Source organism: Scleropages formosus, chromosome 14 (genome assembly GCF_900964775.1).
Source record: "Scleropages formosus chromosome 14, fSclFor1.1, whole genome shotgun sequence".
In the NCBI taxonomy this organism is placed as follows: domain Eukaryota; kingdom Metazoa; phylum Chordata; class Actinopteri; order Osteoglossiformes; family Osteoglossidae; genus Scleropages; species Scleropages formosus.
In genome coordinates, this window is record NC_041819.1 from 26,290,150 (window position 1) to 26,567,028 (window position 276,879).

At 50.3% G+C, this 276,879-nt stretch overlaps 11 protein-coding genes across 22 annotated transcripts; 9 read left to right on the top strand and 2 right to left on the bottom strand.

Annotated features, from left to right (window-relative positions):
• Positions 1–8,800: 8,800 nt before the first annotated feature.
• chst10 (carbohydrate sulfotransferase 10) lies at positions 8,801–16,002 on the top strand. Its single transcript, XM_029257737.1, has 6 exons — positions 8,801–8,877; positions 9,840–9,982; positions 11,630–11,739; positions 12,027–12,261; positions 12,787–12,892; positions 14,588–16,002. The coding sequence occupies exons 2-6, from the start codon at positions 9,883–9,885 to the stop codon at positions 15,129–15,131; spliced, it is 1,095 nt and encodes a 364-aa protein (XP_029113570.1). The 5' UTR covers positions 8,801–8,877; positions 9,840–9,882; the 3' UTR covers positions 15,132–16,002.
• Positions 16,003–25,347: 9,345 nt separating this feature from the next.
• Positions 25,348–36,709, top strand: lonrf2 (LON peptidase N-terminal domain and ring finger 2). Its single transcript, XM_029258001.1, has 12 exons — positions 25,348–27,045; positions 29,485–29,603; positions 30,303–30,425; positions 30,838–31,005; positions 31,104–31,323; positions 31,513–31,615; positions 32,080–32,194; positions 33,223–33,344; positions 34,208–34,366; positions 34,463–34,625; positions 34,761–34,910; positions 35,026–36,709. Exons 1-12 carry the CDS (start codon positions 26,337–26,339, stop codon positions 35,182–35,184), a joined length of 2,310 nt encoding a protein of 769 aa, XP_029113834.1. The 5' UTR covers positions 25,348–26,336; the 3' UTR covers positions 35,185–36,709.
• Positions 36,710–49,452: 12,743 nt separating this feature from the next.
• LOC108926901 (mitogen-activated protein kinase kinase kinase kinase 4) lies at positions 49,453–102,231 on the top strand. Of its 7 annotated transcripts, XM_018739883.2 has the most exons (33): positions 49,454–49,767; positions 50,224–50,289; positions 70,924–70,980; positions 74,374–74,499; positions 74,975–75,085; positions 75,183–75,273; positions 76,185–76,315; positions 76,434–76,488; positions 76,873–76,951; positions 77,929–78,104; positions 78,300–78,372; positions 79,731–79,941; positions 80,550–80,711; positions 80,816–80,902; positions 82,201–82,449; positions 85,051–85,185; positions 86,327–86,524; positions 88,870–88,976; positions 89,141–89,280; positions 89,404–89,501; positions 90,144–90,152; positions 90,983–91,158; positions 91,527–91,644; positions 92,999–93,184; positions 95,671–95,788; positions 96,032–96,199; positions 96,350–96,493; positions 97,629–97,763; positions 98,179–98,279; positions 99,196–99,345; positions 99,460–99,619; positions 99,733–99,872; positions 101,231–102,231. In XM_018739883.2, exons 1-33 carry the CDS (start codon positions 49,711–49,713, stop codon positions 101,312–101,314), a joined length of 4,098 nt encoding a protein of 1,365 aa, XP_018595399.2. In that variant the 5' UTR covers positions 49,454–49,710; the 3' UTR covers positions 101,315–102,231. The 7 variants fall into 7 exon arrangements, with proteins under 7 accessions (XP_029113639.1, XP_029113640.1, XP_018595399.2 ...); XM_029257806.1 differs by lacking the exon at positions 92,999–93,184 and having other exon boundaries at positions 49,453–49,767; XM_018739884.2 differs by lacking the exon at positions 90,144–90,152.
• A 5,795-nt stretch (positions 102,232–108,026) lies between these two features.
• Positions 108,027–113,550, top strand: LOC108926886 (interleukin-1 receptor type 2). Its single transcript, XM_018739867.2, has 10 exons — positions 108,027–108,176; positions 109,023–109,089; positions 109,853–110,102; positions 110,905–111,076; positions 111,535–111,712; positions 111,828–111,884; positions 112,011–112,070; positions 112,180–112,312; positions 112,918–113,063; positions 113,324–113,550. Exons 1-10 carry the CDS (start codon positions 108,141–108,143, stop codon positions 113,455–113,457), a joined length of 1,233 nt encoding a protein of 410 aa, XP_018595383.1. The 5' UTR covers positions 108,027–108,140; the 3' UTR covers positions 113,458–113,550.
• An 11,085-nt stretch (positions 113,551–124,635) lies between these two features.
• On the top strand, positions 124,636–138,599 carry LOC108926930 (interleukin-1 receptor type 1). Of its 4 annotated transcripts, none has more exons than XM_029258026.1 (11): positions 124,636–124,731; positions 128,410–128,543; positions 129,242–129,473; positions 130,932–131,112; positions 131,875–132,040; positions 133,705–133,767; positions 134,084–134,213; positions 134,618–134,763; positions 136,283–136,426; positions 136,595–136,777; positions 137,042–138,599. In XM_029258026.1, exons 2-11 carry the CDS (start codon positions 128,474–128,476, stop codon positions 137,434–137,436), a joined length of 1,710 nt encoding a protein of 569 aa, XP_029113859.1. In that variant the 5' UTR covers positions 124,636–124,731; positions 128,410–128,473; the 3' UTR covers positions 137,437–138,599. The 4 variants fall into 4 exon arrangements, with proteins under 4 accessions (XP_029113859.1, XP_029113855.1, XP_029113858.1 ...); XM_029258023.1 differs by lacking the exon at positions 124,636–124,731 and adding exons at positions 126,445–126,840; positions 127,043–127,162 and having other exon boundaries at positions 136,283–136,777; XM_029258022.1 differs by having other exon boundaries at positions 136,283–136,777.
• Positions 138,600–139,564: 965 nt separating this feature from the next.
• Positions 139,565–146,210, top strand: LOC108926867 (interleukin-1 receptor-like 1). Its single transcript, XM_018739834.2, has 9 exons — positions 139,565–139,670; positions 141,450–141,678; positions 143,128–143,372; positions 143,471–143,539; positions 144,019–144,181; positions 144,267–144,409; positions 145,209–145,346; positions 145,563–145,727; positions 145,837–146,210. The coding sequence occupies exons 1-9, from the start codon at positions 139,565–139,567 to the stop codon at positions 146,208–146,210; spliced, it is 1,632 nt and encodes a 543-aa protein (XP_018595350.2).
• A 1,829-nt stretch (positions 146,211–148,039) lies between these two features.
• Positions 148,040–165,434, top strand: LOC108926866 (probable ribonuclease ZC3H12C). 2 transcript variants are annotated; one of them, XM_029258112.1, is made up of 7 exons: positions 148,040–148,051; positions 148,375–148,499; positions 156,162–156,904; positions 158,885–159,024; positions 159,551–159,785; positions 159,870–159,976; positions 160,226–165,434. In XM_029258112.1, exons 3-7 carry the CDS (start codon positions 156,249–156,251, stop codon positions 161,500–161,502), a joined length of 2,415 nt encoding a protein of 804 aa, XP_029113945.1. In that variant the 5' UTR covers positions 148,040–148,051; positions 148,375–148,499; positions 156,162–156,248; the 3' UTR covers positions 161,503–165,434. The 2 variants fall into 2 exon arrangements, with proteins under 2 accessions (XP_029113945.1, XP_018595349.2); XM_018739833.2 differs by lacking the exons at positions 148,040–148,051; positions 148,375–148,499 and adding an exon at positions 152,364–152,438.
• Positions 165,435–165,490: 56 nt separating this feature from the next.
• Positions 165,491–194,882, bottom strand: LOC108926909 (radixin). 2 transcript variants are annotated; one of them, XM_018739897.2, is made up of 16 exons: positions 194,465–194,882; positions 187,059–187,163; positions 179,351–179,434; positions 176,249–176,344; positions 174,840–174,962; positions 174,535–174,686; positions 174,003–174,086; positions 173,367–173,513; positions 172,441–172,537; positions 171,121–171,284; positions 170,425–170,555; positions 168,766–168,926; positions 168,486–168,578; positions 168,166–168,393; positions 167,530–167,690; positions 165,491–167,424 (listed from the first exon to the last, which is right to left on the bottom strand). In XM_018739897.2, the coding sequence occupies exons 2-16, from the start codon at positions 187,068–187,070 to the stop codon at positions 167,415–167,417; spliced, it is 1,743 nt and encodes a 580-aa protein (XP_018595413.1). In that variant the 5' UTR covers positions 187,071–187,163; positions 194,465–194,882; the 3' UTR covers positions 165,491–167,414. The 2 variants fall into 2 exon arrangements, with proteins under 2 accessions (XP_018595413.1, XP_018595414.1); XM_018739898.2 differs by lacking the exons at positions 174,535–174,686; positions 174,840–174,962; positions 176,249–176,344; positions 187,059–187,163; positions 194,465–194,882 and having other exon boundaries at positions 165,491–167,690; positions 179,351–179,409.
• Positions 194,883–197,978: 3,096 nt separating this feature from the next.
• On the top strand, positions 197,979–204,845 carry tlr22 (toll-like receptor 22). The gene is made up of 2 exons (XM_018739964.2): positions 197,979–198,029; positions 200,006–204,845. Exon 2 carries the CDS (start codon positions 200,085–200,087, stop codon positions 202,986–202,988), a length of 2,904 nt encoding a protein of 967 aa, XP_018595480.2. The 5' UTR covers positions 197,979–198,029; positions 200,006–200,084; the 3' UTR covers positions 202,989–204,845.
• Positions 204,846–205,920: 1,075 nt separating this feature from the next.
• fdx1 (ferredoxin 1) lies at positions 205,921–214,047 on the top strand. The gene is made up of 4 exons (XM_018739967.2): positions 205,921–206,230; positions 209,288–209,412; positions 212,314–212,443; positions 213,444–214,047. The coding sequence occupies exons 1-4, from the start codon at positions 206,022–206,024 to the stop codon at positions 213,562–213,564; spliced, it is 585 nt and encodes a 194-aa protein (XP_018595483.2). The 5' UTR covers positions 205,921–206,021; the 3' UTR covers positions 213,565–214,047.
• Positions 214,048–222,164: 8,117 nt separating this feature from the next.
• On the bottom strand, positions 222,165–244,838 carry arhgap20 (Rho GTPase activating protein 20). The gene is made up of 15 exons (XM_018739951.2): positions 244,420–244,838; positions 241,553–241,638; positions 235,695–235,865; positions 234,310–234,459; positions 233,266–233,307; positions 233,060–233,144; positions 232,582–232,659; positions 232,422–232,488; positions 231,803–231,991; positions 230,941–231,119; positions 230,238–230,402; positions 228,507–228,619; positions 227,646–227,835; positions 226,152–226,266; positions 222,165–225,444 (listed from the first exon to the last, which is right to left on the bottom strand). Exons 1-15 carry the CDS (start codon positions 244,522–244,524, stop codon positions 223,685–223,687), a joined length of 3,495 nt encoding a protein of 1,164 aa, XP_018595467.1. The 5' UTR covers positions 244,525–244,838; the 3' UTR covers positions 222,165–223,684.
• Positions 244,839–276,879: the final 32,041 nt, after the last annotated feature.

The window sequence follows — 276,879 nt, forward strand, 5'->3', positions numbered from 1 at the left end:
CCCAGATGCACTCGGGTGCCAATTCCCGACCACCTCCCGTCACACCTGCACACTCACCACATTGATTTGTTTCAGGGTTTTTAGTATTTCTGTTCTTTATTCTGAACCTTAAAGGATCTCGAAAGATGCGCTCACTTAAAGGGGGCACTTTGGGGGGCTGGAGGTAGGAAACAGCCTCAGTGAGCTCAGTGAGTCAGGTCAGTGTGACAGCGTCTGCATCACCACCAAGAGCTTTCAGGCTTCAGTGATCCAAGAGCTCGTGGCACAGTGTCAAACAGGAGCAGCGATTCGCTCACACTGAGTTGTGCCAGTAAAAACAGCACATTTACCACACCGGGTACACGCAGGAGGGCTCCTCGTCTCAGGGGACACAGTCTTGTTCACCCCCTTGGACCCAAATGCCGACCACTGTTGAGAACCTGAAAGAGCAGCTCTCTCTGACCAAACCCAAGAGTCCCGCTGGAGACCCTTCAGGCCTGTGCGTAAACGTTCGGCGCAGGGAGCCGAGGGACTCATCTTGTGTCACGAGCTTCTCTCAACACGACAGTCTCATCGACTGGGAACGTCTGCTCTCCCGAATCGTGGGCACACAGCAAATCGCGATCAGATGCTCTGCTCCGCCATTAAGGCCCCGCGTGCCATAAAGCAGAAGGTTACGGGAAACCAAAAATGTGTCCACAGAGGACCGACGTTTTACGCTCCAGCATGCGTACAGAGCTGATGTAATGATGCTGGTGTTAACTGGCACGGGGGGACATCCGAGTGGACGTGTCTCTGTCCCACTCTGCTCGTGAGCTCGGTGCGACGAAATATGTACGCTCCAGGTACGAGTCCTCGTAACATACACTTCAGCTGTGGTTTCATCTACAGCCTTCGGACGGGCTCAGAGCAGAATGCTTCAATTTGTTCGTCGGCGTATCGCAGCGATTCGCCATGACTCAGAGTGGGTTTTTAGACGAGTGACCGGAACGAACCTTCCGCGTCTCTGTGGACAGGTGGCGGAGCAATCACCGGTGTCTTGTACAACTCAAAACTTCACACAACACACTGGAGCAACAAGGTGCGCCCATCGGGAGGCTGAACCCGCATCCCCTGAGCTGAAGCCGCAGGGCCCGGCAACAAGCAAAAGCACCAAAGTTCACAGGAACGACCGAGCCGAGACGCCTCCCCTCGACACCTTTAACGAGTCTCCGTTCCGCGAAGGCCGAACCGGTTCTGATATCATGCTGTTTCTAAGCGCTAAGTCTTAAAAAGAAGCCCTGAGGTGTCAAACCCAATTTCGCGACAGTGATGCGGTTCACAAATGTCTCCTGACACCAATAATAATTTATTTTTTTTCCAGCATCCAAACTATGTTCATCTTAAATGTAAAAAGCATTTATCTTCCCCGTTTTGACCATTTGGACAAACAGTGTGCTGTAGAGTGTCTCCTAAGGAACTTGGAAAGGTATTCTGCAGTTGAGACAGCAGGTAGCACAGGGGTTAGAGCTACAGCCTCTAGAGTCAGAGGTAAACATAATAATAAATGTAAAGATAAATATTGATACGTTCATAAAAGTACGAAAGGAAATCCTCAGATTGTTAAATGTTCTGGAAACAACAGAAATCACCCCGAGCTCAGTGCGCGGACAATGTGATTATCATCACCAAAGCTATGAATACCGAGAAAATACTGAGAACAGAACAGAACATTCGCCACCAGTCCCGCACCTCGGAAGGATCTTTAGTCAACCAAGCTCATGAGTCAATTCACTAATCAATTCAAGGGTCTTTGCGTCCGTTAAGGTGAGTTTAACGACGCGGATTCCGATTGACGTCACCTGCTGCATCGTGGCCCTTCACGCTGACGCCACATCTCGGGAGTATATATTGGCCTGGAGTTTCCTTCTCTCTCTAGTGTGTGAGGTTCTGTTTTTGTGGTGGTTCTTGGTGGAACGGGAGCGATGGCAACCATGCATGTGGTTTTTGGCTTATGTATCTACCTGCTTGTTGTTGGAGGTAAAGGTGATTTGAGTTTGTGCCCTGTTGTACTAATTACTGCTCTTGGGCACTTAGTTTCTGGCTTTAAACTACTGACTTATAAATGACTTTCAGTGTAAGGTGTTAGTTTTAATCATTACTTCATTTGACTCCTTAACTTCTTCTTCTCTCCAAGGTTGGTCAAAACCACTTCCGCTAAAGTGCTTCTGTCCAAGAAAATGTTTGGTGGACGTGGTGCCACCACCACGACCACCCCCGGTGCCAGTGGCTAACGATACCTGGGATTTGCTTGCTCTCCGCAACAACTCAAATGGTAAACTCGACTCCAAACTGAAGGTGCTTGAGGAAGTCCTAGTGAAGGATGGCCTTCTACTTGATGATGCTACATCCACTGAGAGTCTGAGTGGCCCTGTAGCCCTTCCTGTGCTCCATGATGTTGTTGACGGTAAAGAGGTTCCATGTTCTTGAGCACTGTGGGTTTTACTGATGGATTGAAACTACTGACAGTGTACAGAATGTCCATGTCAATCTTTGGTTCATTTAATCATCTTTCTCCTCAGGGTGGTCAAAACCACTTCCGCAGAAATGTTTGTGTCCAAAAATATGTTGGGTGGATGGCCCACCGCCAAATACCTGGGATTTGCTTGCCCTCCGCAACAACTCAAACGGTGACCTTGACCCCAGACTGAAGCTGCTTGAGGATGATGTCGTCCTCAAGGACAACCTTCTACTTGATGATGATACATCCACTGAGAGTCTGAGTGGCCCTATGGCCCTTGCTGTGCTCAATGACCAGCATGACTCTTCCACCAGTCCTTAGTCTGTAATTGTTGAGACTGGTTCCATCAGTCCCTTGTAGCTGATGTCCTTAATAGCTGGCTTAGCTGAAGCATGAAAGAACTGTACTGGAAGGGTCTTCATCTTGAATAAATGGATTTAAATATGAATTGGTTGCTTTTCCCTTCTTGCAGCTTCACAAGTTCCTACTGCCAGTACCACATCGTTATCAGCAATGATATAGGTCTATACTTGGCGCTCGGAAACTCCGGTACATTTTAGCTGCTGGAAGCGTTTGACATAAACGGTATGAATCTCCACACCCTCTTTACTACTGCTGCTTGCACTCCTACAGCCCACTGATACATCCTGGTCCAATCCCAAGGTTAGGGCCCTGACCTTGGGCCAGGCTCTAAACCTTAATGTAGGTCCTATGCATAAGACAGGTAGTTGGGGACAAACTAGTGTCCCATGACTTAGTATTAAAAAAAAAAAAAATGCAGTCAAGATCATTGCATTGCCGTAATCTCTACAGTCAACGACTTCACTTGAACGGTGATCTTCAGATCCGCCTTTAAATCCACACAAGTCAAAATTGATTTAATTTTGACACTTGTGAGTGCCTTGCTTTACCCATTCACTGAACTACTCTTTGGGGAGCTATATTCTCATGCAGCAAGTAGTCACCTGATCTCTTGACTCCTAGGTGCAGCAGAAGAACAGGGGCCTGATCTGTGCTCTGTCCACATGGGTTTCCTTCCACGGTACAAAGACGTGCGGTTCAGGTGGACGGGTGAGGAATTGCCCTTTGTGTGTAGATGCCCTGCAATAGACTGGTATACTGCCCAAGGTGTACCCTCCTCAGCTTTCGGGGTAGGATCTGATTCACTGCAACCTTGCAGAGGACAAGCACTTACTGGAAGTGGATGGATGGACTGACATTGTAAACAATTTATGTGCATTTTTATTAACTGTTACCCCATGCGGTAAGTTTTCCTGTTAAGCGCATTGAGAAGTTTCTAGTCTCGTCTTTTCATTTCAACTGCAGACCACTGCACAGCAAAATCATATTCTTAATACTACACCTGTAAAAAGCAGAGGTGAAACCTTGGTGTCCCCAGCACGGACACTCCGAACCCCTACTGTATCTAGACCTTATTCGTGGGGACACTAAACTGATTGCGACAGGGTATTTCTGAGGGAGTTTTCCTGTCTTCATATGAATACCTGATGTACCAAACCAGAAGATGGTTTAAGTTCTTTGCCTGTTGTAACGACTCCTGTCTTTGAGGACGATGAGCGTTGCTGATTGTTGGCTCTTATGAATGACCTGCAGTGTATAGAATGTCTATTTCGGTTCTTGCTTCATTTGACTTTCTTTCTTCTTAGGTTGGTCAAGACCACTTCCAACGGAGTGTTTTTGTCCAGAAAGATGCTTAGAGGACATGACTCTGCCACCCCCTGCCCCAGTGGTTAATTAGCACCTGGGACTTGTTTTGTTGCTAACAATGACTCAAATGGCAAACTTGACTCCAAGTGGAAGCTGCATGAGGACGTCCTTCTGCTCGAGGACGACTCTACTGCCGTCCACGGGGCCGCTGAGCAGGGCGACTCACTCGCCCCACTGTAAGAGCTGGAACAGTTCCACCATTGTCTAGCAGTTGATATCCTTAATGAGCCGTACAGTTAACCTTCCTAAAACAGCGGTGGCCATTGCAGATGTAACCATACCCAGGATTTCAATAAACTCTACTGGGAATGGACACCTTTGTCTCATTCCTTCCACCCTATAAGCTAACATCTCCTCAACGGTGGTTCCCAACACGGCATTTCCTCAAAGCTGCTTGTGCCATGGGAAGCTTAACACTATCCTGACATTCGCAACAAATGATGAAAATCTCTCAGGCAGCCTGGTTCCTGAGAGCAGATCACTTCTCCACCTTCAGTGGTACTTACCGAGGTGGGGAAGTATACCTGAAGTTGAGAGGGTTTTCAGAGTTGCTCATGCTCTGATGGGGCATGAGCTTCCTTCTTCCTGCGAAGGAACCCCCATCTCTACTGTTCTATTCCTGTGGTCTTTCCTTTTGGTCAGTTTCATTGTTCCGTGTGCTGCGACTTGGGAAAAGGACCATGAGTAATACAAGCTTCTGTACTTTTTGCATCTCCACCAAAGTAGTGTTGCGCTCCATGCCCTGGGACCAGTTAGAAGCCCTCTGACAGCTGCAGATTCTGGTTATTTTAGCTTTAATGTTCCTGGACTCCAATTCCTTCAGCCTCGCGACCAACTTTGGAATTGCAAGTATTAAATGCGATCGGGCCCATCTTACCACCACTTCCACCATGTTTCTCTTTCACCTTTTGTTAGGGATGTGTAGTCTGATGTTCCTCGGCACTCTGTACTGGGCCCTCTGCTGTTTGATCTATACGTGTCCCTACTTACATATGAGCAATCGTTGGGGGGCATGGGGCACAGTGAGTAGCGGTGCTGTCTCACAGCACCCAGGTGGTGCAAGAGGATATGGGTTCAGTCCCTGCTTTGTATGGAGTACAGAGGTAGTTAACGCATTCCTCTTCTGTAGAATTGACTGCTTTAATGCTCCCCTCACTGTGGTGTTGAATCAATCCGCCTTAAACGAGCTCCACTAAGTCAAGAATTCAGATGCTGGAATCTGGAATTCCAATCTAAGTGATCAAATCTCACCTGTGATTGAATCCTGGTTTCCCGTAAGGATCCGAGTTGACTTGAACACCCCCATTCTTACCGATACATTTTCACGTGACTTGACACCTCTGTACTCGTCTTACACTCTATCAGTCTATTATACATCCCACTCTGGCCTGTTACTGGTCCCACAGGGCTCACCTGCGCACTATGGCAAGTAGAGCTTTCGACCGCTCTGCCCCCCAAACTGCTGAATTCCCTTTGCAAAAATATCGGGCTCTTCATCTCTAAACACCTTTAAATCCAGACTTAAGACTAGTGTACCGAGTCCGTGTGGAGTTTGCATGTTCTCCCCGTGATTTTCCACCCCACAGTCCAAAGACATGCAGATCAGGCAGACTGGTGAAGCTAAATTGCCCTTTGTGTGTGTGTGTGTGTGGATAGCTCTCATCCTGACCAGGGTTTACCCCCCCCCGCCTTGTGCTCAATTCTTCCGTGATCCTGCTCCTGACAAGTGGTTACTGAAATTGGATGGAGGAACTAATTTGTCGACGTCTCATTCTTCCGTTCCGTATGTTGTTTTACTATTAAGTACTTTGAAAAGCTGTTTTTGGTCTCCAATGTCAAATGAAATCTATTATTATGATTGTTGTTCATTTCAACTGAATCACTCAGCTGCAGACCACTGCACAATAAAATCATATTCCTAATATGGAGATAGCTGGTAGTGTAGCTGCTAGAGCTGCTGCCTTGGGACCCACAGGTTTGAATACCACCTCCAGCTGTAGTACCCTGGAACAATCTTCTCGCATTAAATAGCTCCGGTAAAATCACCCACCCGTATGAATGGTTAAATAACTTTGGACAAAAATCATTTGGCGAAAAGAACCTCACACGCACATCGTCTGAAACCGCTTGTCCCATATGGGGTCGCGGGGGGAGACGGAGCCTAACCCGGCAACGCATCGCGAAGGGCCGGAGGGGGAGGGGACACACCCAGGACGGGACGCCAGTCCGCCGCCGCAAGGCACCCCAAGCGGGACTCGAACCCCAGGCCCACCGGAAAGCAGGACCTGGTCCAACCCACTGCACCACCGCGCCCCCCTCAGAAAAGAATCAGTTAAATGAATTAATGGAAACATACTATCACTGTGTCATCTACAAACAGAAGTGATGAAACCCTGGTGTCCCCAGTCCGGACACCCTCCAAGCCCTCGCTGCACTATAGTTTTGGAGAGGCTCTAAAATTATAGTCATGGAACATTAAATAAATATTGATACGTTCATAAAAGTACGAAAGGAAATCCTCAGATTGTTAAATGTTCTGGAAACAACAGAAATCACCCCGAGCTCAGTGCGCGGACAATGTGATTATCATCACCAAAGCTATGAATACCGAGAAAATACTGAGAACAGAACAGAACATTCGCCACCAGTCCCGCACCTCGGAAGGATCTTTAGTCAACCAAGCTCATGAGTCAATTCACTAATCAATTCAAGGGTCTTTGCGTCCGTTAAGGTGAGTTTAACGACGCGGATTCCGATTGACGTCACCTGCTGCATCGTGGCCCTTCACGCTGACGCCACATCTCGGGAGTATATATTGGCCTGGAGTTTCCTTCTCTCTCTAGTGTGTGAGGTTCTGTTTTTGTGGTGGTTCTTGGTGGAACGGGAGCGATGGCAACCATGCATGTGGTTTTTGGCTTATGTATCTACCTGCTTGTTGTTGGAGGTAAAGATGCTGTGGTTTCTCTATGGCTGTTTTATGGGCTTGAAACTAGTGTGTGTTTATGAATGGTTTGTAGCTTAACATGTTGATTTCATGGCTTCCCCCCCCCCCCTTGTCTCCTCAGGCTATTCAAGATCTCTTCCAGGAGGACCTGTAGAGGACAGGCTGACTCCATCTCCTGTTACACTGGTTAACAACCCCTGGCATTTGTCTGTTTTACACACCAACTCCAATGGAAAACTCCACCCCAGACGGAAGCTACTCAAGGACAATGTTTTGTTTGAGGACAACTTTCTACTTGTTGAGGGTTTTACCACGGAGAACCTGCATGACCAAAGGAAAGGTGGTGGAACTTGTAATGCTACTGTGTTTTCAGTTCCCTGAACTGTCCAGTAGTTTTTCCTGGTGTCACTGTTCCTCTTTATTGCTTATTGATACATGAACTTTGTTAAAGCAGTGGCTGGTAGGGACTGCAGGAACACATTCAGACCTGGCTCTCTCATGGAGAATCTGATTTGTGGTTAAATAAAGGGACTGAGCACACTTGCTTTGTAGGGGTGTCCTAAATTTCTTGTACTAGGGTTCAAAGAAATGTGTCCCTTTAAAAAAAGAAATCTATAGTTGGGGGGGGGGGGGGGCTATAGTATTCTACTTAGGGTGTAGCAAAGGTCCTCTTGGTGGGAGGGAGCAGATCCATGGGGCTCTGGCTTTAACCATAGTGCTCCACTTGATACAGGGATTTAGAGGCAGCTGATGTACAGAGAAGGGGAGATGTAGTGTTGAGGGCTGTCCCTGTTTTTACCACCTGTTCCATACTCCCAATGCAAAAGCACTGCGACCTGCCTTGGCCTACAGTGTCTCTGCTACCTGACATGTAAGAGCTACAAGATGTGTGTAAAGGATAAGGGAAAGTCATTTAATACAACTTCTTCTTTGCTGCTGGCTGTAAAGGCAACTGGAAAAATAATTCAGCACTTCATTGATTATCGGTTCTGTCTCTGTGGTGGTGGTGGAACGACTCCCCCCCCCCCCCCCCCACTTAGAACTGCTGAATCCTTGTCCACATTTTAAAAGGGTCTCAACTCACCTTGCCCATCATCTCTTAAGTTCATGTAAGGTGTAAATGTTTATGCCCTATAACTGTAGGATCACCCATCTACTCCTGTAATGTAAATGCTTTGTGTGTCTCAAAAAAAAAAATAGTCGGACAGTGATCAGGACTCGTCGATATTCTGTTGAAGTTTCATGCAGTGATGAACACTGGTTCATGGAGGAAAGCAAACTGTACTTAATCACCCGTGCGAGTCTCTTTCTCTTAATGTAATGAACACAACAAGTTTTGTATTTTCTACGAGATGTTCGTCGCTTTAGAAAAAAAACCTCTCATAAATGAGGAATGTAAACGATTTGCTCAGTGCCTCGTCTCTTAACCACTGCACTTCTGAAGGACAGACGCGTGGCTTCCCCCGCCTCTTCTTTACCGCAGTATTTCATCGTGTCGCGTCGCGTTGCCGCCGGGGCCGCGAAGAGCAGCAGCGCCACCCCCCGCCTCTCCTCCGTCCCGCCCTCCGTCCCGCGGTGGCGCTGCCGTCCGTCGGCCGCTGGGGGCCGCTGTTTCCCGCCGCCGCTCTCGCGGGGACGCTCGTGGTGACGCGGGAGGAAACGTGCCGCGCGTGCGATGTGCGGCGCCGCGCAGCTCGCGCTGCCCAGTTCTCGTGTGACGGAGCAGGTAGGACGGAGGGGTGTGTTTTGTCCGGTGTGTGTTTCTCTTTCTCTTTCAGACACGTAACTAATAATATCAGCGTGTTGTGCTGCCGCTTCCAGCTTCCTTTCTGCGACAGAGACTGAGGAGATGATGACGTGCGGGAGGGGAGAGAGAGAGAGACGGGAGGGCGGGAGCGGGCCTGTGAGGCTGTGCTCTGTGAGGCTGTGCTCTGTCGTGTGTGTGTGTGTTTCGTGTGGAAACACTCTCTCTCACACACACGTGACGTACTCGCACAAAACACAACGCAAACCGTTGTTCCGACCGAGTAAAACAGCCTGGCGCTTACCTACCTAAAACACGTCACACTTAGACTTACACACGACACGGGACACACACGGACACGCAGAGTGAGTGAACAGGGATTCGATACACGTACACAGTAACACGTACTAGTTTGCAGTTACACTGTTAGTGTTACTGTGTATGTACACAGTAGTAGAAGCATGGTAAGAGGTGTAGTGTAGTCAGTGTTGGCATGGTAACACACAGTAAGGACAGCTGATGTATGATGTGTATACATGGTGGTAACACACGTGTGTGAAGTTGGGTCATTAGTGTGAAGGAGGTGAGGACGTGTGTGTGTGTGTCGGAGACGGTTGCCACTTTGACAGCTGCTCCTGTGCAGTTATGTCTCTCTTCCCTTCACTTCCCTCATCCTAAGACCTCTAAGCGACACACACACGAACGCAGAGAACCCCGCCTCTTCAGTGACCGCACTGTGTTTTACCACGTTATCTCGGGGTGCCCCGTGGTTGCCGAAGGATGCGTGTCTTCTGAAAGGACGTTCTGAGGACGCGCTCCGGACCGTTGCCTGCGTTACGTAGGTGGTGTCGACGTGCGCAGCGGACGCGTGCGTGAAGCGATCGGAGCAGGTTGCTCTCGACGTCCTGTGTCCTGACCCGTCTGTCCTGTGTGTTCGTTTCCAGGTGCGCGTGGCGCCCCGATGGCCCGCGGTTGACCTGCGGAGCGATGCGCCACCGCTGGCTGCTGATCGGAGTCTGCGGCTGGGTTCTCTTCTTCCTCATATTCGGCAGCAGGTTCTTCAGTCTGAGCCGCCGAGCTCTGGATGGTGAGTGTGGTGTGTGTGCGCGCGCGCACACGCCCCTCCTTTCTGTCGCAAACTATGCTTCTTTCCCTACTAGGGCAGCAGGTGGCACAGTGGTTAGAACCGTTGCCTTGCAGTGAAAAGACCTGGGTTTCGGTCTAACTTTGTGCCGTAGTGCTTTTGATCAAGGTGCTTACTCTGCATTGATATGGTAAAACTTGTCCAGCTGCGCATGGGGTAAATCAGGGTAAGTAGCTCTGTGTACGAACCTTGTGTCGTTAATCGCTTTGGAAAGAAGCATCTGAGAAACTAATAAATGATGAGGCAGTTTCGGACTTTTCCGACAGGGTTCACCTGCATTGGCGTTGGTGCTGCCACGCCTTTGTATTTTTCGTTGCAAAGTCAAACAGTAGACATTTAAAGCAAAATTATATTTCAGCGGAACTTTTAGACTTTTTAAAAAAAAAAAAAATCAAAAGTGGCTCCCTGACCAAAAGGTCACTGTCCTGGAGTCGAGGTCCCAAGCTGAAACCCCATCGAGAAGCTGTGGTGCAGATGATCTTTAGGGCAAACATCACGCCTCAGCAGTGCGATGAGCTGCTGCGTTTACATGTATTCATTTGTGAGACACTTTCCTCCAAAGTGACGAACATCTCGTAGAAAATACACTATGTTCATTACATTAGGAGAAAGAGACATAGTTGCAGACGTGTGATTCTAAAGTACAGTTACTTAGTTTCCTTCACCAGATGAACCAATGTTCATCACATGAGTAGCTGCATAGACCTTTATCAGAATATTGACGATTCCTGATCACCTTCCTAGTATTTTTTTTTTTTTTTTTTATATATACATATGAACATTTGTTACATTACAGGAGTAACTGCATAGAAAATTTGTCCGGGTACGATCTTAAAGTTATAGGGCGTGAAATTTACGCCTTATATGAATTTAAGAGATCTGGGTGAAGAGATTTGGAAGAAGGTAGACACCTACAGAGACGCAGCTCCATCATCTGCAAACCAGCTACGTTTGAAACCTCTTGCAAGGCACCGTAACTGTAATGTGTTTGGGAGCATGTTTGCTTTCCGTATGTAGATTACTATCCTCTTACCATGTTGTGGTATTTCAGTTTGTGTTGGAATAGTTTTGTTTTGACGCTCCCTTCATTTTTGCCACAAGATGAACCCCCTGACTCGTGCTTGTTGTGCTCAGGTGGAGAGCTTGAAGTGAAATGCCCAGAGAGGATCGTGGTGAGATGAGTAGGAGGGCTTGAGACTGGGCTCTCGGGCAGTGTTCTGTCTCAAGACATATGTTGGAGGTCCCGTAACTGGACATGGGGGTTCGGGAGGCATGGCAACTAGGTGCTGGTGTTGGTGGCACTGCGAATGGAGGCAGGTCTTGTTTCAGAAGTACGACAGCCAGGCTCTTCCAGAGATTTAGACTCGTCTTCCCTTCCAAAAACCGTTCGCGTTTGTCCTTCAGCGGTTAACAGGGCGCCGCATTGTCCTCGGTGGGGGTGTTCTGATTTATCTTATGCACCTGAGCCCCTGTAGCTGGCTGTATCCAAGATACGTGCTGTGCTGCCATTCCCTGAAAGATTGAGCCCATGCCTGCCCGTCCATCCCCCCCCACCCGCCATAATCTACAATCCTTCCCCGACTGTTTCAGTCTACGTGGGCAAGCCTGAGACACAGAGCTGGACACCGTCCACCACGAAGGATGTCAAGTCCCACACAGCTCTGGAGTGGGGGAAAAGGACGCCTGCTCCAGGTAACCAGGTAGGACAGCCTCAGTCTCTCCCCAGGGCACTCGCTGAGCTCAGCAGTAGACTGTCTGGAGGCAGGGTGGCTGGCTGATGTTTAACGAACTGGTGTCAGACCTGCCAGCTCATTTCTAAAAAACATAACACCAAAAATAAGGCCTTCGTCGAAAGAGCACAGCTGGGTGCTGCATGAAACTGCAGATGTTTTTCGGTTCTGCACTGTCCTCAAAAATACACGCTGATCCCACCCACAGCTGTCCAATGTGGGTGTCTCTGTGACCCCGTGTGTTCCCTCTCCCCCAGCCCTCCGGAGGACCGTCCCCAGCAGACCCCAGCGAATGGCAATCAGTGGTGATGCAGCGCTTGGAGCTTCTGCGGAGCTTCTGCTCCAACTCGTCGCTCAGGAACCTCACGCACACCCCGCTCAGCAAGTTCATCCTCGACCGTATCTTCGTGTGCGACAAGCACAAGATCCTCTTCTGCCAGACGCCCAAAGTGGGCAACACGCAGTGGAAGAAGGTCCTCATTGTCCTCAATGGTGAGGGGTCAGGTTGTGTGTGTGGGATTCTCAGACCTGCAGTCTCGTTCACTCAACATCTGAGCGATGACACGTATAGCCATTTGAAACGTTGCTTCGCTTGGGGTAGCAGGTGGTGTGGTGGTTACAGCTCCCCCCTTTAGACTTGGAGATCCTAGGGTTGAATTCTGTCTCCTGCCTATCAAGGCACTAACCCTGAACTGATAAGGAAAAAAAAATCCACCTGTTTAAATGTAAATGAGTAAATAGGCTAACTTACAGTAAGTCGCTTTGCAGAAAAATGTTGGCTGAATGAGTAAATGTGTAAAACGAGGAGGTCCTGTATCTCAGTCCTGGATGTAGGGTTAGGATTTCCTTCTGAGGTCGATCCTTGCCAGTGTGTCACACTGTACCCTGTTGCCCCCCGAAGTGATTAGTTGTGAATCTTGTGCTGTTGCTCTGCTGCTTCTGCCTCTGCCTCGCTGGCGTGTGACGATCTTGTTTCTCACACTAGGATTGTTGTTGCCTTTCCTTTGCGCCTTTCAGGGGCGTTTCCTACTGTGAAGGAGATCCCGGAGAATGTGGTCCATGACCACGAGAAGAACGGCTTGCCTCGGCTTTCTTCCTTCAGCGCCAGTGAAAGAACTCACAGGTTTGTGTTTGACCTCTTTCACATTGCAGGAATTTACGCCGAGAGTGAAACGGAAATTATGAGACTTGAATCGAGGGGAAGTGGCAGATCAGAAATTTGGAACAAGGTTGCTAATTACAATTTAGGTTCTGTGGTTCCATAATATTCCTCAAACTGTCAAATGGGCTTAAGTGGAGATGATGGTTAATCAGATTAAACGATTTAAACGTTTGTGTTCGATTCACCTGCACAAGGTGAAACCCGTAGAGACAGTATACCTGAATTGTCCTGTAGAGCTTTTCCTCTGGTCACCCAAACCCTTTGGCCCTCGTACCAGAAACAGCAGCTATCCAGCACTTGCTGAAGGGTGAAGGAGGACAGTTGGAGAAGTTTCACTGACCCAGAGGTGATGGACTGGTAGGGTTCAGTTGGGTCCTGCTGTTGTAGAGAGAAGGCCCAGTCCCATTCTCTTAATGGTGCCATTCTTACTACATACCCAATGAAAAACGATTTTAAAATGAGTAATTATTTAAAAATAAATATCATGTACTTTTGGAACTAAGGTGAGGTTCCTGTGTGCCTTCTGGCACATTTAGGTCCCCACCCAGGTCACATTTCATCTTGAGTTCCAGAGTTGGTTGGGAGAGGATTGTTATTCCGTTCATCACAGGGAACGCAGGAATTCCGTTTCTGTTAGGGAAGTAGGTGGCGTTAGGGTTAGAACCCTCACCATACGCCAAATGGGCTGGGTTTCAATTCCCGGTCCTGCTGGTAGCATAGCTGTTAGAGCTTCTGTCTTTGGACCCAAAGGTAATAGGTTCGATCCCCACCTCTGGCTGTAGTACCTCTGAGCAAGGTACTTGGCCTAAATTGTTCCGGTAAACATTACCCAGATGTATAAATGGGTAAATAATTGTAGGTAGAGTAACATGGTAAGTCGCTTTAGGGAAAAAGCGTCAGTCAAGTAAATGTAAGCGCTACTTTATTTGGGCTTTTATTCCATGATGAGCAATAAAGGGGAACATTCTCAAAGATCTCGTTTTGCTCCTGAACCTTCGTTCAGATTTCAGCCGACTTTGTCTCGCCACCAAGGGACCTGCAGGCATATCTTTGTCCAAAGGACAGTTTGACCTCCACTCTCGCGTCTCCTCCTCCATCTTTTGCAAAGGAACCACGAGGTTCACTTTTGCACTTCAAACTCCGCTTCTTAGACGAAAATCACAGAGAGTCGTCTCTGGTCAACAGTCTCTGATGCTGTGGAAATAAAAGACCCCTTTTATAGTTTTTGACCAAATAACTGACATTGTTCTCAAGGTTACATAGCAGGGTCAGTCAGTGTGTGTGCGTGAGCGAGCCATTGAAAGAGACCACTTTTGTGTGTGTGTGTGGGGCAGTGTGTGGGACAGAGGTCTCCGCCTTTGACACAGGCTCTTTTGTTTGGTCAATACATTTTTAAAAAAAAAAAAAAAAACTTATAGAGAAGTAGTATGTTTGCTTCTCTCTGAGCCACACTGCCACCTAGAGACCTAGTTTGGAGTATCAGTAGCGTTCTGGCTCCTGCCTCCCTTTTCCCATAATCTTCTACTGATCTCGCAAGGTGAGCTTCCTTGATGGGCCCCATGCTGCCTTCCACACACACATACGCCCGCAAACACACACGCGGTCCTGCTGGTGCGACACTGCTCCCAGGTAATGCTGCTTCCCCCCTCCCTCCAGGCTGAGCACGTACTTTAAGTTCTTCATCGTGCGAGACCCCTTCGAGCGGCTTATCTCCGCCTTCAAGGACAAGTTCCTGCAGAACCCGCGCTTCGAACCCTGGTACAAGCACGACATCGCACCCGCCATCATCCGCAAGTACCGTAAGGGCCGCAGCAGCGATGGCGCCCCTGGCCTGCGCTTCGAGGACTTTGTCCGCTACCTGGGTGACCCGGCGCATCAGCGCCTGGACCGCCAGTTTGGCGACCACATCATCCACTGGGTGACATACGTGGAGCTGTGTGCACCCTGCGACATCGACTACGACGTGGTCGGACACCACGAGACCCTGGAGCACGACGCCCCTTATGTGCTGCGGGCAGCCGGCATCGACCGCCTGGTGTCCTATCCCGCCATTCCGCCTGGCATCACCCACTACAACCGCACCAAGGTGGAGCGCTACTTCTTGGGGATCAGCAAGCGGGACGTGCGGCGCCTTTATGCACGCTTCCTGGGGGACTTCATACTCTTTGGCTATGAGCGGCCGGGCTTCCTGCTCGACTAATTGCTCGGCACCATCAACTGGAGTAAGGCCTGCTCGCTCGCAGCGTCTTGGCGGGCTGCTGAATTCGTGCGCAGCGTACCACGTCAGTGCAGCTCTCGCGTCACACCGATAGCCTTCATCGGTTTGGTCATCGCTAACGTGTGGCCTTCGGGGGACGACTGCAGCTGGCCAACCAACACAGGAAGCACAAAGCGGTTCACACGTCACCTCCACCTGCTGGGTCTGCAAAATTTCTTTTTTTTCCCCCTCCCTCCCCTTTTCACTTTAAACTACATTTTTGTCACAGATTAGCTGCTGGGATGCCATGTGAGGCACAAAGTGCTTAACCTTATTTAACTCGGTACGGTAAAAGCGACTATATTAATAAAAATGGTAAAGATGACTTTAACAATAGTGTAGAGGCTCGCTGTGCTCCTGCTCTTCCTGTGACAGGAGCTGTGTGCTGTAAACATTAACTCTGCCACATTAGGGGTCTGTGAGGCTCCTTTCTTTTCCAGCTGGGATCTTGCTTATGATCCTCTTGTTGTTGTTGTTGTTGTTGTTGTTGTTGTTGTTGTTGTTTCTTCACTGCTTAGCCAGCGAAGCCCAGGTTGTCATTTCTGTAGTTGGACTAACTTTGGCTTCCCTCCCGGTGGCGACATGTGAAACACTGGAGGAGCTGTGTGCGCTGGGGCCTGCAACTGGACTGCGGGGCCGGCTGCCCCGGTGTGACCACGGAGTTCTGCAGGCATGCTGCTCCAAGCCAAGCCACTCCACACCCAGCAGATCCTTTGCTCAGGGGGCCTGTCTGGAGAGAGAGAGTGAGGGAGGGAGGGGGGCTCGGCTATTCTCTGTCTTAATGCTAAAAATGGAACTCATGAAGGACCTTGCACGAGCAAAGATTAAATAAAGTTTAAATGAGTTTAAATTTGCAGATGGTGGAACCTGTTGTATTGGAGTCATGTGCTGCCAGTATTCGTGTTCCGGCGCTTTTCCACACAAGGGCGCGTCCTTTCAGCACCCAGTGTCTTCAGCGAGGAAACGCTCCATTGTTACCTAGTGTAGCGCCCTCATTGGTGCTCCCAGGGAGGTGTGTGTGTGTGTGTGTGTGTGTGTGTGTGTGTGTGTGTGTGTGTGTGTGACAGAGAGAAAGAGATTGGACAATGACTAAAAATGCACTCTACAACATGGTACTGAAAAATGGGTGCTGTCACCAGATCTCCCTCCCCACAGCTCTTTGACAAGCATCTTTTGGTGTCAGTGCACAGTGCAATGTTACAGCGGTGTCGCCGTCATTTGATTTATTCACAGGATTAATGAGGCCTGTCCTAAGACTTTATCGCCACGGCAACACGTAAACAGATCTGAATGCGACTCCAGCCTCTCCCTCCTCCTCTGTGTTAAAGACCAGGCAGGAACTGGTGTCGCAGGGGTTGTTGTGGAACTTGAAGTAATTCCCACTGCTGCGAGACGCAAGGCGACTGACAGGTTTAGGGCTCAAGCCTCTTTGGTCACAGTGCTGTAATTCACCCACGGCTGTTTATGAAATCTGCGTTTCCCCTTAATCCAGCAGTGTGACGTCCGCGAGACGCGCCGTTGTCCCCTTTTTCGACAAACTCCGCCGTTACTAAGACAGCAGTGTGTGAAAGTGATCTCATTTGGGCGAAGCAGGGTGTGGCCCACATGCACGTCACCAATGCCTCCTAGGACTGGGAATGACTCCTTGGTAGGGGCTACTGGAGCGTGTGTGTGTGTGTGTGTGTGTGTGTGTGTGTGTGTGTGTGTGTGTGTACGTATGCATGTATGCACGCACACACATGTGTGTGTCTGTGATTAACATGACGAACAAGCTGCTATGCTCCTCATCCATATCCTTTACTCCAGCCATTTATTCCATCCAAGGTGGACACAGTGATTTGAAAAATTCCTGTCTTCCCTTTTTTCCAGTTTCTCTTCATGTTGTACAGGTTTTAACGGTACATTCAATCAAACTGTGATTCTGTGCTGGGGTTTTGAACCTTTTGTATCCTCTTCACACAGGTCTGGTAGTTCTGAACCTCCAGGATGCTTCAGATGCTTTCTGTTTTCTCTTAGGTTCTAGACCCAATCTTTGGTCAGTGGGGTAGTAAAAGTTGGTTGTTTTTGGCTTGGATGAGGTCTTGAATGCAGAAACATGCAGTCTTATACTTTTAATAATTTTATACCTCAGTTCTGGTTTTGTATGAGAGTTATACTGTAACATGGCATCCTTTCAACATCTTTGCTGAGCAGTTTTATAAACTCCTAAATGGTGAAATATAGTAAAATTACCCATTACTCCCTTATGTCAAAAGAACGCTTAAGAAGTCACTCGGAACTCACCAGAATACAGATGCTGTTCTGTCCTCTATAAAAAGTGGCTTGGATGGTAATTATTTTTTGTACTTTTTTAGGAGATTTGGCTGAAATTGACTGTACTTGGATGTGCGAGAGCAAGGCCAGTTCATTGTGATGAAAGTTGCTGAAGAAACGTGCTGGACAAGATGTATAGTGACCTCTTGCGGTGATTGTTGGCTGTTTCCCATCACAGACAAGTTGGGCCAGCATCATCTTAACCACAAATGCAAGAGTTCTCATACTGGCACAGCCAATGCATTGATGACATTCTTCTAAAGGCACAAGGCAGGGTGCTGGAAAAGGAAGGGAAATTTAGTAATAACCTTCTGTGGGGTCTTTGAGATTGGAGCTCATTCTGTTGTTAATGCTAACCCTTATGTTAACAGGGCATTGGATCCAGTCCATATATATTATATATATCACTGAATGTCTGTTATTCTGCCAGTTATTCTATTCTGAGTTCTCATTACGCATTAAACCTGCATCACCATTACAATGGCAGATGTGTAAGAAGAGGGAGTGTCAGACAAAGGCAGCCCACCATTCCTACCTGACCTCAATGTTTACATCATATCTGTAGCAAACGCCTTAAAGCACAGCGGCAACCTGCGGGAAAATAGCAGTTGGTAATGCTTAAAATGAATGATAAAGATACAGGTGAGTCACTAACTTCTTGCATCTGAGAGATGTGCACAGGACCGAGTAGAGAGCCCTGGATCACCCCTCGGGAAAAGACGGGTGGGAACTGGCCGTGTGCACAAATATGTTTATCTCTCCGATTGGCAAGTAGGATCCAACAATTGACCATTAGTGTCAGATTTAGGGTCAGCACAGAGAAGTGAGATGTTCAGAAAGTTACCAGTTTGAGGTCTTGGAGGCCTGTTGCTGTCCTATCTTTCCTCCTGTGAAGTTTGGGTACAGATGTGTTGTGATGATTTCATGTAAAGGGAATTCATGTATTTTCTACTGACTACTCCTTTTTAGAGCTGTCTGTGGTCATCTCTGCTGGTTCACTGGAGTCACAATTAAGGATGTGGACCTCCTGGACTGGTGGCAGCAATTGTCAGGGCATGTGATACGACATCCACTCTGCAACGGAAAACCAACAGACTGATACTCTGCTATTAGAGCAACTTTATTCTTCATGTAGAAACAAAATATGAACAAATGACAGTGGGAATCTGTCCTGTCTGAACCCCCTGGTACATCTTACTTGAAAATTTTAATCGACACATAGATACAAATTTCAGTATTTAAGGAAAATTAAGTAGTCGTTTCATTCAGTCTAATTTTTATCCTGAATTAAGACTAAACAGTAACTGATACCTCTCATAAATACATGTAATAACCTTTCTGTCACTGAGCTATACCTACACCTACATAATGTGTATTTCTGTATCCTAATAATGGGGGATAATTTATATATCAGATGAGAGAGGAAAATAAAAGGTTGTCTTAGCAACAAGTCAATGCTGGAGTCACTTTCCACGTGTGCCTATGTGACTGAAAAGGGTTTCATGCGGTCTGAGCGCTAGTGTGTGTGCAGCACTGTGAAAGGTACCTTTAAGAAGGTGTAATGTTGGCCAGTTCAATCAGTGACAATCAGTCCTGCATCCTCTCCTTTAACAATGCAACGGGGGGCAGCGGGAGATGGGCGGCTGTTCTGCTTTATCTCTCCACTGACCCCGGGTCGCTTTTTTTCCACCGAGTGAGACGTTCCCCCCCACGTTTCCTCCCAACACGTTGCACCGGGTGGTGGGAGGGACATAGGAGGAGCTGACACCTTATCTCACAAATGGTGTAACAGGACCAAAAATGATGGCAAGTCCATGTGCAAGAAAGGGAACTGGAAACCAGGGGGAAACGCACACGGGGTGGATTTACTCATTTGGACTAGTAAGGTCATGGTTACTGTCAGAAATTAACCACGAATGAGCAGAACATTCTCTTGGCCTCATCGTCAGTAGAACTTCTAGGAGTATTACTTTTATAAAATTCTAGACAATACATACAAAGTATAGCTGATTTTATTAACGCACCTTATGCTTTCACTGTCTCTGTCTGAAAATTCTCCGGAACAGTCCCTCGTTCAGGGAATTTGCAACCTTCTACGCCTCTAATAAATTCCTGTTTATAAACAAATATACTTGAAAATTGACACGGCTATCTCATAACGCCAGAGTTTCACATTTTGATTCAAGAGGCACATCTTTGAGTCTCTTGGTCCCACATTTCAACAACCGCTATCGGACCTGCTGGTCTGTTTAAAGCACAATAATGGACACCGAGACAGCAAACTTGTTTGCAAGGGTTTTGGGAAGTGTCTGTGTGGGAAATCAAGGTCTAATCTTCGCCACATGCAATACTGCTGTAAGAAGTGGGATACCAGCCTACGGGTGGGATCTAAACCACTGGGAAATTTTGCAGAATGCACCTTTACTCATGGTAACTGGTGTTAATCTGATGCAAGACTAATGTGGTGGCTCTGAATGGGAGGGTGTAGAGTAGTGATCCTAGAAGACAGACTAAGAGGCCTTAGCCTGTTGGTGATGTGACCAGGATTGCTGTCTTTGACATGAAAGACCAGGTTAATTCTCACCATAGCCGGTTCCCAGCACAGTCAACATCTGGGATTTGCATCACTTATTCCAATTTATCTGAGAATGATAATAATTTGCCATGGAAATAACAGAAGTATCTACCTCGAATTCCAGCAAATCCTGCGGAATCTGGTTTGCAGCGACTATAACACACTCTTAATGAGTTCAGCTTACACTGGCAGACCCAATTAGAGTAATCCTTTAGGTCCTCCTTGGCTGGTTGGCACACAGTGGTGTGAGCGGAGAATCCACCCTCCCCCTCTATTGCGGGGGTTGTGGACCAGGCGTCCTGCCATCTGGGAATCGCCGATCCAGCCACCAGAGCTGCGACTCACGTGCGGCCCTTGTCGCGAGCTCCTCGGATGCTGCCAGGCGCCAACGTGTGCCGATCCACAGAGGTCACGTGTGCGCCATCCCATCGCCTCGCTCCAGCTCCGCTTCCGCTCGCCATCTAGACGCAGTCCCTGCATCCGTTGCTCGGAGGTGTGCGTAAATGAAGATGAGAGATGAAAAAATCCTGCAGGACTGACGCCCTGTGAAAACACAGCCTTCCTTCCAGTTCCCCTCCTTGAGGAAAACTGACCTGAGAGCATCACCTTCATGGGTTTTGATATCCTCGTACATATCGGTTGTCTCTTAAAATCCTTACTTGCGCTGAACTGTTTATATTTATTTGCCTGTCATGTTTTGGAAATACTGTCGTGAATGTCACTGAAGTCGTGGAATAGAGCTGTTGCCTTCTCACATATTATGAACAGAATTAATTTCCTCCAGGTATGCAAAATGCAGGAAATGTTTCAGTAAAATGTAGTTTTGCAGTTTTAGCACAGAAACATCACAATTTTAGCGTATGAATGAATGAATGAAGGAAGGAAGGAAGGAAGGAAAATGCCACTTTTACAGGAAACATGGACATTGTTGATCTGTAAAATGGCCTTTTCACTTCACAGATCCCTTTGAAAAATGGTGAAAAATGTGTACCGCAGTAAACTTACAATAGGCATGCTTGAATGAATGTATCAACGAATGAATGAATGAATGAATGAATGAATGATTGTATTTGTCTCCCGAGGTCTCCGTTCTCTGGGGTTCATCGGGAAATGCAAACATGCATCCTAGTCTCTCTCCCCCCTGTGAGCTGGAGCCTGGAGACCCCCCATCGAGGGGGGAGGAGTCACAAGGTACTGCAGGCGGTCCTGTTGCCCACACGACTGAGGGAGGGCGGTCGGTGCGGTCTGGGGGTGCCGTACCTCTGACACGTGCACCATTCCGGCCTTTTCCACACGCCACGTGTAGACGCCTCTTCCTGATGGGGCCTTTTCGCTGGACGCCCACCTCCACCACCTGATTCCCTGATTTAGCAAACTGCCCCCAAACAGCCCCTACGATCTGAGCAACGTACGTGAATCTTCTATTTACGCAGTCCCTGCAGAGCTAGTCTTTGGAAGTGTGTTTTCTATTCTCTATTTTCTCCCAGGTAGTTTTACCACTCGAATTGATTAATGAAAGCACCGAAAGTACAACACTCGACCACAGCTTCCAAACGTACACTTTACCTTGCTGAAAATTTCCGTGTTTCATGGTATTTAGTGACATCAGCTGGAAGTTCAGCCTGTTTAACATCTGGCCTCTTCATGATTCTAATTTCTCCCTGAGTGAGCACTGATGATTCAGGCATTTCTGTGTCTGGGGGTCTGGGGGTGTGGTGGCACTGCAGGTTTGGCTGAGTCCCGCTCTCCGGTGGGTCTGGGGTTCGAGTCCTGCTTGGGGTGCCTTGTGATGGACTGGCGTCCTGTCCTGGTTGTGTCCTCTCCCCCTCCAGCCTTGCGCCTTGTGCTACCGGGCTAGGCTCCAGTTTGCCGCGACCCTGCTCGGGACAAGCGGCCTCAGCGCGTGCGTGTGTGCGCACGTGTGCGTTGCTGCACTAGTCACAGGGACCCGTGTGTGAAACCGTATAAACCGGCACTCAGCTTCCCATGGCAGGGGAAGTGCCTGTAACGAAACTCTAATCACAACATTTCATTTTCGGAAAGCAAAAAATAAAAAGTATAATTCCATAAAATGTAAAAAATAATGTTTTTGTAAATTTTCCTTGTGTGTTTCGCTATGTCAAAGTCCCTGTATTGAGGACTGACGCGTTCAAAGATGGGCAAGAGGGAACAAGGACTTTTACTGCAACTCCAAGTACTTTATTCAGCTTTTGGAAGTCAATCATTTGGAAACTTGACACCAGGATTTTAACCTCAGTGAAGTTCATGACTTTGCGAGGTAGTTTAGTGATTTTCGGTACTTGGACAAATGAGCATTTGCTGTGGAAAAGGTATAAAATGGTTGAAAATGCGATGAATTCAGGTGCTCGCCTGCATCAACGCCGCTGCGATAGAGGAGCAGGGGTTTCAAAGGGTGAACTTGGCCTTTAAGCACCACATTCAAATCCCCTCCTTGTACAGAACCCTAACCTCACGGTCACAAGACCCATCGGGTTCTGTGCTGCAGCTTGTCGAAAGTGGGTCAGGTCTTCGGAGCAGAGCATTCCTCAAAGCCGAACATTAGCAGCAAGTCATGGTGGAGCGAAACACGGTATTTCAAATCTCCAAAAAAAAGGTACGTACCAAGCAACTAAAAACACAAATAATTTCCAAATATAATAAGGAGAAGAAATGTAAAAAATGCACACGGGACCCTTGACTTGAATGAACAGAGCGACATGCCCTGATATACACATACTGTCTAAAACTGCCAGTTCCAAGCGGGGTTGCGGCAAACCGGAGCCTAATCCAGCAACACGGGGCGTAAGGCTCAGGGGGAGGGGACACACCCAGGACGGGATGCCAGTCCATCGCAAGGCATTCCAAGCCGGACTCGAACCCCAGACCCACCAGAGAGCAGGACCCGGCCAAACCCACCGTGCCACCGCGCCCCGTTACCCTGATTTACCCACATGCAAATTTGAATAAATTAACATGAAGTGTCTGCAAAGGAAATAAATGTATTTGTTTTTTATGTTTCTGTTGCAGTCCTACCTTTCACAACTTAGAGCACCGATTAGTCCCTCTCTTGTTCTTCCTTGACTCGGAAACTCCGAATCGCAAGTCCGGTTCTCCCTGCTGCCGATTCCCTGGAGATGGTCATACCTGCATGCATGTAGCACAGAGACACGCCAACGGGGGCCCCTCTCGCACCGCGCCTTATTGTGCTTGGGGAATCCAGTGGATTATCCCAACCGTGAGTCTCAGGTTATTGCTGGATTATTCTGAGGATTATGTGTATCTCAGACATGGGTTCTGCAGCCCACGCTGCACACACCAGTTCAAGTTGCTGTCGGGGTGCCCAGCTGGGCTTACTGTACGTTGATATTTACCCTCTCAGCCGACAGTTTTCTCTAAATCGACCTACAGCGTTAAGGTTTTTTACATTTACACATCTGGGTAACTTTACTGGAGCAATTTAGGCTAGGTCCCTTGCTCAAGGGGACCTCGGCAGGAGGTGGGATTCACCCCGCGACCTTTGGGTCCGAAGGCAGCGGCTCTAACCGCTACGCTAGCGGCTGTCCTCCTTCCCTCCTCTTCGAGATGCGTGAGCCCGCAGTGCCGATGTCTCGGCCCATACGTGTGTATCGGCTCTCCCTCGTAATAACGCTTACATAAGCTGGCGCTAAAATTAGCAAAGCTTGTTATTGGTGACCCACTGAGCGGAGAATTAAATAATAAACAGGATAGTGTGGGTAGTCGGAGGCAGGGAGGCAACCGGTGGAAGTTGAAAGCGGTGCGCAGGAGCGGCGCACGGACGAAGGACGCTTCTTATCGTAAAATGTGCGTGCGTGTATATAGAGCCTTTTCCTGCATGCGCACGAACACACGCACAGAGGCACACGCAGACATGCCCAGTGCTGGAAAACAATCAAATAAAGCCCTTGTATAAATAGGTTACATACAGTATTTTCGCTCCTTGTTTCGTAATTGACCCTGAAGCGTTAGTCATACACTAAAGTAAAACTCCAAGTACATGAGCTCAGTGGTGTAAAAACTCCACCGACGTTTCGAGATTTTTGAGCGTGCGAATAACAGAAGGTTGGTTTTTTTCCCGCCTGCCTTGCACTGAGGCGAAGGGTTTTGAGGACGCTGTTGTACTGGCCACCTGACGTAAGGAAGCGGAACAGGAGGTGACTCAGCAGCTGGTCACCTGATGGCCGCAGGGGTTCAGGCTCTGGGGTCACCGGGTACCTTCACCGCTGGCACTGTCATTACCACAGCTTACCTTTATCAAAGGGTGTCACCTACACACACTCTACCACACATTTTATTGCATTTATTTATTTAGCAGACACTTTTGTCCAAAGCGACTTCCGATGAACTCTATGCAGCGTTACCAGCCCAAACACCTTATTCACCGTGGTGACTTACACTGCTAGATACACTACTTACAATGGGTCACTCATCCATACATCAGTGGAACACACACACACACACACACACACACACTCTCTCCGTCACTCACACACTATGGGGGAACCTGAACAGAATGTCTTTGGACTGTGGGAGGAAACCAGAGCACCTGGATGAAACCCATACAGACAGGAGGAGAACATGCAAACTCCACAAAGATTGAGTGGAGATCAAACCCATGTCCTCTTGCACCACCCAGGCGCTGTGAGACAGTAGAGCTACTCGCTGTGTCACCCATATTATTCTTCAGCGCAACGGAAACATCCAGAAGAAACTGTCCTCTTTCAGTGTACAGCTACAGGTTCACGGACCCTTTTTCCAGGGGTAGATTGCCGATTTTTTTTTATTATTAGGAATTTCAACACCTTCAGCTCAGCAGAATGACTGCAGTGCAAAGGTGCACTTTACTGTCCGGGGCAACAGGATGGAGGCGACTGCCGGGCCGTGTTTTGGGCCCCGGTCCAGAACATGGTGCCGGGCCACGATGGCGAGTGTGAGAAATGCAGTGTGTTTGTGTGCGGAGCCCTAGCACGCGACGCGGTGCGCATTGATTCACACCGCTCTTTATATAAGATATACAGAGTGTGTTACATAAAAGTTACGGTGCAGCCATGAGCTCCGGCCCAGGGTGACCCCACCGTCCGGGCCCGAACCCGAACCGGAACCCGTGACCCCCACCGTGGGAAAGGCGCTCGTGTCACACACAGCACTTTCATTATTATAGAACACAATTTATGGTGCTCCTCGGTGGTTATACAACATTTCGTGTAATTATATAAGCGAGCCACATCGCGGACCAATGGGGTCACGTCCTGCGCGTCACGTGGTGCCGTGACAGACACACTCGGACACACACGCAGGGAGAACCAGGCGTACAGGCAGCGATACACACACTCTAAGTACTCGGCAGAGGAATTCCCGTGATAGGATCGCGCGTGGGTTCGCGTCCCGCGTTTCATCGACTCGTCCGTGGTTTTTTTTTTTTTTCTTTCTTTCTTTTCTCCCCCCCCTTCGGCTTCGGAGTCCGGCGGCGCGCGGAGCTCAACAACACTGACTGACTTGTGTGAAAGTAAACTGGTTACATAAATGTGTGTTTTTGGTTCGCGGGGGAAACGGCGCCCTTCGCTCCTGCTCGTACTTCTCCCAGTTCTCCCTCCGCCGTGAGGTAAAGTCGCTCGAGCCGCTTTTCTTTGTTTATCACTTTCGAATTATTTCTCTTCCTCCTCGGCTCGTCCGCGAACAGACACTTTGTTTGTGCTTTTTGGCGTTCTCCCCGCGAAATCCGCCACAACAATCAATGTAACCGTTTTCAAACCGGATGTTAACGAACTCGGACTCTCGGCCGTCCGTCGGGGGCGCGAGGGGGGACGCGGACCGAGGAGCGGGGGCCTCAGTCTCTGTCTGTTTGTTTCTTCGTTTGTTTGTTTGTTTGTTTTCGGAATGACACGCGGCGCGCGGCTGCCTCGCGATTTAGGCTCCTCGCTCCCGCCCCTGGGGCACCTGGAGCCCGACATGGAGCTCGCGCCGCGTCCCCTGTAGCGCGAGCCTATCCGTGTGTCTGTCTGCTTGCGCGCGGCCGCTGCGTCACCGTGGGCGCTGCGCTGTTTCCACGTCCGCGATGACACCGTGTTTCCGGCCCGATTGCGCGTCCCGTCGCCCCCGTCACTAGACCCGGGAGGCGCTTGTTTTTTTTTTTTTTTCCTCCTCCCCCCCCCTTTTTGTTTGTTTGTTTGTTTGTTTGTTTGTTTGTTTGTTTGTTTTGTTTCTGTTCCGCGGCTCGCTCGCTCGCTCCCCACACGGAAATCATGGAGACGGACACGCAGCGCCACGCGGGGAGCTTCCCGCGGCACGCGCTCTCGAACCCGGCCGCCGCCGGCCTGTGCCCGGAGATGCTGGAGGTGGCCGAGGAGGCGAGTCGCGCCGGGAACTTCGAGCTCGCCGCCGACATCTACGGCTCGCAGCTGGCGGAGCTGCAGCAGCCCGACCGGGGACTGTGTCTGCGCAGGGCGGACGCGCTCGTGCGCGCGGGACGCCTCCCCGACGCGCTCGACTCGTACTGCGCGGCCGCGCGCCTGCACGCGCTGCGGCCGGAGGAGCTCGCGCTGCTGGTGGAGAGCATCGCTCGGACCCTGCGCCACAAGGAGCCGCCTCCGCCGCCGGCCGCGTGCGCGGAGGACGAGGCGCCGGCGCTCGACCTCTTCTCGTGCCGCATGTGCGCGGCCCTGCTGTCGGAGCCCGCGACCCTGCGCTGCGGACACACCTTCTGCAAGCGGTGCCTGGAGGGCGACGAGGGGCGCGGCGGGGCGGGGGGCTGCGGCCGGTGCGCCGAGTGCGCGCAGGAGGGCCGCGCTCCCCCCGGCGGCTTCCGCGTGAACGTGGTGCTGAGCGCGCTGCTCGAGAAGTGGTTCGAGGCGGAGAGCCGCGCGCGCAGATTCTGCATGGAGGGCGAGCGGATGTGGCGGAAGAGGGAGCTGCCGGCGGCGCTGGACAAGTTCAACCGGGCGGCCGAGCTCGGTGAGTCTGTCGGTCGGCTCGCTGGCCGTTCGTCTCGTTTCTCCTCTCTCTCTCGGTGTGTGTGTGTGTGTGTGTGTGTGTGTGTGTGTGTGTGTGTGTGTTTCTCTCTTTCTTTCTTTACATCAAAATTAGTGAGGACAGTCCGGCGGCCGCGTTTTTGCGCTCATCTTTGTGTTCCCAAAATTAGCGGAGACTGCGTGACCTACTTTCGCGCGCGGGTGGCACGCGGACGCTAGAGGGCGCCGTCACGCGCGTCCCTTCCGGGCGCCCTACTTAGAGTCCTGCAAAGTGGCTCGCCCTCGTTTACCGCAGCAAGATGGCTACGTACCCTGGTAAACCGGTCCGGACGGTTCGGCGGAATGCCGAAAGGGACGACGTGTTCTGCGGAAACGCGCCTGTCGCCACCTGAGTAGTTCGGGTTTTGCGTTTTCGGGGGTCTCTGGACAGACTCTGTGCTTTTGTGTCTTTATTGCTAACGGGTCAGTTACAGAAGCTGCGGAGACTTCCGGAAGAGGGAGCCGCCGGGGGGCCTCGCCGGGCTCCTGTCCGTTCCTGTTGGTCTGGAACGTCCCAGGATGCCGCTGGGGTGCTCGGGGGGGGGGCCCAGAACACCCTGAGCGGTGCTGCGACACAGGAACGACACGTTTCCGCCAGGACCTTTAGGACTACTGGGTTGCCATGGAGATGCCTCCCCTCCCAGTGCTGTTGCTGACATGCATTCTCACATCTCGACCCAGATCGGCGGTGACGCGTTTGAACCCGGTCACTGGAGCCGTTCACCAGTTTCTTCATTGTCGTGACCTTAACGTGACCGTGTGCCACTGAGGCATTGATTAATCTCGAGGTATCGATCAATACGCAGGTGCTTCTTTGCCGGCCTCAGCCATGAAAGGATGCGTTTGCCAGCCGGAGTGTCTGAGTGGGATGTTTGTGGTGTAAAACCAGGGTACGGTAGCTGTAAACCAGCTGTGACCTGACACAACCCCCCCCTCGACTCCCCCTTACCTGCGTGGTCCATCCTGAGGCCCTGTAACCCACTTTCCTGCCAGTGGATTGGCTGCGGGGGGGTGCCGCCTGGACGTGCGGATGCTGTGATCCCTGTTAGCTATGGATTTGGGTCAGGAGGTTCCCTCCGCTGCCCCCTGCTGGTCGTCTGCCATCCGTTCACCACTTGGACAGGTGTTTTGGGACCTCCACGCGGCACAGGGTACGAGAGGTGGTAGAGCGAAGGAGATTCGTGCTGTACTGCAGAGCTGTGGGGGGGGGGGGGGGTGACCTTTTTTTCTCCAAAGTTATACTGTGTGTAAACAGCAAGGGGGGTCCCCGTCTCTCTGGCCACGCGCCCCGCATTGGGGCGCCCGCTTGGCTGAAGAGCGAGTGGAAATGTTGGCGGCGGCGCGCAGAGCACCGTATGTGTTTGGCGCACACCTCCCACGCAGGGACGGCTGCAGTCGGCCCCACATACGGTAAACAAATCTGTCTGCGGGAGCTCGGATCTGTTCGGCCCTGACTCACCCGCCTGCGCGGAGCCTGTTGAGGTTCGAACGGGGAGGAGGTGCTGCTGGGAGGACTGGCTGAGGGTGGATCTGCCACCTGCCAAGGGGTGGTGCCGGTCTTACCGTGGTACCGCAGAGCGAAAGGCAGCCCAGCGCGTACGCCGATTGACGTAACTGGGTCTTGATGGCAGAGCGCAGCGGGGGTGGGGCAGGGTGTTGAGCGACCTGTGGATCCTTTGGCCAACACGTAGAGTTGTGCTGCCGTGTCACATCACCTAATGCCATAATGTGAATTGCATTTTTACCCCGTTATACAACTGGGTAAATTATTTTTTCATTGTAGAAGTTTTCAGGGCAAGTATTTTGTTCGAGGGCACTACAGCATTAGGTGGGATTCGAACCTGCAACCTTTGGATCTTAAGGGGGCAACTCTAACCGTTGCATAATAAAAAAGTTTTCGATGGGAGAAATGGGTTTTGGGGCAGAGCACACAAAGTGCAGCAGTCATCACCTCCAAAAACACAGTAAACCCAAAACAAAGCTTCATATTAATAGTAATAATAATAATTGTCATGCAGTTCAATAGTTTGTGATTGTTTGCAAGTGCATGACAGTTATTGCCCTTCATAATTTTCGTTTTGTACAGTGTTTCATGTTGCTTTTGAAGGCACTATATAAGGTTGTTGTTGTTGTTGTTGTTATTGGACTGTCTAAAGTGTAACAAAAGCCCAGTATTAAGTGTACCATATGACAGCGTAGGTGTAAAACAGGACTGTCTAGGGAAGCTAAGTAGATGCTCTGTGTCCCCCCCCCCCCCCCCCCATGAGTTTTATGTTCTGATGGGGTGGGCGGGGCCACAGACACGTCCCATGGCACCTGTCCTTTTTATGACTGAACCTGTGGTTTCCGTACGATTATTAATGGACTTGTGGCGTCGCCGCAGCGCCCTCGGACTGTCGACTCATCACCCAGCGGGCGGAGCTCCTCATCGACATGCAGAACTACAGCCAGGCAGCGAAGGACGCGGACGGCGCCTGCCGACTCCGCCCACACCTGCCTCAGGTGAGTCCTGCGGAGCGGCGAGACGAGAGGCCGCCGTCCTGTCCTTGGACTCGAGCGCAGGGAGGAAAACGACCGTATTCCTGGCATCGTTTGGCACAAATAGACAGATTTCCATCAGAAACCCGGGTGTCCCCTGTTCACGTGCGCCGTCCTGCATTGCTGCTTATTGGACATTTGTCCATTTTGGTCCATTGAGACCACACCTGTGTGTGTAAAACACACGTACGCACATACATGCTGTGTCATGATAGTCGTGTTCTTTGTCTTTGACACCTGGGGCTGCCATATGTCCTGTGGCATAAGAGGATTAGGTGTCCACATGTCCCCGACTTTGTCACTTTGCCGTGACGCAGGGAGCCCTTGTCCTCTCGCCCGCAAAATTGGAGTAAAATTCCTTTTACGATGAGCTCCGAGTCTCAGCAACGTGGACACTAGAGAGAGGACGCCAGGACCCTGTGAGTCCACGTCCACAGACGTAGAACAAGGGCTTGAGCTCAGAAGGTTACAGTGTATCACAGGTGTGACCTTATGTGTCTGTCTCTAGTAACGTCCACAAAGTGTCCAGACGTCCCAGAGTTCCTCCGAGTTGTCACGTACGGTTTTCGGTTATGAGTGTTGGGGTTTTAAGCCACGGCGGTTGATGTCTGTGCACTCAAGAGTGGGCTGTACCGCGGTAACGCAGTGTGCCCCCCCCCCCAGGTGCACTACCTGAAGGCGACTGCCCTGAGCAAGGCGGGTCACAACGAGGAGGCTCTGCAGGAGTACTTCCTGTGTGTGGCGCTCAAGCCCGACTGGACCGCTGTCAAGACGGAAGCCCAGAAGGTACCGTGGTGCTGGACAGGGTGTCGGGGTTCAGTGTGCGCCAGTGCAACACTTAATAACACTTTACCAATGTTTATTTACTGGCATAATCACAATTTACATCATTTTTATACTGGTCCCCCCCCCACCAAAGTGATTCAAGGTTAAGATTTCTGTTCAGGTGTATTGCGGTTTATGAGTGAGATGCCAGTGGGGTAGCGGTTAGTCGCTGCTCCCTTTGGACTTGGAGGTGTCAGGTTCAAATCCCACCTCCTGCTCTAGCATCCTGAATCGATAGAGGAAAATTAATCCTGCTGTATACATAAGTACATCAGTGTAAATAGCTTAACGTTGTAAGTAGTTTTGGAGAAGTGTCAGAAGAATGAATAATTTAAATGTAATGGGCTCTTTGTGCCCCCCACCCCTCCCCTAGATGCTCAGCGAGATGTTCTCCTCCTTGTTCGAGAGGGACGCCTTGCCCACGTCGCTGCACCCCCACCAGTCCGGCCCGTCCGCCACGCGTCTCAAACCCCCCCTCCTCCTCGGGTCGGTCCAGCACGTCCCCCACGGTGCCGAGAGACAGGAGGCGGGCACCTCAAAGGTGAGGCCGCGCCCTCAGCGTGCCCCATTGGTCGGATGATGGGTGCCTGATGGACCCCTGTGCAGCAGCTCACCTCCCAAATCCCCTGGTTTCTCCAGGACTCCGTGTTCAGTGCCACCAAGAACGCCCCCCCTTCCCCCAGGGAGGGTCCCGCCCAGCTGCTGCCTTCGCTAAGTAAAGGTGAACCCCCCCTGGGTGAGGGGAAGACCCTGGTGTCGGTGCTGTCCTCGGCGCCCGGCTCCGCCCTCGGCCTGAAGAGGAAAAGCCCCGGCGATGTCCCCGGCTTTGCCCCACCCACCAAGCTCCTCCGACACCAGGGTACGGTCCTCACGCAAATGGCCGAGGACACAGGCGGGTCCCTATTCGGGGAAGCCTTGTGTGTGAGCCAATGAGAATGGATTTGAGGGGCGGGGGGTCCTTCATCGGTCTGGGTTAGGAGGACACGCTCGCGCGCACGCATCTCCGACGTCATGAGAAAACTGACTTGCCTGTGTGTCTCTTTCCCAGAGGGTGCCTCCTCATCACAGAGCCCCCCCACTCCCGTGGGGTCCTGGGTCGTGCCCCCCGAGCTACTGGACAGCGCAGACATGGAGTGTTCCCTCTGCATGAGGTGGGTCCTTCACTGTGGGGTTTTTTTTTTTTTTTTTAAACTCTTTGTTTTTCTGTCTCACTTTTCCCTCCAAAAGCGTGTAAAACAGTTCTACGCTGAGCCACTTACACTGGTTTACCCATTTATACAGTGGGATAATTTTGACTGTGCCGGTTCATGGTAAATACCTCGATCGAGGGTGGCGCTACAGGAGATGGGAGCTGAACGCAGGCGATAGCTGTAACCGCAGCGTCAACTGCAGCCCCGCGGTGCGAATGGATTGGTGTTTCCACGTGTATTGCGCCCATGAAAACCACGTATGAAGACCCCCATCTGTGTGCTGGACCCAGTGCGGTCGAACACTTTGCTCAGGGCACTTTGACCGGCCTGTTTGCTGAACCGTTGCGCCACCTGCTGTTGAAATGCAGTACTACACAAAGTCTGAATAAATACTAAAGAAAGCTCTCCTCTTGTCCTTGTTCTAGGCTGTTCTATGAGCCCGTCGCCACACCCTGTGGTCACACATTCTGCCTGAAGTGCCTGGAGCGGTGTCTGGACCACACTCCGAGCTGCCCGCTGTGCAAGGAGAACCTGTCGGAGGTGAGCGCAACCGTACCGCCCGTGCGCCGTTCCGCTGCGATCCCGCCGCGGTCCTATCGTTCCCCTCCCGCCTTCCTGACCGCCGGGTTCTGGGAGTCTGCAGGGCCTGCGAGAGTCGGTCCGACACCCGTTAACTTCCCTCTCTGCGGTGTATAGCAAAGGTACGCAAACAGATACATAAGGGAAATATTACTGCGCAGAGCGACTGCGTTTCACCTGAAGAGTCATTTCGTACCGTGTTTACATCATACGCCAGGCTCCAGATCTTTCTCATAAAACTGTTTCTTTGTTAGCATGTTTTTTTAAATGATTATTTTTCCCCAAAGATTACAATTTGTTTTCAGTTTCAGTGGCTTGTCTCCCCCCCCCCCCCCCCCCCCCCTTATTGAATCAGCCCCCGTGAGCCTCTGGGTGAGAAATCTGGTTGAAAACTTCCCCTATTGAACGGCTACTTATTTATTATGTTTTTCCGGATACATGCAGCAGCGTCACGAACGTTTGTGGTTCTCATCTGAACACCCCCCCCCAGCTGCTGCATCCTCATAGTGAAATGGGTGTGAACCAGTCAGTGGCACCATGGAAACACGTGATTTTAAAATAATGACACATCAATCCTCTTGCTAATCCCTTTGAAATGGGGATATAAAGTATATATGTAATGTGTGTGTGTGTGTGTGTATATTTCCATGCACCGGAGGAATGGAATGTGGAGTTGGAGGTGTTAACTGGAGACGGGAAGCATGAGGAAATAATCATATGTGACAGTATTAATATACGTCAGGCATTATGTGCGGTGCTGGGAAACTGTCGTCCTGTCTGTCTGGCAGGTTTTTCTCGTTTTTTTTAAGTGTGTGTGTGTGGTGTCGTCAGGAGAGTGATGAGGAATGGCCTGTTTGAGAACGTCGTGTTGCGCTGTCCTCGTTCTTGTCACCCGTGTCACGTATTCGTGAGGAGCGCGGACCTTTACCAGCGTCGCGGCTGCACTGCTGACGTCACCACCGCCACCGCGTCCCTCTGTGTCATTGCAGTACTTGGCCACCAGGGGGTACAACAAAACACTACTGATGGAGGAGGTGCTGCTGCGCTACCTGTCGGACGAGTTGGCCGAGAGGAAGAAGATTCACGAGGAGGAGATGAAGGAGCTGTCAAAGTGAGCACGGTGACCGCGTTGCGGTCTGCTGTACGGCATGGCCGAACCGGGCAGCGATCGTAATTGCGAACGGGTTCGAGACCCGTACGTGTAAAAACCATAGTAAGCGACATGCTGAATGTTGAATGCCTACGTTGATTTTCCTGAAAATTTTATTTACATACGGTACATGGTCACGTGAGTCGATAAATTTATAGTATTTTTGGTAGTTTATTAAGTGTATTTTACGTTAATAATTTTACGAATGTTCCTACGACCTCATTACATGAAACAAAAGGCCACACGCTGGACAGCGCTGCTGCACGTTGTTCCCTCACACTTGCCCTCGTGCAAACATTCCGGCTCCTCCTGGAGTTGACAGGCTTGAGTCGACCGGTTGTGCGTTTCGCTGCACTGGCTCGTCCTGTCACGTGAATGGCTGCGTTACCTAAAGATACAAGACGGTTTCGGTTTGTTTTAAATCGCAGCGTCTTACCTGGTTTCTAAAATGGACCATCGATTGCTGTTTACCCACCAAGCCCATAGGTGGCAGTAAAGGGCCCCCAGTCCATATAGTAATGTTGGACCGTCTTCGTTCAACTCACTTGCACAGTGTTTACCGCTCCTGTCCGGTGTCCCTGATCATCGCTGATGAGTAACCAGTTGAGGAACGGTGCGCGTGTTTATGGGAAGAACCGGACAATGATAAACATTGCAATTTGTGGGGTGGTGTATTTTTTTTTATTTTCCATTATATTCCCCAGAACAAGTTGATCTTTCTAATGCCTTTATCAAAGTATCCATAAATTAGTGGACAGGTGTGTGCTATTTTTAAATTTCTCTCTCTGTCTTTCGGTCTCTTCCTCTCTCGCTCTGGCTTGCAGCTTGAACCAGGAAGTGCCCATCTTCGTTTGCACCATGGCATTTCCCACAATCCCCTGCCCGCTGCACGTCTTCGAGCCGCGCTATCGCCTCATGATCCGGCGTTCCATGGAGACGGGAACCAAACAGTTCGGCATGTGCATCGCCGACGAGCTGAAGGGGTGCGTTTTGGCCGAGCGTCGCTCCGGCGTCCGCGGTCCGGCACGCTTGGCGTCGCCGCGGAGCTTGTGACGCGCCGTTGGCCTTTGTCTTCCCAGGTTCGCAGACTTCGGCTGCATGCTGCAGGTCCGAGACGTCAAGTTCTTCCCGGACGGACGCTCGGTGGTGGACACCATCGGCGTAGCGCGCTTCAAGGTGCTGAGCCACGGCCAGAGAGACGGCTACAACACGGCCAAGATCGAGTACCTGGAGGACAGGAAGGTGAGTCTGCGAGTGTAAAGTTTGGACACGTGGGGGAGGGTGTGAGGCTGCATGTGCGAACGATGAACGGGAGTGGGTGTGGTCCCCCTCTTTCCGTGGTTTCCCGGCACTGATCTGCATGGTCCCGCCCCCCAGGTGGAAGGGGAGGAGCTTGTGGAGCTGCTGAAGCTTCACGACTCGGTGTACGAACGAGCCACCGCCTGGTTTACTTCGCTCAAGGACAACATGAGGAACCAGATCCTCAGCCACTTCGGGGACCTGCCCAACAAGGACCCCGACCCACAGGTACCCCCCCCCCCCCCCCCCCCAGCCCTGCCCACAGAGTGACGGTACCCCTTTGGGGGGGGTTGTAGCGCTGCGTTTCCCGCTAACGTCTCCCGCTTCCCGTTCCCACCCACAGAGCAGCTCCAGCGGCCCGGCGTGGTGCTGGTGGCTCCTGGCCGTCCTTCCCCTGGAGAACCGGGCCCAGCTCAGCATCCTGGCCATGACATCACTGAAGGACCGTCTGCTCTCCATCCGTCGGGTCCTTGTCTACGTGACCCGCAAGAGGGCGCGGTGACGACACCTGGGGGGAGGGGCTCTATCCGACGTGTGTCATCATCACGAAGCCCTGACTGTGTGTGTGTGTGAAGTGAGTGAGACAGAGAGAGAGGGGTTGGTCCACGTTCCTTTTCCCATCTTTAATTTCTTTGGAACATCTGGAAGAAGCTGTTAGAATTTTGGGATTGGCTTCTGGGGTTTTCTACCTGGACAGGCAGGGGGAGGGGGTGCTCACTGGCAGGACCCAGTGGTTTGGTTCACCTGTTGGTTGGGTCCGGGTCCGGGTCCCCGGGGGCCTCAGCCTCCCTCGCGTCTTTAACACCAAGGGGCGTGTCGCTGCTGTCGGACACGACCGGAGTCCATCTGAGAAGGTGAGAGAGACCCCCGGAGCGCTCTTATTGGTTCGAACCCGCAGCTGACAGCGCCACCTGCTGGACAGTACATGACAGCTCGCGTGCCTGCGGCTCTCAGAACTGTGAAGGAAACTCTGGCTCCGGAGGCGGGTCTGCGGGGGAGCTGTCAGGATCCAATCCCTAAGGGTATTGCCCTGATCGCCTCTCGTATTTGCCTGGATCGCGTCGTAAAGGTCACGCCCTCATGGAGCAGCTCTCTTCACGGCCGCAAACGCCCCACTGTGTTCCACCTTTGAAAAGACCGTGCGGTCAGTGAACAGACGTGACCCTCAAGGTTTTGCGGGTGACGTGTCCGGCGTGAGATGAGATCGGGCCCCTCCCTTCAGCACGCGAAAGCAGGAGGAGACGTGTTCGGCGCACACTTTCCCCGTTGCACCCCAGGAAGCGCCGCATTTCGCCACTCCTGTCCGAACGGATCTAATAGGAAGCAGTGGACCGACACCCTGGGGTCATTTGACTGAAGGTTCGACTTTGCTCTTAGCCCACCGGGTGTGTCGCTGGGTCGCGGCCTTGAGCTTCGCCCTTTTGCCCTCGGATGGCACCGTCGGGATGTGCGGGTGCCAGTCGCCGGGTCTTGCATCGTTGCCTTATCCTTCTCGCATGTGGACCAGGTGACCGATCCGCTGTGGTCGCAACTCGCACCCCGACCGCGCCGAAGACCGAGGAGAAACCGTTCCCAAGGGTCTCCGTGGGGTGAACGGCGCCACCAACCTCCGCTGACCTCACGCGACCCTTCCGTAAGCTCCACGGTCACCGAGGGCGCAGCACCGGTTGGCGTTGTGGTCGAGCTCCGCCTGCACGGTGCCGAACATTAGAGATCAGAGTGTTTCGCAGGCGCTGTGTTTCTCCATTAGCAGAGGTAGCGGAATGCGAGTTTGTTCACGTTTTGACCTTTTTTTGTACGTCGCCGACGTCCTCATCTTTTTGTCTTATTGACCAACTGAAGTGATTGAACCCTTCTGTTGTTTGGAACAATGTACTATTGAGGCCTTTACATGTTTTCTGTACCGTGGTACCGGTCCATTTCCTCGCTATGCTCCTCACACAAAATGCTGCATTATTGTAGTATCTCAATGGTAAGAGAAGATATTTAATTTATTTTGTATTTGAAATAAAACATGTGAGAACAGAGTTGACCCGAGTGGTGCTGCTTCCTTGGCGTAAACGGGCCGCGAAAGTCGAGCGCCGCGGTGAAACGTGTTGCGTCCCCCGCTTGGGCCTGAACCGTTCTTCTCCTCTCACTCTGTGGGTCGTAGCGCGGTAAACCTGAGTAAGGAGCTTTTTCACGGCGAGGTCTCGAGCCGTCCTTTCGGGACCGTCGGGGAGGTACGCGGTTGTGCACGTGGACATGGAGCAGCGTGGGCTGCGAGAGCAAAGGGTACCGGTGCGCTGATTTTACATTGTTTAGCAGTTGTGGCCTCGCAGTCTTTACCGGTTCCGTCTCCTTCGCAGGCGCCGACCACGTGTGACCGTAAGCCGGTGACCTCAACCTCCCGCAGTGAGTTCCGACCCAAATGGAGGGATGACCTTTTTCTTTGACTAATTGCGTGTAACTCATGAAACTGGAGTGAAACATGGTGCGCAGTGCGGTCAGTACCGTAGGAAAGGGACACTGGTCCACAGGTGGGTATCTGGAGGTGATTTACTCACAAAGTACCACGTTTAGTCAGCACCCCGCCACCGTGCTGGGCGTTGACCGTAGCTGCTGCTGCGCTGTAGTGTTTGAAAGACCGGCGTTAATGGAGTTGACACCCCTCGAGCATTTGTGGGGACATGTGGGCCCACGTGTGTGGAGGTGGACAGTGGACATATGGACATGTGGCCTGATGCTGTTGGAGGAGTTTCCTCCTGCAACTTTGCTTTACTGCATGAAATAATCCTCATTTCTGAAGATCAGACACGTTGCAGCAACGGGACAAAACGGTGTAAATGTGGTGATTTCCTACATATTTGAATCGCTCATTTTCACTTTCTTCAGACTTAATTTCTCCCCGAAGGCCGTTTACTCGTTTGTCGCCCCTTGCTGCTCGGCGGCCGCTGCGACTCGCGCTCCTTACTTTCCAAATACATTACAGTAAACCACAGTGAAGTGCTTTCTTATTCATTCATAATATCAGTACAGTGATTGACATTTATTCATTTAACGGGCGCTTTTCTCCGAAGTGACGTACATCTCGGAGAAGCACAATTTGTACGTTACGTTAGGAGAAAGAGACGGAGTTGCAGATGTGTGATTCTTAAGTAAACCTGGTTTGTTTCTTTCCACTTTATGCACCGATGCTCATCTCACAAGCAGATGGATAAAACTCAAGACTGAAGAATCCTGATCACCTTCCTACACTTTTTTTTTTTTTTTTATAAGGCACACGTTTACATACAATACAGGAGTAGCAGCTGTGTAAAGGCTTATCTGAGGGTGATAAATGAAGTTACGACGCATGAACATTTACACCATACATGAGCTGGAGAGATCTTTGGCGAGGTGTGTCTGGAAGAGGTGAGTTTTCAGATCACAGACGGGGGTTCAGCAGTTCTGAGCGAGAGGGGGAGGTCGTCCCACCGCAACAGAACGAGAACCTTCGCGCTTTACCTTTCGTGCGAGGGACCGCCAAGCGAGCGGAAGTAGACGAGCGAAGGGGTCTGGCTGGGGTGTAGCGGTTGATCGAGTCCCGTGGATAGCGGGGAGCTGTTCAATAACCAGGGTCTTAAATTTGATCCGGGCGGCTATAGGAAGCCAGCGCAGAGGAACGAGTGGAGGAGATGCATGGGAGCGCTTTGGCAAGTCAGGCACAACTTGTACCGCGGTATTCTGTATCAGCTGTACAGGTCTGATGGCAGTAGCTGGAAGGCCACCCAGGAGAGAGTTGACGTGCCCAGATGGGACGTCACCATGGCCTGGAAAAGTAGTTGGGCAGAGTCAGGTTTCTCATTCATTTAACCCTTTATTGTTTGGAACCATGAACTACTGAGGCCTTTACATGTTTTCATTTATGGATATTATGAATGGAAAATCTTTCTTACATGGCGCACGTGACCTGGTTGTTGCTCCCCGGTTCGCCCAGCACACTGCAGGAAATGTTTCCTTTTATTGCGTTTGCTTCTGTTTCACTTTGTCACATCAAACTGCTTTTTTCTTGCCACCCTTCTGCACGTGAAATTGCTCGCGGTTCGGCTTCGCTGATCCCGCCACCTTTTCGTCCTGCGGGTCGACATGTTTGCCGGACGGCTTTATCGTGATGAAAACTAAAACGGAACCTCCGTGTGCGTTTATGATAAGCCGTATCTTAATTCTTCCAATGCGGCACGAGGTAAGAAGGTGCAGAGATTTTGTCCCCGTGAGCCAAAGGGCTTTTGCAGCAGCGCCACCTAGTGGCAGTTTGGATAAGGATGCGCTGACCCACACGTGACCCCCAGGTGGGGGGACTGACTGTCCGGTGGCCCGTTGGGCTCAATCGGAGGGGTGAACTTCCGCATTTATTTTTCTAGCCAATACTTTTCCCCAAACCCACTGACACCTCTTCACCCTCTCAGCAAATTTGGGTTAGTACTTCGTTAGAGACTCGTGTCTCTGGAAGTGGGACTTGAACCTACAACCCTTAGGTCCAAAGGCAGCAATTGTAACCACTAAAGTACCAGCTGACCCAGTGAGATGTACCGCTTTGTTGTGTCATCGGCGCTCTCTGTCTCTTGCGCTCGATGTCCTCTGCAGTGGACGCTCGCGGCACGGAGGGATTTCGGAATTTCAGGCTTTTTTTCCTTTAACGTGACGCTACAGGAGAAGGCTCTTTGGGCCCCGAAAGTCTTTTCGGTTGAGGGGTGCGCAGAGCCTGCGATGAGACGCGAGTCTCCGGACGTTTCGTCTTGGCGTCTTTTGCGCTTCCTTCGTGCCGCAGAGCGGGAGGTGGACGACGACCTCGTTTCTCGTTTCTTCGGCCACGTTCCTTTCCGTAACCCTCCTTCCTGTCCGCTTTGCTCTCTGTCCCCTTGTCCTCTTTTCTGCTGACTTCCTGCTTCTTCGCTCCTTCCGGTTGCCTAGCTCCGTTAAACCAGAAGGACCCAGGTTCAAGTCCCACCTCCTTCTGTCGCGCCATCATCTCGGTACTTGTCCTGAAATGGCTGATACGGTAAAAATAAAATTGTCACAAGTGTTTAATTTCGGAGCCCAGGTATTTAATGGGGGAGGGGTGCGTACCGCTCCCCCTGCTTCTCTTCCATGCTCTAGATTTACCTTCATTTTTACTTTTTCACTTCGGGGTAAGTACCTTGACCAAGAGCACTACAGCAGGAGCTGGGATTTGGACCCGGATCCTTTGAGTTGAGGGGAAGCAGCTCTGCCTCCGCAACGATGGCATTTGTCCCAATCTTCCCGCTCCGGAGACGGGTGGGAATGGGCTCAGAAATAGCCACGCGGCACCATGTGGCTCTCTGCTCCCGCAGCCCATTGGCCTCTCGAACGCTGTGACGGCAGCGGGCTCTAAAGCGGGTTTTCTCTCGTCCGGCGCGATCGTGTTTCGGTCGCCTCCGGTCCGGTCGCTCCTCCAAACGAACGCGGTCAGCGTGGCCCTCCGCTCAGCTGGGCGCCGCTTCTCTGCGTTTCTCCCCTCTGCCTGCAGGTGGCACCACGTGGGGGCACAACGGAGGGAGTCCGGCTGGGTGGTGAAGGATACTGCTGGTTAAGGGGTCACGAGCAGCGGGGACTAGGACTGGAACTGACAACCTCCTGGTGACAAGTGAATCTGCGTAATGGCTGCATTACCTGCTAATACATGAGGACATGAACTAGTAATGTCAGTTCGGTGAGTCGAAGTTCAGTTAGTTCAGCTTAGTGGGGTTAGTTGCGCTTGTTCGCTTCGCTCAGTTCTGCTGCTTCGGTCACCGTGAACCAGGCCGCAGCAGCTGGTCCTGAACTGTCGCTAAGGGCCGAATGTAACCGGAGCCCCTCGGAGACACGGCGTCATTGTGCTCCCAGCTGCTCTCGGGGCCCCGAACCCCCCGTCGACGGGACGTCACGTGACGAGCATCTGGAGACGCGCAGCGGCAGTCTGCCTCCGAAAGGAAACGCGCTCGCCCGGCGACGGAGACAAAAAGACGCTCTGAGCGCTGGGCAGCGTCTTCCAGCGAAGGGGGGGGGGGAGGACGGCGGCACACCTTCCCACCCCCGCCGTCTCCCGGGAGATGGAACATCAGCGCTGCTGTGTCTCATTGGCTGCATGGCCTTCCGACTGCCTCCTCCTCACCAGTCAGTCCTCCAATGGTCAGAGCTTCCTTTGTGGGGGGGGGGGCTCACTCTTCAGCTCAGCTGAGACTCTGATTCACTGATGAGCAGAAGCACAACATGGCAGATGGTTTTGATTGTTCGTACGGATCCCTTTATGGACAGACAGACAGACAGACACATCATTGTTCACAGAGGAAAGGGCACTGAATATCTGCAAACACACACGGTACACAACTGACACATGCAGAATGGGCCATAATACATTACCATAACACACACCCATCCAGTGCTGAGTCCTCTCTCGTCCCACCTGAAGGTCCCTCAGTAAAGACTCCGGACTCCAGACAGCCGGAGGCTGCAGAATTAAAACCTCCAGTAGCAGGAAGTGACCCGAATTAAAACGCCACGTGGGTGTTCCTCTTCCTTTTATCTATTTTACGTCACAATTCACTGGCTCGCGCAAAATGGTATTACTGCGGCTGAAAATCCAAACCCCTTTTATCAGCCTGCCTCTCTCACTGTCGTGACCCAATAGCCACTTGGCGAATGTGTCGCCGAGTTCTCAAGCTTGTGTGGCTTTCCTTCGCGTGCTCTGGTTTCTTCCCACAGCGCAAAGACATTTTCCAGGTCAACCAATGACTCAATAGCCCAAGTACCCTGTGTGTGTGTGGAACACCAGCTGGGGGCAGTAGTGAGCAATGACTCCTGCCTGGTCTCTATGACAGGGAAACGTTATTTGGGACATTTCATCTAACCTGTATGTCGTTCCTGCCCTCGGTGAGTAACAAGCTCAAGTCCAGCAGTGTCCCAGAAGAGCTTAACGCAGCCTGGAGGTGGGATTCGAACCCTGAACCCTCTACTGTAGCGAAACACCTCTATCCGCTGTGCGCTGGTTCTGCTGCTTCTGGAATGATGTCTGTCGCCGCCGTCCTACGGTCGATTCGCGGTGCGATGCCTCGACCGCAGCCAGCCGCCCGACCGCTCTCGGTTTGCGCCGCGCCCCTCCGCGTTACCCACAATCCCTCAGGGGGTGGAGCTACACCTTATAAGCGCCTCTGAAATTTTCACAGCGGGATATTTTCACGGAAGCAATTTGGCTCGAGTGGAGGAAAATATCCGAAGGGCCCCGTTACGATCAGATGGGTCGTTATTACCATATTTACTCTATTTACTCAGCTCATGGGGAATTACATGCTTGACATTTTAGGCTCTGCCCCTATACACAACTGCTCAAGGGTGCAACAGTAATAAACATAATTAATTTCTTTGTAAGGGTTAGGACAGCAGGTGGTGCAGCACTTGGAGCCACAGACTGCACTAACGTTTATTCGTTTTTATGACACTTGTGCTCCAAGTGACTTACGCTGATTTACCTGTGTGTACGGCTGGGTCATTTTTACTGTCAGGTCAGGGTAATTACCTCAATCAAGGGCACTGCACCCGGGAACGGAATTGAACCCGCAACTTCCGGCTCCAAAAGCAACGGTTATAACTGCTACGCCACCTACTGCCCGCTTGAATCCTGGCGGTCAGCTTGGAAAGCAGGCAGGCCGACGATGGACACGGGGTGCGGACACGGGTTCGGAAATGAGGAAGCGGCGCCGTGCGCTCAGCCAGAGGCGAGTGTGACCACAGGTGCAGCTGTTGATGAATCGATTCAATCTGGGGCCCGGAGAAGCAGGGCGCCTTCCGCTGCTTGGCAGAGGGGTTATTTGGTGACCGGAACGGTCCCCTAATGGGCGAGATGCCCCAGAGTTCCTCTGCTGGTGGCGTAGCTCCACCCTGAAGCAGCCCTCCTGGTGCAGTCCGTAGCATAGGGGTTAAAACTGCTGTCTTTGGCTCCAAAGGCTGCAGGTTCAAGTCTCAACTCCAGATATAGTACTTTCGAGCAAAGTACTTAATCGGGTCGGGTAATATTACCTGGCAGTATAAATAAGTGAACAATTGCGAAATAGCTTACCATGGTAAGTAACTTTGGAGAAAAATGTCAGTTGAGTGAATCAATTCATAGAAGTATGTACCCTAGAGGAGCTACGGCTTGGTTTTCCGCCGGAAGATCGATCTATTCTCACTACAGCTGGTCCCCGAGTTACGATGGTGAGCTGGAGATAGGCATCCAGTAGGAACCGGATTTTGATTTTTCCCCAGGCAAGCGATATGCGGAGTGATACTCTCTCGCGATGCCGGGCATCTCCCAGTGTGTCACAGTGTATCAAATGCATTTTCGACTTACGATATTTTCGACTTCCGATGGGTTTCGCGGGACGGAACCCCCTCGGAAATTGGGGACCGCCTGTACCGTAAATATCTATATCGATATCAATATGAGTATCAGTCAGCGTTCAGTTTGTTGGAAAACGGAAGATGGAGCGAATTTAGTCGAACGCTTCAGCTGAAGGTTCGAGTCCTCAGGACGCCCTGGTTTTGTAAAAAACGAAACCAAAGGTACGAGACCCAAAGGTCGTAGGTTCGAGGCCCACCTCCGGCTGTAGTAGCCGTGAGCACGGTACTTACCTTCAATTTCCCCGGTGAAAATGAGCCGGGTGTATAACCGGGGTAAATAATTGCAGGCAGAGTAACACCGTCACTCTCTTTGGAGGAAAGTATCAGCTCAATGAGGGAAAGTAAAAGCAGCGTTTCGGGTTCGGTTTCGGAGGGATTCCTTCGTTACTCTACCCTGGTGTATTTAGGTCCCGCCGGGAACGCTTTCCATCGTTCCTCGTCGGAAATAACGCCGTTCGTCATTTGACCGTCGGAATTTTCGGCCTGCGGAGCGATTCCCGGGAACGAATTCGGGTTGTAGCGCGAGGAACGGAAAAGCGTTTTCGCACAAGAGCCGAGGGCCCGAACGCACCCGGGAGGGACCGCGGACAAGGAGCGGGGAAAAAAGTCCCGTTCGTCCATCGGCCCCTTCTTGCGGATGGAAGCTCCAGCCAGGCCCGAGAAGCCTGGGCGTTTCCTGAGCGGCCCCGGCCGGAGCCGGGAGAGCCGGGCTCGTAGCGGCACCGCGTCTCACGTCGTCTCCCACGCGCATCTCCTCTCCCCGATTGCTTCGGTCCTTTTTCAGAGACGAGAGGACTCCTGGAACGATCCGGTCCGAAGGAACGGCGAGGATCGAAACGTGACCCGCAGCGTTCGCGTTCGGACCGTCTTTTCCTCTTTGTGACCGTTTATACGCACCGTTGCTCGACCCCACCCGCGGTCTGCGGCCGGCGACGCACGACCGCACTCACGCAAACACGCACGTGCTGGAGCGGGCCTGAGGACGCGCGCACGCACGGAGAACGACAAGCCCCTGTGTTTCGACCGCTGCGGTTGCCCGGCCGGGCGAAACCTCAGGGTCGCCAGGAGAGGGCGAGGGCCCCGGCCACCCCGGAGCGCGCGGACCCGCACGGGGAAAGCGAGACGAGACGGGACGGACCGAGGAGGAAGTGCTCCGCAGCTAGCGTGACTCAAGACGGGAGTCCAGCGGTCGATGTTTCATCGCTCGGCACGGTCACGTGGTCCTTTTCTGGGAAAAGTGTGTCTCCTGTCACCCCCCCATCGTCACAAGGGGCATGTTGCTGAGGCGCGTCTGAGATCGATGCGATTAGGATTTTCCTTGGATGCGTGTGTGTAACTGCTCATTGCACACGTGCTGCAGAGACCACACACGCACACACACACACACACACACACACCCAGCGGAGTCGAGGACCAGTGAAGGCAACACCACCAGAAAGGAGGCATCATAAAAATGGAACAAAGAAGCTTGCAAATATGAATCAGAAGATAAGACATGAACCCGGGAGCATCTTCTTACGTTTCCTCCAACCCTGGTCTGACACACACACACACACACACACACACACACACACAGACACCCCCCCCCGAAGCACCAGAATGAGGTTGTGATCCGGTGTTTAAGTGTGTGTACGTTTGTAGGTGTGTATGTGGCTTTTACTGTGTGTGTCTGCATTTTCCTCTGTGTATTTCTGTGAATGTGTGTGTGCCCCCATCTTTTGTTACACACATACACACACACAGACACACGCGTGCATCACACAGGCTTTCGCTTCTCCGAACTGCACGACGTGGAACAAGGGCTCCGCTCGTGGTTATCTGGGCCTGTTGATTGTTCGACGGACAAAATTTGGAGGAAAACATTTCTGAGCATAGAGACTAACTGAGCCACCTGTTCAGGTCACTAACCCATCTTAGCGAAGGAACACACAACGTGTGTGTGTGTGTGTGTGTGTGTGTGTGTGTGTGTGTACAGGGGGAAGATGATGAGAACACATTCATCTCACCTTGTACCTGCATGAACGCCACATTGTGTTCTTCGGCTTACATCGTTCTTTTCATTGATCTTAATGTTTTATTTGTGTTTTTTTTGTAATTTTATCTTGGCCTCAAAGGAAGTAAACGTCTGCCCCCCCCCCCGCCCCCCCACCTTGTGCACAGAGCTTCAGATCAGGTTCCGATAAAGGGGGTGGTTGTATAGTACAGTGAGAGTGAGTGCAGGCACATCTTGTACTGTGTGTCCGAATTTGTGCGAGTGTGTGCGCGTGTGAGAGCTCTTCCTGCGAGGTGTACCTGTCTTTCAGGAGGAAGGCAGTGCAGAAATGACTCTTGCCAAAAGGTGTGGAATCGGTACGAACAGAACGTACCCTGCGCTTCCTCCAGGGTTACGTTTGGGGTTAGAGCAGGAAAACGGTGCGATTTACTCTGCCGTGATGCCTCCTGTCACTGGTTGTGGGTTCCGAAGCAGTGTTAAAGCGGCTCGGACCCCACCCGGTTCTGTACGAACTCAGACGGGTCCCCATCCAAACCATTCACACAGAAACGTCTTTGCTGCGGAGTCGGCATTGGGGGGGGGGGGGGGGGGCTTCGCCTTCTGAACAAACCTGGTCTGTTTGCTCTGGTTCCTCAGCCATGAAAACGGTCCTCGCTGTCATTGTCCCCCCCGCAGTGGGGGAAGCACCGCCTGAGCGACGGTTACTGAGTAAACATAATGACCAAATAGCACCATCATTTACCACACAGCGACTGTTTGTGTTTCTTCCCAAAAACTGAGCGGCGGCAGCAAAACCATACTGGCATTTTGGGGATAAAATGAGATTCGCGTCAACGGTGGGGGTAACGTAGCAGATGAGTGCAAATGCGTGACGGCAAAAGGGCAGCGCTGCTGTCTCACGGCACCTGGATGCAGCAAAAGGACGTGGGTTTAATCCCCGCTCGGTCTGTGTGGAGTTTGCATGTTGTCTGCCTGGGTGCTCTGGTTTCCTCCCACAGTCCAAGGACATGCTGTTCAGGTTCCCTCAGAGTGTGTGTGTTCCACTGATGTATAGATGAGTGACCCAGTGTAAGTAGTGTATCTAGCAGTGTAAGTCACCGCGGTGAGTAAGGTGTGTGGAACGATAACGCTACACAGAGTTCACTGGAAGTCGCTTTGGACAAAAGTGTCTGTTAAATAAATGAATGTAAAAGAAATTAGATGTTAATTTTCACGGGATTCTCATAAACACCGAAGAGCTGTGTCAGGTGTGCAGTCGATGTGATAAAATAAAACCCTGGAATGTGACTCACTGTTGGGGGGGTTCAAGGATTTAAAATAGTCTCAAAAGGTTGTTTGTTCAATTTCAAATGTTCTCGTGACCTCAAACAGCACTGTTTATACTATCTAATTTACCACGGTAAAACTGAATCCATCCGCTAAAAGTGCACCTGCTAGGTGTGTAAACGCTACACGGCTTTTGTGATGATGGTGGTGGGGGGGCATGTAGTGACCAGCTGTTATCGGTGCAGTAGGACTGCTGTGTTGAGGATGAAAGATCAGGATTCGATTCTGCCCCATAGCGGCGCCCAGGCTGGACAGAGGTGTCTGCTCAAGACCAACAAACGCGACGAGACGGTAAAAACATGTGTTCTTTGTCACGTCCAGCCCCGCCCCCTGGCATCCAGCGGAGCGACGAAGCGCTGTCTCTGTCGCCGTGTCTCGCCCTGCCGCCCGTGGGACCGGTTCGACCTGATCAACCGTCGTCGAGCCGGAAAGAGGGGCCGTCGCCACTTGGGAAGGTGCTCCGGTCCCTCCGGAAAAGCAGAGAGTTTGTGAGAGACCCCGGGGGGGTGTGAGTCCTCCACTGACCCACTTGTGTGGATGCAGCCCCTGCCCTCAGTGGTCACTGAGGTTGGAGTCAATACCCTCTGGGACCACATGACATAAGTGAACAAGTGCTGCCATCACCCGTTGGGAGCTCATGAAGCTCGACAGGGAGCTGTAGTGCGTTTCGGCAAGACGCGCAAAAATAAAACGAATGCACGTGAAGCGCACCTGGCAGGAACGCTAGGAACGTTGCCGTCGACGGTATCACCTGGGATCCGTTCCCAGTCGAACGGGCCTTGGTTCGAAGGTCACTTGGAGCCGATGCGAAAAAAGGTTCCCGATTTGATGAATTCGGCTGATTTATAAGGGCACTCCCTCGTTTCGGGGGCTCTGGCAGCACCCCGGGACCCGGCGTGAGAACCTGCCATAGAAGCCGAGGGCCGCCCAACACACGGATCTCAGGCCAGGTGAGTCACAGGGTTTATGAGACAGGAGTCAGGTGTGTGACATGAGCAACTCCAAGGGGAATTTGCTCCAGAGTCACACAGTTTCTGTATATTTCTAATGAAAAGAGAGCGAGAGAAATGACATCATGAAACATAAAGAATTTCCTCTGTGCGTGTGTGTGTCACGCAGCGGAAATGTCATGTCGCCACAATGACAGAGTGTAAAGAGAACAAAACTAATGATCAAAGAGCAAAGAACAGTGCTGGGTTCATAATCAGCCTCACGCTGCACTAATTTAGGGATCGAGAGCAAAAAGGTTTGGACTTTCCAGAACGGAAAGGGTTAATGGCGCGAGGAGCCTCTGGGCGCCTCGGGTGCGAGGAGGGGGCAGGGAGGGCGTCCCATGATCTCGTCTCCAACGGCGGCTCCTGGGCACGAGGCCGAGAAGCCAGGGCCCCCGGTGGCCCCGGGGACAAACAGGGAGGAAGTTTGCAAGCATCGCCGTGGCGATGGGGGCGCCGATGGGCGCGGGTCACGATGGCGGAACAGACTACAGTCGGGGAAGTATTTAAGAGGAAATTCCTGAGGATGGTTCCCTTTCGTGACACGCTCTAATTAGCCCGTAATCGGGCGAGCCGCGCGGCCGCGCCACACGCACTCTGTTGAGCTCCGGGTTCGAGCGGCTTCTGCTCTTCGTTTGCGCCGTCCGCCTCTCTGCCGTTACGGAGCAGCACGTTATTTCAACGAAACGTTTCACACGGAGACGGCCGCTCATGAGTCACCTTTACCCCGTCACTTGTGCTTCATTTCTAGACAAGAGGTACTTTTCACGGTAGTTTTTAACATCGATACTCTGTAACGGAAAAAAAAAAAAAACAAAAAGGACCATTACACAGTATTTTAGTCCATTATATTTCTGTCACTCGGTGATTTTTCTCTTTGTCACACTGAACGTTTACATTTTTTCACCATAACAAATAGTTATGTTTACTGCAAAAAATTAGCGACACTTCCTCGCTGTCAGTCGGGCCACTTTTACTCTATCGATTCAAGGTAAGTACCTCGATCAAGGGTACAGTAATAGAAGAAGGGATTCAGACCTCGGTCCTCCACCTGCGAGGCGACGGCTCTAACCACCGCGCCCCCTGCTGGCCCATTTTCAATACACAGCCGTAGGTCCCCTGCAGCTTAAGGACATAGGTTTGAGTCCCGTAGAGGTGAAGCGAAAGAGGAACGGTAAATACGTTGCGCTGAGCTCCGTAAATTGTCCAGCTTTGTCTATTAATGAAATGCAAAACATTTGAATAAAAGCATAACCTTGTAAATGAATAATGATTCAAGTAATAAATGACAAAGTCTGCCCTTTGAGCCCCATTTCTGCAGCTGCGTACCTGTTGTTCTCCTGATCTCATGATCTCCTTCCATCTCAATGTGAATTTCTCCCAGTGCAGCCTAGTCATAAACAATTCTAACTTGGGCCAGCAGGTGGCGTAGTCACTAATGCTGTCAAGGTGCTACAACTGTGACGAGACTAGAGCTCACAGTCAAAGGTCCCTGGTTCAAATCCCTCTCCCGCTTCAGTGCCGTTGATCAAGGCACTCGCCCCGAATCGATACATCGGTACAGAAATCATCCAGTCGATTAAACGGGTAAATCATGGGAATTTACCTTGGCGAAAAGTGTCAGGTAAAATAAGACTATTTGTGGTATTTGTGGGAAACAATCAGTTGTCACTGAAATAAAAGGACCCCGTCACGGTTCACACTCCTTTTTGTCTTGGACTCATTATGCAGCACTTTGCCACGTCTTGGGCTGAGAACCATTGACCTTCTGGTGCTACCGCACCCTTGTCGTAATGGATCGGTACCCAGGTGGGGCCATGTGAGCTCCGCTCTTCCTGGTCTCTGTAAGGAAACACGTGCTCGTTTGAGCGCGTAAACAACGTGTTTCCGTTCATGTTCATGGGGGGGGGGGTTCTTTTTTAAAAAGTTTATCCCTAATTATGATCTCTGGTTACTCTGAGAAGCCCCCCCCCCCCCGCCGTCACTGAGAGGCCCTGCCTCCTCTACCCCCCCGACCAGAGCAGCCCAGCCCATCCCAGCCTAGCCCGCCCCCCGCGCGCGCGCGCGCGCGCCAGGCCCTGCCTACTCCGCCCGAGCTCGAGCTCGCCGGCTTCCTGTGTCTCCAGCGTTCGGCTCGGATCGGAGGGATCGGAGGGTCCAGAGGCTCCGCCAGCCGCCACCTCGACATGGTGTGAGGCTCCGCGCGTGCTCGAGTCGGGCTGCGACACAAAGAGCGATCGGCGTCGGAGCGCAGTCAGACGCGGCGCGTGCAGAGAGACGGACCCGCGCGCGCGACCCACCGCCTTTCTTCGCGAAAAAGATGGCGAACGACTCCCCGGCCAAGAGCCTGGTGGACATAGACCTGTCCTCGCTGCGGGTGAGTGGGTGAGAGCGCGCGGCGGTCGCTACATTGTTTCTCATTGTTCCGGCGCGCGCGCGTCCCCTTCTCGCTCTGCGGCCCTTTTATTGTTACATTGTTGCCCGCTGCTGCTGCTGTCGGCAGCGCGCGGCCGCTTTGTTCCTCGGCGCCTCTGCTTCTTTGTGGCCGTTTGTGAGCCGGGGGGGGACCGCGCGTATCCGCCCTGCTGGGCTGGGGCAGCGAGCGCCGTTTGCCCCCCGGTTATCACCGGGCTGGGCGGTGGCGGCGGGGGGCAGAAGGGTGTGGGGTGTGTTGGGGGGGGGGGTCCTGCCTTCCTTTGTTTGCGCTGCACGGGCATGCGAGGAGCGCAGTGCCCCCCACCCACCATCCGCCCCGACGAGCCCCCCGACGCGACGGCGCTGCTCGAAGCCCCGAGCGCCGCTTACGAAACATGTTGTTTCCCCCGAAATGCAGGATCCTGCGGGGATTTTCGAGCTGGTCGAAGTGGTGGGGAACGGGACCTACGGACAAGTCTACAAGGTTCGTGTTTCTTCTCAATCTCTCCGAGATGTATGTCATGATCATGATGTCGGGTCCGAGGAGCGCGGTGCGGAGCATCGCTGACACCATCCTCCTCATCATCCTCCTCATCCTCCTCATCGTGCACCATACAGGGAGATTCCTCCTTGTTCGTTCCTGCTCATTATAATTTGCTCCGAACGAGCCTCTGATCGTGGGCTGTGCAGGCGATGCCCTGTCGAGACTCCCCGTGAAAACTGACATTTGCTGCGCGTTCGAATCCCAGAGCTCGCGCTGCGAGGGGGGAGCGCAGAAAGGCAGGATATTTGAGAACAAAAACAGCATCACTGACACCACACTGTAATGGAGTGAAAGGAGGCAGTGTTGCTCTAAGGAGAATGTGGGCTACAGTAGAGCTACCTCACATCCTGTGTGTGTGTGTGTGTGTGAGAGAGAGAGAGAGAGAGCACTGAGCACACAATAAGCTGCCTCCTCTCTCCCACATTGTCCCGCTGCTGGGGAACTGCAGCCTGGACCCGGTGCGTCGTGTCGCTTCCCCTCATTGTTGCCCCGCTGGATGTTCCTTATTTCTCTTGTATAATCCAACACATTAGTGGCAAAGAGCAGAAGACTGCAACTTCTGACATACGACATCTTGGTCGGTCGGGAGGGAGGGAGGGGGGGCCGACCGCTTATTAGTATGCGCTGGCATCTGAATTGACAAAAACGCTTTTGTACCAAGCGAAACAGACTTTCATTTCAGGCCTTGTTCATATGTCCACATCATATCCGTGTGCCGTTTCGTCAAACATGTTGTCTGTCTGACCTTTAACTTCCATCGGCTGTTTGTTTTTTTTTTTATAAATACATTTTGAGTGTGTATGGGAGGCGCATGGTGTGGAGCACAATTAAAAATGGAGAGAAATATAGCCCTGGCCACAAGCGCTGAGCTTCAGCCTTGCTGGGAGACTTTGGCGATGACCGACCAAGCGAGAAGAATAGATGCGAGAAGCTCTTCTGTTGGATGTGGCCCCAAAGTGCCCCACCCGTCGCTGCTGCTGTGCCCCTTCTCCTCCTCCACGGTGTACCTGGGCCGCTGGCTCGAGGTTCAGGTTTCTTTGCCAGAGGTGGTTGCCTGGAGGCCCTTGCGTCAGAATGCGAGGGAAATTGATGAGTCACGATTCAGCTGTACTCTCAGCCTGCTTTTTGGATGATGTATTTCGACCCTCTGTTCACACGGTGGGGTTTAATGCGCCGTCGGTGCCGTAACGCACCTCGCGCTGTTTGGAACGCCTGTGGACGGTGTCCTCCTCTGCAGTCCTGCTGCCCGAGAAGATGGCCACCGGTGTCCAGCGGTGCATTTGCCCAGAGCTACTGCTAAGTGACGCTTAAGGTCCACATGTTTGGCCGTTGAAAGACTGGCACCTTTAATTGCATCGCAGGTGGCCGGACTGCGTTTGAAACGTTCTGCTTGGTAGTGTGACGTTCCACACGTCTGAAAACCTCTACGAGCATCTTTGCTGAGAAAAATTTCAACTCCAAAATGAGGAGGCAGTTCATTCCAAAAAAAAAAAAAAACAGATGTGTTGGTGTCCCTTGGTGGTGACAGTGTAATCCACAAATTCCCCGAATTATCTTGTAGATAAATGATCTGAAACTGTCAAAGATACTGAATCTGGAAAAGTTCTAAGAAATCGTTATTTGTCATAAGAAGGAAGAATACAGGAGTCGTTACAAGAAACGGTAACTGAAATAGTTGTGACGTTAAAATAACTGGTGTTCTGAGTAATGCAGAGCCTGTCTGCTGAATGTTCTGGCCAGCAGCTCGGAGGCAAAATAATTACACCGATGGAACTAAGGTCTGCTATATTTTGTTAAATTATTTAAAATTTATGCTGCACGCTACATATGATGTACAGTGTAAGAAACACTTAAGTACATGAAATTAATTTGATGGTGCAGAAGCACAAGGAGAGCAGCGATGGCGGCAGAATTATTTTTTGGACGACTGACTTAATTTCCCTTCTGTTAATGCGTCCTCTCCATCAGCAGTAATTTTATGATTTATGTAATCTATATACCCAACATTACAGTATTTTACTTCCCTCCTCTGAATGTTACTAGTAACGAACAGCTGTGAGACCCTCGGCGTTTTATTCTCCAGGGCTCCTCTGTTACCGCGGTAAAACTCGGAAAAACCAACACTTTACCCAAGATGCGTTTGTTGGATCTCGTCCTCGGATTGCTCTCGTCCTTCGGCACCCTCACGCCCACGCGCTAGAGCAGATTGGTGAACGTTGTCAGAGGCTCTGTGTGTGTGTGTGTGTGTGTGTGTGTGTGTGTGTGTGTGTGGGGAGTGTTTCGCTCCCTGGTCGGCTGCATCTCTGCTGTGCGGGAGGACCGAGACTCCGCAGCTTGAGAGATGGTCTCATGTCCTGGTCATACGCGCGGACGGCCGTCTCGATCTGGACACCCGATACGTCTCTGTTGTGAAAACGGACGCTTCGGCTGCAGAAGGAACACCGGGAATTTACATGAATGCGGTGCATTGGACTGAATTCTGTGCCAGGAGGAGTGCTGATCAGCATCTCGTGACACTGGACAGACTTGATAAATGTTCAGAAAAACGTGGGTGTCGGTGCATCCTCTGCCTGCCTTTTCCCATAATGCTTTGGGGTTCCTGCCCTTCTCGCACGAGTAGCTTTTGCGGTCGACGGCACGCAAGTCGAGGATGTGGAGAAGATGGCGAACGTGGATCCCCTGTCAGTGTGCGGAGCTGTGGCGCAAAAGTTCAGGTCACGCCGAAAACCTCGCGAAGCTCAGGGGCGTGTTGATCGGGCTCCGAACAAACACACCGGCGGTGCTGCTTTTTCTTCCACTCCCAGAGTGGACGGAAGCGTCCCTGGTGATCGCACCCTGCGTCCCGCAGTCCACGTGGAGATGCCCGCCGTCCACCTCTCCATCCTGGAACACAAGTGGACGTCGGCAGTCCGGGGGACGCGAGGCGCGGTTTCGGATTCCGCCAGGGGACCCTTGGGGCTTGGCGGCGTGGCGCCTCCTCCTTCACGATCCATGGGATGAACATGAGGTTGTAGTTCCAGGTGGAGAGGGATGCAGGGGTGAGGACCGGGTCCTTAAGGGCTGCCCAGTGTCTCTTGTCTTAATAATCCATAACTTTACTCCTGTACGCATCTCACTTTGAGGCGGGCGCAAAAAACGCTCAGTCAGCAGGAAAGGCGCTGTGCCGTATTCATGAGCATCCTCCTCGGTGGCGGTCGGAGCGCCGCTCTTTGTTGAAAGCGGACCCACCGTGATTGGCGCGTGCACCTGTCCTTCCGCCGAGGTGGCGAATGAACGCGGACCCCGGCCTCGCGTCGCCGGGGCCTCGGGTCGCCGGGGCCGGTCGGGCCGCAGCTGTCTGGGCACGTCTGACTGCCTCGTGACAAAAGTGTTTTTGTTTAGCTCTGCGCGGTGTTTGCCACTTTGTCGCCGTTTTGGCATCTTTGGCCCTTTTTTTCGTGGAACGAAATATTGCACCAGACACTTGTCCGGTGGTCGCACTCTCTCTCTCTCTCTCTCTCTCACACACACGCACGCACGCACTGCAGGAAGGAAGGCCAAATTGCGCGTGCCACCGCGGTGCTGGAGTTTCTGGTCACGCGTGGAGGCCACATGGAGTCCTGCCCCCGCTGCCTTTGCACCCCTCTCCTCCTCCTTGGGCGCCTCTTGTTTTGGCTTCTTTGTGACGCCTGATGTAATAATTGGTTTCCATTGGCTGCCGCATTATTTTCTGTCCTTGACACCCCGGAATGTGTGCTCTTATCACCAATTTCGGAAGCTGTGTTGATTTTAGGGGTGTGAAGCTGGACGAGGCCCCTCCTCCTGAAGCCTACTTGGCCAACGCGGGGTTGACTGTTGTTCCTTTGGGCAGGGTGTGCTCTGGTTGCACCTCGCCCTGCTCTCCTTGCTTGCTTCACCCTTATCTGGTTGTCTTGGTTTCGCACAAAGGAACCTGTGACAGTCATTGTTCTTCCTGAGAAGCAGGATCCTGAGGGCTGAGCGGTGTTGCGTCACACTGCTGAGGTGTGTTTTTGAGGTGGGCTCTCATGAGTCACCATCGCGGTGGGTCCTTCGGAGCCCCGTGACCCCCCGTTGCCTTCCGGGTGTGGTGGCTTTTGGAACTGCAGCTCTTGATTCGGTCTTTGTTGCCGTGGTGGCCAGAAGCTTTGTCAAGGCTCTTCTACACCACGGTTGATCCCACATGTCGAGCTCCCTAGATGTTGGCCCTTGTCCGGTGGTGTCCACTAGGGCTCTGCTGTGTTTTTATGACTCAAACACCATGAGCGTGGAACGGCCGCCTGGTTGCTCTGACACTAAATGGGCAAAGTAAGAAGACTTGAAGGTTCCTTCAAGATTCTGGCCTCCAGCTATCTGACTCGTTTCCTCTGCTGGACACGAGACTAGGACAATGACCAAGGAAGGCGTTGAGGTGACGCCGTTTTGTCTCCTCCACCCTCGTGGACGTGCGCGTGAAAGGCACGGGGGTGCCTGTGCGTTCCTGGAGAGACGAGTGGAAAGGTTACATCCCTCTGGGCGCAATTTATTTCTGCTGTTTGGTGGAGTGGAGCGGTGGGGGAGGGCGGCGCTAATCCCACCGTGTGGAGAGCTGCGGAGCCTCGACAGATGCCAGCTGACCGAGAGACACAAATCTTCCCTCTTTGGACTCGCTTCCCGGCAGACTTCTTCTGATTAAGCATCGACACAATGCTCCGTCGCCTTGGCCTGTGTTGCACAGACCTGCCAGGGCGGGTCCGGGTGGCACGTATAACCGCATTCTGCGTGTGTGTGTGAGTGAGAGACGTGTTTGTTCAAATGCATCGTGTCAATCGTCACCTCATCCTGTTTTGCAATGACTAGATTATGGACTTGTCCTTTTCACGTTACGCATTTCCCGCTAATTTACGTGATCGTCCACCCCTGCCCCCCCCCAGAACCCATCTGCTGGGTGTTTGTCCATGAACCTGAACCCCTCCCTACCAGCAGGCCACTCACAGCTTGGCCTCTTTGCTATTGCCATGACAACAGAGTTCTGGATGGTTGGCCACACCCACAGGAAGTGAGGTTTTTCGAGCCACATGGATGGTTTGTTGAGAAGCAGCTCGCAGGTTCACCACGTGACGGGTTACCGCGGTTTTTTTACCTATTTATACCTCTCGTTTGTAAAATAATTCCACTCAAGTCTCTTTCTAAAAGAAAATGAGTCCAATTTGTTAGTCTACTGAGATCTGAGTTTGTCGAGATGGACATCTATGGTGGACTTGTCCCCTTGTTTTCCTTTTTTTTTTTTGAAACTTAAGTCCATTTTATCATTGGCGCCGTTATTGCAGTGACGGTCATCACTCATTCGTTCTCAGCTCTTTGTCTCATGGTCGAACCTCTGAAGGTCTCATATTTGATACCTTATAAAGACGGTTGTATGGACATCAGAGAAAGGTGGGTGCTGGTGTCTTCACCATCAGTCCCAGTGGACAAACGGGAACCTGATAGCTGGACAGAGTGAGACCCACCTGTGTTCACACACCCTGTGGGTTCTGAAGATTCATGTCGGCCAGGGCGTCTCCTCGCTCGTCGTGACCCTCCCACGTTAATCACCTGAAGGACACTGGTCTTTTGTAATGCAAGAAGGGTAGTGATTAAGGAGCTGTGACCAATGAGTGGTAGGCTTTGAAATCGTAACAGTGGATCAGTTGTCTTCACGCTGTGTAGGTAAAAATTTGTTTTCACCTACGTGGACCGATGGAAGGGTTCTCTCGCAGATCTTTGAGTCTGGACCAGGTGCGGAGAAAGAGCTTTCCTACCTCTGATGGAGACCCTTCCAAGGCCTTCAGGACAAGCAGAACATGAGCTGGCTAAGGCCATCGGGCTGTCTCAGTGGGTCTGTGTTCCACTGATACACAAGTGTGCGTCATCTGTGAAGGTAGGGTGGCAGTTGTGGCCAGTCTGAGCCGAGACTCAAGCTTTTAGGATTTCGAGAAGATACTTAGTCTCTCTGCAAGGGGCCATCTGGGCCAAGCCGAAGGGCGGTGTCCGCCCACTTGGTGGGGTCGTGGTCCGAACTGTGCCCCTTCATCTGAGACGTTCTCCGAAGAGAAAAGCCTCGAGGATGGTGGGGTTTTGCACTGTGTGAAGAAGGCCTGCCCTCTGCCCTTCATGTTGTTTGTTGTCGTGTTTGTTGAGTGTTTGAATGACCAAAAAACAACAATGGGTGAAGCCACAGTAAATCCACTTTTGTCCGAGGACCATATGGCCCCTAAGTAATTCAAGATGCCTAAAAAATAACAGTAATAGGATCTAGTCTTATCCTGCTGTGTGGGAGTTTGGGACATTACTGCTGCTTCAGCATTTGTAGGACCCATCTGACCACCGACCCATCTGTGGGCTTCTTTGACCCATGATGGTGGCAGTTGAAGACCCCAAACGACACGTTTTCCCCCATCAGTCATTGCGGCACGGGGCTCCTGATGGTCTGACACTTAATATTCCTCAATAAGCAGGCAAAGCAACAGCTGGGGAAGCAAGAAATGATCTGAAGAAGAACATGTAGGTTGTGAACTTTGCACAACCTTGTGAAGCCTTGTAGCTACAACATTTCCCTCTTGGCTTGTGCTTTGCGTGGCTCCTCTGGGAAGGGGCCAGTGAGGGGATTACAAGTTTCTGATGGGATGAGTTCAAGGCTCTTGGGGCTTTGATTGGATAAGTAAGGTTTTTTGGGAAGGATCCGATAGCCCGCTGCTTAAGGAGCTGAACTCAGCCGGAAGGTTGCAGGTTTAATTCAGGTTGCACCTTTGAAGGCCGTTGGACTCGTATTCTTCACTAATTTCAAATGCTTTTTCCTTTGTTGTCATTTCAAGCTTGACTGTGTTATATATAAATGTATATAAATAGTATATAAACCTACCTGTTGGCGACCTTTGCTAACACATGAAATGTGAAATTCTGTGAAATGACGACGTGGCTTTTTAAAAACTGTTTGAAGTTGATTGGAAAGGCGGGTCACATGACTGCCACGGTGGACTTTGATTTGATTAGGGTTGCCGGGCGCGGCTCTTGTAGCCGGGCAGACTGCTGTCTCTCGCGTGATTGGCTGCCTGCGGCTCCGAGAGGAGGGCGCACTCGTTCGTGCTCTGACACACACACACACGCGCACGCTCTTAATGCGCCTAATGCCAGTTGATGGTGCGAGTACTGTGTGTGTGTGTGTGTGTGTGTGTGTGTGTGTGTGTGTGTGTGTTCGAGCAAAAAGTCAGAGCAACTTACGTACAGGTCCTTTCATTCTTTTGGTTCTGCAAAAATTGTCCCTCTGTGGCTCCTGTAGTTCAGCCGTTTTGTGGGCAGCTGTTAGCGTAGCGGGTACGAAAACGAACACCTTTGCACCCAAAGGATGAAGGTTTGAATCCCACTTCCAGCTGTAGTACCCTTGAGCAAGGTACTTACCCTAAATTGTTTCAGGTACCTTCACGTTGTAAGTTGCTTTGGAGAAACGTTTCAGATAAATAATATAAATCATGTTTTCATGCATCTTCACCTAACCTTTAAGGAAGTTGCTTTACTGGTATTTTGTGATATTTTCCCAAACACATGAATGAAGTAAATATTTCGGTATTGCTCTTGAGTGATGGTCTCCGCTACCGGGTTCCTCCTGGTGGGAGGGGCGATGGGTGGAGCCTACGGTGAAGGGCAGCCTCTGATTGGTCGGCACTCGGTGTGTTGCCGGGGGGTTGAGTCGACACCTGTCCGGTTCGCTTACCGCATCAGTGTGAGGACCAGAACTAAGGAGGTTAATCCCCCTGCCCTCCCCCCCCCCAGGCGGCTGGGATGGGTCAGCCCAGGTGACCTCTGGAGGAGCGCAGCCTCCGCAGCCAAGGGACAGCTGCCCCCCCCTCACTCTCTCACACACACACACACACACACACACACACACACACACACACACGCCCTGCGACTTGGGGGGGTGGGGGTTCTGTGTCTTGCCAGGCCTCGGGTGCAGACTTCTTATACCCCTTCTTGCTATGCCTTCTGAAACCCAAGGAGGGACATGAAAAGTAATTTATTTCTTGTTTCTTTGTATATCTGACACTTAAGGCAGTTCAGTGTTTGTATATTAAGAATTATATGTAAGGGTTGTATATTAAGCTCCTTACTGGTTCACACATTTGCGCAGCATTTATGTGTAATATTACCCATGTGTGTACTTATTACTGTACAAAATACAATATAAATACCTTGCTCAAGGCTGCAAGGCTGTTCTAGCGGGATTTGAACCCGGGTCCTTCGGAGGCTGTGCGGCGTTTAGGAGACCAGCTGGCAGAACGAGTGATGGGGCTGTGGGTTTATTGGCATTTAAAAGTAATTTTCATAACCGGTAATTACAAAACAGATGCTACCTGATGCAAAGTGAGTGTCCGTGGTGTTACTATGGTACAGCAAACACTGATACGTGGCAACTGTGTCCGGGGGGGGGCATTGATTGCCCTGTGCCTAGAGTGGACAGCAGCTGGACATCCAGGAGCGCTGAGGAGCATCGCAGGATGGGCTTGGATGAGGAGCTGGACACCTCCGGTCCATCATTCCACCTCGCTGTCAATGACATGTAAAGCTCTGTAGACCAGGTCTCCATGGTGACACATGACAACAACTTGAGGGCTTTGGCCTCTTTCAACAGTCTCATTGTTTTATATCCTTTCTCCGGTTTGATTCTGTTTTTTGCTCATCAGATGCGTCTCACGGCTGCTTGTCATGCGTCCAAATCTGCAGATTTTTGGTTTCTCCCTGTCCGTCATGCGTCGGGTGAGGTGCGGTCAGTGCACTGGGGGATGTGGGATATGAACCTGTTGCTGCTGGTTCCTGACATGGCTGCTCAGGAGGTGTCCCGTGTCCTGCATGCTGTGAAATGGGGGACAGATGTGGACAATCGAAGGACCCAGTTGCCACAGGGTTGGTTTAACCGCTACGTACACACAGCTCATAGTCATGCTGCCCTTTATCCTCTATCATATTGATATTTCCCTTTGTTTGAGGCTCTCGTCTCAGTTGAGCGCTTGCTGTCCGTGGGCTTCGCTGGGACCGGTCGTGTCGTTGCGTCTCCGCTCAGCTGGGGTCCATGTGCGACTAGCGGAGCCGACCAATGATCTCGAGCAGATGGGAACCTTCCTCGCTTGTCCTCGGTTCGGTCTTGAGATTGTTCAGCACATCAGCCCCCCACCCCTCAAGGCTGGGTCCCCTCCCCTCCCTTCCGATGCGTTCTGTGTCCTCTATGTGGCCACCTCTCCTTCTCTCACCGTGCTTTACTTTCTATTTAGGGAAAAGGGGCTGTGCTGTTGGAGGCTGCAGAGAGAACAGCGATGACATCATTGTTGTGGGGGGGCTATAAATGGCTGCTGGCGGAGAGATGATGCAAGATGCAGGCAAACCCCCCCAGGGAAGAGAGTCCTGCAAGACACACCAGAGCCTCCTCTGGGCCCACTGTCCCTGGGCCTGTGGATGTCTCTCTGGGTCCGTGTCCCACAGACCGTCTCAGTCACTGTGTGTGTGTGTGTGTGTGTGTGTGTGTGAGAAAGAGAGAGAGCAAGAGACTCTTTCGGTTTTCCCCTTTCCACTTCCGCCTGTTCCCCCTGGGTCCCGTTTCCTCTCCTCGGTCGAGTCCCCCCTACATTTAGGCATTTAGTCACCGCTTTGCTTGGTCCCTCTTGCCCCACACGCTCTCCGTGGGGACACCAGTTCAGACTGGATGTGTGGGGGAGGTGCTCATGTGACTTGGAGTAGACAGAGGTCAAGGGTCAGATTTTCAGGCCCCCCATTTCTGTTGCCAAGACTGACTTTCCTGCCCCTATATGGAGTGCTTATTATAACATCGTCTTAAAGGGCCAGCGCTCCTCCAGGGCGGCACTTCTGCATCATCACATCTTTGCTGCAGGCATGGGCCCGGTCACTGGCAGAAGGTGTGATGTGGGGTTAAAATAGTCAGAGCTCTGGGTTAATGTCTATTTTTAGAGTCGGGGAGAGGAAACGGGTTCATCGCGTTGTTAGCTGGGGTAAACGACCGGCCTGCAACGGGAACTTGAGTGCACCCGTTCTCTGCCGGAGCAGAACGTAGCGCTGCGCTCGGATCATGTTCATTCATGTTGGGGGGGGGTACCAGGTGGATCAGTGGTGCATTCAAGGACCGCGGTTCAAATCCCACTTCCTACTTTGGAGAAAAGCGTCAGATATATGTGAGTGAAATAAAGCGTGTGACTAGATCGACAGCTGTGTGCGGAACCTCAGCCGCTTTCCTCCGTTCACCTGCTCGTCTGACCGAGGTACCCCTGCTGAGCACTTCATGGTCAACGGCCCCTTTTTGGGACCGGAGTCTCCAGCCTTCACCGCACTGTGGTTCACCTGCTCTCTAGAAGACGCTTCACCCCACCGTCAGCCATATGTGTTTCCCAGCATGCACTCTGCTCCCTGGGGTTTGCTGGACATCTGGATGTGGGATGTTTAAGGGCTCTAGAATCGCTGCTGACAACGAGGGGTTTAGTGGCAGCAAGTGGTGTGTCGATTCGAGTCATCAGCTTGCAGCCAAAGAACCTGGGTTTGAATCCCGGCTCCTGCCGTTGTACCCTTGTATAAGGTACTAACCCTGAATTGATACAGTAAAAATTACCCTGCTGTATAAATGGGTAAATCAGTGTAATTAGCTTAGTGTACAAACCTGGCCCTGAGTTGGTGAGTTGGTCTTAATGGTATCACCTTAGGAGCTGGTGCAGTGTAACCCCCCCAACCCCCCCAGCTTGCTGCTTTTATGTCCTACAGCCCCCCACCCCCCTCCGCTAATGGAGGGGGGGTCATAGGACCCCAGCTGCCCCAGGCTCTCCACACAGTGCTGCTTTGTTGTTCGACTGTACCGCTGTGCTGTCAGCTCTGGGGGACCCGGGTGCGAGGGGTCTCTGGCGACCCCTGCTCTCGGTCCCTCCCGTTAGCCCCGGTTCCCTCTGCGCCGCATTCAGCCATCGAAGGACCACATTTGTTGTGACTCAGAGGCTTCGAGGAGGATAGGAAAGATGCGTAACTGCGGTTGAGGTGCTTTCCACGGTGCTGCTGCCTGGATGCCCAAAGGCTTTTCCGTACTCGACGGCGCCGTCGGCAGGTTTCTGCGGTCGACATTCCCTCAAGACGCGCCGGAGCCGAACCCGAGGACGTCTTGTAATTAGCTGTGGCAATTCTGCATTTTTCCAGTGTTCTGATGTAGCTCGGTTTATCCGTTTATTGGTTTCTCCCCATCCTATAATTGGGGGGTGACGGTGTCCTCATGGGCTGCTCCGATTGGCCGAGGCTGTGACTGGCGGCCTGGGCGGCCTGTCCGATTGGCTCCCCTGGACTCCCTGTTAAAAGTCGATGGGGTGGGAGAGGGAGCACTGTGACTCCATGACTAAACCACTCCCATGAGGCATTGCTCCAGACTCCTTGCCATCTAATTATGAGCAGCGTGGCCCCTCAGAGGGGTGGGGGAGGGGAGGAAGGCGCTGTGGGACGAGGTCCTGTCACTTCCTCTTGGAGTCTCTCGGTGGACAGGTCTGCAGTGCAGCCTATTCGCTCGCTCGCTCGCACTGCCTCCTGTGCTCATCTCTGACAGGCTGCTCAAAATTCCCCGAAAAGAACCCTGGGGTTCCGTGGAGTCCGGTGTGACGGAGCGGTTCCCCCTGGAGCTCTGTCCGTAGGACCGAGGACATCGGTGTGCTGCTGACGATGGTCTTGAGACTCAGTTGGTCTTTTGTGAACTGGTGCTCTGAATGCGACGTGTTCAGTCACTAGTGTGCCTGCGCGCGCGCGCACACACACACACACACACACACACACGTACACAAAAGCCTGAGGACCCGTGATGGAAGATGGCAGTAGTCATTTCCTTTTCCCTGCAACTCATCGGCCCTTCCTTCCCATCATAACAAGTCCTCCCGAGGGATGCGATGTTTGGATGTGGGTCTAATCTCACCTTGTTTGTGCCCCCCCCCATGTGTGTGTTCTCACTCCTCCCTTGGTGTGGTCTGCTTTGCGGCTACAAGTGTATATCACATGTATGACATCTCTGTAGATTCTTTTTGCCAGTGTCTCACCTTGGGGACCCCCTGCTGCATGGCATTTAGGCACAGAGAGGTCAAAGGGCAAGCTGTGGTGCCCCCCCCAAGGACGGGCACCACGTATGTCACTGTGTATGTCGCTCTAATGGCGGGTTTCTGTGACCTTTGTTCGATTCGAGGTTCCTCAGGGCTCCCTACTGGGACACATACGGATTTCAATCTAGTTTTATTCTCATGGGAAAGGGGCACTTCCTGCTCGCTCACTTCCTGTCTGGCAGGCCGGGGAGCTGTGAAGGTAAGCAGGCGATATGTAGAAGGGAAACAAAAAACCTGCTGTGTTCTCATAAGTGCGCAAAGCGGAAAACCAACCGCCGTGTGCGAGTATCGCGCTCTACCTGGCACGCACACCTACTTCTGCTCCCGCGGTCTGTGCTGATCAACCGGGGGGGTCTTGTTTAGAAGGGGGCGGGTGCCTGTCGGTGGATGTTTGATGCAGAAGTGGGTAAAGGGCAGCCCCCCCCCCCACCCTCCGAGTGGGAACGGCCTGGAACCATTTCCGCCGTGATGCAATCCTTGCGCTCCGCAGTGCAACGAGAACTCGGGATAGAGCTCCGTGGGGGATTGTGGGGGGCGGGGGGATGCTGTCTTCTCCCCCCCCCAGCGCTGCAGCTCAAACCCATGCAGGGGCAGCGTGCGCATGCACACGCACACAGACACACACAGGGCTGCTTCATCTGGGATCTGAGATGGAACCGCTTGCGAGTTGGATTACTTCCCATCCCTGCTTTGGAAAGGGAGGGGATATCGCTCCCCCTCCCACTAGTCCTGCAGATAAAGTGTATGTGTGTTTTTTAATTTCCCTCTTCATCTGCAAGGATGCTAATAATAGCTGAGAGCCAACGGGCCGGCGTCTGCAGCGGGTACGAGCACGTGCGGTGGGGGGGGGTGCATAGCTGCACTGCTTGCTCAGCTTCCACGGGGAACGTGGCCTGCAGCTCTGATCGTCTCTAACCTGCCTGTGCCTCGTCCTCGTGCCGACGCATCTTTTCGTTCCTCTCTCTTGCGGTTCATCCTCTGCCTGTAGTGGTGTTCGAAATCCAGTCCGACTGGGTTCTAGGCCCCCCCGGTTTCTGAGCACTACCTAGCGAGCTGCTGTAGCATCCAACTGGAATTGGTATCCATATTCAGGGGTTCTGATCCGGTCCCGATGGTGTGGCTGACCTTCCTCCTCTTGTCCCTTCGACCGTGCACTCTTTGGGGGGGGGTCGGAGGCTGGAGATGGACGTGGCTTCGGCTCCCTGGTCACACTTCCAGTTAATGATTGTGGAAGCCCCCCCAGGGGTTGCTGCTCTAGTTTCCCAGCGGAAAAGCACATGTTTCCACTTAAAACCCTTTATTGTGCCGATGTTCAAACACTAAAACATCTGCTGTCGTACTGGTACCGTGTGCGTGTGTGCGCGCGCGCGCACCCATGTGTATGCATCTTCACCTCTGCTTCTGAAATGTCACCCTCTATCTGCCCCTTACCACCCCTAACCCCCCAGGGCTGTTGAACCTTTAGAGCCACTCGCTTCGGCCCCTTTCAAGTGCGGCTCTTTTCATGCTGCTTGTTCACACAACGATTCTGTTCCATAGATGAGAGACGGAACCGTGGGCCGCAATAAGCTGGAACTCGGCTTCCGCTCCAGAAGTTGACGTCCTGACACACGCGCACATACGCGCAGTGTGAAAGATGCCGTTGCCTCGCTCGCACGTCACTCGCTCCTCCCCTGCCTTTGTACCGCGGTATGCCGATGCCTCCCGCCCCTATGCGTCAGGTGTCCCTCCACCTGGACCTCCCACAGGTGAAACGTCACCTGGCGAGAAGGTGTTCAGCAGGGGCAGCTTGTGTATCTTCGACACATACTGGTCTCTCACAGCCAACAGCAATTTGCTGAGAGATCAGTTCACTTGTGTGTCCCTCACTGGGTGACGCTGCTCAGAACATGACCGGGTTCATAGTGTCATCATCTGTCTGGAAAAACACACACACAGAGGCTGAAGCAGCTTGTCCCAAGCGGGGTTGCGGAGAACCAGAGCGCAACCCGGCAACACGGGGCATAAGGCTGGAGGGGGAGGGGACACACCCAGGGCGGAACGCCAGTCCGCCGTAAGGCACCCCAAGCGGGACTGGAACCCAAGACCCGCCAGAGAGCAGGACCTGGACAAACCCGCCACGCCACTGCACCCCCTGTCTGGAAACATTAATGTAAATGCGGTTATTTTTACCCTCTCTTCCCGCCGTCTGGGATGTGATCGTGCGACGTGCCGGCCCACGCACCAGACAGCGCTGGATCGGGTCTCGTGTCCAGTTCCCTCCCTTTTGTGTGCTTGTCAACGTTTCTCTGCGCTGTTGGTTGAAGTGCAGAACGATCATGTCTGCTTTAAAAATGATGTGAACCGTTACCCAGAGAGCACCGCGCTTTGGCCTGGGACGGTAAATTCACGTATGGAGGGAAAATGGGCGGCATGGTGGTACAGCGAGTAGGGCTGCTGTCTCTCAGTGCCTGGGTGCAGCAAGAGGACATGGGTTCGATCCCCACTCAGTCTGTGTGGAGTTTGCATGTTGTCCCCGTGTCGGCGTGGGTTTCCTCTTGGTGCTCTGGTTTCCTCCCACAGTCCAAAGACATGCTGTTCAGGTTCACCCATAGTGTGTGAGTGACACAGAATGTGTTCTACTGATGTATAGATGAGTGACACAGTGTAAGTAGTGTATCTAGCAGTGTAAGTCACCATGTGGTGTGTGGGCTGATAACACTACAGAGAGTTCATTGGAAGTCGCTTTGGAGAAAAGTCTCCGAGAAATAAATATAAAGGTACATTTACGTGTTTTCATTTGTGAGACACTTTTCTCCGAAGCGATGTATTTTCTATGAGATATACAATGTGTTCATTACATTAGGAGAAAGAGCGACATAGAAACTACTCAAGAATCACACATCTTTCTGCCATATGAACCAATGTTTGGGACGAGCAGACAGTCCTGGATGCCCATGGAGAGAGCAGCAACTAAGTGCAGAACATCTGTTGGATTACTGCCCCACGTGCACACCCACCCCAGTGGATTTGATGAACATCGATGACACAGATGTTAAACTTTGGCTACATGAAGCCAGTTTTACAGCTTAAAGCTTGCCCTATGTTGCTGAAGATCTGTCTTTGATCATACAATAAATTAAAAAAAACCAGTGTTCATCACACGAGTAGCTGCATAAGACTCAGAATATTGATGAGTCCTGATCACCTTCCTACTAATTTATTTGTTTGAGATACGTATAAACATTTACGTTACATTACAGGAGTAGCTGTGTAAAGGTTTATCTGGCATCATCTTGAAGTTACAGAGCAGGAACATTTACACCTTACATGAACTTAAGAGATGATGGGCGAAGTGAGTCTGGAAGAGTCCTGAAAATTTCTGGGAGCAGTTCTATTGATACATCTGTAGACAATAACCAAGGTCTTGAATTTGATCCGGGCAGCTATAGGAAGCCAGTGCAGAGAAATGAGTAGAGGAGATACATGGGAGCGCTTTGGCAAGTCAGACACAACTTGTGCAGCAGCAGCATTCTGTATCAGCTGTAGAGGTTTGATGGCAGTAGCAGGAAGACCACACAGGAGAGGGTTGCAGTATCCAGACGGGATGTCGCCATGGCCTGGGCAAGTAGTTGGGCAGAGTCAGTTGTGACGGAAGGACGGATCCTGCGGGTGTTATTCGGGATGTATCCGCAGGACCAGGTTGTGGCTTCAGTGTGCTGAGAGAAAGACAGACTTGAGTCGATTCTCACTCCCAGACTCTTAGCCGAGGAGGTAGGAAAATGAGCAAGTGTCCAGTTTGATCGATAGATCATGACAGGAGGTCGGACCAGCTGGGAGGTGAAGAATCTCTGTTTTGGAGAGTTGGAGGTGGTGATCAGATGTCCATGAAGAGATGTTCAACAGGCAGGCAGCGATGCGTGTGGAAAAGTCTGATGCACCAGGTGCAAAGGAGAGGAAGAGCTGGGTATCATCAGCATAGCAGTGGCATCTGAATCCATGGGAGGCTATGACGGGACCGAGGGAGGAGGTGTAGATGGAGGAAAGAAGAGGACCCAATACCGAGCCCTGCGGGACACCAGTTGAGTGAGACAGAGGAGAACAACGAGAGCTCCGGCAGACCACTTGATAAGATCTGTGAGATAGGTAGAACCCAGTCCATCTTAGTGCCGTTCCGTTGATCCCAAGCTAACTGAGAGGAGAGTAGAATCTGGTGGTTGATGGTGTCGAACGCTGCAGGCAGATCGAGGAGGATGAGGACCAAGGAGAGGGAGGTGGCTCTAGTGGACTGGAGAGCATCAAACACCACCAGAAGCACCGTCTCCGTGGAGTGTCCAACTTTGAAACCAGACTGATATCCATCAAAGAGATGGTTCTGGGTGAGGAAATCGGATGGCTGATCACAGGCTGCTCGTTCTAGAGTTTTAGACAGGAAGGAGAGGATGGAGGCTGGTCTATAGTTTTGGACCGAGTTGAGATCCAAGTTGGGTTTCTTTACCAGAGGTAAAATGAGAGCAATTTTGAAGGCAGGTGGGAAGCAGCCAGAGGAGAGTGAGGAGTTAATGTTCTTAGAGATGAAGCTGGAGAGTTGCGGGGAGATGGTCTGTAGGAGTGACGATGGGATCGTATCTAGCGAACAGGTAGTGGCTCTGTGTGATATCAGAAGGTCGAAGACTTCAGATTCTGAGAGTGGTTTGAGTGGTAAACGAAAAGGGGTTTTAGCAGCAGGTTCGGTGTCACATCATTTGGGGGGAGAGTCCAGATCGAACATTCTGGTCCTGTGTTCCTGGTGAACGGATCCCACACTCTGGTCTCACATCTACTGCTGTTTGGCCTGAGCACAAGCAAAAAGTACTTTCATGCTGCGACCGGTTCTGGTTGAGGGCCTTTAGCTTGCCAAAGGTGATCAGTGGCTCCTGTCCCGGAACACTGGAGGTGCTGTGTGGCCCTCCCAGCTGCAGGGGACATGTGTTTTAGCAGGAATTTCTCCATTTTCCCCAGCTGGAGGGTGGGAGACGAGGGGTGTGTGGCTGCCTTTGTGCCCGTGCAGTGCAGGCATGGCAGCTGTGGGGTTTCTTTATGGACTTCGTCAGGTCCGTCCTTGCGATTTGGACACATCCGATGATGGAATGATGACGAAGGTGATGGAAAGCGTCCCTGTCAGGAGTCTCGGCTGCTCTGCTGACGGGCTGCACCTCTGAGCTCTTCACTTCTTCTACCGGTAGGGGTTCTGTGCTTGACCCACTGTTGCCGTCAGTACCGCCAGGGAGCTGGTTATCACGATGCCTCATGACCCTCGAGAGGACTGTGTGCCGTGTCTCCCCCTCCTAGGACACACCCACTGGACGTCTTACTGTCTGATTTGCGAAGCCCTTCTGTGTAAAGATCTTCTAACCCTCGGATGGACGTTTGCGTGCAGAGACCTGCTGAGGTTCCAGGGCCCCCTCGGTGTGTATTTGAGCTGTGTCCATGTCACAGTTGGACACTGTGGGGACTGGAGCGAGTCCCAAGACAGTCAGATGTGAATCCAACGTGCCTTGAATTGTAGGTTATTTTCCTCCGTGTTAAATTTCTCAGATATTCTACAGTTTGAAGCTGACAGGCCGTATGCAGTTAATGACTCACTGGTTTGTCCACACTGTCACAGTTGGACGTTGAAAAGGACTGAAATGCATGTTGTCTGCTGAGTCGGCATTATTGAAATGAAGTCCAGCTGGCCCTGGTCGTCCTCTTTGTTGGACGCTCTTGTCCACGCTGAGCGCTGCTCTGGGACGTCGAGCCGGTCCCGCTCCCTCAATGTGCTCGTGTGTTTGGAGATGTTCTCTCTTTCTCCTGGTGATCGTAACGGGATTGATGATGACTGGCTTTGCCGCAGGGAAAGTGTCCGGCACAACCCCACCCTGCCTGGTATTTCCGCTGGACAGCCTGGTCCTTATCTTGCTCTCATCTCCCAAAGTGGCACGGCACGGGGGGTGTGTGTGTGGGGTGGGGGGGTTCTCTCCCCACCACTTGAGTGCTTATGGGACTTCACTTCCTGTGTATGTATTTAGACACTTTCTTTACCCCTCGCCCAAGGGTCAACCCCAGCTTCCTACAACACACACACACACACACACACACACACACACACACACACACACACACACACACACACACACACACACAGTGTGTGAGCGACAGACGTGTGTGCGTGTTCAGTGTGTTTCTCACCTGTGTGGCGAGATGGATGGGGAGGACGCGGTGTCCGCCTTGCGTTCGGCCTGGCGGACACGCACCGGTCTGCATCAACCCATGGGCCGGGGAGTGCTGCTCTGGCTGGCCGCCATTGGGTGGGGGGTGGGGGCGACAGTAATTATTCCTTGCTTTTAACTGCTTTTACTGCACTCGCTGCAACGCTGAAGCCGTGCGGAGCGCTGTCGGTGAGTGGCGGGGGTTGGGGAGGGTTCGGGGCCACACGATGACACGTCCCGCTGAGTGTAGGACGACCCTCTAGAGCAGAGACTCGTTTCTGGGCTTCGAACCCTTCGGGGTCCCAACTTCCCTCGCTCTCCGGTTCTGGTCACCGGGCTGCACTGAGCTGTTACCTTCAACACGTAGCAGTTTGAATCTAAAAATGGCTGAGAGGCTTAATAAATTAATAAATAAATTTTGGTAAATTACGTAACAGTGTGGGAACAGGTCTGCAGTCCCCCCTGGAACATAACACCTCCACACCCTCGTTCTCCTAAACCGTTTTATCGACGCAATGAGAAAATCCAGCAAAGCGCCGCCACCCAATGTCAAAATGATGATGATATGATTTTTAGGATGCTCCACCCACCCCCATGGGGTCATTTCAGGGAAACGGAGCTCTGCCCCCATTCCGGGGAACATGAGGGATGCTTTTCGGTTGTCCATCTCGTCCCGCGGAGAGTCCGTGTATCGTTGCCTCTGCCTGTCCGTTTGACACCCCCCATGAGTTTCGGCATTATACTTTGGTTCCGGTGGTACCCCGGTAAACCGTTAAAGGCCCCCCCCCACTGGTCACGTGTATTGTCCCTCAGCAATACTTGTGTGCAGTGCGTTGGGTTGTTTGAACGCTCATTGGTTTGTTTGTTCATGCGTTCGTCCGTTTCGTTCCGTTTCTACCCCCCACATACAGGCCCTACATGGTACTTAATTTACATCCCTCCACCCCCACTCCCCCCTCCCGAAACATTGATGTGGAAATGCCGTTCCATCAGCACAGCAGAAGCTGGCTGTTTGCATCTGATGTGTCTTCATCAATCTCAGTGCACCGCGTGTGCGTGCCGTGTGTGCGCGGCCACTTTGCATGTTGAGGTGCTTTGGAGAAGCTTGGCCATTCTTTCTCTCACATTAAATTATTCATTTTCAGAGGCTTTTCTCCAAAGAAATTTCAGCAGCTTGAATGTTCACTCACCCACGTGTGTGTGTGTGTGTGTGAGAGAGAGAGAGAGAGAGAGAGAGAGAGAGAGAGAGAGAGGACTTGACTGGGTTTTTCAACACTCTGCTCTTAGATATAGCTTCAGAGTTTCTCCTTGGACTTGAACCACCTGCCATTTGAGAGGGAAGGGTGTAGTTTGGTGCCTGTTTGGTTTGTCCTAACCAACACCTGTGTGTGTCGGTGTGATTCCAGGTCAGGGACTCTACAGTTCTGTCCCACCAGAACCAAACATGCATTTCAGCCACAAGTCCTGACCCCATGATCTTGTGTTGTCAACCCTAATCCCATAATGCACTGCAGCGGGTGATGTAACGGGGGGGGTGTCGGTACTTTACCCCGTCCTGTTTCTGTGTGAAGAGTAACGGTCAGTTTTATGTGTTTGTTTTACATGTTTGCGGGTGAGGGTAGGGGGAGGTGTGTGAACATAGCCCAGTTGGACCGTGGGAATGTTTCCGTGGTACAGGACCAGCGGGGCCTTGCGGGGGCGTCGCGTTGCAGATGTGTGCCAAAGCCTGGGGGTGGGGGTATGTCCCAGCATGCCCGTCACTCCTAATAAGAACTTGATAAGGGAAGATGTTGCACGTGTTCAACTCGATTTGATTTGTCCTTTATCATGGCCAATTGTACGTGTGTGTGTGTGTGTGTGTGTGTGTGTGTGGAGGCAGGCTTCATGACCAACGTGTCTTCACAGCTGAGGACACAGTGCAGTTCAGTATTTCATATTCTCCTCTTTTTATCCGTTAAGTCCAACAAAGGAAATACCAAGTACAGCAACACAGTGAAACTCCACCTTCACGAAACATCACTAGTGTGCAGCGTTTAAAAACCATTAATTCAATAAATTCCTTCTTTGTGTCACTGAACGTCGTGTCACTGGAAGCGTGGCCTCTGACCTGCATGTTTGTGACACGACTGAGCGACGGGTTGTGGTACTTTACTCTGGTCCCCCTCCGCATGTGGGCACGTCTACCGTTTGGGACTCAAGCCAATGATCTTATCTCCCCTCTTTTCTCCCCACAGGGGCGACATGTCAAAACAGGGCAGCTGGCGGCCATCAAGGTCATGGACGTCACGGAGGTAAGTGGAACCACCACAAATAAAAGCCACACGGATCTCGGTAGGCCGGAGCCTGGGACTCGCCTGGGACCGAACCCAGGCCTGTGAGCTCCGATCTGGGCCGGTCCAACCGTCCTTGGGCCCCCTGTCATGAGGAGCAGTGAAGTGTGAAGGCCGAGCCTAACGGTCCAGCAGCGCGGTTTTGCTCTTTGACTGTGGTGCCGAGTTAGCATTTTTACACCTTCTGAGTCACAAACGCATCATTTGACAATGACAGGGAGGGAATTCCCTGCTTAAATAGTTCCACACGGGACTCGGTCCACGTGTAACTGGATACGAGATGTCTCCGAGAAGGTGGACGCGCCGTCGGAATCCTGGAACGTGCTTCCGATGGGCACCGGTCCCTCGCGACAAACTTGCCTTTGTAGCTAAATATAGACCCGCTTTTGCCCGGAACGTAAGGGGCCTCCCTCACGCGGAGCTAATAGCAGGCTGAAGCTGTCCGCGACGTGTCTGTGGTCCCGACCTCGCCAGGCCCGTCGTGCAGAGACCCAAAGTGGGAGACAAGCGGGACCACAAACTAAACACTTCCCTCCAAAAATAGTCCCGTCACGTCAGGTTTTACCAGAATGCGTGCTCGGCGTGTGGGGTTCGGGTCCAAGGGAGCGACACGTCCGCTCCCGTCGGGCTGGGGGTGCCTTTCGGCCGGTGCCCCGGTCTACGGATACTTTTTTTTACTGTGTTAGTTGCGTCTGAGGAAAACTTTATAAGCTTATAACTTATATGAATTCTGAGAGTTTAGTTGCAGTGCACAGTCTGTTTTTGTGGGATACAAAAAAATGACTACGGTGTCACGGAAAGATCCGGAACTATTGTTGCGTCTCGCAGGAGCCAGAACCTAGAAAGAGTTTTTCTGCAGTTGGCCAAGTGGCCTTAGCTAGGTCATATTTTCGCGAGATGGAGCCATTAGAGGCAGAGTTGTGAGTAGTTAAAGAGCCCAGAAACAGGAGGAAAGGAGCTCACTGTCCCCCAGTGCCACCGTGGTGCCCCTCCTTGCGTTCACACCACATTAGCGCCCGTCCAAATATTTGCTTCTGACCATTGTTATTGGTGCGCAGTCCAGCGGCGCGTTACGGCTAGGTAGTGCTTAGACACCCAGAAAATGCGGTCGCTTGGTGTCTCCAAATCCGCCGTGCTTTCTTAGGTAAAGCTTTTACTCTGGTAGGAATGTGGACTTTTCACGGGTGAGGTGACCCGTCTTGCTGACGCTCGCCTCGTTTCACTTGAGAATCCCCCCCCCCGTCATTTTTAGTTATTTGCTCACTTATCTGGGGTTGCTCTTTTGCTGTGGTATCTGGGTGTGTTGTGCGTAACTTGATGGTCATTGCAGTGTGACAGTTCTAGGAGAGACTGTGTGTGTGTGTGTGTGTGTGTGTGTGTGTGTGTGTGTGTGTGTGTGTGTGTGTGTGTGTGTTTTTGGTGGACTCCATTTCCCAGAATCCTCCTCTTCATCATGATGACAGCAGGGAGCTAACATGGGTTCCTATTGGTTAGTGAGACAGGAAGCGAATGTCTGATAGAGGGTAGTGATTGGTACAGTACACCCCCCCCCCCCCCCCACATGCTCGAGAGGCCCTACTGTTACAGTAGAGGGTTGCACAGTTGGTCACGTGTCCCCTGGGGGCCTGGAGGGATGAGGGGGGTGGGGGTCGGCTGTGTGGACGTTTTCCGTGGACTCCTTTCAGCATGTGTGCGCTGACCCAGATTCTTTTTCCTGCTCCACATTTATAAATCCACAGCACACTGCTGCTGCGGGTGCTGAGCTGTGTGTGTGTGTGTGTGTGTGTGTGTGTGTGTGTGTGTGTGTGTGTGCGTGCGCATGCGAGATCACTGCATGGTGCAGCACAGAATACACTACTGATAAATGGTGTCAAAAATGTTTTTAATGGTAAAACTTTGCAAGTAAATGGCTGTGGCTTCAGATCACAGAAAGGGAGCTGGCTGCTTTACACAAGTAAAAGACTCTAGGGCTGAAGGACTTGGAAAACAACTGTAGTAAACAAAAAGAAAAAAAACTAGTAAAAATGACTGCTGGTAAACAGCGTCATCCGCTTTGAATAAAGGTAACTGCTAAGTAATGTGGCACTGCGGGTGAACACACACACACACACACACACACACACACACACACACACACAACACACACAGTCGGTGTCTTGATCCCTCCTAACCCTGGTTCTTGGAGCTGGTCCAATGGCAGGCTCCGGCTCAAGAAGCCGCCTGGCGTACCCGTGCTTCGATCAGTCCTCGTTCATTATTGAACAGGCAGGCGCCTTCGCTGGGGAATGGGCTGATGGGGGGGTGTAAATGCTCCGCACACATCTCTTCTGCCACCCGTGATCTCGCTCGGCCCTGGAGCTCTGGTGACCGTGTCAAACCGCGTCCAGTGCAGCTGGGTGCGTGGAAATGGAGAGAAACCACTGAAGGCGCATTCAGAAGCATTTCCTCTCCCGACAACGATACCCAGAATGCCTTGTGTTTGCCGTGGTGCCTCCTGTTCCCGGGGCGATGGGTCCTCTGGCAGTTCCCATAGACAAATTTAAATGGAAGAAGACGGCCATTTGCTTTGGCACTTAATGGAGAACATTGTCTTTCTCCGGCTCGACCGCCAACGGTCGCGGTGACAGTGGCCGTCTTGCCTGGAAGTTGATGACCGGGACTCTGGCTTTTCCTCTCTTCTCCTAGGAGTTACTCTTCTAGCCCTGTCATTGTCACTCGTCACTAAGGCAGAGGGACTGAGCATCGCCCCCTAGAGGCGCGTCGGGGCGCCGCTTCTCCGCTGTTTCCACTGAGCTGTGGCCTTCTTCCACTTGCTCCCGTATCTCTCGGAGCGTGTGTCCAGCGCGCAGTGCGGCTGGGGTGTGAGTAAGACGCATGAGTAATGTGTGTGTGGTAGCGGGAGGAGCCTCTCCTTTCCTTTCTGGGACAGACATCAGCATGACTGTGTAATTACCCTGCTATTGTTCACGCTCAGGAATGTGCAATTACTGCCTGTGACGCCACTTCAGAGACGTTCAACAAAGCAGAAAGTGTGTTTTATGTGCCGCGTGGTTCATAGTTTGCCTTTGTCAGACCGTGCTCCGTTAGGCAGAACCGTGGGCATGGCAGGCGAAGGTGTCCTCAAGCCGTCCTACACAAACATCTCACTGTACTGTGCAGGACGAGTGTGTTTGCGGGGCGGGGGGGTGACGCCCAGGCTGTGGACTAGTGTTTGTTTTGAGCTCTTTGCGCAGGCCGTACTTTCCAGTGCCTGGAAGCGCTTCCGTCGGGTCGGCCTCCGGCTGTCCTGCAGAAGGAAGTGAGCTAACGCGGCCTTTCCCTCTTCCCTCCTTGTCCATCGCCCGTGTGACTCAGGATGAAGAGGAGGAAATCAAACTGGAGATAAACATGCTCAAGAAGTACTCACACCACAGGAACATCGCCACCTACTATGGGGCCTTTATTAAGAAGAGCCCCCCGGGACACGATGACCAGCTGTGGGTGAGTCTTTCTCGCCTTCCCACACACACACACACTGTTTAGCTCTCCTTGAGGATGACACCTTCAGTGAGTGTGTAATGATGTTGGCCTGATGCTGTGGCTAATGTTCAATCACATTTTTTATTTCTAAAAAATACACTCCTGCCTTTCGATGCCCCTTGCTGATTTGTGTGTGTGTGTGTGTGTGTGTGTGTGTGTGTGAGATGATCTGTATATACCGCTGGTAATGTAGTGGTTAGAGCTGCTGCCTTTGGATCCAAAGGTTGTAGGTTTGAATCTCACTTCCGACAGTAATACCCTTGAGCAAGGTACTTACCCTAAATTGCTCCAGTAAAATTACCCACCTGTATAAATGGGTGAATAATTGTGAAGTAGCTTAACATGGTAAGTTGCTTTGGAGAAAAACATCAGCGGAATGAATGTGTATTCTCACTGGTGTGTGTATCCTCGCCGGTTACTCTTTCAACGCGCTCAGTTGGTGATGGAGTTCTGCGGCGCCGGCTCCATCACGGACCTTGTGAAGAACACCAAGGGGAACTCGTTGAAGGAGGACTGGATCGCCTACATCTCCCGAGAGATCCTCAGGGTGAGCGCGACTGTGACTCGAGTCTCGACTCGACCTTGACCCGACCCGACTCGACTCCTGGGATTGTCAGACTGACGTCTCCGTGCTCCCTCCGTAGGGTCTGGCTCACTTGCATGCCCACCACGTCATCCACCGGGACATCAAGGGCCAGAACGTCCTGCTGACGGAGAACGCCGAGGTCAAGTTGGGTGAGTGAAGAGGCGGACGGGTGGCACGGTGGAGCGACGCGGGTGGATCTCCCAGCAGAGCGGAAGCCAACAGATTGACTGCTGCTTTGTTCAGTTTAGCCTCAAAAGCAATATTAATATTAATAAATAATTCTATAGTCTTCCCACCTTAAAAGGTAATTCGATCCTGAAACGCCCTTCATAAGGTGAATTCTCGTAAATGACTTAATTACCGTTAGTTTCAGTGGTAAGTGCGTATGCATTGCTGAGCCTCAAAACCGGCACCCAGTTATGCTAAATATGACCAGATTCTTTCAAAATGGACACAATTACTTCAGTAGCTACATTTTTCATCATAACACAATATGACAGCAGTTTCTGTTCGTTACTTTGTCTATAGTACCGTACATCTGTCCATCTGCACTCTCCTTCCGAGCCACCGTACACTTAAACGCTGAAAACACACGTAGGACTCCAGATTTCTTAAAATTAATCCTTTCAGCAGTAAAAACAAAAATCACTGAAAATGATGCAAAGGAATTCAGTCAGTGGACGTGTGGATGTGGTTTGGACAGTCGAAAGGGGGACGTGGTCATTGAAATTGTATCGGGTGGAAATAACAGACGGACTGGTGGAGGTCGAGTGTGGCTCAGGAGGAGACGGTATGGTGACGCTGGTCTCGCGCTGCTCGGCAGTCGGGCGGGACGTGAATTCCACATTTGGCCGTGGAAAACGTGAGAGAATACCTCATGGCCCGAAGTAGGGGTATTAAATGAAACTCCCCACTCAAGCTCTTGCAGCCTGGGTGGACGTGTTTCGCAGTACAGCTGTAGTATGTAACACTGTAATACTTCTTTCCAGCAAGGATGCGTTGTGGAAGCGGAGTGTGATGTTACACATTTAACTGAGGTGCTGTCGTGTGTGCTTTTTAGTGGACTTTGGTGTCAGCGCCCAGCTGGATCGCACCGTGGGCAGGAGGAACACCTTCATCGGCACCCCCTACTGGATGGCCCCGGAGGTCATCGCTTGTGACGAGAACCCGGACGCCACCTACGACTACAGAGTGAGTGCCCGCCCACACACACACACACGTATCCGTGTGGGTTTTTGACCTGATCTAAGAGCAAGGTGGGCGAACCCTGTTCTGTCCACACCACCTCACCCTGTTTCTCCTCCTGCAGAGCGACCTGTGGTCCTGTGGGATCACCGCTATCGAGATGGCTGAGGGCGCCCCCCGTAAGTGCCACCGCAGCGCCCTCTTCCCTCCCCTCTCCGGCCCTCGTCCTCTTCCTCCTCCATCTGTCCTGTGTTTCTGCTCACTCCGAACACGACAAGCTCGTCCGCGGTGTAAACTGATCAAGGGTGTAAAACTGCTCTCGTGACACCAACTTCACTGCACCGACCTCACCAATACACACCGGTCGAACAGCCTGAAGGGACTCGCTTTGCCCTGCATGTACTCTGTCGACCGCGAGGTCAGAAGCTGTGTTTGGAAGTGCCCACAGTGATCTGTGTGCGTTTGGTTATGTCTTCAGCCCCGCCTGCATGCTGCTGCCACCTCCACCTCCCCCGTGGTCCGGCTCATGAGCTGATCTGTGTGCGTTTGCCTTTGTCTTCCAGCGCTGTGCGACATGCATCCGATGCGGGCCCTCTTCCTTATCCCGAGGAACCCCCCTCCGAGGCTGAAGTCCAAGAAATGGTGGGTGTCGAGCGGGTTGCGCGTGCGCGGTTGTCTCAGACACGGCGGTGGAGCGCCCCCAATCCTCCACCAGTGCTGTGGCACCGTTTGGACGAGCTGCCCGAGCCTGGCAGCCGCGGGCGGTTATATAAGCGAGATGTTTGGTGGCAGCCGGATGGGGGAGTGAGAACTCCCACAGCGGAGGTCTGCCGTGCCAGTTCCCTCGGCAGCCGCGTGGCTCAAGCGGGAGACGAGCAGCCCGTTCCGGGGAGGGTGCGGTTTGAGTCGTCCGGCTCTGGTCATCTCGCGATGGCCGATGGCCCTTCCGAACGAGAGCGCTGCCGTCAGTCAGCTGTGGGTTTTGCGGGTGAAATATTTAACTCGGGGGGTATGATCCAATTGCAGCAGCTCGGGTGAGCTGCTTTTTCGGCAGGTGGCCCAACGCATCTCTCCCATCGTTGGTGGCACCTTGAGGCTAAAAGGGTCTGGTTGTTAAAAACCTTTAGATTAGATGCCTGCACTCGGAAGGATACGGGTTCAGCTCCCTCCTCCTGCCATGGTACCCTTGATGAAGGTACCTGGCTGATTTGCTCCAGGAAAAATTGCCCTGCAATTATACTTAACACTGAGTTGCTTTGGAGAGAAGCACCAGTTAAATAATTAATGTAAAACATTAATTACTGCAGGCTCCATTTGCTGAGGGAGCCGTGTTCCTCTTCCTCACTGGTGGCAGACGTTTTTGTCTGTCACCGTGACAAGGCTCGTCTGTTTCTCACTAGGGTGGTCTTGGGTTCGACTCCAGCAGCTCTTTTTTTCCAACCTCTAATCTCGTTGTGTAGATATTTTGAGTAACACAAATCTCCGAAGACCAGGTGCTGTCTGATCACAGAGGATAAAGGGGTTGATGAGCGTCCATGTTTCGACAAACAAATGCAAAATTGGACAAAGTGTCACAGTGGTCCTCACAGGTCATGGTCCTTCCTGCCTCTTCTTCTCAGGTCCAAGAAGTTCTTCAGCTTCATCGAGGCGTGCCTGGTGAAGAACTACACCCAGCGGCCGCCCACAGAGCAGCTGTTGAAGCACCCCTTCATCCGGGACCAGCCCAACGAACGGCAGGTCCGCATCCAACTCAAGGACCACATCGACCGCACCCGCAAGAAGAGAGGCGAGAAGGGTGAGTTTTACCTGCCTGGAGGGGGCGCCGCGCCATGCCGGACTCTCCCCTCTTCCTTCTGCTGTCTCTGCTACGTCTTAAAGCACGCCTTGGGCCGTGTGCCTGACTTCGGGGGGCAGGAAGTCCCCGATGGCAGACCAGGAAGCCTGGCGATGTCGCAGCTCTAATGTATGTGCCCCCCTCCCTCCCCTGCAGATGAGACCGAGTACGAGTACAGCGGCAGTGAGGAAGAGGAGGAGGAAGCTCCCGAGCAGGAGGGCGAGCCCAGGTATGCGAGCAGAGGCGCTGACAGCTATTTCACTAGCATTCGCTCCCGCTTCGCCATGACAACCCAGGTCTGCTCTGAACACCGTTTCCACGGCAACCTGAAACTCACCAACTCGTGAGCCGTTAGCATCGCTTGTGCTCCGTCCCAGGTGCCCGTTTCACCTGCGCTGCACCGGCGCCGCAGTAACGTGCTGCTGCCAGCCGCCATTTTACCTGTGTGTTGTTCCTTGTTTCCATGGCAACTCGGAACTGTTCTGACACCATTCTGTCAGGCCACAAAATGTTGCCAAGGTTTAACAAAAAAGGGCCCTGCCATATGCTCCCACACCAGTTTGCCCACTGTGAAATCCTATTTATATTTCGCATAACAAACGGTTGTCATGCGAGATAATGCGGTAAAATACAGTATTAATGAGTTCATGCACCCAGAGATGTATATTCTAGATTAGTACATTAGTTGCCACAGATGTGTGCATTACTGGGCATCAGGTAGCATAGTGGTTAGGGCTGCTACCTTTTGACCCAAACGTTGTAGGTTCAAATCCCACCTCTGGCTGTAGTACCCTTGAGTAAGGTACTTACCCTCACTTGCTGCAGTGAGATTGCCCAGCTGTATAAACGGGGAAAACAGTTGGAGGTAGTTTGAAGAAAAGCGCCAGATAAACGACTAAATGTACATTTGCACCATATTTATATATGTTCTAATATAGCGCTGAGAGCACATTCATACAGCACATGAGAAACCATCACGTACAACATGAACTTTCAAGTGTTAATATTGGATATTAAAGTGACGAGTACAACTACAGTAATGGGGGTGTTTATTCCTTCATCACACTTTTCTCCAAAGTGAAGTACAGCTCAGGGGAAGAAAAGTGCATCAGCAACAGACGAAGGATTATGGACGCAGCTTGTGTGTCTGATACCACTGCTTTGCTGGTTCAGATCCCTCCAGTAGCTCCTATAGAAGTGACATTCAAATAGCAAATACAAAGATAGTCATGGCAAGTGGATCTGAAAGAGATGGGCGTGATTCCCTTCTTGAATGTGGGAGGGATTCAGCAGCTCTGAGGGACACATGGAGCTCATTCCACCAATCTGGGCCGAAACGGAGCGTTTGGGCTTTTGAATTAGGATCGCTTGAGCGTAGACTCGCCAACATGTACCTGTTAATGCTGTCGACTCAGAGGTGGGGATGTTGGATGTTGACTTCGGGACACGCGAACCAGGCATAAGCAAAGACACAGAGGCCGTAGCACGTTATCCAACGCGATGGGGGTCAGCAAACGGTGCGTTTGTAGTTTACCGGGTGCGTGTCGCAAAGTAAATATTGATAAAAGGCTCCGTGCGCCTCCGCAGCTCCATCGTCAACGTTCCGGGAGAATCGACGCTCCGCAGGGACTTCATCCGCCTGCAGCAGGAGAACAAGGAGCGCTCGGAGGCGCTGAGGAGGCAGCAGCTCCTGCAGGAACAGCAGCTCCGGGAGCAGGAGGAGTACAAGCGCCAGCTGCTGGCCGAGAGGCAGAAGCGCATCGAGCAGCAGAAAGAGCAGAGGCGGCGGCTGGAGGAGGTCGGTGGAGCCGTGACCTGAACCGCTCTCCCTGGTCCTCATGTTTCGGAGGCGGAGCCAGGTTAATCCGGCCCGCCGTCGCTCCCTACAGAGGGCTTCAGGGTTATGGTTTCGCCTGCATCGCTCCAGTCAGGTTACTGCTAGACCGATCTCAAATGGCCCACACCTGACTGTTGGAGCGATCAGAGGGAGGGCGTTTGTGGTTCCTCTACGATTAGAGGTGTTTGAACGTCGACCAGGGGCGTAAAAGCCTCCTCGAGCCTTGCCTTGAGACTCCAGTAAGAATGACTCTCGTTCCCGAGCCGTTCTCTTATTGTTGAAGCAGACCTTTCTGATCGAGCCCAGGCGAGGTTTTTCGCTCATCCGTAATCCTGTGCTCCGACCTGACTTGACCCACTTGGAGTGGTGTCTGTTATCGGCTTACTGAGAGTGATGTAAAACCATGGTTAATTACTGGCGCTGTTACGAGAAATGAGATCAGTAAATAATTGTTCTGCACTCAATGAAAGCCCAAATGTTCCCTTTAAGTTGAGTGTTGGAACAGAAAGGGCGCGAGCAGCTGCCCCGGTCCCTGAGACTCTCTGTCGCCCCCTACTGATGGCCCACAGCAACAGCGCCGTGAGCGGGAGATGCGGCGGCAACAGGAGCGCGAGCAGCGGCGGCGGGAGCAGGAGGAGAAGCGGCGCATCGAGGAGATGGAGCGCCGGCGCAAGGAGGAGGAGGAGCGCAGGAGGGCTGAGGAGGAGAAGAGGAGGGCTGATCGTGAGCAGGTTGGCGAGGGAGGGGGGGGTCATCGTCCACAGCGCCCAGGGGCGGGAATGGGGGGGGGGGCCCGATTATATTCTTACCGCCGTTCCCTCCCGCTGCCCGACAGGAGTACATCCGGCGCCAGCTGGAGGAGGAGCAGCGCCACCTGGAGATCCTGCAGCAGCAGCTTCTCCACGAGCAGGCCATGCTCCTGGTAAGCTCCGGTTACCTGGTCTCGTGCACCGGAGCGCGACCCGGAGGCATCGAGGACGATTTCGTCCTCCTGAGCATTTGTAGAGCAGTGTGTGTGTGCGCGCGTGCCGCAGTGTTGGTGTTTTGGAAGCTTCTGGTCAAGTTTCACAGGTGACCTCATGGGAGAACGTCCCTCCAGGAACGAGCTGGTGGTTCCTCCGTTGAGCAGCAAGTTCCTCCTGTCGGAACGGCGCATTTGGGCCTCGATCTCAGCTCTGGGGCCAAGTGCGTGCGGGAACTCGGTTAACGCGAGGACGCGGGCATCACCTGCAGCACGCTTTCCGACCTCGTCTCTCTAATCATGGTTTTTCACCACACTTTCAATCCCATATCCATCTGGCGGCTCCTCACCCCACCCCACCCCATCCTGACGCGTCTCGGGCTTTAATCCCCGCCACCGTTCAGAAGCTCGGTCACGACACGCTTGTTCATTTGCACAAAAATTTTGCTGCGAATGAGAGTGTCGTCACTCTTCACTCTGTCAGAGCATTATGGGAAATCACTGGCCGTTCTCTTTGCTTCACGAGCGCTTTAACCCCCCCACTGCGTTCGGCTTCTGACTCCAGCTGTGACCATGACCGTCGCTGCTTGAAGCCAAAGTATTTTTCCTGTTATGTTCACTTCCAGTCAGTAATAATGAAAACAGGATCAGTTCCTACAGTCAACAATAAAACAGTTGGGTGTTTGGCCTCAACCTCCTGTCCCTTTCTGCAGGCCCTTGCCCACCTACGAGACCCCTTTTTAGAGAAGTACAGTAACACCAGCAGGTGGCGCAGTGCTTAGAGCAGTCACCTTGCAGTGGAAGGGCTTCCAGTCCCACCTACTGCTCTGCTACCTTTTGATTAAGGTACTCACCCCGAACTGAAACGGTAAAAATTACACCACTGTATAAATAGCTAAATCGCTGTGGAAAAAATTGCATTTGCACTTCATTTATGTTCGCGTCTCATTTATATTCACGTTATTTTTACTGTTAATTCAGCGTAAGAACCTTCATCAGATGTAGTGCAATAGGAGGTGGGGTTTGAACCTTTGTCCTTTAGATATTCATAGTTGTTCCTTTCACTTTAATATTCGAACCTGAGTGTGAGGCAGCCGCTGTAACCGCTGCGCCACCTGCAGGTGTCAAGAGTTGGTGCTGGAAAACACCACCCCTTCCCTAGTCTGCCCTGCCCAATGGGAGTCCGGCCTCCTCCGGCACCCTGTTGCGCCGCCGCCTCCCCTCCCCTGAACGGCGACTCTCGGCTCTCTGTGTGTCAGGAGTACAAGTGGCGGGAGATGGAGGAGCAGCGGCAGGCCGAGCGGCTCCAGAGGCAGCTGCAGGTGGAGCAGGCCTACTTGCTGTCCCTCCAGCAGGACCATAAACAACAGCAGCAGCAGCAGCAGCAGGACCGGACCAAAGTTCCCCAGCTGCCCTTGCTGCACGCTCACCCCCACCCGCACCCGCCCGCAGAGCCCAAAGGCCCTGCCCCCAAACCCGAGCCCGATCCAGCCGAGCGGGTCAGAGAGGTGAACCCCACTCTCGTCCGCGCACCTTGTTCCGCTGCCGCTTTGCCCCCCCCCCCACCTCACATTCGCTTCGCTGGGCACGAGTCTGATGGCTTCGGTCCCGAGTCTGTCTGCTGCGTGTCTTTAACCACGCTAACAGGCATGGCCCCGCCCTTCCGCTCTCATGACTCATTGGCTCTGTTGGTTTCTGTAGGCTAGCCGGAGAACCCTAGGGGGTCCTGTGTCGCGTGTGATGTCCGTCACTGGCTACTGCACTTTCCTCTGCCTCCAGGCCCTGCCCCTGACCGCTCCCCTTACCAGTTCGTGAACCGTAAGACGGACACCCCCCCCCCCCCCTCCCCAAAAGGCCCCATACAGCAGCTACTAAATTTGTCAGTCAATCCTACCAATTTAAATAAAAAATTAAGTTTAAAAAAACCCCTCAAAACTGTAATAGATGGAAAATTTGCAGTAAGACAGTTTATTCCATTATTATTCTATATTCATCAACTGTATGTCCTATGCAGGGTCACAGATTTCCACTTTCAGTTGCTTTATTACTTTTACAGTCAGTACCTCAACTTATTTGCTGGATAGATTCTATGCAAGTCCTATAATAAATAATTATAATACATATAATTTAAAAAATACTAGAGGGCTATATAGATACTATATATAAAAAACTTTTTTATTAACTTCTAGTTACGTTAAAATTAAAACTTGTTTAAACTGACTGAAAATGAAAATATCGCCATAAATTCCACCTGATTTGTACCATAAACGTGATGTTCTTTGCCTCGTTTTTGGTCACATACTTAGGAACATTGGACACGAGATGTGGAGGACAACGTTTAAGCCTTGCATTATTTTCGAGTCCGTTTTACTGCCACCTAACTGTTGTACGTGGAAACGCAGGTTGCGTTCACTCCAAACAAATTTTTGGAAATAGACAGGTCAAGAAAACAGAAACGAATGGGTTGAAAAATGACTTGCCGATCTGTCTCCCTACTGCATTCAGATTGTAGGAAATTCCCTGATCTTTAAAGTGTCTCATTTGCTTCACTGCAGGGATATTTGACAAGTTTTGCTTTCTGTACGTGAAAAGGCCAAACTAGTCTGTCACTCACGGCTACAGCGCCCCTACTTGCTAAAATGCACTAAAACTTGTTAAAATACGTTCTTGTTTCTCTTTCACCTCTTCTGTACAGTCTGCAGCTCTTCTGTGCTTCCACTGCTTGCTGATACTCTCTAGTTTCTACTAAAATTGTTCTTAAGATGAAACATCTTTTTGGGTTTTGTTTCAGCCTTATTGAAAAAGGAATAACTGGGGCATATACTGATCTGTGGGAACTGTGATTTTTTAAAAAAAAAAAAAAAAAAAAAGCTTTTTAAGAGCATCTTTAAAGCTGCACATTGTGCATTGATGGAAGGAATTTAAAATTTGTCTCCAAGGCGCTTTGGCTTCCTCGTGCCTCCTTGACCATAAATCTTCACCAATCATCACCAGTCATGACCAATCATCAGCAATCATCCCTCTTTTCATTTGCACACCATCGCTTGCTGCAGTCATCCATAAGCTGATTCTCTTCCTCCTCAGTTTAGTGGAATATTAACTGCAGGCTCGTCGGTTTAGTCAACGAACAGAAGGTTAAGCTTAAATCCTGCTGTACCGCATCTCAAAGATTGTGGCGGAAGGAAGCAGGAGTGGGAATTAGGTTCGATGAATGTAGCTTTCAGTGCTGCTGGTGGGAAACTGGGACAACAAGTTTGATGTTGGTGTCATTTCTCTTCTGGGGCAAGACTGTTGAACTACGTTGAAGACTATGTTGTTCCTGTGGTTCGCCTCTGTTCTCTTTGAAGTCCTCAGAAGGTGCTTGTAAGCTTTCTGTCGCTGGTTAAGGTTTTCATGAGTCGTCGTTATAAAGGCATCAGGCATGGGATGTGTGAGGATTTGTCAATCGCGTTTTTGCTGCTGGATTTTCCGAGTTCTTACTGTGCTTCGGATGTGCTGGAACTACGGGCCACTCCAAGTGGCACTGGTCGACTGATAAGGTTGATCTGATGGTGGTTTCCAACCTGTAATATGAGGGTTTTACCCAGAAGTCTGAGTCCCACGACATGACAAATGTTCCCACGTTCCAGTCAGGTCCCAACCAGCACACGTGCTGCAACCACCCGTGTTTCTGTGTTCTCTGGCTACAACCAGATGTTTCATCTAAAGACTCTTGTCCCCTGTAGAGGCATCCTGTTTGCTTGTTTAGTAACCAGTTTTCTTGGGAATTTTCTCACGTGGCTGGAGAGGAGTGCAAGGCTGTGTTTCTGCAGTGCACACACTCCAGGTTCCTCTCATGGCGGTTCCCAAGAGGAATCGCACCTGTCCTCCTTGGTTCGGCTGCAGCCAATTGAACACGATACCATATAGGCTCACCGATGCGCCCGAATATGTCGTTAAAGAAACGTTTACTTGCACATCAGCACCTGTTGGCTCTCGAGCCGAAGAAAGTTCCCAAGAGAATTCGGTCCATTCGCAGATTCCTCTGGTCAGTAGTCGCCAGTGATCCTGTGGTCCGAGATTCAGGTTTTTGCCTCCCCACATTCTCCTGTGCCCTCTGCACCCACCAGGCTGACGAAAGGTTTCGAAAGAACATTCAGGGGTCCCCGCAGGCAGTGCAGTCCAAGCAACCTTCGGCACCCTTCCATAACGGCAGCTCTGCTGAACCCGCTCCGCCCGCTGCCCACAGACCCATGGAACCACAGGTAACCAATACGACAATCACTGCCCAGCCATTTCTCCTCCTCTTCCTCTAGGGGGAGCAGTGAAGCAGCAGCTGTGCTAGCGCTACTGTTAGCACTCTGCTGGCCTGGATCTTGCTCTCACTCCTCTCACTTGAGGTCACCGGAAGGGAGGCATCAGATCCCACCTTCACTTAGGGTGACTCCACCCCCTTCCTTTCCAGCACCCAAGCCCCTCCCTCAGTTTCAGGCCTATTGTGATGGACAAGCCCCAGGTTGCATGCAATTGGCTGCTGTAGCACAGAAGCTCCACCCACCTACCTCGCTGAGAGCTCGCTCCGATTGTCACGACGATCCATCCCCGAGTCACTCACCTCAAGGCTTCTCGGGATGGAAAAAAGACCACAAGCAGTGTGAAAGTGTGTGTGTATGCGTGTATGCGCGTGTTGTGTGAGCACACGCTGTTAACGAGGCACTGCATTTAACAGGACTTGCATGTGTTTCACCAAATGATGTGACTCTCGACTGATCTCGACAGCAGGGTAAAACAACCGTTAATTCGTAGCGGTGTTTCATAAGTGAGTGGGAATTGGTCATATAAATGATAAATGGTAATTTTACACTCTATGGAGGAGGCTTTAATTGTGAAGAAACTTCTGATAGTGCAGTATTCGTAATTAATAACTGCGCTACGGGAAGAACATATGCGGGAATGGATTAATTGTGTTCCCCAGTCGCTCGACCTCATTACGCGCCGATGCGCCGTTTTGATGGAAATTTGAAAGGGGTGCTAATTAGCGCACTAATGAAGCATGAGTCGGTGGGTGGCTTTGAGTCATCCGCCCTGGGGCCCACCCCACGATTTCAGCTTAGTGGACGCTTAAGGGTGGGGGATGGTCGGTGGGGGAGATGTCGAGAAGGAGTCGAGATCACAGGACACACTGCAAGTTTCATCCAAGGATGTGCATTTAGGTCTGTGTGGGGGGGTGGGGGGGTGTGCATCCGATGGATTGTGCCCATGTCTGAATCCATGTGCATCATAACTGTCCGTGCACCCACCCCACCCCACCCCTGGCTGTGTACTGCTCTCACTGCCCCTCCCCACACCCCCGCCCCAGTGCTGACCCCTCCCTCTGTTTGTTCTCTTCCCCCTCCCTCCGGAAAGGTCCCGTGGTCGCACCCGGCCGCACCCCCAGTGTGTCGCTCCCACTCCTTCAGTGATCCCGTTCCTAGCTTTGCACACCTCCATCTGCGCCCCCAGGAGCCGTCCCCCCCAGAGCCTAGGGCCCCGGTGCCCGAGCCCGCACCCAAGCACAAGCACCCTCCGTGGGCGCGGGCTGACAGTGAGGAGGTTCCTCCCAGGGTAAGGGCAGGCCTGTAGGACTCGCCTCTCCTTCCCGATGCTCCGCAGCCCCCCACCCCCTTCCCCTCCGAGGGTGGGGGAGGGGGATGCCAAGCAGAAGGAAAAGTAGCCTCTTTGCTACGCTAGCTTTCCTGCAGAGTTTCCCATGTCGGACTCACCTGTGATTGTGTGTCTCAACTGTGTGACTTCGGCTCTGTTTGTCTGCTTCGTAAGGGCGAGCTGAAAAAAGGTCAAGGGCGTTCTAATGGGGCTGGGGAGGTGCAGAGGGTTCGGTATGAAGACACGTAGGAGTCTGGCGGGCTGCTGTCCGATTTTTTTCAGCACATCGGTACATGTGTAGTTTACGGCCCTTTTGCATGTAATATGTGTAAACGGATTACGTGGAGTGTTAGCCTGCATCTCCTAGCCTCGACAAAACGGTACACAAAGTCCCATGGTGCAGTGGGGGAAAGCTTCACCGTTAACAGCGTTAGTAAGAATTGAAGCCGCAGACACACAACAAACTAGGCGTGATGTTTAAGCTGAGGCCTTGAGAGCCAGGTAGTGGAATGGTCAAGGAACTGGAATTATGACCACTAGGGGGCAGGATCCTCCGTCAAAACCAAGGTGCTTGAGCTGAGTTGCTTCAGGGAAAATCTTGACCAGTACAATGGGCTAAACGTGCATTTCGAAGTGCCCTTTTTGTGCAGCAATGTAAGAAACGCAGTTGGTCCCTGACTTACGACGTTTCGAGTAACAAACTTTTTTTTGAGAAGTATGGCTGCCGTGGTGTTTCAGATGGCGCCAAAGCTTAATGCGATGTGCAGACAGATGGCGAGCTCGAACACTAAGTGGTGCCTTAAGATTCCAAAGAGCGGAGAAGGCGTAAATGAAGGAAGCTGAAGGCCCACAAGCTGTACGTGATCCTATGGCTTCTGGATCTACTCGTTTCAAGCCATCAGCAAAGTGCCGCCTCTCCATCATCCTCCGTCCGCGTGTAAAACCTGTGTCTCCGAGCTGATGTGCACTTGTTTGCACTTCAAGGTGTAAATGACAGACAACTTACATTTTTAAACCTTATTATTTTTTATTTCTCATACTTTTATTGGATATTACTAAATTTTGTGTGATACGTAGGATAAGAGAAGGGTTCGAGGAGCCGCTGATGAGCACCAGCACCCTCTCTATTGGGCTTTCTTATTTACACCGTGTTGTAAATACTCCTACCAGGAGCCTTTCAGCTCAGAGGCATGAGAGAGAACGACTACACGAACTGCTCTGTTCCTGCTAGAAAAACCCCACCGTTGCCTCCCACCCTGCAGCTGCTAACATGCACATTCATTGATTTACCAGACACTTCTCCACAGTGACGTACAACTCGGAGAAGAAAAAAGTGCATTTGGCAGACAGAGATACTGATGCAGATATGTGATGGTTAATACTCACTCGCTTGGTCCAGTAACACCGTCTTTGCCGGTACACGTCACACGAATGATGAGGGGCTTCTGTCCCGCTTTGTGTTGCTTTTACAAACTTTCTGAGCAACAAAGAAATTCTCAGTCTCAGATAAATTCCTAAGTTCGGGACCAATTGTATTCACCGATATTTGATCATTTTGCTGATATGGGAGAACCCTGGGAGGTGACTTGCATCAGCAGACCTTGTCACATGATGGGGCTTGTGATGGTGCAAAGCATGCTGGGAATGGGTGCTCTGCTGTTCTGGGGCTCGGTGGGGACTGCTTTCTAAGGTATGATGCTTTAAAGTAAAGAAAAAGCAGTAGAGCTGGGAGCCTCCTCCTCATCATCTTCATGATCTCCACATGACATCACCCCCACCCTGGGTGGGAGGCACGTCACATGGGCTCACGCCATGTCTGAACGGTGGCTGCTAAACAAGTCCATTTTACATGCGCTGCTCTCTGCTCCACACTTGATGCTGGGTCCGATCTTCTTGTGGCCAGTGTCTCCATAGTGTTTACCCTGACTTTACCTCAGCGCGGCACTGTCATGCAGCTGTTCTTTAACTGCACCAGTTCACACTGCACATCTTCAGAAGTTTTAGATAACCTTTCGACAGGAAACGTACCTTCATTTGCTAATGCTAATGTGTCAGGAATCAAAAATATGATCTCTAACATTTCGAGATCAGCCTCCAGCATGATTCAGATGCCATCCCAAGCAGGTGTCATGTTGTCAGGAGATTCCTGAGATGTGGAGAGATCTTGCCGCTCCTTGTTTGTTTTTCTGTCTTCCTTGTGGCACCAGTGAGGTTGGACTATAGGGAGTGGAAAGGGCGACCCAGTGTTGTACTGTGGTTGACTTTCATTAATTGCAAGCTCTTAAAGCACCTTGTCTTTTTGGAAGGTTCCTGTGAGGACGACATCTCGGTCCCCGGTGCTGTCCCGCAGAGACTCGCCGCTGCAGGGTGCCGTTCAGGCTAGCAGCCAAGTGGCCCAGAGAAGCGCAGCCAAGTACGGTGCCCTCATCTCATGGCCTTTGTCCACGATCGGTGGAGAACTCTCTCTCTCTGTGTGTGTGTGTGTGTGTGTGTGTGTGTGTGTGTGTGTGTGTGTGTGTGTGTGTGTGTGTGTGTGTGTGGGAGAGAGACGCTGACCTCCCTTACTCTGTCTCTCAGTAACGCAGAGCCCCGCCTCCTCTGGGACCGGGTGGAGAAGCTGGCCTCCAGGCCCGGAAGTGGCAGCTCCTCTGGTTCTAGCAACTCCAGCTCCCAGGCCGGGTCGCAGAGTGGCTCGGGGGAGAGGTTCCGGGTTCGATGTGAGTCTGTGCCCTGACCTGCAGATGCCACCAACACACAGATGCATTTCAGCCACACAGAGAGGGGTAGTTTCTTCAGACAGTGCCATTCAGTGGCTCGTGTCATGTCTCTTCATCCTTCAGCATCCTCCAAGTCCGAGGGCTCCCCGTTGCAGCGTCCTGAGAACGCTGTCAAGAAGCCAGAAGAGAAGAAGGACTTTGTGAGGCCAAGCCGCCCAGCGGTGAGTGTGTCCCTTATATCGCTGGTGTTGGAGATCAGAGGGAGCTCATCTGCTACATACTGTCCAAATACCTGAATTAGGATCTGGAATATGTCACAGTAAACTGGAATAAATGTGGAATAGAGCTCAGTAGTGTGAAATTTTTTTACCATAGTCTGGAACAGATCATAGTGATCTGGAATAGAGCACTGAGGTCCAGGCTAAGTCATGACAGTGTGCAATATGTCAGCGTGGTTGGAGCACAGAACAGTGATGCGGTGTAGAGCATGGCAGTCTGGAATAGGTACGGATCTGCTGTAGCTGATAGGGGTGTGTAAGAGCACATGGTAGTCTGAAATATGTCACGGTGGTTCGGAATAGAACACTATAGTCTGGTATTAGTAGTAACGTTTGTTGCTATGAGATCTGGCTCATACTGTATGTGAAACAATATCGTCGACACTGTAACTGTTTCCTGTTCGTGTTTCTGGAAGAATTCTTCCAATGACGTTAACTTCAGGTGAGATGACCGACATGACTGACACATTTCTGGTGTGTGTGTTTGTGTGTGTGTTTTGTCTTCCCACCAACTGCTCTCCCAACTCGACCTCTTGCTGCGCCACGTGACCTAATCACGTGGCCCTGAATGTGCCAATTCTGTAGGGTGATGTGGTAAGATCGTGTGCGCAGAGTCCAGTCGCTCACCCACCTCCTCGCAGCCACTGGTCTTGTTCATCCACCTGCCCACTGCATGCTGCCTCGTTGGGGTCATGGGGGTTGGATGCGGTCCTCTTTCACCTCTCACTTTACCTTTTTACCACGTTTTTTCAGAAAGTGCAACCAGTGAAATGCAGATATCTTCTAAATGTTAATTTAACTAGTAATTTCTTTATATCTCTAAAAATACATTTACCATTTAAGTATTACATTAAAACTTATTGGTTGTTTTGCACCTGAGGTTGCACTGTTCCATTTGCATTCATTCCATATTCATTGGCTGGATCCTTCACCAGCCTGCTCTTCATTGGCTGGATCCTTCACCAGCCTGCTCCGCTCCTCATTGGCTGGATCCTTCACCAGCCTGCTCCTCATTGGCTGGCCCCTTCACCAGCCTGCCTTTCACGGGGTCATACATCTCTCTGTCATACTTCTTTCCTACAGCTTCTTGCTTCCTGCCTGCAATACCCCTCCAGTCTGTGGCCTTACGTGGAATGAGCTGGTCCTCGACCCCAGGAAGTCAACACAAGGAGGAATAGGGGTGTTATGATGGAGAGGGACAGCTGGGTGGGGGGGGCAGTACTAAGCGGTTAAGTGTGAACTGAAAGCACTGCTGCGCAGCCCACAGCTGCAAATGTTGGCTGCTAGAAGAACGCAGTGACTTGCCAAGCTTCTCTCTGCGCGCTGACTTCTTCATCCGGTCACAGGCACTCATACACACGGCTCGTGCTGGACTCGGCTGCTGACCTTTGACCTCTGCCCTCTTTCCCTCTGTCCCCCTGAAGGACCTCACTGCTTTGGCCAAGGAGCTGCGGGCGGTGGAGGAGGTGCGGCCTCACAACAAGGTCACCGATTACTCTTCCTCCAGTGAGGAGTCGGGCACCACAGACGAGGACGATGAAGATGTGGAGCAAGAGGGTGCCGACGAGTCCACCTCAGGGCCCGAAGACTCCCGTGCGGTGTACGTAGGCCCTGACGTGACCCCTAGCCCTGAACCTCGGTGACACTGATATGTTTCCTGTTGGCAGCCAAAGGGACTTCCCTTCAAACCTTAAAATTTGAAGGATTTTACGTGCAGCTGTGCTCGTGTTTTTCTAATCCTCTTAATGGAAGAGGAAGTGTTTCATGGTCTTGAAGGATTTGGAACGCTCTTAAAGAGTGTAATGGTGAGATGTGAGACTCGACAGCATAAGGTCACGCGCTGGCCTCGTACAGAGGAGGCGTAAGTTAGCGGGAGGATTATTTCGGCTTGTAGCTGACCAGCGCCACCTTGGTGCCTGTCGGGTTACTGCAGTCGCCCAAAACAGCTGACCTGCTTCCTCTCACCAGCTCCTCCAACCTGAGCAACGGGGAGACGGAGTCCGTGAAGACCATGGTGGTTCACGACGAGGCGGAGAGCGACCCCGCCACCACGCCTTCCAATGACGGCACCCTGGTCGTCAGACAGGTGGGGTGTGTGTGTGTGTGTGTGTGTGTGTGTGTGTGTGCGTGTGCGTGTGCGTGTGTGTGTGCGTGCATTCTAAAAAAAAAAAATCCAATTCCAGACATCGGGTTTTCAGACTTTTATTCAAATTCCTATAAATGTTGTCATTTTGTTCACTCAATCATCCCTTCCATGATAATTAGTTGTATTTTGTTTGATTGTATTTTTGTTGTTATTCTTTAGATAATTTAGGACAGAGGTAATGAGGGGCAGCAATCGGTTGTGTTCCAGGGATTGGATGGATGGATGGAGACAGTGATTGATTGACTTGGATGGCTAGAGACATGGATTGATTGAGCGATTAATGAATGGCTAGAAAGATTGCTTGATCGATTTATAGATTGACTCATGGGTGGATAGAAACATGGATTGATTGATTGATTGGAGGTTTACTGTTTTTTGTTGTTTATCCCCATAATCAACTGGTTCTGCAGCTTTGAAGTATTGAGTGGATAAGGCATAGATTTTTTTTTGGTTTTGAAAACGAGCTGCTTTATCCAGTAGTCGTCTGGGGACTGAAATCAACAACTACAGTAGTGAAAGTCTTCACATCGTTCAATAAATTTGCCTAGTCGAGCACAGACAACCCACAGGAGCCCCTTTCTGTGCCGCTCTCTTCATTCTTCTCCTTGAAAGACCCGAACCTGGACCAAGCTTCCAAAATATTCCAGCACATTCCTTACACAGTCTGACCTTGACTGGGTTTTTGCAGTAGTCAAGGTCTATATTGCCTAAGAGTTTCACAGACTCATGAAGATGAGAATGAAATGGAGCAGGTAGTTAAGGATCTGGAGTTGCGTCTGGTTTTTGTGGTGAAGGTCACCTTGACCGTCACTGTAAATGGTTACCCAGCTAAACAGAACTCCAGCTGTACGAAAACGGATCGGTGCCCAGCAACACATGGAATAAACATTCAAATGAGCTGTAATTAAATGCAGAGCCACTTGCATTAGCTCATGAAATGTTTACATGGTACAGATACGGTAAAACCAGCAGTGAAATCGAGGTGTCTGGGCTCATCTCACTTAGGAGCTGCACTCATGGTTTGTCAGCACAGAGCTGCAGGTGGATACGCTTATTTTCACATGATCTTGAGCCCCTCAGCCTGTCATGAAGTGATTGAGGGGCCAAATGAAGCTCCAGCATCATGGGAGCAGGTCATGGAAGGGTGGCCATGTTTGGCCTGGTTCTACAAAGCTGCTTTCCAACATTTCAGAGAAGTAGAGTAGTGGTCCCCCCACTAGCAGTAGCAGCGCGCCGTCCTCCTCACCTCCTCGTCGCTGAGCCCACACCCAAGTGTACCTGTTCTTGGTTACAGAGCGCAGGTGAAAAAAAGCATGCTGGCCTCATGGAGAGCAATGGTTTTGCCGGCCGCATTCACCTCTTGCCAGACCTCATCCAGCAAAGCCATTCCTCCTCCTCCATCTCCAACTCCCCCTCGTCCAGCCAGGCCAGCCCCTCCATGTCCCCCCAGACCCCCATGGACAAGCTGGGCGCCTGTGAGGTATGTCCCGTGTCTGCTCCACTGCCCCCTGCTGGCCCGGCAGTCTTCCCGGCCGCTGCACTTTGTCCGCTCGTTGGACAGCTTTTCCCGCCAAAAAAATTCTCTCGAAAAAATGTGGTGATGGACAAGTAGTGTAACTTTCTGGGCACTTCCTAGGGTCCATTGTTAGTGTCATTGTTAGTATGTGGAACACCACGCATTGCAGTGCCCAAGTGCTGCTGGGAGATGTAGTTCTCAGCCATGAGCTTGTTTTAACTTGTCCCAGGACGTCATTTCTCATTTGCACTTGGCCAAAATATCCCATTTTAAGCACCGTAGAGATGGAACCATGTGTCACTTCCCTTTCTAATCGTTGATCTGAGAGCTTAGCAGTGTAGCGGTAGACCCAGTCAAGACCGGGTTTCTACAGGAAGTGTCCCACCACAAGATGGATGTTTCCTCCCCCCCCCCCCCTTGTGTGTCTCATGTCGGAAGCTGTAGTATAGAGCTTTGTGTGTTGAATGCTATAACCTGCTGATACTGTCATGGAAGACACTACAAGCCAAACTAACGCAGCCACCAGGACGCCTCTCTCCCACTCTTACGCGACCACTCACAAAAGCAAAAAGCAACTTTCTATTTTTTGCAGTTTTTTTCCCTCCTTTTTTAAAATCACACCCACAATCTTTTTCATTGCTCTTTGGACCCCTCCCCCAAACTAACTGGGTGTCTTTCAGCCTTTAACAGTCTACAGGTATCCCGGGGTTCGCTCTTGATTTTGTTTTTCCGTCGAAATGAGTGTTTTTTTTTTTTTTTTTTTCCCTCCTTCATCGAAATGCTGTGCGCTCCCCTTCCATGCAGCACATCGGTAAATCACCTCATGTTAAATGGAGAGTTTAGAATGTGCAACTAAGGAGGAATGTTTGCGCGCCATTTCCGCTATGAATGGAAGCCCTGAGCAGGGGAAAAATTCTCGCACCTGGGACCGCAGCTGGCGTTCGCGAGGTTTTGAAGTCGAGCATTGGCCTCGTCCGATGGGCTCCGATTGGTCACGAGGGATGATGCTGCCGTCCGTCCCTCCGTCCGTCCCAGAATTATTTCCTTTTCCTCACACCCGATTTTATTTCCCAACCCCCCCCCCCCGCTAGGTGTCATTGGTCCACCTGGTGCTACACGGTACCCATTTTCCGGAAGGTGCAGTAGAACGAGGGGCTTTTTAAGGGTGGTTTTGGTTTTTCTTTTCGGTGCTGGATTCCATTACAGGCTGTTGGTGACCATTTACACTTTGAGTTTTTCCTGTTCGTGTATTTTTTTAACATTTATTTTCCACGGTCTTTTCTCTTGACTGTTTACCCTCCCGTTCCATATTTATTTGAAATTCTCCTTGTGTCTTCCACGCCTGTACTCACCTGATCCTGCTTCTCTTTAACATCTCCCCCCCCCAAAGCTGTAAGTGCGCTTCCAACCTCGTATTCCCAACTCTCTTGCAAATCTCAACTCTCGATATTTTGTCGTGAGCAAAATGTTTAAATGTCCAGCTGGATAACCGTGCAGTTATTGAACGGTGGCCAATTAATAACCAGCAGGGTATTTTTGGCCCAAAATAAGTCTCATACTTTGCTTTTCGTACATTTTAAAGATTATTTTCTGTTAGAATCTGCTGAAGAACACAGGAAAATATCTGGGATTCAGTGACTTGAATACAGTTTTTATTAGCAATATTAATATCAATAATAAACAATAGTAATACCTTTATAAAAATCAATACCATGTAATGACTTGATACTAGATTTAAAAAGAAAAGCCTAAATTAAAAACAAGAATAACTAATATGTAGAATTTTAATAAATCACTTTAATGCCTCTTCTCAGGTTATAGGTAGAATTCCTGGCAGTTGGTTTTGATTTTATATCTTTAAAAAAAAAAAAAAAGGTAAAATTAGACGTAAATGATTTCACAAATTATTCCAAGTTCAAAAAGAGTAACTGGTGTGGGTCCACACTAAAAGTCAGTCCTGATGTATTAATTTATGTAAAAATATTTAAGAAAGTAGCTGCATTATAGAGGCGAAGGTTAGAAATCCAGTAACAACTGAGATGAGATCTTGTGTGGGCAGTTGGATCGTCGTCACTTGTTTTTAGTGTAAAACGTTATTTTAGTGGGATCACAAGCACAGTTGCCAACTCTCACACATTTGGTCCAAGTCTCACACTTTTCTTTCATAACAGTCTATAAAATGATGGGGAGAAGTGATCTGAGATGACTGTAAAATAGCTATAAAATGGTGGTTGAAAGGACCTTTAAAATGTGAATTCGTTGTGTTTCATCACCCGCTTGTGGCGCTGCGTACCGTATCAGTTCTGATATGGTCCAGTGTTGTAATTTAACACGGTTCATGATGGTGATGGTGGTGGCTGCACACAGACCGGTAAGGACCCTGCTGAGCGTGCGGTTCTGCTCCCGTTCAGCAGGTCTGATCCCTCTAACCTTGTGTACCTTTGTTCCAGACCCAATCTGCGAGCAACACCCTCCAGAAACACAAGTCCTCGTCCTCCTTCACACCCTTCATTGACCCCCGTCTCCTGCAGATCTCGCCCTCCAGCGGAAGCTCGCTCTCCAACGCAGGTAAGGACCCCGTGTTCCCAGCGCTCGATGCTCAATACTCCCCCAGCCTTGCTGCTCCGGCAGCTTCTCCTGCCCCCGGACAGAGGGCTCCATGAGCATCAGCGCACTTGGGGAGAATCTCCAGCCAAAATAGCCTTTAACCTTATCTCTCTCACTCGCGCACACACAGGCCACCTTCAGTTGCAGCGACGCAGCTCAGTCGCTGTGATCTATGACCTTTGACCCCATCCTCCCCTTCTGCAGCTTTCGGTAATGAAGCCCGTCTCCAGGACGCCCTGAGACAGGACCCCTCCCGAAAGGGCTCCGTGGTCAACGTGAACCCCGTCAACACCCGACCGCAGAGCGACACCCCCGAGATCCGCAAGTACAAGAAGAGGTTCAACTCGGAGATCCTGTGCGCAGCACTCTGGGGTGGGTGTTGCTGCGGTCCCCTGTTCCTAGCGCAAGGGCTTCTTGACCTGCAGTTCCCCAAAGTCACCATCAGGTGGCATCACATGCTCCATTAACCAAGAGGGTCACAGCGCGCAACATCTCAAGTCGCTCTCTTGCTCTCCTGGCCAGGTGTGAACTTGCTCGTGGGTACGGAGAGTGGACTGATGCTGCTGGACAGGAGCGGACAGGGCAAGGTGTACCCTCTCATCAACCGGCGCCGCTTCCAGCAGATGGATGTCTTGGAGGGACTCAACGTCCTTGTGACCATATCAGGTAGGTGTGACCCACTCTGTCCTCAGCCCTGGTGTCTTGTACGACTTATCATAGGGTGCTAGCTCCTTCAGTGATGGTGGTCAGAAGATGGTATGGATGAAGGGGCAGCTCCGTGTCATTGATGCTGGTCAGAGGAGGGTATGATTTGTAGGAGGACAGTTTTCTATTCTGGTTCCTTTCAGCACAGTGGTGGTTTCTGTTCATTTGCTCATATGTTCCTTTCCCCACTTGTCTATTTTCTTCTGTAGAAATCAGTCCACTTCTTAGTCTTATGTATTGAATGTTAAGTTTTGTTTTCTTCCAGTGGTCCCACAGTGGGATGTAGTGCTCTGACTCAAAGGATCTGCTGACCTGCACTGTCAGAATGCTTATCCAGATGCTGCACTTCCCTGATTTGCTCGTCTCCAACTTGCTGATGGAGTTTTGCTTTGACACGTTCCCACCCGGCATGTAAAAGTCGCTGTGGTGCGTTCTGGAGCAACGCCGGGCCCGGGGGCTCCGTTCCAGGAAACGTTGCCATGCCGTGTCATTGCCATCGCCTTCCAGAGAGGAAGTTGAGCAAAGAAAGTCTGCGTACTGGAGAGTGCAACATCGCCAGAGCCCACGCACACACACACACAGCAGTCACTTGACAATGAAAAAAAGACCCACAGTAATAATGGAAAGTTTTGAGTTATTTTTGGTTGAGCTTAGGCTCTGCACGTATCTTGGGTGATAAAATTCAACTTTAAATGCATTTCATCACAGTTCAACTGAAACTACAACCACGGAGAAGGTCCACGTGGAATTATTAGAAAATATACGCCAAGATATGACCCATTTTTTTGAAAGTACCATTTTGTAGATCTTGGGTGAAGTGCAGATGTTTCGCTGAAGCCCTTGCAGTTTGTCTTCCCGAGCCTGTAGCTTTCAGCTACCATTAGCCAAGTTGTGATCGATATTTTGGAGGGAAGGTTTGCAGCGTTTGAGATGATCCACAAAGCTCCATCTCTCTTGGAGAACCTCCACACATCATGACTTTGTTGTTAAAGCAGCCAGCTGTGACGTGCTGTCAGGGCGATGCTGATGCTCGGTGGGAGACGGGTTACTCAAGGCATGTTGAAGCTCATAAGGCGGAGTCTTTTCTCCTCCCCAGGGAAGAAGAACAAGTTGCGGGTGTACTACCTGTCCTGGCTGAGGAACAAGATCTTGCACAATGACCCTGAGGTGGAGAAGAAGCAGGGCTGGACCACCGTAGGGGACCTGGAGGGATGTGTTCACTACAAAGTTGGTACGTTCCAGACCCCATCCCCACATTTATTCGAGCCATTAAGTTTGACATGATGGGACAGCTCGGGACATGAGGCATCTTCTCTGGGTCTACAGCATAAGATGAATGTTGAACCTGGAGAACCATTGGAATGAAGGGTATCGGTCTCATCCTTCAGCACCATCTTTTTTGCTTACTACAGCTATGTGAGAAATGTGATGATGTGGGACTTCCAGAAGTCCACCGTGGACAGAATGAGGTTTTGGTGCTGAGGTCGAGCTGAGCTTTCCTGTTAATGGAACTGTACTGTATGTTCTAGTCTCTGGTGACATAAGTACGGCGATGGCCATTTTGCAATCCGTGTTCCGCTTTGCTCATCACAGCACGGCTCCGGTGCCCCAAGGGTCACAAGTGTCATTTCTATTTCTCCTTCCAGTCAAGTACGAGCGGATCAAGTTCTTGGTCCTTGCTCTGAAGAACTCTGTGGAAGTGTACGCTTGGGCGCCCAAGCCCTACCACAAATTCATGGCCTTCAAGGTGAGAACCGTGGAGCAGAGCTTCGTCCCTCAGCTTCGTATCAACGGCGGGATGGACACTGCTTGGTCTGGGCAGGAACATTTTTTTTTTTTTTTTTTTTGCATCATAACAACGAAGTTCTGTCTTGTCCCAGGACTGTCGCCACAGCCACCCCTCCTCCTGACACAGTACTTTGGCTTTTCTTAACATTATTTGCAGTTTCTTTGGCAAACACCCAGCCATATACACACACTGGCTTATCGTAGTATGAACCGCATGCATTTTTGAAGAAATGTTTTCCAGATAATTTAGTTTTAGTTGCATTTTCTTCACTGTTTTCTGAAACACGAGTCTTCAGCTGAGCAAAGGTGCCCTGCACTTACCTTCGAGTAAGCGAGTAAATGGCAGGAGAGGTCAGTCACACAGAACAGGAATGTGGGACCGCCTTAGTTCAACTCACTTGCACGGTGTCTGCTGCTCCTGTGTGGTGTTCCTGAGTGTCGTCGATCAATAGCAAGAGAAGGAAAGTTGCACATGTTCATGAGATGAACCAGCTGGCATTCGGTAGGAGTTTATTTAGACGGCAAATTCTCATTGTCAGTCATTTTAAATTTTGGTTTTAACGTCACTCAAATTTTTACAGACCGTTATTTTACCTTAACTAAGTCCTGTAAATCAATTGAGGGATGGCGGTACTCAACTTTTTTTGGTCCTCACATGCAGGTAAAGCTGGAGTTCTGAACAAAATTTCCCAAAAGGCTTGTACTTCTCATCGAGTTTGTATGATGAGGTGTCACTGTGGGTGGATTTTGTATGATCTGTAAATCAGGATCTTTACTACATGTCCTCTTGTGATGTGCCTTCAGTGCGGTTTGGTGTACAAAGGTGCTTTGTGCTGCGTAAGGAGGTTTTAGCCCCGCCTCCCATTCTCCCGCAGTCCTTCGGAGACCTGGTCCACAAGCCGCTGCTGGTTGACCTCACAGTGGAGGAGGGACAGAGGTTGAAGGTCATCTATGGCTCGTGTGCCGGCTTCCACGCGGTGGACGTGGACTCGGGGGCGGTGTACGATATCTACCTGCCCACGCACGTAAGTGTCCGACCCGTTTGACCCCCACCGCGGGCACGGAAGTGTCTCAGCTGCCCATCAGCCATTGGGTCGTGTGGACCCGGAGCCAAATCTACTGTCCACGTGTCCCTATAGATCCAGACCAGCATCCAGTCGCACGCAATCATCATCCTGCCCAACACGGACGGTATCGAGCTGCTGGTGTGCTACGAGGACGAGGGCGTCTACGTCAACACCTACGGTCGTATCACCAAGGACGTGGTGCTGCAGTGGGGCGAGATGCCAACTTCAGTGGGTACGTGGGTTCGGCGCCCTGCCTCCCAGTTCAGCAGCCCCCGTTCTCTCAGCTGTCATGTTTTCCTCATGAGCGCACACCTCTGACACGCTGCTCTCCATCTGGTCCCGCAGCCTACATTCGGTCCAATCAGATCATGGGCTGGGGAGAGAAGGCCATCGAGATCCGCTCCGTGGAGACGGGCCACCTGGACGGCGTCTTCATGCACAAGAGAGCGCAGAGGCTCAAGTTCCTGTGCGAGAGGAACGACAAGGTGGGGCGGAGACGGGCGCCAAACACGATGGCGTAGACGTAGACGCTGGTACACGGCCGTACGAAGGTGGTCGTCCTCTTACAGCGGGGTTCCGTTCCAACATCACCGTCGTTAGTCACAAACCCCTCGCGCTGTAATGTATGAACCATAAGTGTATAAACACGTAATGTGTGTGTTCTACACTGTATAATGGGACCATGTCTTATTCTTCTTTATACACAGTAATGTTGTTTACTCCTAACAGTAAATATAGTAGTATAGTAAATACAGGCATGTTGTTTTTTCATGCAGCATTTATTTCACTTTTGTTTCCGTATCCGTTTTCTTTGGCATTTTCATTTTTGCTCAACAGAACAGCGACGTTTTTGCTTGCTGGACATTGTGTTTAAAAAAAAAAAAAAAACAAAAAACTTTAGTGCAGTGACAGACAGTGCTCCGTATATAAATAAGGTTTTTGTGAAGGAAGCTCAGCGGCCGATGGACGCAGCGAGTCAGCGAGAGACGCGGTGGCAATGGAGCGCTCACGGCGACACATTACGACCACACGACGGGACTCAAATAATACACTAAGGGTAACGGGACGGCAGCCGTCCATGCGGCTCGTCATAAATCGCATATGTTGCAAGTCGAGGACCACCTGTGCACATGTAATCGCATGAACATTTGTTCATGTGGTCACACGCGAATGGTCACACACATGCAAAATCACTGCCAGCTCTCTTCTCTTCTCTTCTCACTTCCCCCTGCTGTAATGTGCAAGTCATTTCCAGCTTCCAGGGTCGAAAGGGAACATAAACCTGTCATTAAATTTCCCAATGAAGGATGGGCTTTTGCTGTTTTCCTCAGTCTGGGGACGAGGGGCTCTTCCCGCGCCTCGGGATTATGGGTGCTTGTTCGATACACCAAGTACACTCTGCGCTTGCATCAGGGCCCTGTGTTTTCCCCGGGCTGTTGGTGTTGGCATCACGCCGAAACGGGAAGTCGTGGTCGCGGAGCAGCCGCGTTGTGGAAGTCGTCTCAGCAGATTCGTCCTCTGCCGCCCCTGATGTGTGTTGTTAATGAAATTATTTACAATTTGCTTTGGTACAGTTTCCAACATAGAGCCTAATAAAATCAAAAAAGGTTTAAAAAAATTATTTTAAAAATCCTTTTTTAATACGTTCCGTCAGTGGAAACGCACTCCGGACACAGACCTTGTCGCCATGTGTTGCTTTTTCAAAGTACTTTCATGGGGACTTGAACCTGGGTCCTGTGGTTGGGAGGCAACTCATGTAACTGCTGCGCTTCCCGTGTTTCCGGAAGCAAACGGCATTTTTCTTACCCGCCCCCCCCCCCCCGCAATCTCCCTCTGTCTGCAGGTGTTCTTCGCTTCCGTTCGCTCCGGGGGCTCCAGTCAGGTGTACTTCATGACCCTGGGACGAAGCTCGCTGCTCAGCTGGTAGAAGATGCACCCCCCCCACTGGAACGACCGCTTTCTTATCCCCAGGATTTGAGATGACGACAATTTAAAATTTAAAAAAGAAAAAAAAAAAAAACAGAACGAACAAATGGAAGACGGATCGAAGAAGCAACCGCGAACTGACACTTTCACCGCACCAAGCCGACCTGACGGTCAAAGGGGGTCTTCAGTACAACTTCACAAACGCAAAAAAAAAAGGTTCACAAGGTCGCAGACGACGGTCACCGTGGCAGCGGGACTTTGCAGGGTCTCCGACACAAGGATTTCCGGCATCGTTCAAGAAAAATACGTTGATCCCAGACAACGGGAGAGCCCTGCCCCCCCACCGTTTTGGGGGGGTTCAGAGTCTAATATCGAAATGGTCTGTCTGTTGAAGTGTATTTGTTTGGGGGCGGGGGGTTATTGGACCAGCGAACGACTGTCAATTCTCCAGTGGAAGGGCAGGCTTTGATGTCGCCATGGAAACGAGAGGAGAGGATGAATCTGAGGGCTTTTCTACAAACCGGTCTGACCAGAATGGAACCATAGGTGGCCGCATGTGTTTTTCTTTTTTTTTTTTTTTTTTTTTTTTTTTTCTCCCCCCCCCCTTTTTAATTATATTTTTGGGCAGGGTTCTTCAGCAAGGTCCCCCTGGACAGGCTTCAAGGCGTCTTCTGGAAAGAGTGCGACTGTCTTGTCACTGTTTTTATTTCTCCACTCAATAAACCCACATTTTTTCATAATTTTATTTGGCACTATTCATTGGTGATGTCTCCAGGAGTCTGAGGACAGGGAGGGTCGATGTTTCTTCTAGTTGTTTGTTGTTGCTGTTGTCGTTGTTGTTGTTCCGCCTTCTGAATCGCAAGGACCAGACCCTCAGCCCTCACGTCTCTCCCTGAAGCTTTTATCCAAATTTCTGCAGTTTTTTTGCACCTCTTTATATAGCTGGATATTGTACTGAAACAAAGTGTTCACCCAGCCTCGCCTTTTTCTCCACCCCTACGGACAGTGAACCACGTTTCTCCATGTTTTACATCGTTAGTTAAACCCCAGCAGCTCTTTTGGGGGGCATGACATTTGGCCCCCTGCTCTCAGCATCGATGAGGAACAACGAGCCACAGGAGATTTAGACTGGAATAGACACACCAGCCAGAGGGGCGCTGGGGTCCCTCAGGGACCAGTCCTGGGACCTGCCAGATTTTCTGCCCGTCCCAAGTCGTGCTCCTTTCCACGCGTCGTCTTTCTTTCACACGTCTCAGATGATTCTCCAGTTGGAAATAATGTGAAATTTCAGCCTTTATGAACCGGACTTTTATATACTGACTTTGATTTCTCTCATTGTTTTTTTAAAAGGTGGAATGCAGTGCATATAGAATGTAGGATCATTCTTCTCGGTCAGGGGCAAAGGCCTTCCGCAGCTTTCGGTTGGCTCTCTAGTATGGAGAGATTAGTTTTGGAATGGACTAGATACAATGCAGGGGGCGTGGGGGGGCGGTCTAGGAGCCCCAGGCGTCGCCGATCGTTCGAGATTTCTCTGGCTTGGAGACTTATTTGTCGCCCCCTCCGATGGACGATGCCCAGAAGAGCCTGCTTCTTTCCCCCAGCTCCAGCGAGCCCGGCTGTCCTTTTCATACTGTGCTTTACGGTTGCCTTAACACTGCGCGTCGGCTGAACCACACCTTTACAGCCGCCCCTCCTGCTGGGCTTCCGAATCGATCCGGAACGGCTTGGTGCTGAAACGCGGGGCTCCGTTACCGTGGCCAGAGCAACGTACCGCCGCAACGTCCGTTTTTGTGGAAACGACACGCCAACGCGAAGCACCCTCTTTGTGTGAAGCCGTTCGACAAGAACCAGGCAGACAGTTTGAGGCGGGGATGAGGTGGTGTGTTTTTGTTCGCTCGTCCCCCCAACCCCCTTTACGTTGTGCTCGCTGCGTTGCCTCCGCTCACCGTGTCCTCGAGCGATCCGGACCGCGGGCCCGCACGTCCCCCGGAGCCCCGCCTCGCTCGTACCAACACGGGAAGGGAGAGCGGCGTGATCGTCAAAGACCTGAACGCGTTTCCTACCGCTGCATTGCGTGTGAACCTGGCTTGTTCGCGTGGGCCTGCGGGGGGCGCTGATGGCGGTGGCGTTGGCGGCAGCCACGCGAAAACCCGCGCTCCGTTTTCTCTTGCATGTCGAACACTTAAGTGGAAGAATCCAACGCCATTTGTGTACGAGGCCTTCATGGTGATTGGTCCCCTCTTGCGAACTCTGTCCCGTTGGATGACGTTGTCTTGTTGCTAAGGTGCTTGTCGCTCGATTGCATCCGGGCTTCCCGCGAGTCGAGAGAGGGGTCGCGTTCCCGCGCCGACGCCGCTCTCTCTCCGGTGGCCCTGGACGTCCTCTGATGCTCTCCCCTGGAGCCGAAATGGCCCCGTTCAGAAAACAAGCAGTATTACCACACCACTACATTTAGAAGATGCGTTTGAAGATCTTGTAGACGTTGGATATTTTTAACTCTTAGTTAAACTGAATGATAGTTTCTGTTTTTTTTTTTTTTTTTTGTGGTTTCTGTAATTTTCTGTAATCCAAATTATAATGACACCACTGTAGTGGTTTAATATTACGCTCACCTTGTGTTGAGAAAATGTTTACAGAAACAGTTTTGTTACACTAATGTGCAACATATTTATGGTTGATTTGAGAACTTTTTTTAAAAGTTTTGTATTAAGTTAGTTTTCCTCATAACCATCAACAGCTGACTTTGGGAGGATCCAGAGGTAATACCACGAGTGACAGATGGAGAACGAGTGGCTACCCTGACAACACCCGACATGCGTTCGTCGTCGTGGTGACGTACTGTAGCAGCAGCGCTCTGTCCCTGGCCCCGGCTCGTGGGCCGGACGCACGCCACCAGTCCCCCTCCAGTGTTCCTGCCATGCTATTCTAACTTATGTCTACTCTGTGTATTATGGCAATTATTGTATTTTTCCTGAAGGTCTTTTTTTTTTCTTTCTTGAATAAACTCAAAGTAATATACTGATGTGTGTTCCTCTTTGATTGTGAGAATGGAAAGATACACACATCCCTTCATACATTAGTGCTTAGGATTAGTCTGAAATCAGAAATGGCTATATCACAAATGGGTTTTTTTAATTGAGTTGCATTAAAAACGACTGTAAACATCAGATATAGGTGTAGCGGTATCATTGATTGCACATTCCCATCATTGCCACACAGGAGCTGCAAACATGGTGGAAGTGAGTTGAATTAAAGCGGTCCCAAACTTCGATTTTGAGTGCTCTTTACTGCCATCTACTGGCTTGGGGGGGAACACAGGTCGCACTCGCTCCACAATGGTCAAAACACTTAATGTGTAGAATCAGGAAGTGTTATTGAAAGTGCAGGGGAAGATACTACGTGTACCTTTAGAAATTCACAACCGTTTGTAACAGGACGTGCCGGTGTGTTTCGCCGCACGGAAAACTGGGACCCAAAAATGTCTCGCTGCCAGGCGGCTTGCGTTAACATGTGAACACATTGTGAGCGCACATACAGCCAAGGCGATTAAAAATTAAAATACGGTGAAGGGGGGGTACAGTAGCCGGGTTCGAAGCGTGTTGAGTCGATACAGAGGCCAGAAACTCGCTTCTTATTGCTCTCCTACAGAGGTTCCTGCACAAATGGAGGCCAGTGGAAAGATTTGGGAAGAGCCACTTATCAGCTGACCTCATTGCTGGGGGTAGGAGGCTCGGTTGCTCTCGATGTCGATGTCAGAACGTCAGAACGAAACCCCTCCGACTCCATGATGCGGAGTTGCCCAAAAAAGAAGGTGCGAGTGGGCGGCTGCCGGCAGCACAAGGAAGTGACAGAAACGGTTCCTGATTTAATGTTATGTAACGGGGGAAACGGGTTACAAACTGTTACGTTGAGCTGACGCTTTTTCCTAAACAACTTACCATGTTTAGCTACTTGTAGCTATTTACCCAGGAATACAGCTGGCTAATGTTACTGGAGCAATTGAGGGTAAATACCTTGTTCAAGAGGACTACAGCGGGAAGTGGGATTCAAACTTGCAACCTTTGGGTCCAAAGGCAACAGCTCTAACTGCTGCACTTCTAACTGTTCTCAGCACAACAGCTCTTCGAATCCCTCTGCTCGATGTGTCACGGATGCGAGGCGTCGATTCGCGGTCCGGCGATCGCTCGTCGTGTGAACCGTCACTGAGCTCTGCTGAAGCCCCACCTACCGCTGGCGACTCACCTGGGGTCCATCACGAATGCCTGGCCACTTTATAGGGGTCTTCTTGTATCGGTTCAGCTGCTATGGTTACGGCCCACAAGCCCATCAGTGGCCCTGCTCCCCGATACCTGCAGGAACCGGTCCGACCAGACTGCTGCGTTCCGCTCCCCCACATCTGCTGGCTCGGTGGTCCCACACACAAGGGCTCCGAAACCAAAGGAACAAAATTTTTCGGTTCTGGCTTCAATTTGGTGGAATGACATCCCTCTGTCCCTCAGAGCTGCTGAATCCCTTCCAGCATTCAAGAAGGGCTTTGAATCCATTTCTTTTAGACTTATTTCTCCCTGATCATATGTCTACTTCATAAACATGCACTACTTTTTTTTTTTTTTATTCCCCATTAGTTCTATATGAAGCTATTTGCATGATGATTTAATCATGGTTTTGGACTAAGTGCCTGTACTTTGAGAATTGTGTGCCTGTTTCTAAGGAAACTCAGAACATCCATACTCCCGCGGTCCTTGAACACAGCACTTTGTTTTAAGCAGGAGGGGAGATTCGAACCTGCAACCACAGGGTTAGTCCCCAGCGTGATGCTACACCTGAAGGTGTTATTTCAGCTACAGTGGCATTTCGCTGATGCGCCGCAGGATACGCCGCGGTCAGCATCACAGCGCTATGGACAAAGGGCCCGTCCAGCGTGGAGGTGTGTAACGCTTCCAGGGCCCAGCAATGTGTGACACCATTAATAACTGTTAATAACAGCCACTCTCGGGCTCGATGAAGTGACAAAATCTCTCGATGGATTATTAGGACCGGATGGAGAACCGTAGCCTGATCGACTGTGCACATGTGACTGTGTCTCTACTATTCCGCAAATGAGCAATATTAATATGAACAGAAATGGTTAATAAGGACGGCACGGTGGCACAGCGGGGAGCGCTGAGGCCTCACAGCTGCTGGGTTCTGGTTTTGAATCCAGTTCAGTCATGTGGGTTTCCTCCTACTGCTCTGGTTTCCTCCCGCACTCCAAAGACATGTGTCTCAGATCAGTTGGTGAAGTGAAATTGCCCTTAATGTGCGTGTATGTGTGTGAGAGAGAGAGTGAGTGAGAGATTGTCTTCTGATAGAAAGGTCTCCCGGTTGTCCAGGCTCTGCCTGGTCTCACACCCTACACCCCCCGGATAGGCTCTGGACCACGGTGACCCTGCACGGGACAAGTGGACGATGGACGCAGTGGGGCAAACGACTGATCTCTCTGCTCCTTTTTTGGACGAACCGTGGGAATGTTGCATAACTCTAGATGGGCCCCTAAATTTAAACGCGGCTCTTTCACGTGAAGCTAAAGCAGAGAGTGTGTGGCGACTCGCGGTTTGCGCCCTGCGTGTCGACGCCACGGACAGGATGCCGCGTTGCGTAAGGCACGCGGAATCACGCTTCTGGAGTAATTCCAGCAGAGCTGCCTCACAGACGTTTGTGCAACGCCGTGGGAGCGCCAAAGTGCACGTTCGCCGCTGCGCCGGCGCGTCATGGAAAGACGCCTCGGTGGCACGTTGCCAGAGGTGTGGCGGTGCGCTGCGAGGAGGCCGCGAGGAGGCCGTTCCAATGCATACAACCAAAAAAATGCATTTCAAATCAAGTCATGGATGGATGGATGGATGGATGGACAGGTGGAATTATCAAAATAGCTCCATCGCAGGGCATCCATATCCATCCACTGAATGTATCGTTCATTACTTCACCACACTGACACCAAAAATAACCCTCTCAATGGGTTTCCGTTGGCAGCGACAGACTGCGACCGTTTGCCTCCAATCCTGCGTCCATCACCCAAATCCCCGCTCCTCCACCGAAGGCGGTGCCTTATGAGACGCGCTCACCTGGCCGCTGCCCAGACGGGGAAACGTCACTCACCTGTCCTGACACAACAGGCAGGGACGCGAGTCCTGTCCGTGTCTCCGTGATACGCGATTAAACGCAGGCTTTCGCAGCCAGGAGGGGAAACGTCCGGACCGAGACCTGAACCGCACGCTACATGTTGGAATGACAAGTAGGAGAAGATGAACTTGCAAAGTGTCAAACGTCCCTTAATAACGTTATCTTAACATTTCTCTAACCTCTTTAGATATATTTTCTATGTGGTTCGGTGACGTTGGACGTTCCACCTTTTTTTCCCCTTCCGGAGACATTTTTTTAATGAAATGATCCCGTGATGCTTGAAAAATACACCACGCGAAAATTCTTCTTCGTACGTTTTCGGGTTGAGCTGGTCTGGTGTTCGGAATCGTCTATTGCGTTGCGGTGAGTCAGTGTGAAGTCCCCAGCGATATGTAAACAAATGTGTGTGCAATTTTGTGTGTGTGTGTGTGTGTGTGTGTGTTTGTGATGCATGTGAAGTCCTCTTCAGGAGCTGAGCTGCTGTCCAACGGATTGAGAAACACCAGGACTTCCCAGTCCTGCACAGGAACACGTGCGAGCATAAATATGAGTGTCCGCTTCCTCTTCGGTCCCAGACGTACACATACACACACATACACAGGCACACACGCACACACACACACGGAAAGACACGCAAGCCGGCACAGCCACCCTTCCATCCGGCTTCAATGTCACACAACGGCAGCATGGCCTGCAGGGACCAGGTGAGTACACATGTTCCTTTACCTCCTTTGGGATCCTGATGATGACGCTTTGACCCAAAGGTGATCAAGACCGTCCACGGTTGTGTGAAAACGAGGAGGTAGCTGGGAGGTAATCCATTATATCGGTCTCTCGCGTTTGTATTTTGGTGGATCGTGTCAAACGGCCGCTGGAAACCTGTTGACTGAACTCGACTTGTAAAAAGAACTTTTTCCCACTCAGATGAACCACCAACCTTAATTTACAAGTTACAATGTTAATTTTGCGTTTTTGCGAGAGTGTGTTCCTGTGTTCTTGCGGTTCACATGTACTCAGACAGAGAATGTCCTGAACGTGGAATTTATTCAGAACATACGTTAAGTATTGCATTGTAGTTAAACTTTAATATAATCTTCTCTTGAACCTTCTATTACTGTCAGACCTCTGCGGTATTCAAACCTTTACTGTATGTACAGCAAAGTGACCATTTAATATCACTTGTTTATAAGATTGTCTTTGCACTTGAAGATGTAACTCACATGGAGAATTGTAATAAAATAATAAATAGCATCTTTACAGTTATTAATTTAGCATAGCAAAGAGAAGTGCATTCAATAGCACACAAGGTGTCAGAAGTGGGATTCAAACCCACATCTCTATCCGGAGACCAGCGTGTGGAAGGTACTGAACCTTGCGTCTGGTGCCTTAGACCGCTCGGCTATCCTGACAGCTAATGTCTTGATTGTGACCCCCTGCTTCTGAACATCGATCTTCATTATGAAGCTCCTTGGCTGGACCTGTGAGGTAGGGAAGGGTGGAGATCCTGAGCGCTGCCTCACCAGTGTGTTTCTCCTTTCCACCACGCCCAGGTTCTGGTAGCATTGCTTCTCGCATGTTTCACCAGCAAGACTGCGCCTCTCAGCCTGCCAGTGACAGGTGTGTGTATATGTGTGCATGTATGTATGTATATGGTAATGGACTTTGTCTATAGTTCCAGTCAAAAGTTTGAGTACATCTGTTTGACTCACCTGCACTTAAGAACACAGAGTTTGAGGAATGAAAGTCAGTGTTATGGACTAATTAATCACACTGCAAAAGACTTGGGTCCCACCAGCTAGTATTTGTAATACACGGAGAGGGTGAGCACGAGTTGTGCCTGTGTGGTTCCCACTGTCCAGTGTGGCGGTGGCAGTGTCATGAGGTGGGACGGCTTTGCCGGTCACACAGTTGATGAGTTTTACCAAGTCCATGGCAATCTGAACCACTTTGATCCCTATAACACACTTCAGCGGTATGCTGTTCCATCAGAGTTATGGCTGGCAGGGAAGTCTTTCATTATTTAGCAAGGAACTAACCGTTAGCACACCTCAAAGTTGTAGAAGAACTATCTGGACAAGAAAAGCAAAGGACAACTCAATGTAGTGACCTGGGCATTAAAAAAGTGTCAACTGCGAAGATTATGTGTACTCAAACTTTTGACTGTATCTGTTTAGAAAAGCTTTCTGTTCAACAAAAAAAAGTTCAAAACATCCATACGTTCACTGTTCAATTTGAAAGTCAAGTTTAGTTAAAATTTCTGCGCTAAAGTTAGTCGACCGTTTAAGGTCTAACCCAACATGGTCACATGCAGTGAGCGTGCTGTAGGGGGCACTGTCCTCCTACTCGCTGTAATACGGGTTAGCTCTGCCCCCCTCTGCAGAGAATTGTCTCCAGGTGTCAGAAATAGAAGAGTTCCACCTGCAGGGAGAAGCTGTGGTCCTCAGCTGCCCCAAAGCGGAAAGGGTCGTGCTCAAAAATCGGCTGCTGCACACCCCTGGGTACACCCAGCACTTCGCCGGCGCCGCCATGAGGCCCCTGGACACTAATGGTCGCGTGAGGGACCGTGGCCGGCGTCTCTGGTTCCTACCTGCTCAGACCTCCGATACCGGCAACTACACCTGTGTCTTCAGGTGAGCATCACCTCTTGTGTCGCTGCAAATCATTGGTCCTGATGAGCCCACAAAGCATCAGATAGAGCCTGATGATTGTGGACAAGTGATCAAGGTCTCAAGTTCTGATGGTGAAATGGAATCTACGATGTGTGATGGAAAAGCTCTGAGATTTTTAATTTGGACCAGTTTTTCTGTGCTGTCTGCTGGTGATACGTGTTTCTCCCCACCTCGTTCACACCATTTGTTCCAAAGTTGGAGGTCCTCAGCTGCAATGTGGCCAAGCTCTTCCTTTGTATCACGGTGGCTGATGGGAATGTCATCATCTCACTTCCTTCATCGTCGTTTTTGGATTTTTTTGGGAGAAGAACATAAAGCACAGTGTGGGTGTAGTCAGGCAAGGACTGGAGTGTGTCGTCACAGGAGAGTTTTTCATCGCGAGCTGCGGGAAAACGGCCGACGGTTCCTTTACCGTGACGCTGCTCCTTCCCACACTGCTGTGCCCAGATATGTTGGTTGAAACAAAATCTGAAGAAACTTTTTTGATCACACCTCATGTATCCCATTCCGCTGCTGGTTTCTTAATAGCCTGAACCGTGGAGACTAGACCACATGGTCAGGTTTAACCCTAGCGAACATTCCGTCAGGTTCTTGGACTAATGAGTTCACCAGCTTGTCTTGCTAAACCAACCTCACCGCACCGGGTCTCCAAGTGGCTCCGTCGTAGGTCGTCCTTGCTCTGAGAACGTTGACGGGATTCGGTTGACCGTGTGATAAGCTTGTGGCTCATGAGTGTGTTGCCCTGTCCCCCCACCCCCCACAGGAACAGGACGTTTTGCATCGCCGGGATCATCTCTCTGCAGGTGTATGAGAGGAAAGGGCCCCATCTGGACATGATCTCATACCCCAACTTCGTCTTTCCAGGCCACACCGGGTTGGTTGTGTGCCCCAACCTGAAGGAGTACAACAGAACTGGAAACCTCCAGTGGTTCAAGGTACGTTGCCAAACCAAGAACGCACCATCTAGCGTCTGGAATCTGGAGTTATTAGGAAGCAAGAGTGCAATGCTCCAGATGATCATGGTTGCAGAACGACACCACACAACTAGAGTAGGCACCAAGTTTCATCTGGGGTCACTTGTCGTAGTTCATGCCAGTCTAGTGGAAGCCCAACCGGGGTATATTAGGGAGGTGCTAAGTGTGGTGTTCTTGTCCTTCCTGTTATCCAGGCCATGGTTCTCACTTTGCAGTTATGTGTGACGCACTACTTTGTGCTGGAAATTTCATGTTGGGTATAGATGGCATGAATTTGATTCTTTTGAAATGAAGAGGCTGCTTTGACTCAAAAAGTCAAGGTCAAGGACTCTTCCATTTCTTTCCTGGGTCTGAAGTGACCTGTGATCCCAGAAGAGTGTTCAACTCCCCTGCTGAGATCCCAACCCTAACCCTTTCAGGAATCGACCCCCATAGAGCTCTCTGTCAACGGCACACGGTACCACCAGCAGGAGGCCAATGTGCTGGCCATCCAAGACATCAATCCTCAGGACAAGGGCTTCTACACCTGTGAGCTGTGGATTCTCTTTGACCAAACGCGCTTCAAGATTACCAGGACCATCAAGCTTGTTGTGGCAGGTGCTCATACCTCCGTACTGGACTACTGACTAATGGTTCTCCTCGTTCTTTCTTTAGTTCCTAGTTTGAAACCATCTCATCCTAAAGCCCGAACTTGTGTCTTCTCTCCTTGCAGCACCCGAGGAAGAAACCACGACCCTACAGACCAGCCCCGCTGTGATCCCAACACGACGTGAGTAACTTCCAAACCCGCAGAGGTGTCTCACTGCAGCTCGTCTTCAATCGCTCGGTCTTGAGCACCAGGTGTGGTGAAGCACCCTGTTCATCCACTGCTCTCTCCATGTCCATCTGTGTACAGCGCCTCACCCCCCTGAGATTGTCTACCCTGCCCATGGAGATGTGTTCATAGCCATCATAGGTAGGTCACCTACGGATAGTCGCCGTAAGGCATTTAGAGGATGCAGTGTGACTGTGTGTGTGAGTGAGAGAGAGACTACATGCTCTAACCATGCTCTGTCTCCATTCAGACTCCACTTTGGAAATTCCATGCAGGGTGTCCACAGGCGACCAGCCGGCCAATTCCACTGAGGTCACATGGTTGGTGAACGGCTTGAACATAGAGGAGTCTGTCCTGCGGGGTCGAGCTTTTCTTGGAGAGAGGTAGCATTTACCATCATCTACCCTTGAATGCCATCACGTACCCCCGCCTACTGCTTGAGCTCACCTCAAGTTTTGTGGCTTTCGTAGCAGGTGAAGCTAAGCCAACGCTGGTCTCTATCGACGGTCCACTGTGTGCTCCTTGTCTTCAAAGGATACATTCTAGTAGACTGGTTATTTATTTATGTCGCTGATCCTTTTTTTCTCCAGTGTCACCTGCAATGTTAGGTCTGTGTACTAAGCAGCTTGCGCTGATTTTCCCATTTATACAGCAGGGTAATTTTTACCGTATCAGTTCAGGGTAGTACCTCGATCAAAGGCATTACAGCAGGAGCGGGGAGTCAAACCGAGGACCTTTCAGTGCAAAGAGATAACTCTAACCACTACGCCACCCAGAGCCCCTGCAGTCCGGGTTCATGCGGCTCTTCCCGATGGGTTTTCTTAGATGTGTTGCCGGTGAAATCGGCTCCAAGGGACGTCACACGTACCGTACACACGTGTTGTGCGTCACCCAAAACGACACCGTTTGCATTAAGTCTCCCCAGAGTAGGACGCCTGTGCATCTCGGGGTTGAGGGGAAGCTCACGCTCCCGCCTTCTTCTTACCAGAGTCATCAGCAGAAGTGAGCGCACCCTCATCGAGCTGAAGATCATCATACTGGAGCTCCATGAGGAAGACAGCAGCGCGGAGATAAAATGCGTCGCTCGTAGTCCGGGGGGCCGCCGGGACGTCGTGGCTCAGGTCCGAGTGGAAGGTACGTCCCTGGTGTTTCTCCTGACCCGAGGAGCAGCTTCCTGCTGCGGATCTCATCGGAGCTTCTTCGTAAGGACAAGATCCTATTGGCTGCTAATCCACTGAACGAACTGGTGATGGTGGAAAATGTGTCAGCATGGGACTCTGGGAGCAGTAGAGGAGGGCAAAGTAGGGGTACAGAGCAGTAGAGGAGGGTAAAGTAAGGGTACAGAGCAGTACAGGAGGGTAAAGTCTCTCAGTCTCTCTCTCTCTTTCTCTCAGACCCCTTCGTGTGGCTCACGGTGGGCTGTATCGGAGCAGCGGCGTTCCTCACCACGGTCTCCCTGTTCCTCTACCTCCTGCTCAAACCCGAGCGCAAGGACTATGTTCTGGCCAGGCAGAGCAGCGTGTTGTGAGGGCCACTCTGCCTGCCCCCCCCCCCACACACACACACACCTGGAGAAATCAGGACCCGATCACCTGAGGAATAGGAATTCAGGCCACCACCACCACCCCCCGCCCCCCAACCAAACAGCCCCCCAACAGATCTGTTGGAATTTAACTGAAAAGCAGCTCCTTGTAGTTTTTTATAAATTTCTTTCTGCAGTCAGCTGGGACAATTGAAGCTCCCTAGAGGAATGGCTGGTAGTGTTGTGGTTACAGCTGCTGCCTTTGGACCTAAAGGTTGCAGGTTCAGTTCCCCTCTCTAGTTATAGTACCCTTGACTAAGGTACTTACCCTGAATTACTCCTGTAAAATTACCCGGCTCTGTTAATGGGTCAGTAATTGTCAGTAACTTGAGCTGAAGGGCTCTTGGTGCCATGTGCTCATGAGACGCTAGATGGCGACAAGAAGCCCTTTTCTCCACCTTTCCGGCAGCGGAAGTGGACACGTGGTTTGCACGTGACCCCGAAGTCCAGATGGTTCTGCGTGGGGAAGCGGGACATGTGGACGCCGGTGGACATTGACACACAAACAGACCTAATTAGAGTGACAAAAAGAAACAAACAACCAAAAAAAAACTGATACATTTTTGTAACACCTTCTACATTTACCCGTTTTTACCTTTAAACGTTTCCATGGAAAAGACAACCGCACCTGTTAACGTTAAATGTACAGAATGGAAGCGATGGAATAAATGTGAAAGACAAATGTAACACAAACACAAAAGGCCTTTTAATCAGAATGGAAATCCTGTGTGTGTGTGGGGGGGGGGACACCACAGCTTGTGTAAAACACTGATTTTACCTGCCTTACTTTACACTCTACACACACAGGGTGGTACTGTACTGTACAGTTTCTCTAATATCGCTTCCACACAGGGGTTCAGGAGAGAAGCATTGAAACGGGCCGCTTCTCGGGATCAACTTGTCCCTCACAAGTACTGATACTGGAAAAGGAATCAAATCAAAGCCAGGAAATGTACAAAAAATATCAGCGTTTAAAAAAATTACAGCGCAAGTACGACAGAGCTCATCCGTTATTAATAACCACTTATCCTGGGCCACAGTGGTCAGTGTCCATCCTGCAAGAACAGGGCCGGAGACAGGGTTCGCCCTGGATGGGTACCGGTCCATAAATGGGCGCACACGCACGCACCCACGAGCACACGCACAATGCGGTGTCACCCATTCATCCGAAACATGTCGTTGGATGTGGAAGGAAACCAGAGCGCCTGGAGAAAAGTCACGAACAAGGAGAGAACGAACGATCTCCGCACAGACCGAGCTTGAATTCTGAAGCGCTGGCAGCCTTTTGAGCACAGACTGTCTGTTTCAGGTTCTGCCACAGCATCTCCAACAGCAAAATAAGAACAATAAGCAGTGGGATTGATATGTTAGCATTAAGAATGTACATTTACTAATCAGACACTTCCCCCCCCCAAAGCAACTTCCAATGAACTCTACATAGTGTTGTCAGCTCACACACCTTATTCACCACCATGACTTACACTGCTGGATACACTACTTACAAGGGGTTACTCATCCATACATCAGTGGAGAACACACACATGCTAGGAGGAAACCAAAGCACCCCCTTGCAGACATGGGGACATACAAACTCTACACTAATCAAGTGGGGATTGAACCTATGTTCTCTCACACCACCCAGGGGCTGTGAGACAGCAGCACTACTTGCTGTGCTACCCTCACTTCGGTGCTAATATCCATCAACCAGAAACTTGTCTCATTTTCAGTACATCCCATGGATATGTGCTCAGAACCCATGTAGTGCAGTGGAGCTGTTGCCTCTCAGCAAAAGGTCATGGGTTTGAGTCCCCACTCCTACTGAGGCACCCCTTAGCAACACATTTACTACTGGTAGTAAAAATGGATAAATTTCTTTAAGCAGCTTCGTGTTCAGACCTCACTTTGTAAGCTGTCTTGGAGATGAGAGTCAGGTTAATAATAATAATAATAATAATAATAATAATAATAATAATATAACACACAAACATCTATGTATGATATCGACTAACCCTCATCTGGTCCTCTGAGTGTCCACACAGCACCTAAATCTAACCTCATGTGACAAATAACACAAACACAGATTTTACTTTGCCACTATTGGCATTTATTCATTATTTATTCTTTATTTATTTATTATTTCACACCAGAAAGCAGTGTTCTGTCTATCTATCTTCTCTGTAAATTTATGGCTGTGTGACAACAGGACATCTCCAGCCAAAAAAATGGGATCGGAAGAGCATGAGAGATGGATCTTCTACTGGTCGTGCTGTTGTCCAGAACCTCCTTGTGACCTGTGACTCAGAATCTCTTCCCAGCACTGGAATGGATCTTGAAGTATTTCTGAGGTATTTTTAACTGCGTCATTACTGGAGCAGTAAGTTGTCCTAGTTGGATCCATAGCTCACTCTGGGGTACAACCTTCCTCTTTTACTTATTCATGTTTTCAGGGTCCAGAGAGCACAGATATGTTTGGCTCTGTTGGACAATGGACGCAGTGGACATGGTCTCAGAAAAGCCGGGAGGGGGGTTATCTCCGTAAGGACACAATTTATCTGTCGTCCAATTAGTTCTCTTTGACTCGTCTGTATACGTATGTTTGAAATTGATGCCTTTCGAAAGATGCTCTCACTTGTGCAAACATCACACTTGGTTTTTCAGAGGAAAAAACCTAAAGGAGATACAGTACGTGAAAATAAATCCAGAGCGTGTCATACTTGGATATAAAGACTGGACCAGGTCCAGCTGGGCTACTGGCTGCTGAGGTTCATCCATCCATCCACTATGTATAGTTCAGCCCCATCCATCCATCCATCCATCCATCCATCCACTATGTATAGCTCAGCCCTATCCATCCATCCATCCATCCATCCATCCATCCATCCATCCACTATGTATAGCTCAGCCCCATCCATCCATCCATCCATCCATCCATCCATCCACTATGTATAGCTCAGCCCCATCCATCCTTCCATCTTAATGTACTTGTTAGCCAGAATGAAGTGGCTGTTAAATCACAGACCGAATGATTGAAACACTAATCATGGACCGAATGTTTAACAGTACTGCATCTCTTCTAGATGCTTCAAATTTGTGCCAGATTTTTATTTCTTAACAGATACCTTTATTCACTCCCAATAGTTCATTATAATTACTAGTTCAGTTATTGTAGATCAGTGATTCAGCTTCCTTTCTTCCCTTCGGAAATGTTGCTTTCTTTGGTCAAAGTCCAGAGTCAGTTTACTGTGTTGTTTGTTCAAACTGAATAGGTCTGTTGATCAAGCGGATGAGCTTGTATTGTACACATTTAACTTCCATCTTTTTCTGCAGGTTCTGCTGTCAGCTTCATTCAGTGGACTGAGATGTTTGGGGACAAAGGGACTTGGGCTCAGCAATGAAGCAGAGGTTCCTCATTCTCCTGGTGATCACAGCCTATCTCTCCAGTGTTGCCATGGCAATTGGCGGTCAGTACCAAGGCTTCTAACAGGGGGTGCGGTGGTGCAGTGGGTTGGACCGCAGTCCTGCTGTCCGGTGGGTCTGGGGTTCGAGTCCCGCTTGGGGTACCTTGCGATGGACTGGCGTCCCATCCTCGGTGTGTCCCCTGTGTTGCCGGGTAGGCTCCGGTTCCCTGTGACCCCGTAGGGGACAAGCGGTTCTGAAAATGCATGTGTGCCAAGCTTTCTATCACGGGTAGCAGTCTGAGCAGGTACACAAGGTATCACAGGCAAGGAGAAACATCAAAGGGTAGAAAATTGTAGGCAAATTACAGTAATGAAAGAATTCCCAACGTGTTTTTTCATCTGATTGGCAAAAAATTGTTTGTTATTCTGCACAGCAGAAAGATGACGGCCCAGCGACCTGATCTGTTGGAAATTATTTCCTGTAAATATATAATCAAGGTCAGAAATCAGATTCCGTGCAATTACATCATGGGAGAAGCAACATGAAGTGATCAGAAATAAAACGGGCGGTGGAGTGGAAAAACAGTTTTGGGTAAACGGATACTTTGCAACAAACGGGGGGAAAATTGTCCGTTCACATGACCCGAGTACTGCTCTGGAGTCTCAGTCGCAGCTGGAGTTTGTCAGCAATGTGGCTTTGAGGATGTTTGATGAGTGCCTGTATCATGTTGTGGGAACAGTAGACAGATGGGGACAGACCGAGAAGGTGTGGAGACGCTAGAGACATTATGGGGACAGTAAGGGGGTCGTATGGAGACAGTATTGGGACGGAGAGAGACAGTATAGACAGTGCAAAGTGTAGAGACAATATTAGGAGACTGTGTGGACAGTATTATGACCTTATGGGGACAATATTGACAGGATAGCATGGAGGACACCCCCCAGTGTGTGTCTGTGTGAGTCTGTATGTGTGAGAGCATGTTGTTCTCCTGTCTTCCCACCTTTGATTTGTGTGTGTGTGTGTGTGTGTGTGTGTGTGTGTGTGTGTGTGTGTGCGTGCGTGTGTGCGGTGTTTCGGAGAACTGCAGCGTCCATGGCGTGCACTTCCAGCCATGGTTCACCGTGCAGGGAGAAGCTGCAATGCTCAGCTGTACCCTGGACCACTTTCTCCCCCGTCAACGTCTCCAGGTTCACAGAGGACAGTGGGAGAGAGCTGTCCGGCATGGAGGGAAGATCACGGTTCGAGCCCAAGAGCTCTGGTTTCTGAGCAGCAAAGAGAGCTTTCTGCACGGATCTGAAGTTACTCTGTAAGGGGTCATCGCTGCACACACATCATGGACGAGAACACAGAGCCTAAAGTGCTGTTGTCACTGACGAGAGGAGAAATAAACGGTGGTGGAACCGTTCGAAAGCCACAGTCAGTGACACCAGCAGACAAAGAACGAACAGATGCTGTGGATGTGGGGACAAGATGGGGGAAAAAACTTCAACTGCATTTTCTCTTCATCTTACACTTCTTACCTAAATATGTGTTTGTAATAATGTTTCATCCTTATTGTGGTTATGTAATAATAAGTAATATACACCGATCAGCCAAAACATTAAAACCACTGAAAGGTGAAGTGAATAACGTTGATTATTGCATTACAGTGGCACCTGTCAATAGGTGGGATATATTAGGCAGCAAGTGAGCAGTCAGTTCTTGAATTTCATGTGTTGGAAGCTGGAAAAATGGGCAAACGTAAGGATCTGAGCGACTTTGACGAGGGCCAAATCGTGAGGGCTGGACGACTTGGTCAGAGCATCTCCGAAACGGCGGATCTGGTGGGGTGTTCCTGGTATGCAGGGGTTAGTACCGACCAAAAGCGGTCCAAGGAAGGACAAACGGTGAACCGGCGACAGGGTCACTGATGATCTGGTCCGGTCCCACAGAAGAGCTACTGCGGCACAAATTGCTGAGAACCTTAGTGCTGGACATGATAGAAAGGGGTCAGAACACACAGTGCATCGCAACTTGCTGCGTATGGGGCTGCGTTGCTCTTTATAGGGTTACGTCCAGTGGAGTCCGGGCCTCGAGGGGTCAGAGCCGTTTTGGCGGCACGAGGGGGACCTACGCTGTATTAGGCAGCTGGTTTCAATGTCTCGGCTGATCGGCGTAGATTGTCTTGTCCTCCTCGTATGTTCTGCGGACAGTCTGAAAGGCACTAAATGTTGCTGGCACCGTTCTTTAACGGAAGATGCGAAATGACAAAGCCACAGATGTGGGGAAATTGAGGGGGGTTGACAAATCGGTCGAGGCAAAGCAATCCTTCCTGCAGGAGACTCACTCAAAAACAAACTTGCTAAACTCAGCAGGATGGGCACAAGTTAAAGTGTGCAAAGAGACAACCAACAGCGGACGAAGAAAAAGGAACAAGAACGTATGAATAAACATTAACAGAACAGTACAATTGTGGTATTCGGGGAAATTTTTTCTAATGCTTCACATGCGTTATGGGGGCAATGACAAACACAACGTGATGATGTCCTGTGAAAGATATGTACCTGTAACCCCCGGCCAAAGTTCCCTGTTTTTGGAAAAACGAGTGCCATATATTTATGAGACTTCTGAAATATATTTCACATTAAGTGGGTACTGTCACTTTAAACAAGTCCTGCTCTCTCCATTAATGGGCGGAACGTAAGTCTACTAATTTCCGTATATCATGGTAGAGCACTGTCTTTAAAAATGCCATTTATAACAATAAAAGACAACAATTTTTAAAGAAAAATATGACAACGCATTCCTGTTTTTTTTGTAACAACATTTACAGTTAAAATGCAAGCCTGTATGGGTCTAGTGATGTGTCTACAGGCTTATCAGAGTCTTCCAGCAAGATCTGGGCACAGCTAAGGAACAAGACACCTGTAAAACTGAATACTCATACAGAATATATGTGTAATATATATTGGTACAATCTGTACAGGACTCATGAATGGCCAATTAATTTAACAAATGACTATAGGAAGCTGTGATGGGGGACTCATCAAATTACAGCAAAAATTGGAACTATCGGATCATTATAAGTGGCAGTGGGGGGGAGGGGGGGGTTGATCTGTGGGAAAATTCTGGGCTTCAGCAAAGTGTGGATTCCCAGTGACTAAAGGAACAAGCAATGCAATGAATCTGAGCTGGATTTTATATCATCAACATGAAATCCAATGCTTATAATATGACACAGTCCTGCTGTCCATCTCGCCTTCTCTGAAGAGAACTCTTGACAGTTGCCGGAAAGACAAGCGGGTCCCGACTACGATGGAAACCAACCCTGCGGACTGCAGGCGGCCGCACCGCACGAACCGGGAGGTGACTGCGACCGCCAGCGGTTACCTGTTAGCTGTGCTGCCCTGTACGGTCCCACACGGAACACGTGGACAGTTACTCCATCCAGAGCTTCCAGCTGAGCTCGGAAGGCGGTCGCCAGGGAGAGGCGTCTTTGCTGTGACAGGCCAGGGTCCACGTCTTTCAGAAGATCCGCTGTGAGGCTGTAGGTGAGGCCCGGACCTACACGAGCTGGTCTTTACGCCTCCCGGACCGGTCAGCGCACGGGGGGCGGGGGGGAAAGGGGAAGCTGGATGGAGCTGGAAGGACCTGCTCTTGCGCAACAGACACGACACTTCAGTTCGGGTCGTTTTTGTATCGGTCGCTTCCGTTTTCTTCCTTTTCACACTGCAAGGCCCTTTCAGGGCTTCTAGAGAATTCCAGTTAGAAATAAGAAAGCGAAGAGACATGCAGCCTGGTTACAGCGAGTAATAAGAATGGAGATGCGAAAAGGAAATACAGCAAGTAAGGAAAGGCGAGCTGGAAGAAAAGCCAGGAACGGACGGAAAGAGGAAACGCATTCCTCCACATTCCTACACGATCCTCCGAACTCAGTCGCAGGAGGAGAAATCTCTGGCGGTCCAAGGCCCTCAGCCCAGGACATCCTGACATTGTTCACACAGCACTTTGAAGGCACACCTGTAATAACCGCAGTTATACTGTAGTCTATTACTGGTATTTATTATTCCCACTTGTGCACCGATATACACCGAACATCCTCTTCAGCACTGGACCGACATTTATGTACATTTTCATTATTCACTTAGCATTCGCTTTTCTCCAAAGTGACGTCCATCTCAGAGAATACAACTTGTGCCTGTTAATAAATTTTGAACTCTTCCTGTTACCTTTCTTTTCGCTATTGAATAAATTCAATAAACCCCAGCAATAAAATGCAATAGCCGCCTTTGCTCCTAAGGACTGTAACTATTGTAATTAATTACCATATTTTATCTCCATTCATCTAAATTGCCCTTTGTACAAGTGAATGTGTACGTGTGTGTTTATCTGCATGCACGTGTGTGTGTGTGTGTGTGTGTGCGTGTGTGATTATCCCATGATGGAGTGATATCCTGAGTAGGCTGTATAGCATAATCATGGGTGTATCGTGTTTTACCCGTTTCCGTCTTTTATTATCCATCTATCCCTTATAAATAGCCTTTTTGGCAACGTAGGGCTGCAGGGCTGCAGTGATGCAGTAAAGTCTTTGGATTATCGATGATAGATAGATAGATAGATAGATAGATAGATAGATAGATAGATAGATAGATAGATAGATAGAACTTTATTGTCATTGCATAGTACAGGTACACAGCAACGAAATGCAGTTTCATAAGGATGGAGGATGGGCAGATAATAAAAGTGGAAACGTGGTACAGCACATTACACACGTACCTGTACAAATGTAAATGTACACCAAAATTGTCCTGCCCCTTTAAACTTAATAATAAAACATAATTATAATAATGCATCGATCATAACAATGGCTGTATACTATCAGAGCAAAGGTGGTAAAGAGTTACTGAGTTTTCCGACTTTTTTTTCAAAACCGCAATAGTTGCATGAATAAAAAAGAAGTTTCGCTCATCTCATCTTTTCAAAATGGTATAATTGCACAACAATGGCCATGTGTTCCAGACAATAAACACTCTTTACGCTGCAGTTTCCTCAAATGACTTTTGCCGTGCTTAAGCAACACAGCACAGCCTCTAAATTATTTGTAACATTCAGTGTATTATCCGTTCGCTTAGTAATATAACAATAAAGTAATGACTGCACCGTGGACATGTTTATATATGATTCTTATTTTTTATTCATTTTTGAACATCTTAACACTAACATATCACCTTAGAACTCCTCATTCAAACACACAACAAGACACCACTGAGCAAGAGAGATTGTACATTTTTTTGAAAGTTGTATCTGAACAGCTGAGAATTCCCAAAAACGTTGAATTTATGCAACGTTTAAAGTTTGAAGAAACTGGAAATCTAAATGTATGTTACCACTTGTTTTTCCTTTGGTGTGCTAAATATAAATCATGCCCAATGTTCTGCTAAATAAAGCTTGTAATAGGAATTTAAATGTCCACTTCCTCCCCAGGGGCTTGGTGGCCCATCGCCTACACTCTCGGCCGGATCAGTCTCATCATCCTAAAATGTGATATTTCATAGTCTCTGTAAATTTAGTAACAAAACACTTGAATCGCCGCTGGAAAAAATTTTTAAGATGAGAACATTCTGAGAATACACGCGCAACGGTCAGTTTCAGGACCACAGCTGCATGCATTAATATTCCTGAGCAACTCTCCTGGCTCCACCCACATGAGGTACGTATACCGTGCGACTCATTATTTTACTATATGATGATGGCTTTGGTTTCCTTACCACTTGCTCCTCATTTTATTAGTTTCTCATTTAATTGTCAAGGTGAAGCTCTTTAATGATGAGGAAGTAAGAGAGAACCTGCACCATCTTCTGGGCTCAACCCTTCCCGAATTGCGCAACCGACACTTTTTATTACGACATCATGACACAGTTATGGCCTGAACCTCTCAAGCGCTTAGTTGCAAGTTTAGAAATATGTTTCAGAAGCTCACATGCACTCATAAGCGCCAACGCTGGTATTATATGAAAGCATGTCGCTTGCCCTGTGCTGTTATTGTGCACATAATAAAGGCAGAGCTCTTATCCATGGTGGACGTGCACTTTTCTGCGCTCGGCTCTACGCTGCAGCCCCGCTGGGGGAGAAAAGTTACTTCCAGCGCAGTCCCTGGGTAATTCCCTCCGCCACCGAAAGAGCAGGGGGGCTGTCCCGCTCTGCCCCTTTCCCATTATGACTTCATATCATTATTCATCTGTGACATGATGTTTTAATGACATTTGAACCATCAGCCTTCACCGTACAAGGCTGCGGGCAGCATGGTGGCACAGCGAGTAGCGCTGTTGTCTCACAGCACCTGCGGGATCGAATGTGGGTTCGAACCCCGCTCAGCCTGTGTGGAGTTTACAAGTTCTCCCCATGTCTGTGTGGGTTTCCTCTCGGTGCTCTGGTTTCCTCCCACACTCCACAGACATGCTGTTCAGGTGGATTGATGACTCCGCAATCTCACATACTCTGTGTGTGCGTTTCATTGGTATGTGGACAATGACTCATTGAAAGTAGTGTCTCTAGCAATGTAAGTCACCATGGTGAATAAAGTGTGGGCTGATAACACTAGATAGTGTTCATGGGAGGTTACTTTGGAGAAAAATGCTTGCTAAATTAGTAAATGTATATGTCTTTGCTATGTAGCACGTTTGTTGGAAAATATATTCTGTGTTTTCATATCTGAAACGATGTCGAGAAGACATTCCCACAACCGAACGTGTCCTTGTTCACCGATAATCAGACGCATGCGTTCGGAATGCGTCGCTTGCGTTTTGCCATTTAGCCACAGTTTTAATAAGCTGCTCAAGAAGCTGGTTTGTAGTCATGCATCTGACGTAACCATGACAACTTATCCCCCCTGCAAGGTCACTGTAGAGGTTTTACCAACAGGGCATAGAAACTTCTGGAAAATTCACAGTTATCCATCTGCACTCAGAAACCACACACCCAGTAAAGGTTTGTGGTGGTTTTGGCGCTAAGTGCGGGCCGAGTTGGGGGGCATCAGTCATCAATGCAGCAACGCCTTTAGGGACCTTGTAGTCTGAAGGTTCCAGGTTCATATCCTCGCTTCTGCAGTATAACCTCGGATCAAAGTAGTTAACGATGAAATTGTTGAAAGGTCAGTAAAACTAGTAACTGCTTCATATTAATGTGCTATCGATGATTAATAACACCCAGGGCTCATCCGGGGCGCGTCACCGAAAGGCGGATCCCGGGAAGCCTGCGGCACATGCGACGTTGCGCAATCGGACCTTCTTGGACGCGGCGCCGATCGAGGGCGCTGATTGGACGAGACTCCGCAGCGCTCCAGACCAGTGTGCCGCGCGACGACTGCGCTCGCGGAGCGCGCCAGAAAGGGAAGCGGCGGAAGCTGAGTAACGAGTAAAACGCAGGGAAATACACTGTGACTGTGCCTAACTTCTGTGTTCTCTGCGTCCGCACGAGCGTGTGTCTCTCACGGTTTCGAACTCGTCACGGATTGATTCTGAGTTTCTCACTGTCAGCAAACGTCACGTTTAGTTATACTCCTATGTGTACATGATGTATGAATGAATGTCCCACGCTCGCACATGACCTGGCTGTATGGACCGTTTCGCACACCGCCTGCCGGTGCTCGGTCGCTGTCATCTGCGCGCCAAAGCGCGAGCCCCCACACCCCCACGCCCCCACTCTCGGTAGTTATTGCGAAACCCACCTCCTCTTTGGAAACGCGCGCGCGCCCCGGAGCTCGCGGCCGGCGCGCTCTCGTCTCGCGGCGCTCGGCTGACGGCGACGAGGCGGTTGGGCAGCCGAGCGGGGACCGCGGGGCAGGTAAAGAATCTCGTTTTCTTTTTTTTTTTTAAAAAAACTTAAAGTTGTGCAGATTTTCGGCGGCGAATTCTTTCGTTCCACACTTGTCTTTCAGACTGTTACACGACTTCTTCTGTACTAAATTTTTCTTGTTTTTTGTGTCGCCTCAAAACATTTCGTCCCTGCGCCTCAGCGCCGGCCGTGCCCGCGTGGGGTGGAAAATTGCTGAGGCAAAATAACAAATGTGTTGTGTTCTCCTATATGTTCGAAGTTATTAATGTAGTCAGAAGTCATCGGAGTCTTTGAGAGTGACTGTCAACAACACGAAGAATTAGTTTTCGAAAGTTAAAATCTCTTGTTACATAATCTCCTCAAATTGCTAATGCTCGTGCTGCCGCTGCTTTCTTTAAATTCTTTTACGCGAATATTCGCTCTGAAATATTGGCCACTAATGGTGTACTGATTAAGGCGCTGCCCCTGTCCCCTCGTAGCCACACACTTCGTGTGAGTTGTTCCAGTAAAACGGTGCTCTGTACCAGGTCAGGTACAGATCAACTGTCAGTGACGGAAGTCCTCACGAAGCGTGAAGCCTGCAGACACTGACCTTTTGCGAAATAATTTGATTTAAAACTGTAGTGCGGTCACTTGGATGTAACATGGTTCCGGTTAGGCGTCCTCACAAATTCTTTGTGCAGCTACTTGTTCGATAGGTGCCAGCAAACGTAGACTACGTCGTAGTGGTACTGGACTAACTGACTGCTTTGTTTGGCAAGTGACGTGCGTGTCTGCGTCTCTGGTGTGTTGGCGAAGTGCACTTCTGTTTACTCCGAGTTGTATGGTGCTTTGGAGAAAAGCATCTGCTAAATAAACCATGTGAATGTCGGCAAACTGGACGGCTCTGGCTCGCTAACCGTGGCATCATTTGGGTTGTTTCGCTCACATTTTGGAGAATGCGCACAGCAAGCGGGCAGGCAACCCCGGCCTCGCTCTGTGGAGCCGGGATGCCTCGTGCACGTGCCTCGTGCACGTGCCTCTGTGTGTTCTGGCCTCTGGCAGGAGTATTTACAACAGTGTAAATAAGAAAACCCAATAAAGAACCCGGTTCCGAATGACAGCAGGGTGTTTGTGTTTGGTTTCGCAGTCCCTTCTTTTACCCCACACATCACACGAAATTCACTAATACCGGCATACCCAGTACGAGCATAACAATAAGAAATAAAAGCGGAATTATAAGAATTTTTTAAAAAAAGTAAATTGTACGTTGTTTATCGTCAAGCACAGACACCATCTGTGCACTAGCTTGGATCCAGGGGGATTACATGGAGGTGCAGGATGACAGAGGCGGCCATTCGCCGAGAGCTCAAAAGTAGTAGAAGCCATAGGATCAACTACAGCTTGTTCACCTTCTCTTTGCTTCTTTTTTACACCTTCTCCACTCTTTTGGAAAGACTTAAGGCAGTGTTTACTGGTCACAATTGTTATTCATTAAAATTGTACTTGATAGGTTTTTCCCCGAGGCACAACTCTTCTGTCAGGGTGTATCATTTATCCATGATGAGTATAAAACATTTACATGTATTCATTTATTTATATATGGCACTTTCAAAGGAGCTTACAGTGTTAAGCTAATTACACTTATTTACCCACTTACACAGTTGGGTAATTTTACTGGTGCAATTTGTTCAAGGGTACTACCGCTGGAGGTGGGATTTGAATGGGCAACCTTTTGGGTCCAAAAGCAGCAGCTGTAAGTGCTTCACTGCCAGCTGCCCCTGAAGAGACATTTCATCAGAATGTGTCATAGCAGTAGCTCTCCACTCAAAAATGGAATTAGTGCAGTGTGAGAAATGGACCTTCTCCCACTTGTCCTGAAATCATCCAGAACCTTCCAGTGACGTGTGACTCAGAATCTCTTCCAGCACTGGGCTGGACTTGAGGGTATTTTAAACCACGTCATTCTTGGAGCAGTTATTTAAGCCATTTGGATCCTTGTCTGTCAAAGCTTTTTTTGTACGCTGTGATGCAGCCTTCTCCTTTCACATACACACCTTTACAGGCAGTGTGGACAGTGCTGATGTGCTTTACTCTGTTACTGGATGGACATCGGGGACATCTTCCTAGAAAAGCCAGGTTATTTATCTTATGATATTCCTGCTTAATCCAGAGTGTGGTCTTTGACCCGTTTGTATACACATCTGTGTGTAAACAGTAGCTCTCAGGAGTAACCGTCAGTGGTAGTAACTGTGTGACATCGCACTTGGTCTTTTTTCAGAGCACAAGGCCTGAGGGACATATGGAAAAATTTAACTCCACTGTTTCTTGCTTGTTGCAGTGAAGTGAAGACTCTGGACCAGATCCAGTGGGCTACTGACTGCTACTGGCTGCTGTCCTTGCTTTGTCCGTCATGCACTTTTAACGGAGTCCAGCGCTGAGCCCTGGACTGCAGATAAGGGTGAAACTCATTGTTAGTACAGTATCTGGCTCAGCACTGTGTTGAGATTCAGTGTGTGCCGAGGGCATTTTATATTCTTTCCGTAAACTGTGCAGATGGACCAGTCTTATTTACGTAGGAAGGGAAAACTTTCCTGTTGACTCTTTCCTCCAAAGAGTTTCTGGGTGATGTGACTGTTACATGCTAAATGAAGCTGAAAACAGCTTGTTTGTCTTTGCCTGCAACTGCAAGCCCTCGGCATGATTCATGGTGAACTTCTGCACTGTTTTTGCCTTTGGAAAAGGTAATAGATTGGACAAATTGAAGGTGTCCACAGATTTACCCTGAAGCACGGTGAGGAAATTCATACTTTGAAACATTAGACTTCTTCAATTTTACAGCCCTTATAGTGTCTTTTTGCATATTTCCATGCCCCGTGTGCATGTTTGCTGTTTGATCTCTGTCTACCGGGTGTCTGAGTTGAGTTGCCACTTCTGTATCCAGGGTGTCTGATTGTTGAGCCTTCTCTACATTCAGGAGTGCATAATTGGTCCTCCATATAAACTGGTAGATTAAAAGGGGACATTTATTTACCTGTTAGGTGTCCTTACGTTGTCTGATTTATTCCTCAGAAGGACCTTTTTCTGCACAACAGAACTTAAACACCAGTGTGGACTGACAGGTTTTGTTGTTAGTGTAGTTTCATTTAACTTTTTTTGGCAGATTGTGTTTCTGAATGCATACTGCTGCAAATCTCAGTGCGGTAGGTTCTTCAGTGACTGTCTTGAAAACACTGAACTACTTCAGTGTCATTATAGTAACCTTGCTTTTATAGCTGTTTGGGAGTTAAGGATGGAGGAATAAGCCTGTAGGACTTGGAATGTCCGGAAGTGGTGAGTCACTACTCCCAGTTAGGACTACAGAAACCACGTACTAAAAAGGAAGGAAGCCATTTTTATTTTTTGTATATTTTATGAGAATTTGCTTTATTGTTTATTATTATGAGTTTCTGAGCAAGTGTTTTAACTCAGTTAGAATAACTGGTTGTTGTTAGGGCAGTCATGGCGGTTCAATGATTCAAATGATTCCCCGCTTTAGGAAATGTTGCTTTCTTTGGTCAAAGTCCAGAGTCAGTTTACTCAAGGGTAGCTCAGTGATGTCATAATCTCAGCATCTTTATGCTGTGTTGTTTGTTCAAACTGAATAGGTCTGTTGATCAAGCGGATGAGCTTGTATTGTACACATTTAATCTCCATCTTTTTCTGCAGGTTCTGCTGTCAGCTTCATTCAGTGGACTGAGATGTTTGGGGACAAAGGGACTTGGGCTCAGCAATGAAGCAGAGGTTCCTCATTCTCCTGGTGATCACAGCCTATCTCTCCAGTGTTACCATGGCAATTGGCGGTCAGTACCAAGCTTTCGATCCTGAGCCATCAGTAATCTGAGCAGTACCAGTGTATTGATTTGATCTGTAGAAAATTATTTGCTATAAACATGTGGTCATAGTCATAAATCAGACTCCATGCAGGTACATCATGGAAGAAATAACATTAAGTGATCAGAACTAAAATGGGATGGAATGAAAGTATCTGTTTTGGGTAAACGGATACTTCACAACAAACAGGGGAAAATCACAACTGGAGTTTGTCAGCAATGTGACTTTGAGGATGTTTGATGAGTGCCTGTAACGTTGTGGGAACAGTAGACAGATGGGGACAGACTGAGAAGGTGTGGAGACACTATAGAAACAGTACAAAGTGTTTGGCGGTGTAAGGACAGTACAGGGACATTATATAAGTGGAATACAGATGATACCGTGGATGTGTCTTTCTTTTTTTGTACCAGATGTGGCCATGTGTTACTGCATATGTGTGAACATGTCTGTCTTTGCATAATTTTCTTCGCTCTTTCTGCTTAGTGTCTTTCATACATCTTTGTTACATCTCTCCTTCTGTTGATGTAATGTTGTCCTCTGAGATGCATGTTGCTTTGGAGAAAAGCGTCTTCTAAATGATTAAAAGTAAATGTTTTAGTATGCATGATTCCCTTGTATTTTGATCAAGTCTTACCTTGTGTGTGTGTGTTTGTTTGTGGTGTTTCAGAGAACTGCATTGACCATGGCGTGCACTTCCAGCCAGTGTTCACTGTGCCAGGCGAAGCTGCAATGCTCAGCTGTACCCTGGACCACAACTCCCCCTACAACATCTCCTGGTTTAAGGAGGGCACTGAGAGAGAGCTGTCCGATAATGAAGGGAAGATCATGGTTCGAGCCAAAGAGCTCTGGTTTCTGAACAGTGATCTACAGGATGCTGGCAACTATGTGTGTATCCTCAGGTATGGCTTTCTACACAGGTTAGCTGGGTAGACACATCACTATGATGATTAATATAGAACGTCAAGGTGGGGTGACTTTGTACTCTGTAAGAGGACCATTGTTGCAGGGAGGTTGAGAATTTTTATTACAGTATAACATTTACATTTGTCAGTCTTCAAAAAAGGTATAATTTAGAGTATAGAAAAGTATATAAGACCTGAGTCATTTATCATTTCATACCTAACAATGTGAGGAGAAACTCAGACACTCAAAATAGGGACTGTGAACTGCATCACTAATTTATCTATGAAGTCTATCACTTGTCCGATTCTTAAATGGAGGTGAGCAGAACAAAGTATTGTGTATTTAGGTACAGTGGCGAGAAAAAAGTTTGTGAATCCTTTGGAATTGACTGGACTGCATAAATTACTCATAAAATGTGCTCTGATCTTCAGCTGAGTCGTCATAATTGAATTTCTTCTAGTCAGTATTGAATGTATCATTTAAATATTCACAATCTAAGCTGCAAAAAGTATGTGAACCCTTGTGTTTAGTAACTGGAAGAACCTCCTTTAGCAGCAATAACTTCCCTCAAATACTTCCTGTGTTTGCTGATCAGACCTTTCTTGGAAAAAGTGTCATAACACTATGCTGGGTACATCATTTTTAGGGAACAAAAACAGCTTGTTCACCAAAATGAAATCTCAAAAATGCAGTATATTTAGCCATCTCTTTTCTCTAAAGCAACTAGATGTTTACTCACAAATCTTCACTGGCAGCTATAAGCAAATTAAAATACTCCTGAGCAATAAAAGTGTGGTTTCATTTAAATAAAAAGTCAGTGTTTCAGCCTGTATGTGTTTCATCAGTCCTTTTTCAAACAGTTTAGAAGATCAAATTTTATTTCCGAACGTTGAGGCAAAACTTACAGCAGTGAGGACCCAACAAACACATGGTGATGGAAGGGCGAGGAGGGAGGAATTTGTGTCAAAAGAATGAAACATAAAGTTGCGAAGGGAAGATTCAGTTAACTGAGTACCGTATAAAGTTTCCAAATGCAATTTCTGAATTGTGGGGGGTACGGTGGCACAGGGGGCTTGGCTGGGTCCTGCCCTCCGGTGGGTCTGGGGTTCGAGTCCTGCTTGGGGTGCCCTGTGACGGACTGGTGTCCCCTCCCCTTCCAGCCTCATGCCCTGTGTTGCCGGGGTAGGCTTTGGCTCGCCGCGACCCTGCTTGGGAAGAGCAGTTTCAGACTGTGTGTGTGTGTGTGTGTGTGTGTGAATTGCTGGAGAAATTATGAAGGTTTTATTAATGTGTGGTCATGAAGAGGCGGGGACGTCTGGACTCTAACAAAGCATGGATTATGTGCGGCAAAGTGAACAAAGATAAGTGCTCTTTAGCTGGATGCTTTGCATTGCCAACCTAACATCCAGTGCTTCTCTAGTGACAAAGTCCTGCTGTCCACCTCCACTAAACAGAACTCATGACCAGTGCTGGAGAGAAACCTTGGTTCTGATCGTGAACAACATCAACCCTGAATATTGCGGTCGACCACAAAAGACTGAGCAGGAGCTGACTGTGATCGCCAATGGCTACCTGTCCTGCCCTTTATTCTCGTACATGGAACATGTGGACAGTTACTCCTTTCAGTGGTTCAAGGTGAGTTTCCAGAAAGATGTTGGCTGTGTGTGCTAGCAGAAGAATTCAGCAGGGAAAGTAGTTGAGGCTGTGATGTGCTGTGATGTGGTAGATTGGTGTGAGGTGTGATGTTTGTTTTCCAATGTGTCGGTGTGCAGTTGCCTGTGATACGTCCTGCTGTGCTTTAATATTATGTGTTATTTCTTGATGTGCTTTAGGTAAATAGTTGCAGGTACCTTGACATTGTAAGTCACTTTGGAAAAAAGTGTCAGCTAAATAAATATTAGTAAGTGTAAGATGATTGCAGAAGAATCCTTAGAATAAAATTCACTGTTAACATTCAAAACAACAGTGAAAGTACGGTAAAAGGTAACAAAATGAGATGGTCACTCAAGCAATTGTTGCTATGCTGTTTAAAACTGTGGCAGTAACCAGAAGGATGGAGAAGGCAGGACGCAGCACTACTGAGGCTAGCACAATAGACACAGGGATCTGATCTCAAGCCCTTTGGGTGTGATTCCTTCAAAGTTCCATAAATCTGTGATTTGTTGGAATGATGTGACACGATGTGATGATGTGAGATGTTTTCTGATATATGGTGTAATGTAGTATGTCTAGCATTGTTAGTTGCCTTGGATATATGTGTTGGCCAAATACTGCATGGCAAACGTTCTCCGTCTCTTTGGATGAAAGCACCTGCTAGATGAATAAATGTGATGTAATGTGCATGTGAGGTCTGAGCTGTCAATGTGACCTTATTTGATATGTTGCTGTGATGTGCAGGACTGTGAACCCATCGTGCAGGGAGGCAAGTTTAAGTACGTCAGACACTTGCTCCTGATACAACATGTGTCTTCCAACGACATGGGGTACTACACCTGCAGGATGACCTTTAACCTGACTGGAACCACAGCCCACGTCTCGGAGACTATAAGCTGTGAGATCATAGGTGAGGGTGGGTCCTGGTGTCTAAGGATTGGTCAGCGCACTGCGGCCGGGAAGGAAAAGGGGAAGCTGGGTGAAGCTGGAAGGATCTGCTCTTGCACAATGGCTTTGACAACAGACCCCCTCCGTTTTTACCGTGCTGTTTGTCACACAGCACTTCAGTTTGGGTCATTTTTGCTGAGAGTCTTTCCCAGGTCACCTCAGGGAACATAAAGACTTCAATTGGAGAGAAAAAAGAGATAGCTTGCGGCAGACATGCAGCGTGGTCAGTATATATTTGTAGTTTGCGGCTTTAGAGAAAAGCATGTGCCAGATATGTAAGTGTAAATGTGAGAAATGCAGAAAGAGGAGAGGAACAGACTCCTGACGAACCTGTGCGTGTCCAGGATGTGCTACTGTTGCGCAGGTGTGACACTTTGAAGACACTCCTTTGACTATCTCTAACTACAGTCAAAGGCCAGGACTGGAGAACAGTCAAACTCATTGCTTTAGCACACTGCTCTGTCCAAAGGAACACTTCACACTTACAACTTAATGGTCAGGGTTAGCACCAGCAGCTTCAGCACTGGGCTTACGTTAAAAATGACAGTTCTGGAGAAAATATCTGGATTTCTTTTGGTCAATAATGGGATAGAGCTTATTGCTGGTGTATATCGTGTAATGACTATATGCATTTGTTCATGCACATATATTTACGTGTGTGTTAGAGAGTGTGTGCCCGCACTATATACGTTACTGCTGGTTTTCACATCAGTCAGGTTCCTTGGAATTTGTTGATGTACATACATCTCAAAATCTAGTACTCCACCAATAGTCACAAATCTCTCACCAATTGCTTTGTAGAACATGTAAATCACATAGGCACATCACTGTCAGGGCTATGCTGCAGTTAAATGTGTCATTTAACAGATAAGTAACGGTATTTTTAATTAATTGTTTTGCTTACACTTGCTCTCTTAACTGCTGAAGAGTTTGCAAGTATAGTAACATGCATCACTCTGCTGGTGAAAACTGTAACTGGTACCTACAGTAAATGTGTCCAACAGAGACCTCTGCTGGTCAAATTAAGTAACTTCACTAGTTAATTAGCACATGTCTCTCCCTGTTTTAAAAGCAAATTGAGGAGAAAGTGAGGGAAGACTAGTTTTACACTGATAAAATACCACTTAAGTAGCATAACTGTGTGAGCCCAAATTAATCCTGTCCTCCAGCCAACTTCGTACAGAACAGTTTTATCACCGCTGTGTCGAGAATTAAATAATGCTACAGTTCATTCAGCTGAAGCTTTTTCTGAAGTGATTTGTAATTAGATTTGTATGCTAAGCGACCAACAAATATTTGCACATTAATACAGCTGGGAAATTTTTACTGTTTGAAATCATAGTAAGTACATTGGTCAGGGGTTCTATTGCAGAAGTGGAGATTCAGACAATAGCCTTGGGACGGGTTACTCAATTGCAAGGGAGTGATTATAATGTCCAGTGTGACCTGTTGTTAATAAATTTGGTCATTATTTCCAAAATACTTAGGACAAATCTTTTCTGAAGCCCATTAAAGGTCAAAAACAGTATCAAAATGTATTCAGAAAATATGGGTAGACCTGAACCCGAGTGGTAAGTATGAGAGGTATCTGAAGCTGACTTTGTTTTGTGATTTGGTGCCTTGCAGACCAGTGGAACCTGCTCCCCGCTGTGGTTGAACCCATTAATGACCTGGTAAAAGCCGAATACGGTGGGTACCGCTACAGAGACCTTACTAGCCTCACTGGCCTTTGGTTTCCAATACCTGCCAGTCTCACCAGTGTTAGGAAGAAGCAACATCTTCCTTTTATTACAGTCGTTCCACTGCTGCCTGTTGCTACATTTCTCTTATGTCCATGTTGAGATAAAACAGTTACTTCTCTCTTTAGAAATGCACACTAATGTCATACCTTTTTTCCACCTTTCTCTTTGGCACAGTGGACATGAATTCTGTGTATTCAATGCAAAGGTGACCTGTATTACAGTAAATATAGTACAGTGATGTACATGGACTGCTTGTCTTGCAGGCTCTCCCTTCACGAAGGTGTGCCGAGTGTTTGTGCCAGGCGAGGGGGAAAACATGGTACACGTGCACTGGGCAGCAGAAGACTTCATTTCTTGGAACTCCTCACAGCGCGTGAACCAGGTTTCCCTCAAGTGAGCACAAGTGGGATTTACACATATATCATGGTCTGTGGGTGGGCCAGTGACTAAGGAACTGAGCTGGTTGCTTGCTGAAGCCTTGTTGGGATCCTTCTGTTTTACCCTTAAGAAAAATGCAGTGGCTCCTCTGTAGGAAGTTGAATCCATTAAGTAATTCTGTTTGTAATTCCATATTTACTTTACCTCTGAGTAATGTGAGTAATTACCTCCGTATATGTATAGCTACAATACATAAAACACTTTGCAAGACTTTTAATATTTGTACTAACTTTATGTTGCGTTAAAACTAATGTTAAATGACAATAAAAAGAGGAATTCTCCAGAATTCCTATTCAGTGCTAATGAGTAAGGTATCGAAGGTGGGTGTCTGTTTACACATCTAGTCTTGTTTTCTGCAGCAGAAGCAAAGTGGAAGATGGAGAATGGATGGAGGTGGTGCTGCATTTCACTGAAGTGGAGAAAGAGGACTTTTACCACACATACCGGTGTATGGTCTTCAATGAATACGGCCTCATCACAGGCAACTTCACCTTACTGCCCTCAGGTGCGTGTCCTTCTGAAGGCCGTCCCAGTCTTCCGAGTCCTTCATGGAAACTTTTCGTTTTGAAGAAAAAACATCTCCCATCAAAATGTCACATTTGGGGAATCTCATTTTAATCTTTAAATGATGTGTCAGATGTAGCAGATCAGCTTTAGTAGGGGACATCATAAGACCCTAAAGTGTATTTGCAATCTGTTTTTTAAAAAATTCTGTTTCCTAGAAGAAAAGTATCTGTAAACCGCAAAAATGGCGGCTCTCAGGGAACATGAGGAGACAGATGTCTTCTCACTCAGGGATTCATAAGATACACCTACAGACAACACTAGTCAAAGTGTCACACAGGTGGACCACACAGGGTTCCGTTGTCATTGTAAATTGCAAATACCCATACGCTGCATTACATAAACCATGAGAATGTATAAACAATTAACATGCATGAATGCTATAGTGGGGGGGCATGGTGGCGCAGTGGGTTGGACCACAGTCCTGCTCTCCAGTGAGTCTGGGGTTCGAGTCCTGCTTGGGGTGCCTTGCGACGGACTGGCGTCCTGTCCTGGGTGTGTCCCCTCCCCCTCCGGCCTTACGCCCTGTGTTGCCGGGTAGGCTCCGGTTTCCCGCGATCCTGTATGGGACAAGCGGTTCTGAAAGTGTGTGTGTGTGTGTGTGTGTGTGTGTGTGTGTGTGTGTGTGTGTGTGTGACTTTTTTCCACTCATTTTACACATTATTGGTGTTAAAATAATTCTACTATAAAATAATAAAGAGACAGCATTATAATTGTATTTTCACGCTGCACTTTTATTTGTACTTCAATTTCATAATGAGTTTTCTTTCACTTTTTTTTTTCTGTGCCACCAGAATGCTCCTGTTTTTGCTTACTAGTCATTGTAAAAAAGCCACTTGAGTGGAATCGCAGACAAAATGTTCTGTAAATAAGGTTTTTGTCAATAAAACGCAGTCGCTGATAGACACACTGAATTACTCAGTAACAAGTATGTTGCCTTGCGGTAGCGCAACTGGTCGATGTTCTTGTAACTGTCACTGTCAGACATTACGACCAAATGGCTGGACTTGAAAATAATACAATAAACTTAATTAGACAGCAGTCATATGTCGCACATGTCAGAAGTCGAGGACCACCTATATTTATATGGAGGTGGACAAAAAAGTGTGAGATGGTGAGAACTTTTCCCTTTTGAGATGAACATTTACACTGAGCAGAAGCTGCCCCTCCAGCTTTCTCATGTTTACATTTTCTCTTCATCTTCAGTGAGCTCTTTCTCTCTTTTTCCTGCACTGTTTTTGCTCTATTCCAAATAGCTCTTTTTACTTGCTGACTTATTTTCCTACTTATGTATCGGTTTGGCCACTTTACACATGCACAGGTGCGTGCGTGTCTGTTTGTATGTTGTATGTGTGTTGTACATTGTATGGTGCTTCAGCCACATTGAATTTCCTTCTGGGATTAATAAAAGTTTCTTGCATTGAATAAATCATGTCTTCCTACCTTGTGGTTTTGCGCAGATCCAAACTACCTTCCTCATCAGGGACTCTTCTTCTGCCTCCTCATCCTCATTTTCATCACTGCCATCGGCACTTGGCGGGTCTTCCGGGTTGACTTGGTGCTGTGCTGCAGGACTTACTGCGCACGTCTCTACAAAGACCCAGGTGTGAGACTGAGGGATCCGCGGGGTAGTGAGGGGGTCATCTCGTTCCATGTCCGTCTTTCTCATTACCTAAAGTTGTCAGCTCAGCTGCCAAGGGAATCCTGCCCCTTCCTTACTGCACCGGCCGATCATTTTCCTTCTCGGGTTCTTTCTTGTTCTTCCCACTCAGCACGGGACGGGAAAGTGTACGATGCCTACGTGGCCTACCTGAGGTCGTGCGAGGGCGAGGACTGCAGAGGTGGGGCCTGCGGGGCAGTTGAGGAGTTTGCCCTGTGTGTTCTGCCCCAGGTCATGGAGGGAGAGTGGGGCTACAGGCTCTTCATCCTGGGCCGTGACAGCTTCCCGGGTGAAGGTATGCCATCACACATCTTCGCTTCCCATTGGGATACAGTAAAAACCTTGCAGCTCATTAACTCGTGTTAAAACAAGCAAACCTTCTCCGTCGTTTTTAAATCGTAGTTAGCAATGGCCCCTGCAGAGAGTCTTCCACGAAGAGCTCTCATCAGCAAGGGGGCCTCAGATCATCATCGCCATCCACGTCCTGCTGAAATCTCTGGTTGTGCTTTTTGACGACGACCTCCGTCTCTCGTGTCTCACGGCTCCCTCCCCACCACAGCCATTGCAGATGCGGTCCAGAGGAACATCCAGCGGAGCCGACGGCTGCTCCTCCTGTATTCGGCGTCATCCTTCTCGCACCCAGACGCCACGCTACACCTGGAGCAGCAGCTGGCCACACATGGTGCGCTGGTGGAGGGTGGCATGCGCGTCATTTTGGTCGAGTTGGGCGAGGCCGTTAACGACGCGCTCCTCCCCGAGTCTGTGCGCTACCTGCGCAGTAGGCAGGGGGCGCTGTGCTGGCGGGGGGCACAGAGCGAACAGGGCTGCCTGATGCGCCTACGTTCCAACAGGTTCTGGAAGCACCTGCAGTACCACATGCCAGCAAGGAGCTCATGCAAGCACCCCACAGAGAAGAATTTCTTGACCCATGTTTATACGCAAGTGGAGGGCTGAACTTGACCAACTGGATATGTGACCCTGAGGTCATGGGTTCAAATCCAAGAATCTGGGAAACTGCAGATGTACTCCTTAGAAGAATTCCGTGAATTATACAACTGTACACAACTGTGAAAGTTCCCGGTTAAGAGCATTGTCTGGGCTCCCACACGGTGCGGACGCACACCTGGGTTCGAGCCTCATTTTTCGGAAGCAGTTTAGTCAGTCACATATCAGGTCACCAGGAGGCGCCCCTGAGCTCAGCCTCTTTCTGGAGTCGCTCCCAGAGAGGCACAGGGGAGTCACAGCAGCAGCAGCCGCAAAGCCATGTGGGAGACCCACCCGAGGTCCAGCCTCACAATTAACGCAAGACAGCAGGGTTCACATGCTTTCTTACAGTACTTGTGTTTTTGGGGGGGAAAAGGAAGTTGCAGCTGGAGTTAAACTTTAAACTGCTATTCACTGATGTTTTGTTTTAAAGAATTACATTTATTCTCAATCTGTGCCTCCTCTTTTGTGCCCACTTTGTATGGGTCTCATAGTTTGTGTAGCTTACTAGAGACATGGAAGGTATAGTCCTGAAGGAAACAGCATGAATTTTTAAAAAAAAAAAAATTCTGAAAAAAATGCATCAAAAAAGACTACTAACAGTGTGTCCCCCCACCAACCTGAGTTGAACAGGTTTGTGTAGGAGGTGTTACTGAAATATGTACAGGGTCTACATGTGTATTACTAATTTTGTTTGTTTTTTATTTTGTTCAATCATGTTTATCGATTAGGGAAACTGTAACACATGTAAACGCTAACATTAGTATAGTAAGTGTACTGTAAATGACACATGACCTGGCCGTCCAGCACCAGGAACTGTGTTTGCTGTCGCACCCGTGGCCCAAAGCGAGCCTTTTCTGTGCTCCATATAAAAGTGAGCTGTGCTTTTTGTCTACGTTCTGTCACACTTTAAGAGCAGTAGCAGGAGAGGGGAGCAGGGAGCATTTTACCAATAATAATAATAATGATAATTTATTACAGATTTCGTTGGTATTTCTACCAAAGAAGGAAAGCAATCTGCTGGTCAGTTATGAAACATCCAGTGATGTTTTTTTTTTTTATTTTTCCTGGTTTAAACTGGGCTGTCTGCAGCACCCCAAAATGTCCCTCAGACTCCCAGAAAGAGAGTAAAAGAAGGCAGACAGAGCAAACCCCCGCCGGGCTGATTGCTCTCTTCACGCAGAGCTGACAGCTGGAGGGAGGAGGGCAGCGGAACAGCGGAGTTTAGGGATGAAACACTGAACATGACGTCGCCTCTGCAGCAACTGATGTGAAGACTGACTTGTGCCATGGTAAGGCTGTTGTGCCACTTCCTGTTGAGTCGCCATTGATGCGAGTCATCTTCTGCGCTCAGCAGTACATGGTGAACGTAAGGGGCATTTAACACCAGTGAAGGTTTGGCTCGGTTGTAATGTGGTGCCAGTTGTATCAGTGTTGTGTCTTGTGTGAAGTCACTGAACCACTTTGGAAGTTCTCCTTGTTCAGAGTTTTTTTGGTTGCAATATTCATGATGTTCAGAGCCATTTTGCAAGCTGCAGCTGTGTCACTTACTGCAGTGAAAGCACAAGTGTTTAAAAGGGTTGTTTACCATGTTTTTTTCTACAGTACTGATAAAAGTGATTGTGGTTTTTGCTTTAAACACCGTTTGGAGAAACATTCTTTCACCTGATGTCCTGTGTTTGTACGCTGAAAATAAATACGTTCTTCATTTCTGCTCTGACTTAGTCTCAAGTTTCGCTGATCTCCAGACATCTGGAACATTTTTTTTAAGTTTTTATCAATATGCTTTATCTTATATTGTACAGTTACACACAAAGGCCACATTGGCCCATGTGTGCACAGCATTGTGGGATATTTTCATACATCAAAGCTGTTTTCTTGAGACTTGTATATTGGCTTCACAGAATGGTAAGTGGTTCCTGTAACCATGGTGATTTCAGAGCTGATAGCTTACTACTGCCTTATCAGCAGACAGATGATCGTCTAATGCGAGCTTTGTCTTCCGAAGGAATACGGGGAACTCCAGGTCCAAAAAAGGACTTTAAAATAATCAGCGCAAACAAACAGGTAAACAGGTACACGTTGTTTCCGCAAAAACATGGAAAGCATCGGGTGCAGCAGCCGCATGAGACCAGAACTGATGTTTCTGTCCTCTCGCACCATGGGAATGTTCGGCGTCACAACAGGACTGCACACGAAGAGAAGTACGTCAAACGTATGACGAAATACGAAAGTGGCTGCAACGAATTCCAGTCCAAGTATCAATGTTTGCATTTATTCATTTCGCTGATGCTCGTCTCCAGTAGAATTTACAGCAATTTACCCTTTTGCGTTCATTTGACACTTTGCTCCAAAGCGCGCGTGCGCGCGCACACACACACACACACACACACACTTTCTGAACCGCATGTCCCATACAGGGTCACGGGGAACCAGAAGCCTAACCTGGCAACTCAGGGCATAAGGGGATACACCCAGGATTGGACACCAGTCCATCGCAAGGCACCCCAAGCGGGACTCGAACCCCAGACCCACTAGAGAGCAGGACCCGGTCCAACCCACTGCGCCACCACGCCCCCCTGCTCCAAAATAACTTTTAATATTAAGCTACTTAAAATTATTTACTCATTTATCCAGCTGGGCAATTTTACTGGAGACATTTAGGGTCAGTACCTTGCTCAAGGGTACCGCAGCTCAAATTGCCACGTCAGCGGCTGCCCCACTCTTAGAGAATCCAACCGGACCTAAATTGAACCCGGATCCTTTGGCGCCTAAGCAGCTCTATTCTATCTACGACGCTACCTGCCGCCCCGTAATGAAATATAAATGAACAATATACTGTAACGTGTTGATGGTGTGAACAAGCCAAGGCTACAGTCATGGGAAGGAATGAGATTTCAGAGATGTTCTGGAGACCAATGAGACTCGGTCCATGATGGATCTCCTGCTGTTGGCCTCCTACTGCGATGATGGTTGAACTCCACGGTGGAAGTGAGACCTGGGCAGTCCCTTCGCTCTCAGCACGCCCCGCCCCCCGGCAGAAACCCTCGTGCTGGATTATTTTCGGCGGTTTTTAGGACAGTTTTTTGTAAGGTACCAGAGGCATCACGTTCCCAATACTGCGAATCGATTAGATCGTGATCTTGCAGGAAATAACACTTCACATCAAAGGAGAGTTCAGCTTCCTCTGAGCAGCGCTGTAAGTCTCTCTTCGATTTTCGTTTTGGCAATTAATTTTAATGTGCCTGAATTTTTGTATAAAATGCACGTACCGATTTCACGGCACGAGAGCCGAACCGGGGGAAAGAGGGACACGTAAATACCGCAGTAATATTGTGGGATTCTGGCAGCTGCAGGGTACCAGGATGCACTCATTGACTGCTCTCCTTTCTCACAGTGAAATGCAGCATTTCATTTCATCTCTTTTAATTATTATAATAATAATTGCTATAATTTTGCTGCTTTTTCTGCAGTACCAATCAATGTATACAATTGATCTCAGCTCTTAATTAAAAAAAAAGAAGAAATTATCAGTGATTTTACTTCTGGAACATCACCTACTTAGCTGGGTAGTTTCTTTTTTGTAAGGACAATAGTCCATGTAGTGAATAATTTCGCAAGAATATGCTTTCTACATGATATAGCTGATTACCAATATTCTGGGGCCTTGTTACAGTGTATCTCCCACAGCAAAATGTCAAATTGCCCCCAAAGTGTCGACATTTACTGAATATGTAACACTGACTCATTCTGACTCCTCTCTCCGGTAGGGAATGAAGACTCTACTCTCTGTCATTCTCTGCACTTGGACCTTCGGTGTTTTTGCATCGTTCGAAACCGAAGGTAAAGTTTAATGTGGCGTGTTTCTGACCGATGCTTTGGGGCTACGCTGGGGGGGGCCACGTTCCCCTGGGTTTCTTGGCATTTCCTTCGGTCAACCTCGGACCTTCCGGGCTCAGGTCGCCACGCTCTCCCGCCCGCAGCTCCATGCGGACATCGCGAGGAGGACCCTTTGTTCGTGACCGAGGGAGAGGCTCTCCGTGTTCCTCTGCTGCCCGACAACTACGGGGACGGCGAGGAGAGTCCCGCGGAGTACGTGTGGCTCAAAGGCGAAAGCCAGGAGATCGGGACGTCCGAGGATGAGCGCGTGCATCACCACGGAGGACAGCTCTACTTCCTGCCCCTCGTCTTCAGCGACTCCGGGGTTTATCGGTGACACAGCCTGACACGTCTCTTAGCGACGCTTGGTGTGAGATTGTGATCTTTCAGCAAACTGCAATGCGGTTTGGGCTGTCGATGCATAATTTTATAGGACACAGCACAAAACAATGTCGTGGTCACACACCCAAGGGTTCCCAGCCACGCTGAGAATCCAAGCCCAACTTTTCCATCAGACGATGCCCGCGGGCTCCTCCTCATGAGGGCCCTCTGCAAGGCCCCGTGGGTCGTCGTACTACTTCCTCGCGCGTGCGTGCGCGGCGAGACCCAACGGGTACCTTCCCCTCGGCCGGTGGACCGGCAGTACACTCTCGTGAGCTTTCGTAACTTGTACATCTCGCAGGAAGAAGTTGGAAAACATCACCATCAGCAGCTTCAAGCCCTCATAGCGACATTTCTGCCGTCCGTCACACACTGCTGTATTTTAGCAAAGGAATGAAGGAACATCGATCGCAAGTTTAACCCGAGTCTTTGTTCTGTTCTTTGAGGCGAACGTCCCGGAAATGTGAAGCCGTGGAGTTTAAGGTTCGGGTCTGCAAAGCGGAACCGTTCAGTCCCTCGGTGTTGTACGCGCGGATCGAAGAGGAGGCGCTGAACCCCAGGGTCCGATGCCCTGGCTACATGTTTGAGTTCTGTACGGATGCGGGAGGAAATCTCACCTGGTACAAGGTGTGTGTCTGCAGAGCTGCGGCCCGCTGCCTTCCTCAGGAGGCCCAGGTGTTGCGGAAAAGGGGTGTTTTGCTCATTTTCACCTGCTTTCCAGCCCTGTAGCTCACCGCCGCACCGTTAGCAGGCTACAAGTCTGCCCGAGACCCTAATCCTGGTCATCGTTTCCTAAGAACTACATTGTGTCATGTCATGGTGGTGAAGAGCATTGTATGTTACTGTGAAGGAGCAGCAGCTGACACGGTACAATTTACCGTGGTTCGGACAAGGCACAGGACAACAGGACTTAAAGCAAAAAGAGGGTTTATTTTAAAGCAGAAGAACCGAAACAGGTTCTTCTGGCCAAAGGCAGCAACAAAACCAAACCCAAACAAAATTTCATCTTCTCTAGAGCTACGATTGAGCCCATCCTTCACCCAACAGCTCCCAAAATACCACCCGAACACCACTCCCCAAGTGTTCGGACCAGCTGCCTTTAGAGCCCCCACTCATTGTCCTTGAATAGGTGCAGCTGGCTGTCATTTTTCAGAGGGCGAGGGGCAGGTCCTCGGGAGCCGTCGATCTTCCAGCTTCCCGCTCCCGCCCGGGGCCGAATCGCCCACCAGCTCACATTACCTGCCCGTGCAAGTGGGTAAATCGGTGTAAGTGCTTTACCGCTGTAAGTGAGTCCAGCGAAAAGCGTCAGATAAACGAACACATGTAAGAGTAAAGGTTTGCGCAGATGTTCTACAGCTGTGATGTGGACCTGTGCTCTACTTGAACTCCACCGAACTTCAGCTCCTCTCTGCTGCGTTGGAGTTGCATTCCTCACGGTCTTCTGCTGCTCCTCACTGCCCGCACCTCTGTGCGTCCCTCTGGTCTCCCGACTCAGGATTTCGGACACATTCCGAACGAGTCGGCGGAAACCGTGCTGATTCTCAATGCGTCCAAGCGGGACGAAGGCATCTACACCTGCAGGTGTACATGGGAGCACGCGGGGCGTATCTTCAACTCATCGGCATCCAGGAAGTTAATAGTGAAAGGTGAGCGGTTGAGAGCGCCGCCATCGTGTCTCTGAGCACACGTGTCCATCCGGAGTGACCAGCGATGATAAAACTATTCAATTCTTTGTCTCCTCCAGATCCCTCCGCCACCTATAGACCAGTGATTCGCGCTCCACTCAACCACACTTCTGAGACCGCGCCACCAGGTGCCCAGCGGTTAGGTCCTCGCAAGCAGCCAGCAGGCCACCACGTTACCACGCTTTACCTGGTGTTGCTCGAGCAGCGTGTCGTAAAGACCGGCGAGCAGTCCATTCCTGGTTCGGGTTCGCAGCACCGTCACCCTCCAGGACAGGAGAATTCGGTTTGCGAAAACTCGAAGTTGTGAAAGGGTTCAAGGGTTTGCAAAGAGCCAATTTGGATTTTACCGAGCGACACGAGACCAGGGCTACCTTAGGGTTAATCGTTGGAGTAATTTTGATGGGATGCGATGACCTCTTGGCATAAACCGGTGTGAATTCTGGGGCTCCGGAATACAAACTTGTACCACTGAAATGAAGAGTAGTTAGGTCTTCGAACGATGAGAATCCACCTTGCGAAGGGTTTTCAGAGCCGCGTACCTTTCGTAAGGTAGCGGGATGCCGTTTCTTCATCCGCGGCCATGACGGATTCTTCTTCCGCATTCCAGGTTCGCAGGTGAAGCTCGCGTGCTCGGTGTTCTTCGGCTTCAACGTGCAGGACTTGTGCGTGGTCTCGTGGCTGGTGAACGGGAGCCAAGTGCAGGACCTCATCGAGGAGGCCAACGGCTCCGCTGACTGCGGCCACAGCGGCTACGTGGAGGAGAACGCCAGGTACGGCGGCCGTGGAAAATCCCCACCCGGTGCACGGATCGTCCTACCAGGCAGTGCGGTACATTTCTGTCGTGTTTTACCACAGAAACACGGAGCGCAACCAGGTCGTCTACAAGGCCACGCTAACCATCTGCAAGGTGTCAGAGAAGCACTTCCACACGGAGTTCAAGTGTGTAGCCATGAACAGCAACAAATGGGACTGTGTGTTTGTGTCCTTGAAGAACCCAGGTGAGTGGACAGACACACACACACACACACACACACACACACACGCACTCACATTCACCCTGGAACCCAAGGATGGCAGTTACGCACCATGGCCAGCACTAGTGTGTTTCAGGTGCGTTCCGCATGCAACGGCTTTGTTGCTCTTGCTCCTTAACGTAGAAACACACACCTGGGACTGGAGGTCTGTTTGTTCCCAGGCAATAAAAGTTTAATGGTACAGGCGCCCCTCGGTTAATTTACGGTTTGGTTTTATAAAAACGGAACTGTGATATCCACCCATCCATTGTGGAGAGCCGCTTTTCCCGAGCGGGGTCGCGGCGAACCGGACCCTTACCCCTTAACGCAGGGCGCAAGTCCAAAGGGGGAGGGGACACACCCTGGACGGGACGCCAGTCCATCACAAGGCACCCCAAGCAGGACTCGAACCCCAGACCCGCCACACAGCGGGCACCGGCTGAACCGAAAATTCAGACTAATTTAAACAGATGTTGTTTCCACAAACTTATTCCATCCCAGTTGTGCAGCACAGCTTGGTGGGCTGGTGGCGGTTCAGTGCTCATTACTGCCATCTACTGGCTCGGAGGGTAAACATGGGTCACACTGGTCTTTTACAGGGATTTTAGGAGATACATCTGTGAAGATAACACCATTAAAAAGAAAAAATAAACTGAAAAATGTCTATGTATTGGAAAAAATTCTAACTCAGATATTTCTGAAACACAATGTATTTAGGCTGATCATTGGTCACGTCGGTTTCCTGCTGGGTTCACGCGAGCGTTTTTCATCCCGTGTCCAACAGAAATGATGTCCACGCACGTTGTGATAAACCTCACTCTTCTGGGCTTCTTCATCCTCGCTCTCGTCACCTCGAAGGTCTTCATGATTGACCTGGTTCTCTTTGCGCGTGACGTTTTAAAGACGTGCCACAGTCAAGAAGGTGAGCAGTAAGTGGAATCCAGGAGCCCGCTGAGCACTGAGCACTTGACTGGAGTATTTCCAGATAAGTTCTGTTTCGGTTTGTGCAGAAGGTCAGATACTTCTCCTACGTTCTGAGAAATCTCTTCCGTTTACTGCTTTTACTACTGTTCCGTGTGTCAGCGGGAGTGCGGAGCTCCGCACACATTGAGGCCATTCAATGTCTTTGAATTTCCAGATGGGAAGGCGTACGACGCTTTCGTCGTCTACCAGACGCACAACACCGAGAAAGCAGAGGCCGAGAAGATCTGCCACTTTGTGGCCAAGGTTTTACCACGTGAACTCGAGCAGAAGTGCGGCTACAGGCTCTTCATCCTGGGAAGGGACGACCTACCGGGAGAAGGTCAGTACCCGCTGGGCAGATGATCCCGCTGCTGTTCTCATCCAACGTTGAGTTCCTCACCCATCGTCCCCCCGCCGCCGTCCCCGAACGGCCTGTTCCGATCCACCAGATCACATGGAGCTGGTGTGGACCCGCGTCCGGCTGAGCAGGCGGCTCATGATCATCCTGACCCCGGGTGCAAAGGGTGAATGTGGTGGCTCAATCTCCGAGGCGTACGGCGCCCCCACTGGGCTGGCTCTGCACCAGGCCCTGGTGCACGACGACCTGAAAGTCATCCTAATCACCATGGAGAGAACGGGCCAACTGGACCGCCTACCCAGGGAGCTGCAGCACCTGGTCCGGAAGAGCGCCCCGCTCCTGTGGAAGGAGCAAGGATGCGGTTCTAGAAGGTTCTGGAAGCATGTGCGGTATCTGATGCCCCCCGGTGCCATGTCCTCACATCCTGAGAGCATAAGGAGCCTTCTGAGCCAAACTGATATTTAGCTACAGCCGGTGTATTATTATTATTTTTTTTTAAATATATAGAATTCTGCGGTTCCCTGAATTCCGGTCCTTGATCCACACCGAATGCCTAGACTCCGGAATAAATCTGGATTGGTGTGGTCAGCGCCACTTTCATACTTACTGCAGTGCTTAGAAAACACGGTGTTGCGTTAGCCCTTTGCTGCTGCCTAGCGACCGCGGTCCACTGGGTTCGGCTCCCGAAATCCCGGGGACCATCGGTGATCCACAGAGAATCTCATCCACGTTCTCCAGCTGTTGCAACTTTCTACGTGACGGTGAAATAAAAGTGCGAGCACTTTAGCTCGATGTCTTTCACTAATTACTGTAGTGATTTGGTTTACCGTGCTTTCGCTGTCATGCTTTGTAGGAAGGGTAGCCTGTGACGCCCGTGGTGACGGTAAGGATGTCTGTCAGGTTGCACTGGGGCCACCAGGGGCTGCAGCGGTTGGAGTTCCCAGCTGCGGAAGTGCCCTTGACCCTGAAGTGACATGGTAAAAATTACCTTGCTGTACAAATAAGTAAATCACCGCAAGGCACACTGTAAGCATCAGATGAATAATTGAATGAAAACGTAATAAAGCTGGGGGGAGTGCGGTGGCGCAGTGGGTTGGACCGCAGTCCTGCTCTCCAGTGAGTCTGGGGTTCGAGTCCCGCTTGGGGTGCCTTGTGACGGACTGGCGTCCCGTCCTGGGTGTGTCCCCTCCCCTTCTGGCCTTACGCCCTGTGTTGCCGGGTAGGCTCCGTGACCCCGTATGGGACAAGCGGTTCTGAAACTGTGTGTGTGTGTGTGTGTAATAAAGCTGCACGTGGGTGGAGTGTGCTTCCGGTGCGAAGATCCTGCAGGGGGGTTTATGTCATAATTTTATAACGAGGAGAAGAGTGAGAGTCGTTACGAAGATAAAGTGTAATGTCGGGAAAAAATCATTTAAATTCTGTAATGTTCCTAAACGGCTTAAACTGCCGCTGTGTCAGTGTGTGTGTGTGAGAGAGATTCCCGGATAGGCTCCGGACCTCCGGGACCCTGAGCAGCACAAGCGGTTACCGGAAGTGTGTGAGACGCCCGCTTTTTAAAAGATAGAGAAGCAGTTCTGTGGGAAAAGGGACGATCTGCCGCCCCGGCGTGTGTCGCGTGACGGGCGCGCGCTGTGTCTCACACACACACAGAGCACGAGCTGCGGCTGCGGTCCGTTCGGTTCCTCCTTAACTGTTCGCATTTGTCTCGTCGTAATTAACTTAGTAAGAAGTTATTCTTTCCGTTTTTAATGTCCACCCTCCCTCCCCGATCTGTCTGTGTGTGAAAATAAAACATGATGTTTTCTGTCCTTTTCCCACCGTCACAGCGCGTGTCTTGTATGAAAACGGAAGTGCGTCTTTTTGGGCTTTTTTGGCCTCTTGGCTCCACGAGGGGGGGAGGGGTACCGAGACCCGTGCCGGACACGCGCTGGGAAACGAGCTCCCTCTGCTCCGGCCGCCAGGGGGCGTGGTGGCGCTCAGCGGGAGCGCGTGCCCGGCGGCTCGCTCGGGCTGCGGGGACTGAGGCGGCCGGACCTCGAGCGCGGAAGGAAAGAAGCCGGTGGAGGAGATGGGCGGCTCCTGGGGCTGCGCGTGAAACAAACACGGTCAGTCGCTCTCCGGATTCATGTCGTCATCGTCATCATCATCATCATCGTCGTCGTCGTCGTCGTCATCCGGCGAGAGGGGGGCGGGGGTTGTTTACTGGAAGCGGGGCTCCGGCGCGATGCGCGAGGAGCTGCACGAGGGAGAGACAGACCCTGCCCTGCCCTGCCCTGCCTTGCTTTGTGCGCGTGGCGCTGCCGCCGGTAAACTCACACACACACACACACACACACACGCTGACGCTGACGCTCGTGCGCAGTTACGGTCGGGTTGTGTGTAGGAAATGAGCGCGGCGCTGCGACACCGCACACACGTGTGTGTGTCCGGTGTACAGCGGCTGATGTGCGTTAAGTGTGCGGACGCTTCGTGTGTGTGTGTGTGCTGTGTGGCAGCGCGAAAGGAAGAGCTCAGGAAGGACAGAGTGACACACACGCAGGAAGAAAGAGCGCTGGACACACTGTGTGTGTGTGTGTGTGTGTGTGTGTGTGTGTCGCCGTCACACTCTGTGTCACACTGTTCTCCACAGAGCTCCCTGCTGTGAGCGGTCAAGACCCCTGAGGTCCAGCGGAGAAGTGACCGATAGGAGAAGTGTCCAGTGTCCGGTGTCCTGAGACCCCCGAGCCCCCGGGGGGCGCCATCGCTCCGCTCGATGTGAGTGACCGTTTGACAGCTGCGCCGCCGAGATGCCGCAAAGTGCGTGACACGAAGCGGAGGAGGGAAGGACGTCCGCATCGTGGACATTTTACTGTCCTTCTGCAACAGAGTACAAACACTGTAAAAACACCGGGCAAAACAGCGACGCCCGGGGGGAGGGGGGCGGAGCTCGAGGGCCGCGGAGCCGCCGCACCTGTCCGGAGGTCCGCTGTGGATCCATTTGAATAACAAGGGCAGCTTTGTGAGGGGTAATTAGGGGGTGAGCGCGTGGCAGGCTGCGGGGGTGTGTCAGGGTTGGGGGGGCGGGGAGAGCAGATGGCAATTACCGGATTGGGCAAACGCTTTTGTCTGGACCGTGCCCCACCCACGGGGCTAAGACACATTGTCCTGCCCCCACCCCACCCTGCTGCCCCACTGCCCTGCTGTTCATTAGTAATAGTTAATTATGACTGGATGTGTCCATCACAGTGACCTCATTGTCCTCCAGTGGACAGAGACACTGACACTGTGGGCTTGGACTGTGCAGCTTGTGTGTGTGTGTGTGTGTGTGTGTGAGACATGTGTGGATCTCTAAGAGAATTTGACAGGTTTGTAGTTCCATGTATGAAAAGTTCTGAAGAAGATTCATGCAGAGATACAAGTTTGATCTCAGATATGGGGAGGTGACACTGTAGGGCTCCATCCCCTCACACACAGACACACACACACACACACATGAGCTGCGTGTGTGAATGTTTCTACGTGTTGTTCTTTTACATGTCATTGTATAAATTACCGCGGTACCAGCTGCTGCCTTTTCCAACAGGTGTGCACAGATGGTGAGGACATGCGAAGCTGTGTGTAGAAGTGCTCCCCCTTCTGGTGCCACGTGCTTTCATGCTCGCGCACATCTGCCAGGGCTCCGATCGTGGCTCTCGGTCCGACCGCGGTTCTCGCTTTGAAGGTCGGCCGTTTCCGACGTTTCCTCCGAGCGCGGATTCCTGTCCCGCGATCCTCCTCTGTCACGCGTTTCGGCGCTCGACACGCGTGACGTGTTCGGTTGCTGGCCGTCGAGTGACCGTTATTACCGCCGTTTGACCGCAGGGTTGGAGCTGAACCCGAATCGCTTCGGTGAGAGTCGACCCGATGACCTCCCGTGACCCTTTGGCCGGGCTGGAGCGCGGAGGAGTGCGCGTGAGACGCCGTGCGTTCAGGCTCATCACGCAGGCGGGACAAATCAAAGTTTTCACCTCTAAATATACAAGTGTGTGCGTAACAAGTGCAGGTCTTCTTTGAGGGTCGGGCGGGGGACAGAGACGGAGTCCTTCCTGTCTCTCTCACTGGAGGATCTCGTTGTGTTTCTTTCCGTGAACATGAAGAACTTAGCGGCGTGTGTTCTTTGACAGAGAGAATGTGTGTGCGTGCGCGTGTCACCGACCGCACTTGTCCCAGTGGATTTGGACACCCGGTCATCTGTGAATGACCATGGCCTCTCGAAAGGGTCCGGCAAGAGTGCGAGTGTGTGTTTGCTGGACAGGCAGACAGGGGAGGGGGGTGTCGGCATTTGGTATAACAGCTGGTTCGGTCCCATTAGGGAGCTGCTCCTGAACCCATCCTGCTGCCCCCAATGTGGCTGTGGGGTTTGGGGTGGGGGGGCAGATTGACCATCTATCTATCTATCTATCTAATAATACTGCAGTGTTACTGTGTGTTTTATTGCCGACTGTGGAATTCAGGTGTAATTATCATTTGCAAATTAATTTATTTGAGATTTTCTTGCACAAACACATAAAGTGGTGACAGTGTGGTGCTTACAGCTGCTCCTTTGTGCCTAAAGGTCACGGGTTTGAATCCCACCTCCAGCTGTAGTAACCTTGAGAAAGGTCCTTCCCCTGTGTTGCTCCAGTAAAATTACCCTGCATATGGTATTAATGGTAAATAGCTGTATGTTGGAGAGAAGTGAGTCAGAAAAGTAAAGTTATTATTTTACTCAGAGTGTCGCTCTTGTTGTCTCTGACATTTTAATCAAATTAAATTATTAAAATTGAAAAAGTGACCAAATCCATCAGTTATCAGTGCAGCACGGGACATGTCAGTAGTAAGATCAGTGAATGAGGGTCAGTCATCTCAGTGGCCAGGACCCTCATTGTGTCCTCATTGTGTCCTCCTGTTGTCCTCACGGTCTCCGTTCCCCGTTTCTGCTCTCTGGCGCCCCCTCCAGGTCTAGTGGCCATTGTCCTCCAGGGACAAGCGCTCTTTGTTCCGCTGACCTGTCCGACACGGTCGTCTCCGGCTCTCGGGCTGTCCTCGGGGTCCCGCCAGGGTGGACGTCCCTCGGTCGCCTGCGAGTCCCGAACCAGCAGCGTTCAGCTTTTTATCATTCGACCTCCTGCTGCTGGTGAAACGGCCGACCGGGAGTCACCGGAACTCGAACCCTGGTGAAAACACGTGGCGATGGCCTCGGAGGAAACGTTTGCTGCTTAGAACCAACAACCACGTGGTTCCACCGTGGTCCCATCCCTTCATGCGCCACGTGTCGTAGCCTTAGTGCCGTAGCTGAGCTGCGCGTTTGCGTGCCTCCATTTTTCACTCTTTTCATTTTTGTTCAAATTTGGAGCCTCTCATCTGACGTGTCTCTTCACAGTGGTTTACTTAATTTACCGTGGTAATCTTGCGTCATCATTTTCCGAGATGCCAGGGAATATTATGAAAAGAACTCGGTTGTGCAAATCAGGCTATGAAGAAATGTCATCTTGGCGTGACGATTGATGCACCAGAACTGCTACCAGTGTGTGTGTGTGTGTGTGTGTGTGTGTGTGTCTGTGTGTGTGAACTGTGCAGATGAGCGGCTCCTCGAGCTCTCGGCCCCTCCGGGACTCGGCTTCTCCTTTGAGAGAGCGACCGCCCTCTGGACGTGTGTCTGGACAATGAAGATGTCGGACCGCTGAGTGGACGTGAGCCCTCCCTCCCTCACACACACACACACACACACACGCGCCCGCGCGCGCGCTCTTCTCCAAACACTCTTTTTAAGAACAGGCAATACTTTGGACATAATTCAGCCCATTGTTTCCGCCCTGCGCCCCCCAGGGACTAAAGGGTGGGGGGAGACTGGGGGCCTCAGCAGCCAGGTGTTCCCCCCCCCACCCGGCCGGGGGCCTCTGAGCACCGCAGCCGTCACACAGCAGCTGCCTGCTGGCTCCCTTTGTGTGGCGCCATTGTCAGGCGGAGCCCCCCGTGGGGTCGGGGGCCTGGTGGGGGCCCTCAACTCGCCTGCCTTAACATCCCTTAAGCCCTGGAGTGTGTGTGTGTGTGTGTGTGTGAGAGAGAGAGCCTGAGAGGGATTAACTGCTGCTTTATCTGAGCATGTGTTTGTGTGTGAGAGTAATAGCAAACGTGTCTATGTTCATTATTGTGTGTGTGTGTGTGTGTGTGTGTGTGCGCGCACGCACGCAAGACTCAGTATTTTCTATGTTCATGCACACGTGCTGCCTGCCTGCATCTGCCCCTCCACCTTATTGTGAAATCCTGCTTTCCCATTGGTTCCCGGGCAGTCGCCGGCACGCGGGGGGCGGGCCTTGGCGAGGGGGGCGTGGCCAGCTGGGGCCCATCTGTTGAGCCGCCCATTGTAGAGGTGCGCCGGGAGAGGGACGCTCTTCAGACGGTGCCGCGCGGCCGAAGCGGCAGTGCCGGATTACCGCCGCGGGGGGAAACGCGCACATACACACGCGCACATACACACGCGCACACGCACTCGCACGCTGCCAAGGAGCGCCGCGGACGCACACCCCTGCTGGACACTGGACTTCGGCACGTCTCGCCTTCCACCTTCTCTGCCAGTTTTCCCAGCAGCCCCAGGAGAAGAAGCCTTTGCAGGGGGGAGGGGGGGGGGTCGCCCGCGTTGCCGGCCGGCATGAGGGGTGTGTGAGCCGCTGTGATTTCCTCCAGGAGCGTGTGGTGAGTGAGCTGGGGGACAGACACCCTCCTCCCTGTCTTCTGTTTGTCTCTTTCGTGACTCCGTGTGTGTGTGTGTCTCCTGTCCAGCAGCTGCTGTCTGGTGGGCCTCGAACTGCAGGGTCCACCAACTGTGAGGCCGGTGGTGCTTTGAGACGTTCCCACCTGATGGAGCTCAGTGTGGCTCCTGATCCGGCGACCACCCGGCGCCACTCGGCAGGAGTGTGTCTGTCCTCAGCAGGAGTGTGTGTGTGTGTGTGTGTGTGTGTATCGGTTCACTTGTGTTGCTGTTTGTAGTTTGCCGTGGGACCCGGGGGTCCTTCGTTGTGTCCGTTCAGCCTGCCGTCCGGCAGACGTCCCGGTGTGAGGTCCGGTGGGGGGGGCCGTTCCCTTCCCGGTTCCGGTGTAAGACCTCCCTCAAACTGGGTCAGGCCCCACCACAGGAATTCACCGCATTTCACCACGGTTCTGCTGCACCTGCTTGTCACTTTGAAGAGCAGAGGTCCCGGGTTCGAGCGGAGCTCTGCCGCCGGGGCACCGGGACGAGGGCGCGGGGTCTCGGCTCCTGACCGGGGGAGCTGCTGCGCGTGAAGGAGAATGTCCTCGCGACCCCCCTGTGGGGGGGGGGGGGACAAAGGCCAAAACGGAGATAAAAGGTTCAATTGTGCGGAGAGGTGTGGGCGCGCGCCGGGGGCGGAGCCACGGGGTTCAACTGAGGTTGCCTCTTTGTATCACATGAGCCGTTGCGGTGGGGGGGACACCGGTTGCTGGTCCCCGGGGGGGCTCCGGTGGACATCTGTCACGCACGGCGGCAGCAGGCGACCCCCTCGGCACCGACGTCGGCCCCTTTGTTCGGGAGCCGCCGCGCAGACGGGACCCCCGGCCCCCGGGGACGCGATCCTCCCCCAGCTGTCTCCGGTGTCGCCGTGTCCCCGTCCGCGAGCACCTGCCCGGCTGAATAGAGGAGCTCCGCCCTCGGGGACGGACCCCGCGACCTGCGCATCTCACGGGACTCGACCTCTGGGGACCTGGCTGTTTGAGAAGGTCTCCTGCCGGGCGGGTGTGTGGTCCTGACCGCAGTGCCGTTCGTGACGGTCAGCGCTAGCAGAGAGCTGCACATGGGACCGCCGCAAAGAATGGGAAGCGGACGCGACGCGTGGGTCCAGATGCAGCCCGTGCCGTGTTCTTTCTTTTCATAACTTACTCCGGCGTAGTGGTTGGCGCTGGATGTTGTAGGTTCGAATCCCGCCTCCTACTGTAGTACCATTAATCCAGGCTCTTGCCCTGAACTGATACGGTAATAATTACCCAGTCGTAAAGACAGGTAAATCAGCGTAAGGAGCTGTAAGCTGATTTGGACACTGGCTCACCTTCTCAAGGGTCCAACGGCAGACCCCTCTACTCCCAATCTGTACTCCACCAGTTGTGTGTTACAGCTGAGTGTGTGCACTTTTGGGGGGGTCTTCCATGTCCAGGTGCTTCTGTTGCACTGATGGGAGGGTTAGGGTTAGGCTCCGCCCACAGACTCTAGACTCCGCCCCCAAACAACTAGGTCCCTTAAAGCGCCGGAACGGACTGTGGGAAAATAAACCTTCCTCTTATAACAGCATTTTTATTCAGGACAACAGCAATTTTAGCCAGTTCTGCTGTCATTTTACTTGCACGCTCTGTAAAACGCAGTGTTTACTTCCTGTCACATGGACAGTTTCAGCCAATCACAGCTTTGATTGTGCTAAATATAGCATCACAGCTGAAATAACAGGTTCAGTACTATTATTATTATTATTATTGTTGTTAGTTTTTTCATTTTCTTTAGAGGGGCTGACAGTGTTAAGATCTTTATCTGATTTACCCATTTATATAGCTGAGTAAAATTTTCTTTTAATTTAGTGGAATTTTATTAATTGTGTAATTTCAGTGTAAGTATCAAGGAAACTTGATCAGGAGCTGGAATTCGAACCTTGGTCCTTTACATCTTTGTAGAAATAACCTTTGACTCTTATTCATTGTTTAATTCATGTAAACAGCCCAGTGTCCACTTGCTTTTCAGAGTGAGGAACACAAGCGATTATTGATAATGGATGAATGAATTAATGAAAATACAACATTAATTGTTGCTAATATTATTAGGTATGTTGCAGTTTTCATTATGATGGAAAAAAAAGGTTTTGTTATTTCAGTAATTTGACAACTGACATTTGTTGTCCTTGCACTCGCAACAGCAGTTTGACTGACAGGAGTACAAACCGAGTGCCTTAAGTTACCGGTGTAATAACACGGGTGTAACTTCTATCCGTACCCGAGTGGCCAGAGAACCGGTTGCGTTCAAACCCCAGCGACGAGCTGAAAGTTGACAAAACCTTTGCCGTCCTGCCGGAGACGTGACCGTGCGGCGGGGGACGTTGCTGTCTCGTCTCGTGGGTGTCTCTTGTTGTTTTTATTCTGCTCCAGCTCTTCGCCGAAATTCACGTTTGGCCCCTGGGTGCCTTGGCCCGGCGATGTGACCCCTCCCCTCGTGGCTCGAACCCGTGCGCCGCCCTGGTCACGCATCCAGTGCTTTGACTGTTGTGCCCTCCGCTGGGGTCCTGTCTCGCCTCTTGCCGAGGGATACCTGTTCCTCGCCTCCCTGCCGCCCCCGCTGTATTTGCGCCCCCCGCTCAGCTGTTTGCTTGCCCGCCACCCCACCCCTCCCCAACCGGCTGCTGTCTGCAGGCCTCTGCTGAACAATGCCCCCCTGCGGAGGTGCCCAGATTTGGGGGGGGGGGACTAATTATGCCGGTTCCGTCTCGGCATTCGGGGGGGACCTGCCTGGAGCAGCAGCCGCATGGTGATCATGGGCCGTGTTGCTAGGAGACCACTTACCCAAGACCCCCCCGGTGCAGTTGAATGCTGGTGGTGACCCCCCATCCTCAGATCACCACAGTTATTACTCAAACATGGTCTTACCCCACTCTTTACCCCGCTGCCTGTAATGTTACTTAAAGGTCCTGATGGGCAGCAGGTGGCGCAGTGGTTCGAGCTGCCACTAGGAATGCGGGTTCCAGTCCCACCTACTGCTCCAGTACACTTGATGAAAGGCATTTACCCTGAACTGATACAGTAAAAATTACCCTGCTGTATATAAGGGTAAATGAGTGTAAGTTGCTTTGGCGTTAAGTGTGTAATAAATAAATGTAAATGATATGGGGGGGGGGGGGGGGGGGGGGTCGGTCTGTATTCTCAGACTTCCTGTTAACTTCCTGTTAGCTCAACATCTGTGTCCACGGTATGAGACGACGCTCTTCGGGGGGCTTGGAGGGTAACTGCGGATTGGGGGGGGCCGGACTTCCAGATATTAATGAGCGTCGGCGCTTGTTTGCGTCGCCGGACCGTTAGTGAAGCCGTTGGCCAGGAGGTCTTGTGTTTGTCCCCCCGTGTGCCGGGGGGGCCGTTAATTCGCTGCGGTCGACTCCCCTCCTGCTCCCTGTGGTCGAGACGCTTCTGTGTCTTAGCCTTGTAATGACCGAACGTGACCGTCCGCCTGTTTCTGCCCCTCCTCCCAAGTCGGGGGTGCAGGGTCGCACGCGGGGGGTCAGGGAGTGCTCATACCGCTCATACCACAATTTGTGGTGTAGTGAGGAATGAACTTCCTTTCCATTTCCTCTGTTATGTGACGTTTCCCCGCAGGCGAATTACCACGTTGAGGCACTTAGACTGACTCGAACCCGTGTCGCCCCCATCTGTCAGGGTCAGGAGACACGGCGTGCGTGAGCTCGGAGACGCGGTGGAAGGGACCACGTCTCCACCCGGGGCCTGGATGTGTGCGAGAACTTCATGGGCCTCAAGGACCACCTGGAGGAGGACGTGGGTCACATCCTGGACCTGGGGCTGGATCTGAACTACCTCCATGTGGAGAGCATGGACCGCCCCCCCGGAGCGAGCGCTCTCGCCGCGGTTGTTGTGGAGAAGACCGGAGCTCAGGGCGGCGGCGGCGGCGGCGGCGGCGGCGGCGACCTGTCCGCGGGAGAGTCCGAGGAGAGCGCCGGGTCCGACGGCGAAGCGGAGCGCGCCCGTCCGGCGGCCACGCCCCCGCCCCCACCGTCCGAGACCCCCGCGGAGGATGAGCCCGAGCGGCGCGACGCGACCCAGGAGTACCGCGCCAAGGTGGAGTTTGCGCTCAAGCTGGGCTACAGCGAGGAGCTCGTGCGACTGGTGCTCAGCAAACTGGGTGCCGAGGCGCTCATCAACGACGTTCTGGGCGAGCTGGTCAAACTGGGCGGCAGGGCGGAGCCGGAGACCCCGGGGCCGCCGGCTCCGCCTCTTCCCCCTTCGTCCTCCGGCTCCTCCTCGTCTTCGTCTTCCGTCTCCTCGCCGTCGGGCGTCTACCGCCGCGGTTCCGGCTGCCAGCGGCCAGATTCCCCCCTGGGGCCCGCGGACGATGCGGAAAACCTGCGACCGATCGTCCTGGACGGCAGCAACGTGGCCATGAGGTGAGTCTCCGCCCCCCCCACCGCATCACTTGGCCAAAGCCTCACTGACCTCGGTCCTGCCCCGGAACCAAGTTGAGCGGAGTGCGCAAGGGCATTGTGGGATACCCAGTTCACCTTCGGCTCCGATTATAATCGGATATCGTAATACTGGAGTTGTGAGTGGGCGTGGCTATGCAAATGAGGATGGTTATGTATCGGGGGTGGCGTCTGGCGTTCACTGACACACTTTTTCTGCGGGAAAGTGCAGCACCGCGGTTCAGTTCCGGCCGGTGGAAAAGCACCTTTGTTCTGTGTGTGTGAAATGTGACCCGGAGGTTTGAAGGGTCGGGAACTCACGTTCCGCCTGTGCTCTTGACTCTGTCCGTTTTGACCGCTGGGCATCTTGTGTTCCACCTTCGAGCCTCGTACCGGTGCGGCTGCGCTGAGGTTCGGCTCCCGGTCGACTCCTCCAGGTGGACACGGAACATCCGGAACAGCTGCGGAGACCAAATCGTGAGCCCATCTCATGATGGTTCCCACCATTCTACCGCTGATGAACGTTGTGGGAGTTTTGGCGTTCCACCCAAAACCGTCTGGATTGACGTCCTTCGTCGCAAACTCTTGTCACCTGCACGGCTCCTCATGTTGCGAACAGTCGAGTTATGAACTTTGCAGCAGGTGAACATTTTCCAGTTTCAAACTGCAGTTTCTTTTCTGAAATTCCTCTCTGCAGAGCAGGGAAAGTGACTGTTTTACCCTCCAGGCCGATAGGTGGCAGTAAAGAGCACTTGACGGTACGTCGGTGTGGTACAGTACAGCAGTGTGGTACAGTACCGCCTTAATTCGACTCAGTTCCACAGTGTTTACAGCTCCTGTCTGGTGTCCCTGGGTGTCAGTGATACGTAACAACGTGAGGAACGTTAACCGCGTTTACGGGATGAATCCGTCAACAATTTCCTTTGTTTGGGAGTTGCTGTGTTTTCATTTTCAGTCATTTTAAATGAGTATTAATATGAAAGATCCTACAAATAATTTTTTAGTTCCTTCAGCTACAGTCAAGGGTTTTACTGAACCAAACCAGCACCTTAAAGGCAGGTGGTAGTGTAGGGTTAGCACTGCTGCCTTTGGACCCAAAGGTTGCTGGTTTGAGTCCCACCTCCAATCATCGTACCCTTGAACAAGGTACTTACTCTATTTGTGCCAGTAAAATTACCCATCTGCATAAATGGGTAAATAGTTAGAGGTGATGGGGGGGGTGCGGTGGTGCAGTGGGTTGGACAGTGTCCTGCTCTCCAGTGGGTCTGGGGTTTGAGTCCCACTTGAAGTGCCTTGCGATGGACTGGCGTCCCGTCCAGGGTGTGTCCCCTCCCCCTCCAGCTTTGCGCCCTGTGATGCCAGGTTAGGCTCCGGCTCCCTGCGACCCCGTATCGAGCAAGCGGCTTCAGATGATGTGTGTGTGTGTAGTTGTAGGTGGACTAACAATGGAAGTCGCTTTGGAGAAAAGGGTCAGATACATATAAAGGGTTATTGTGATAATGGGGGGGGGGGGGGTTTTCCTGCCTGATGTAGCAGCTAATTCTACCAATGGGGTAAAATGCAGTCATAGGGTGCGTTTTACCACAGTGGCTGGCACTGACTCCCAGCCGGCCGCATTCCCACGGTGACACGCCTCACCTCCCGTGGGTGAGAAATGGTGCATTGTGGGTACCTGTGAGCGCTTACTGCGTCGGGGGTGCGGTGGCACATCACACGTGCTGTGGGTTCGAATCCAGCGCAGCTTGTGTGGTGTTCAGTGTTTTCCTGTTTATATAGGTTTCCTCTTGGTGCTCTGCTTTCCTCCCACAGTGCATGAGTGTGTGTGTGCCACACACACATTGCTATCTGATTTACATAAAAAGCCCCGCCCCGTTGAGGGAAAAGCCCAGAACACTGATGCAATGTGATTAGAAGGAAGCCAAAACAAACAAAACAATGTGAATGTTTCCTTTCGCTTCTTGGTAGCCATGGCAACAAGGAAGTGTTCTCATGTCGTGGCATCCAACTGGCAGTGGATTGGTTTCGGGACCGCGGTCACAAGGACGTGACCGTGTTTGTTCCGGCCTGGAGGAAGGAGCAGTCGCGGCCAGACGCCCCGATCACAGGTAGGACCGCCGCTTGGCGCCGCACCTGAACCCGCGGGGTCACTGCGATCATGTGACCAACGTGGACCAGGAACGTTGGACCACACGAGTGTCACTAATGCTGCCTCGCCTCTGACCCCTCGCTGATATAGGGTTACTGCACGCAGTGAGCGTTGTCCTGGTCGTGGGGGGCAGCAGCTGGCGTAGTGGATAGCGGTCCAGGGTTCCCAGTCGGTAGCGCAGCGGTTAGAACTGCTGCCTTTGGACCCAAAAGCCACAAGCTCATTTCCCACCTCCAGCTATAGTGCCCTTGAACAAGTGGGAGGCGCAGTGGAGCCCTTCAGCCCCCAGGTGGCGCTGTCACATTCATTCAGTCATTCATTCACTCATTCTCCAAAACAAGTTACTTTTATACAGTTCAGGGTAAGTACTTTGCTCAAGGGCACTACAGCTGGATGTGGGATTTGAACCTGTGACCGCTGGGTCCAAAGGCAGTAGCTCTTACCAAGACGCCACCATCTGCCCGAGTGACCCTTGTCCCCCCCAGACCAGGAGATCCTGCGGCGGCTGGAGAAGGAGAAGGTGCTGGTGTTCACGCCGTCGCGCCGCGTTCAGGGTCGCCGCGTCGTTTGCTACGACGACCGTTTCATCGTCAAACTGGCGCACGAGTCGGACGGCATCATCGTCTCCAACGACAACTACAGGGACCTGGCCAACGAGAAGCCCGAGTGGAAGAAGTTCATCGACGAGCGGTTGCTCATGTACTCCTTCGTCAACGACAAGTGAGGCGCCGTCCCGCGCGGATCCCGTTCCCCCCGTGTTACGGGTCCCGACCCCCTGACCCCCTGCCTGTCCTTCTCGCGCAGGTTCATGCCCCCCGATGACCCTCTGGGGCGTCACGGCCCGAGCCTGGACAACTTCCTGAGGAAATGGCCCATGTTTCCGGAGCAGAGAAAGCAGCCCTGCCCTTACGGTAAGCCCCGCCCCCTCCCGAAGCAAGCCCCGCCCCAGGTTAAATCTGCTCAACTGCACTTAGAGTTTGCAGGTTCGAGTCCCGCTTCCTGCTCTCGTACCCTTGACCAAAGTATTTACACTGAACCGGTACGGTAAAAATGACCCCGCTGTGTCAGTAATCGGCACGAGCCGCCGCTCTGCATGAAGGGATCAGCTATTTGAACATGTAAATATTTTGGTACGAATTTGCAAACCCCCCCTCCCCCAGGAAAGAAATGCACCTATGGGCACAAATGCAAGTTCCACCACCCGGAGAGGGGCCCCCAGCCGCAGCGCTCGGTCGCCGACGAGTTGAGGGCCAGCGCTCGCTCCTCCAGGGGCCTGGGAGAGGCGGGGCTCGTCAAGAGCCACAGCGCCCCCTGCCCCCCCCGGCCCGAGGGGAAGCGCCCTGCCCCCAAGAGGCAATCGGAGCCCGCCTTGCGCACCTACTCCTGCGGCGACCTGGAGGACCGGTCGGAGGGCGGGGCCGAAGCGGAGGGGGGGCGCAGGAGCAGCGCACCGCCCCCGGCGCCCAGCATCGCCTCCTCTCTATGCGGCCATGCCCAGGATGCAAAAGGCCACGCCCACGTGGGCGCGGCCCCCTTCTCGTACCCGGAGCTATATTCCCGGTGCGGTTCTCCGGACCTCAGCTACTACTCGGTGATCAACGGCTGCTCGGCGCTGAGCCTGTCGGCGGAGCCGCTCGACCCGCGGGGGGCGTCGGAGGCGTCGGACTGCAGCAGCGAGGGCAGCGTCAGCGGCGGCAGCAGCTGCGACTCGTACGGCTGCGTCGTGTCGCCGGAGGATGGCCACAAGTGCCGGCACAGCCGCCGCCCCCCGTACCCGGCCTACCTCCGGCCGCACCCGCACCCGAACCCCCACCCCCACCCCCACGTCTACCACGGTTACCCGGAGTCTGTGGCTCGGGTGCAGAGCTTTGGCCTCGACGACTCGCTCCCCTGCTTGCCTTCGCGCTTCCAGCACTCGGGCGTGGCGACGCGTTCCGGTTTCCCGGGAGACCGAGCCCCGCTTCCCCAGAGCCCACCTCACCTGGCGGCGTCCCCCCCAGCCCGCGCCTCGCTCTCTACCCAGGCCGAGGGCTCCTCCGACTCCCGCCTCTACCAGCAGTGCGCGCCGCGGTCCTACGACAGCTGGGACTCATACCGCAGCCTCCGGCACTCGTACCCAGAGCCGAGGCTCCACCCGCACCTGCCGGCCGCTCCTCCCCCGCAGCCCTGCTACCAGCCCTTTGCCTTCCAGGGTGTGCCCGAGAACCGGGAGCGGGCCTGGCGCCAGCCCTGGGGCCACGCCCCCAACGCCGGGCGCCCGCTCTCAGAGCCGCCGCCCCTCAGCCGCTACCAGGACGTGCGCGAGAAAGTGTTCTCGAACCTCTGCAACATCTTCCCGGCCGAGCTGGTCAGGCGGGTCATGGCCAGGAACCCTCACGTCACCGATGCCCAGGAGCTGGCGGCAGCCATCTTGGCCGAGAAGTCGACCGGGTTCTGATCCGACGGCCCATCGGCGCTACTCGTGACGTGGTTGCGGTAGCACTGAGGTCTTTACTGCGAGAGTGTGTGTGCGCTGTGCCTGCTGGTCACAGCTCAAAGTGCGTGTGTGTGAGAGATGTTTTTGTTCGAGTCGCTCTTGGTTCTATTTATTTTTCTGTATTGTATTATAATTTTTCATGGTTCATATGTTCAGTGGGAGACGGTGGGCGTGGAGGTCGGGGCCCGAAGGCACTTTTTCCGCTGCTGTTCATTAAGACGCGGCGTGGCGATGAAACTCGGCAATCGGACGCAACGCCACAGGTCTCATGTACTTGTCACACTTTTTTTTTTTTGAAGTCTGAAAATGACCGTAGGAGAAAGAGGGCGTGGCTGGCTAATTTACATAATTTGGCAAAATCTGATTCTTATTTGCCTCCGAAAGTCAGAATTCAGTGTCTGGACCAGGAGGGAAACGCACTCTGTTGATTCGAACCCAAACATGCTGATCGAGTGCCGAGGGGCACGTGGTGAGTGCTGGTGTTGTAGTGTCACTCATTTTAATTACCCAGAATTCCTTGCATATTGGCTATGATGTGCACCACGGTACGTGTGTGCTGTGCCTCCCGCTGGGTTCGAGCTCCTCTCCACTGTCATTTACCCTCTTTACCTTTCTCTTTTTGTTGCTTTTAAGTATTTTTTAAAAAAATCATTTCTATTCCCAAAAATCACATCACTGAAAACACATGACTGGTTTTTGAGGATATGCAAGTGTGTGTGTGTGTGTGAGAGAGAGAGGGCTCTGCTGCGATGTCATTCTAATTTATTTTCACTATTGTTTTTTTAATGCCTTGTTTTTGATGTCTTTTCATTTTCTGTCGCAGTGGAACGGTTGATAATAACGTGCGAAATATGAAACTGCAGCTGATTGTCACGGTGCGGCGAATGATCGGTGAGGGACGTTTCTGCCCCGGGTTCACTGCCGGCTGCTAAACCTAACCCTAACCGTATGCTTTGGTCGGCCTTTCCTCGACTCCTTGGCAGGAAGACGCTCCAAGGGGACTTAGCCAAACAAAGTTGTGCAACGGGCGGCTACAGCCGTGCCGTTAACTCGCTAGCAAGCTGGCTTCACGTTGCTATGGTGACGACTTCAATCAGCTGCAGTCGGTGTGCACCGGGTCGAGTCCCCTCAGCGCGACCTTCCGTCAAGTTCGACCCGAGCATCGAGGTCCTGGCGACGCTCTTTGTACCGCGGTCACCGGCCTTGGCTCGAAACGCCGTTCGCTTCGCCGCCAGCCAGCACGAAAGCTTCGGGGCGTAAAAAACCCTGTCAGTTGATACAAATTGTATCTTATTAACTTTATTGCAGATTTTTAAAAAAAATATATAGAAATATAGTGGAAGCTATACACAGTATATATGGCAATACGTTTGTACAGTAGTTTACAGCGGTCACAACACTGACGACGAACAACACTTGACCGTTTCTTTCCAGTCAAGTGGGTTCGAGTGTTGGGATGGGTTCGACGGGGGCGCCGCGATCGACGCGATGCCTCCTACACACGTGTGGTGGGGAAAGACCATGCCAATTTTAACAAGTAATAATCTGGATGGAAAAGAAACTACCATTCGCATGACATCGTGTGACATTTTCTGAGCGTCGGCGACCAAGACGAGTCGAGGTTTGGGTTTTACCCACAATCCTCAGGGCTCCCCGATGCGTCGCTCCCTCAACTGTAGCTGCGGCGGTAGTTGTAGATTATAGTATAAAGCGGAGAGTTGTTTCCATCTTATCGCTCCGTTGACAGCGAAGTGAGAAGCGCTGTAGCGGAATACACTGGCTCTTCCTCGTGATCAACAATCAGCTTATGAATTTTTCCCGTTTACTTTTAATTGCATCCGTCACATTGATTTGCCTGAAATATTTGTTTATAGCAGAGCAAACGTGACCCGTGGTTTCCCCTGTGCCCAGCAGGAGTGTGGGGCCGCCTCAGTTCAACTCACTTCCACGGTGTCTACAGCTCCTGTCTGCTGTTCCTGAGCGTCAATGACAAGACGAGGAACGGCGCACGTTTGAGGGATAAATAGGAGTTTGTGGATTTTTTTATTTTGATTAATTTAAATGCGAGGATAGCTGAAGTTAATACAATTCTTGCAAAGTATTTTAAGCATCTGTATTTATTTTGAGCATTTTTAATTTATTATAGCTATATCTGAATTTTTGAAAGAACCAAACCTGTAAATACAGCGAGGTCGAGGGACGACCGTGCCGTTGAGCTTTTACCGACCGCGACTTTGGAGACGCGAACACGTCACGGTTGCGCTCCCGGCGGCGTGTACGTTGGGGAGCCAGTGTATTTGAGGAACCCTCTGGAACAGTAGGTTCTGTGAAGGCGATGCCCGAAGCCCAGTCTCGACCCCCCCCCCACACCCTGAATGCAGTAACGACCTATGGCACCAGTCCACCCATGTGGCTGGAGGCATTTCCGTGAAGAGCCTCTTTCCCGGCGCCGTGGCACCGTGTGTCGCGCCGAGCGGGAAGTGGGCGTACGTACAGTAAATGCTCATACGTGGCATTGCGCTTATCGACACACTCGGTGGTAATCTGAACCGTGTTCAGCAAACTCTTATTCCTCTTCCCTTCTTTCGTAGTTCTTCCCGTTGTCTCAGGCGCATGTGTGTAACTCGCGTGTTGCTTGACATGAAGTTCAATGTGGCTTTGCTGGACCTTTCCCGCTTTTCTGTCCTGTCCCGTCACGACTCCGTCCACTTGTGTCCTCCAGTGTCTGACCGCTCAGCTCATCGCTCGTAGAGTAGCTAATCTGTGGCGGTGTCGTCCAAGTGTACCGAGGGTGTAGGCAGCGCCCTCATTTTTGTTCTAGGATAGCATTTTTTCCTGTGTAGAAATATTTTTAAAAATTCCTATTTATTATCGGCTCGCTCTAACACAGCCGCATCGGTGTTAATTGTTAAAGCCGTAAAAAGCCTTGGTGCAGAACCAGCCGAAGGAGAGCCGACGGGATGCTGGGTGCCCACCGTGACCAAAGGTTTTGCCCATTCGAACCCTTGTGGGTCCCGATCCTGTTCCGGTGCCATTGCTCTGGGGGCCCCGGCTGCCAAAACAAATTATATAATGGAGTATTAAATGTCAACCCCCCCCCACACCCCCACCCCAAGGCGGACCGGCATGCACCGGGTCTCCGTTCAGCCTTGCTGCTTTCAGGGGGGCCTTTTTAATCCCTTATGAACCTTTATTAGCTACACCTCTCAAGTTACCCCAAAAAACTGCAGTAAAATAAGGTATTTACTTATGACCATGTAGCATGGCATAAACAGCTTAGAAAAATAAGGTGCGATTTCATGGCTCTCACAGAATTCAAGCTGCTGGAGGGGAAGGGGGGGTTAAATGCAAGTCATTTTTTCCCCTCAGCAAGACACAAGTCGCCTGTTCTCAAGGTGACATTGCCGTCCCAGAAGCTGGTGGTGTGTGAGGTCTTTGTAGTGTAGATGTGTTTCACGTTAATTTGCCAAGGAAACAGTGATACATTGCAGGGTAAACTTGCTCTGTGTGTGTGTGTGTGAGAGAGGAGCCTTAGAGGCCAAGTAGGACTTTCATTGCTAAGTAGTAAAGTTGACTCGTGAGCTGAGCAGTCCAACCTTAGTGGGTGGAGTTTAATGCTCAAAGGTTCAACGGTAAAACAGCAGTGGGATAAAGAGGCGGCTGCAGGTTTAGTGTCGCCAAGTACAGTTCTCTTCCATTTTAAAACTTCTGTACAGGCTTTGTGTGACCCTCCACGCCGAGGCCTCTGCGGAATAGTCTAGAAACGTGAGCCCAGGTGTCGTTCAGAAACCCCTGTAGCACCAGTGCCATTGCTTCATAGTACCGCGTTTGATGTACTTCCAGTGTTTTGTATAAGAGATTGAAATTTGGAACTTCCAAATAAAAAATAAAATAAACTTGCATGTTGACTGGTGTGAGGAGTTCAGCCAGAAACCAAACATGGCAGCACTGAGTTTTGCATCTTTATTTTAATGAATGGATTTTGTTCAAAAGTTAGCTTTGACTGTACAAGAAATTCTGTACTTTCCGTTCAGTGGTGGGGGTGGTGCATCTTTTTTTTGGGGGGAGGGGGGGGGGCTTTTCAAATGCTAAACTATTTAAATCCCATGTGCTGCTTTTGAGCCACTAATCAACCCCATCTGTCCACAACAAACAGAAAGGGGAAGGAAAAGGGAAAAAAAAATAAATAAAAAAAAAAATTAAAGAAATATATTCCTCCCTTTGCTTAATATTTCTCCAGCGAGTTGCGTCGCTCTACTGGACGTCTTCAGGTCTGAAATACTGCGAGAAGACACCGAGAACCTGAATGTGTTCCAGAACAAACAGCTCAACCCTTCAACCCTAACTTCGCTGCTCTGGAAGTACGAACCACCGGCGGCCACAACGGCTGCGGGTACGAGAGCACCTGTCCGCGGTCGCTCCACCAGGGCTCACGTCCAGCAGCAAACACTGTTTACTCTTTACCGCTTTGGTATAAATAAAGAGAACGTAAATGAGTGATGCAGAAACACTATTTCCCAGAGAAAGTACTCAGCAAACCCCGCCCCCCCAAACACTGCGCTTTGGAAACACACTCGCTGTCAAACACCTCGTCTTGCTACTTTCGACGCTTTCCCCCTCAGGCAGCAGAAGGCAGCTGTGCTCGGAAGAGTCCGGAAGCAGGCCTCGGAGCGGTGCCGTGCAAACTTTTCCAAATGGGGGACTGGTGGGGCAGGAGGGGTGGGGGTGTTCAGCCACAGCGTTTCACTGTCCAGTCACCGCAACAGCAATGAGGTAGTGAAGCGTCCTCGTCTCAGGACTGATGTTTTCATATGTTCCCCAGCCAGAAAGCACCCGAAGTCAACATCATGCTCCAGGAAGACAGGGGGAGGAGCCTGTGTGCAGCCACCAGGATGGCCCTCTGCAGGCTCCACCCCCTGCAGGCAGACACATACATGCGCACACGCGCACACGCACACACGCACACACGCTTTTGTGAGCTGGCAGGCAAAGAAAACCATCTTTGATGACTGGTCAGAGAAATGCAGGGGCGTGATGTGTGAGGGTGGTGGTGAACGGGGGAGGGCTGTGAACTTGTGTTTTTGCACCTTTGCGGTCCAGAGAGACCAGAAGCACACAGTCCACACAAACAGGGTGCAAAGTCCCTCATTGCTGCTCATCTTTCCTACAAACTGTGCCCGTACTGAGCTCTCGGTCCAGCCAGACTGAAAAAACCACGATGACGCCGTCGCCGCTCACAGCTCCAGAGAAGCCAAGCTAATGCACTCTTCTGTCTCTCAGTCACACAAAGAGCGTAAAGCCATTGCTTGACATCTCCATGGGACCTGTGCGCATGTGGCTTGGACTGGGATGACTGAGATATGGGGGGGGATGAATATATACTGTCTCCCATGGGACAACGGTGCAGAACAGAGCACCGGTCCTGCTCGTAAAGATCAGGGCCCAAGTCACAGACTTCCTCAGTGAACAGTTAGGACGGAAATGCGGATTAAAATAAGAGTTAAAAATAAGGAGTTTTCAAAAGGAAAATTCAACTTTCAGCTGAAGACAGGATGTAAGATATTAAAGCTTTTACATACAAGTTTGCTAGTAACATCAAAAAGCTATAAATGGCCATTTCAGTAAAAGCAAAAAATATTTATGTGTTTTGTAGTTTTTTTTTTTCTTTTTTGTAACATCAGACATGCAAGCATTAGACCATCCTTTATGAAACTAGGAAAAGTTTACAAACAACAGGATATACTGCCTGCTCCTAACTGGGAAATTCCTGATGTCGATGGGCGGAGCTCTACGCAGGGAGCGGCTCGATTGGCTGACCTTGGCTGGTCAGAGCTTTGGCAAGATGTGAGGGGACGGGTTGTCTGTCGTGTCCCTCAAGCCTCTCTGCAAAAAAAAGGGTGGGAGGTGGCGAGCAAGGTGTGTGTGTGTGTGTGTGTGTGTGTGTGTGTGTGTGTTGGGGGTGGGGGACAGGAACAAAGCCTTCCTCACATGGACTCAAACTCATCGATACGCTGCTTGGTGTTTCCTTGCCGGATCTGGCGGAGCGTCTTGTACTTGTCCCGGCCGGCCCTCACGTTCTCCGCATGCAGCATGTCGTTCTGAGTCTTCTTGGTATCGTCCCGAGCCTGGGCGAGCTCCGAGCTCAGCGCCTGCACACGCACGGAGGACGGAACGTTTGCAACGACGTCGAGACAACAATCCATCAAGCGCAAACACAGCCCCGTTCCGCCCTTAATGGCACAGCAATGCAAACTCCTCTCATGGCTCCTGTCCTGCCAACGCCTTTCTCCCTCACAGACACACAGCACCCCGCCAGTCCCCTTCTGGTGAACCGAACCACGTGTTTGGACCAGTTGCAGGGAAGAGGTGCAGGACAGAGGGGAAGCTGGCAGACAGGAAGGGGGGAGGGACGGAATGTGAAACAGTGGGAGCACAGCTACATGCAAATTGAGCAAACAGGTAGCAACAAGAGCAGCATCAGCATGCAGAACTGAGTTTGTGTGTGTGGGGGCGGGCAGGCAGTGTAGTTCCAGACACCGACACCCCCATGACCCAGGGCCCTCCGCGCACCCCTGCGGAGCGTTTGAGGACGATGGAAGGAGAAGGGGGGTGACGACGACACACCTGCAGCTGTTTCTTGACGCGCTCATTCTTCTGCGCCTCGGTGATGCGCTCCTCCTCGCTGCGGTGGTCCGTGACGCCGTCGCTCGACAGTTCGGCGCTCGCCTCGGCGCTGTTCTCGTCCTGCTCGTCGTGCTCGTTTTCCGCAGGTGCAGGCGGGGCTGGAGGGGCGCTCATCACGGTCTTCAGCTCTTCCTTGGTCTTCTCCAGGTCTTCCTGAGCCGACAGCGCCTGCGAATTGGCCGACGGACGAGGCCGGGAACTTAGAGAAGATGCTCGCCGAGCGAAGAGCGAAGCTGCACGCAGACGGCTGCATCTCTTACTTTATGCTGCCACTCTATGGCCTCCTCCTCCTTTTTCCTCTTGGCCTCCTCCAGCAGAGCGATCTTCGCTGTGAACTCTCCCAGCTCTGCAGCCTGTGCAACGCAGCCATGTGTCACACAACAGGAGACACACACACCTTAAAGCTCTGTTCCTACATTTGCAGACGCTGTTCCATGACACAATGGGAGAATGAAATATAATCTCAATGACCAATGGTTTATTACTCTCAATGGCAGGACACATGGCCAGACCACTGACACAACCCCACCCTAGGCTCACCAGCTGCTCCTGATTCTTCATCTGGTCGGCCGCCTGCTTGGCCAACGTGGCCTTGGCCTCCTCTGCAGCCTGACGCTCCTTCTCCAGCCGCTCAGCTTCCTCCTTGGCCTTTTTCCGCTCCTGATCCAGCTCCATGGCCCGGCGCGTCTGTTCCTCAAGCTCTGCGAGAGAGACACACACACACACACACACACACACACACACACACACACACTGATGGGGGGCCCAACCCTTTCATCTTTGATGAGCACGCTCTAAAAGGACAACTCTACGCAGTTACCCTGACAGTATGCAGATTAATGCATCAGCTGGAACATCCAGACAACATGGAATAAATATAATTTATCTGAAGTATTATTATTTACATGGAAAGAGGAATATTCCTGTGTTCACTGTAATGCCTTAACCAAAATGTTGGGAACCATGCGTCTCGACACCACTGGCGCTGTGTGCATGTGCACAAGTATTTCTGTGCAGGGTGTCCAATCACTTCAAGATCAAACAGAAAAATAATTTACCCAAGAGGGGGCAAAAAATGCATGAGTTATGAACAGACATTGGCTCCTTGTTTTGGACAGTTGAGTTATGAATTTTCACACACACAAAAATAGAAGAATGTTTTTAAATGGATTTACTTCACTTTATTTCCTAAAACAGTTTTGTCAAAGTGAATATGACCTGTATTTGTGTGCTCAGCCCGATTAAGACCACCTTAGTTTCAACTCACTTCCTATGTGTTTACAGCTTGTGTCTGGTCTTTGAGTGAGGGTGATCAATAAGATGTTTACAGACGTTAGATGTTTATGGGGTCAATCAGTCCTTCTACGAGCATGGAAAAAGAAGCCGATGTTTGTGTAGATAACGTATTCTTTCTGTTATAAATTTGTAGTGAGGCTTAACATTATGATCATCATCATTTGTTACAAAGCAAACATTTGTCCAAGGTAACTCACAACGTGAGGTTTGGCTAATAAGTTACAATGATTTACCCATTTGTGCTGAAGGCAATTTTTACCGGACCAATTCAATGTAAGGACCTTGATCAAGGATACTACAGCAGGAGATGGGATTCAAACCTACACTGGACAACAACAAATCGAGCTATGAACACACTTCCAGTCTCAACTATTTATATGATGGAGATGTTTGAGTACCAGCCAATTACAGCGATTCCCAAATCATCTCATTTGCGTACTGGCCCACAGGCAGCGTGTCTTGACATGGAATTCCACACATTTGAGCAGTTTTGTTTTCATTCATCCAATTCGCCCATAAAGATGTCTTAGAGCTGTAAAACTTGTTCTTCAGTTCACCTGGAAGACTCTTCCGAGCCAGTGAACACATCGAAGTGATTTTACAATACCTTTCAGAGCCTAACAGTCTTGTCACAAAAATATATGGCTATAATTTAGCTCAAGAATACAAGCACATTTGGTGTTTGGCAAAACCAAAATGCAGGCACACATAAGTAATTCTGAGAGAAGTGGCAATTGTACAAGTCCCACCTAAACCACCACCAGCCCACCAAGCCGCAACCAGCCACCTGCTTCAAGGCCTTGTCTCGTGGCCAAGAAAACACTCCGCATTCCATCGTAAACAGATGGACAGGAGGAGTGAGGGTTGGCAAGTGTGAATGTGAACAGAGGGGGGAAGGAGTACCTTTCTGTGCTTTTAGCGTCTGCTCCTCAATCTGCCTGAGTCGCACCATCAGCTCCTCCTTCTCACGCTCTATCCTCTCCTTCTCTTTCTCCGCATGTTCCCGCTTCTTCTTCTCATTTTCCAGTTGTGCCCTGGCCAGAGTGCACACACCCAGACAAATGTTAGCAAGTTAAAGCAAGTGGTCAGAAAGCAGTCAAATCCCTGACCCAGATTCAGTGTGAAAACACTGATGTGTGTGCGCGCATGTGTAGGAGAGCATAGTGCACTGGTTCATTAGGCACAGATCAGCCACAGAACTCCATACACAGTTAGGATGTTGAGTGACAAGTCTGACTAGTCCATCATTGCTTCCTCCAGCACAGAAACAAAGGTTCTAACATGGAAAGACTGCCCTCTATTGGAGGGAGAGGGAGTTGCGGCACTGCGCCACTGCAGTACTGTATGCAGCCAACGACCCTGAAGTGCGTCGCACTCACTGTGCTTTTGATGCTCTGTCACAGACTCCTTTTAGTGCATGTGCTCCCTACCAGTCCACGTGGAGCTACTCACAGCTCTAGGAAGCATTACATCTTAGTCAAACAATAAATCGACGTTGTGTGCATCTCAGCAGTTTATACAGTTATTATGCAGTGGGTCCTGCGCCGCAGAGAGATGCAGAGCAACAGGGGGTCCTGTCCTACAGTGACATGTGGATACCTCTCAAGCTGTTTCTGGTGCTTCTCCTCACGGGCCTGGGCCTTCATCTGCTGCACCTCGATAGTGTCAGGCTTCCTCCTGCGCATGTACAGCTCGTGGTTGCCCATGCACAGTGCCAGGATGCGTTTGTTGATCCGCAACCGTGGTGCATAGAACACAAAGTCCTGGAGAGAGCAGGACAACGTCACTTCGCCGACTGAACAGCTGCTCCCCATATCTGCTCACACTGCAGATCACACCTTCGACACACCACTTCCACTGCTGGGAATTCACGAACGCCACACTGGGTGGTACAGCAGTTCAGAAACTGGACTCAAAATGTCACACACGTGTCAGGGTGTAACGGGAGCAGACGCTATGTGTGGCCCACATTTTTTCCTTGTGACAAAAACTCTTTACGTTTGTGCAACAAAGTTCACGCAAAATAAACATTACACCATCGACATGCCAGATCACACCTCCTACAAGTCTGACATCCTGCACCGTTCATTAAGTTGGATTGTTTGTTTACACAGTGGAAACACACACTGGCGCACACGCACACAGAGCCTGGGAAACTGAAGGAAACAGCTACTGTGCTCAGGGCTTTCATTTACAAACTATTGTAAACATTACAACGGATGGCTTCTTTTCTTTTTTCAAAAAGAAAAAATGAAACCACTAGGCCCGAACCCAGGAGGCACACAGCAATAATTCAAGCTCTAATCCTAGATTTGTCACCTTGCAGCCGTTCCCGTATAGCAACTGGAAAATTAACAGGATGCTTTGGATAAACCATTTGCCAAGTAGATTAATAACGTAAAAACACTGTAGCTTAGAGGACGACGAATTTAGATTTTCAAATGTATCCTGTTAAAGGGAGAGCAAGCTGATCAGGTCAGTGTCCCCAACCCAACCCCTCCACTGCCCACAAAGATACCAGGCATCCCAGCACAAAGGTCCCTGTGTGTAGCCAACGGGGGCAGGACTCCGCATGCCACCAAGGCCAAGTCCCATTCATAAATCCCCGTTTCGCGCCCACTTCCTGTGGCTCCTCAAAGAGGCAGGGATACCGGAACGGCTCGACTCAGACGTGGAGGAAGCTGGGCATGTGTGAACGAGGAGATGAGATCAGAGCTATGACTCACTCCAGTGTCACAGTTCACCGGCACAAGAAGCTCATTTGACTGCAGAATTCCAGCACATTCTGTTCAGAACATCATACTTAGTTAAAGTCGTGAGCCCACCCTTGGTTCTTTCAGTCAACGTGCAAGGCGGGGCCACCGAATCTTCTACACGTGAAACACACGAAGGCTTTGAACGCATAAGAGGATCACTTACTGGGGCCTTCTTGTCGATGGGCTTGATGACAAACTTCTTGTCGTTGAAAGAAATATTTCGAATCTCGCTCCAGGGAAAGCCTATTTTTGGTGTTAATCTGAAAGCCAAAAGGAGGACAGTACATTTTAACTGGGGGGGAGGGGAATTAAAGTTTAATCTTGAACCAAGAGGGGGGGTGCATTTTCAGCACCTTCCACACAAAGGAGGGCCAGCAGATGGCAGTAGAGAACATAATGTGGTAAACAAGCGCAAACTCCACTGCAGAATTCTACATATGACCTCTGTTAAAAACGGGAGTGTGTGCGTGTGGGCAGGGAGCACTGTACTGTCTTTTGTGAAGGTCCCAAAGTGCTACTCTCTCAACAGATGGGGGGGGGTGTTAAACAGGAAAAGAAGTGAGCAGAACCAACACGCACCAATCAGTTTTTCAACCTTGTCCACCTCCCCCCCCCATCCCTGCAGTGGAAAAATAACGAGTGTACGCAGCACAACTTCTCCCCCCGTTCACCTTAACCCTCCTTTGTCTCCAAAAGGGATTCAGAGGAAGTTTGCTCACACCCCTAAACAGGAACAATGGAAGTCTGTGCACCAAATGCAGTGGATTGTGGGCTCATTCCTTGACCGCACCCCCAGCTCCCACATGGCATTTGTCTACATGCCAGCAATGCACATCTAGCCTGGTCTTGTCAGCAACAAATCTGACACTTCATATCATGGTAAAGTACAGCTATCACCTCAGGTTAGTTTTAGCAGTGTTGCAACATCCTGAGTTTCCAATATGTTTGGGCAAGTAGAATGCAGTGAACTATGGATGCGTGACACACATGTATTGCAGGAGGGTGACGTGTCACACAGCAATAGTTCTCATTCACACCGTTAGCCTGTGTCCACCTCTGAACTGCTCCCGTGTCGCCATGACGACTCACTTGTCCTCATGCTCGTAGATGTTGAGCCCGAGGGCGTCCACACCCAGCCAGAGCTCTGTGCCCTTCTTGTTCTTGATCTCAAAGTAGTTGACACCGTACATCTCCAGGTCCTGGGCGATCTTCAGGTACTCCATCATGGCGTCCTCCCTGGGCAAGCGGCGGTTCGCATTAGCACTTGGCACAACGCAGTGCTGCTCAGCGTCACTGGATCACGCTTATGGATTTCATACAGTCATTTCATGCAGTGAGTTACTGCACAAGTCGGTGCACGTACACTGACAGACACACACGCACGCACGCACACACACACACAGCAGATCTGGGCTCAGTGAATGAGTCGGAAAGCCTGCGTGCCTGTGAAAGTCTGCATCTGGACAAACTGCTTGCTAGTGCTTTTCAGGCCCCTCAGCAGAATCTTACGTAAGAAAACTTCTAGAAGTTTATGATAATGAGGAGGACTGTTGCTCTGCAGCTGGTGATTGGTTTCTGCAGTGGGGTGGGGGGAGAAGGGGCACTGCCATTTGGATGCTTTGAAATTTGGTAACCACATGGGTGTGTGTGAGATCAGACATCTTTTTTCCCTTGCACACAAACAAAAAATAAAACAGGAATATGCTGATGCGCACACACACACACCGGAGCATGCCCCTGTGCTCCTCATGCCATGTCTGTATCCTTTCCTCCCACTGCTCCTTGGTTAGTTTGTGCTGCTCCAGAACCCTGCAGAGAAGAACCATACAGTGGGTCACACACTCAGAACACAGAACCAGTGCAGAACCACAGAGTAACCATCTATGGGGTACTGGTCATCTGTTCTTTGTTAGCAAGAAACAGAGGAGGAAACAAATAGAAATGCACAGCAAATAGTAACTGCCACAACAACAAAGCACTTGTTTTCACTGTGGCCTCAACTTCCTTCAAAGGGGACATTTAAGGAGATAATTAAGAGGCCATGACAGGCAGCGCAGGCCCGTGGGGTGTTTCAACAAACCCTTGACGGGGGTACGGTGGTCCCGCAAGGCCTGCTCTACCAGGAGCCTCGCTCAAGAAGACCGAATGGCATAGCAACTGCATCTGGAAGGACTAAAAATGTCTGGACTGACGGACACAAGTCACCTTTTGACAGTTAACTTGTTAGACCCGATGAAATACACCCCCCCGCACTGACCTCTGAGGCAGCAGGCGGTCGTTTGCGAGGTAGCCGGGCTTGTGCGCCTCCTTGCTGTAGTCGCCATACTTGGCCTGGACAGCATAGGAAGCTAGAAGCACAGCCGTCTCAGGGGGGCAGTAGTTCTCATCGTTCAGGATGGCCTCCTTCACCTGTCACGTGAGCAGCAAAAGCCCACCAGTCCCGGTTACAACCACAAAACAGGATACGAGAAGCAGCCTAGCGCTCGTCTCTCCGATCTTGCTCAGCTGGCTCGAGAGCGAGCCGCATTCCCACTGCCCACCCGGAGCCCCCCATCCCGTCACCTGCAGGAAGAAGAGGCGCTGCGTGATCTCCTGGATCAGCTCCTCTGACACATCCTCAGGGAAGAACTTGGCCCGGAACTTGAACTGGAGAGGGTTCTCTTTTTTTACATCCTGCTGGGTTACCTGGAGGACAGAGTGATACGGGAACCATGTGACAGGCCTCATTCCATCGTTATTCCTTCTACATTCAAATCTGGACTTCGTTCCAACACAGGCTGTAGTCATTCTCTGATTGTCGATAAGACATTTCTAAGGCACTGCTGAAACTATTGGCATCCATTCCCACTCGCATATAAAAGCAGTGCTGTGGAGTCAGAAGCAATTATTGGGTTACTGGAGTCAGAGTCAAAGGTTTTGTGTACCAATTCCACAGCCCTGTATGAAAGGCATCCGTATTGTCCCCATTCCAAGACATTTTTTTCAAGTTGTAATACACATTCTAATTTTAAAGTCATCAAATCAATGGTGTCTTACAATTACTGACATTATCGCATATATATTTGCCTGTTGATGACTTCAGTTATGTCCACTGCAAGCAGTACACGCTGAATTTAATCTAAATTTGGCAGAGAAGGCAATATTTTGTGGGAAGACACTGATATCAGCGATCCTGAACCCAACTGTGACTCAGAAGAATCTGATTTTGAAGACTTTTCATAAGGCTGTAAGTGAAGGAAACAAAAATCGATGAGCACATTTTTTTTGGTTTACTTTTTATTTTTGCATTTCATCTTTCTCCATAGTTATATTGCAAATTTAAGTTTCACACAACAAAAAGCTTAAATCAGTAGTTGTTCCCTTTTGGTTTCATAATTTGCTTCATGCATTTCCTATGATGGGATTTTTTTTCTACGAGAGACATCTAACTGTAGAGTAAATCTTATTTATTCTAGCATGCTGCTGAAAGTATGAAAAGAAAGAAAGAAAAAAAAAAGGCGGTACAAAGTGTGGTACAATAATACTGCAGAACCTAGTCAGTTAAACGCTCCCTCACTGAGAGTGACCTACACACCACATTCAAACGTTATCTGTTGTCAAGGCCACAATAAGGACCCTGACAGATAAAGACATTAAGTAATTGTGTCTCCTGCTTAACTAGACATCCCCCCCCCCATCCTCCACCCCTCCAGCAGGGAGATGTTCCTGTGCAGAGCAATTGAGCTGCAGATCATCCCATTGGCTCACCCGCTGGCGCTGGCACAGCCTGCTCGAGGGGGTTCCAGAACCTTCTGTCGGTGGAAGCAGCCTGGCACTGTTCTCCCTTTCACAGGCCTCCAACAGCCACTCAGAACAGGGGGCGAGACGAGGATCCGGCAGCAAAGAGCTCAGAACTGCGGGTCCATTGGTTCAACCCGCGGGAGTGTGAGTTTGGGGGGTGGGAGGGTGTATCGTTACTCCAGAACACTCACCTTCTTGTTGAGCTTTAGCCATGTGCTGTAGCCCTTGCTGTCGACATACTGCAGCCCAAAAAACCAGACTTCACGCAGTCCCACGGTCTTTACCACCTGCCCAGGGGAAGGCAACGATAACAATGAGCCACGAAGTCAACCTGGACGGGCAGGAGAACTTTGGGTAGCTACTTAGGGTCGTCACTTCGCAGTTTCCCAGTTTGAACACGGTCCCTGCTGGGGTACTCAAGGTTTTTACCCCGAAATGATGCAGTAAAAACTACCCAGCTGCATAAACGGGTAAATCATTTTGAGCAGCTGTGTCAAATTAATTGTAAGAAATGCCCTTTGAAAGAGACCAGCTAAATTAATAGTTATTTTGGTTTCAGAATTACACTCACGGGTGTTACGTTACGGAAACCTGCAGAGCTGGACAAGTATCAGGAGAGCAACAGACTGAGTAGAAGACGACATTCAAAATAAACAGCTTCACTAAAATGTATGCATTCACTTTACTATTATAACAGTGATTCAATTTATGCAAATACCTGAGTGTAAATGCAGCATAAAAATACAGAATATAAAGTATGGCAAAAACAAAAAATGAATAGTAAAAGAAAAAAAAAAAAAAAAAACAGGGAGACTGTAGAATTAATAGTAGCAGCAAATATAAGTGGAGCTTAAGACCAACATTTATAAAGTGCAAATCCCAGGTAGTGAAACTTGGAAACACAGGAGGAGTGTAAATGCAGCGTAAATGCAGCACACTGTTCAATACGCTCAACACTAATAGGAACACTGAGCCGCAGGGTTGGTTCTGAGCCAGCAAGTTTCTCCCTAGTGGCGTGAGTTAAAGCAATCATAATTCCAACACACAGCACTTCAATTGCATCAATAATTAATAAAGTGACTGTCTGAATGCATTTAAATGACAGGTCTGGCTAAAAATAAATTATTATATGCCAACACAATCTGGCAGCCCACTGAAAGCCCAGAATGGAACCACCTCCTGTTAGTGAAGAGACCGGATCACAGCCAGTCTCTGGACCAGGGGGTGCAGAGAAGCCTGGATGACGACGCTTCTCACGGTGTGTTTGTGATGCAGACTGAGGAACAGAAATGGGACTGCACATGTGGAATGTACATGTCTGCAAAAAGTTGTGTGTATGGTCTGCGTGAGGCCATGGAACAATCTAATGAAGCACAATGTGCCATGTGGGTGCCCCCAAAAACCAAACCTCCACACACACACACGACATCCATTATAGTAATCGTGCAACTGTATCCTCACCATCTTTCAAATGTATGTTTGTGTCATATCAACAAAAAACATGTTTTGACCCGAGGTACATTATCTATAAAGAAGAAACGAGTTTCTGAGGTTTGGGGGTTTTCTCCTCCCTCACTTCCTCTTCTCCTAAACTTGCCTCTCACACAAAATCAGCTGACCTCAGCTGCCAGGAGAACAGCCCACACACCCATTTCTACACAGAACCTTCACTAAAGGAACCAGGGCATTTCAACCATCAGCCCTCACACATAGTGAAGAAAGCGCTAGAACACACACACATTTTCCGAACCGCTTGTCCCATACTGTGAGAATAAAGGCATGGGAAGGAACCCCTTGGTTTGCCTGAACTGTAAATGCATCCTCGATGCCTTCCCAGTAGGGCCACTGACAAACAGACCGTTCCAGCACGTAAACAAAGGAGAGAACAAAGAGCTCATCGCATGCAAAGGGCACTTTAAGAGCCGTCCCGGACCCCACGGTTGTCTGTTGCTATGACAACTCCACACCATACTTTGTGCTTCAAGGGAAACTCACAGCAATGCTGCAGACATCAGGTTACAGTGCACCATCACCACTCAAGTGAAATTTCTAGATAAAATACAACCTGCCAAAACATTAATTAATAAAAATGAAGTAAAATGAGCCAACAGAGGGCATGTCAAATGGAGGTGGTTTCCAGGAGGACTATATTCCCCATTCGAACACACACACACACACACACACACACACACACACACACACTTCTCCACGCCAGTGAAATGCTGCAAAAACATGGCATGTCAGCTGGGTCATCACACTTGACCCCTGAGACGAACAGCAATAACTTTGGAGGTTTGCAGCAACTTCTCCAACCGCCTGGTTTTACCACAGCCTGCCACCAGTGAGAATAGCAAACGCAGGGGAATAACTGGGGTAGCTGCTGAGTCGAACCCAGCATTCCCTGCAGAGTGAACTGTACTCCCTCTGAGCACCCTAAAGAGTCACAGCTGGAAAACCAAAACCACAGTGGGAGGGGTGGGTGATGTCCTTTCGCTGTGTCTGACAAGAGCAGGGTTTATGAAATTCGTTGCTCGTGGTGGTTTTACATACAGTCATGTGCTGCTTAACAACTGACCACATATGACTGTGGTCCCGTAAGATTATCGTACGTTGTAGCACGTGTTACTCGTTCAGAGTGGTGCTGCTGTAAACAAACCTACTGCGCTGCCAGTCGTATAAAAGTATAACACATACAATTATGCACAGTACATAATACTTGATAATGATAAAACACCCATGTATTTACTATACTGTACTTTATCCTATTTTAGTGTACTCTCCACTTACAAAAGTGGACTGTAAAACAGTATGTTGTGTTTCACCAGGAAGTGTCAAATCTTGTGTTTACTGCGTCTTCACTGCATCAAGGCTATACCATCTAGATTTGCATAAATACACTATGATCGAGGCTATACCATCTAGGTTTAAGTACACTATGATGTTCACACACCTACGAAATCGCCCAAGACATTTCTCCGAACGTATCCCCGTCGTTAAGCGACACATGCCTGTACTGATCAATTTCCAAGTGAACATTATCCATAAGTCCACTTCCAACATAAAAAGATAGTCCAGAGCCCCTGACCCTGGATTACAAAGTGAGTCTGTACAAGTGGAACTGCGAGGGTTAGTATTGACCCAGAAGCTTTAGCAACAGAAAGAGCACAAAACAAAAGCATTTCATTAAAGTACCTGCACCTAATCCCTTTTGTTTTTTTTAAACAAAGGTGTATACAGGGTCCTGGACACTGCAGTCATCACTCAGCTGTACTGGTGTCACAACAGGGACTGACCTGGTCAAAGAGCTGCTTGCCGGTGGTGTTGGGCTGGATGGCAAACTCCAGCTCTGCATCCATCGTAGTGACCCGGACATTGATCTGCACAGCAAAAGAGAAGAGGACACCACAACATTAGTGTTGGCGCATGAAAGCAGTACCACCACCACAGCAAACTTTACACATACCATGGTCCTCAATGAAACTACCGCATTGCATCCCGGAATTGTTTGAACGCGTTGATTTCCACTTACTTTCACGAAAGCACACACCTTGAGAAGAGTTAAAGGGTGTATTTGACAACATTATAGACACTAATCAGGAGAAACTTGGAACAATAAAACCGTTGGTATTGATAACCAAATTTGCAGGTCAGATTCCTTCTAGGATCCTGAAGGGAGATGTAAAGAGGACCCAATTAATACACACTACTCATAGAGACCCCTAGAAAGGCTGAACACATTGTCTCATCGACCAGCACCGCGGAAACCTCGCCGAGTGCCTTCCTTGCACACACTTAAAGTCAGGGAGCTGACGCCATTGGCCAGTTTGCGCACACAGATGTGTCGTCAACACAAAAGCCCTGCCGGCGAGGGTCCACCACAAACTCGTACGGTCACGCGTGCACTTCCTAAACTCGGCTGCCTCTCACCGCATCAGCTGAGGATGGCTGGCCAGGGCAGAGGAGACAACAAGCTCCAGATGTGACGACAACCGTCAATCTGTCTGCTCCTCTCTCTGCTCATTCCATTAACACATGCTTTCATCAAGTGATTTACAAGCTTAGTTTTACACATTTTTACATCCAGTTATTCAGCTGGATCTCGGTCAAAATGATGGCAGAAGGGCCTCGTTCACGGTTACGACAGCAGGCATCCTGATAATATTTAAACAGCATCCATTAGGGCAACAAGGCCAGTTCCTTAAAAACTGCGCCGCTCTACTTTTATTCCAGTGCCAGCCTACAGGATTAACCATTTGTATTTGTTGTAAATCATGTTATGTGGTGCATTACATCTGGGTACATAGTTCCCAAGTCCGTCACACACTACATAGGTTGTTGCAGTGAAACACACAACATACGTTGAAGAACATGCCATTTCTGTGGCATAAGAACTCCCAGACAAGACCTGTACCCAAAGTGTGAACCTCTGGGGCTGAAACACACGGACAAGCACAATAGGCCTCATTGCACTCTCCGGGAAAAAGTCATTTCACACAACTGATCTGTCTCCTGAAGATGCTCCTGAAAAACAAAACAAAAAAAAAAAACCATCTAGAAGCTGGCAAAAATAGAGTGGAGCAGTACGCAGGCGCACGCACGGCCGTTGACGTATTCCTCACTCTGAGGGGAGGGGAGGGCTCCCGCCGTGTGAACTACAGCTAGAGAGAGAGTTCTCAGTCGGGGCAGCAAAGGGCAAGTGTCCCACTTTGTGACAGGCTCCCAGAAATAGCTTGCCTGACGACAGGGAGCAGATGAAGCAGCCAGCTGAGAGCTGCTGATGGAAATGAGTAGACATGAGGCTGACTGCACAGTCAGAGCAGCTGGGGACACCTTGTCATGTTGCCTTGGGATCTACTGTGCCCTCCCTCCATGAACACACACACACACACACACACACACACACACACACACACACACAGAGCCTCTGCTCCCTAGGCCTGAAATAAAAGCCACACAGCAGCACAGAGAGAAAGGTGATCCTGAGAAGGGGCCATTTGAGGCTCAGTTACACTGTCTCTGCACAGCACCGCAACACACACAATCACCTCTGTGGTGGAAACCCCTAGGGTGTGCTTCATTGCACACCCACCACTCCAAACACCTCTTTTCTTTCCACCCCGAGCAGAGACTGACACACACACACACACACACACACACACACACACACACACACACACCTGTCTGTTCTTTGAGAACCTTGACTTCGATAACCAGTTTCTCATCTGCTCTCCACAACACTACAACTTCCTAGAGCTCCAACAGAAGAACATGACCACCACGAATTCACAGCTTCTTGCTTCTATGACATAAGGACACAGCCTCAGCTTCCTGTAGCTATGACATCAGGACACACTCTCCAAGACAGCTTCCTGTTACTATGACAGCAGGACACACCCACTTCTTTAATGACTGCTAAACTAAGTTTACAGTCATTCATTTAGCTGGCGTTGTTCTCCAAAGTGACTTAGAATGTCATGTTACAATTATTATAGTTACAAGCTAATTATTTACCTATTTAGACAGCTGGGTAAGTATCTTGCTCAAGGTTACTACAGCCAGAGGTGGGGATCAAACCTGCATTTACATCAATACTGGGGGGGGGGGGAGAATTAACACAGAAATAAAACACAAAATTCACATCAACTGCTCAGCATGACTGCCATACCCTCCACTACACACAATTTACACTCTCACTTGCTATCTACTAAAAATAATTCAACACTGTCCTGTCCTACTGCTGCCAAACTTCTCAAAACTACAGGGGTCTACGTGAAGGTGTGAGGGTCCAGCAAAGTGCTTTCTTGCTAGGAGGGGGGAAAAAAGAGAAGGCATTCAACCCACACAGTGTGAGGTTTCCTCTTCTGATAATGCGGGAGCTTGGAGCCCGATGCTATCCAGCTGGCACCCGTTTCCCCAGACAGCGCTGCCACTTCTCGGGCTCTCATTGGTTGCCACTGTTACCTGGGCTCTCACTGCTTCTGCACTCTCTCGGGATCCAACAGACCGGGCCGTCACCTGACCTCAGGCTGTGAATACCGCCCGTGTGGCTGTGGGAGCCCGCCGTGGTACCGCTGCAGCCCACCAGGTGCTGAGCTCCAGCCAGGAGTCACTGTGCCCCCTCCCCCAGCAAAAGCCACTGAGGACAGCACTGAAGGGGTTTCCACACATCCGGGCGAATGGTACTGGGTCTTGCAGTAACAGCACATGCAAATTCAGGGCCGTACAGTTTACAATACACATGGGACAGCTAGCGCAACAGCAGGCTGAGTCAGTGCTGTTCGGGGAGGCTGCAAACCACAGGGTTTTGAACACGGGAAAGGCCAGGACTGTGCGGTCCACTTGGTGATGGGACTAGCGCACAAGTTAGATGAACACGCGTGGCTGGTAAGACAGAGAGGCCAAGGCCGTGAACTGAGCCTTAACCTTTTCTCTGTTTTATTTTGATAGGGAAAAAAGCCACTCTAGACCATACAGTGCGACTCAACAGCCAAGAGCAGCAGAGAGAACAGGAGAGCGATCACTGCTCATCACTCGCTACACAGCAGCACAGAGGCGAGAGAAGAGCCCTTTGTCTCCCCATTAGGATGACGGGAAGCAAACACACTTGTTATCTGGGCCTTTGTCCGAGAGCCCGATACCCACCCTTGTTTGGAAACTGAAAGCTGCTGTAAGCAAAATATCGCTGGACAATTAATAGCTGAAAAACTGTACACGCGCACACACGCACGCACGCACACGCACACGCACACGCACACACGCACCATCCCATCACTAATTTATCTCGCACTGGTGAGCATATTTTCGTACGCTGCTTAGGCCGACTTTCCCGTGCCGCTGGACTTCCTAGATTTTTGGACAGTCGAAGTGGCACCGCATGTCCTTGAGGGGAGCAGGGTGCGTGAGGTACTGTCCATATCGCCAGTTTGTTTAGTAAACATTTGTCTGTACCGACAGAGCCCGTAATTGACTTCACAGCTGTTAGTAAGCCGTTTAGCAGGGATTTTACCACAAAAGTCCCAGACATGGGACTTTGAAGTCCTCCCTCCCCCACACAGTTGTCTCCCTGCTGCCTTCCTCTAGCCATGGACACTGTTTATCCTCACAGCCTGGAGTAGCTGCCTGCTCGATTAACCTCTAAAGCAGGGCCTGGGGGGGTGGGGGTGGGGATTCAATACAGGAACCTCAACCAACAAGCCTCCACAGCACCACAAGGAAGGTGCCGCCATTGTGAGGAATAGTCACAACCCTCCCCGAAAGTTGCACCCGGAATGAAATGAGGTAATTACTTCTAAATGACACAATCTCTACAAAACCACCACTCTGACACATGTGGTTTCTACTACTGTCCACAAGACAACTGGTGGCCTCTTAACATCCTGCCTTGTCTCCGCCCGTCCATTGGTGACCTCTGAACCCAAGCAGGACGTGATAAAAGCTGACTTAAGCAATTGCTGCTGTTATTATTGCTGTCCAAACAAAAAAATGCTTTATGCTTGCCTTTCACAGCTGACCCATCATGAGATAAATGGGTAAACTGCTCAAAATGGACTGAATATTTCCTGGTATACCCTATTATGCCCCAGCATCATAACTGCCTGATGTCAATGCTCCTTGTCTGACGACGGCCAGCATGGATGGACAAGCAAAGCAAGTGAGAAGGGGTCTGAGGACCTAGGATAGGGCACCAGTGCCCCTGCATGAGGGGGAATGGGAATGTTGAGGGGGGGGGGGGCGCACTCTTCCTTGCAAACACATGAAAATACCCTGGGGTCCAGGCCAGACTGACTCATAACACCCACTGTGCTGACAAATTGCAATCATACTCTTATACACATATTTTCACATGTAATTAAGTACAGGGACAGGAAAGCTTCCTAAATAAAAGCAGGATGATCAAATATTTAGCAAGCTCCAGTGACACCCCCCACCCCATGTACTTTTACAGCAGCACTGCAGGCAAACTGCAGGACCACCCAGGGACAGAAACATATGCGGGTTCTTTGCGTAAATAATATATGCAACAAATCCCCTGAGACTGTAGCGGCGCTGCAGACACAAGCAAATGTTCTTATACACACTGCAGGACTGAGCCCAGCTGGGTTATTACACCGTACCCCTCATTTACCTCCATCACCTCCCGCTTCACCTCCACAGTCAACCGCTTGGGTCTCAGTATCTCTACAGCACCCATGTGCAAATTTGATTTACACTTTTTTATGTGACTGGAAGGAAGGGACCACATGAGGTTATAAACAAGCACATGTATACTGATCGCCGTTTCAGCCCTGTAAGCACATTAAGCAGACAGTACATTACGTGGTTCCTTAGCAGATAATTTAATGTAGAATGGCACAAGCTGTCCTTTTGCATGTGGAACAAACATGACTAGATGTTGTTATTGAAGCTACTGAAATTCAAAGACAACAGCTGAGCCCTGGGATTGAGGGCCATGGCTGTCCAGAGGCGCCAGGCAATGGCATCGTTTACAATCACCATTGTCACCTTCATCGCCACAAACACAACCTCAACAGAGGGGCTTCAAGCAGGGAGCTCGGAGAAGTGCCACTAGAAGTTGAGAAGCTTTTCTCCTGCAGTTTCTAAAACCTTGCAAGCAAACTTTTTTCACGAGAGTCACTTGGAAGATCCCAGTGCCAGGAAAAAGAAAGGGCTGCATCACCCCCTCCCACCCAGCAGCTGTCCACGTGGCTGGGCTGCAGCACTGTTGAGAAATGGCCCTTCTGCAGATGGGTCCCCGTTTCACATTCGCTGATCACAAGCGTTGCGACTCAACCCTGATCCACAAATGCACAGCTCTGGAACTGACGCTAGGTGGCACGACAGCTAGGGGTCTGGCACCAAGAGGCCTGGCAGACAGAACAAACCCAGCTGTAGAAACCTGCTAATGTGAAATGACTGCACTACACAAATTGTTTGGAACAATTGGCATTGAACATTTTGGGACTTAGTGGATATTTCTCAGTATCGATATCAACTGGGAACGACAGTCTCAGTTACTCGAGAAGCAGTAAAGCATTTCTAGGAGGGCCGAAGCGCAGCCACCACCCCAAAGGGGAAAAAATAACAACTTGTCTCTGCTGTTCTACTTTTAAACTGTTTGGTTTGACAAGCAACACCCAAATGCAGCGTTTGCACTATTGACAGAGAAAACAATGATGCAAGGCTACAGGAAACAAAGGCATACTGTTACGCAGTCCATGTGCGCGAAGGGGATCAATCACAGAGCAAAAAGCCACCAAGTCATGTCATGGCATGTCTCCTCAGCTAGAGTACCGTGGGAAGATGTACATCCTCACAGGTTTTACATCTTCAACCTGGCACTGGCCCTGCATCGCTCAACCACAAGATGCCACGACCCTCTGGAACGTCACTAGAGCAGCAGTTTACAAGTAAATGATTATGGTAAATAGGGGCAGAAGCAGGAGGAACAGTGGTTACCTCTGCTGCAAGGATCAAATCCCCTCCTGCTGCAGTTCCCTTTAGCAAGTTACCCTGAGTCGCTCCAGGAAAAAATTACCGAGCGGTATAAACGGGTAAGTCAGTGTATATAGTTGTAAATTCCTTTTGAGGAAAGCGGCAGCTAAATGAACAAATGTACATGTATGCGACTTCAGCACTTCATTCATCATCACTAACCACTTGTCCAAGGTAGGTTTGCAGTGGTCCCGAACTAAGCATAAGGTACAAGCCAGCATACAACCCAGACTGGATACCAGTCCATGGGAAGGCAATCTCACTCACCCAGCCACACTAAGGGCAAATGAGAGTTAGCGATACACATCTTTGAACCATAGAATGAAACCACAGCATCTGGGGAAATCCATCTCCACACAGACTCAGCAGGATCAGAACCCACAGTACAGGATCTGAGAGACACTGCAGCCATGGCACCCAGGACAGTCCCCACTGGGTCCAAATTTCACACTGTTTAATAGGTATATCACATGAACTGCAGTGTAACCGTGGTAAATCAGCTCCAGCACAAGATGTAGAAAAGTGCCCAGCAGATTCAGAGACACTCCTTTGAGTCACTAAGAGACACGGCCTTTTCCTGCCCGTTCAGCTGAGAATCCACACAAGACAAAGTATGGTGTGACCTGCTCTGTGCTGTAAGGCCCAGCTATGAGACCTACTAAGCTGCACTCTGCCATGCCACAAAAAAGTGCACAACCCTGTAAAACACTGGACTAACACGTTAAAATTAGCGACCACACAAAAGACACGTATCGCACACCAAACTGGTACACACCACCAAGATGTGCTGTACCCTGTTATACTGTGGCCTTCAGCCTGGGCAGGGTCACAAGGCTGAAGAAACTGCTGTAACCCAGCTTGATCAACCCCTTCTACACTGGCAATTACACACTTGCTCTCCCACACTGCTGCACAGCATGTTGCCCTTTCTTCCGTAGAGAGCACTCCGAGGCCATAATTACACACATTACAAAGGGAGGAGTCACCAAAGTGGGCCAATTGATTTAAACGGCTGCAGAAGCCCTGGAGCCCACATGTATGTGCCTCTGCGGGAGACCCCATGTGCTTCACGTGGAGCAAAGAAAGAAAAAGCCCACAGTCATCTCACCTCTTTGTCAACACTAGAACACATGCTTTTCTGAGACAGTGCGAGGTTCTCATTGCTCTCCAACAAGCTTCTCTTTAAAAACGTAAAGGAAAAGTGTAGGGAGTATTTCCCCTGGTGCCAAGTGAATACATTAAGGTGTACGGAAAATACCACATCTCAGAAGCCTGAATGTATCATTGCGAGGTTCAACAGCAATTGTCAATTGGAATTTTCCAGAGTGTATCACACTTGCTTTTGCAGGAGAGTGTACTACAGATTAATCGCTCACGTCAACTGCTTGTCATCATGAGTTCTCCAGTTCAGTGTGTGTGGAGTGCTCAGAAAGCATGCAAAGGCAGTGGTCCACTTGGGAGGCACCAAACACTCATAAAAGGCCTTCTGAGCGCTAGGAAGAAACTTACCGGCTTCGGCATCCTTACACCCTTTTTGCCCGTCTTCGTTCTCCGAGAAAAGAGAGAGAGCTCGTCCTACGTCTACGGACGGCAGGATACCTGGGGTTGCACGACCTGCGGGGACAAAGAAGAACGGGACTCACCAAGCTGACTCATACAGGGAACATCTCACTAGACCTTTCAGAGCCACCAAGGCCATACCCACACCATTAACCCCAAGTGAGGTTCGACATCCCCCTTGACCCTGTAATGTTGACAATAGAAAAAGAAAACATGAAATGAACAATTTCAGCATTTAAAACTGGCCAAGAGAGGTTTTACCGACCCAAACTTACAAATACTGAGATGAAGACAGAAAGTGTGTCTGATGGGCTGTGCCATATCCAGTTTGTCAGAGTGCCACGACTGAACAAGAACTATTCATGAACGAAAACAGGAAGAATAGTCTTTACAGCAACCCTATTTCTAAAGGCAGTCTGATTTTTAAATTGCATATGGTGAAAATGTTAATTGCAATTTAAATTATGAACATTATGCCTGGTTCCTGAGTATGAAAAGTCCAGTTTTCCCCACAAAAATATGCCAAAATGTGAATGATTACTGCAATAGTTTATACTAACAGTTATGTAGGTACAGGTGTACTTGCAGCCTACACTGCCATTTAACTCTTCCATACCACATGCATCGCATATATGCTTTATGGTGAACATAATGCTAAAAGAATAAAACTGTATACCAGGTCCCTATCAGCATAAGGAGGATGGGAAAAACAGTCTTTGGGAAAAGTAACTTAAGGTTACACTGACTACAATTTTCATAACTTGTACCCAGTTATATCTACAAAAGCAATTAAAGAATTCAAGCTGAGTGACTGAGTCATGGAGAAAACTGCAAGTACCCTGTCTGGATGGAACTGCTGCACAAATGATCTCCTGCTCAGTGTATTTGTTGCCATACCTAGCAACCTACACTCCACTTCATTGTATAGATCATAACAAGTCAGACCTTGAGAAGCACAATGGGAGCAACATGGTGGCACAGTGTAGAACATGTAACACATTGAAAGTCCAACACATTTTGATAGCATGCTTCAAAATCAGCATGTTCATACCATGGCAAAAACACCCAGAGGTTAATTATAACCTTACACTTAAGTGATGCAGCTGAAACTGTGCACCTGGTTAAGGCTCAGATCTTAATAGCAGCAACAAGGAAGAAGAAAATGTGTTACGTACATTCACTCATTCATTGTGAATAACCCAAGGTCCAACGCAGAGATGTTGTGGTCTGGAACCTACCTGGAAGCACAGGGCATAAGGCAGGGCAGAATACCCAAGGAGGAGTTATAGATGCTCGGTCAGGAACGACCATCCAGCTCGTGATGACTTTCCAGCTCTATTCACAGTTTTAAATAAATATTAAATAATCAGTGCCCAGGAAAACAGTTCCTGCAAATTTTACCCTTCCTTTCTTCCCATTTACTCATGGCTGGACACCTATTTGTTACATCTCCCTGCCAAAATACCACACACCCATCAATGCGAGGAATGAACAGACAAACACTGCTTTCAATGCGGTAAGCCATACACTTCTACTTACTCTACAGGGTTGAGGCTCCATCGGGTAAAGTGGTGCATCTGGAGGACAGGACCACACCCCCGCTGCACCCACATTACTACAGGCTCCTGACTAACCCCAGGCACCTCAGAGCACACGAGGTACACCGACCAGGTCGCGCTCCTTGGGCCTTGTCACTACAGATGGCTTAGTGCGTATTTACCAAAGCGTCGCTGTGGAAACTGCATAGCTAGGTTCTTTTTTCCAATTAGGCAAACAGAACAGTGCAAATGTAATTGACTCTTCAAGTGATCGGCTCAAGCGGAAAGCTGGAAGTCTTGTGTGACGGACTATGTATCAGAGTAGGGATTGGCAGATTCTGCAGTTTTGTAATTCTCACGTTCTCCACGAATTGCCGGTGCTAGAAAAAGTACATTGGATGATGAACCAAACTTGCTATGAGCCGTCAGAGGCTTCGAACATCAGGCTAGAACATCTGCTTGAAAGCAACCGAGGCGAACAACAAGAACAGAGACTTAGCACCGTTAAACATTACTATGATCACTATTACTTATAACACATTTCTTCATTTAGGAAATGCCTTCATTCAAAGCAACTTAAACCTGCTGCAAGCAGTGAAACAGCGAGGGCACGGAACATACGACATCCTGAATTAATTGAGCACATTAATTAATCCTGTTACGTGATTAAAGCTCTTGAGGACGACAGCCCTTTCGGACCTCGGCTACAACAGCCCCTTAGTGCGACCGTGGCGTAGAGTTTCGGCCTTTACAAAACAACATGCAATCATTTGTGCACACAGAATTTAAAAAAAAAAAAAAAAAAAAAAAAACTCCCCGGGCAACACTACCTAAAATTCCATGATAAAATCTCTGAGCAGCAAATAAACGCTCAGTAGGCTCCGCTTCCTTAGAGAATTCCTTTACTCAAAGTCCCATGCCAGAAAAAAAAAAAAAAAAAGGGCAAAACAAACCGACGCAATGAAAACCCAAGGCAACCAGCTGCGGTCACCACATAAAGCACCCCCAAAGACCCAATAAGCCTGATACATAAGGCAGCCCTGCTGCCTGTCTATGTAGTCTACCTCTAGTATATTCCCAGAAACTCAGCTCAACACAAACATGGTGAGGAAACAAATCAACGTTCCATGAGCCACAGTGCAAATTTCTCTCAATTACTAAAACATGTGCCCTAAAAGCGGGTCTGATGAAGTTTCCATGCCTCATTTGTGTACAGTGGGGAGGACAGCAGAGGCCGTTCTCACAGCAGAAAAGGGAAAATAAAAAAAAGCAAACTAGTTCTGCACCTTCATTTCACACAGACAAGGAAAAACTGAGCAGAGGTGCTACCGCACTTTTAATTCTCACTGTGTTTCTAGAATGCTTACACACAGTACTGCACTCCGTTTGGAGGAGAAGTGGAAGCCAGGGGTTACACCGTGTTCTAGCGGACCCCTAAACAAGCCTTTTTCAGGCCTCCCCAAAGCTCCTCGGAACGTGACCTTGCCTGCGGAGCTCAGGATGGTGGGGGGGGGGGTCATTGCACAGACCCCCAGCACAGCCAAGACCGCTCCCAGATTCCAAACTACTAACACAGGAGCCAAATCCTGCCCAGCACTACGCCCCCTCCTGGCCACACGCCACTGGGTTCCTGGCAGAACTCGAGCAGTCGGTCAGCCCCCTCAAACCGAGACCCTCTTTGCACCGCCTGTCAAAAATTTCCACATGAGAGATGGCACTAAGAAACTGCCTGGGGTACGTACACACACGCACGCACACACACACACACGCACACACACACACACACACACAGACAAAGATTCACAGGCAAATGACTGCATGTCTGGCAAGAGCAGCACAGCCCTCATACTGAAAATTATCCAAAGGGACCATCTTTAAAAACATGGCTCATCGCTGGTGCCAATGAGAAATAGAGAGGACACTAGAGGCACCGAGAAGAGCCTGCTACAGTACAGCTGAAACGGTTTTTTCAAGCTAGGGGATCTGATCCACAGTTCAATGAACCTGTAAGAATGGTTAATTCACTTCTCGGCAAGACATGTCTGGTTTTGTTACTTAAAGAAGAGAAATCCCTTTGCAAAGCTGGAATGGCGCTCAGCTGCTGGCAGATCTTGAGCCAACGTCTGAGTCAATCCTAGTGACAATGGAACAGACTGCAGACCCTTCCGATAGCCGGCGTACAGAATTTGAATGGGAGAAGTCGTGGGTGCGAGGACTGCGGAGACTACTCTGGGTAGGGCCCCTGTGAGAAAGGTCGGAGCTGGGCGAGGGAGCGGGACCGAGACGAGTAACAAGGGAAGTTCTGCAGAGAAGAAGAAGGCTACGGGCTCTCGCTGCACACAGCGTAACATAAGCACCTTCGGTCATCCTCACTGCAACAAGCGTCAGGGGTACTGAAATACAGTCACAGCGTACATATAAAAATGCTGCTGCAGAAATTACTGCAGTAAGGAGCGTAAGACCTAGAGGGCAGGGCTGCTGTCAGGAGGATCAGAGGTGTTTGACAGTGGAGCAGAATGGATGCTCAATACTGCTCAAGCTGGACCGCACAAACCACTTCCCATTCCGAACAATCCTTTACTGTTCATTTTTCCACGTGGAAGATGGGAAAATTTTCCAAAGAAGTTTCCAGTTCTATATTAAACAGGCTATCTGCTGACCCCTCACCCACCAGGATTCCTCACATGAACCATCAGTCTTTAAACATGGCAAGTGACAAAATCCCACCCACCAGATGGACTGGTGTCTTTTGCATTACTGACACCAAATAACTTGTACCTGACTGGTCCAAGGTATGTATTCTACTCTGCTCTGCTCTGCTCTGAGCTGCAGGTTTCTTACCATTTAACAGATAAACAGGAAATGTAAACATGCAATGTTCTGATATAATGCTCTCTGTGCTCAGTTGGTTTTACCCCCATTCCACCAGTATAGAGAGTAAAACACAGTGCACAATGAACTGCTTTATGGGCCAAGTCCAGTGCTCTGGGTGTGTAAATAAGCACAAAGGCCCTCCATCTAGCCTGGGTGCCATGATTAGCTTCTGCTCCCCGAATTACACACGGAGATGCACTCGTGTACAAACAGGTCTGCGTTTCCTCACAGTTATTCATCATCTTTATTCACTCCGCTAAGGCTCTTAGCAAGAACTTTATTTCCCCAGCGGACGTGTTTACGGGAAGCAGCTCGCTGGGCTTATTGCCTGACCACTGCATACGGAGGTCCAGTTCCTCGCAATTCCTCTGCTGTCCTAAACGTGTTAATCGAGAGAATAATAGGAAGTCAAAACCGCTTAAACTGGGAACGGATGAGCAGCACAGGTCATGAATAAATGATGATTCTGGATGAATGAGCAGTGAAAAACCCTCCACAGCGCTTTGCTATGAAATTAAACTTCACTCTCGCTACAAGCCAACAAGCCATAACACCTATAACCACCCGAGAACACATTTCGAAAAGCGCATGGTTGCCATGTGACGCGTGAATGTGGAAAGGTGTGCTTTGGCTGGAATGATAAACAGTAAAATGAATCCAATGCTGAGACATGTTCAATCCAGAGACGATGACAAAGGCGATTTGCAGCTGCGCTAATCCACCTAAATTAAATGTCACAAAGCACCAGATAATATTGTCACCATCTTGACAACATTATGGGCGACTGTGCAGACCTTCTGCTTTCCTGCAAGGGTCACCATGTGACCACAACGCTGTGCTCCTCCTCCTCTTCCCCTGATGGAGAACTGCCGGTAAATAACCTTGATCATGAGCATAATGTCACAGCAAGATCTAAGTTTAGGTATGAGGAATCCTATTACCTTGCCACAAGGTTTGGTTTATCTGGTTTACACTGCCGTCTGGTTTCCCGGACCAGGCGCGAGTACAACTTGTCACACGTGCACCTTCAGCGTCGCCACTGGCGTTCCACTCATGAACAGATTCACCTCGAGGTCTACGCCTGCTCTGAGCGCAGAGGAAACAAGCCGGAGGCTTCGAAATGCCGGCCTGCACGCCTCGACCTGCGGTCGGAGGAAACACGACTGCCTGCACCTCTCGGCTGTTTTTCGAGAATTCGCCGCCAGCAGCTTCGCGCAGTTTTAGCATTTCTGACATGGAGCGTAGGGACAGCCTACAGTGCCGAGGATGGCCGGAGAATTTCCGTAACGAAAAAGGGACTATTACCGAAAAACGTGCGCAAGGGGTACCACGGCGGAGAATTTACCCCCGGAACGGGGTTGGGGTGGGGATGTTGGGGTACTGGGCTCAGCACCGTACGATTTACACTCGTGTTGCGAGGAGCGCTACCTGCAAGGTTCCGTCAGTTTATCTGCTGGGCTCAAGCAGGATTATTCACCTGGAGCTCTAAGAAACACGAACCCGTCACACAAGGATCTTATCTGCTTGCGGTGCGTATTAAAACAACGGAGGCTCATTTGCAAATAAGGTTACTGGCACTGAGTGCGTCCACACACACGGGTCGTCGTCGTCGTCATCATCATCGTCAGACCCGCGCAAGCGACGTGCTGCAGAGGGGACAAATCCCCCCCGGTGACTGATGGCAACAGGGGTCTTATTACAGCGTGTCCGTGGCATATGCCTCCGCCAGATGGGTAGGCTAGGCGCCGTGCGGGAAGCGCCGTCCCGCTCCACGTCTGCGCGCAGGGCGACGCACTTGCGCAACGCCGGCCCCATGCACTTAATTCCCCCGCGGAGGAGCTAAGGGGTTTACGTGAAGGATTTTGTTTTTAAAAAAAGCCACTTGTGTGACCAGAGAGAGAGGCGTCTGCGCACAGAAACAGCACCGGGGCACCAGGCCTCCCTGCCTCCCTGCCTGCACCACCGCCAGGCCCGGCAGGGGCAATAAGTACCAAGTTCAGCAGTTGGGTAAGAAGCAGAGGAACTCAGGAAGGGCTGCAGAGAGCTCATTAAATGAGTAGCTGCTACAGAAAGTGGACTGTGGCTCGGAGTCATTCAAGAGCCCGGTTTCGAGCCTCACTCCACATGAAATCATGCGTGTGCAGCGTTCGTTTCGCCCAGCAGCAGCAGCAGCAGCTCCAGTCTGAGTCTACTCAGTAAAACACGTCCCCTGCCGCAGCAATGAAACTTAGTCTAAGCGTCATGTAAAAAACACGCGATCGCTGCCCCGCGCGCCGCCAACGAGTTTTGGGAGGGGAGGGGGCGGCGGCTCGCTCGCTCGCTGCTGGTGGTGGTGGCGCGAGCGCAGCACGAGCTAGCGAGCGGGCGGGCGGAAAAGTTGCGACCGCGCAGTTCCGCTCGACGGCGCGAGGCCGGCACGCGCACCCGCTGGTGGGACGTTAAACGTCCGTCCGTGTGTCTTCGAGTTTACCTCAGAGTCCAAATAATTAATAGTAGGTGCCGTTTTCACAGATACGGGCAAGTTTTTTTTGTAAGTAAAGTGTGCGGTCGGAGACTCGGCTAATTCCACCACACCGACCGAAATCCCCGCGATAATATTATAAATTAATTTAAAAACAAAACAAGTGGCGCTCGCTGTCAGTCAGTGTCAGCGTGTCGCCTTGCAGTACACGCGTGTGAAAACGCGGTAAAACACTGTACCCGCCAAGCCAAAACTGCGCTCGATAAATAAGGTCCCGCTACGTTATATTTCCAGGAAAAAAAAAAAAAAAACAAAAGAGTCCGCGAGAAGAAGCTGCGCGTCGCATCTGGAAAGAGACGCGCGGCCGAGGGGCTCTGGCCAGCAGGCCGATGATGGAACCCCTGGTCCAGAGAAGGAGGAGGAGCAGAAGCGGCGCGTCGCTCTTCCTCAGGCTCAGCGACTCGCGGGAGACAGAAACTCACCTCCGAGTCCGACGGGAGACACACAGTCAGTGACACACCGCTCCTCCGCGTCTCCTCCTGCTGCTGTGGCGCTCCGCCTGCTTCAGCACATCCACCGGGAAAGGCGGAAGGACGGAGGGAGGAAAAGGGCTCTTTCCGCCCCCGCTCGCTGAGCTCTGAGCCTCGGCCGCCGGCGACTTGCGGGAGAGACTACGGCAGATGGATCCGCGCCGACAAACGGGACACACACACACACTCAGACGGGAGCGTCAATATGGCCGCGGACCGCCTGCGCGAGGCGTGGCTCGCGCGAGGAGATGCGCGCGAAGCGGTGGGGAGCGCTGTGCGCGAGGGGGGCCCCGGCGCGAGGGCGTGCGTCGCTCACGCAACCGCGTGCCACACGGGCTGCGAGGGGAGCTGCTCCGTCACCCCGCGCGAGAGCGCGCTCGCCTCGTGACGTCAGTCGGGGGAGGCAGATGGCGGACTCCCCCCCAAAAAAAAACTTCTGATATCTTAGAGCGCCTCGCGTTAGCGAGTTTGTAATAACGACGATATTGGATGCTATGATGAGCATGTTGTCAAAAAGCAATAATAAACTGGCTCGAGGAAACCCAAGGAAGCTTTAAAGGGACTCTGTCTGCTGGGAAAGTGCACCTCGCGCTTTAAGAAAAAGTGACACTGATTATAATAAGGAGTAGATTTAGGGCAGAACGTGCAGCCAATGAACACGCAGGAAAGCCAGTGGTCTCGTGGCGGCTCACAGCCTGGGGCTCCTCTGTCCAACATTCGGGGACTCTGGGGACCCCCTCGCTCCACACCCCCCACCACTCATTTCATATTCTTCATGACTGCAGCAGTGAGGGCCTCAACCGGTCGCTGCACGTGGCTCAGCGTGGTTCAGTCTCGTGACCGCAGTGACATCTCAAGTCCCACGTGGCCTGGGGGCTGCTGGGGGCACCGTTGAGCCAAGTGGACGGGCTCATGGGGACCCTGTGCCTGAGGCCTCTCGCTCCACACTGGACGTGCCCTTCCTATCTTCCTACAATGCACCGCTCAACAGGAAGTGCATGTCACCACTGATGAGTAAGGTTCACACGCTTGTAAGAATCACGGGACGGCGTTTGGCTGCTGGCTGCACTAGGCCGCAGCGCGGCACCTGTCCGTCACGCGTCAAGAACATCCGGCCGTGGGCCTCGAACATGGAGACGAGGTGACGCGTTCCCGCTCGCCTGAGTGTTAGCCTGAGTCTCCCAGCTGTGTGGGTCCAGGTCATGACCGTTACCGCGTCTCTGCACCGTTAGTCGGTGTGAAGTCGCCACATGACTCGTTTAACGCTCCGATGGCGGCAATCAGAATGAACGTGTTTACACAAGCGCCACCTGGTGGACGGGTGCTGCATCACCTGACTGCCCATGGGTCAGCAGCTCCTGGAGTTCTGCTCTTATTTCTGCGACTTCACACTGGTAGTTTTGCAGCGTCAGTGGTGACTGGCCGCCAGGGGGGAGTGGCGGCTCGGCTAATAATTAGGCATATTTCCCTTATTTAATCATTTGTTAAACTCTATCCGTCCAGTTTCAATAACCCCTTGTGCTGATCAGGGTCGCGGTGAACTGGAGCCTCTCCTGGAGTTAATGGACTTGAGGCTGGGGGGGTACACCATCACAGGATAGCCACACACGCACACACACACACACACACACACATAGACCTGTTCACACCCTAAGGGCAATTTAGAGTCACCAGTCCAGCTGAACTGCATGTCTTTGGAGTGTGAGAGGAAACCAGAGGACCCAGAGGAAACCTGTACAGACACGTGGTGATTAACTCATTAAAATAACTAATATAATTAATTTAAATGTATTGAAACCTAAAAGCAGTAGCTATGTCATTATGCATACATTTTATTGCATGTCAAAAACAGCACTGGTCACAACTAAAAAGAAACCAGAAAGTTGAAAGATTCATGTTCTGTATCGTGTTTATGAGGGTCAGGACACCACATGTCACTCCGCCAGTGTCACTTATCACGCAGTGCTGAACATGGAGGCAGACGTATGTAAAGACAGCATCCCCCCCCAGACACAGTAAATATGTGTTTAACTCCATTTCGACTCTCCCCAGGTACAATACCCCACAGCACCTGTTTAAAATGAATGCGTGCGTCCTCTCTGTCACTGGGATCCACCAGGCTCTCGCTGGCATCTCTCTGTAGGAAGTTGTGGTCCAGCTCGGCCTCAGATTCAAGTGGAACGAGTACTGAGGGAGGCAGCTCTTTGACCATCACACACTGCTAGGAGGGAAGAGCAGCAATACACACTTACAGTACACAGCAGTGTGTGTTTACTTTCTCACCCGCTTTAGGGTCATTTCACTTACATTTATCTGACACTTTTCTCCAGAGGAACTTACAAAGTTAAGGTACTTACAACTATTTACCCATTTATTCTACTGGGTAATTTTACTGGAGTAATTTAGGGTAAGTACCTTGATCAAAAGTATTACAGCTGGATGTGGCAAATGAACTTGTGACTTTTGCATCCAAAGGCAGCAGTTCTAACCACTATGCTATCAACCGTTGCCCTCACAGATACTTCCATGTTTAATGTGTATTTTAATAAAATGAATATTTCTTAAAGTTCCCCTTTTTCTATATGTTCCTGTTTTCTGTTTCTCACCAGAGACCACACTTGTCCGCAGTGTGTCCATCAGTGCATCTGACCAGGTCAGCGTGCTCAGTCATTCGGTCAATCAATCGATCGCACAGACAGATGCTCAGACACAGCATTTAGCTATTTACACCGATTTACCGATTAGCACAGCAGGGTAATTTTTTCTCCATCAGTTTAGGGTACCTGGCTCCTGGGTACCACAGCAGGAGCTGGGAACTGAACTTGTGACCTTCAGATCGAAAGGCATCAGCTCTAGCCCCCTGTGCGCTAATGCTCTATGTTTCCAGGATAGACTCTGGATCACCGCGGTCCTGCGCTGTGGTTACGGATAATGGATGGAGGGAAGGAAGGATGGAACACCCCCCTTTCCCAGTGACACTGAGAGGTGACGCTCTGCAGCCGTAGCATGTGCCGCTCAAGGGAGGGAGTGAGTGAGTGAGGGAGGGTTAGACTCTCTACTCCCCGGACTGATCCGTTCATTCCTCACACGCGTGGTGTCCTGAATCGAGACCCACGAAAGAGCATGCACTGGGGGCACAGAAGGATCTGCAGCACCTAGAGACTTTGTGTCATGTGCAACGATTTTGAAACAATGCAGGAGGGGAGTGAGTGAGGGAAGTGTCTATCACTTTGGATGTACATTATGTTGATTTACACTTCTGAAGTCCGCAGCACTCACTTTTTCTGTCCAAAAACAAACAGGGAGGTGTGCTTCACCCCCGCTGCCCCAACCCAACGTCTTGCAACATCACATCCTACGCGTTTCACCGTTTCTTAATTTAATATATATTTCATCAGTAAGGAATAATCATCAGTTCCTAGTCTATACTCTTTCTTTTCACTTCCTCTTTGTGTGAGTCACGAGTGTTTCATTCAGCTGGACACACTGATTCGTGAGGCTGCTTCCACCACGGACGGTACGTTACCACTGTTTTCCACACAGCGCAGTCGAAAATAATCATTAAACGGCGTTATCGTTCATAGTTTCGATCAATACTGCGCACACATCTCAGTTAAACGCTTACAGCATCTTTTTAAGGCCGTTTTAGGTCATGCGATCCTTCAGCTTCTAATTTATTCCTGTGTGATGTAAAAGAAAACATTGTCATTATCCGAATAATCTCAATTCAAAGATGTATCACTTGCGTTGTTTGCATTTCTATTGTTGTTTAGGAATAATGACTATAATAATAATAAATGATCTCAGAGGCCTGAGATTAGTGTGGTTCCAGGGAGGGGGTTTCACTGAACATTAAATTCAAGTATTTGAGGTTAAAAAAAGATATATTGGTTCCGGGAATCTAAGTACTGCTTGATGTTAAACATCAATGTCAGTAATGAAATTATATTTATTCATAGAAATATAAAGAAAAAGATTTTAGCAATGAGATATGCTGGATAATTTAGCAAAAGACATGAAAGTTATTACTCATAAGTGGGGTACATTTGAAACATCTTTGAACTGGGCTCATTCAGATTATCACAACATAGTCTCAACAGATAAGTGCACAAAAATATTCTTACTAAAATATTACATTGGATACAATATTAAACACGGCCTGTATTTATTTACTAAAAGTTTGTTTTCATGGTCCTTCCTCTAAAACTGCAATGCATCTTACATTCCAAGTGTATAAAACTGATAGTTTTTGCTCAGCCATCATAATATATTGGGGTGGTACAGCGAATAGCGCTGCTGTCTCACAGTACCTGGGTGGTGTGAAAGGATATGGGTTCAATCCTGCTCAGTCTGTGTGGAGTTTGCATGTTCTTCTTTGTATCTGCATGGGTTTCCTCTGGGTGCTCTGGTTTCCTCCCACAGTCTAAAGACATGCTGCTGTGCGTGTGTATTTTTTTTATATATTGCAAATATTCATCTGACTTGTGTTCTGCTGCTGTAACATAATAATTTCCCTTGTGGGATCTATCTATCTATCTATCTATCTAACATGAAAACGGGGCAGGACAGGATGCGAATGACCAACCCGAGTACTTTCACCACTGTGACAAGTGGATGCATGTAAACGTCAGAGCTGTTTCATCAGTGCCTTTCTAAGAATAATGCAGGAACTCTTAGAATAGCAGTGTCTGTTGCCAGAGCTCGTGATCCGAAATTCCGGCAGGAGTGCAGAACCTGATTTATGGCTTTTGGTTGAATCTGTACGGAGGGAAATCGCTTTTATGTGTTTTTTTCCCCAATAGCCCCCTTTCATTCTTGGGAACACAGATAATCTCCACTGTTCCAGCACTAATATTTAACCCTACACACACGTTTTATTCCCAAGTCCTTTAACTGACACTTTTCTCCAAATCAACTTACAGTGTTTAGTTACTTATTGTAATTTACCTATTTATACAGCTTGGTAACCTTTACTGTATCAGTTCAGAGTAAGTACCTTGATAAAGGGCACTACAAGAGGACATGGGATTCGAACTTGCAGTCTCTGAGTCTAGGGGCTGCAGCTGTAACCCCTACACCACTCACTTGAAAAGTGTGTTTCACCAACAAGTCAATTAATATAGTCAAGGCAGGTTAGTAAATTTAGTTTCATACCATAAACGATATTTACATTCATTCCTGTACGAAGGACAGTGTCCACAGGTTTTTACTGTAACATTGAACCACAGTGTCAGCAAAGTAATCCATTACATTACTGAACATGAGCATGAACATTTACACCTTAAATGAACTTGAGATGATGGGCAAAGTGAGTCTGGAAGAGGTGAGTTTTAAGACCCTTTTTAAATGTGGACAGAGATTCAGCAGTTCTGAGTGAGAAGGGGAGGTCGTTCCACCATAATGGAGCCAGATCAGAGAACCTCCGTGCTTTAATCCAGGTGAATATTTTGATTTTAAATCTATCCTGTAATCACGTCTGTCATTCCCTCACAGAATACCTCCAGGAGAATCTACACATCTCAGAAGCACAAGATCTTCCCCCTGCAGTGCTCTTCCTCTGATGTGAGGGAACATGGGTTCGAGTCCAGGCTGCTGGTTTAGCTTCACTGTCACACTCTGCTTTGCGCTACACTGCTGGATGCACGTTGGTCCATCTGCTGGGTACTCGCTGGGAAATTGCACGATCCGCGGCTCTCTCAGAGAGTCCGACCGGCCCAAAGTACTTTGCTACAAACTGAACTACCACAGTGTTCCTCGGGGGATCCCACACACCACAAAGGTCTTGGATATCTGCTGTAACAAAATCTCAGTCATCAAGAGCGATGACCTGAAAGGACTGAAACACCTGAAAATTCTGAATGTGACCAAGAATTTGATATCTCATGTGGAAGCGGGTGCTTTCAAAGACCTAGTTGTCTTGGAAGAGCTCAACTTGGCCAGGAACAGACTCCACACAATCCCTGAGAACTTCTTTCAAGGCCTTGTGCAACTGTCAACGCTACGACTGGATTTTAATTACAACATCAGCCTTCATTCCTCTGCTTTTGACCTCCTGGTTCATTTGAAGGTGCTGAACTTAACAGCCATTCACCTTCAACACATAAAGGAGGTTGCACACGTCTTCAGGTTACCCTCGTTGGAGAAGCTGTACGTGGGAAGCAATTTAATTTCAAGTTTCCAGTCAAAAGATGTGTTGAATGTGTCTGTCAAGAGCTCTTCAGTCTCAAATGTGTCCTTTAGACTACAGCTGCTGGACTTGACAATGAATCCTTTGCACACCTTCCGGATCACAGAGGACATCTTTCCTCACCTGGAGATCCTGGACCTGTCCTATGCAGGCAATGAAAGTATGGTGTGGGATGTCCAGAATCACACCTTCTTGAGGGGTGTGAAATGGCTCAACCTGAGCGGTATCCACATGTCAAAGGAGGAAGTTGAGAGCGCGATCCAAAGCGTCAGCTCCTCAGTGGAGAACCTGAAGCTGTATGATATGAAGCAGGTGGATGTCACCATGCTCATGAACTACTCCTGCCAACTGCCCAATCTCGCTGTCCTCCGCCTGAGGAAGAACAACCTCACCTCTTTACATGGCCACATGTTCCAGAACTGTCAGCAGATTAGAAAGCTGGATTTTGTGGAGAACAGACTCCATAACATTTCAGAGACTGCTTTCAGACCTCTTCAGAATTTGATTAACCTGCTTCTAGGTCACAACAAGCTCACCAAGGTTCCCGAAGCCATCAGATATCTTCACATCCTGGATTTCTTGGACCTAAGTTTCAACAATATTGGGGAGCTGACGTGTTCTGACTTTAAAAATATGACACACCTAACCAGTCTTCACCTGTACTGCAATCACATCTCAGTTCTCAAAGCTTGTGTCTTCACGGACCTGCCCAATCTAAAGAAGCTGCTGTTGAGAGCCAACAAGATACTCACCATCTCAGATGCCTTCAAGAGTGGCCTGAAAAATCTGCAATTGCTGGAGCTGGGTTCTAACAAACTGAGTTATATCAGGACAAAAGATTTTGAAAGTTTAAGTTCTCTTAACTATTTAGATCTTATAGACAATCAAATTTCTAAAATAGGATTTCATGCATTTAAAGGCCTGGGGAAACTGTCAACCCTGTTGCTCTCGTCAAACAAAATCACCAAAAGTGCAATGAACCGCAATGTTTTTTCAGGAATTAATCATTTAAAAGTTCTTGAAATTGTCTCCAATTACATATCATATGACAACACGAAAGAAATCCCTGACCCACCTTTTTCGTACCTGAATTCATTGAAGTACCTGAAGATTGCCAGCCAGGCTCATAAAGGACTGCGCAACATACCATCAAACCTCCTGCAAGGTCTGAGTTCATTGGAGGCAGTTCATGCAGGAAATTTGAACATAGATTTCCTACATGAAGACACATTTAAATATACGCCCAAGCTGTTGTTCCTGGACATCAGCAAGAACTTGTTCACCAGCCTCAATCCAAAGGTGTTCCAAAAAATCCCAAGGCTCAACAAGCTTGTCTTGACCAAAGGTCCCCTTCACTCACTGGACTTCCTGATCCATGCAAACCTCTCCAGGGTGAAATACCTGCAGGCATCTCGGAATCAACTGGGTGTCATCAACGAGACCGTCATCCAATCCCTTCCTTCACTCACTTACCTGAACCTCAAGGACAACACGTTCACCTGTGACTGCAGCAACGCCTGGTTCATAAGTTGGGCGCTGAAAAACAACATGACCCAGGTCCTTGATGCCAATGGTTTTGAGTGCACATATCCATCACAACTAAGAGGAGCCAAACTGATAGACCTCGACACGGAATCTTGCACGGTGGACCAAGGCTTCCTGTGCTTCATTGCTAACACCATTCTGGTCCTCTTTACCATGTGTGGTGCTTTCTTCTACCATTTCCTGCGCTGGCAGGTGGTCTATGCCTACTATCTCTTCTTGGCCTTCCTCTATGACAACAAGCACAGGAAGACTCAAAAAGCACAGTCTTTCCAATATGATGCCTTCGTCTCCTACAATGCCCAAGATGAACTGTGGGTGATGCAGGAGCTGCTGCCCCAGTTGGAAGACGAACAAGGCTGGAAGCTTTGCCTTCACCACCGGGACTTCCAACCAGGTCGGCCAATCATGGACAACATTGTGGACGGTATCTACGGCAGCCGAAAGACCATTTGCCTGATCAGCCGTTACTACCTGGAGAGCGAGTGGTGCTCCAGGGAGATACAGCTGGCCAGTTTCCGCCTCTTTGACGAGAAGAAGGATGTCCTGGTGCTGGTGTTCCTGGAGGACATCCCACCACGCCAGCTCTCGCCCTACCACCGCATGAGGCAGCTGGTGAAGAAGCAAACCTACCTCGCCTGGCCAAAGCCAGGCCAGGACACCAGGGTCTTCTGGTGTAAACTGAAGCAGGCCCTTGAGATGAAGGATGATCCATATGAGGACCATGGAGCTATGCCTCTGTTGTAGTAAAGAAACAATGCACTCTTCTGGCCTGAGAGGGAGTTGGACTTTTGACACGAAAGGTTCATGCATTTATGCTTGAAATACAGATATATTGAATTGAATTTTTGTTAACATATTTATAATGGATCATTGGGGCTACAGTGGGTTGACTAGATTAAGTTATTGTCACGTCCACGCTCACAACGCAACCGACAGCACCCGATGGTGCTCCTGCACCTGATTGATCACTCACCCTTGAAAAGACCCTCCTCAGTTCCCATACTTTTGCGGAATCTCGTCAGGGACAACCGCCCTTCTTCGTGACGCTTCGCTCACACGCTTCGCTAGCTCTCACTTCACGTTCTCCGGTTTTCAACTCCTCGCTTCGTTTCCCGACCACGTCCACAGATCCTCGTTCCTGTTCTGTTCGCCGCTCAACTGACCTTTCGCTAAGTCCCCTGACCTCGCTCATGGATCTTCGCTCTGACCCTGACCGCCGATCGACCGACCCTTCGCCTGTCCCCGACACCGAGAACTTGCTTCATCCCTCAACTTTGGATGAACGACGTTGCACTTGGGTCCAGCAATCCTGCCTCCCTATGTTTCGCGTGACAGTTATGAGTTCACAGATCCAGGTCTTCAGGTCTGAAGATCTCTGTGTGTTCCAAGGTTTGAATCCAAACTCAGCTCCATCGGTGTGAAGTTTGGGGGTTTGGATCCAACCTCAGCTTTGTCTGTGTCAAGTCTGAGGATTTGGATTCAATCTTAGCTCTGTCTTTGTGACATTTTGATGGTTTTCCACACATCTGTAAGGGTTTCTTCTGGGTTCCCTGTTCTCCTACGACATTCCAGAGTCATGGTATTCTAGTCATGCGGCAGATTCTTCTTTACTGGACGTCTTTCTGTCCACTGTGTACTGTGTACCTGCCTAGTGTCTCCTGCCTCAAACCCCATGCTTCTTGATATAGATCATTTGTACATGAGCTGGCAACAAAATATTGTCATTTATTCAGGTCAGAATGTCGCATGAACCTTGTTGTTCAAAGTTACCTGTTTCTCCAGCTGGTGTGGACCGTCTTCCTTGTTCACTTCATTGGGATTCTCCCAGACACATGATTCTCATCCCTGATCATTTTGTGACAATGTCTGAAAACATGCGATTTTAATACATACATACAGTTCAATTAGTAAAAAGTCAATCAGTAACACCAAAACACCATAATTAAGTAATTTTTATAATTTAGCAAAAAAAAGAAAAAAGAGCCTCCAGCAGTGCAGCATGTGTCTGTGTTCCACAACTGAACGCATGGAGAAATAAGACAGATTTCCTTGAACTTCTGAAAACAAAGATTTCTTTCTGAGTTTTCTGAGAAGAAAACAATCTTTGTTGGGTTTCTGGCTCTGGCTCTTTGTGCTCCTGTTGCTGTTCCCGTTCAACTCACGTGTGAAGGTTGTTGGTTTGCGTCCCAATCGAAGGAGAGATCCCTCACGTTTATGAAAATAAAGGCAGTTTTGTTCATTGAATGGTTTTGTAAGTGCAGGGGCGTTTCTCCCCCCCCGGGGCACTCAATAAAACCATCTTTGTTGTTAAACCCCTTTGTCCTTCCATGCACATTTAACCCCTAAAGCCTTTTAAACTTTTAAACTTTTAAATACAAGCAGCGGGTGGTATAGTGGTTACAGCTGTGACCTTACACTTGAAGAGTTTGGGTTTGAATCCCACCTTATGCTGCAATAGCCTTGATCAAAGTAATTACCTGACCTGATACAGTAAAAACTTGCCCAGCTGTATAACTGGGTAAATTCACCAAGTTACTTTAAGCATGATGAAATAAAACAATACACCTACACCACATGCTGCCTCAGAAAGATGATGCGCATCATGAAAGATCATAGTCACCCCACACGGGCACTTTTCTCTTCTCTGCCATCTGCAAAGCGGCTCAGGTCTATTCGAACCTGCACAGCTAGCTACAGGAACAGCTTTTACCCCACTGCTTTAAGACTATACAACACTAACCAATATGCCACCTTTAGTAACTAGAGTTGGTCTGCTCCTCCTAAGCACATTGGTAAATTACACACACATTTTCTGAACTGCTCGTCCCATATAGGGTCGCAGGGAACCGGAGCCTAACCCGGCAACTGAAGGCATAAAGCCGGAGGGGGAGGGGGACACACCCAGGACGGGACGCCAGTCTGTCGCAAGGCATCCCAAGCAGGACTCGAACCCCAGACCCACCGCAGAGCAGGACCCGGTCCAACCCACTGCGTCACCGTGGTAAATTACACTGTCACTTTAAGCATTCTCATTCTCATTCTCTTGTTCTGAGTTCTCTGGCTGTCAACTGGTATTACTGTTACTACTACTGTTACCATTATTCATTGCTATTGCTGTTGCACTACTCACTGTCATTGTCATTGTTTTTTTGTTTGTGCAGTATTTCTATTGTCTTTGTCCATAGTCCGTGGAGAAGCATACAGGAAGAATTTCATGATACTTGTACGTGTACCTATGGCAATAAACTTGAACTTGAACTTAAAATATCAATGTTTCTCAAATTCAGCTCGGCTCATGTAGTATGTAAAAAAGTCCGTTATTACAGTAAGTCTAGGTTTATTTATATAAAATGCTCTTGTACATTTGAAGCGTCCTCATCAGTTGTGGATAATTTCAAACAAAATTCGTCGTTCTAAACGGAATGTGGACTGCTTTCCCTAACACTGCCGTACCAACATTCCCACAGTGACACAATGACGGCTCAGTTCCAGAAGGGCGAAGGTGACGTGCGGTTTGTGCGCTGTTACGCAATAATAGCAGTGGGGGCGGGCGCACATGGGCGGTCACTGGGTAAATGGGGGCGTGGCCTTGGACTGACCCGAGAAGCCGGGAGAGCAGAGACCGTTGGGGAAATGGGCGGGGCCTTACACAGGACACGAAACGCGGGGGCGGGGCCTACGACAAGACAAGAGAGGCGAAAGGGCGGCAGTGCATGGGGAAGGAGGTGGGCGGTAAAATAGGGCCGGGCCTCTGGTCACATCACACTGTGTTCTACCATGGCGGCCGCCACGGCTCGGCTAGGTCTCCTTCCATTTTCGCGGACTTTACTGTGGTTCAGAGGGGCTCTCGCGGCTCTCGCGGCTCCCGGTTTCCTGAGGACCCCCACTGTGAGATCGTCCGTGACTCCCGCTGCGACACCCGCCAGAGACCGACTCGCGGCCTGCTCTCGCAGCCGAGGCTTCAGCTCTTCCTCCCGGCCACTGAGGTACGAGCAGCCCGGCCCAAGCGAGCCGGAGCTGCCTGAGTGACGCGATGGCGGATTTATTTACAGTTACTTTTACATGATTATTTAAAACATTCAGAAAGGCTCTCTCAACCAGTTTATCTTGGTAAATGACATTTATCTGTGGTGCCAAGAAGAGAGAGAGTCGTCAGCATGATCGTGTTGGAAAGTTTTCACTGAGAAAGAAACGGACACGGTCGGTGTGTTTTGTCGGTTGTGATAAAACTGCACTCAGCGGATTGAGTACCTCAAGACGAGGTGTTTTCGTGCAGGAATAATAAATATAGTTTTACTCCCTCGAAACTCTGAGCACATCGTACTGTCCCTGACGGTGGGTTGGATGATTGATTCTCTGTCTGTGAAGTTAGCGGAGCCGGTTAAATTTAGTCTAGTTAATTGGTCCACCTTCTTCTAGTTTCTCAATTTCTAGCCTTAAGTTAATGCAGGTTAAATAATTTAAGAATAAACTAGTCCTTCTAGTTAAGCTCAAGTCTTAAGTTCAAGGTTTATTGTCATAAGTACTCTGTGTGTGCAACAAGGAGTACCGTGATTGAAATTCTTGAGTGCTTCTTCTCACTGACTGAATATAAAACCAATAGTCTAGATAGTACTGCAGAAAAACAATAAAATTATAATGCCAATAAGAATAAATAAGTAACAATAGACAGCCAGGGTACTTAAAACTGAGAATACTTAAAGTGACAATGCAAGTAATGTGCTCATGTGCTTGAAACTTGAACTTGGAGGGAACAGCCCAGCTCTAGTTGCAAAAGTGGCACATTGATTGGTTGGTGAGTGTTACTGGACTTTAATGGAATTTAAATCTTAAGAATAACTAGTACTTCTAGCTACTGGACTTTAAATTAATGCAGGTTCACCCATTTAAGAATAACTACTACTCTACTAGTCCCTCTAGTTACTGGATTTCAGTGTAAGTGAACCTGCTTAAATGCAAATGAGTCCTCTTGCTTTTCCAGTCTTACATCGTTTTACCATGTCATGTGGTTCGGGCAGCAGCTCTGTCCACCATCCTGCTGACTGCTACCATGGTCCATGGAACATGTGTCCTGAACGTGGGTTTGATTCAACTGATTGTTATAAACCAACCAACCAACCAACCTCCCCCCCCAACACGCACACACACTCCGCACCCTTGAGCGCGAACTTTGACTTCCACTAGGTTCACTGGCCGTTCCCCTCCCGATAAATCTTTTCATCTATATATTTGTTGTACAAGTTGATACATTACATGTACTTCAATGTTAATGATTAATAAATTTGCAGAGTAAGTTGAAGTAGTTCTTTATCATAGTTTCATCTGATGATGAGCAGAAACAGCCACCCGTGTGACTGAAATGGACCTGTGAAGAAGTGATTTCCGTCTTTGCGAGCCTTACTGCCACTTTAATTAATTAGATCAATTAGTCCCACAATGACCGTGTCTATTAGTCAAACTCTCCCCTCGGTCTCTTGCACACTTCTGATTCTTAACCCTCTTTGCAAACAGGAACGTGTCTCCTGGAAGGTTTATGGAATGCCACTGAACCCATATCGCATTTATCTGTAATCAGGATGTTCTTCTACTCCCCCCTTCCCCAACCCAGTCATAAACACCAGTTTACTAAATCATAATTCCCTTATATCACTGAATGTAATGGCAGCAGTAGTGACAAACAACTAGCAAAATTAAAATTCCACAATTAAATTACAATATCATATGCACAGCCTAAATGGATTTGTACTTACATAGTTTCAAGTTTGGTAAAGTTGGTTTTTCGTGGTTCAAGTTAAAATTCGGTAAAACAATAGAATTAAGTAGAAACATTTAAGAACTACATCAAAGTTATGTTTATTTTAATGTTATTGATACAGGTTCACAAATAATTACCACAAAATTGTAGCTAAAATGCCAGAAAATTTTACAGTCAGCGACTATAAAAACATGAGCAGCAACGAAAACGAGCATGTTTATAGCATGTGGAGACGAAACCATGTGATTCGAAGTGTCACTGTAATTGGGTAATAATGAGAGCTCTGAGCGGAGCGCATTAGAAGAAGGTTCAAAAGGTAAACGAGCATAGAGTTTTTAGCCTTATAGCTATATTGACCCGTGAGCTGGGCTTATTAAAAATGTTTTAGTTGTTATAACCAACTGCAGGGATATTTTTCTAAAAATAATACATTTCTGCTGAAACATTGCACAAAAATCTTATAGACAGTCATTTTGGTGTCACCAGGGGTGGTCCGCACCCCCTTAGTGATGCCACTGGCACACGCTGCACTCTAAAGGCCATCCGTAGACAACCTTGAGATCTTTATAACTGCATTATCTGGAGTACAAGGACATGAGTTGGACTGATCAAAACAGCCATTCATTTTAATACTAATCTCAGTTGCTATGTTGCTGGCGGTAAAGCCCAAACTTGCAGAAGGAATTCAATTGCTACTAGTAAATTAAACTATGAATACTGATTTGGTAAAGTTATGGACATTGTGGGAATTCTTACATGTGACAGATGCTAAATCAACATCTCTACAGCACAACTACTTTGGTACCTACAGTGTATAGGAACTATGTAAAATAATTATTACAGTAATACACTCAGCCTTCGTGTAACAGGGTTCCAAACAACGAAAATAAGAAAAGTTAAGACACCACTTTCTTCCCTCGTTAGAATGAATTTTCTGTCAGCTGCAAGGAAACATGTAGCTTCTTTCTACTGAATTACTATTTGTTCAATGTTTAATATAAAAATCGGAGCGCCACAACCCTGCACAAGTGCTTCTTAATGATAAAGGATGACATAACATCAAGACAAACTATACATTTTTGTTACAAGTGTAATAAAATATTTTTCTGTGCAGAAATATACCTTTTAGAAGACTTTTTAATGTGCGAACCCCCCCAAATAAAAAATGAAAATTCAAATTCCTCATCACAAGAATTTGGCCAATGGTGATTTCTCAGAACAAATTAATGCTGTTATGTGAGGAATGGGTGCATACAGTGCCGTTCTAACTACTGTTTTACCTGTTCAGCTCAGACAACAAGGTGACAGTGAATTTCATAAACCGCGATGGGACTAAGCTGTCTGTGAAAGGTGCTATTGGTGACTCTCTGCTGGATGTGGTCATCAACCAAAACCTGGATATCGACGGATTTGGTGAGTTGGCCGTCCCTAAAAGCTACGTAAATGCGCACCGCTGTCCTTGCTGAGGCTACCCTGTTGTCCTTTTTGTTCCTACCCTTCCATAAAACAAAGTGACTGTCCCAGCAGGACAAGATTGACTAGCCTTCAGAATGAGCACTGTTCAGGCTGAGACTGCGTGCCTCCTGAGTGTTTCCCTTCCGGTGCTGTGGGAACGGCCTGTACCTGAGAGCTGTTGTTACACTCTGAGTTTCTGGGAGACCGTGAGGGGTCCTGTGGTCGGAAGGGTCCATAAGGCCTGCCAGTCCGGAAGGGTCAATCTACGGATCAGAGGCGTGAGCCGCTTTGAGGGCCTGATGAGATTTACATGTATAGTCGACCTGGCACCAGCAGGATGGAGGCTGGATGATGTGGGCACTGAGCCACTTCCTGCCGCAAAGAGAACAGGTTACATCGACTCAAGGACGAGCTCAGCTTGTGTTCATTTAGAGCAAATATCTCAAGGCTGCATTTAGCTGCTTGCTTCTTATACATTTCAATTTCTTTCTAAATGACTTGCCCAGTTTTAGCATTACAAGCTATCCTTCATAGCACCTGGTTACCTTGCTGACATCAGGTCGTGTGTGATGGGACAGTAGGGCTTAGGTCCACCTCCTTAAACGACTGGCTACCAGGTGCCCAGGTGTAAGTGGCTTTTTAGTGATCAGTTCAGTTACTGTTCGTACATCCTTTGAAATATTTTACGTAATTCCAGACTAATGGAAATGCCTCATTGACCTCTACCCAAAACATTGTCTCAAGACAATGTGAATTACACTCCCCAACTGATAAAATTCCCTTGTTAGTGCCTACAAAATTAAGGCAGGGATGATGGAAGAGTGGGCCTGCTGGGTGTCGATTCCTGGGAGCGCCGGCCACCAACCCCAGCTTGCGAGGACCATTTGGGAAAAGATCACTTACTGATTAATGATTACACATCTTCTAATGTGCTGGAGTTCACAAGGGATAGTTCTGCACGTGTGCTCTGTGTGGGTGTGCTCACATGTGCCTTTTTTTGCAACATGCCTGAAAAGACTGCATACCTTTATGGTCTGATAAACGGAGGTTAAATGAGGGTAGATTAAGTATTTCTGCATTTTTTCTTTTTTAATGCTTGTGTTCCTCAGATTGGATTTCCAGAATGAGGTCACACCATGGGCAGAGGTTGAGTAAATACTGAGGCCTTTCACAACATGAACGTAGCTGCAAACCAGAGTTTGCTCCCCAGGGTGTGAGAGAGATTCTATACAAGTATAGTTGCATCCACAAACATTGACCTCAATTTACATGTGTGTTCTATAGCAGGGTCCTTTAAGGAAAGAGTGATATCATCATAGTGATGATATCCAGTTCCAGTTTGTTTCAGAAGTAGCTAAGTGCTCCAGACCAGTTTTGCATGAAAATGCTTTCCTCACACATGACGTCTGTACCTCTGACAGATAAGTGTTGACATTGACATAAGTGTTGACATAACCCTAAATTTTAGCTTTTGTTAGAATGACTTCAAGACGGTGGCTCTAACTGCTATGCAACTCCACCAATATCATGTTATGTATCTCTAAACCAAAGATTTTCCAAAGGAAATTTTAAAGTATGAGTACTGAGAGCAGTGTCTGTAGTGAAAAGTATTTGCACTCTTTGTGAGAGTGAGACTTACCACCAGGACTCTGACATTACTGTGCATATTTCACAGAGCCCAAGACTTCTTTGAATCCAGGTTTCTACAGCTGCAGCCTGAACCATTGTGTCTTGACTTGCCAACATTTTGGTCACAATTTTTCAGAAATTCCCTGCCACACTGCTACATGAAGCCTGCAGGGGGCGCTCTGCCCTTTGTTTTGATGATGGGAGTTCCTGTTAATGCAGAGGAAGGGCTTTGAGAACTGTGTGTGTATACTGTCAGCGAGCTTTTGTGACGAAGGAGCTTTAAGTACAGCTGTGTTCGGAAGGGGACAAGCACAACATGGACTCCCTGTGCTCCAGGCCCCTGGAGATACACGGTCATCCATGGACATTGACGGGAGTCTGACACCACAAAAACACTCCTGCTTTCCACTTCAGGTCCTTTTGATCGCCCATAAATGCTCCTGCAACAAATCTGGAACAACTTCCCCCCCCAGAGAGGATTTCTTCATTACCTCACTTTGGTGCCTTGGATACTGGTATGTTCTGGGCACCTTCTGGTGGTGGTGCTCTGAGAAAGTGCTTTTGAAGAGTCCTTGTTATTCCTTCCCTCAGCAATGCAAGCGGCGCAGTTAATAAGGAGGAGATGTTTGCTTGGCTGGGAAACAGATGTTCAGTCGAGGGTTTATCTGAACCTGGTCTTGACCCTTTGGGAACGTGCTGGCTTTCGGGGGTGTGGGAAGTCCTGCAACACGGGGGCTCACGAGGTACCTCGGTTAGAGGTTGGATTTTGTTGTTTCTCAGGTGAAATGTAACACCAATAAAGATTTTGCCCCAGGGGCACCACTGCCTGCCTGGGATTTAAAGTCCCATTCTTCCGAAGGTCATGTCAGGTTTCTGAAAAGAGCAGTCTGTGCCCACGTCTCCATCCTCCCTGTGTATTCTCCACTCCATGTTTTGACGTACCTGAATGCCTAAATCCAGCTGGAGTCGAGGAGAAGAGAGGGCGCACATTTGGTGGCTCAGGTTGCTGGGTTCCTGAAGTAGAAAGTCTTCATCAGCTGAAGTTCAAGAGATGAGTTCAAAGTGCCGTAACTCAGAATGGAACTCGGGCAGTGTTTTCTGTGATTGGTCAGTAATGCTGAATCTGGGAAGGGTGTCCTCTGTCACATGCTTGTGAAATGGGAGAGGGGTCTCTCCTAGGATTTTGTGGTTTCCCTGCCAACCAACGATGCCCTGATTCTTCATCCTCAGGTGCTTGCGAAGGCACCCTGGCCTGTTCCACCTGTCACGTGATCCTGCAGGAGGAGGTTTACAACAAGCTTGGACCCATCTCGGACGAGGAGATGGACATGCTGGATCTGGCCTATGGGCTCACTGACACGTGAGTAACGGCCATCGGTCGTCTGTGGCGATTTGGAAAGCGACCGCACAGGCATTCGTAACAAAAGTACTTTGTCAGCTGTGGTTTTGGCCACTTGTGTAACCTGTGATAAATGGATTATAGGATAAGCACAGCAGTTAGGTTTGGATACGATACACTGGGTGGCAGCGTTTCCTTCTTCCATTCAGGCTGACGTGAGCTTATGGCACCTGAAGGTGCTTACATTGAACTTCACCCTGCTGTCACAGTGAACCGAATCTAACCGCAGCCTTTCGAACGAGCAGAGGGGGTCAAGGATTGTCGTGGGCTGAGCTCTCTGTGACAGGTTTGTCACTGGGATGGTGTTTGCAAAGCTGGGAAAACAGCAGGAAACATGTCAGGCTGCTGTAGCAGTGTAGCAGTACCTGCTCATGTGGGGCAGTAAGTGGCTTTGTGAGGTAATCCAGCCCCTGGAGGATGTTGGGGAGTGTGTGCCCACACAGTGTCATACCACCGGTTGCCAGAAGGGTCCATGTGTAACCAGGGTTGGAAGGAGAACAGTCTTCCTTTTGGTTACTTATTCTGCAAATCTGTAGCATTAAAAAAAGAGATGAGATACTTTCTGCTCTCTATATTTTCAGGCCAACAGTGGTGTGATGACCACTCAGACCAGCTGAAAATGACGGAGTTGTAACATTTGTCTGATTTTCTCAACTGGAAAATAAAATGTGCATCACATTTGTCCAAAATTGACCAAAAGGAAGGAATTGCATTGTGCTTTGTTATAAATGGACTTCCCCAAAGAAAGACCGTTCCTGTGACGTCAATCCAGCGCAATGGGCTTCGCAGAATTGTGTAATACATCCACCCTTGTGGACGGCATATGGCTGCTGTGCTGTGTGGTTCAAACACTGAGTGGGGTGCTGCAACAAGGCGTCATGTGTAATGGGGACATTACCTGTGTGACGTTCCCTGTTTGTCTGCAGTCCGATGACCCATTTCCTGTGTGTCTGTCCCCCAGGTCTCGTCTCGGTTGCCAGATCTGCCTCACCAGGTCCCTGGAGGGAATAACAGTACGTGTTCCCGAAACTGCTGTGGACATCCGACAGCCCAGCGACGCAGGCACAACCACCTCCTCCTAGGCCATGCCCCCTGGGCTTTGCCAGGCGTACCTAGTACACCTTTTGTGTGGTGGGTTTTTTTTTTTTTTTTTTTTTTTTTTTAAAAAATTAGTTTTTTTTTTTCAGCAGTGCCATGGTTTAGGATTACTTGATTCCTTGGCATTTTTTAAACGACTTGGACCGACCCCGCAGTAGCTGGTCGAGGGAGGTTGGTTTAGTGCTGTCCTGCGGAAGCGGAGGGCTGCGGGACTGACTGACACTGGGCCTTGGAAGGACCAAAAGCACTTGTTGGATGTTCGTTGTTCCTCTGCTGCCGCTCTGTTGAGACTTGGGCATTCCCAGTCCCATGATTCTGAAACAGCTAACGTCCTAACAATGATCACGTGTTCATGAAAACTCCTGTTCAGCCATGATGTGTCACCCATGTAATTAATAGTATATTAGCAAAAAGCTGTGAATTCTTATTCCTTTCTGAAATAAAATGGCACTTTCGTTCCCTCCTCATTGCCTGCTTCCCTCCACTCTGGCCTTTCTCACTCTACTCAGGGGAATCTTTTAATCTCGTGGCCCATGGGGTATGTCAGTATTGTGTGAACACACTCTTGGTGAAGTAGCCAACTGGAGTGTTGGTCACCTCATCTGGAAATTAGAACTCATCTAAGGACTTAAGGACTGCGGCCTATGGGTGACAATCAGCCCTATCAGTTGTGGAATATTACAACAAAATAAACACTGAGCGCAATGCATTGTTGTAGTCGATGTAGGAAACCCTCACTTTGGAAGAGGTGCACATTGCAGGATTGACGTGGTGACGGTGTGCCCTTCCCACGATCCCTCTCGGCCGTTGGAAAGCGCAAGCGGGTGTTAGGATTCATGCAAGAACAGGAATGCGTTCACTGTAACTGATGAATTGTTCCTGGGAAACGGTTGGGTCTCGTTACAAACGGCATCGCCCACATACCAGGTTACCGCACCGCTATGAGGGTGTGATACACAAAGTCCTCGAGAGCTGGTGTAAGCCCCAATGAGGCCGATACGTTGTCAGATTCCATCTCCAAGCGAAATCAATTTGGTTTCTAATTTAAAAAAAAAAAAAAAAACTTCACAGTGAATAGAGAGATGGAGTAATGGTATTTCCAGATGCTACTGTAAAATTAATTTTTCTTAACACAGTGACCAAAAGCATGATCAGCAATGCAGGTAATGCTAAATGGGCATCCACCGCAGCTCACCTGTGTCTGAATACTCTTACCTTCCCCAAGGGCTTTGACCTCTGATCCGTGACTCACCTCAGCCCTGAGCTGAACCGGAGCGGTTTGTAAACATTGTGCCTTAGCTGTGGTTGTCCATCCATCCATCCATCCATCCATCCATCTTCCTCCGCTTTTATCCGGGGCCGGGTCGCGGGGGCAGCAGTCCGAGCAGAGTCCTCCAGACTTCCCTCTCCCCGCACACCTCCTCCAGTTCCTCTATCCTAGATCAAATATTTATTCAGTTCGCTGATGCTTTTCTTTAAAATGACTTGCGGTACTACATGACCTGCAGTGTTACCAGTTGTAGCACTGGGTAATTTTAATGCAGCTGTTCGGGGTAAGTACCTTGCTCAAGGGTACTGTAGCAGTAAGTGGGCTTTGATCCAGCGACCTTCAGATATCCAAGCGCTTGCTGTAGCCACAGTGCTACCTGCTGTCCTGGGGAAAAACGTGTGCTCTGCGGTACAGTCAGACATTTCCACTGAGGTCCAGTTGTGTGATACACAGTGAAATATTGCATATGAAAGTAACGACTACAGATTCAAAAGATACAGTTTTACCGCAGTAAAGGCACCAGTTTGCTGTGAGCACGACATGGAAATAGTTTTGAATACAGTACAGAATAAAACGCCTTCAGGGACACTAAAAGGTTTAAAACTATAAAAAATTTGCACGGTGTAATAATGGGAGAAGCTGTGATGAAACGCCAATGTAGTGTGTGTCTCTCAGTGGACATTTTCCAGGCCATGTCCTGAAGGACAATGTTTTTCCGGCGCTCTCTGAACAGATAATGACCTCAGTGTGTGGAAATGTTGTGAAATGAGCTCAGTTACGGAAATATTTAAATGAAGCATAAATGTGTGGTGAACGTGGCAGTACATGTCACATGTGGCACATTGTACTTTTGCTGAGATGCACGTTGCTTTGGACGAAAGCGTCTGCTAAATGGATAAATGTAAATGTAAATGGAGCCCATGGAGAGCAGGAGCACTGAACGCGTCATTAAATAGGTGGCGTGGAGGTTACAGTTTCAAACCCCACCTCCTGTTGTAGCACCCTTGATCAAGGTATTTACCCTGAATTTCAAGTAGCCTGCTGTATAAATGGGTAAATCGCTGTAAGTAGCATAATGTTGTAACTTGTTCTGGAGAAAAGTGTCAGACTGATCAGCAAATAACCAAATAACAAATGCAAGTTATTACATCAGAGATGAGTTATTCCTGAGCGTCTGCTTTGCGCGCCGTCAGAAAGAGCGGGAAGGAAAGCAACGTATTTTACCAGTCGACTGGTCCCAGGAGAAGGAGGAGGAGGAGGAGCCTTGGATGTCTGGAAATAGCCTCAAAGCGTCAGCCGTGGGGACACCAGCAGGAGGGAGCCGAGTCCACGTTAGGAGCCAGCAGCACAGGGTGGAGCCGGGCTGCAGAAATCCTCTCCTCTTAATGCCACGAAAGGTCAGTCACCCCCTCGGTCCACTGCTGACCCTCAACCCCTGCCCCCACCCCCGGTGGGTGCACATACAAACCTCACAGAAAAAGCCCTCCACTTCCTGGTGGGGGAAATGTCAGCTTTGAAGGCAAGAGTGCTGCCTGGCTTTTTCTCCATGCTGGTCCTCAAAGATGACTACGCTGTTGTGGTGAGGTCGTCAAAGGGGAGGGGGGTGGGTATCAGAGGGCTGTAAAGGACGAGCTGCTCTGGAGCCCTGATGGGCAATGGAGGAAACCTGCGTGACCACAGGCTTTGACCTCAAGTCAAGTCAAGATGCGTTTTGGGCACCTTAAGACCCTTCGGACACACTCTCTCGCGATGTCTCCTCATGCCCTCGACACATCGCAATGCTGGGTTCAAGATGGTTCCCCTTCCTTGCTTCAGTTTACCGTGTTCTTCCTAAATGGTCCTAGCATTCCTGCAGCATGGCCAGGGTGAGAAGGTGATGGATTTGTTGTTCAGATACCGTGATTCAGCGTTTCGGCTTTCTGAGGATTTGGAAGACCGACTGTGAAATCCTTAGAAATCCCACAAGAGAGTGGAGTAAAAGTTGGCTTCCTGAGGAGAACCTTTCTGTCGGGGTCACTGGTCACGAACCGAATCACCAGTCAGTTACTGGGGAAAAGTGGAATTTTCCTTGAATTCAACATTGAGTTTTTGGGCCTCACACTGGAGTAAAGACTTTAATAATGTAAAAATACTGTATGTAATGATGTGCTTAAGACTTATATCAAATCCGTGAAGACAGACCGACGGTCAAAAATAGATATCACCATTTGCACAGCAGTTGGTTCAGGAAACGGATGAATTCACCTATCTTGGCAGCAGTGTCAGAAATGATGGCAAAACCGAACGTGACGTCCAGTGTCGGACGGGGAAAGCATCATCCCGTATTTGAGCGGATGCGGTGGATGTGGTGGATGTGGTCTTGTTCCTCCATTAACACAAACATCAAAATCAGACTGTACGACAGCATCGTGATCCCAGTAGCCATCTATGCCAGCGAAACCTGGAAGATTACGAAAAGGATAGCCCACAAACAATGTTTTTCACCAACGCAGTTTGTCATATTCTGGGTATCGCCTACTGCGATCGGATCGCGAACAAAGAGGTGTTATAACGTAGTGGTCTGCTGCGGCTGGGAGACGCTGTTGCTGAACGACGAATGCGACCAGCGGGTCACATTTTGCGACTTCCTGACCGGACACTTCCAAAGGTGGCGATGCAATGAGTGCTGCCAAAGGGAAAGCGCAGACACCTTTCGAGAAGCCCTCGAGACCAAGAACATGGAATGGACAGATGCTGAAATCACTGCTGCCAATAGAGCCCATCGGAGAACACTTGTTGCCCAATACGTCAACCGACGTGGGAGTGATTAACTAACTACGACCATTATGCAGCAACAGTTTGCAAGGAAAGGGGCATCAGCACGCCTCCGTCTTCAGCGGCAACGCTAAGTCTGATATGCAGCGCACTTCGAAGACGAATCCATTTAAGGCTGTGACACAACCTTCATGAAACAGCCTCCCGGCACGGGTGCGCTACGAGGGATTTCCCAGAGCGTGGCTATTGAGCCAATTTCTCTAATCCACAAAAAATAAGAAAAAAAATCACTTAGCTGACCCGTTACCTAATATAAGTGCCAGCAGAAAGAAACAAAAACACAAACAGAAAATTGTAAAGATGTCGTTTAGCGGCAGGCGAGATTGCATCGACGCTGAGCTCGCCGCTAATAAACCAAAGGCTGGTTGGTGCTCACTGTGCATGGTGATAAAAACAAAACAAACGATCACCATGGCAACGGGGAAAAAGAAACCGCCACATGTCGGCCGTAGGTTGAACAAGCAGGCGCACCGACCAAAGAAAGTTACGCTGAGTTCAACACACACGCCCAAGATTTCTGTCAAAACGATGTCCTCAGCACTTGAGGTCCTTGTGGCACATTGACAACTTGAGAAATGAACTCAAATGTGTGGAATTTCGCTGGGGGCGGGGCCTTCTCCCCGTATCCCACACCCATCCTAGGCTGTATAGCAGATGTGCAAAAGCCAGAAACAAAGACCTTCTCCAGAGGCCTACAACATCTCCACATCTCCTGCAGTGAGGGAAAAGTAGACGGGAAACAGCGTGACGTGGAACCTCAGTTACCACCTCAGGAAGGAACGAGGCAAACCTACGAGATGTTTGAAGGAGGACGTACAATAAAACATGGGATTAAAATTCCCAGCAGGACCCAAGGGCCGAGGGGCAGCGCGGACCCCAACAGTGGGGCGCCATGGTACCGTCTGACAGCTGAATGTGACACTTAACCTCAAATTCTCTGTTACGAATGTACTGTACGTGCTGATTTAAACACATCCTGCTTAGGAGCTGCTAACAGCGGAGTCACGAGCTCTTCCGGGTGATCGAACCCATATCTGTGCAAGTAGGATTTCAAAGAAGCGGGCACTTTATTTAATGGCCCTACAGCTGTTAGTTTAGATTCTGTAAATATTAATACAACATATAAAATGAAACCACTTTTCCAGCTGGGTCTCCCCCACTTGAAGGATGAATTCCTGAGGAATGGTCATTCATGAAGTGAGATCAGTGAGGGAGTTTTGCAGTTTCCAGCTACTGATATCAATACTTAATGCCATTATTGAATGTGACATAAGACATCTCACAAGGTTGTGGAAGCAATGTGCTTCCATATGGCGTTGAGTGGACAGGAGGTCAGTTCAGCTCAGCTCACAGGGATAAAAAAATCCAAGAGCGCAAATGGAAGATGGAGAGGAAGCCGAGGACGTACCAGTCCCCAATCGGCCACATACAATAAAAGTGCACTGATTTTCAGAAGAACTCATCCCCCCTTTAACTCATCAAGAGGCTGGAAGACGTTCCAGTCTTCAGTATCGCCATGTCATAGCTTTTTTTTAAACCTTAAATATAAATTTTACTTCACTAGATGAACAGAAATTGAGGAATTTGTGAAGGATCAGGCAAACAGACTGCAGTCGGTTACATGGTGGGAAAAGGCTAGACGTTTTTGAGCCAACCCGCTGGTGCTGGATATGTTTACAAAAAAAAAAAAAAGGGATACGTTGATGAAATAATGAATTTTTCTGCTATCGCTACCCTGGACTTTCATAAATGCAAAGCATTTCAGATATTTAACCTTTACACACAAGTGCGTGCCTTGGCGTGTCTCCGGTTTCTCGAGCCCTTCTTTCAAGAACCACTTTCTATCGTAAAGCCACAAACAAACGGGCCAAGATATTTGTGGTAATTTGAAACGACGGTAAAATGAAGGGGGGGGGGGGTGCTGCTCGCCGCCCGCTAAGCACTAAACTAACAGCACTTAAGTGCTTAACAAATCGCTCGAGTGAAAGCAGCTAACAAAACCGAACTGTGCGTCCGGGTTCCGTAAACGTCTTCGAGGCCTTTTGTAGAGGCGTTGATAACGTTGTGCTCGGCGTCGTGGGACGTTCCTGTATCTGCACCGTTTTTATAGCCCTAATCTCGAGAATGTGATTTCTCACCTGCCTGCTGCTGCTAATCCGGGACCCGGCCGAACGACCTCACACCCGGGACAAAGAGTCAGCGGTCAGGAGGTTAGCTAGGCAGGAGATGCTTCCGGAACATAGAAGATTCGGCCCCAGCGGACCCCTAATTTCTGCCTGCATTGCGGCTAAATTGTACACATTATATAGTCAGAACAGTGAAATTAAAACAAGGATCCACATGTGAGTAGACTTACGGCCTGCTGCTATACATGTATACACACTATTTCTTTTTAACATTATTTGTGCATTTTTGAGCACATATCATGTGAATGGATCAGAAGCAGCAGAACTTGCTGCTCATTCAGCCCTCTGACCTCTTCATTGACCTGGAAAAGGTATTGGTCACTCCCTTGTACCTACAGCCCAGTCCGCCCATAAGCTTGACCTTCGACCTCTGTCCCGCACCGTGGGTGGCTTAGCCCGGGTCACGTGACAGGCCGAACCCTCGGCCAAAGATACGACGCAGCTTTTTCTTCCCGAGGAAGGATGCTGACGCTTGGACTCCCAAGCGGGGGATTACATGGGATGGGTAGGACACCATGGCTCGTTACGGTAAAGTGAAGGGGAATGGATCTCTCCAGCTACGATAAAGGCCCTGAAAGGGATTATGGGTACAAGTGCATAGAGGTACAGTGGGTTACAAGGGGCTTTGAAATTCAGCCTGAGGGACCCGTCACCAAACTTCAGCAAAAGTGGAACTGCAGCGGCATGCAGCGGGAAGTCGATATCGGAATGATTTGGCCCGTTACCTTCTCTCAAGGGCCTCTTTCAACGCTCAACTCAAACGGGGTGAAAGACATTCCGACTGACCAATTAACACCGTTGCTCAGGTTCAGGCATGCAAATAAACAAGTGTCACGGAAAAGAGAGACGTCGACAGCGGTACAACTACGCCCTGTGAAATAGCGCCCAGAAAGAATTCAGAAACGTCAAAATAGCAAAATGGATGAAAATCACGGTTCAAATCCAGTCAACAGCTCAATCAAGGCTAATTCACGAAAAGCTCAGCTGGAACGCTGATCGGCGCACATCGTGTGCTGCCAAGAGAGGGCTTGAGAAAGACGGCTTTGGAGAATGCGGCGGCAATGCGGTAATCCCGGTGTGAGTCTGGGGAAGATAATAACAAGACCATTATGCAAGTTGCTTTGGATACATATGTGCCGATCCAATAAACAAGCAGCAACAATGGTTGCCTGCAGTGGGCAACAGGGCAGCGCTTGACGTCAGAGGAGCCTTATTGTTAGCGGCTCTCTTACCGCTCAGCTTACTCCTCGCCTCCACGTTTGTTGGTGGAATTCCCGCAAAGGCTCACCTGTGGACTTCGGCCCTTTCCCCGCTGTGCCCGCACGCTCCTCTCCTAACACTTTCGCCATGCAGCTCTTCCCCAAGTTACCAGGGTGTGCTGTCAAGCCCCAAAGTCACCACAATATGACATTTGTGAACTGAACGGAGGGATCAGCTGCAGAATTTCAACGAGGTTAATCATGGCTGCTATGACTTCGAGTCCCTGATCATTCGTCTTTGTTCTCAGTACCATTTCTGCTCCCCGAGAGATGCACGTAGTTAATTGGGCAATGACATGACTTTCAGGAGGTGGAGCGCTGCTGGCGTAGCCGCCCCAACCCGAACTTACCAATACCGCAAGTTGCGTTTCCAGCCTCGGCAGGGGTGGACCTACTAACCACCGCGAGACGCAGATCCGGCAGGAAGTGCAGCGGGCGAGTTTGGACGAAGGTCCAACGTGCACCGTGTTCCAGATGTGCATCATTGGCACAAACGTACACCTTTCGACAGATGTTTTCCTTGGACGGTAATTCGGGAAGGTTAGCCAAGCCCACGGGATTTGATAGCTTTACTTCCATTATGTAATTCTGAGACAGTAATGTGCCTTTGAGCTTTGCAAACACGAGGGTCCACTCTTTGAATTTCGCTGTCCAATATCGGACATACCGGCATACACCAGTCTTAGAAATTATTGCAAATGTTGATGCGTCGTGCATTGGGAACTGCTGTAAAGTCTAGGAACCAGCCTAAGTTTAGCCAAACCCTAATCCTATACAGTCATGGTGTGCGTAGAACCACTGTACCCTGGTCCTGTAGGTTCACCATGTGTGTCGAGCCACTCTACCCTGGTCCTGACAAAGAGAATATAAGGAATTTAGGTCATGGATAACTCCCAGAAGTGTACATTCCTCCTCAAGAATGCAGTTAATTGCCTTCATTTCTTTCCCCGAGTAACAAAAACGCAGGTAAAAACTCACAATTTAATCCTCGCAGCACTGCTTCCAGAGCACATTCGGTGAATGGTGGAGAAATAAAAGTTCGTGCCGCGTTACTGTGATGTGTCATGAGGAGTGTGATGCTTTATTATAGTCATTATAATGCCTTTGTCAGGTGCATTACACATCCGATAAACTATATAGCGACATGGCGCACTTTTATAGCAAATATATCCCTAAGGGAGGTCAGCAGCAGGATTGGCATGTACAAAAATACACTTTCAGTTTCTTACAGCTCCTACAACTGCATTTCGCATTGAAGCATCATATAGACATAAGTACACAGCTATACAAAACAAAAAAAAAGAATGAGTAATGAAAATATAGAATATATAATATATAGAAAGTCTCTGAAATATCCTATATCAAAAGTCATACATGTGCGCATTATTGGCAGCAACATGATCTGTTAAAAGTTTTTCAAGGAAAAATAAGTGTCACAAAAAAACGGTATATACACAGACGCTTACATCTAACACTAGAGATGCCAAATGCGCACACAAATATCTCAAAAGGGTGTTGCTCATATCGCACATTTTTGTATCCAACGGGAGGACAAGGTTTGAAGGGGAAGAAATTTTAAGTGCTATGAGATATTTCACGTTGCATTGGAGAAAAATCACTCCCACATTCCTTCATGGTACAGAGCAGCTTGAGGCTCCTCTGTGCTCAGACATACCTACCTGCACACGCATGTGTACAAAGTCAACATCACACACTCAGACTGACGCTCATGCATACATGTTCACAATTACATTTTTATGCACGTTGGCAGGTGCGCGCGCACACACACACACACACACACACCTTGGTCAAGGAAGAGTTTCCTCTCCGTCACAAACCGCACAAACATCATCTCAGCCAACGTCTGTCAAAGGCTCACTGTTTGAGCACAATATCCCAGCTTTTCCTTCTCCAGGGGCTACGTGTTGGACAACATCTCCGATGTTCTCTTCAATTCCGTCCGATGCTGTTTTGATGATGTGTCTCACGTGTTCCTTTAAGTTCTATATTTGCACATTTACTACTGTTAAAGCATATTATCTAAAGGCAGTCTGACACAAGGTAGGTGGTGATATATTTATGCATTTATGAATTGTCCTCTATTGCTGTATAGCTCGCTTCTGTTCTTTAAAGTCACTGTTGTCAGGTAACACTCCACTGCAATTCCACAGTGTCAGCTATTCACGAAAAAATGCGTTTAAAACATAATAATGTGCTTTGGAAATGCGAACACTGAGCATTTAAGAGTTGAGGTGGGAAAAATGAAGTCCTCTCCTCTCGCAAAAATAATAACCATCAAAACGTCTCCATCCCCAAACTCGACATTAGCAGCAAGACTATTATTGATGTGTGCAAAAAAAAAAAGAAAAAGAAACATGTAAAGTCGTTTTCTGTCAGGAGCAGATTTTTTTGTGCAAGTGTGTGTGCGTCTAGTGGTGCTGAAGATACCAAATGTACAAACAGCTTGATGTGATCGACGACAGTCTGTCAGATACAAGATGCAGTCCTACAATAAAGGAGCATCCACCGATTTCTCAAAATTGGCTTTTAAAAATCTTCCAGCAATTATTCCATTTCAGACGTACGACTCTTCGGCAAACAACATTTGGTCGAGGTCTTCGAACCTTGGGTCGCTGCACCTCCTGCCCTGCCATTCCCTCTTGCCCTGGACAATTGCCATGGCTACCTCTTGGCTCTGGCGCAAGCAAACTGCTTGGTCTCCGTGGACGGAGAAGTACTCCTTCACGGCCTTGGTGGCAGAAGGCGACAGGCAGAACCGGGTCTCGTGGCCCAGAGCCTCGTCGCCGACCAGGTCCACATCGGAGACCCGCAGGCCACAGTGCTGCACACTCCTTCCCACCAGCTCCATGTTGCCTTTGGGACACCCTTCTTGGGCAGCAGAGGGTGCCCCATCGCCACTGGAGTGAATAACCGCAGGTTCGGATGCACGGCGTGGAAAGGCCAAAGCTGCACCAGGGGAGTGGACTGTCTCCTTCTGCAGAGTCAAACACGAAGGGCTCTGACCATAAAACACTTCCTGGGGCAAGTGGCTTCGGTCACTTCCTGTGGATGTATTCCTGTGGATTTCATTACTTTCTGTGGACCTTGGATTCACCGTAGACTTGTTCTGGGTTGCTTGATCATGCAGTTGTCTCAGCTCCTTCACAGTCAGCCCTTTGTCCTTAGCCCTGTAGAAGGGAGACCTTAAGTGCTGGATCTGCAGTATAGCCTGCTGATAGGACGGTGGGCAGCTCGACCTCCTCTTGGACAGGTGTGCCAAGTCTTGAGCCTTTCTAACACCCTCTAGGCCTATCCAGGCACCAGGGGACCTGGAGACAAGAGGACCACTGCCAGGACTGCTGCAGAGATCCTGGTCTTTCAGTCCCTCGTGACCAGAATGGTCCGGCTGCAGCAACGACAAACGGTTGTCCTTCTTCAGCCATGAGTTAGGGTGAAGGCCATAGGCTGTACGGTGCTGAGCCCAGTCAGACACTTCCCTGGGCTGGGGGATAGGGATTGGGGCATGGCCAGAAGAGGCTGGGGAACTGGTGCTCAGGCTGGGAGAACGAGGTGAGGTGCTCCCTTGAGTCCGCATGGCACTGCCGCATGGTTCAATGGCAGCAAAGAGGGCATAGTCAGTGGAGTACTGGGAGAAGGCGCTGTCCAGTGAACTCATGGAGGAAGCTGAGGGTGAAGTGGCAGGGGACGACAAGCTGGAACAGCTGGCATCCAGGCGCAGTGGTGGCAGCCGGTTGAGTTTGCACCCTGTGGCAATCTGGAGCACCTTCCTACCATTTCCCTGAATTTCATCTGGATCCATCCGCGTCTCCAGGTGCAACCTGCGCATGTGCCCAACAAAGACCTCCTCTTCAGGATCCTCTTCATCCTTGGTGCCAGCTGTCACCGCATCATAACTGGCCTTGCGGATCACAGCAGGATGCTGCAGGAGGTGAGCAACCGAGCTGGATGGAGAGTGGCCGAGAGTGGGTTCAGAGCAGCGTCGTAACCGTCGGCCAGTGGACGGGGACAGTAGGTCCTGGCTCGACAGATCCCCCTGTGGACGCAGACAGGTACGGGGCTGACGCAGGACTGGTGTAAACTTCCTAGGACGAACCAGCGGGGGAAGCTGCAGGAGGTCAGGCTCGGGGTCAGGCTCGGGTTTAGAGTCAGCCTGGTCCAGATCACAGTCACTCAGAGTGATAACAGAGTCACGACTCCAGTTGTCCTGCTTGTCTCGTCGTCGACATAGATCCTGGAAAGGCGACTCAGTGTCGTCGTTCAGTTCATTCTCCAAGCTATCATAAGACGAGTCATTCATCTGGAAGGAGGACACATCTGTGGGCGTGACAAGAGGGAGCATCAGAATCGAGACACGTGCAATCTCTCCGAAAACGTGAAGCTATGTCTTGTGGACACAGCGGCAGCTGGAATACGACCTGGAGTAAATCAAGGACTTCTTGACAGAAGTACAACCACATTTAGAGACCATATTTAGACACAAGTAAAAGAGTTATAGTGAGCAGTGGCTGTCTGAGGAAGTTGTGGCTTAGTGGGATGTGGTCCCCTAACTGAGACAAAACAACTGGCAGCAATCCAGGTTTGATCCGGCTCTGCCCAGCCCAGAACTGCTATAGTCAAAGGATTGGACTTTGTGTCGACCCTCTATTTTTCTACCCCAGTTCCCACCTGCGCTGTAAAGATATGATCAGAAAGACTGTATTTCACCCTCTCAAGCCCTCTGGCCCCAAGAACCTGCTTCCCTTTCCCTCCTGCCAACGGTGACTGACTCAGTAAGTGCACAAATGTCACGACAACAGACTCCGCAACAGTGCTGACCCAGTCCCTATTCAGCTTCAGTACAGCACAGGTCACTGTACTAAGGAGGTATTGCTTGAATTAAAACAATGGTTCAAATCTGAAAAGGAAAAAATATATATTGATTTGCATAAGATGCAAAAGTCTATGCAAGTTTGTGCGCATGCCGTATGGCTTGGCTGCAGCGCCTCCAAAACATCCTATCAAAGAACAAAGTGCCCACTTACCAGATCCTTGGTCGCTGCTTCCGCGCTTCTGGGGGAACTGGCAGAAAAGTGTGGTGACGTCATCTCCCAGTACCTTGGTGCAGTTCTCGATGAGGAATCGCACGGCCTCAGAAACCTGGATGACACAGAAGAGGGGTTCGCTCTCGTCCTAGGTATCAGAAACCACTCTGTACCTTCACCCACTGCTGCTCCCATTTTTGCTCCTGACCCTTTCTCTCTCTTATTTTGCTCTTCCTTTTGAAAGCAACGCCAAATAAGTCCCAAAGATGATTTAGTCCATAGTTCGTTACACAGTCAAGGACTGTATTTTGGGTTTTTTGTCATCATTGTTTATTATTATTTGATTTGTATGGAATGTTCACCATTTGTTAAGGCATATATTAACTCAGAGTCAAGTAAAGTAATAGGCTTGCTCACCCAAACAAGGTACTTCCAAGGCCACCTGCCAAAAGGTCAGGATTATCCTATCAAAGTCTTGTTTTTCTAGAGTATCTGGAGTGAATTGCATTTGGCAAACTTAGCCCTCAATTATCTGTCACAAAATAACCCAAAGAAACCCGACCACAATGTAGCATGTTTTCCTCAAGTGGCATTTAGCTGAAATTAGGCCGCTGTCAAAAGTTGACGAAGAAGCACACTATACTTATACTGGTCATTCAGCAACTTATTACAACGCAGAGCCACAGGAAAACATCTAAATTATATCTGTGGATCACAGCGGGAAGGACAGATGAACATTAGGCTTCCTGTACGGTCCGGGGCTCCTGTGTGTCCTCCTGGCCAGCAGCTCGAAATGTCGAGGTCTCACATTCCTCTAAGTTGAGCTGCTGAAGAGGTCGCCACATATGCAAACAAATAAGCTGTGGGAAAAAGTGTTTTCACGCCACCCGTGTACAAGAAGAGCGCTGCCCTCAGTAATCTGAAGGAAATGTCTCACATATTTTCCAGTCAAACTCGGCCTGGTATACCACAAAAAAAAAAAAAAAGAAAAAAAAGAGTAAACATGTTGGAATGGAAAAACTAAAAATCTGGGAAAACAAACAAAAAAACTGGGATTCTTTGTAATATTGTGTCCAAATAAATCATAGATTTGCAAGAAACACTGATTTATGCAACGGAATTTCCACTGCGCTGCAAATACATAGGCAATGCCATCGGCCTACTTGGGATTCACAATGTAGTTGGTTCATAATAAAATGTATAATTATATGCTTTTTTTAAATTTTTTTTTTAAACTTCCGTCACATTTTAATGTGTGCACCCTAAATTCACCAAAGCATGTTTGGGATACTGTGACAAAAATAATGCAGGCTGTTGTAAAGCAGGGCTATAAAAACTTCTGGCAGATGGAACAGGAAAGCCAATTTAATTTCCCCAGAGACCCGGTGACTGCCATCTGAACAACAGACGTCTGTTTTAAGGGTTTCCTGTCTTCTCCAGCTCAATTCAATTTCCTAAAGTACATTATCATTCCCCAGTACTTGTACCTCTCACCTTCTTGGTGCCCTCGCTCTCCGCCTCCGGGCTGCAGGGGGCAGGGGCCCAGAGCATGCTGGGGGCAATGCAGACTGACAGGTTGAAGGCATTCATCTGGTTGTCACTGGAGTTGTGGCCCACGCAGTGCAGCACGGCGAGCACGTGGCGCAGCAGCAGCTGGTTCTCCGCCGGCAGCCGGCGCACGAGCCTGGGGGAGAGTCCGAACGGTAACGATCGCGATTCGCGGCGCCCGCGGGAAAGCCACCGGCTTGGCCCACGTTACATCCGACAGGATCCACGATACACCTCATTCTCACATCGGATGTGCCAAGCGGCACAAAGCCACTTTTGTTTTCTTTAATTACTTTAATTAAAGAGCACGTGCTTCTTTTTTTCCCCCTCATCCTAATGCTGTTGTATTCTTTTCATTAGCCATTTCTTTTACCACAGGGCACAAATTTATATTCCCAGTACTATCTGCTTATCTACTTCCATTGCTTGATCCTTTCTCATTTTCCAGTCATCTCCCCCTAACCAAAACCTGGCTTTCCCGTAAAAGACATTAATTTGGGAGATTTTTTCCTTGATTATATAAGCAACAAGCACTAATTTTACTGTCACAGGCAGGTAGCAGATGCTCAACAGACTGACCCAGTTTTGTCTCTGTACAGCATGTTATTTTTCCCCACATGACTCTGGGGAGACAATTCCAGATGTATGACACCGGAGATCAGTAAATTCTTGTTTTCATGTTACTCCAGCAACACACTTACCCGTTGGCGATGCCAAAATTCACTCCTCCAGCCCTCCTGCCTAGACCTGTCTGGTGCCTCTGAGCGTATTCAAGCTTTGCTTCAGAAGGGCTCATGTTCAGCTCACCTCTGCACAGCCTGGACCTGCTCCTCCTCTCCTTCTGACTGCTCCAGCACTCCAACCCACTGGTCATAGAGGTCTTGGGACAGCAGGCTGCCGGGGATGTTGCGCAGGAACTCCTGTGTGGGACAAGAAGTTTTTCCAGAAGCATAAATGGGAAGTTGCTGGACTGGGAATGGATTCCATCTTTCCATCAGGTCCCCTGGACTCATCATGTCACTCTGTCACAAGGACATCATGCCACTGGACATTAGTATGAGCATGTGGAGATAAAGAGATTAGATTATCTTAGCAACCTTGCATAAGCAAGATGATGGACAGGTTTCAGCAGGACGGGCCTGGCACCATGGCTTTGACTGACTGCCTGATAGGAAACACACACACACACACACACACACACACACAGATGGAACCAGCTCCTCCAGTTGCTCACTCAGGCAGAGTTGTTTCCAGATTAGCATCATTTTTGGATCATTGATATTGAGTTCTGATAGTCAGGAGCTTACGCCCAGGGTCTGGACTCAATTTCGAAATACACAAACACAATTTTCTCTGCTCTTTGTGGCTCTTTCGAGTGTATTGATTTTCAGCGTATTAATTCCAGACAGTGGGACGAGGCCTTGTCTAATAGAATTCTGGCAGCTCGTTCCAGGACGCCGTTTGGCAGCGTTGCTCTGCAGCTGGTTTGAATTCTTGATACAACCACCTGAGCCTTCATGGGCTCTTGCTTAATTTTTTTTTTGCCTTCAGCGTTGCGGTCAAAAAGTTCCCATTCCTCCTGGCAGACGTTTCTATGAATCAATCTAGGATTTCAGTCAAACTAATATGGTCGAACTTGACTGGTTTTGAAGTCACGGATTTAGACCTCATTCAACAAGGAAGCTGAGACGGCTGTTTCTGAATACTGAAAACATCTTTTCTACTGACCGCTTTGGATGTTAAAGATGCAGAGCCAAAGACCCCACAGTAAGACTTGAGACTTCATAAGACTCTACAAGACTTGCTCATCCGCTACACCCCAACCAGACCGCTTCGCTCGTCTACTTCTGCTCGCTTGGTGTTCCCACGCACGAAAGGTAAACCATGAAGGTTCTTGGTTCTGGTTCCGTTGTGGTGGGATAACCTCCCCCCCTCTCAGAACTGCTGAATCTCTGTCCACATTTAAAAAGGGTCTGAAAAGTCACCTCTTCCAGACTCACTTTGCCCATCATCTCTTAAGTTCACATAAGGTGTATATGTTCATGCACTACCACTTTGAGATCATGCTGGATAAACCTTTACATAACTACTCCTGTAATGTAATGTAAATGTTTATATATATCGCAAAAAAATATATATACAGTATATTACTAGGAAGGTGATTAGGAATCGCCGATATTTTGATAAAGTTTTATGCAGCTACCCGTGTTACGAACATTGGTTCATATGGTGGAAAGAGACTAACTGCACTTAACGTCTGAATCTCAGTGTCTCTTTCTCCTAATGTAATGAACACTTCTACACATGTATCTTCTATGAGACGTACATCACTTTGGAGAAAAGTGTCTCACAAATTAATACATGTAAATGCGAGAAATATCTTGAAACCATATCTTAGGACCATACAGTATGGGGACAAGTCATTTTTCCCCCACACACTATAAACCCCACAGGAACACCAGCTGATGACACACAATTCCCCAAAGTGCACCAATGTTGTCCAAGAGCGCGGTCACGTGGACTCCTAACACAGAGTACCTTGAAGACGGCAGCGGTGACGAAGATGGACTCGTGGGACAGCTGGACGTCTTCAGCCCCCAAGTTGAGCTTGTCCCTCAGCTCGCGACAAAGTTTGGCACTGGCTGAACGGCGGAAGATGCCCTTTGTCTGCGGGCCTTGGTGGAACAGGACCTCCAGCATGTCCTTCACGCAGCAGGAGAGAAGGGCCAACTGCACATTAGCCACTGGTGATGCCAAATGGTGCTCTTAAACAGCATACCCTGATGTTACGCATTCAGTCACTAGTCATCTGTGTTTTCTGGTTGTCTGGTGCCTGAGAAGTTAAGTTTACTCCGTTTACCACATGAGAGATTACCAGCCGGGATCTGGATGCAGCAGGAAATTTTTCAGTAACGAAGATTAAATGAATAACTGCTGACGCCGTTTTCCCCACACAAAAGTATGTAAAACAGTCTCGATCGCAGCTTGGGAGCAAGTCATGCGCACTACAGTCACATCCAACCAGACACACTCAAGAATACAGAGGAACTTGATGATTACAGATTGCAGATGTCTTCAAACCAAAGAGAAGATGACCACAAAATGCCCTTATTTAGCATCACAGGGATGTAAGGGAGCTCTGTGGGTGTTTTGCCTTGCTGTTAGCAACGCCCTCATGATGAAGAACTCTGGGGCAACCACACAGGGCTGCTCAGCATGACCGCGTGGTCACCGTGCTCACCATTATGGGTTTGGGGAGGGCGTTGTCCTGGCATACGGCACTGAGGGGCAAGCCAAAGAGCCGACCGGTGGCTGGGGCGGCAGGCGACGGCGGAGGTTCGTCCAGCTGGGAGGTGGACCCTCTCCAGAACGCCCAGCTGAGGAGGGAGCGTTTCCTCCTGAAAGGCTTGGGACCATGATCTTTGGGGACGGAGACAAAGGGGGCATTAAACACCACTGCAAAACACAGCCTTTATATTCCCAGTACAAGCGGATCTTTGACCAGAGCTTCGACAAGTTGACATTCCGGTACACGAAATAGTGGTAAGGTAAAAGTAAGGGATTGGCAACACCGGAGCACAAGTCCCGAGGTACGAATGAATGACTACAGGAAGAATATGAATAGATGGGCTATGGAAGGAGAACAAGCTGTGGGAATGGAGGAGAAAACGGGACGGAATGGAAAGAGGCGTGGAACGGAAAATCCTGATGGAACTGGGAAAAATTACGATTGGAACACAACGGCGAGCGAAGACGGGGGAGTTCTCGACAGCGCTCGGAGGAGGGGGAAGGAGGTTCCTTTAAAACACGAGTCCCACACCACTGAAGAGAAATCTGGCTCGCGCCAGTGTTTTCATGTGCACAAGCAGTTGGACAATTTTGTGACACATGCTTGCAAGAATTCGAGAGGAGCCCTGCGGTTACATCAGACTCTGAAAAATACACCCCAGCCCTCCTCCGGTCGCTCTCCCTCTCCCTTTCCATGTCTCCACCCCGCACCCCTTCCCGTCCAACTTTCCTCCGCCATTCCTCTGGAGGTTCTCATGGACACTTCGTGCAGGGCGTGGATGTGTAGATGGGCCCTCTTTGAGCGGGGGCCTTACCCGTTAAGGATTGACCTGCGGCCGAGCGGCTCGGCTTGAGGATGAACTGACACTGCATGTGAAGGGGCAGCTGTTCCAGCAAGAGCGCCCCCTGCAGGCCCGGAGGGGTTACGGCATCCTTCCCTCCACCGGTCTGTGGTAAGGGATCCCGGATGTGGCTCATCTTGATGCTGAAGGGGAACTCGTGACCTGTAAAGGTCCAAGTGTCAGAGGCACATTCTCCCCCTTCATGAGATGCGACAGGGCTTCGACAACATGTAGTTCTGCGGCGCTCACGTTTCGGAATCCGGATTAGGTAAATCGGTTAGGGAATGAAAAGACTAAAATACTTTGCAACAGCAAAAAAGGAGGCGGGGGGCTGGAAGCTGCCGTGGATTTCAACAAACAATGGAGCAAGGACCGAGTCCAAAGTGAAACGAGTTGCTGCTTCAAAGGAGAAAATCCCCCCGACAACAAAAACAAACATTTCATGGGAACTGTGTCTCTCGCAGGGAACTCAGACCCGACAGGAAACCATCGCTCCACCGAATCGGAGGAAAACGTGGGCAATAAGGGGACGTCCGAGATGGACGGAGGCCTGGAGGTGGAGCAGGTGAAGAGGAACATCGTCCACACTCACCAATGAGGGGGTACGGGGCGGCGTCCCTCCTCGAGCTCACCCACAGCTGGTAGTCCCTCTCCGAGGCCTGAGAGCGGGAGAGCCGTTAAGAAGCATCAGTGCCCAAGAATTTGTACCCATACGCACATCTGCTCACACATGTGCACGCGCACGCACGCACCAAAATCCCAAACTGCTGCAGCGCCATGCGAATGACGTCGCTGGTCGAGTCGTAGTTGCTGACAGCCAGAGTCTTGGACTAGAAAGAGAAGCATCAATTCAGGGCCATTATGTGTGGCATGATTTCCACAGACACACACACTCATTCATTTCTTTAGCTGAGGCTGTTATCCAAAGCAACTTACAACACTGAGCCACTGACAATTATTCCCCATTTATACAGGGGGGTAATTGAGCATGAGTACTTTGCTCAAGGGCAGGAGGTGGGATTTGAACCCAGGTACTTTGAGGGCAAGGCCACAGCTCTAACCACTGCACTATCTGCTGTACTGAGCTTTCCCTGGTTAACACCGAAAGCTAAGTGAGCGCACGCACACACACACACACACACACACACACACACACACACACACACACACACACACACACACACACACACACACACACACACACACACAATGTTTGAGTGCTTCACTCACGTAGGCGCAGTTGCCGACGTCTTTTGCAAATATCTTCAGCGGAACAGTTTTAGGGTCGTCTTTGTCTTTCTCCTGTTTCATTCGGCTGCGGAAGAACAACGGTCGGGACGTCAGGTGGCACCGAGACCGAACAGGCGTGGCCATGTGAAGGGACAGCGTGGGAACGGGGGTCACGGTCGAGGTCGACTACGGTCCCGACTACTCACCTTTGGATTAAGTAGAGCCATCTGTCTTTCTGCTCCGCGGAGCTGCAAGAGGAGGAGCGGCAAAGTGAAACCGCGAAACACGCTCGAGAAACAACAACCACGCTCGCCGCTTGTAAAACTCTGCCCTCGCTACGTAACTCTGCTCTTAAACTGCACCGTAAAAACGCTCACGAGGGAAGTTTTACCGCTCTGGCACACGCCGCCAGGCCCCAAGATCGGCGCTCGACCGCCCTGCCCCGCGGCACAAGGTCGGCACAACGAGAGCCGGTCCAAAGTGCTCCCGGTCGCCCTCTCCGGATATTAACAAGCCCTCCGGGATCACCGAGACAGAGCGCCAAACGAAAACGTGCGAGCGAGCAAACATCTCGTTTCGGAGACCATCGCGGCTCCAGTTTCCCTCCGCACACGTTCCCCGTGGGCGAGAGCAGACGATGGACACCGAGTACGACAAATACCGTCAGTGGGGAAATCGAGCACTCTGTGTGCCGTGTGTCACCGGAGCGCCGACATTACCGTCATGGACGACGAGGCCCTTTTCCCAAGGTTTGTACACTGAGCTTATTACCCTGATTTACCTGTTAACACAGCACGGTAACTGTCTCTGCATCGGTGCAGGGTAAGAACCGTGAAAAAGGCAAGAATTCGAACCCGGGCCCAACGCTGTTCCCCTCTGCAGGTCTTAGTGAACGAAAGCGACCCTCAGCAGTAGGTTCACCTGAGGTCGTTCCCCTTTCAGCCCATGATGAGCAGATGAAGATGAAACCAGACACACACGCACACGCACACACACCTCCTCCATGAGAGCCACAAGCGTGGCCAGGTGCGCACCTGTACCAGGGAAGAGGTGTCCCGGCAGCGCGACGGTTAATGAGGTGGACCTTTCGCGATCGAAAACGCGATGCAGCCGTGGGACAGGATGCTTCAAGGTGCTGCTGAGCGAAACTGAGCTGACCGTTTGCGCTCGCTATCGAAGGTAAAACTCAGAGCTGCGGCGGCGGGGCCGGGTCGACGGGAGGACGCGGGTGCGAGCGTGGCTGCGGATACCTGAAGGTGGCCACGCAGTTGCAGGTGGGCCAGCCCATGACGAAGCTGCGCTCCGGGTGGGTGCTGCCCTCACACACCTCCTCCATGCAGCTGGCCGTCCACATCTCGCTCACTCGCGCCTGGGTCTTCAGCTTGAAGTGAGTGGAGGACCTGGCGGGGGGAGGGGGGGGAGGTTTTAGCAGGGCGGGCCGGGTACGAGCCACTTACACAGACTCACACAGAGGAGCTTCCCACAATTCCTTATCGTAGAGGGGAGGGGGATGTCCGCTCATTCCAACGTGTCATTTCTTAAAAATATTTCTCATACGACAGTAATGTTGTTGTACGTAAAAATAATTTTTATTTTACCAAACAGCACAAAATAAGGCACCGTTTAGCACCTGCACAACCAGCGTTCCTTCCGTTGAACCGTACAGCGTTAAGGACACTGCCTTACCAATTGTGCATTTATACTATTTTAATGTTACAGCTAAAGGCTTCAGACACGTTTTTGTGTCTCAGATATTGAAATAATCTGTTTTTTGTTTTTTTTTTTTTAAATACAGTTTCACTTGCAGGTTTTTTCTTCCTTTTTCAAAAATTCTGGAAATATATTTACATAACATCACATGTACATTTATTCATTTGTGTGACACTTTTCTCCAAATCCACTTACAACGATCTACCCATTTACACAGCTGGGAAATTCTACTGGAGTAATTTACGGTTTCTACACCTCGCTCAAGGGTACTACAGCCGGAGGTGGGATTCGAACCTGCGACCTTTGAAAGGGTGCCCCCTATTAAAAACTAATCCACAGCTGTTCGGTTACTGCAATACCAGGTGGTGGCCGAGGTCCGGTCCGGCACGGTAAAGCACGGTCCAGCACGGTATTTGCATAAATGAGTCATGTTTAAATCCAGGTTTTGACCGTTAGAAGACTGCAGCGAACGTGACCTGGAACACGGGTCGACGAGGCTCAGCCACCGATTAACGTTTATACAACATTGCTGAAGCGCTGCCTCATCCCGAGTGTGTTGATACAACGCCGACGGAACGAACACACACACACACACACACGCACACACACGCGCACGCACAATATTTAGCGTGTGTCGCGCAGCCGACACGCCCCGGTTCCGCAATTCACATAATGACAGGATGTTGATCCCGTTCGGGCTTCAGAAAAACTCGCTGCCGCCGCGCTGCTTAATTACAGGTCCCGGCGCACAAGAGCACGATGGGAGGAGGCCCCTGGGGCGAAGGGGGATGCGGCTGCAGGCGCCGGGAGGCACCCGCTTTTACGGCCTGCGGTCCGACCGGCGAAAGGAAGGCTGCCGGTGTTGCCGACCCCCGGCTCCGCCCCCTCCCACCTAACAGGCTCCGCCCTCCTGGGAGAGACTCACTTGGCTTTGGCGATGAGGAGGATGTCGGTGAAGAGGAAGAGGTGGCGCTCCTGCGTCTGCAGACCCGTCTTCAGCTGGACGTGGCTGTGTGTGAGGAACGTTCTGGATGCGCCCAGGAAGGACTGGACGAGGGGACAGGCCTCGGGACTGACGGGGGAGAAGCAGCTCTCCCTGGGGAGGGACGGACACACACACACACATACAGGGAAGTTATGTACCTTTCACACACACACACACACACACACACACACACACACACACACACACACACACACACACAAGCTGAAGCAACCACATGTCGACACCCCCACAAGGTACATTCATGAACATTTACTACCTTTGTAGTTTTAAAAAAAAAAAAAAAAAAAAAAAAAAAAAAAAGATTCAGAAAGTTCCTTAGAAATTTAGCAAACTGCGATGTAAAATCGCCGTAAGGGCAAAAACACTCCGAGTTACACAACACGGAGAAGAGGTGCAGAACTGAAGGTCTGTAGGTTCTCAGTTTGGGCCCTTGTGTGCTGGAATGAGCTCCCTGTGTTCCTCAGAGCTGCTGAGTCCCTCCCACATTCAAGAAGGGCCTCAAACCATCTCTTTCAGAGCCACTTCTCTGCTCACCTCCTGACAGCCCCACCACCCACCATCACACCACGTGTCACCATGGCCTCATGACCTTACTGTCAATGCCAGCTGCAGCTACTTGTGTGATGTACTCTGGTAAAAACAGCAGTACTGCTCTGACAAGTGTGTGTGTCTGTATCTGGAACTCTTCATCTGTTGTTGATGCACTTTTGTTTACTCTGGGTGGCACATCCCTTTGGAGAAAAGCGTCAGACACAAAAGTATCAACTGGTACACAGGAAACACAGTAATTCTGAATTAAACACACACACACACACACACACACACACACACACACACGCACTGCCACTCTGAAACACACCGCATTCAGGTACGTATGATCGGATACACAGCGAGTGCGCACACACACACACACACACAGACGTGTTACCTGAGGACATGCACCACAGTCAAGAAGACACAACCCCCCCCCCTTTAAGTAGGTCATTCCCTGAGATCATTCGTATATTTAGAACACACAGCGCTGCGATTCTCAGCCTTATCCTGATCCTATTGCGAGATTCCGCTGCAGGTGCGGCAGAAGAGTCACAGCGCCGCACGTGGCGCCGCGCACACCCAAACACAGCTTCCAAACACACGATGACACGCGTGTCCCCTCACACACTGCAGTTACCCTAGAACACCACATTACACGTATAGCACAGTATAGGGAAGTACATCTCAGAGCAGACAGAGGTATAGATGGAGACACGTGACTATTGAAGCACGGTTGCCGTGTCCAATACCGCTACTTTTACCGGTGTACATTACACACAAGCAGTGCCACGTATAATTGACAGGGAACACGGAGGTGATGGTGACAGATCATGTGACGCAACATCATGTAGCTGTCAGGAGATCAGGGGAGAAACAGCTCTGAGATAGAAGAGTTCGGGACCTTTGCTGAACATTGGAGGGATTCAGCAGCACCGAGGGACACAGGGAGCTCAATCCAGAACAGAGACCCTAGAATTGAACCCTTGTGAGTGGGACCACCAAGCAGCCGGAGGTGGAGGAGCTCAGCGCTCTTGCTGGGGTGCAGGGAGTGACCAGGTCCTGTAGGTATTGTTGGGGTTCAGATCCTTTCGTCGTCTAGTAGTTGGAAATGCTAGAAGATTGATGGTGTTCGTAGCTCGTGTTGTATTTATTTTTATTGTTTGAGTTGGTGTTGTGTGGAAAAGTGTTTGTATTTGGTTGTCAACTTGTAATTGCTGATGAATGAGTGGCATTGAGTTTAATTGTACAATTTGAAATGCGATTTCTAGAACTGCCACTAGATGTTCATACGTTAATTACGTTCCTTGGTCTTTTTGCGTAAATGAAAAAAGAAGTAGTAAAGAAGAGTGTACTGCCTCAGAGTGTACAAGTGGAGCGACGGATATTTGTTGGTATTTTAATTAAATGTAACGTTTTATTAGAAATCCAGGAGTCGGTCTCGTCATTTGCGAACTTGAAAGGCTGCAACGTGGTTCGTGACAACAACGGCTCGGGTTGCCGATTCAGATGTTCAGTTGTTCCTTTCACGTTTGCAGTCTGAATGCCAAGCTCGGCGAACGCCCGAATACCTGAATCATCTTGTAGGCTGCAACGAGAGTCTTCCAAGAGCCTCAGTGGAAACAACTGAGGGGCACCTGGGTTTCACTTTCACTTTCTCGCTGGGGCCGGATGGTGTCGATCCAAAGGCAAAGGACCGGATCGCGCGAGTCCCCGATGGTTCCCACGGCGCCATGACCCGGACGCTTCGGGTAAACGTGATCCCGGACCGGAGAGCACAGGAGCCAACGTTTGACTCCTTTGAGTCGAGAGCAGAATCGAGGTAGGAGGCCCGTCCATCCCTCCGAAAAGGGGATCAGAAACCTTCGGGCAGCAAGAAAAAACGGTTCCCTCCGCACTTGCGACGTTTGCACCCAACTAGATCGCCACTCTTGCCCTCGGCAAGTAACATCTGACTTTGCCAAGAGGGACAGGTCAATGAATAACGCGGTCGCGTAGAACAACACGCTCGTCCCCGAGATCATTTTTCCCTGCTGTCAAGGAGCTCTTATCTTAGTGAGGAACGCAAGCATATTTCCGCAGGCAAGACAATGTAGCCTGGAGAAAAGGCAACATGAGCTATCAGATTGTAGGGAAAGTGAGGATTTTTTCTTCTCGACCTCCGCTTTGGCTTTGGGTGGACCGCTCGGAGGCGGGGCTGCGCCCAATTTCTACGGACAACAGAGGAAATAGTTGAAGGCCTTCATTCTTTTCCTGTTTACGGCCGCCGAGATACTCGTGCTCCAACTTTCCATCAACGAACACCCGGAGACGAAGAGAACTCCCCTCCAAAGTCGCTCCCAGCCCACGAAGAGCGGCGAAATGCTGGCGAACCCAAGGGCCGTCGCAGCGAGAAGGTCGGGGCGGAGGGAGGAGAGGACGGATGAGGAAACCCGAGCGACGAGGAGCGGAGAGGAGACCTTGCTGGCGTCGAATCCGAATCGCGTCTCGAGACCCAACAGCCAATCCGTTACGAGATTAGAGGAGAAAGGTTCTCTTAGAACGGCTCCTAAATCATGCAATAAAAATAAAAATCCAAGAATGAGACTTAAGGTCCATTACTTATCAGGTTTCGGCAGCGGCGGAGAGAAAGCTTCCAAGGCTTTCGAAAGAACATCCACCTGTATCCACTGCGGTGAGGAATGTTTCTACTCTGCTTCTCATCAAACGGGATTTGCGGGCAGCTGAGCTCCAGCTCCAGGGTATGAAAGCAAGAACATCAGGAGGAGAGCAGGAACCTGTGAGATCATCTCTTTTCCAGAGTAGGCCGACAACACTGAAGAGTTTGGAGCTCGGGGGGGGGGGGGGGGGGGGGGGGGCGGCGGTGGACGGTCCACAAAGGACCGTCTTTGCCAGTTATGAATGGATGGATCACCATGACCGCGACTCATCTCATCTGCTCGCCGATGCACAGCGCAGACCCCTCAGTTCTCGTCCAAATCAGGAGAGAGCGAAGCAGACAGAGGGTTTGACCTTCATCGCTTTCTCGGGATCTCTCCGTGCCCCTCTCATTCACCAGCTCCTTCTTCGATTCCCTCCGCCGGGGTCTCCTTCCAGTCACAACGATGACAACATCTGTAGCAACAGCTGCCTGTGAGTCATGACAAGCTGATTGTCAGAAACGCGCGCGCGCACACACACACACACACACACACACACACAATGGGACTCCCATTCTGCTTCTCAGACCTCCAGTTTCTCCTCGTTGTGCACAAACTCAACGTTGCCTTGACAACAATCATCACATTAGAAAACTCTTCTTCTTGGACAAACCGCAGCATCTTTTACAGAGCTGTCACCGGTAGGTCGGGAGGTCGGTCACCAAGATCGATGCCTGCGGTTGAGGTCATCTAGATGATGCAGTGCCCCAGGTTTTGAACGGTGGACCAAAGCCCAACCCAAAGGCCTGTCTACAGTTTTGTCTTCGGTTCCAAGAAGAAAATGCGACTCGTTTTCGCTCCAGCTCCTTCACACACTGTAGTGTAATGACTGCACTTTTAGAAAGGACGACCAAAGAGGAAAAGCAGGTAAATCACAGTACGAGAAGGACCTCTGGGTGAAAAACATACGGCCTCCAGCTCTGCGTTCCTTGGGCTCGGACTCAACCGTCAACCAGAAATATCCGTCAAGGGTGCGAGTAAAACGCGGTAAAGAAGCACTTTGCATTGCATTGTGCACCCAGGCCATTAATCTCCTGCTGGACACAAGGTCGCCCCCAGTGCCCCGCCCATCTTTCACACAGCACATCAGACACCGGCAGAATGGCCCAAAGAGGAGGAGGATGAAGCGGAGATGATGGGCCTGCGATTCCCAACACACAGGAGTTGAGAGGTGCAGAAACGTCAACGGGTCTTCCACACGCTCCAGCTGGAATGGGCCGGGATGGGCCGGGATGGGCGACGACGCGCGTTTCCACTGCTCTCTTCCTCTGGCTCCCGCGGGATGTCCTTCGAGGGCAACGGCTCAAGAGCCCGAGAAGCGCGACTCGCCCAGGGATGCGCACCAAACCCACCCCTTGAGTGGCCCCCCTACTTTCAAGATCTGGAGCTCCGAACACAAGAGGCAAAACCGTTTTACCATCAACCAGGACCAAGAGACTCACGGACGTTCTCCTCGCGTTCGCTCTACAGGCTCCGCTGCGGCCACAGACTTTGTTCCCGGAGTCTTTCCTCGAAGGGGTCGGGGAACAATCCCCACTTCTCAGTATGGAAGACAAACACTAGACAGGCCTTCGGGTTGGGCTTTGGTCCACCGTTCAAACTGCATCATCTAGATGACCTCAACCGCATACTGAAACCTCTGGAATAAAAACTGTAAAATGCCCACAGGTGAAATAAATCATTCGGAAAAACTGACGCGTCGGCGGACAGATTCTTCGACAAGGTGACAAAGACGGGCAGCGGATTCCCGGAGTTCCTCCCGGCCGACGCATCGCTCACGGAGGAGCGCCGGACGGAGGGTCACGGCGCAGGAAAAAGGCGAACAATCGCCGCGGCCATCGGGCGGCGGTAAGCGCCAGGGCCGCGAACTCTTGGAATACCTTGCCCAGTGACCCCTGACGGCGCGGTACAGCAGGGCAAAGGTCAGGGTGCGGAGCCCATAAAGGACGAGAACTGCTCCCATTGTGAGGGGCAGTCAGAGAGCGGCGCTCACGTGATTTGTGTACTTTGAGACCGTGCGCTTACACTCTTTGTTGAGGCATCTAAGAATAATGAAAATGAAATACGGGCCGTGCTGGAATAATGATGCTGGGGGCTTCGGGGGGGAGGAGAGGGAGGGGAAAAAAGAAAGAAGGAAAAAAAAAAAAAAAAATCACCATTTCCTTTGCAAGAAATCACGCCAAGCTGTTGATTTTGGCCCAGAGGAGCTCAGCGCACTTGCGTTTAAGAATAAATTAAGGTGTGAGGGTGTTGGACGTTATCTGATGGTCCAGCTCACGGCGATACATTTCGAGCGGAGCCAAAACACACACCGAGAGCTCCGCCCGAACGACCGTTTTCCTTCTCGAGCGTTCACTGAGCCCAGGCGGCGACTCCGCGCCGATTCCACGTACTCCACGCAAAGCGTCATTCGCCGACGTCCCCGCGCCAACGGAGACACCTCGGGATGTTCGTCCGAGAGCGCGTTGGCGTGCGGACGTGTCCGTCTCTCTCTCTCTCACGCACACGCACGCACACGCGCACGCAGCTAGCTGGATGGCGCCGTACCTGGATACGGTTCTGGTTCTGGTCAGGGCTTTGCTGATGACCAGGGAGGGAGCCGACTGCCGGCGCTGCGTCAAACTCTTCATCTTCTGTGGGACACCAGAGGGTGGGGTAGAGAGAAAGGGAGGTTTAGCTTCGCTCGCATACACCTCCGAGCTCGCCCTCCCCCCAGAGAACAAACCCGAGCTGAGCGGAGGAGACAAGCGTCCAACATCCTCGTCTCGCTGCGCAGGACGGTGAGCGACGCCGCAGACATCCGGAACTTTCCCTTCTTTTCACCGAAAAGCTCATCCCGTGTTCTTTACACCGTATAAATGAGTTTCACCTCGATAAACACACACGTCTGCGGACGGAATGGACATGGAAAAGCTCCCGTGTGTGGGCTGTAAAAGGTGTGCTTAGACCCCTAAAAAGCCCCATATAACAATGAGACCGTAAAAGAGCTTAAAGGTCACATAAACATGGTGGGGGGGGTGGCAGCCACAGTGGCGGAGAATCATTATGTAAAACATCATTTCGTGATCCACACTGCAGTGCAAAACTCGCATCCCAACAAGACCCCTTTTCCGGTATTTTCTGTCGTCGGTTTCCCTTCCCCACGGGCATGCGGTGCTTGGGGGGGTGGGTTCTAACTTCCTGACTGAATGGAATGAACAGCAATTCAGCGACTGGGACACAGGAAACTATTTATTACCGTTTTCAATTATTTGTTCATGGTAACTAAACATTTTTACTACACTGCAGGTAAAAGGAAGGTAAAAGGTGCATCCCACATGGGAAAAGGAACCAAAACAAACTCTGGATGCTTGCAGGACAGCACTGGGCGTGCAACTGTATGTGGGTTCGAATCCCGGTCAGTCGGTGTACAGTTTGCATGTTTCCTCCGGGTGCTCTGGTTTCCTACCACCCTCCACAGACATGTGTTTCAGGTGGATTGGTTACAAAGTTGCACTATGTGTGTGTCTGTAATGCTGCTGTGGTAGGCAGATGTGTGACCAATTCTAGGGCAGAACGCGAAGCAGCTCCACAGGGGGTCTGTGAGACCCTTTCCTCGGCGCATCGGCAGAAAATGCACAGATGTGTTTGATTCGGTGGCGAGTAGCGTTATCGCGGCGCTGCTCGGAGCACTCCCCACACACGTGCGCGCGCGCGCACACACACACACACACACACACACACACACACCAGCACAACTCAGGGGCTTCTGTTAACACAGCATGGGGGGCATGACGGCGAAACGGGCAGAATCGACTTCCGGAGCTTTCTGTCTTCAGCTTCCTGGGATTTGAACCCACAAATTTTTCAGTGGATCAGTAAACAACCAGTTTTTTCTGTCTCGTTGGGGGGGTGAGTTAAACTCACACTGAACAGCAGCCACTGAGACGCAGGCAGCTGAGTCAGCAACGGGGGAGGGGGGGGATGCCAACGCGGGGGCACGTGGCACTGGGTCGAGAGGCAGACGCCAGGCAAAGGTGTCCTAGCGGGTGGCGTTCTCACCCCCCCCATCACCACGATGCCTCAACCACACTGTGGGGCAGCCCAGGGCAGGGCAGCACAATCCCAAACATACTGGAACTCAAGGCCCATTTACCGCGTTTTACTGATTTCAGACAGGAGTTTCCTTTCAAGGTCCACATGGTTAATACTAGTAAAACAGGAATCACCACAGTACCAGATCCAACACCTCTGGACACAGGATGTCATTCTCACACCTTCACCCCCCAATTTCCTAGTCAAACCCCCCCTCATTTCCAAGGAAATCACCACCTTTCCACACCACATCATCCTCTGACAGGGGGGGCATTTTGCATTATCTGCCCCCAGGATGACACCAGCCAGGTCATCAACAGGGTAAGGCATGGGGTTATCGTTTCCCTTTTTTTTCCATGTTTATTCATAAATCAGACACTTTTCTCCAAGGTTTGACACCCATTTTGGCATTTGCTCATTTGTACAGCTGGGTAACTTTTACTACATCACTTCAGGGTAAGAATCTTGATCGAGGGGACTACAGAAGGAGGTGGGACTCGAACCCGGGACCTTCGGCTCCTTCGAGTCCAAAGGCGACGACGACCCTAAGCAGCACCATCCGGGATTTCTCGTTTTCTCAGGGTGAAACGCGGTGCAGCAGAGCAGAGCAGAGCAGAGCAGAGTAAGGGACACGCGCTACGGGCAGTTCACACACTGCGCTCTCGAGCTCTTTACTCGCGTCCCACAGATTACGGCACCGGGATGTAAAATGGGGTGAGATCAGCGTAAAAAAGGGTGTCCCGCCGGTGACGGAAGACCTGATGGCCGCACAGACATGCCATGGTCATGGTGGCAGGTCAGGTCAGTACCCTAAACCCTCACCCCAAACTCCAAACCTTAACCCTAAACCCCAAACAACCCCACGCGGGGACATTCCTCGGAACGCAACATGAAAAATCCCGCCGGACTCGCGCGTGGCGCGCGCACCTCACATCGCCGCGTTCGGGTTCCAGCGACTCTCCTTCCGACTTCAATGAGCACCTGAGTGACCACCCGCCTCGTGCACGCGCACCAGGCAGGTAGCGCTCAACTCAGCGTATCAATAAAGGACATTAAAGGACATCATTGATTACATACGGAAGTGCGCAGGAGAACAAAGTAGCAGGAGCCCTGAAGTTCAGGCTTAACGGGAGGGGCGCGCGCACACACATAAGACACAACATGATGATCGGTCGGCGACGCGCTTCATAAGTAACCAGGCGCGTCACGCGCAAACGCCACGAGCTCCGCTAACACAGTAAGTAACACACGGTGGAAATGGAGAAGCGAGCAGTCTGTGCTCCGTTAACACACACACACACACAAGAGCGCGCGCCCGGGCGGGGGTCCAGGCAGGTTACCTGCTTCTTGCCCTCAGGTAAGAGGCAGAGGCGCGAGTCGCCGCTGAGAGACGCGGAGCGGGTCTGACCCGAACTCTCCTCCTGCTGCGGAGACATGGTTTCCATCAAGAGCCGCGCGGGTCCGAGGGACGCGCGCGCCGCACTCCTCGGTCCTCCTCAGTCCGCGCTCGAACCCATCATCACCATCCGTCCGATGACAATCGCGAAGCACAAGAAGAAGCGAACCGTGTGACGAACCTCCGCAGCCCTCATCCTCATCCTCATCATCATATCGTCATGATCATGATCATCCCCGCGCGAGGGGGTCTCCGGTTTGCCGCACGACACCTGGCTCCTGATGTTGCCTAAACTGCACGCCGAGATGAGGCTCTCGGCACCTCGTCCATCCCTCGCACTGACACACACACGCTGTGACACACACACACTATCGCTCACTCACCGCGAGCCTGGCACGCTCCTCCTTGTCCCAGGGTCCTAGCGCCGGTCGCCCGGAGAGGGAAAGAAACGCGCGCGCACGCACGCAAGCACGCATCCCTACAATCATGATATCGTCCTCTGTTTCCTCGGTATCTTCTGTTTGTTGTACGACGCACGTGGATTAATACACGAGTCCGCGCCTTAGCTCACTCAGTTTACCTCCACTTTTATTCCTTCTGCGCAACGTGGAAATAATCATGGAAAAGAAAAGAGTTTTTTGGAGAGCAGAGCAGAACTGCTGGACACTGTCTGCTGGCAATTAATTCCATTTAGCAGCTTTTTACGACACAAAATTAATAAATAACTGAAGCGTAAACGATCAAATACAGTATATTCTTAATTTTATGAAATATTATGTCACTAGTATAAAAAAAAAAAAACCTGTTAATTTTTCTCCAGGAAAATCTTAATCATTTCACTTGTTGGATGTTTGCCATGAAACTGCACGCGTCCCGGGGACACAGAAGCGACTCCTCTGTGCGGAGCGGCTGCTTCAGCGGGGCGACGCCAGGTGGCGCTACGAAGCTCGGAGCGTCGGCTTTACGCACTGCGTGTGGGGTGATGCTTATGGATGATTGACAGCGGTCACTCGGGGACTGAGTCATGGTGAAGACGATCATTAGATGTCCTCAGTCGTCCGGTCTGCACTGAGACAGAATAAAACAGCAGAAGTGAGTCTGTCTGTCTGTGTGTGTGTGTGTGTGTGTGTGTGTGTGTGTGTGTGTGTGTGTGTGTGCGCGTGCGCGCGCAACTACACTTTTCCTTTCACAGCGTGTTGGTCTCTTCCTGGCCTGATATTCGAACCTTGTGATTCCATCACTCATCGTTGTGACGCACTCCTCTGGGAAACAGTGCAGCCTCGATAAGTGTGATAACGCAGTAAACGTGGGGTGTCGACACCAGGTGTGGAAGCGGCACGTGCTGTTGGCTCCTCTCCATTGCAGATATGAAGCAACGTGGAAAATGTAATGGAATCTAATATCTAGGTTGTGGAATCCTGGGGAACGAAAAGAATCCATCGTAGCGCGACCGATGACATGCGATTGACCGCCGGCTCCTTGGTCACTGTTCCTTTCACTCGATGTTATCAGGCGTGACCTTATCGCTACTAGATCAGCTCTTCTGTGTCGCATCAGGGGAGGTGAGGGTTCGGGTCCTTGATTCACATCCGGCGGTGGCTCCACAAGCCGGCGTGTCCCACGTTGGAGGCGGCTGTCTGACCGTGGATGGATCAATGTGTTTCGGTCCTACGTGTCTCAAGACAGTTCACCACCTTCTTCCAAGGTACCTGGAAGAGCTGACCGAAGTCTTCTAAAGGTCCAACGTAGCTGCTGATGGGGGATCCCAAGCAAAGTCCTCAGTGTGGAAGAATTGAGTCGGAACATCACTGGAGGATCTATCAAACCACATACCCCCCCGGGTTGGGGACCTTCTCTCTTGTTTCATCCCCAGCTTCAGGACCAGGCATCTCCAGGCAGTATCTCCTACCGCTGAAGAACAAATGTCCCAAGAAATCCCCAAAGGATAATCTGTAAGTATCACCTCCATCAATATCTGTGAAGACTTTGAGCAGCTGAAGGCAGTCTCAGAGTTTGATGTGTACCCCAATGTCAAGGGTTGATATGCTGACCAAGCAGCTCCAGGATTCCAACTTGATCGCCACTTTGGGCCTAACAAAGGCCTGTCAGCAGGTAGGTTTGACCCCAAGGCCAGAGGATGGACCATCCTAGTCAAACCTGATAGACTCTTCCTCTGCTTGGAGCTCCTGCTACCTTCCGATGACCGATAGGCCAGATCCTCCAACGTCACCATGAATTTGCCGCTGCACACCTCGACCGTGTGGTCGCCCACAGCAACACATGGAAAGAGCACCTCGACCGCGTGCAAACGACGTGGTGATGCAGCATGCAGTGTGTGAAGAAATCTCTGGTCTCCCACCCGGGTTGGTCTTGCTGTTTCACACTCAAAGCCACAACACCTCCCAGAGGCAGAAGAAATTTCTGCAGATAAAACTGCCCAGAAGATCAGAGACAGGAGGAGGGAAAAGAGGGAAGAGGAAGTGAAAGCAGCTCCAGTGGACCACGGAGGAAGGAAGAGGGTCACAGGAAAGGAAGGGAGGGGGGAGAGGATGGTGGACGAGTGGAAGGCGAAGACAGTGCAGGGGGGGGGGGGTCTCAAGAGACAGACGCAGTGTGAGGACGTCTGGTCACCACTACGTGGGGGGTCCCGCCCACTAATCTGATTAGGGCTCCGGCGTCCAGCCGCGGGGGGGCCTGGTGCCCGAGAGCGGAGCTACTGACCAAGAGCGGAGCTACTGACCGAAAGATGACCGGGACCGGTTCCGGGAGGGGAACAGCTGCCGGAGGTTGGGTTTCGAGTTCCAGGCTCCTTCGGTTGGCAACATCTCATCACCATTCCAATAAAAAGTCCTGTTGCTTTGGAGATGAGGGACAAGAATTGCAGTAGACGAGTGTAATGGGGGTGCGCACACACACACACACACATACACATACACACATACACACACACACACAGACACACACTCATCGACTCACACACATCCAAAAACCCGCCCCCCAGGGAGCGCGGCCCACTTTCCCGAGAGCACCCCGAGCGGAGCGGCAGAAATAGACGCCTCGTGCTCCATCTCTGGGGGGGTTCACCAGTCCCCGTGTAGCGAGACGTCCCCCCCCCCCGGCATCCTGCCCCCCCATTCCCACCCTGAGAGAACCGTCCCGGTTGCAGCGATTATCTGTTAAGCGGGATGATCAGTTACTCTCTTCTGATCCCTTTAAGCGCGTGATTACGGTGTGCTACGCACCCGTCGCGCTGCACGCTGCGCTTCGAACCCATCATTTCTTATTCGTATTTCATAAGCAGCTTCTAACGGCGCCGTCCTTCGCCAACCTTCGAGGGGGGGCACCGTTTTGACCCCCCCCCCCCAGTGAGGCTACAGGTGTTGGGCACCGTAAAGCTGCTCGCTGATGATCGAACGGCAGCCCTCCGCGCATCTGTCCGTTCCTGGTGTTTCCCTCCAAAACTGGGCCCATTGGAATTGTTTATGTTATAATTGTTTACTTTGTTTTTAATTGTTTATGCTATAAAACACAGGTGATCACCTCATGCTGTGTTACTACCTTCAGTCAACTTCACTCCTGGTCTTGACTTCTACACTTACGTTTCAAGTTTATGGTCTACAGACCTCGTTTACCCTTAATAATACTGCTCTCTGTGTGTGTGTGTGTGTGTGTGTGTGTGTGGACCACATTAGGCTGTGGGGATCTGCTGAAGGCGCAGGTCATCATATCTGCGGTGTGTATCCAGCATCTCTGGGCAGCCATGAACACCTGTGGGCGGGACTCTGTCCCAATCCCAGCCATCCGCAGCCTGTCCCACGGTAAAACGGTGCTTACTCTCGGTAAGTGTGGGGTGGGAGGAGCTTGTGGTCAACGGTAAGCACCCCCTCACCTTGCTGGGTAGCCCTACATCCAACCCGACCCACCGTATCTATGGCGATAACAGGGTCACGGGGTCAAGAGGTCAACAAAGAGTAGCCTGGAATGTGGTGCCTTGAGAGACACCGTGGGGCGGAGCTTCGACTCTTCCAGTGCAAAAAGCGGAGTAAAAGGCGGTCGCTTGGCGGTAATAGCCAAGGTACGGTGGATTTTTGAGACCTGGTTACGAAACGGTGACGGTCATGTGACCAGTTCAGTCCAGGGTTGGTCAGCTGTTTGGTTTCGGTCTCCAGGAACGGACCCCAAACATGTGGGATGTGTTTACAGCTCGAGTCGGGCCACGGGGGGGGGGGGGGGGGGGTGATTTTAAAGTGGGCACGGCGCCAGCGCCCCTCGGGAGGAACCGTAAACATGAACCAAAGGAAGAGGAAAGATCAAAGTCCCGGTTGCCACGGCAGTTGTGAGCGCAAGTTGCATACCGGGTCACCGCGCACTGAGAACAAGTGGGGGGGGGGGGGGTCCTCTGGACCGACATTCAACCAGGTGCGAAACCTCTTTGCACCTTGGCGAACAGTGGGCGGAGCAGCTCCTGGGTCACACCCCACAGGCTGAAAAGTGGTTAAGGAGCTGTGACCGAGGGAGGCAGGTGGGAGTGTTGGGGACCTGGGGGGCGGTGCAAAAGTCCAGGTGGAGACAGGTGAGGGGTCACATAGCGTGTGCACAAACAGGTGGGCGGCGGTTCGATGCGAGCGACACACTGCGGCACTGTGGGACTTCATAGCGGCAACAGACGCCAATTTACCCAGAATACCGAGCGTCACCGACTCTCCTCGTCCAGGTGAGCGTGTGTGGCGGACAAGATGCTCAGGGGGTCAGTGAGGAGTGCGCTCTGCGACGCTCGGGGGAGCCGACCCCCGGTGTACCCCCACCCCCCACCCGGGGCCCAGGTGCCCCAATTAGGGTGATCAGGAGTGGGGGCTGGAGGGGCAGAGAGGGCAATGAGAGGGAACCTGTCAGAAGGGATCTTCTTCAGGGAGCCGACCTCCGTCTCTCTCTCTCTCTCTCTCTCTCTCTCTCTCTCTCACTCACACACACACACACACACGCACGCTCAGAGGCGCGGACACCGCCGTTCCCTCACGCACTCGTGCCACTCGCCGGCCGGTTCCCATGATCCGGCTTCACACCCCCAGTTACCCACAATGCAGCTCAGCGCTGGGGTTTTCCCACAAAACCACCTTTTCCCAGGATTCCCAGCCACACGTGGTGCCCGGCAAGGAAAGGAGTGAGAAGTGGGGGGCAGAGCGGCTGAGGGCCTGCAGTGTCTGCCAGGAAGAACTGTGCAACGCCAGCGACTACCGCTATTCGTGATAATAATAATAATAATAATAATAATAATAATAATAATAATAATGACGATGATGTTCCAGAACAGGATGTGCTCCCAGGCTGTTGGCCCCTCCCACTCCAAGGCTACTCACGCTGCTCTGGTAGAACTCCCCGCAGCTCCCCGTGCGGGGCAGGCTTTCGAACCCGTGCTGCGGCTCCATGTCACTGCATCCAGAAGGGGAGGCTCCAGGTACCCAGGATCCCTCGGTCACTGACCCTTGGACCCGGTACCGTGTCCGTCAGTGATGTCACAGTCTGCGGTGCTGCAGCAGAGCACTGAAGCTCCACCCAGGTGTTGGTACCAGGTCGCCGTAGCGACAAGCAGTCACCGGTGCAGGGTTCGAGGGCCGATCACTGGCGCAGGCAGGTGCAGTCATGCGGTCTTTGATTCTGAGTGCAGGTTCTCGAAGGAGCTCCACACGCCATCTGGATTCCAGCAGCAGATGGGGTCCGGCCCAGCGGAGCACCGGTGGAGCGTTGGGGCGGCACCTGCCACCTGGGGACTCGTTAAAACCTTCCAGGCGCTCGGAGGTTAGGCAGAGGGACCGACCGGGAACGGCAGCCCCGATTCGCTGGGGAGGGCTAACAAGGCCAGAACCGCAGTCCGGCGGTCCAAACCACTCTGCTGCGCGGTCCGGGTCCGAGCCCTATGCCTGTGGGCACCCGGCAGGCAGTGTGTGGTGTCTGCCGTCAGCGGCGCACCGCTCAGGGCTGTCCGGTCGAGTGGAACTGAGCCCTCCCGCGTGAGTGCGCCGGGGGTAGGGCTGGGCGGGGAGCCCGGGTTCGGGGGCGGAGCCTGCAGACCAGACAGACAGAAGAAATCCTGCTGCAATCCCCTTTGGTGTGGCGTGGTGCTGTGATGGCTGGCTTAGCGTGGACAATAGGGTCACCTCTCAGCTCTGTGTGTGTGTGTGTGTGTCTTCAAAGTCCTCAGTGACTTTCTTCATGAAAAAATGCTGTTTACACTTTTGAAAAACATTGGGGTGGGGGTGACACGGTCGCTCTGTCACACACTGCGCTCCTGCAGCTCCCCTGGGCGCTGGGGTCGGATCGCTCTTGCCCACTTGTCAACAAACATGGAAAAAACTGCGCAGCAGAGCCACCCAGTGAGAACACAGCAGGGAAATGACATCACCACGAAGCCCCCAGAACCGCGCCACTCGAACCCGCAGCCACGCCAGTCGCCGGCCGGCGCGTCTCACTCCGACTTCCAGCTGGAGGGGAACTGCGGCGCCACTGCTTGAGCCGCACATCTAAAGAAACATGTTATTTTTACATGTTTCACGGAGGACGTGTGATTTATGAGCGAATGTATCGATGCAATATAATTATGATTTCATAACTGTGACCAGAATCAGGTCCACGAATCCATTTCCTACCGCTTTCGTGAAACGGTCCCCTGACGGGTACAAGGACAGCAAGACTTTGGTGTTTCCGTGCACGTGACAGCATGGCAGGTAGCGCTGGTGCGTCTGGGGTTCGAATCCGGCTCAGTCTGTATGGAGTTTGTGTGGGCTTCCTCCAGGTGCTCTGGTTTCCTCTCGCAGCCCAAAGACGTGTTTCAGATGCACCTCTGACTCTAAATTGCCCATATTGTGTGTGTGTGTGTGTGTGTGTGTGTGTGTGTGTGTGTGTGTGAGAGAGAGAGATTGCCCAGCAATGGGCTGATATCCCGTCCACAGCTGACCCTCTTTCATGCCCTACACTTTCAGGATAGGTTCTTGACCACGACGACCCCGCACCGCACAAGCGGTCATTAATAACTGGAGGATATTTTGTTGCGATTGGTACCCAGAGGGTCCAGCCGCTCAGTGAACACCTTAACCGCTCCAGTGTGTGGCTGCCTGTGTGGACACTCCGAGTCCCCTCCACCGTGAGAGACGCACAGAGGAAATCCTCTTCCACCAAGTCTGGTGAGCGCTGCCCCCCCGACCCCCCGACCCCCCCACCAGGAGCCCCTGGGATTTTAAATGAGCTGTCTGTTAGTGTAAAAATTACCGTGTCTCGCTTCCCTGAAGGCCATAGAGCTCAGATAGATAGATAGACCTCTGAGAAACACACGCAACAAACTGGGACATGTCTGTGAAGGACACGCCATCCAGGTCCACCAACATGATGTCAAACTGCCACACGTGTCAAAGGCCCCAGCTTCGCAGGGGGCGGCTCGGGTCACGGGCGTTGACATGATACGCTATCGGGACCAAACGCTGTTATCTGTGTGTTCGTCACACCTGTCAGCTACTGGACACGCCATTTACTGTCACGCCACACACACACACACACACACACGTGAAGAAGATGTCCACCAGCACTGACGACATGTCAGTCCATGGGGACACACAAGGATTGTCCACTGGCAGGACACCACACTGCAGGTCAGCAGACACAACCCTAAACTACGAGTCAGACTGCTGGATAGACGGTCCGGTAGCGTGTGTGTGTGTGTGTGTGTGTGTTTGCGCCCCGGGCAGGTTGTGTTTCTTTGACTAACAATAATAACGTGCTCATGATTCAGCCCTGGTGACTCAGTGGCTCTTGGGACTTGAAAGGACAACCTGCCGGGAGGAGTGGAGGTTGGACTGGACTGCAAGGCCTCCTGGGACCAGGACCTGGCAGGGGTGGCGTCCCCAGGCTGGGGGTCACTGTGGGGCTTGGAGCGACAAGACACCTCCCTTCACATAGCTCCAGATGGACATTGGGTCAGGTCACCTTTCTGTCCAGCAGAACAACTGGAAATACTGAAATAAAGTCATTTTTTGGACACTTTACTTTGGTTGCTGTCCTTCCAGTGGAGACACACACACACACACACACACACAAATGATGACCTTAATGAGAGGGAGGAGGACAAAACAAAGAGTACGGCGATTCCCTCCGCTTCCGCATTTGGAAAGAAATGTTTTTTGCATTATTTATAGAGAGCTGAGTGCTTGAGGTGACTTTAAATATGTAAATTAAGTGGGTTTCATTTCACCAGTTAACAAAGCACCTTTTTCTGATACATTTTTATTAAATTGCGGAAACCTAACATGGTGCATTGGACTGTCTCTGGTCACCCGAGGTCCAGTCCTTGTCAGTGAAATATAACAAATCCTGGGCGCACCCCACCTTACGACCTCTGCTCCTGGGATAGGCTCTGCACCACCACGACCCCGAGCTGGAGGAGCAGATGGTGATGTGAAAGTATGGTTCGGGGAGCAGGAGCAGAAGGACACGTCCAGCCTGTCGTTACTGCACGTCCGCCTGTTGACAAGTGACCACACCTCTGTGTTGACCGAAGGCTTCGACTGGCATAAAGGTGAACAAAAAAAATCACCGAAATCATCTGACACCCAAAGAACACATACATCTATTATTATTATTATTATTATTATTATTAGTAGTAGTAGTAGTAGTAGTATTGTTACTAGTAGTAGTAAAAAGATCACGTGACACCAGGAACGTGTGAGACACCTTGAAACACTGAGAGCTTTGGAGGAAAAGCATCTGGTACAGAAACGTAGCACCGGTATCCAGAGCAAATGGAAAGTCCCTCTATGTCCTTGGATGTCCTTGAATGTCCCCCCTGGTCCACATCTGTCTCAGAGTAATGAGGTGACAGCTGAGTTCCTCAAACCCCAACAAATAAGTCTGAGAACTTTCACCTTCTTCTTAGTGAAGGACATGTCTAACCCCTACGTGGAAGACCAGGACTGAGCCATTGTCCTCCTTGTGTTCAGTCTTAAACACTGGACACCAGGATTGGTCCTCCTTGTGTCCACTTTCTGATGGACATCTCTAACCCCAGTCTGTTTGCTGGAGGACATTGGTTGCAAAATGTTGACACACCACTGGGGAACATTACTTTGAGTGGCTTTCTCAGCAGCTCGATGTCCATCAGCGTGGAAGCAGCTAATGTGAACACAGGGAGAAGACAGAGGACATGTCAGGTCATGTTTTGGTGACCAAATTCGGCAGAGAGGAGCTAAAAGGCAGGTCAGATCTCCAAGTCTCTGAAGACGAATCGCTTCATTTGAAAGACCAACAAAGACGCATTCTACACCCGTCATTAATCTCCTATCAGCTGTGAAATTCCTCATCCTTCCTAAGTGTGTCCAGCGTTTGACTGGGACACTTTGGGACGACTGTACCGTGTCCAATCCAAACAAAGAGAAAAAACTATAACCAGAACACACAACGAGCTGCCAGAAAGCAAAGCCAATGTGTGTGTATACGTGGAATTGACAGCGGTGTGTTGGATCACATCTAGTGCTGGAGTCCAGGCCCAAAGTCAAGACCACGTCTGCGTCCAACACGGCCGATAAGGAGGGACAGGCAGCGCTTGGAGGGGCTCGTAAAAGGTGAAAAAATGCTGATGTGGTTAAGGGGCTATCAGGGGAAAGTGGAGAGCCGGAGAGTGACTCTGGGGGCCGTTAGAGAGACACACAGAGGGACGGGGATGGGGACGGGGACTGAGGGGGGCACAGGATCCACTGTGTATGAAGCAGACACAGCTAAGCCTCTAATCCTCCCCAGGCTGCGTCCCCCATCTGATTTCCAAGGTTTATTATCTCCTCGAGACGGTCATATAGGCTGTGGGTCACCTACTCCTGACCGGCAGCGTTGGGGGCAGAACGACTGTCCTTCGAAGCCACACCCCCTCAGTCTAACCCTTGATCCATATCTGGAACCCCCACCCACTCTGCCCCCGATGCAGCTCTGAGTTTGGGACTCAACACTAACTGAGCATTTTTTTATAAAGCTAACACAATATCTATAGCCCCGCCCCCTTTGTCCCAACACTGTCTATAGTCCCGCCCCCTTTAAACCAACACTGTGTCTATAACCTTATCCCTCAGACCCAGCACTGTCTATAAAGCCAGACCCTCCCTCAACAGAGTCAGCCATTATTTAAAGAAAGTCACTCCTTTTTTTGCCCACCCAAACTGGTCTAGAACTTGACCCCTTCCAACCAGCCCTTCCTTTTACTAAACCCCACCCAGCTGCGGTGAGCACCCTCTGAACTCACATAGCGTAGTAAAATACATTTCAAAATATCCTCAGCAGGACCAACCCCCATCCTGGGGTGTCAATAGCATCCACCAAAGCTAGACCCTAATTATGAGTAACGATTACTCATCGACACCAGCTGGTATCTTCCAGGCCGCAAACTTTGATCTGAACCATGGTCAAATCATCACTTTAATGGATGATGAAAATAAAACTGCTAATAGTCTGGACTCATTTTCGAACCATCCATGGCTCTTGTATGTTCCCTATGGTACAGCACGTAGTCTGCGTCCTGTGGCGACCGTCCCCAAGGCACATGGCACAGAGCTGCACCGCCTTACCGCTGCTTATTTCAGGAAACCTCCTTTAATGACTTAATGTTAATAGCGTCTCTTCAGACTGGGCCAGGTTCGAACTCTGCTCTTCATCAGCCAACGTCAGACCACATGAGACTGGCCAATTTGGAGAAGGGGACTTTAACTCTTCCTTCGTTCTTCTTGAGATTTAAAGGAAAAAATGTGATTTTTATATAAGATTAGCTTTTCATCTATTTTTCCTGCATCTTGGAGGATCATAAATCAAGGAGCCGTCTGGTACCCCTGCCAAGTGATGGACGTGTTCCACTTGCCCCAAAAATTCCACATTTAACAAATCCCCCAGGGATAATATGAGGGCCGGCTGTTGTCTTGATGAAACTGAAGTGTGCTGCTGTTGTGGTCTCTCGTGGTTCCTCAACTTGTTCCATAAAAAGTGACTTAATAAAAAGCACCGGTTTGGGGAAAAAATGTAAATACAGTATAGAGACCAGCAGAATGTGCCAGAAAAAAAAGCTCTGGAATGAGGTCTTGGAGGCACTGAGATATTGTCAAAGAAGGGAATGAACAAGTGGGATCAGAAAGCAGCAGGCCATGGAATGGGACACCTTCACGGGCTACATAGCGAATCGTGGCGAATCAGGTCTATGAGCTCTCAGTCGCGGAAAAGTCATTATCTGATGGGTATGCAACTCTAAAAATAGCTCCAGTCTGTCCCTTAATACCTGCAAAGGGTCACCGTCCCTGGGCCGCTTCCACAAGGATCTAGAGTGGAAGCAGCAAACCTCGATGGCATCGGGTTCTATCGATACGTTGCAGTCCATTTGGGTTGAGCGCCGCACCGCTGCCGGGAGCGGTCGAACCAGAGCGATACACAACTTCGGTGACACTGCGGCTTTAAAAGAGATCAAATCTCGGGACCATGTTGATTCTGCGACCAGATAAAATGAGTGGGAAAGGCCAGCTCCTGTGCGCACACGGAGGGGTTAAGCGCTACGTGCCAATCTACTCCGACTGTCAACAACCAGATTCGAAAAGCAAATATTATTTTATGAGGCGAGCAGTTCTGCAGGGAGTTGGCTGTGTGTGTTTGTGTGTGTGTCCCAGCACGTGACCCCTCTGTCGGTCAGTCCGCTCTGAATCTGGGTAGCCCGGGGTTTCTACGACTCAGAGACTCCCCAGCCCGGCAAAATCTCCCCACCTCAAGTGTACCCCTTGTTTGACTTGCCATGACTTCCTCAATGTAAAGAGTGTAAAACGCATGTTTACATTCCGGTTTCCAATACCGGTGTAACTGAGGGTGCTTTACATTTATCTGTTTCCCGTCTTCATGTCGACCCCCTCGACCGAAAACTCTACAAATTCCATCCTCCGGTTTGTCGAGAAATAGGTTACACGCTAAAAAACGGAGGCTCGACACCCAGCGGACCCCACGGTCCGCACCATCTGCATTTCAGGCACGTTTGCTGGGAAGAAGGTGTCCCGACTGCTCGTGCCACTGTAACTCCCAGCGCTCTGGGCACTTTTCTCCCAGGATGCAACAGGGCCCGTCAACGTGCACATTAACCTACATTGCGAACCATCTAAAAACAAGGCGACGATTCCCGACACCCTCGACTTCCCCACCCTTTGGGAATGTATTTCTGTAAATCTGTATCCTCCAGCATCTATTGAAAAGAAAGTCTGGGGGTGGAGTCAAAAAGTTTTGAGACTGACTATACTACAAGCCTTGTGCCTGTACACCAGTAGTAGGAGCGGTGTCTGTTCAGGGAAGGGAATTTCAATCTGACAAAGGTGTGACAAAAACTTTTGGAGCCCTGCAAGAAGCGTACAGAGCGTGAAGGAAGAAACTCTGAAGCGGAAGAGATCCCCAACCTTGAGGAACCTTCACATGCGGAAAGACGGATGCAGTCGTAACACTTGTCAATCGGAAGAATTTGATAATTAAGTATAGAAAGGCGGCTCACCACAGGAAAAGACAAGAGGAGAATGAAAGGTCTTTGCAGATCTCGCCAAATTTGCTTACTCAGCAGTCTGTTCATGGTTTTATATTGTCTTAAGGGTCTCGACCTTTAGCACCAGTGGTGGCAGATGCCGTTCGCCTCGTACCACGCACTGCGTTCCTTCGCAAATAAAAATGGTTGTCCGTCCTTCCCAGGAAGACATGATCGCCGGAAGGGCTGCATTCCACCCGAGTCAGATCCATACAATCAACTTGATGGTAATAATCATGCTTCTGCTTCCATTTAAGGGTTGACGTCAGAAAGATGCGAGGGACGTCCTGAAGCCGGACACAGCGGCACATGATGACCGTGCCCTTTCGTCTGAATGGACCTCAAGTGTGTGGTTGGAACGCAAAGGAGGCATGTTTAAAATCATCAGCGAAACGTCCCATAATGACAATTCTGAGTAGCTGAATTGCATTAAAATGATTTATCATCATTTATCGTGAACCTTCTTCTCGGGTTCTTTGGGTTTTTACTGGAGTGGCTCCTCCCATATGCGCTTGGAGCTGAAGATCCGTGGTGGTGATTCCGCCCATCTCAGATACGAATAACAGGGACAGAGACAGCGCGCTCTTTGTGCTCGACACACGATTTATTACTCGGGTGTCGCTCCCAAACCCTCATGATGCCGCTGACCCATTTTTGAGCAGGAGATGAATTAGTTTTGGATGACATCCATTGTACATCTGGAATACCATGTTCACTTTTATTAATCTTATTTATTATGGCCCTCGTGTAACAAATTTGTTTGGCCTTTCTGGAGGAATTTCTTTCCGAGCGATAATGGGAGGGCGGACCCTGGCCGATCGGCACGATATTTTAAGGAGTTTGCGTGAACTCCTCGAGCAATGTAAACGGGTCGTTTCCCACGGCGACGGCTTCAGTTGTTTTCATGGAGTCTGGTTTAGGAGCAGAGCGTCACCCTGCAGGGCATCAAGAACACCACTAAGGCAGAAGTGGTGGAACTGATGAAGGACCACCTGCTAAGACCATGAGGTTCAAGCAGTAAAGCACGGCCTGGACACTAAGGACTAAACAAGTCTTCCCTCATCTGAGAAGTTGGCCTCACATGTATGTCCAGTAGGAAGTGGGCAGTCATAACAGCGGTGCTAAGGGTTTGACTCATCTCTAAAGATATGAATCTATTGGGCAGAAATTCAGGCTTGTTGTCAAGTGTCGCTGAGTTCACGTTGCCTTAGATGACCCCATAGGTGGACACTCCAGAAAGTTCTGCGCTCTGCTTGTATCCTCAGTGGTGAGAGAGGTCTATCTGTTGTCACTGTGGTTGAGTCCATCCATCTGGTTGCTGTTCATCATCAACTTTTCTTCCTTCAGCTTTTCCCTCATGACTGTTTTTTGAGAAAATCAGATCTTATGCTGAGTCCAAAGTGTGAAAACCTGTCTCATCATCTGTGCATCCATTGAGTTCTGGTTTGAGTTGATCCAATGTCCATCTGTTTGTTTTCATGTATGTCCTTGGTGTCCTTGGAAATTTTGGGTAACTTTGGGTCATCACAACACACTTCTGTGGTCCTGCTGTTGAACTGCAGTCACTCCAAGAGGTTTTCTTCTCTCTATTGATGATTTCGAAGCCTTATTACAAACCTCCAGAAACATGTCCACGCAGATTAGTACTGCACCTCCAGAGGGGTGTTTGCTTCACCATCCCAACAGACCCTGAAGACCTTTGAGTTTTTACTGTCAGATATCTGCAGGATCAGGAACCCCACCTGTTTAGAGCTCTGGCGTCTTACTGGTTTGGGGTCTCATTACATATAACCATTTGTGATGTTTCACTTGAGTTCTGGCATTCTCTCGATGGTGTCTTTGGAGGAAACGGCAACCACCTGAGCCTTTTAGGCAGAGGAACATGTGGGCCTCGATCTTCTCAAGACACCAGTCAAATGGTTTTGCGAGCAACAGCTGGAAGAGGAGGACACCGGGGAGCAGGAAGTCGGCAGCAGCGTTGCCACGGTGCGGCTGAGTGGATGTCAAAGGTCGAGCCGGACGAGTAAGCACTCGGAAACATTTCAACTGGCATCAGCGAGAGAGGCAATTCCCAGAATCCCTGCGGGCTTCTTAGAAGTGATCCGTCTCTGTCCGCTGAGTGTCGGCGCAAACACACACAGGAGAGCAGGGGAGCAGGCGAACCCGTCCTCCAGCGCTGCCTGGGGATCCCGAGGCCTGCGGGAGAACGCTCGCTGCAGACGGCTCTCGAGGGCCTCCAGGATAAACACCATCGGAGGTAAATCCGAGTCCCGAAAATGTCCTCGGACACCTGGGACAGCAGGACACGTCCGACGGTATTTTCTAGAAACCTCTTCAGCTGTACCAATATCAACTGTTCTGCTTTAAAAACTGTGCAAACACTAGGACAAAGATTGTTATTTACCTGACACTTTTCTCCAAATTACAGCCTAAGGTTTGTGTGCGACGTTTGTTCATTTAGCCCACGCTTTTCACCACAGTAACTTACTATGTTTACCCATTTATACACCTAGGTAATTTTACCAGAGTAATTTAGGGTAAGTACCTTGCTCAAGGTTACTACAGCTGGAGGGGGATTCAACTGCAGCAGCTCTAAGCACTAGACTACCAGCTGTCCCACTAAGACATGCACACTGATTTACCCATTCATACAGCAGGGTAAGTTTTACTGTACCAACTCAGGGTAAGTGCCTTTATCAGAGGTCCTGGAGTAGGAGGTGGGATTCAAACCTGGTTTCTTTGAGTGCAAGGACCTACTGGCAATGCGGGCGGGCGGGCGCACGCACACGCATGCACACGCACGCACACGCACGCACTAACAAGACTAATTGTGTTTTGCGGTTATCAGGCCGTTTGCTCCCATGAGATGAATTTGCTGGCAGTTTCTGACACCTCAGTGGAATTTTCCATTGCAGCTAAAAATGAGCAAATCATTTTAAAGGGATAGAACCCAAATTATTCCGCACGAGTTCCAGCAGCGGTTCTCGGTACCGCCGTCTCCCAGGAGGACTTCTTCCATCTAGTCAACGATTAATATTTAGTCCCCATAAATCACGCAGCAGCGGAACTCCACAGAGGACCACCGAGACGCACCGGTCCCCCTTTAGAGTGAAGCGCTGCAGAGGTTTGTGGTCCTGTGCCGCCGCTGTCAGACCACGGGTCAAACGGGCCGCACCGAGCCCTGTCCTGTCCTGTCCTGTCCTGTTCTGTCCTCGCACCCGCACGGCCCCACCTCCAAATACTGCAGCCATTTAATCAGCCGGAGCAGCAGCGATATTCCCTAAACAAGGAGAGGGAGCTGTGGGGGTGCAGCTCGCCCCCTTTACTCTTCTTTAGTCCGTTTGCAGGGGATCGACCCCTCGTAGCGGCTGCAACCCGCCTCTCTCCAGCACCAGGGGACAGGCCATCGGGTCTTGACCGCAGCATCCTGGCTGGGGTGGGGAGCAGCGATGAGGAGAGACATCACGGTCCCACAGTGTACGGGTTCGAGTCCCAGACACGGACTAATGCCGCAGGCAATAGACTTGATGCAAACCTTCGGGGCGGGATGGCATTGGACAGGCGCAGCTCCTTCCCCAGTCTGTCCTCATGAGGGTCATGGTTCCCCCCCCCGTGCCATCATCGCAGTCAAACACAAAGACACAGTCCCTGTCCAAAGAGCAGAACCAACAAAACTGGGTGGTGTAGTGGTTTGAGCTCTTAGCTGAGTTTGAACCCCACCCCTGCTGTTGTACGCTTTACCCAAGTACCACAATAATACTTGATTAGCTACTACACCCCAACCAGACCGCTGCACTCTTCCACATCTGCCCATCTGGTGGTCCCACACACGAATGGTAAAGCACGGAGGTTCTCGGTTCTGATTCCGTTGCGGTGGAACGACCTTCCCCTCTCACTCGGAACTGCTGAATCCCTGTCCACATTTAAAAAGGGTCTTAAAACTCACCTCTTCCAGACTCACTTTGCCCATCATCTCAAGTTCATGTAAGGTGTAAATGTTCATGCAACATAACTTTATGATCATGCTGGATAAACCTTTACACAGCTACTTCTGTAATGTAACGTAAATGTTTATATGCATCGCAAAAAAAAATGAATAGGCAGGTGATCAGGAATCACTGATACTCAGCCTTACGCAGTTACTTGCGTGATGAACGTCGGTTCATAAAATGGAAAGAAACTAACTGCACTTAAGAATCACGCGTCTGAATCTAAGTGTCTCTTCCTGCTCATGTAAGGAACGCACTGTATTTTCTACGAGATGTTTGTCACTTTGGAGAAAAGTGTCTGATAAATGAATCAATGTCAGTGTAAATAATCAAGCTGTATAAATGGGTAAATCAGTGTAAGTAACTTTGGAGTGTGAGTTAAAAACTTAAAGCAATGGATGTAATATGTGCCGTGTGTGTGTGTGTGTGTGTAGGAGACGCGGTCCGGTTGAGACGCCACTCATCTATGAGGTCATCACATTGGGGGAGGGGGGGATGCGGTGCCACATCGTCCACCACAAGAGCCCAGTTTTCTGTGGTCCAGATGAGCGGGGGAGGGGAGGGGAGGGGAGGGGAGGGGAGGGGAGGGGAGGGGGGGGCAAAGAGCCACAGCTGCCATTTGTTTATTTGCTGTCGTCACACTTCTTCATCTGCAGTTTTCTTTTTTTCTCTCTCAGTTTGACAAAATTCAGGTCAGTTGCTGACTCTAAATTGCCCAGAGCGAGCGAGCGAGCGAGTGTGTGTGTGTGTGTGTGTTACACTGCTCTGCTGTACAGATGTGTCAATGACTGTAGGCAGTTTATAGTAGTGTATCTAGCACTGTTGGTTGCTGTGGATACATGTGTTAATAATAATAATAATAATAATAATAATAATGATAATAATAATATTATTAAGGAGAGAAGCAGCAGTTAATAATCACCGTACGTCTCTTTGGAGAAAATGAATAAATGTAAAACGTGTCGAACCCAAAGCGGGAGGAGCACACGGCACCCTGACGCTGCGCGCACACTTCCTGCGTGGAAGCCCCGCTCCAGAACCGGTTTCCCAGAGTTCCCGGGACGCTCGCTGCCGCACGGAACCGCCGTTCCGTAAACACGGCCGCGTTCACCGCGTCGGCATGCCGACGTTCTGCAAAGTAAATAAGCAGTTGTATTTTGGGAGGGTCGGCGGAGAATAAATAGACGCACGCACACGCGCATAGTGTATAAATCTGCCGGACCACAAACGCAGGCCTCTGTCGGAAAAACCTGCCGTGCGGTCAGGGCTGGAAAAGGCAACCGCTTCAAGGAAACGGCAGGAACAGGAAGAAGGGACAGTTTGGTATGAAGGGAATCACGACACGTTTGACGTGTGTGTGTGTGTTTGGGGGGGGGGGGGGGGGGGGGGGGGGACCTCACCTGCGCAGCTGTGCTCCCACACACACAGCATTGCTGCGCTTCAGTTTGTCATCTCCCAGCGCGACTGGTGCTGAGCGATGCTGAGAAACGGAACGCATCTCGAACCCAGGACCGGCGAACCCCCCGAGTAACGTGAAGAGAGCCTCGGCCGGTCAGTAATCTGCACGCTGGGACCACTCTGATCTCCAAATGTAATTTGGTCCGTTCCGTGGGAATAGAACCGCTTGCGTCCGGTTCAAAGCGCCGAACACAGAATCTAATATGTGATTGTAATTTGATTTGGGGGGGGGCTGAGAGGAGCTCCACCAAACACACCTCTAACTGAGGGGTTTGATCCAAGAAGCGGTTGGACCGCCAGGGGTCAAGGATGTCACCCGGTACTGGTGCTCTTTACAAGATGAGCGCAGCGTGCGATCAATGGCACTGGATGGAGCAGCAGTCAAGTGACCAAACTGCTGGGTAAAATGGGTCATTTGGCCCTGAAGTGAGGACATCAGCTGTGGACCATGTGGCCTTGAGGACACGGAAATGACCGAAGGGAAACTGCTGTCGAGCCGTTGAGAAAAGGATCTCAGCTGCACGAGTTACGCTGTTACGTTCTGTTGAGTTGAGGTCAACTCTTGAGTCCATCCATGTGCAAGCTGTTCACCCTCTTCTTCTTTCTCCAACTTTCCCATCACCGTCATCCTTTCGAGGGAATCCAACCTTCTCGTGATTTGTCCAAAGTACCAAAACCTCGGTCTCATCATCTGTGCTTCCAGCGAGAGGTTTTATTTGATCCAACGTCCATCTGTTTGCTTTCCCGCCTGTCCATGGTGTCCTCAAAAGTCTCTTCCAGGCTTGAAGCTCAAAGGAGTCCCCTTCTCCTGTCCTTCTGGATCGATGCAAATGCTGAACGGAGACGTGGTGACGTAACGCTCGCCGACAAGGCGCCGCTAAGGGACACAACAAGGAAGTCCTGGACATGAAAAAAAAAAAAACACACCTCTGTCCATTCGTCCATCCGTCCATTCTTCCGCCAGAGGTTCTTTACAAAGTATCTTTGCGCTTCCATTCGGTGGGAAACGCGAGAGCACGATGGAGCACCTCGGCTAAGGGTTCGACACCCGGGCCTGCCTCCGAGGACACCGAGAGCGACCGGGCGGTCCACTCGAGTTCTCCTGGGCATTTGGGGAGCTCTGAGGACACAGCAATTTGGGGGCAGAACTTGTCCAAAACAAACATACAATTATGCACGAGAACAAGAGACGGAGCCGCGTTCAGGCTAAACTCGGTCGAAACCGCGGCGCGCCTGAGCTCTAAAACAGACGGAGGGGACGGAAAACAACCCGGCGGCCTGGAAAGACTCTGCGTCCTTTCAGATGCGACCGAGTGATGGTAAAGCGTTAAAAAATTAAGTGGGTAAATCACTGTAAGTTGCTTTGGAGAAAAGCGTCAAACGCATGAATAAATGGAGTGAGGTGTATGGATGGACTGGAACACACACACACACACACACACACACACCCTCAGGAACACACTCCTCCACCAATATCACACTGCTGTCCATCTCCACCCGCTCACTGTCCAACCAGAGACGTTCCGCACATCGCACCTGCGCTCGGGCTCCGTCCCCTGGACCAGGACCACACACGGAGGTCAGCCCTTATCTGCCTTCGAAGCCCTGACCACACATGCGGTCGACTTGCAGCCCGTCAACGTGTCTTCGGTGGGATTTTGCGTTTTTTTTTGTCATCTTCCCACGTTACAATTAGAGGAGCTGTATACAAACAGAGGACGCGCTCAGCGGTCACCTCCCGATGCCGACGCCCCTCTCCGGCCCCTCGCTCGCCCGCCCTCTAATGGCGGTTACATAAGCGGGACGTTTCGCCGACTCCTCGACCGCGTCCCGGGACCGAGACGGAAGGAATTCGTTAGCGTTCGTTTAGAAACAACTCGAGCCCCTCAAGAGTCCATAAAGCGCCCCGTTTCCCACCGCCCTCCCAAAGACATCCCAACGCCCCTAGAGGGTCACGGTCTGTTCCACGTTCCCCGATCAATGAACTTATATTTAAATTCATTCACTTACATATCTGACACTTCTCTCCAAAGAGACAAATGGTGATTTACCCATTTACAAAGCGTGGTAATTTTTACTGCATAGATTCAGCGTAACTGGCATGATCAAGGGTACTACAGCAGGAGGTAGGATTCAAACTAACAAACCACTAACCGCTCCGCCCCCTGCTGTGAGCACTTGGCAGTGAATAAAGGGCTCGCGACACGGTGCACTCTCGCACCCGGAGCTCTCCGTTCCCGCCGGTCCTCCTCCAGGTGAGACGATGACGAAACGCACCTTTACAGGCCATTTGTATCATAAACCGTTCGTCGTTCATCTAGCGGTTAAGGACACTGCCTCGTAGCATGAAGGCTGTTGGTTCGCGGCCCGCTCCCTACCCCTGCTGTTAGACTCTAGGTGGAGGTTCTCGCTCCGAACGACTCGGGTGCAGCGCGCACCTCAGCAGGCGGGTGACGCTGAATGCGGCACTGGAGTAAAGCGTTGCCGCAGCGACCCATAAGGATATTCGGAGAAATTTCGCTCCGTGTGAAAATAACTTCGGAGCATGAAAATCTTTGACTATGAATTATGTCAAAAATGGAAGGTAACTTTGTGACGGCGAGAGCAGAGTTGTTTTTGATGAATATCCGCCAGCTAAATGGAACGAAAGAGCACGACATGCTGCGGTACAAAAGCACACGGGCTCCGAAGGAGGGAGGCATCGTGGGTAATCGGCGTGGGGTCGGGATCGGGACCGGGACGGGGATCGGGACCGGGACCGCGGCGCTGCCAACGCGAACTCGGCTAACGCAGCCCGAGGCGACTGGAGGGCGCCGGCGAAATCTCCAAAAGAATGAGCACTGTAAATAGAGAGATATTGAAGGCACGAGGAAATGGCTTCGGGAAGGAGGACGTTGTTATGAACGATCCATTTGTATCTCGACCTTCCGGTGGTTATTTACGGACTCAGATGGTCGTTACGTGCAGCGCTGCTTATGATTATCAGATGTGAACATTTGAACTGCAGCAACCGGGCCCCTCAAGGAGCGCCGCTCCGGGTCAGAAGGGGCGGCCTCAATATCTCGTGCTCGAGATGAGCTGCTGGGCCACGACGATCGGTGTGGATCCCTTGGTGATGGAGATGAGGTGCAGGGTCGTTGGTGTGGATCCCTTGGTGATGGAGATGACGGGTAGGGTCATGCTCACTGATGTGGATTCCTGGTGATGAAGATGAGGTGCACGGTCGTTGGTGTGGATCCCTTGGTGATGAACAAGAGCCGCTGGGTCACGGTCACTGGAGTCGATTCCCGATGCTGAAGATGAGCTGCTACGTGAGGCCTGGAGGCATGAGCAGCTTCCTCAGTAAACACTCAGCTGTTACACATCTAACTGTAAAACTACACATTTACTCAGGAAAAGAAAACTTTTAGATGGTTTAATACGGTAAACGTGGACGAGGAATCCGGAGGAAGTTGATCCGACCAGCAAACCCGACCTGCCGAGTCATCGCGCCAAGCTGGAGAAGACAGCGAAGATCACGTCTTCAAAATGTTCTCCACATAGAGGCTCTTCTTCGGTTTTCACCCCGGTTCCAGAAAAAAGCCACAGTTCACTGGTGAATAAGGGCCGCAAACTGAAGGCTATTCGAACCTGTGTGGCGGGTTCGTCAGTGGCTGGAGCCTTTTGTACTCAGAGGTCACAGGTTCAAATCCTGGTTGCCATGGAGATAGATGTCAGGTAAACAAAATGTAAAACGCAGACTGTCAGCCAACGGTAGGACAAGGTCGGGAGCATCGCTGGAGGTCAGAGGTCATCCAGAGAAGTCCGTGAGACGTACCGAGGGCTACCGGGGTGGTCCAAGGTCCGAGGTGGGTGTTAGATGGGAAAATAACGTCGGGATTCTCACAAAAATTAACCTCCAGTTATGAAGCATCATTATTTTTAACCTTTTTTGTTGTGACACTTTTTAGGTTCGGTTCGTACGCTAAGTTACGTACACCGATTTACCGCTTTATACAGCAGGGTAACTTCAACTCTGTCGGTTCAGGTAGGTGCCTTAATCAAGGGAACTGCAGCAGGAGGTGGGTTCGAGGCTGGGACCTTCTACTGCAGGATGATGACTCTAAGTACTGCGCCACCCGCTGCCTCCTTATACCAGACGTTGATACCCACCTGAATTTGGGGACGACCCCTCCGGGACGCGACCCTCTCACCGTCCTGCGTTCGTTGCATATTTTCATCATGTGCTCTGTTCTTCGTGACGTGAGGACGGTTGTGTGGACCGGCAGCACAGTCTGGTAGTGTGTCTCTCTCTCTCTCTCTCTCTCTCTCTCTCTCACACACACACACACACACACACACACACACACACACACACACACACACGCATGTAAACACAGCGAGCTCCAGATAAGGGCTCCAACAGATAACATCATATCTTGCAAGAGTGTTTGAGAATCATAAATAGAATGCAGCAACGGGCTGGAGAGAAAGCTATGTCAATAAAGCGATACGAGTCCACAGCGGGGCGTAAATATTTGGTGTGTTCAATAACACAGCGAGAAACACACTTCGCCAACATGGTGACAGCGCAAATGAATTTCCCAGAAAAAAAAAACATTGCTTCCATCGTCATATTTGTTTTCTTGCCAGATGGCCTAATTTCTGGGGAATTTTATACCAGGCAGAGAGACACACACACACACACACACACACACACACAGCTTAACCCATTTTACAAGCTGCACTTTAAACGCATCAATTAAAGCACTCCGCTCACTGGTTCGGTCCCAGTTTTCCACCCGGAATGCAGTTCATCGTCAGGCCCCGAGTCCAGCGCTCTGACCGCTACTCCACACCGACCGCGAACCCTTCTGGGTCAGAGGCCGCATTTACGGTCCGCAGAAGCGCGCTCCCAGATCCGGCGCCGAGCTTCTGCCTCCCATCACCTGTAATGACCCATCTGGTTCCGGCACAAATGGGACGTGTTCTGGATCAGCGGCTAAAATTAAACTGCCCCGGGAGCTCCTTCTAAACCCACCGACGCAGAGCCGAGTCCTCCACCTGCGGAGAACATCCCGGAATCACGTGCCGAAGCACCGGCCGGACACGTGCCCTCGATGCGGCGCGTTTCTGGCGGCCGACTTCTTTGCGCACGTCTTCTTCATTTTTCTGCCATTAAGGCGATTCGACCCAAATGTCGCTGTGACAGTTGCCTGCTTCTTCTCACTAGAGGTAGGAGCCCTGATTTCTACCAGGCGTCATTCTGGAACCTTCTAAACCGGGAAAGGGCAATCGGAGCAGCGGGCCGAGGAGACTCGGACCCCCGAACTCCGTCTCTCCTCGCTCGGGGCGAAAGGGTTCTCATCACAGCCCACGTGAGGTCGTCGGGCGGGGGGGCGAGGATCGGGACCCTACGCGCTCCAGTCAAGTCGGTGTTCGTGCTCTTCATCTCCTCGAGGTTCCCGCCGCCAAAAGCGCCACATAAATGTGCGCAGGAGCGTGGGACTCGGCGGCGCGTCAAGAGATGTTTTTACGCGAGGGTGCGAACGCGGATTGATTTATCGCCGGGTGTTTGCGCGACGGGAGGCGTGCGGCCGCGGCGGGCGATGCATGCCGAGCGCATGATGGCAGCCCTGGCATCGCGGTGCTTCGCTTAATCACCCGGGGCGCTTCCTTGCCCGGCCTCGGGGGCGTCGGGGGCGGTTGCGGCGGCGCGTTTGGGCAGAAGAAACTGGCGCCTGGCGGGGGAGGGGGGGGCGCACAGGCGGGGACCTAACCCGATCAGCCCCGTCCTGCCCGGGCCCAAATCCCGCAGCGGAACGATAGGGAGGAAAGGCCAGGAGCTTTTCCCCGTCCTCGCGATTCCGCACGTGGAGGCGGCACGAGAAACGGGTGAAAACGACGAAACGGCGAAAACAACCTTTGTGCGCCCGTGAGCGCTGGCCGCTTCTCAACGGGTGTCGATACCGTGTTCGAGCTGGATGCCATCGCTGACCCCATGGTGACTCGGTACTCCCAAGGGCGGCCTGACTCTAGAGGCTACGCTGACTGCGAAGGTTACGCTATCGGCTAGCGGCTCCGAGGCCGCAGGTATTAGTAGCGCTGCACATCCGTGTGTTTTGTGAACATCGGCATGTTTGAACGCTCCGGAATGTTCCGCATTTGGGCGGAACGCGGCGCAGTTGGCGCCGGGGAGGCGAACGGGAGCGGAGGTGCGGTGTGTACGAGAGCGCCCGTGTGTGTCGCCGTCACGCAACAGCCACACCGGACCGCAGGTCGTTTGAGCCCTACGACGGGAGCGATGTCCTCGGTGGGAAGCTCCCGCTACCTAAAGAAACTATTCATTTTCTTCTTTTAACCCCCTGCTTAACAGTTCAACCAGATGGATGATTTTACACCTTTTGACTCGATTCCCTTCGATCCGAATTTGTGCGTTGATCCATTTTCAATAACCGCTTGTCCGGTGCAGGGTGAGGTAGGGTACACCCTGGATGGTCCGCCACTCCATTGCAAAGCACTACTTTTGGATGTAGCGCGCACGACATTCAGTTCGCTTCAACGGTTAATATATCTAGAAGTTTCACCTTCAATCAGGGCGTTTTCCCCACGAAGGATTTCGACCGAATGTTTGCCGTGACCCTCGATGTTTTCAGTAAATACACTTCGCCGCGTCCGTAATCGTACTTAGCGATATTCAATCAGTCAAACAGCTAAGAGGTTAATCCAGGATATTGTACCAGTGTAAAACGGGTCCATGTATTGATTTCAGCTTCGTATTTAACATTGGGAACATTCTGCTTTAACAATCAATACATCTGAACAATGGAGTCAGTTTCGTGGAGCAATAATCAATATGCGTGAACAGCTGTGAGCAGCACGCCCTTGCTCGGGGCTGGACGCTGCACATAAATCTGCCACGTGATGAAGTGGACGATACAATTTATTTTTTAAATGTGAATGAAGGTTCCAGTTGTGGATCCTCAGCGGTGGAACGATCTCCCTCTGTCCCTCAGAGCTGCTGAATCCCTCTCAACATTCAAGAGTCTCAGGACACATGTCTCCTGATCTCCCACCTGCTCCACAAACTATCATTGTATTATCGGTTTAAAATGAAGTCCTTTCGGAGTAAAACGTCACTTTTAAATAAAGAAATGCAGAAGAACCCGAGAGCAGTAACAGCTCAAAAAAATCGAGAAATTTCTGGAACCTTCTGCACCTCACATTCGGTTCATTAGCAGGTGAAAATATTCCATGCAGATGTTTTATAGAAACCCAACTGAAAATGCAGGACTCAACATCAACGACTGTGCAACTGTTCAGGACAGGAAATCTGCTTAAATGTTTAAAGTGAGACAGAATCGGTAGAATCATTGCGATACGTGTCCTGCGGACAGCAAGACAATAAATTAGGGTGAAATACAAAGAAATGCGATGCGAGACGAAGACCGCCGTCATAATAAAGAAAACGTGATGTCACTAACAGACATCTGCGCTGAGTTTTCTTCTCACTGGAAAGGGCCCAGATTTGTCCTGGTTCTGGAACATTCTGAAACTGGATCGCTGCAAAGTTCAATGCGTTGGTTTAAAAAAATTACCGGTCATGTGGACAAACAAACAGAAAAATGAGCTCTGAGCCCCATAATGAATATTCACAAGCAGCCCTCCCGTGGGGTCAAAGTGCCACCTGCGAATACCACGCGTGTCCCTCTGCGCTGTGCGATGCGAGCGACTTGCCGCACCCCGTTCCGCCCCCCCCGGAGCCCTTCGCGCTCTTTGGGTCAGTAGTCACCCGCCCCCCTCGCCGGGAGAGCTGTCCGGCCCCATTAGGCGTGCGCCGGTGAGTCGCGCCCCCCGGGGACCCAACGGGGCCTTTACAGTAAACAAACACGAAGCGTGTGCCAGTTATCATTACGCCAATCACCTGGAGCCGTTTAATGAGCCGCAAGAGGTGCGAGGCACCGCGCGCCGCCATCATGTGACCGGGGGTGGGGGAGCGTGCGAGACCCCCTCTGTAATAACACACTGCCCATGGGATATTAGAGGGAGTGCAGACTGACCAACGGGAAGCGGACACACGCGCTGACCTTCACGGCGTCTCCAATCACTCCCTCGCACTGCCGTCAAACGGCGACGCGTTTCCTCTCCCTGTCCCTGAACAGCAGGGGGCGCAGTGGCCAAAGCCATCGACTCGCGAGGTTTGAATCCCGCTTGAATTCCTGCTGTAGTATTCATGGGTGAGATACTTACCATGAACTGATACAGTAAAAACTTACCGTGCTGTATAAGTACGTAGATCATCAGAGCAGCGAAAAACAGTAACGATAATAAGGTGGATTTGAGGCAGTTCACATGGTGCCGCAGCCTGTCACTCTCGCTGCCCAGACCTCTGGGGCGATGGAGCCCCTGGGTTTCCAAAAGCGGGACTGTTGTGTTGTCATGGCGATGGGGCAAAATTCCTACAAATCCCTTCACCTGCCACGCTACAGGTCGAGTTCTTCACAAACTCAACTCGGGTCCTGGATACGGACCAGGACCTCTGACCAGCAGCATCTCTTCCCGTCTGAGCTGAGTGATTTGGCAAAGCTGCTTCTTCAAATATCCAAGAGCAGGATTTTTTACAATTGCAATGAAGGTCAGTTTTAATAAAACTCATGAAAAGGGGGGGGTGCCTGACTTTGTGACTTTAGAGTGCAGCTGATTTTAAAACACCACTTTCTTTTATTTTTTCATCTGCCAATGAACTGAATGTCAGACTCAGAAGGTTCTAGAGATTTATACATTATGCCAGCTCTTACTGCTCTCCGTTTCCTTTTTAACCGCTAGTCCTGTGGAGTGTCGCAGTGCTCCAGAGTCTGTCTATCCTGGAGGCATAAAGTGCGAGCCAGGGTACACCTTGGATAGGAGTCCACCATAAAGGAATCACACACACACAATGAGAAATTAAGGTCACCAACTGTGGGAAGAAACCAGAGCACCTGGACACACAAACTCCCCTCAAAGCACCAGGAGTTTGAACTGTGCTACCATCTCGTCCATGGTTCCAGAAGAGGTTCAAGACTGATGGTACTTAGAACACCATGCATTTAACACATCGCACAAAGAGGAGGGGCTGGCCGGTCACACTGGCAATATCGCCGCGCTGAGAACTGCTTGGGTTCCCAGGAAGAACTTCCTTCGTTTACCATCTGCAACAACTTTGTTACGACTGATTTTCCACTCGTTTATCATGCCGACTGAAGGGCGGCCACCTGCCATACAGCACCGACCTGCTGGCACGCATCCCCGGGCCAGGAGGCGGCAAACAAAAGCGCTGCTGGAATCATAATAAACGTGTGGATGAGCTCAACTGGCTTCGTCGCCCAGCGGTGGCGTGCGTACCACAACCCGACACCTCAAGGACACATAAACTGCTTCAATTAAAAAGGACTGATGAGGTGTAAAGCAAAGGGCACCGAACTCCCAGATAATTGATCCACGGAGGAGGGAGCAATACTCATCACTGCATACTGGTAAGACAGTGGTGGAGAGGGTGAGCAGCTTCAGATTCCTGGGTGTTCACATTACTGAAGATCTCACCTGGTCTCACAACACAGCACATCTGGCCAAGAAATCACGTCAGCGTCTGCATTTCTTGAGAAGGCTGAGGAAATTTGCCATGCCGAGCCGAATCTTCAGAAGCTTCTATAGGTGTGCGATCGAGAGCGTCCTCACCAGCTCTCTCACAGTGTGGTTTGGAAGCTGCACGGTACGGGATCGTAAGGCGCTACAGCGAGTGGTGAAAGCTGCTCGGACCACCTCTGGAACGTCCTTACCATCACTGGCGAGTCTGTACCAGGCCAGAACCATCAGGAAAGCCACTAACATCATCAAGGACAACAGTCATCCCCAGCACAGCCTTTTCACACCCTTACCATCAGGCAGACGCTACAGGAGTGTTAGAGCCAGAACCTCAAGGCTGAAAAACAGTTTTTACCCACAGGCCATCAGGCTTGTGAACGACACCCATCGCGGCAGACACAGTTCACCCTCTGAGCCTGAGAGGTGTCAACTACCCCCCATGCCTCCTACACGCACATACACATCCACAAGGCCAATAACATCAGAGACCACAGACTACCTCCGCATACCTTGCGTACACAAATACACACCCCTTTCGACTGCGAATAGACCCAATCTACCTCTGCAGGACTTTGCACATGTACGACTTCCATGCTTATATTGCGCACTGCACGCTTTATATACGTATATAACCTCGTTTCTTGGATTTTTGCACTAATAGTAATTTTTGTAATTTGTGATTTACGCCTTGTGTTTTCCTTGTGTTTTTCTTTCCTTCTGTCCTTACAATTTATGTCATAGGCGCTGAGAGGATTCACAGAGTAAGAATCTCATTGTACGGTGTAACGAACTGTTTACTGTACACGTGACAATAAACTCTTGAATCTTGAATTGAATTGAATTGAAGGGTGTAGCATCCTGGCTGGGTATGAACAAAGTCTTCATTCTGGAAGTCAGACTGAACTGTGCAGGTTTGCTTTTACCCAGGAATTGGATCTTAAGTTGGATGAGAAGTGGGAACTCAAAAAACCTGCTGAGATGTACTATCAGGTGGGAAGTCACCATCCACCTGAGATACACCCTACCACCAGGTTGAAACTGGCCAACCTGCTGAGATAATCCATCACCAGGATGGAACCCAACAAACCCAACAACCTAGATGAGATTCATCCTGCAACCAACCCAGAACCCAGCAACCTGCTGAGATACACCCCACCCACTCCTCGTACCACCAGGCTGAAACCAACCAGCTCAAAGACTGTCTTGTTCTGACAACGAGAAGCAGGTCACGAACACAAAGGGAGATAATCGGCAAAAGTGCCGAGTGCCCCACCCTTATCCCACCCAGCGGTCACCCCACGAAGGTCCCCCAGCCTCTAGCCCCTCCACACTTCTGAAGAGAACAGTCCCCCGATGATGGACAGCCTCCTAAATGCTCGGTGACACCAAGATTAGCGCCTCATTGCACAAACAGGGCCGCGCTCACCGCGCACAGATCTGTCTGATGTCAACGGCAATTAGACTCTTTAGCGACTTATACACCCCCACCCCACACACGAACACTTCAACAAATGCCTTCTCTTTCATGTGCACTTTGGGACTTTGCGGACAGAGATCCTCCCCTGCGAACGACCCAACAGGCCCAGCAGGACAATGAGGCCTCGTCTTGAACCTGCAGGGGAAACAAGGGCAGAGGTCACCGAGTGCACTCATTTATTTCTAAACCGTTTTTTTTCAGATTCCCATTTCAAACAAAAGCTTTTTAATCCACCAGGTAAAAGCTTTTTAATGATATCATCCACAAAAGAGGCTTCGGTTTTATTTGAATTAAAATTAACTGCACATTTGCTTCTGATGCCACAGCTGAGACGTGACGAACGGCGGACTCTTGATCTCAGGACGCTGCTTTCGGTCCGCGCATAATTACACACACGACTGACCCGCCTGTCCGACACACATCTCATCTAAATTTGATAAAGTAATAACAGCAATAATAATAATAATCTATGCTACATGGTTTAAATAAAAAAAAAAAAATCTCGGAATGAGATGGAAACGACCCAATGGCTTTTTTTTTCTAGAGGAACCAAGAGAAGCTCATTTGTGTGTGGAAACGGTTGTCATGGAGATAAGAGGGACGTGTCGTACGTGTAACTCTGCGATGATGCCCCCTGCGGGGCGACGCCGCACAGCGCTGCACTGGGGCACATAACTGTCCCGTGACCAACAGGGCATCCCGGGTCAGTCCCATCACCCCCCAGCTGCAAGGCAGTGCTGAACGTCAACTGCCGCACGCCCCCCACCCCACGTGTCCGATGACCTTTTCCTCAGTGGCGGCCAAGCCGTACTGCGGGCTGGGGGGCAGAAGGGAGTTGTTAGCATTTGTCCCCTGTCACTCCAGTGAGCGTCATAACCCAGACGGGGTGTGTGGGGGAAGGGGAGGGGTGGAAGGGGATGGGGACCACAGTCGGTCAACGTGTGAGCTGAGTAGCAGGGAAACACACAGGGAACAGAACGAGAAACACACACCGGACAGAGGAGACACACACTGAACGGAACCAGATGGCGAAACACAGGAACAGCTCTGCCAGTTAACAGCTGTTGCAGATGTTCTAGAAGGTCCCGGAGCTCTGTGATGAACATCTAGTTAGAGCTCATTAGAGGTATTACCCAAAGAGAACCTTAACACTGGAGAATTCTTGAGGAGGAGCAACATGCCAACACACACACACACACACACACACACACACACACACACACACACACACACACACACACACAGGGGATAACAGGCTGTTAATTTTAATGCAGAAGACAATGGAAAAACTTTTTGCCCCCCCGGCTCCATCTCTCCCATCCCACTTTCTAAAGTGGTGTCTGTGCCAATGGCTGTGACCCACATTCGCTTGCGGCCCCCTGCGGTGAAACCCATCGCGTCTGGCGGGACAGCAACGGGAGCTCGGCACAGAGGGACGTCGAGAGACACACACGTCTCACGTTCATCTCCTGCCATGAGGAGAGTTACAGTTTGTGGGGCTGCTCTTCAGCTGCTCCTCGTAGTTGCAAAGAGGTCCCTCTGTTTGCGGTGTGTGTCCTCTGAAGGACACGGGGAATTCGCTACGGTAAATCGAATGTCAGAGCCTGGCTCTCGATCCTGTTTCTATAAGCAGAACCTCCTTGAACTGCACTCCTGGTGCTCTTTGGACGGATCGACGCTCGTCTCTACCGCCACAGCTGTTATTGTCATGGTGATGTTCACATTTTCCGAGAGAGGGGGAGTGACCAGCAAGGTGAAGGAGATGGCGTTATCACAACACAAGGGACACACGCCCTCGCTCAAAGCTCGCTGAGGTTCGAGGGTCTGTGGAGTGCAGCCGAGGAGCGAAATACAGAGAAGGGGGGATGGACGGTTAACCGGACAACGAAGGACTCGACGCTACTCCAAAGCGGTGCGTTCGACCACCCACATCACAGTCAGCTGGTTGTCTCACCATCGTTTTAATGAGCTGTTCGCTGCAGGATCTCCCACTGTATAACCGCGGTAAAGCGGAGGATAATTACAGGTGTTCAACCGGAACGAAGGAAACGTCAACGAAGGGCATCGACCAATTTTAGCTTCTCCTTCTCACTGCCAATGTAAACAGAGCTCAGGCGCGGAGACTCTGGGATTGAACCCGACAGCCATTACGCAAGACTTGGACCCTCCTCCCGTCCCGCAACAGCGGCAGTGGATGAGAAGACCACAGCCTACTCTGACCTCGAGCTCTGAAACGGAATGCAGGAGCCTCGTGACCAAAGCAACACACAGACCACATTATCCCCACCTGTACACTGCCCTCTCACATGGCTCACTGGGATGTTTCCCATTCCTGGGACAGGGTGAAAACAGAGTGAAAACAGAGTAGGGCCATGCTGGTGCAAAGGCTGTCGTTGAGGCTCCCAGTCATGGTTGAACGCAATGAGCCAACGTCCTCTTCCTGAGATTTCCTCACCGCTGTTCTTCAGAAGTCGACCACTGAGATGAATATTGTTCAAGTGCTCCTGCAGGTCTTACCCTGCCAGGCCTGATGAAACATCACCTCACTTATGGCGATGGGCCAGTGAGTCGATCCCGGCTGAAGGCCACTGGCATCCTCCTCCAGGACTTGCTGGGTGCAGGGATGAAAACGTCCTCATGGTGTCACATTTCTTTGGGCCCAAGTGCTCATTGCCATGTCCCCCGGAGGGCTGATTCAAGCCTGACTCCCTCACAGCCATGTGATCGTCCCACAAAACTCACTACTTCTTCAGCAGCATGGTGTTGCTCCAGGGGGTCACAGACCAGTCCAAATCAGCCAATAGCAGCTCAGGACAGACGAGCTTTAAAAGGAAATGGTACAAGTGCTTCTCTCATCATCACATGAACGTGGTTTTCCTACCACATTGTAAACTATTTAAACCTACTATAGTTCCACGATGGACTGTTATCCCATCCAAGGTGCACCCTGCCTCATGGCCCATGTCTCCAGGATAGACTGTGGACCACCGCAACCCTGCACCAGAAAAGCTGCTACAACACTGAATGGAGGGAACTATTACAGACCAAGGTGCAAAAAAAATACATGTGATCTTTGCTAAACAGTGATTTTATCACCACAAACACCATATACGTCTCTTATTGCCCTCTAGATCAGGATCTATTCAAAGAACCAGACCAGCAGTAGCAGGAACTGCCAAGTCTCTTTGAACACATTTCTGTTCTCTCACAAGGCATACTTCTGAAGTGAGGCAAAGTTCTTACTGCTTGCTGTGTCGACATCTTTGTTGACAGCAATAGCCAGTGCACCACCTGCTGGTGAAGAAGGGCATGACTGAG

Coding starts and splice junctions, on each gene's coding strand:
- chst10 (XM_029257737.1), top strand. CDS start 9,883: ATGCGCCACCGCTGGCTGCTGATCGGAGTCTGCGGCTGGGTTCTCTTC. Junction 9,983..11,629: donor GAGCCGCCGAGCTCTGGATG/GTGAGTGTGGTG, acceptor CGACTGTTTCAG/TCTACGTGGGCAAGCCTGAG. Junction 12,262..12,786: donor GGTCCTCATTGTCCTCAATG/GTGAGGGGTCAG, acceptor TGCGCCTTTCAG/GGGCGTTTCCTACTGTGAAG.
- lonrf2 (XM_029258001.1), top strand. CDS start 26,337: ATGGAGACGGACACGCAGCGCCACGCGGGGAGCTTCCCGCGGCACGCG. Junction 27,046..29,484: donor CAACCGGGCGGCCGAGCTCG/GTGAGTCTGTCG, acceptor GCGTCGCCGCAG/CGCCCTCGGACTGTCGACTC. Junction 34,626..34,760: donor AGTACCTGGAGGACAGGAAG/GTGAGTCTGCGA, acceptor CCCGCCCCCCAG/GTGGAAGGGGAGGAGCTTGT.
- LOC108926901 (XM_018739883.2), top strand. CDS start 49,711: ATGGCGAACGACTCCCCGGCCAAGAGCCTGGTGGACATAGACCTGTCC. Junction 91,645..92,998: donor GCACCCTGGTCGTCAGACAG/GTGGGGTGTGTG, acceptor TCTTGGTTACAG/AGCGCAGGTGAAAAAAAGCA. Junction 96,200..96,349: donor CCTGTGCGCAGCACTCTGGG/GTGGGTGTTGCT, acceptor TCTCCTGGCCAG/GTGTGAACTTGCTCGTGGGT.
- LOC108926886 (XM_018739867.2), top strand. CDS start 108,141: ATGTCACACAACGGCAGCATGGCCTGCAGGGACCAG. Junction 108,177..109,022: donor GCATGGCCTGCAGGGACCAG/GTGAGTACACAT, acceptor CACCACGCCCAG/GTTCTGGTAGCATTGCTTCT. Junction 111,713..111,827: donor CATCAAGCTTGTTGTGGCAG/GTGCTCATACCT, acceptor CTCTCCTTGCAG/CACCCGAGGAAGAAACCACG.
- LOC108926930 (XM_029258022.1), top strand. CDS start 128,474: ATGAAGCAGAGGTTCCTCATTCTCCTGGTGATCACAGCCTATCTCTCC. Junction 129,474..130,931: donor AACTATGTGTGTATCCTCAG/GTATGGCTTTCT, acceptor TCCACTAAACAG/AACTCATGACCAGTGCTGGA. Junction 134,764..136,282: donor CTTCACCTTACTGCCCTCAG/GTGCGTGTCCTT, acceptor GGTTTTGCGCAG/ATCCAAACTACCTTCCTCAT.
- LOC108926867 (XM_018739834.2), top strand. CDS start 139,565: ATGGAAAGCATCGGGTGCAGCAGCCGCATGAGACCAGAACTGATGTTT. Junction 141,679..143,127: donor AGCGACTCCGGGGTTTATCG/GTGACACAGCCT, acceptor ACCGAACTTCAG/CTCCTCTCTGCTGCGTTGGA. Junction 144,182..144,266: donor TACGTGGAGGAGAACGCCAG/GTACGGCGGCCG, acceptor GTTTTACCACAG/AAACACGGAGCGCAACCAGG.
- LOC108926866 (XM_029258112.1), top strand. CDS start 156,249: ATGGGCCTCAAGGACCACCTGGAGGAGGACGTGGGTCACATCCTGGAC. Junction 159,025..159,550: donor GCCAGACGCCCCGATCACAG/GTAGGACCGCCG, acceptor TGTCCCCCCCAG/ACCAGGAGATCCTGCGGCGG. Junction 159,786..159,869: donor TACTCCTTCGTCAACGACAA/GTGAGGCGCCGT, acceptor CTTCTCGCGCAG/GTTCATGCCCCCCGATGACC.
- LOC108926909 (XM_018739897.2), bottom strand. Junction 168,927..170,424: donor GACGCTAAAAGCACAGAAAG/GTACTCCTTCCC, acceptor TCTCTCTCGCAG/AGCTTGAGGAACAGACGCGC. Junction 168,579..168,765: donor TGAAGAATCAGGAGCAGCTG/GTGAGCCTAGGG, acceptor TGCGTTGCACAG/GCTGCAGAGCTGGGAGAGTT.
- tlr22 (XM_018739964.2), top strand. CDS start 200,085: ATGGGTTCGAGTCCAGGCTGCTGGTTTAGCTTCACTGTCACACTCTGC.
- fdx1 (XM_018739967.2), top strand. CDS start 206,022: ATGGCGGCCGCCACGGCTCGGCTAGGTCTCCTTCCATTTTCGCGGACT. Junction 206,231..209,287: donor TCTTCCTCCCGGCCACTGAG/GTACGAGCAGCC, acceptor TTACCTGTTCAG/CTCAGACAACAAGGTGACAG. Junction 212,444..213,443: donor GCCTATGGGCTCACTGACAC/GTGAGTAACGGC, acceptor TCTGTCCCCCAG/GTCTCGTCTCGGTTGCCAGA.
- arhgap20 (XM_018739951.2), bottom strand. CDS start 244,524: ATGGAAACCATGTCTCCGCAGCAGGAGGAGAGTTCGGGTCAGACCCGC. Junction 228,620..230,237: donor TCACCGCTGCCGTCTTCAAG/GTACTCTGTGTT, acceptor TGTCCCACACAG/GAGTTCCTGCGCAACATCCC. Junction 227,836..228,506: donor CAGGTCCAGGCTGTGCAGAG/GTGAGCTGAACA, acceptor ACTCTCCCCCAG/GCTCGTGCGCCGGCTGCCGG.